The 288358-nt window shown below is 34.6% G+C and overlaps 7 protein-coding genes and 2 long non-coding RNA genes across 37 annotated transcripts in view; 7 read left to right on the top strand and 2 right to left on the bottom strand.

Annotated features, from left to right (window-relative positions):
• Positions 1-37362, top strand: part of LOC105194137 (broad-complex core protein) — a 59874-nt gene extending 22512 nt beyond the window's left edge. For 6 of the 17 annotated variants that reach the window (XM_026138260.2, XM_026138255.2, XM_026138254.2 and 3 more), the window contains 5 exons: positions 4201-4402; positions 4579-4770; positions 5694-6282; positions 6893-6952; positions 18999-22971. In XM_026138260.2, coding sequence (XP_025994045.2) covers positions 4217-4402; positions 4579-4770; positions 5694-6282; positions 6893-6952; positions 18999-19732 — 1761 coding nt within the window. In that variant the 5' untranslated portion in view covers positions 4201-4216 and the 3' untranslated portion in view covers positions 19733-22971. The other 11 variants (XM_039454754.1, XM_026138262.2, XM_026138263.2 and 8 more) reach the window with 11 other exon arrangements.
• A 5919-nt stretch (positions 37363-43281) lies between these two features.
• On the top strand, positions 43282-49344 carry LOC105204514 (broad-complex core protein isoforms 1/2/3/4/5-like). Its single transcript, XM_011173604.3, has 2 exons — positions 43282-43497; positions 46932-49344. Exon 2 carries the CDS (start codon positions 46946-46948, stop codon positions 47288-47290), a length of 345 nt encoding a protein of 114 aa, XP_011171906.1. The 5' UTR covers positions 43282-43497; positions 46932-46945; the 3' UTR covers positions 47291-49344.
• A 22666-nt stretch (positions 49345-72010) lies between these two features.
• Positions 72011-157162, top strand: LOC105204516 (neo-calmodulin). Of its 6 annotated transcripts, none has more exons than XM_026138271.2 (9): positions 92360-92428; positions 104581-105742; positions 121707-121748; positions 136289-136534; positions 143875-143908; positions 147424-147525; positions 147630-147765; positions 147926-148074; positions 149575-157152. In XM_026138271.2, the coding sequence occupies exons 2-9, from the start codon at positions 105656-105658 to the stop codon at positions 149604-149606; spliced, it is 828 nt and encodes a 275-aa protein (XP_025994056.1). In that variant the 5' UTR covers positions 92360-92428; positions 104581-105655; the 3' UTR covers positions 149607-157152. The 6 variants fall into 6 exon arrangements, 5 of the variants coding, with proteins under 5 accessions (XP_025994059.1, XP_025994060.1, XP_025994056.1 ...); XR_005575806.1 differs by lacking the exon at positions 92360-92428 and having other exon boundaries at positions 105656-105742; positions 149575-149829; positions 156370-157162; XM_026138274.2 differs by lacking the exons at positions 92360-92428; positions 104581-105742 and adding an exon at positions 72011-72561.
• Positions 157163-162506: 5344 nt separating this feature from the next.
• Positions 162507-172305, bottom strand: LOC105204517 (endoplasmic reticulum resident protein 44). 2 transcript variants are annotated; one of them, XM_011173608.2, is made up of 7 exons: positions 172099-172305; positions 170869-170950; positions 169566-169721; positions 168356-168656; positions 168130-168177; positions 164821-165116; positions 162507-164719 (listed from the first exon to the last, which is right to left on the bottom strand). In XM_011173608.2, exons 1-7 carry the CDS (start codon positions 172153-172155, stop codon positions 164373-164375), a joined length of 1287 nt encoding a protein of 428 aa, XP_011171910.1. In that variant the 5' UTR covers positions 172156-172305; the 3' UTR covers positions 162507-164372. The 2 variants fall into 2 exon arrangements, with proteins under 2 accessions (XP_011171910.1, XP_011171911.1); XM_011173609.2 differs by lacking the exon at positions 168130-168177.
• Positions 172306-180224: 7919 nt separating this feature from the next.
• Positions 180225-181465, top strand: LOC113002940. Its single transcript, XM_039454751.1, has 4 exons — positions 180225-180449; positions 180526-180585; positions 180992-181087; positions 181189-181465. Exons 1-4 carry the CDS (start codon positions 180361-180363, stop codon positions 181313-181315), a joined length of 372 nt encoding a protein of 123 aa, XP_039310685.1. The 5' UTR covers positions 180225-180360; the 3' UTR covers positions 181316-181465.
• A 1693-nt stretch (positions 181466-183158) lies between these two features.
• Positions 183159-184419, top strand: LOC113002942. The gene is made up of 3 exons (XM_026130107.2): positions 183159-183812; positions 183905-183990; positions 184117-184419. The coding sequence occupies exons 1-2, from the start codon at positions 183224-183226 to the stop codon at positions 183988-183990; spliced, it is 675 nt and encodes a 224-aa protein (XP_025985892.2). The 5' UTR covers positions 183159-183223; the 3' UTR covers positions 184117-184419.
• Positions 184420-189562: 5143 nt separating this feature from the next.
• Positions 189563-286988, bottom strand: LOC120358916. Of its 5 annotated transcripts, none has more exons than XR_005575800.1 (4): positions 261823-262553; positions 220213-220390; positions 190346-190455; positions 189563-190266 (listed from the first exon to the last, which is right to left on the bottom strand). XR_005575800.1 is itself a non-coding variant. In XM_039454749.1 (4 exons), exons 1-3 carry the CDS (start codon positions 286960-286962, stop codon positions 190346-190348), a joined length of 399 nt encoding a protein of 132 aa, XP_039310683.1. In that variant the 5' UTR covers positions 286963-286988; the 3' UTR covers positions 189563-190266. The 5 variants fall into 5 exon arrangements, 3 of the variants coding, with proteins under 3 accessions (XP_039310683.1, XP_039310684.1, XP_039310682.1); XR_005575801.1 differs by lacking the exon at positions 261823-262553 and adding an exon at positions 221667-222120; XM_039454749.1 differs by lacking the exon at positions 261823-262553 and adding an exon at positions 286852-286988.
• On the top strand, positions 247881-254236 carry LOC120358917. Its single transcript, XR_005575805.1, has 3 exons — positions 247881-248582; positions 253717-253949; positions 254064-254236. It is a non-coding gene; the product is annotated as an uncharacterized LOC120358917 (long non-coding RNA).
• Positions 254968-258239, top strand: LOC105203968. 3 transcript variants are annotated; one of them, XR_005575803.1, is made up of 4 exons: positions 254968-255344; positions 255421-255568; positions 255698-257326; positions 257515-258239. It is a non-coding gene; the product is annotated as an uncharacterized LOC105203968 (long non-coding RNA). The 3 variants fall into 3 exon arrangements; XR_005575804.1 differs by having other exon boundaries at positions 255698-257777; positions 257922-258239; XR_005575802.1 differs by having other exon boundaries at positions 255698-258239.
• Positions 286989-288358: the final 1370 nt, after the last annotated feature.

Genomic DNA, 288358 nt, shown 5'->3' with positions numbered 1-288358 from the left:
GGCGGCGGTGGTGGTTGTGCGCGCGATGAGCGGGAGCGGAGGGGTAGGAGGATGATCCACGCGCAGGAAGGAAGGAACGACGAAATCGTTTAGTATTTATTTGAAAGTGTATTTACCGATATCCTCGCACCCTTGTTCGTCGCTCGCTCGCTCGCTCGCTCGCTCGCTCGCGCCGATTCTCCGGTCTTTTTTTCCCCTCTCGCCGGGGGGGTGGGGATTCACTTCCGTGAGTCCTGTTCCGTCGCACGCGCGTTACACCGTCATACGCGCCGATCACGCGGGTGTCACGGCGCGATCGCCGCGGCGCGCGCGGCTCGAACTCTCGCAGAACCTTACCTTGCGCGAAAGGGACCACCGAGTGAATCCGTGAATGATTTTTTCGTCGCGTGTGTCAAGTGTACGCTCCGCTTCTCTTTTTGTCCGGAGATAAACACACGCAAGCCCGCTCGCTCGCCCGCCCGCTCGTTCTCGCGCTCACTCACTCACTTACTCACGCACGGACGCACGCACGCACGCACGCGGCAGGCAGGCAGGCAGGCAGGCAGGCAGCGTCACCCCGTCGTCGTCGTGTTCGGTTCGGTTCATTGTTTCGGTCATTAGCTTACGCGGCATGACGGCCGATAGGTGTTCCCTCGCGATAACGCGTTCGCACTTGGCAAACTGTGATTCGCGTTTCCGGCCGAGTGTGCCTTAGAGACTGTGTAAACCGTGCGAGAACTGTACCTGGCCGTGCATGTGTGTTGGTGAAGGTACCGTATCGGGAGGATCGATCCGTCGATCGCGCGTGTGTGCTTCTCTCTCTCTCTCTCTCTCTCTCTCTCTCTTTCTGTCGGCCGTACCGGCGGCGAGTAGTGCGCGACGTGTGACATGCCAACTTCCGAAACTCCGATCCGGGATTCCCCGCTCGCATAATCTCACCCGCGCGGTCACCACGCGGATCCGCGGACGACCGGCTGTGCGCGCGAAATTGTGCAAATAGTAGCGGCGTCGCGTCGCGCGCCGCCGGTACCGCCGGCAATAAAGCGCGCGATAGCGAGACTCTGTCATTTTTTTTTCTTCTTTTTTTTTTGCCGCGCCAGCCGAACCACGCGTTCCCGCAGCGGCGAGCCCGACGGTTTTTTTGTTGGTCCGTTATCACACAATGTTCGGTGGCAAAGTTATCTTGCGGATTCGTCACACGTAAATTTAGCAGAATGCGATAGCGCGGGATCCTAGAAACTCGGAGCGAACGGCTCCTGCATTGGTTTAAACGATTTAAAGGGAAGGAGATGCGTGCGTTCTTCGCGCCGCCGAAGATTTTTCATTCTTTGTTGTGGCTTTACTTTCCTTGTTTTTTTTTTTTGTTTTTTTTCCGGTCACTGTGCGACGGGAAAAAATGCGAGATTGGAAGCGATTGAAATTCACGGAGTTGCTGCTACCGATACGATATCCGGTGTGGAATAAATGGATTTGTGAATCTGTTATGCAGATTTTTGTTATTTGTTAAAGCGACAAAACGCAGCGGCGGCGATGGCTATCGGTTCCAATTTCGCTAATATACCCTCGTCTTTCACCGCGACTCGAATGTCTCGGTCCAGAAACTTGTGCCGTAAATTCCAAGACGTTACGTCCGCACGGATTGTTTACGTGTTGTTTACGTAATGTTTACACGAATCTCTCTCATGTAGACTGTACGGGCAATGTAATTATAAATTAAACAATGTAGAAACAAGTAATTAAATAATAAGGTTTGTTAACCCGGTAAGAGTTAAATCAATAACGCCACATTATTACAACAATGTTTAATAATATAATAAGTTGTATATAACAAACTTTGAGTATGACTTGATAATATTTTTAAAACACCTGTTTCGAAAAAAGAAATGATTTGTCTCTTTATCTTATTAAAATATATTATCTTAAAACGTTTAAAAGTACACACGAAGAATATTTCCAAACGTTACTTTAATGTTTCTTATATCTGATTTTAGTATTGATAAACAAAAAAAAATCGGTTACCGCTCTTACCACACTCGAAAAAGAAGTGTGTAATTTTTAGATATTAGAATATTTTATTTTTGTCTCCATTTTTTAAATATTTCCAAATGTTTTAGTTATAAATGGTGTTTAGACTTAAAACGTTAAAATATTTAAAGCCTGTCAAAGATTTCAGTTTTATACGTTTTAGTGTTTGCAAATCGTATGCATCGTTTAAAACAAAAACATTTTTAAGTGATCATAAAAAACGAAGACAGAAGTAAAATATTTTAATATCTTAAAATTGAATACTTTTCTTGTCTTGAGTGCGTTTCTAATAGAATCTGACGTGCAATTTTAAATTCTCGAAGTTTACATAGTTTCGTCGGTTTACATTGTATAGGTACGTGTAACACAGATTATTTATGTTTCACGCATAAACGCCCTTGTCTCGGCATTTCTTCTAGCGTGCTACACTCGCGCGCGAGTAACGAGCTCTGTAAATTTGTTTTAAGATCTTTCCTCTTTTTTTTTTATCATTACGCTAAGATAACACTATCAGCGCACATTTAGTGCTCTCGCTTTTATAAGTAGCGGAGAATTATTTAATCAACGTGCTGAATTGGCTCCAGCTTGACGACCTAATTTCCCCGTATGGCGGAGCGGCGAATTGCACGCGGTGCTTCTTACATTTTATTCCCGCAATCCCGCGCTGTGCCGCATTCTCTCTCTCTCTCTCTCTCTCTCGCTCCACAATTGAGCAAATAAACGCGCGCCTCTCCTTGTCGCGCCGCGGCAAGTTTATCTACGCTACTCTTTCCATTATTTCTACCGAAATAATGGAACAATTCGTTAGATCGCCGAGGCACTGCCGATTAACGCGCGAGAGCTTTCGGATTGTCACGCATGCGGAGGAAACGTGAAAACGTCCCTCCGTTTGTAGCCTGTCGTAGACTTTTTGTCGCGTTTAAGATCTCCGTGTAATTAATCTTGCGTTTCTTGCGCAACTCTTCTCTCCTTTATTCCTTCCTTTGCTCGAGATCGACTCTCAATGCAAGAAACTTGGTGTTATCGGCAATAAATTCACTTACGGAGAATCGATTGCCGGTCGGAAGTTTATTTTTTGTCGCTGATAATTTGAGCTACGCAGAAGTACTCAATATCGAAATTTCTCGTCATTGTAAAGAATGACGCAAGTTGCAGCGAGCGGATATCGTAGCCGAATTGAAAACATGCGTTACAAGAATAAATTCTCGTCTAATCGCCGCGCTGCTTTTTTTCCTCAAACTTTTCAACGTTCTCTCTCTCTCTTTCTCTCCTTTTTTTTCTTTTCATAGTCGACCTCTCCGATTTATCGGGAGTATCGCGGCACGACATGCAACGGCGATTCGCTATCACTATCGAGTGTGTGCACACACGTTGCAATTGTGTTTTCGAATGTTGAAATTGGACTTATCAATTTGCGAGCTTATCGGCGCGCGTCGTGCCCTAGGACGGATCGTAGCCGAAAACTTTAATTACGCGCTCGCGTTGATTGTAGATTAACTTTAACCTCGGTTTGACTTGCTCTTTATCTCTTTCTGATTCTTAGACTTAGAAAAAGAGAGAAAGCGAGGAGATAGAAGTTATTCCGCCATGGTCAAGCGTTTTGTTTTTTTTTTTTCGCTGCTCTCTTAATCCAATTGGGTCATCGGTGATCTGATAATGTTTTCGAAAGACTTTTTGACCTCGAAAAAGTTTGAAAAAATTCAACGTTCTAGAATACGATTTCACAACTGTGTGACCCGAAGCGTTCGTTATTTTTTTTTTATATGTGTCCAAATTCGAGGCAAAATAATTGGCCATAGTCGTGTAAGAAACCCACGTCCAACCCACGCGAAAAATGCAGATAATATTTGATGTGATTTGAAAATGTAAGTAAAAACTGTTTTTCATTAATTTGAGGTACATATTAGGCCTGGACCTTTTTTGTTCAATGTAGAAAAATGTGCGGACTACCCACTGATTACAATAATTAAAGAATGTACAATTTTGTGGGTTGGATGTTCCTTGCATAAATATGACCAATTCGAAATTGAAAATTAACCCGAGTCCTCGAATCCTCGGTTGGACAACGGAGAGTTAATATACATCGGTCGAAGAGGAGACCAATTGGTCGAGCATGCATCCGGCATCGCGTTAGATTCCAAGTTGTGTCGTTGAGCAACACAAGATTGACAGCAAGGTCGTTGCTTCTGATTACAGGTGAATAGGCACAACGATGGTAGATACACAACATTTTTGCCTGCGATGGAACAATTACCAGAGCAGCATAACCTCGGCGTTTGAAAATCTCCGGGACGATGAGGACTTCGTGGACGTGACGCTGGCCTGCGACGGCAAGAGCCTGAAAGCGCATCGCGTCGTTCTCTCCGCCTGTAGTCCGTACTTCAGAGAATTGCTCAAGGTAAGTCTTCTAAAGTCTCCCCTCTTTTTTGTTTCCTTTCGCGGGACCGTCCGCATCCGGTTCACGAGCCACGTGAAATTCGGGAGCGGATTCGACCCCGTCGATTTAGAAGTCCTTAGAAATAACTCAATCGCCACCGCTAATGATTATGCGCAATAAACGTTGCACCGTTTCAGAGCACGCCGTGCAAGCACCCAGTGATAGTGCTGCAGGATGTAGCGTTCAGCGACTTGCATGCCTTAGTGGAGTTTATTTATCACGGCGAGGTGAACGTGCATCAGCGTTCACTCAGTAGTTTTCTGAAGACGGCGGAGGTCCTCAGGGTATCGGGCCTCACGCAACAGACCGACCAGCCCGACCGAGATGAGGTACGTTTCTTTTTTCTTTCTCTCTCTCTCTCTCCCGCCGCGCAATTACGGCGGACTGAAAGCGGAGTAATTCCGGTGAATTTCGGACTTTGATGCTGCTGCAGGCACGTGAGAACGTTCGTTGCCCGCCGCGTTTTACCGGGTGACAATGGAGAGGTGCAACAGCTGGCGTAAGATCCTATCCTCGTTCCATTTTCTCCGACCGTGTCTGTGGCACGCTCGAAATCGAACACGCCGCAATTACGTACGATTTCAAAGTTTGGCGAAGGCGCGTGTATTGGACGTGCGCGTCGAGCGCGTGTGCGTGTGCATATATGCGGCGCGAGCACGCGTATTTGGCCACGTAACCTCGTGCAGCTCGTCGCGCGTATCTCGCGAAAGCTCGAGCGTATCGCGCGCGTTATCTCGCCGCACCAATAGATATTAATAGTTATTTTGGCGAAAGACCCCTGGCGTTATCACGATGCAGAGATCGCGTTTATCTTGATTCCAATTCGTAATTGTCATAGGTCAAGCAAAGATATTGTAGACAAACAAAGATAAAGTGGCCTCGGCTCAATAAATCGAAAATCGGCATTCATCGTAAATGTGAAGTATCGAATATCGATACGGTGGGCCGCCGTCGACGCTGCTGCTGCTGCTGCTGCCACCGCCGCCGCCGCGACATCGCGAGACTCTTCAATTTGCGCGCCGCACGCCCGACCGAACTATCATTTTCGATGGAACGATTTATCGATCAATTAAACGACAAATCCAGCTCGCGTATCGCGATGGTCTCAGTAATTACCGACCGACCCGAGAACGTGTAGCAGTCGCGCGTATGCGTGCGTGCGTGTGTGCGTGCGTGCGCGCGCGCGCGCACGCGTATCCGTGTGGTCTGTATAATTAATACTATACCATTGCCGTTCCGTTTTTGTTTCCAGCTGTCGCATGTCCGCGCGTTGGCGGCCGGCGGCAATCACCTGCCGTTCCACGACAAATCGGAGGAGACTTTCCCTCGCGGTGGCGGCGGCTCGCCTACGCCCGTGACCCCGACGCCGACCACGGTGCAGCAGCTACTGCGCCGTGCCCAGATACGTCGAAACGAGAGACGCACCCCGGACCCGCACGATGAGTCGGCGAAGAGACCGCGGGTGCCGTCGCCGCCGCTCAACAACAACGACGCCACGCCCACGGACTTCTCGATGGTCAAGAACAACCACCTGTCGACGAAGGTGGAGGGCAACGGGGTGCACGACGAGAACAGCCTCGTCGAGGACAATATAAAGTGCGAGCCGTTGGAGCTGACCGGCGGCAACGGCGGCGGCAACGCCGGCAACGAGGACTCATCGGATTCCGGCGCCGCGGCGTCGGACAGGCCGCCCGCGTCCGCGAGCAGCAACGAGCACGAGCCGGAACCCGAGCACACGTCCGCGCAGAACTTTCTGCCGGAGAGCAAGCTCTTCACCTCGACGCCCGGCAGCTTCAACTTCAGTATGGCGGCGCTCACCACCGATCACACGCCGTTGTCAGGTACGTCGGCGGCGGCCGGATCCCGCGGCGGGCCTGTACGCACAGACCAATTCGCCCAGCTCTCACCCTTTGACCCTTAAGTGCGCCACTGATCGTTCCTCTTTCCAACTCCTCTCTCCTCGATCCGAGGAGTAGATCTTGTAAAAAAAAAAACATGATGTGATAAATCTAGATCTTCCAGAAATGTATAGTTACTCGTAGTACGCATGTTTCGATTTTCTGCACTTAAGGGTTGATCGTACGCGATTGATCGTCGATATTTCTCGTTACGTGCACATTTGTAGAATTAGAAGTCGCATCTCGAATTGAAGCGTTGGCTACCGCCAACGTGCGCCTGAGTTTGTTCCGTTTTGCATTTTAAGAAAGACTTTCGTTTTAACTGGCTTCATTGGTTGACTTTTTTTGTTTCGAGCACGCATCTCGTCCGTGCGACCAAAGTCCTCGTAGCATCTGCTTTCACGGGTTTTTTTTCGTTCGCACCACCCTCGCCCGCACCATCACCACGCGGTTTATTTTATTTTATTTTTTTTTCTTTAATTGCGAAATTGCGTACAGGCCGTTGTTGAGTTTCTTCGCGCGATGGCAATGCCGTTGCTACGTGTGACGATAGTGAAATTTCCAGGGTTGGGCCACGGCTTGCAGACACCGGATCTAGCGGGCACTTCGCAAGGTAAGGGACTTGAATCTTTTTTTTAGCTCTCTGCCCTTTTGAAATCATTAGAATTGCTTGAGAAGTAATCGAGGCAATCGATATCACGCTCCCGCGCTATACATACATATACATATACATATACATATATATATATATATATATGTTGCACTCGTTATCATGCGGCCGTAGAAACGTGCGTTCAATGTGCGTTCTTTTGATTTTTTTAAGGGCACTCTGCGCTACTTTATTATTCTTCCACTGACAGTCGATACATCGCGGCAGACCACGTTCGTACGCGATGTAACGGTTCGCTCTAATAAAAGTAACTAAGGACTTGTGCAGTTATATCAAACTAACAAATCACAAATTACGAGAATGAAAATGTTTACTGGTTGCGGTGAAAGAGCACTACTATCTGCTTGAAAGATTATTAAATCTCTTCTAATTGGCATGCGTTCCAAAATCATCGATATCATCATTACTATACGGCACCATTTACGAATCGCCTACATTTTGCATTTCTCATAAAAATCATGTATATTATATACGCGGAGCACGCGCGGCTCCACGGCATTCGAGCGAGATATACGGGCCGAGCTCGGTAACCGTAATCTTACAGCCGAGCTCGAAAACGTAATTCTCGAAATTTATGTCGCGAAGTTTGTGTCGCGTCGTTGTTGCAAAATTCGGCATACAGGCACGCTCGCCGACTGTAACTTACGCTCGTTAATGCGCCGAGCATCGTTGCGTTACACGCTCGAGAGCATAAATTACGAATCGTGATTGAATTCATTATCGCGGTTTATCTAGATTCCGCATAAGAGATGAATCCACGCGCTGGCACAAGCTTATATTTATCTAAGTTATGTTATATTTACCGAAAACGCCATATATGTACGTTACGTCCGACGTGCCAAAAATACCTATTTTGCAGATGTTACGTGAAAAAAACAACTTATTTTTGTGAATTTCCGTACGTCACGTATAAGTGCGGACGTATTTCGATTGATCGATTCATTTTCGATTTATCTATTTGTGCCTCGAGCAAATATGGATATAAGGTGTCTTGAGAAATTTATTTTGGGGAATGTATTATTCGGACGGAGTATTCGTAATTAAAATGAAAAGTTAATAATGATCTAAGCATATAATGATCACCTATATTACAATTACCGATGTGCTGTTGATATATTGCATTTCCATGTTGCCGTTATTATAATTATTATTATTATTATGCTATTGTACGTAACTGTTTTTACATAATATTTTTAAATATCTAATTTTTAATCGCGACTATTGTGAGAAATTGTGGCTTTTTAGATGGCCAAACTATACTTTCTAAAAAGTTTACAAGAAAGCAATTCTATTAACTCTTTGCGGCATGGTTGCATATCCGCGTGTCACCTATCAGTTTTTTACGATTTTCACAATTTTTTTTACATATTTTTCTTTCACATTGGTTCCGTCATCTCGAATCTACAAATTTGGATTTCGAATTTGAAATCAGCAGAAAAATCTATGTCGCAAAGAGTTAAATAATTCACTCGGAGAAAATTTGTTTCTCGGCGACACCTTGTACACCCATTTATTTTGTTTCTTTTTTCGAGTTTATTATTATTTTTTTTAAGGCGCTGTGGGCGAAGAGCGTAGTTACGTGGGCGAAGCGACGCCTTTGGCTAACGACAATTTTTTGATCGACTCGCGCGAAAAATTCACGCTGGCCGCAGCAGATACATTCGCTCGAACATCGAACCGCCGTTATTAGTGTCGCCACGGCGATGTACACGCGGACGCAATTGGCGTAAAAGAAATGGAATGGAATGTACCAGAGTTTGGCATCACTGTGCAATATTCGTGGCGCGCCGCGAGATCGTTACCCCGGCGGCGCACCACCGCGTTCGTGCGACACCCCCTCCTCCCCGAAGAGGGTGCGTCGTCGGGCCTAAAAAAGAATGGGGCTAACGACGCGCCCTTGGCTGCTTTGCGTACGCGTGTGTCGCACTCGTCGGTTTCCCGAAACCGGGGTGTCGAACGATCAGCGCCGATGCTTTGAGTGTCGTTGACATAAGTGTTGCCGATTTCTCGATAATCGATCGTTGACGTGCTTGTATCGCTCGATTGAGAACGGGTTGGGCTGCGTATCGGGTATGCTGTTAACGTTAGCCTCCCGCGTGTTAAAGTTTTGCAATAGAATCAATATATACGCGGCGTGATATCGCCGATACGGCGCCGTGACGTTCGTTACATGCGTATAGGTACGAGAGAAAGGAAAGAAATGGAAACAAAAAAAACAAAAAAGGAAAAAGAAATATATTATTGAGGTATCGATAAGGCGCCGGAAATTGCGTCTCGCAACTTTGCTTTCCGGAATTCTCGCCGGTCTTTCATATGCATACGCATACGCGTATCGTGATATAAAAAAAAAAAAACAAAAAGGATGTGATAGGATTAGTCATTTTCTTTTTTTCTACAAAATTTGTAAAAAAAATATATACACTCTCAATAGTGACATTAATGACGATTAATCGAACGAAGAAACGCGAGGGAATTAAGATGGCAAGTTACGTAGCGCTGCTACATATTAGCTGCTTAAACGTTAGATGGATGGGACACGGGAGTGTCGATGGCGACGATTTATCAAAAAATCATTGCGCTACCTCGACGTGCGTCGTGGAGACAGAGCTGGGCTGCTTACGCCGACGTAATGGCGCGATTACACCGCTTAAGTTGTATACAAGAGTCGCCCTCCCCGCGCGCTAACGATAATGGTGCATAATTACGGGAACGAAGAATGGCGTACTTGGGCGTGCGTGACCTTCCACAAACGGATTTCGGCAGACGCCGTCGTATTGAGCGCGCGCGAGCTCGCGTCTGACGCGATGAGTGCGTGTGTGCGTCGAGCAACCGTTCGCGGAGAAAAGAAAAGAAATACACACGATCGATCGCGCGAGCGCGTATGTGTGCGTGCGTGCGTGCGTTTTCACGGCTCCGGCCGAGTCTCAGCTGGTGAGAATGTCCGCCGGATTGACGGCAGTCGTCATCGGCCGCCGCGACGGAAACCATGACAGGCTGGGCTGACGCATTTTTTCGATTGCGCATATATCTTTTTTTGCTAGTATCCTTGGGAAGGGGAAATCGAGGGGGAGGGTGGAGGAGAAAACTTTGACAAATGCGCGACAATCAGCCGATCGGTCGGTTGGTCGGTCGATTGGTCGGTTGTGCAAATTCAGGTGCGGCCCCGCATTGTCGATTAATATTTGAACGGCTGGCTTATACTAGGTTAGTACTGAAAAAGTTTATCGCTGGGTAACGTGGAAGAGGGGGCGGGCGGAGGAGAATTGGGGACCGCGTCGATAAGGCTGCAGATGTTATCCGCAAAATTCAAGGTCCCTCTATCTCCGACGAGAACGAATGTGGCCAACTAAACATTGGCCTAACTAAAAATACGACGACCTTGGTACGCCACTCACGTTCCTGCCACTCACTCTCCGCGAATCATTAGATACATTAAATTATATCTCGGTGTGTTGTTCGCGCGCCGACGGAAAGAGGCGATCGCGACGACGCTCCGCGGCTCTTCGGGCCATCGATAGGTTCTTTCTCTCTTTTTTTTTCCCTCTCCTTCGCTAGTTTCAGCGAAGAATGTCTTCTTGCGACACACAGCCGCGCGCGGCGCTCGCTTATGGCCGGTCGACTTTACGCGATGCCTCTTGCCGAGAGAGGGAGAGGGAGAGGGAGAGAGAGAGAGAACAGCTTTGCCAACTCCGCGAGGGCGTCTCATCGAATGCATCTCGTACAAAGGTTCAAAGATTTTATCGCACTTACGAGGAAACATTAGCAACTCCCCCCTTCTTCGCCGCAATAGGCATACAGGGGCCAATCGAAAAACGAATGCGCTGTTTATGCAATGTATGACTTCTCGATTGGAATACTTCAAAATGTCTTGTCATTGACTTTGAAGATGATTGTTTGTTTTTGTACAACTCGGCGTATTCTAATCCTATTATTTGTCATCGGTCGGCTGCAGTCATTTCGCGTTCTCTGTCGGAAGAATTTAACAGATTAAATGTGCTTGTAGATAAGCTAGTATTCTTCCGAACTGATGTAATTTTTGATAGACGATATGCAATGTTCGACGCGAACGTTGTTAAGTAAACGCGCTAACCGCGACACGGTGTCTTATATTCATTTTCACAAATGTAGATTAACTTTGGTCTCGGTTTAATTTGCTTTTTCTCCCTTTCTAAAAATTGGAAAAAGATAAAGTGTAAATTAAACTGAGATTAAAGTTGGTCTACATTGGTAGAAATGGACATTAGAGAGATGATGTATGTGTTACATCTCACAGCACTATCAAAAGTATAAAAATTTCTTAACTGTTCCATTATTAGGTTCGAGTATCTGTGTAAAACCTCAATTCTTTCATGGGTCTAAAAGCTATTTAATCTTTTTATTTATTCTTGATTCCTATGTAAAATCGTGTTTTGTAATACTTATTTGCAAATTTGATGAAGAAGTAGCATTACAAATTAAATGAAATGTTACGTATGTTAATACAACTCTAATAAATATTCCTGCAAAAGTTCATTTGGAATTACTCGTTTAAAATTATTTATTTTAAGCTGTAGCCAAATGTAATCATTTTCATTGCATAAGCCATTTTAAGTCGAATTTTTTATCCGTGCAGTTGGTTTCAAGGTTAAAATTTCGGCATTTACGACGAAAATTTTGTGTCGTTGATCAGAAAAGAAGAATACGCTTAACAAATCTACAGTTTTTAAATTTCGATTATTTTTAGCTCATATTGTATAGTCAAAATATCCTCAAGGATGTATGTGCCATATCTCAAAGTATTACCAAAAATATAAAAATTTCATAGATTGTTCCATCTGCGATTGAATATCTGTGTTAAAGCGCAATCTCTTATTGATTTAAAAGTTATTTAATTTTTTTTTACTCTCGATCCTTATGCATAAATACGCGTTTCGTAATACTTATTTGCATTCGATGAGGTAGTACCACAAATTAAATTAAATTTTTTTTACATATATGCTAATAAAACTAATAAATATTTAAGCAAAAGTTTATTTGGATCCGCTTGTTTAATAGTTCTTTATCTAAAACTGCCGAAAAATATAGTCGTTTCCGCATAGCCATTATAAAACAAATTTTTCGTCCTTGTAACTGGTCTCAAGGTCAAAATGTGGGCATTCGCGATTAAAATTTTTTGCGTCGTTGATTAGAAAAAAAAAGAGTACACTTGATGAGCTTGCATTTTTAAAATTTTGATAACTTTTAGCTGGTATTGTATAGTCAAAACATTCTTAACAGTGGAGCAAATGATAATGTCGCGATTGGCATTGCTAAACACGCGGCTCTTCCTCGATACATTCATCTTACACGCTCCCGAACAATGTTCGTGAATCATACATACGTTTCGCCTTTCGTCTTACATTCGAGTCTGCGAGACTCGCGTGTACTCGAGAATCAGATTTTTTTAGGACTGAGGATTACGACTTCTCGCGAATACGGCGGCCCTTTCTTTTCATTAACTGCGTGCCTCATTGGGCAAGTAATCGCAGACGTAGCCGCAAGATCGAGGTTCTGAGTCGAACTGAAAGTCTCTTTGTCCCCCCTCCCCCTTCCCCCGGTTTTGCTGCAATCGTGAGACTGCTGGTAATCAGCGGAGATTTTGAGGTAAAATGACGCGACACTTTTTAAATTACACATTACGTACATCCGTTTGATTCAATCTCAGGTCCGTTCTTGCAAATTGCAAAATAATAGAGAACCTCTCTTATTTTCTAATATTTTCCTTTCATACGTCTAAATCTCCCGGGCACAATTCCGACATGCGAGAGACGATGTTTTGATCGGACGTTAAGCGGCGGTGTGATTCCAGCACATGCTTGGAATGGAAACTAAAATATATTAACTTCCAAAATAGCAACCGCGTTCGAGGAACGTGACTAAAAAGTCGGTTGTAAAACTCTGGCGACGGGCCGGGAGCGGGGAAAGGCATCGAATTCGCACGAGCATTCTTCCGCTCGATTCTCTCTCGGACTGCGTATTCTCGTCTCCCTCGTGAATACTCAATTTATTCCTCGAAAATGCATTTAAACCGACGCAACGCGTATTGGCCTCACGCGTGCGCGCGCGCGCGCGCACAGATTATTTTCCTTCTTTTCGGCGTCCCGCGACGTTCTTTCGTAGAGAGGCGTAGATAGGTGGTAATCTGTCGCGAAGTTTAGCGCGGCACAAAAATATCGATTGCGAGGTTGAATTCGATGCGGGGTTTATCTTCTTTTCTGTGCTTGTGTATCAGGAGGCGTGGCAAAGCGTCCCGATGCACTAAACAAATATTTGTTCTATCGCTTTTTAGCACCGCATAGAAAGAGAGAGAGAGAGAGAGAGAGAGAGAATGAGAAAGAGAAAGGAACGTATTTTCGCGCATCTTTCTTTTTTTTACAGATATTCTCAATGCCCTTGTCAACAATCTTAAAACACTCTCGCTTTTGGGCTTTCGGGTTTGTCCTTTTCGGCGTCCGAGCTCTAAGCGATGTATAATGGATAGAGGCGTATATCGATCCATACAAGGCGAACCACCTTTCTTCGGGGCTTTTACGGTTTCGTTTCTTGGATTACATTTTTCAATCGCGGGGTCGAAAAAACCTCGCGGTGGATGTTTCGTATCAACTACATGAGCTGTTCAAAAGACCTTCTGGCGAAAGACCCCTCTCGAGTCGGACCTAGATTCGTTTAACATGGATCTCTCGTCATCGGCTTCATTAATCTTATTTCTATTTGTTGGTTTTTGAGATTTCGTGGCCTAGAATACCTCGCGCGTGTATGTATGTACACGTGGACGTTTCGCTGGGTTAGGTCCGTTCCACGTCGGATGTTGGAGGCGCCGGCCCGCGTCGCCCGGCTTTTCCTCCTCTCTTTCCCTTTTTTTTTATCCTTTCTCGCGATCACTCGTACGATGCATTCTTTATCTGCCTTTTACTCGCTGCCGATACGAGGAGGAATTTCGGTTGCGTAACGCCTGAAAGTCACAGAGAAAGAAAGAGAGAGAGGGAGAGAGAGAGAGGGAGAGGTAACGCGCAAAGCCAGGCATGTCGCCATCTATTGAGGTTGCGAACAAATGGCATGCGAAATTTTTGTCAGCTTTTGCCGGGATGACACTGATCTCTCGTTCACGCTGATCTGTTTATTCGATACCGCGATTGCCTCCTCTCTCTCTCTCTCTTTCCCTGATACCTCGTCCCTCTCCGTACTATCTCCCCCGCCCCCTTTCGCCCAACGCGTCAGCTAACCCGTCGCTTCGTTGCTGTTTCGGTAGTTGCGATCGTGCAGTGGCTCTCATTTTTTTTTTCGCACCCGCCCATGAAATCTTGCCGTTCGTTCATCCCGCCGTGCGTAACACGTGCGTCACGTGTGGCAAGAAATCAGCCGACCGTTTTCTTTCTTTTTCCTCAAGGGGAATGCTAATGAGTTTTTCCGACTCTGAATAGCGATTCACACACGCTTTACAATACATACGTACGATTTGCGAAGCATTAATATGACACTACTGCATCAACATCACGTGCACGTGGATGCACAAATTTTCAAGCACACTAGTCTTTCATATTAGATATCCGAGCTTAATTCTAAGAACTCAACATTGTACTTTTGCGTGTAATTCGCGTCAAAACCATTTCTATTTTTTTTTTTTTTTTGCAAATACACTGCAACATTTGTAGTAAATACTGACACACTTTGACAGTTTTAGACGCTATTCTTGGCTAAAACTAAGTGAAACTGATCTAAATTTCTTAATTTTTATTTTTATTTTTGGGATCAAGATGATCACTTTAGATCTACATTAATTATAGAAAAGGATTTTGAAATCTGTAAAGGCAATTAGAAAAATGGAAAAAATCATATTTGGTCAGTAAAATAGGACAATTTTAGGATCCTCTTAACGCAATAACGCCGGAAGTGAAATCGCGTGGTATCATCGCGGAAAACATCAAAATCGATAACGGGCGTTCTACGCGACTTGGCCGCAAATGATTTACAAGCGATGCGCTATTGTTCGCAAACCATGCACAATTAATGCTGACAACTGTTCGACGAAGCATTTGACACGCAAACAGTTTAATTCCTCAAATTAGGCTTGCACGTGAAAAAAATCCAAGTCCCATTCCAATTTTTTATCCATTTTCGATGAGTTTGACAATTTCGATCGACACGTGTTATCGAATAATTGAGAATCGAATTATCGTCCGCTGTAATTCCTTTCGAACGTTCACGTTTCAATGTTCCGAATATAAAAAAAAAATGCATGTAAGATTAATCGACAGATTTACGACTTGTTAATGAATTACGTCGGAAATTTCATTTATACATTTATATCGCGTCATTCCCTAAATCCCAACAAATTCTTAGCCATTAACATTGAGATCCTGGAAATTATACGTTCTTCGTAGCGACATTTTTTTTCTTCAAGACTTTAAATAATCCGGAAAAGAATCGCGCCGTTTGCGGTAAACGGACTTTGCGTTTCCTCGCGGTGCTCCCCGCGACTTTTTCGGTCCACGTTGGGACATTGCGTCGTGCGCCACCGCGAGAGGAGCCTGGATCAGGGAACCCCTGCCGCGCGGTATTAACGGTACGTATTCTCGGATGGACGCGCGGCGCCCGCCAAGGCCAAACGAAAGTTCGCTCCGAACCAAATCCGACGGAATTTTTTATCTGTAGTACGTACTTATCGGGGACGCCCAGGTCTAGCTGCTTGTTTTCGCCCGCGCTATTATCGATGATGAACTTGAGGTGACCTCGAAAACTGCGCAACAGTGTGGGCATCGGCGAGGTGGCGGAGGCACAGGAAGGGGAGCGGAGCGGGGGGGGGGAGAGGAGAACGGAGGACGCGACAAGTCGGCGGAGGGAATTCGAGAGTGACGACGAGCAGTTAGAGAAATGGCGAGGCGATTCGGGGAGTGGAGAAGAGGCGGTCAAGAGAGAGAAAGAGAGAGAGAGAGAGAGAGAAAGGAAGGACGAAGAGAGGTAGGGGGCAGGGGGCACGACGATTGCACTTTCGCTCTGTATCGTTCGTTGCCGCGGACTCGCGATCTGCCGAACGGATCTATCAAACAAAGCTCTTCCCTTTTCCTCATAGGTACGTCGATTAGAGTTTACCGCATCGATCACAATAATCGCGATAAGGATGAACGACGTCACGCGGTGTAGTGTGTGACGGAGATATCGCGGTCGTAAAAGTGAAGAGCGGACCGATGATTGCAGCACCTGCGATTATGACTACATAGACTTTCCTTGATGCTATCGGCGATTATCTATTCGGATAAGCGCGTTCCTTTATCTGAGATTCTTGCGAGGATACATGTACGCCGAGAATATAATATGCAAGCGATATAATCTGTTTATACGCCGCGGATTACGATGACCTTCTCCCCGTCCCTAGTATCGCGTATCTAGTCGAAATGTGAAGTAACCGAAACGACCGGGAGAGAATAAAGAACGCGCGATATAAAGTCACTTGTTAATAGCGACGTCGGCGTGACACCGCGCGATATCTCTGCCGATACAAGCAATTGTAATTCTCTCTCTTCGCTTCGTAATATCTACCGAGCAATATATAAATATTATCGTTTCTTTAACGATTCTATAACCGTGTTGTTTATCGTTAAAAAAATATTCCAATATCGCTATTACCTCCGTTTGACCTCCGCGTGTGACGCTCCGAACGTCTCGCGCGTGCCTTATTACCGAAATGATAGAACTTAATGAGACGTTTACGTAATCGGATGCATCTTAAATCGCTTCCATACTTTTTCAAAGTTTCCTTCTCTCTTTTACGCGCGCTTGCGTGCGCGCGCGCGCGCGCGCGCATAATCTGGAAGAAGATTAGCGGCGAGGCGCGGAGAGCGAGAAGCGCAACTGGCTTATATCGCGAGCCGCTCTGTTTGCGCCTGTTAGAGAAGCCAACGAGTGCTCCCCGCTAAGAATAGCTATGCACAATCTACATGAGAAAACTTCTCGAGTCGCTTTGTGAGATGTCTCTTGCGCGTCGTAAAACATGTGTGGCTCTCTCTCCGCTGCTGTCCGAACGGGTTTGGCTAGAGAATACGCGGCCTGCACCGTCTCGCGTCGGTCGCCGCGCAGCCCGGCAGCGGCGTGCATCCACCGATCCCTTCGCATTTCCCCGGCAAGCGTAGAGAAAAAGGGGGTCGCTTGTCTATCGGCATAATGCTTACCTATTGCGGAACGCCCAGCAGCCTCTCCGTCGCTGGGGGTACGGATATTGTGCAGCGTGCGAGAACGGGTTACCTCTCTCGTTTTTATGATATTCTCGAACGCGCGTTTTATGCAAGCTGAGACGACGAGAGGAGAGAGGAAAAAAAAGGGAGGGGGGGGGGAGAGTTCTCTTTTTCGAATTACGTAGCTATACGGTTGCGGTCGGAAGAAAGAACCGCCGCGTCTTATGTCACGTATCATTTGAATGCGGAACGGCGATCGTTCGAGAGATGGCATTCGGATCAGAAAATCTATCCGTTGCACCGCGCACCCCGATCGCACTCGAGGCGACTGTTAATGCCGCGTTTATGTAAATTGCTAAATATTCGACGGCACGCGCGGAGTGCCAATCTGAAATTCTCAATCTCAATCGTCGTTGTAGATTTTCTTCACGGCGTTACCACGGCGTTTCCGCGTCCTAGACTCGTTTCACCTGGAGCGGAGCAGCCTATCGATCGTAGTCGCTCGCTCTTTCTCTCTCCGCGCTTAGAGTCAACATCAGTCATAATACAGCGTAACGGCATACAGGGGTTATTAAGAATAATACACATCCTACGTATATATCTTCTTCTCGGTTGTACCGCGAGGGGGAACGCTTCGGGGTGAACGCGGGGGATCCGGGAGGGGCGCGCGCGCGAGTGTGGCGGCGGCGGCGGCGGCGGCAGGATCACGAGGGGCGCGAAACACGAAGAGGAAGGGCGGCGAAGTAGAGAAGCGGAGGACCGACGTGGGGTAGCGTTGCCACGGGTAACCGGCTGGGTAAAATCCCGCAAAGAAGCGTTCGCGAACTCCGCCGTGTGCTCCTGTCGACGACGATCGTTGTCGTCCTACACCGGCACACGCTTCGCCCAATGAATGTTACGGCGTGTCGAACGTGCTATAAACGCGTCCTCGTCTCTCTCGACGGGCTCGACTCGATTTAGATGGATCACTCGAACGATCTGCTCCCGACAGATCCCGATTGCGACGTATTAGCCAAACTTTGAATTTTAACGTTTGCCTCTACTGTCTGACGATGTGTAGCGGAAGGCAAAGTCGTCCATTTGGAATCGCTTCGTTAATCCTTAATACTGTTTATGGCGAAATCATGGAATTAAATTAAATGATGAGCAAAAGCGCGCGCGCGCGCGCTTCGCTCGCGGGCGATGGGTATACGCAAAGTCAATCCAACACGTTATCCGTTTTACAATCGCCTCGCGTTGGATTTTACTTAATTATTATCCATATCTGCTTTTCCTCGTCTAGCCTTTTAATTCCATAATTCTGCCGTCAAGAGCAGAATTACAGATCTCGACGTGACAGTTTCAATGACATTTTTCTTTTCCGCCACATTATAAATAGGATTCTAATTTTAAATACAATTTAAGTAAATCGAATAGATCGGATGGACACTGCGCGCCAGGTCTTCGATAAAGGATCTAGCTTAGATCTTTCTCAAGTTAATCGTGATTTAGTTGACTCTCGCCGTCTCGCAACGCTACGCAAGACGTCGCTCTATATACATACATATATATATATAATAGGTAGCCTATTGAATAGTATCCATGTTAGTAGTACATTTGGAATTCACTCCTGCCGAAAATCAACAATCGCGCGTATGACATTGTAGATAGAGAAAGAGAGTGTGTGAGTGGGAGAGAAAGCGAGAGAGAAAGAGAGAGAAAAAAGTAAATAAATATTCGTACTAAAAGTTGCTCATTATGGTCTCTAAATGATGTCGCGTGAATCCGGCGTGTGGACTCAGCCCCCTCCTCTTTGGTTGCAGACCAGGAGGTCGCCGAGGAGGACGGGGGTTGGCAGTCCGCTACCAACATCGAGTATCAACGAAAAATACAGGAATCGAACCAAAATACGAGCGCAAATCGATACGGCGAGACGGCGGTGGTGCAACCGCAGCACCAAGAGCTGCCGATAATCGATCTCTTAGACAACATTAACGATCAGATGGAGATCGTGCTGAAATCGGAGCCCATCTCGCCGAGGATGGACGAGTTCGAGTCCTGTCTCCTATCGAATCACACGATCGAGAGGCCGACGGATCTCGATTCGACGACGACGACGACGACGCACGAGTATCGTCACGATGGCCTTCGAGATAAACAGCAGCAACCGCAAACGTCCGGAAGATGTTCGAATAATGACGCGTCGTCGCCGCCGTTCGATCTGCGATGGCTACGATCGCGAAACGGTCTCGTGCAAGGCACGAAGCACGTAGACGCGTCGTCGTCATCGTCGTCGTCGTCGCGCGCTTACCACGAACCGGCGGATCATAAATCCTCGAATCGCACTTACTGCAACTTCTGCCAGAAAACCTTCTCTCGCGCCTGGTCGCTGCAGAGGCACTTGGCCGACACGCATTTCTACGTGCCGCAATCCTTGTCATGCGACCAGTGCGGTAGGAGCTACAAGTCCAGGAACAGTCTGGTTAGTCATAAGAGCCAGTATCACGCCCGTAAGGACCGCAAGGAACACGAGGCACAATGCGAAGTCACGTATTGAACGACGTTACCGATCTAGGACGAGCCTCTCCGTCGCGTCGTATCGTAAAACAGAACGAATAAAAGAACTAAGAATACAATGTCGTGCGTGTACGTGTGCCGAGTTACCCATACCGATGCCAGACCTTGGAGATTTCTACGAAGAGAGAGAAAGAGATGTTGTGTAGTCTACCGACTGTCAATAGAGGACATACGTTTTGTGTGTATAAATGTGTTCCACTTATAGTATGTTACACTACCGTTAACGTATTGTAATTATATCTCAGTAGTATTGGAGCGGAAATGTTACTAGTCGCGTTTATTCCTCCGGCAGACAATTACCTCAGTTGAGACCAAAGAAAGAAAACTGATCAATATGATTCCGTATCTGTAAGCTCCGGAAGCGCAACGTTATTAGTTACGTAGTTAGAGTGTAGAGTTATTAATTTAATAGAATGAATTTAGTCGTACGAACTGAAACAACGTAATTTTCTAAAGTTTGAATTTCGACGCGCGGAAACAACCTGTATTGCTTATTTGTGATATCGCGTTTCATTTTATCTTTAATAACGAAAGTGTGTGTCAGATACGTCATTTCGAGTTATTCGAGTTATTAATATCAAAATCGGGCTCATTAAAGTTACACCGGTCTGAACACACGATTCTTAATTTTTTCCGTTTTAATTTTGTTTTCTTGTTTTTTTTTTCAATTTTTGGATATACGGTCGCTATTCGCGCTCGTAAAATAATATTGCTAGTCGACTAGTTTACCCGATGAGATTTTACTGGAAAAAGAGCTCGAATTGTTTTGCTGTTATCTGTTCCTCGATATCGGACGTATTATGAAACTGAAGTCGTTATAAAAATGCTGGTTGACTGTTTAATAGATGAAATTATTTATTAAACAAATGTTATTTGACGTTGTGCAATTTGTGACATTTCGTTACTTGTACACAAAGAGATTACAAAAGTGTTATGTTTTCGCGAGAACTCAGGTTACACGAAATGTATAGCTGCGTTCGTTTTGATATATGAAATAAATATCGCATTGTTCCTGTGACCCGTGAGATTGTAATTACATTTAAGAAAGAACTCGACCTACTGTTATAAAACGCGATGTATAATGCAGTATATGAGCCGTCGCGACTTAGCGGCGAGGGGGAAATAAAAGGAGATAATTAAAGAAAGAAGAAACGATGAGTAAAATGTTGTTTCTAATGAGCGAGCGCTATCTATCACGGCCTAAATATCGCGCGAGAAGAAAGAACTTCTGTTGGTAGCTCTTTCGCTCAAGGCTACGAAAATGCCATTAATCATGAAATATAGAATACATTACGCTTCATTCGCATCACCTCATTAGAAACAGATATCGCATTTGTGTACACAGCTCGCCCATATTTCCACTCTCCCGCGCATATTCATACGTGTACATATATAAGATATTACGCTCTATTTTGCTGTAAATAATATGCATCGACATGGATATATATGTATGTATATATATACTAAATATATATACTATATATACATATATACTATATATATATACCTGGTGATCATGAAACACTAACTTCATCGCTCACGATCGTTCGCTGAAACTTTAGAACTGCTTGCACTGTGTTATCCTAATTGCGCTCGAAAGAAGCAAACGTCATACAACGAGCTGAGAACGGTGCTGCAAACGAATCTTGTTAGAGGAGCCTCCCGGAATAGAGCATCGCGATTATTACCATTGTCATCGTATTCGATCGATGTTATAGCGCGCCTTTACGGTGTGCTTCGAAAAGATTTAAGTTCGATCGTTACGTGATTATATAAAGTACAGCTAGACGGATTACGATCGAGTAAAATCATTTGAAGATCGTTTATACGCGTAAGAGAAGCATATAAATGAGATATTACAATAATACAATTGATATTTCGTATCGCGTTCGAGTCTCTAAAAATACAAGTGAAATTTCGAGATAAATTATACAGGGTGTCTCACACTTATATATAAATATACCGTGACACCCGTTAATGGCAGTTTCCCAAGGTCATTTCGAAACGAAAATTCCAATATCGAAATGTCGAAACTATGATAGTTTTTAAATGAGAAAAGTTTGAAGTTAGCAAATCAAACTGCCCGAAATTCGCGCGCTCAAATCGCACAGTGAGCGTGTACGCAAAATCAATACCAACAAGGAAAGAACAATTTTATTGTAGTGTCTAAAAATTTAACTTGATACAGATCAGAAAGTAATTTTACGTTGGATTATCAAAATAATTATGCAAGACGTTCAAGCGTGATGAGACCGCTGTGAAAAAATTCTAGCGACCTTAAACGTCCAATATAAATTTTTTAGCGATTCAGTATAATTTTTTTTTTCAGATTTGCGCATTTCAGCAAAATTGTCCTTTCCGTGAAAAGTAAGAATTATATTTGGAAACATTTTCATATCACTGTGCGATATGCCATACTTGAGCGCGCGCATTTCTGGCAATTTAATTTATCAACGTTTTTATTTCGACATTATTGTATCCTTGGTATTTTAGTACATTGGGATTTTTGTCTCGAAATGTTCTCAGGAACATCTGCCATTCACGGGTAAGTCTGGGACACCCTGTATATGAGATTAGTACTTACGGTATGCATTAGCATTTCTTGTTTGATGTTTTACTCTTGATGGCATTTCTGTGTAAAATTATTATTTCTCACTTAATATGTTATCTGATAATAAGTGCTACATAGAAGTTAGTATACTCCGTTTAGATGACTATATCTTCTATTTTATAACATTTTAATAATAAAGATCATGTAAAATTGTCCGTATGAGCTTGACGAAATTAATCGCGAGAAAAGAGAAAGCAAGATACAGTCCGTAGCGAGAATGCAAATGCGGTAAACGAAAACAACGGCTATAATCGAGACAGGAATGACGAACGCGATAATGATAGCACTGGAGAATATTGACGACAAAGACAAGGACGACGACGATACTCATCATAATGATGGTTATAAACCGTTTATTATACCGCATTATAAACGATAATAATCGGACTAATAAAAGGATAAAACATTACTACAACGGATAGTAACAATGTTGATACTGACGAGGTTGAAGGTGAGAAGACATCGATCGTGACAATAATGGACGTCGAAATATATAGAAATGGCAAGATCGATGGCTCGTTCAAGTAATACGACAATGATCGGAATGAAAATGGAGGAGAATAACCGCGACGATGACATTAGCAATTATAATAACGATGACGATCAAGCGAAATAAGAGAGAGAAATGGTAATAACAATAACATGACATTGACACCGACGACGAGGTTGACAATGACTATGACTTTGGATAAAGAGATTAACGATCATGACGACTGTGGCGTAGTACAACGTAGTCGATTGTACAGAGAAGTTGACCATCGGACCGTACGAAATCTCGGAAAAAAATAAAGAAAAATAAATAATAAAGGAGAAAAACGAGAGGTATACGGTGACAATGGTTGCATCCGGTGTACGTTAGAAGGTGTTCCCCTCGTGATAATCATTACGTCACGCAATGAGGCGCAAGCAAGCAGCGACGGCAGTAGCAGCACCCATAAAGCATACATATAACTTAAGGTGGTTTTAAGAAATAACACGTAAAAACGAGTTTTGGGCACGGCTTGTCGGGTGACGGTGGTACGACGTATGCTCGATTAATAAAGGCGCAAAATAAAATACTAAGAGGCAAAAAGAGAGCACACGGGCGCACGATATTTTCTCAGCTGCGAAAATTGTGGTGGTGTGATTTTAAATGTGAACGGTGGTGTAGGAGCGTGGAATGGGTGGTGTGCGATCGCGAAAGACGAAGCCGCGGCTAGAAAAGAAGCCTTCCCTCCCCTCTCTCCAAAAAAAGAAAGGACAAAGTAAAGAAGCATAGGGGATGATGTCCTTTCTCTCTCTTTCTCTTTTTCTCTCTTTCTCTCTCTCTCTCTCTCTCTTCTTTTAATTTTCTCTCTCTTTTTCTCTATCTATCTCAACCCCGCCCTGCCTCAGTCTAATGTCTACTTGTCCACCTGTCCGACGTCCGTGCGACGTTCCGTGCGCCAAAAACCCCTACAAAAGTAGTAACCCCTGTGTGTCTGGTTCTGCCGCCAGGTCTGTTGGCTGGCAGCGGCGCGAGCGATGAGTTTCGATGCGAGCCGTGCAACAAAAACCTGACCTCCCTAACGCGGTTGAAGCGGCACATACAGAACGTGCACACCAGGCCCAGCAAGGAACCGATCTGTAACATCTGCAAGCGGGTTTACTCCAGTCTAAACAGTCTGCGCAACCACAAGAGCATCTACCATCGACAGCACAACAAAATCGAGCAGCAGAGAAAGGAAGTAGCGCAGGTTCGCGAATGGCAGAGAGACCAGAGAGGGCACACCGAAAGAAATTACTCCGCGCAGCAACAGCAGCAGCAACAGCAACAACAGCAGCAGCAACAACAGCAGCAGCAGCAGCAGCAGCAACACCAGGCTCAACAACATCCGCGAATGGGATGAGATCGCTCGCCGTTCGTTCCCCTCACTTTCTCTCTCTCTCTCTCTCCCTCCGCCATGAATTTTCTACTGGCGAGGGTATACCGGATGTTCACACGACACAGGCGTATGTCGCCGTTATCGATACGGATTAAGATCCGACGCGATTCGGAATTTTTGGGATTGCCGACGATCGAAATACGCATTTCTCGCTGTGCAGCGCAGTACAATGTAGGCCGACGGATTCGAAACGTTGAAATCTCGGTTCTCCGTTCGTTTTACCGTATCCGGACACTCATGAGAAGACAGGAAGTGCAAAGTGCGAAGGAAAGTCGATCGATTATACGATTGTTTTGCGACTTAATGTGATCTAGTATACCGTCAATGACACCCTTTATCGCAGAGTAGCGTGGAGAAAATCACGAATTGAGAATCACTTGAATCGATAGCGCGTTCGATTTAAATCGGTTTCTAATTGCGTACATATGCCGGCTAGTTCTCCGTACCAACGTCCGAGGGATGCACTCGCGACAGAACAGTCGTCTGTGAAGCACAATATGCGTCATCTCGTTTCTGATGCTCGATGAAATATATGAGTCGGATGGGCGACGTCTTGAAATATAAAAGCCGGCAAGTTCCGGAATTCGGGTGTGTCGCTTCGAACAGGATGGGCGACACAGCGCGCGCAAAGCTGCATTGATATTTTTTATGGAAATAGTTATCTGCATCATTTGTAAATATAGCGTTGCGAAACGAGCGGAAGATCGGACCAAATGTCCGCGTGTATTAGAATCTGATGAGCGATTACTTATGTGATAGGCACAACTTCTTCGATTTTCGACAAGGGCCACGCGATTTGTTGTTATTTTTATATATTATTTATGTGACGAGCACACACAATAATTGCAGACAAGGTTCTGTTTTTCTGTTTATCGTCCTACGTGGCGGTACAAGGAAAGGTGCGGTACAAAAAAAAAACGGGATAATAAAATATTATTTAATGTATCTAATTTATTCGTACTATATACGCTCTCCACATTCCTTTAAACAAGGCAATTACAGTTGGATGAAGTAACTGTTCCCTTTCCCTCCATTTTTCTCCTTAATTTTCCTTACATTCTTTCCTGTATAAAGCGCCTCTGTCCTTTCCTTTGTATCTTATCTACAGAGTTTTTTTTTTTGCTGTGATTTAGCAATAAGATTTTATTTTCAGGGATTTGAGATATATTTGCGTCACGACACACGCATTTATTTAGCGCCATTTGCAGAATTGATGAGTCTTCCGCGATATTCATCATGGAAAATTAATATTTCTATATTTTTACGTCGCTTTAATTTTGAATTTATATAATTTATATAATTTACTAAATTGGAAACGAAATATAAATGTGCTGTAGAAGCTCCATTGATTTTCGTAAAATTGTATTTGCGCCTATCACATTCGAATAGATTTTACTTATTGAAAATTAATTTTGTGTCTTTTAGGATGGTTTACTTAAATCTACGTAGCGCGTAAAAGCGAATTAATATTGGTACTTTAAAATGCTAGTAGGAGGAAACATTCTATAAATTATAAGTATTGTTTAACATAGTTTTCCAGACTGTTCCACATTTTGATGCTTTATTTTGTGCATGCACATGTATCAGTATTTACACAGTGTTTCTGTATTTTTATTAATTACAGTTTTGAAGCGATGTGTTCTTATTATTTTAGATTAATTAAACACTCGGTTTAAGAAGCCTCATTGAAAAAATGTTGAGAAAAATTGTCGAAGCTGTTCGCAAGTAAACAAGACGTGCATTAAAAAGATTATAATCGCTAAAAATAAAACGGTATATTTATCGACAATGAACACACGCGTGCGTGCGTGTGCGTGCGCGCGCGCGCGTGCGTGCGTGCGTGCGCGCGCGCGTGCGTGCGTGCGTGCGCGTGTGCACGCGCGCCAATGCATTTTTCGCTTGTCGCATTTTTGGGGGAAGGCACGTTTTCTGGATATATCCGTCCTTCTTCTTAATCTATAAAGGAAAAAAACAAGATATTTTTTTTTTATCTCCGATGTTATCCATTATATCCGATGTTATCCATTATATCTTTTCTATTTGATGTGTTGTAGTAGTTGTTATCGCCATTAACATTTTTTCTCTATCGGCAAGTTTTCATATTATTGTTGCTGCTGCTATTGTCACTCTTGCTACTATTGCCTCTACTATTACACTCTCTACTGTGACCGTTTTTACTATTATTTTATATATATTAGTTACCGTTACCGTCGTCCGTCGCCTCTACTGTTGACACCGGAGACACACTACTCCTTTTCCATCGAAAGTCAGTTAATATGCCGGAAGAAAGTGGCACGTTTACTTTTACAGCTCGGAGAAAGGTATGTGCGGACATTTCGTTGCTTGTTAAGCTCGCTTGGAATATCTTTTTCTCTCATCGGGCATCGTTTCCGTTTCATTCGGTATCCCGTCATAAGTGTTCACAAAGTACAACGAGTTTGTTCAAGTATAATATTATTCGCCTCATTTTTGGATTTCTTCTTGGTTAGCTCTAAGCGTAATACTCGATCACGATTTATCGGAAATAAAAAGCAAGAGACTAACGTTGGATTATATTGACTGTGAGACTCGAGTCGTTTAATATCCGAACCATTTAAGACTTTATTTCACGACGACGGCAAAACGGTTACCGGTGACGACCGTCTTGGATTTTCGTTCTCACGAAAAGAACAAGGTCTAGAGAAATTCATAGATGCAGCGACAAGTGAAAATGCGAAACAGGCGAAATATATCGATTACAAACTAACACACACGTAACTTCCATTCAAAACGCAACAATGATCTTCCTTTTTTTGTTTTTTGTTTTTTTTTTTCGTTTGTTTTTACGTTTTTACGAAGAAATCCGCGAGACTCGCATGGTCGCTTCTCCGGCAGTCTACGATCATCGCGCTTATTATGCATGACCAATGACAAACCAGAGCTCCGAGCCACATTTATATCTCTGCGATTAAGATGCAGGCAGAAACGAAGTACTCGAGCAACGTACGTGGCTCGCAGGGACACTTCAACAGGCTGTCAGTAAGAGTATCGGCGGATATTCAGTAGCAACTTCCTTTGATACCACTGCCGATCTGCTTTCGATCTGCTCCCATTTATCCTTAAACTCGCCTTAAACCCACCTTCCTCCCCTCCAAAACCAACCGACCTGCCAGTAATTTGACTGTCAACGAGAACCCTCCACGTTTGGAACCCTTAACACCTTGGCATATCAACCCTATCTCTAGCCCTAATCATACAAGAGTACTTAGCAACGTATCGTAACTAATCTTGTCCAGTGATATTAATAGCAGTCGTATCTTTGTTCTTGTTTGTTCCCGGTCCCGCTCGCTCGGCTATACGTTTGGCTCTGGTTCGTCATTGTTCTGTGTGTACCTACCCGCTACCTTCACGAACACGGACTTGCGCTGGGGGTCCATCCACACACGTGGCTCTCCGTGTGCCTCCTACACCACAAATATTGGTTCGTAATGGAAATATTTCTTTTTAATTGGGTGTCGATGCATATGTAACGGACTATGGTACTTGATTTCATTTTTTTTCTCTCTCTCTTTCTTTCTCTCTCTTTTGTTTAAATCTCTTTGCATATTTCACGTTTTCTCCCTCTTTTACGCTCGTTCATATCTGCATTTACGTGTCTGTTTATATCTCTGTTTTTTACATTACGTTTCTGTCTATTTGTATGCATCTATTTTTATTTATTTATTTATTTATTTATTTTTTATTTTTTCATGTACGCACATTTAAAATCTACTTTTCATATAAATTTATCGACTTGTGCGCCGCCTCTACTTTGTTTCTATCTGCTATATTTATCAACTCACACATGTAACTTCTCCCTGTCTCGCTTTGCTTGCCTACCGCTTTATGAAAACGCTCAACCGTATCAACGCTACCTCTCTCTCTCTCTCTCTTTCTTTCTTTCTTTCTCTTACGTTCGCATTTCTTACGTCTTCGACGTCTTCACATTTTCATCGGAACGGGGAAAAAAATACTTACGATTCAAATTATTAAAAAAAAAATTGATACGTTCATGTGATCGCGCGGATCTCAGGTCCGCCCTCGGCGATCCTCGCGATGCGACTGTCGCACCCGTTACACGGTAGCCTGCTGCCACCAGGAATCTGCTACACGTGCGACGTGTGCGGCAAGACTCTCTCCACGAAGCTCACCCTAAAACGACACAAAGAGCAGCAGCACTTTCAGCCCCTGAACAGCGCGGTCTGCGCGCTGTGCCACAAGGTGTTCAGGACGCTCAACAGCCTGAACAATCACAAGAGCATCTATCATCGTAGGCAGAAATAGAAGTGATTGCGCACGCGCGTGTCTTACGTGCCAAGAGACATCACGAAACGAGCTTAATAGACGCTAAAAAAAAAAAAAAAGAAAATAAAGAGTTTCGCGCTGTTCGCAACGGCCGTGCGATCGACCAGGTCGTCGACAGCGTGGCCAGAGAGAATCGCGTCGTTCTCTTCTCCGAATTCTTGCTGTCTAGCCAAAAAGAAAGACGGGGGGAAAAAGAAAGAAGAAGGAAAGCAACATCGAATGTTCGGAAAGACGAGTGATTTCAGCCTGTTACTCGATTCATCGATCTATAGTCATTATACCGCGCGTATTTACGCTGAATGTCTGTACAGCCGTCTGATTTTGCTTGTTTAGCTGATCGGGATGCGTGATCCTTAACCCGAGAGTGATTCGCGTCGTTTGTCGCTCCTGGTTTCGAATCGACGCAATTTTGCGATTGCAATGATAATTTTCTCGACTACGATTATTAGAGTGTCGGAACCAAGGAAGCTGCGGTGCGTACAATCATCGAAATAATTCTCGTGGCAATTTGCCAATCCAGGCTTTGTAGGGGATTGACTTTGTAGGAGATTGTGCGGAGACCACGCACGCACGTGTAAAGCGAGATGAGAATCAGACACGGAAACATTTAGCGATAAATATACGGTGGAAAATTGATTGCGGACCTTTGACCGGTAACGGACCGCCGACGTTTTGTACGAGACTTGTAAACGCAATTGTTATGTTATTATCACCTGTCGATTGTACATCGGTCATAATGGGTTTGACATTTGGGACCATGGGATGTGGGAACTGTGAATTCTTTTAGCCACTCGATCATTCGCGGAAGATGCGATTATCGGAAACAACTCGGTCATTCTTCTGAGAGACAATAGGAGCTGCGTCGAATGTCGCCATTGTGTTCACGATGTTTGTGCGCGTATCCTTAAAAAGTCTTCTTCGTGTGTCTCAGCCGCTCGGCAACAATTTTTGTAAAAAAAAAAAAAAAAAAGTAGGGAACGCACGTCGGTTCGCGCGAAAAATCAGTGCTTCCAGATGCGAGTGTACGTGGTAAAATGTCGTTATCATGCGCGAACTGGGAATCGCTAGAGAACTCTGGATCGCGCCGTTATTTTATATATATGTATATATATTCCCATTTTTTTTTTTATTATTATATTAATTGGATATTATGACGAGACGGTGATATTAACGTTGATATCGCGCTCCCGAACTTTCAAGGAAGTTTTTAGGATCTAATTAGTTGACAAAGTTGTGATGAAAAAGAATGAGACTGAACGGGAGTGCAATCGAGCTGATTGAGGGGTTGGTTTTCCGAGTTGATTTTCGAGTTGATTCTAATCGACGCGTGATCCTCGAGGCGTGTGCCGTTAGCAAATCGTTTGTTCGCACTTTATCGCACGCGTAATAATTCACGGAAACGATTACTTAGATTTTGCACTTAAGATTTGCACACACCCACCCACACACACATCACACACACACACGTACAACGACCACATACACGTACACACTGGCGTTTATGGTTTACGGGACCCAGTGCCAATGGATTAAAATAGAGAAAAAAAGTAATCTTAATTATATAATTACTTGTACTTATTTTTTTAGCGTACACTCTTCTCGTATGTTCTTCTCTCTCTTTTTTTTTTTTTTAATAATTTTCGTTAATATCGCAGGAGCATATAAATGATCGGTCGCAAAGACAGGTCGTATAATAGACTGGATATACGCGAATGCCGATGTTAATATCATTTCGCAGATTGATGTCGGTGTATAATCTCGTTGAGTACAATTTCCGACGGTGCAGCTGCAGCGATTATCGCGTCAATGCGATTATCGTGATTTTTGTCGCAAATAAAAAACGCAAGGCTCGTCCTGTAACACAGAGATTTGAGCTCGCCGCGATTATAGCTGCTTCAGTCTCGGAATCGTTAGTGTGGGATTTAATTGTAGACGCACTTCGGCTAAAGGTTCGGCGTCGTTGTTCCGCGATGCGGGACGAGGTGACCGTAGCCGAAACCGTGTCAAGAGCGCTTATTGGCTATGAAACGCGAATTAATTTAAGCTTTATTAGTTAGATCGATATTACGCGAAAATGGAATATACTATTCGAAGTAGGCCTTTCGTGTCGATGGCACGATTGTCCAGCCAAGGTGTAGGTAGAAGCGTCCAGAAATAAATTTTTTGATAAGACTGCAAGCGAGCCCCGGGATAGGCACAGCCATTCGAGGAGTTTTTATCGTTTCGATATTAAATATTGCCCGATTTACATGGTTCCGACGGCTTGAGGGGAGGCGCGTTATGGTTTTCAGAGGGGGATAATCGAATTAATTTAGGTCTACGAGAAATATTCTTATATCGTCGCTGCTTGAATCGGGGAAAAGTGAGAGATGCAATGGTTTAATATATAAATATATATTACGCATATATATTTTACCCTAATATATTCATTCCATATTAAAATGCTTTAGCGGGCTATCCTATATAGACTTACATTCGTTTTTACGATACCTAACGAATTTTACATAAAGTACCTTACTTTGTTATTACTATTAATTATTATTATTATTATTATTCATATTGTATATTGCAATTATCATTACTATATCGATTATTAGTATTGCTGTTAATATTGTTATTAATATTATTATTGGTATTACTATTATTCATGCACTTATTGTGTTACGGCTGTTTCCGTACTTGATGGGAGCTTCGCTTAACAACATGTTCCATGGACATAGATTGCATCACTCTCGCGGTGTATTCGGCCGAGAATTTATCTCACTCTGTACGTTCCTTCTCGTCCATTTTGCGTTCTACAACGCTTCATAACGTCCTCTATCGGTCGAATCTGTCGAATGATCTCGACGCGTTTCGTTCTTTTTTTTTTCCATGGCTTTCTAATGGTAATGCGTCTTCATTAGTTCGAGGGCAAATGGACGGGAGAACGATGAAGAAGAATACGCGTGCTATCAATGCCAAAATAATACAAAGGTTCGGAAAACGTTCGGAACGCGTGCGAAGAAGATTTGCGAGGTTCTGGACGTCTTTTGGACGTGTTGTGTTATGTCTGAAACCGATAAATCACCCGCGTCCCAAGTGACTCACAAATAGGCAGCCGTATACATATACATACTTGTCACCGCATATAACCGTGAACGCTATATTTTATTGTAATAGAACCTCGACGATTCACGCCTGGTAAGGAAGAAGTCTGTATGATGATTGAGAGACGTCACCGTTCTGTGTCACGCGAACAGCTTATATCGCTGATAGATCACTTGTTAGGCAGGGGCTGACGAGTGCACCCGCATCGGCCTAAAGTACGATCGTTGTGTGTGGTTCGGAGTTAGATAACGAGAGATAATCGTCTATTTTTCTTGAGGACGGAGTCGCGCCGAGTTGGGACACGATATGAGAGATGTCGAGTGCACAATTGCGAGCGAATGTGAGTCCACCATAATGCTGACGTGCGAGATTAGGTGCGTGACACGATCGGCGATCGCGAGCGATTACGTTCCGATACCTGAGTTGCGGTAGATCGGAATGTCGTAATTTCGGCGAAATTGAGTGCGACGCAGAGTGATGCCACGTGGGAATACGAAGTGTTTCGCGACGGTCGTTGAAATGGGTCGAGTTTTGCATTTAAGACGAGACTTTCTTGAACCGGTGCACAGTTAAAGCGAAGTTGACTTACAACAGCGAGGCGTGACTAGCGCCCGTGTTATTTCCGTTAATGAAATAGGTTTCCTGATACGCATTCGAAATACAGACGGAAGTCGGCCAGGGCTGAAAATCGATAGGTCTCCGGAATCACGGAAGCGATGCCGCTGTGGAGTGTATCGGACGTGTGACTCTCGCGCGCGGGATGCCAGCGTAGCTATGATAAATTCAGATCGCGATTAGAGAGAAGCGACTGGGGCGAGATCGCATTAAAAGCTGAATGATCGCGATGGGAAGCGAAGGACCGCGTCGCTTCGAATCGAGATGCGCTAATGAGTGCGCCGCCGAATCGCTGCAGGATCGCGTCGTGAGATTCGAGTACGACTGAACCGTAATAAGGTCCAATTTGCGCGATCAAGTCGAAAACGGGCCTTATTCCCACATGACATCCATTAGACACTCGTTAGATCTCCATAACTGCGTATGGAACGTCTAATGGAGGTCCGATGGACGTGTGCAACGCCTAACTATGGATTTCTAGTTGAAATTTTATGTACGTCTAATGGAAGAGTTCCGAATCTCCATGGCAGACGTCTATTTAGAGATTTTTGTTCCGCGTGGGTTGCGTTTCCTGCCGGCGGTAACACGAGTGCATCTTTAGCTGCCGTTGAAGTAAATAATTTCTTACTTTGTACCGTTTGGAAGGAGAAACCCCATAGTTTTCTTCATTGCTACGCACACACACGCACGCACGCACACGCACGCACGCACGCGCACACAAACAAACGCGCGCGCGCGTGTCACGTCCTTCGCCGATTTATCGATTCACTCGGCTCGATTTGTGCCTCGCAGACCTTTCGCGTCCTCTCGCCGATCGCACAACGAATCGCATAACTCGACAACGGATCGACCGGGAAACAATGACGCGCCCGTACATATATATATTATATATATATTTTTTTTTCAAAAAGTGCACAAATCCGAACATATATCCGCGCAAATTCGATTCGGGGTGACGAACTGATATTTGCGCGTGCACGAACTCGCATATCGGTGTGTTCACACTTCGGCTCGTGTAGGCAATCTCTGACGCAGGTGTACATGCACGTTGAATGCATTTATAGATAGGCTATGATAATTTATGTTAAACTATGTTTTATGGAATGCATCCCGTTGCGTCGCACGTATTTTCCGCCTCTCGCATTATAATCCGGATTAATAAGTATATACCTTTCAGGACGCGCCATTCAGAACGAATGTATTTTGGGATCGATTAGTCAATTGTTACATGGTAAATGGACACACGCGTAGGAAGTGTTGACTTGTCGATTAAACTTTCCGCGAGTCGGATAAAAAGACAAACGAAAATTAACGATTATATTATGTACTATAAGTATCGTAGATTAATTGTAAGTCTTTCATATTAACGACGGAGGATTGCGCGGAGGAAGACTAGATTTTTTTATACTCGGGGGCAATAAATCGTGTGTACATATATTCGCGAGAACTCTAGAAACGTCAAGGAACCGTCTTGCTGCCGGTACATTTCGGCGGGGGCGTGCGAAATAACGTGCGACGCGGTGTGCATTAGCGCAGGCAATTTTAAATAAGGAGAGAAGATTGCGCTGAGAGGTGAAACAAAGGCAAAAAGATTGTTAAACCGAGGGAACGGAGAGGATCAGGAAGAAGAATGAAGCTTTAAATTACGAGAATAACGAACACAGTTTTATAGTGGTCAGGAAGACAAGAAAGGACTGATATTGATAATATTTAAATTAGTAGAGTTATTCGAAGAAACGAATTGACTACTGTAAAAAAATGGCCAAATATAATTGCGAATATATATCTATATATAAATATATATAAATATATATATATATACACATGTATATTTATATGCGGGTGCGTGACGTGCTTGTGTATGTTCGTACATTACTTCGCGCGTACGAATGTTACGCACGTACACGTGTACGTGCACGCACACGCATGTAGATATATTTGTCCTCCGATCAGCGGTCGGTGCGATATTATGCGAATAATAAATTATTAATGAAATTAATGTAAATTTGACTGAATATTTAACTACAATTTATATATTAATAGAGATTTATTTGAGCGTCTTCTTTGTTTATTGTTCGTTTAATTCTTCGCTTTTGTGTTATACTCCTGTGACACGCGATATCGTGCAGCCAACAGATTACCACCGGTTTATGCGTTATATCGAAGACTCGTTAGTTTGGTATAGTAACAGCCGTTGCGACGTCATTCTTCATTATCGCCTTCGGTTGCGCATCGCTCTCAAGTAAAAAAGTCGGGGGGGGGGATGTAACACATGTACTCGTACGTGCCGTAAATATCCTTGACAATATTGTGTATTGTCCAAGTCTTTCACGGCTTGCAAAATAGGATTGTTGTGCAATTGACGAAAGTATTGCGATCGAAAGTACTGACGCATTACGAAAAAATGTCGATCGTTAAGGACAACCTTGTTCAGCAACATGTAAAACTTTTATCTAAAGAAATAGGTAAATAGTTTTTGCTTTAAAAATATTTATTTTTATGAAAATAAATAAGATATAAAAGCAGAATAAATATGAAAATAAATAAACAATAATAGCGTTCTCTAAATAAATGCGCGTATCACGAATTAATCTTGATAAATTATCTGATATTAAAAAGTAAATCATTTTTTTCTTTACACTTATTTTCGAATCATGAAAGGTATTTGTTTTTAATTTTTCGCGAAACTGCTCATATTTGAATTTGAAAATGACATTTTTTCGAAAAATTTCTTTTCGCTACTATTATCCTTTCGTCTGATTTTTTCTAGAAATAATTAGCATCTGGTCGCTGATTATGAATCTGTAGTCAAAATTTTAAAATACAAAATAATGGATTTAATGCGTTTCACTCAGATTTAGCAATAAACTTTAGCATTTTGGTCTACGACATGAATCTGAAATTTGAAATTAAGTAACAATTCTTTTCATATAACCCTGACGTTCTTTCAAAATAAAATCTAGAAAGAATTCGCTGTTACATTTTTTGTGGGAGATACGTATTTTTAACTTTTACATTACATATGAATATTTGATGAGATACGCAGATCAAGGAACGAAACACAAGAGTGTTGACTTTTTGTGAAAAGTCTCATTCTTCATGTTTAAAATGAGCCCAAAAAGAAGTCACTACCTTTATTTTTGGATATAAATCTTTGAAGGACCGGGACATGTATGTCCTACCAGGCACGAAGGGGTTAGAAAATTAAAAGTCGTAAAAAGCTTCCATGATTCGATGCTGAATGTTATTAAAGATATTGTTTTAAATTTCAAATTGATCCGATGAATCATGTTTAAGTTATCGTGGCTATCACTTCGAAAAATGTTTTTAGAAAAATGCGTACAACATTCAACACTTTTTCAATGTAACTTTGCTCGCGCGTCTTGTTTTTTTTTATAAATACACATTTTTAAAACAGAAACACACATCTATTTCTCTAAACAAAAGTTTTACACGATGTTGAAAAACATTGTCTTTTTTTATTCGTTGGGATCCTATAATCCCTTAATTGGTCTTCCACGCAAGAGATTCCTCTATAAAAATATTATAGACGCGTGACCGAAGTTCAGAGAATTATTTTACGAATGCTCGTAATTTCTGAAAGTTTTTTTTAAACCTGGCACTTTGTTAGTTTTTACGGTAAGATGGTTTTCATTCGATCGGACTTGAAAGCGATGCGCGACGAAGCGTAAGATCGAGATCTCGTGGCGCGCCGAGACAGACGAGGTCTACCCTTCCGATTCTGATGATTAGGCGCTGCTGAAAAACGTCCGATATGAGGAACTCCTAACCAGGCTTCCGAGCACGGGAAAGACTGAAAATATTTGTTGATTCGCACGTGTCGCGGCGGGCCGCGCGCAGCTTCGCGAGATCCTTCTATCGCATTGGAAATGTAGGGAGACGCGCGAGTCGCATGTAACCGACTGACCTGATTCGCCCGAGAGAGAGAATCACGACGTGTTCCATTATATATATATACATATATATTTACTGCATATACATATATATGTAGTTTATTTCGCTGCTATCTGCGACGCGATTGGATCGACGACTGATTTGGACTGATCCGTTTCTAACATCGCAAGTTTTTTTTTTTCTTTTATTTTAATTAATTAAACGACGTGTGTGCTAATATGCATATATATGTATACATTGGACTGATGCGTGAAAATTGTTTGACTGATGTTACCAAATCGTTGCTTAAAAGTACCTAAATGTTAAGTTAAAGAATTTTATAAATTTATGAGAGAACGCGCGCGCGCGAGCAGGAGATACGTTAGGAGAGGAGGATCGGCAAAAGGGGTCACCGCGCTGATGCAGATTCGCGAAAATCGGATAGGCCAAGCGAAAGAGAGGCGCTTCCTTATGTTTTCTCCTTTCTTTTCATATTTTTTTATTCTTCTTTTTGCTGAAGGAGGAGCGCACCGATAGATGTAGCAATCGGTATAATGTTAAGCTCGACTGTGTAGTACAACAATTGAGATGCTCGTGAAAACGGACTTGCTCTCATTCTCGACGCACATATACCCAGTTTTTTTATCTCCGCTTTCTCTCTCTCTCTCTCTTCTCTCTCTCTCTCCGTGTTTTTTTTTTTTTTTTTTTTTTACAGTAGACGAGCGTGTCCCGAGATCGTATGGTTGCTCGTCGAAGCACACGTATGATTTGCTTCTCCACAAAATCTCCGTGGTTTCCCCATGGAGAACTTCTCCGTTACTTCCATAGTGCTAAATGATAAGCGCGATATCTTATCGAAAGCAGCTGTTGAAAAAGAAATAGGAAAAAAAAACACAAAAAAGAAAGAAAAAAAATAGAAAAACGAAGACTCTTCTCGCGTGACAGCTTTCTAACGATACAGTAAGTCTTTAATTTTCCGTTAGTTGCGTTACAATAGGATTATACATTGCGATTACCCACCCGGGTGTCGGACAGATAGCTTTCCCGATTAATATTCTTACACAACCACTGGCTATAAACGGACAAAAGCGACGCAGAGAGAGAATTACATGGAATATAAACTCTCCGAGTAGAGGAGCCTTACGACAATGTCGAAAGCGCCAAGCACTTGTGTAATCCACATATCGGCTTACTTACCCGAAAAACTTTGGAAAAGTCTCCACTGTCTTGGAAAGGTGATTCCGTTTTGGTACAAAATGTTTCACGGGACCGGATTGCATTTGCGCGTAAGGCAACGTTCTCGGGAAAGCAGATCGGGCGGCGATAATAATATAATAATATATGAAACAATGCCAGGAGAACAAAGTGACGTAATGTAACGTTTACATTACTCGCAAATGCGAATTGGACCTTGAACGAAAACTCGTGCGTTATATACCGTGATAATTCTGTTACGTTATTTTTCACACCATGTCTTGGTTATAATATATATTTATTAACTATACATATATACATATATATACATACATATATATATATATATATATATATATATATATATATATATATATAATCGCATCGTCGATGTCATCGTGACCGTCGTCATTGCCGTGTCGCTATTACTACCGTTATTATCATTACTATTATATAACGCGATAATATTATTTTATTATTTTCTTTTTTTTTATTATTGTGTATCACCAGCACACACTCATCAACCGTCACCGTCATCATAGCTATTAATATTATTTTCATCGGCATCACAGCATTATCATTTGACATCATAATCGTTCTTATTATCGCTATCGCTATCTTTATTGCTACGATCACTATTATTGTTATTATTATCAATTCCCGCATTCTCGTTGTCACCGACGAGTTATCGTAACTAGTTTCATTACTGAGTTTCGCGTGCTGTCATTACCGCTGCCGTTATCACTACGATCACTATTACACATTATCGCTGCCGCTCTGCTGCTACTGCTACTGTTATTACTATTTTGGATCAGTACGATTATTACAGACACTCATTATTACGATTACGATTGATTGCTACTACGATTATAATTATTGCCACACATTATTATTTCTAAGCAATATCAAATGCATTTTAATATATTTTCATTTTTATATACAATAAGAAATGTACTATATATTTGGTTTAATAACTTGGTTTGTGTTGTCACTTGTTTTTTTAGTCCACCTATCACATCCTCGACGAAAAGAAAGTAGATAAAAAGAGAGGTTTACGTTACACTTACGTTTACGTTACACCGCACCAAATTTTTGACCGAATTTATGATTATTCGGACATTTTTTGTCGCCGGAATACCGATGTCCGAGAAATTGATTCTTTTTCTTTTTCAGCCGAAAGGTAAGTGACGTAAATGCGATTTGGCGTATCCATTTCCCGCTATTCTGATCGTCGTCCGGTTGATATAATTTTCACAACAGACACCATCAAGCATTAAGCAGCTACGATGCTCTCAGATATCGGCAGCGCACGAATTTGTGATATTTTTTATTTTCGTACGCTGCAACAATTCTCGCGAGTGATTGAAGTCCAAACGATATCGGCGCTAATCTGAAACGCGATTCTCAAAACCACGAACCAAAACACAGTCGTTTGTCAATAGAGAATCGATGTTTTATCCTGTATGCGAAAACTAGCCATCTCTTATTCGGTAAACCTCTCGCATTCGCGGTGATCGATAAAAGCTGGAACACAAGTAAATATAAAACAAAGAGGTATGCGAAATAAAGTATAAAAATATATACAACAGTAAAATGTAATGCCTATGAGAAACAATCAGTAAATTTATTATATTATTAATGTCCATCAGAAAGCACGAAGAACGTATCCGCGGTATTGTGATTGATCGGAAATGACATGTGTCGAGCATAAACGATGCTTTTCTAATATGAATTCTATATATAGAGGGAATAAACCAAATAACGTGAACAGCTAGGAAATATATTTATTTTATTAATAAGAGATTTGCCCGTCATTTGTATTTAATACGGATTTTTTAATAAGGTCATACAATACTACCTAAATAATTACCAGTGCAATGTCTCTCGTATCATTTTTATAGTAGAACACGTTTTAAGAAATATTTTGGAGGAGAAATTTCAATTTACTCTTCAAAACTACCTGCGATCGGATAAATTTATAAGTTAAACAATTATATTAGCCGGAAAAAAATGAAGTTTTGAAGAATAGAGGGCAATTTTGGAAAATAACGCGAGGCAAAATTTTTTTCCTCCAACGTCACTTGTGTAATCAATTGAAAGATCTTCTGAAAGCAGGAGCGGCGTAACTAAGCGAATTAAGCATGGTATGGCGCTATTTTTTTAAGAACGCCTAATACTACATATGTGGTTCACAATTTGATTGTTACTTTTTTTTAGCGCATTTCTTAAATATTATCTTTCATAAATTCAGGAATTTACAATTTTTTCCTTACATTTCTTGAAAAGTTAAATTAGAACATAGATTTCAAAAAATTTTGAAAATGTTTAAGTGAATCGAAAATATTATAACAAAATTTGTTTTTTTTTTGTAAACTCTTTAATTTTGAAGTTAAAAAAACATTTTGTAAAAATGAGTTTTTATATAAGAAATTTGATATTATTGTAAAAAAATTATCGTATATAAATATAAATGTGTAATTTTATTTGTAACGTACTATACACGTGATTTTATTCATTTTAAATTTGATGTGGAAAATAAAAAAATTTGTATCAATTTTTTTTTTAAATACTAATGTAAAGCTAAAGAATTTAGAGTCTTTAGAATAGAGTCTTATTTTTTTTTCAAATTACGTAAAATTGAAAATTTGTTTTTTAATATTTTTATTTTACTTTGAAATGTTATAACTTGATGAATCATCAAACGAAAATTAACTAAAAAATTAAACAAATACATACATATAAGGCTCTGATCTATACATTGTATGGGTGCACCGAATAATTTAGCGCCTTGGCTGAAGGAATAGTACGTTTCATGGTGATTATTCAAAGCATTGTATGACTCTATTTCAACAAGGAAGTAGTCTGTATTAAAGACAAATGGCAGATTAATCTCTTATTAATAAAAAAAATAGTATATTTTCTAAGCTTTCATATTATTTCGTTCATTTCTGTATATTTTTTTATTTTACATTCCTCGTATGTATCTTACTTTTTATATATTTGCGTTTCGTAAGCCACACTCTCACAGAAAAAAAAAATTAGTATCAAATCAACAATTCATTGTTTCATATATAAGCAAGAATATAAAACTTTCTTGGAAGAATTTATAATGTTAAACAGACATAATTTATTTATCTAAAGAAACAAAATTTCTTCATGTAAACAAATTATGTCTGTTTAACATTATAAATTCTTCCAAGATGTTATATTCTTGCTTATCTATGAAACAACGAATTGTTGATTTGATACTAACTTTTTTTCTCTGTATGCGAGCAACCGCGTTGAAGATCGGTGTTTCATTTGACTTTCAATTACGTTGATAGTTTAATGTAAAAATTTAAAAATCGTCCATAATCGATTACTAATCGCGTTAATCATCAGAACGCGCTATCGTGAGGAGTATGAAGTAAGAACGATTCATTTCATCAATCAGGAAATATCTGACACTGATTTCCGGTTTAGATTCCGGTTGTGTGTCGAGTGAAATATCTTTTCCCTGCCACGAGTATCTTCGGACAGAGAGAGAGAAGGGGAGAGAGAAAGAGAGAAAGAAAAAGAGAAAAAAAGGAAAAAAAATCTTATAAGTGAGAAGTTTCTGTCGCGTGTCGAGTGCAAACGGTGAGTACGAAGGAGGTGCATATCACGGAAAATCGGAAAAACGAAGAAGCCGAAAGCGGGGACTACCCTTCTCACAAGAACTACCTCGTTCACGCGATCACACGAGTACGAGGGGGTTGGAAAGGGGGGCGAGGGGATTTCGATTTCGTAAAAGTCGCCACGCAGCTCGCCAGAGTCACGCATATTTAATTACGTTTACGTTTATGTTCACGTTTATTTGTTTAGTTTATTTCGAGTTGCATGCTTTAAATGTCATCCAGAATGCTCAATGTACCTGTACTCTCTCGTCGTTTCCGTTTCTCATGTCTGTTAGGCTTCGTGTACACACACATCTGAGATCCGTCGAACAAATGTACATGCATATTCATATTACGAGTCGGCAAACGGCTTGTGTATACACATATTCCACTTCTCGATGGAGGACGTATGCGAATGTGCGGTTCCATAGGCACTCCCGCTCCCGTCCGACGAGCGTCCCTTTTGTACCTCTCGTCCCGATTCTGCCTTTTTCTCCCCTTTCAACTTTTTATTGTCATTATTTATTTCTCTAAGTGATATTATTTAAGATCTTTTAAAGTGAAATTATATTTTCAGCAAAGCGACACGTTGCTAGGACCTTGAATAATTAACAAATTGTTCCGAGGTAATTATGGATTATGTCGATAAGAAAGAGAGCACGAGGTATTTAAAGTGCCACGTAACATGTGTATGTAAGACAACGATATACATATATATATCGACATGAGACTGTGCCAGTTTCATGCAACGACACAATAAAATCTATTATCTGGCATCAAAATGCATCGATGCGTTTCGCGTTCGTCGAATATTTAGCGAATGATCGCCCGGTGTCATTTTGAACTCGCGCATCTCGAAAAATATGCGCAGCGCGTATACGTGAAACATCCACGAGAGATTGCAGAGTAACGCAATGACTTGTGTAATGTCGCGTGTTAATGACAATAGAGTCGAAGCTCTCGTATGAAGGAGAAATTAAGCGCACAAATTCTAAATGAAAATAGCGCCATCCGCCTTCTTTCCTCCCGCAATTTCCTCCCGCGAACGTACATGCACACATTCACATATGGTATACACGTGCGCGAGACGTTTCGGCGTGTGTCCACCCCGTGTCCACGTGCGATCGTGCGTGTACTCGCGTGTGCGTATGTGAATTAATTTCATGCATATGCGTGCGCCTCTTGTCCCGTTCCCTCTTTCCGCATTAGCAGAGCGACCGGAGTTCCGAGGAAGGAGACCGGGGGAGAGGAAAGTCGTCGTTAAAGAAAGTTCTTACTTCGCTCCCCACGAAGAGAAACAGCGCACCGTCGATTCCTCCACATCTCTCCGATTCTTTCCCCCACCCCCCAGCTCCTTCTGTTTCCAAGGACGTGCCGTAACGCGCATAATTGCTTCACTAAAGGGCGCGAGTCTCGTTTTTAATGGATTAAGTAATGCGCGGGGCGTGATCCAGCGCGAGGAGGAGGAGGAGGAGGAGGAGGAAAAGAAGAAGAAGAAGACGTCGACGAGGAGACGAGGCAGAAGGATTGATTTCCTCACAGGCACACGCTGATCGTCGGATTTGAGATATCCATTTATTAAAAAATTTCTCCCCAATGATCTTTATGGCTAAGTTGAAAATGAATTTCAAATCCATTCGTTCGAATTCTTCGCAAGCGCGATGTTAAGAGGATTAAAATCGCCGCGAGGACATTCACTCTTGGCAACGATTTGTCGCGAGAAAAGAAGGAACGAAATAAAATTATTAAGTTCCGTAGAAAAAAAAAGTATTAATGACGCACGACCATTTAAGCGTGGGATACTCACGATAATTTCACGATTTAATACAAATGTTTTCATAATTACTTATCACGTTTATGTACCTCCTGTAAGATATCAAGAGGCGCGGTCTCGTCTCGCGCCCAGTCAACGCGCAGCGAGATAAATTGATCACAAGACGCGAATAATTGGATAATCGTAAGATACGAGCTTTAAACGTAGACGCTTTTTTTGAGCCGCAAGAGGAATCGCCGGCGATCGATGTCGCGTCAAAGCACAGTCGAGAGAATACAAGCACGACGACGGTACCAAAAGGAGCGTTCGAGCGAGATTCGCGTTCGCGGCCGTTTTTTTTTCTCTTTTTTTTTTCCTTAGCGGTCGCGGTATAGGGTTTAAGTGTGTTATGGGGGTGTGCAGCTGCATGAGAGGTGCGTTGTTGTGTTTCAGTGCTCACCTCTATGACGGGGCTGACCTTGAACTCTCTGAACACCCAGTCAGCGAAGAAGTTGTTCACCTGCCAACTGTGCGGCAAGGTACTATGCAGCAAAGCATCCCTGAAACGCCACGTTGCCGACAAACACGCCGAACGACAGGAGGAGTACAGATGCGTCATCTGCGAGCGGGTATACTGCTCGCGTAATTCCCTGATGACCCATATATATACCTATCATAAGAGCAGGCCCGGCGACATTGACATTAAGTTCTTTTGAAGGTTTAGATAAGGTAGGGACCACGCTAAACACACCTATGGCGCACAGCATTTCGAAGAAATGATCTTTAACATTGTCTCTTAAAATTCACCCTATACAACTTAACAAACATGTACACATTCCTTCCTCTCTCTGTCTCTCTTTCTCTCTTCCTTTCTCGCTCTTCTTATTCTCTTTCTCTTTGCCTGTTTTTTTTTCAATTCTTTTTCCTTCTCACGTGTCCGTAAATATATACTGAAACGTACACGCTTGTTTCCCGGATCGCGCCTTCTTTGACATTCATTTTCTCAATTTTTTTCTGCGCTCATTGCCGAAAGATGCATCGTCTTCAGCCGCCGTCATCGTCGTCGTCGTCCCGGACGACGCAAAGTGTGCGGAAAGTTTGTGTTTCCTTTTCCTCTTTCTCGTTCCGCGCGCGGCGGCGGCGCTCCGCGAATGGTGCATGCCACGACGAGAAACCGGTCTCGACTTGCACGCGGGGGCCTTCTTTCTCTTCTTGTTCGCCTTACGGTTCGAGTCTCCGCCGCGCCGTCGTATGTCCGCATCCCGGCTCGCGTAACTGCTTTCTTTCCTCTTATCCCGTCGTCCTTCGCGCCTCTTCGGTACCGTACGCGCGCCGCTGATCGAGTTCTTCCGGTATTCGCCGGTCCGTTATACCTGCTGTCAGTGACTCGAATCCCCGATGCATCAGTAAAGCAGCATGCCGCATGGCTAACACCGGCGCATCGATCGAGCAACACGGATGGGGTTTTTTTTTTTCAAAAAGTCTACTTAAAGACGCAGAGGACGTCTGGAAAGCTTTGCTAACGGACGTCTCGAGCTTTCGGTGTTTCACGTCTCTTTTTCGATTTCGATATTTCGCATTTTTCTTGGGGAAACGTCTCCTATGAAAAAATACTATTGGACTGTCGGAAAAGCTGTTAGAAACTATTGGAAAGCTATTTACATTCAATAGTTTTTTTTATCCGACAGTTCAGTAGTATTTTTCCATAAGGGATACGTGTCACTAACGTCACTTAGATATCAAAGACTTTGGTACTTCAACTGTGACATTATACGTAGCAAACTGAAAGTAACCGAATGCTATTGTTGCTTTAATATTGCTCGCGCAAGTATTGCTGCCATTATAACGTTACAGTCATCGCGAAAACGATTGGTGGGCTATTACCTTCTATTTCAGCCTATTACGTATAACGTCACACAATTGACTTCATCGTAAGACTTTTTTTTTCATCTGCGTAGATTTGATCTATTGGTATACATCTATAACATTACAAGGAAGAATCATCGCGCTGGCATTACCGAAGTCTTCACGCAATACTGCAAACGTTGAAAACTGCTACATTCTTTTAGTGATTTGCAGATTGTTGCTAATTCCGTTGAATCTCATTATATGGAATAACACGCCGGTTAGCTTTCCGATGCAAAGAGTTATGGGAACGTGTAGATGGATACGGTGAATTCAGAAACTTTTGCTAACTCATAAAGCTTAAGAACGAACTATTATCTTCGATAATACCCTATTATAATACCCTAACTGATCTCCGTCTTTCTTATTCTTTTCTCATTCTCTTTTCCGTTTGTGTAACGCCCGCCACATTTCCTGCCTCCTCACAATCTCTCTTCTTTCAGTCAGACCACCGACCTTTGCTTATCCACCTATTCGTCGCTTGCTTGTTTGCATGTCCACCTAATTGTCCGCCTGCTGTCTGCTTGCTTGTAGCTTTGGCTACGTGTTTGTCTTGATTCTGCCGTTCTTGATTATTTTTCTACGTTGATACCGTTAGATCCTCGCGCTTGATCGAAAGAAAAGGTATGCGATACGTCGGTTAAGAAAGTTGCGAGAATTGGAGATTTGATGTGCAATTGACGATTCGATGTACAACCGCTACGATTGGCATAAATTGTACGTTTCGCGAGGGCGTATAAAATATCGTAATCGTAACATTCGTCAATGGATTCTTGCAAGACATGCGGACGTTATACGTTAAAAATACGCTATGATCTTTAATTTTATTATACATTTATATTTTCTGGTATTATCGTTTTACGTTTTTTGAATGTTACTGTTCTTTTTTTTTTATTATTAGCGTTTTTCGTTATTTTTGCCTTTTCGTTGTTTTTTCATGGATTCGGGAATCGATACGAAATCGCCCCTTTAGGCAACTATCGAGTAATTAAAATTATCGCTTGTTAACGCGAGAGAATATTACACTAGTGCGATCGCGAATTGTCGAGACTGTTCGCGTTTCAATTCTTTGATCAACTTGACTTGTTTTGGGAGATTTGCAATGCGTTCGATTAACGATAAAAGTGTGCTCAATTTTTAGCACGTGCATAATATGTCGCACTACGCAAACTCGTTGTTAAGTAACTTTTGTCAGCGCGGACTGATTCTAATACGCTAAAGCATACTAATCGCTAGCTCGATGCACGCGATATAATACACAGACCCTTTTCTTCATCCCCTCTCTCATTTCTTCTTCCTCAATCGAGATCTTTCAGCATCTCGTGCTCCATTCCGGATAAAATACTCGATAAAACTCAAGAGCGGAATGGGAATGATTACTATCTAACAAATTTATCTATGTAATTTTTCTATACGGAGCCTTACGACTTGCACACGACTCTGAATTGTACTCTGAATTTTCTTTTCCTCATTGCGAGCGCAATCGTACCTGGATAAGTCAGAGTTGGTAATTCCGAATGCAATTTTTCCTTACATTAATTTATGTAACATATAAATTAATAAACAAATAAATGAATATTTAAATTAGTAAATTAATATATAAATTAATATAAGAAATATATAATTACATTAATTTATATAATATATTGCTGTATGCATTTGTGATTTCTGCAATATTATTGTTTTTTGTTATTTACATCGAGATATTCGTATCATTCACGAAATGAAGTAAATTAGTTGCGACAATTAAAATCACACATTGATTTTCGAAAATTGAGTTTTCCAAACTCTCGGCGCTGTTTCTAATTAATTTAAAAGCAATGAGCCATTTCATATTTGGCAGTTAAACAAATAAATGTAGCGACGTTCTCGAAGTCTAGCTCAGCCTTCGCGAGACGAGTGGAAATACCAGCTCTGAACATCTTATCGATGTACGTCAGCCGACCGTCGCCTACACGATGGTCGCATTCTCGCAACAATTTAAAACGGAGCGATTAATGAAGGAGTCGTTACTATTTCGAGGCCGTGTTAGTATTTCGACGACGTCGGTGTCTCGACGTACGTGCTGTAGACGCGAGAGAAAAAGTGCATCCTGTCGCGTTTCGTGAGAGATCTCTATTTTCCGCGTCTACAGCGTCGTCGTGCAGAAACGAGAAGCTCTCGTCGAAGTTACATACGGTTTCGACGTGTGTAATCGAACTCCGGCGCTAAATAACTCTCCCACGGAGCGATCTTATACAGATCTGGATGCGTTTCAGGTACGGGCAACGGGATGCATCCGGCACCGACGACGCCTCCCACTGTCATGTACCGAATGCCACCACCCACGGCGGGTGGCATAAACGAGCCTCAGGAATGTCCGTACTGCCGTCGCACGTTTTCATGCTACTACTCCCTCAAACGCCACTTCCAGGACAAACACGAGCAATCGGACACGCTGTACGTCTGCGAGTTCTGCAACCGTACGTACCGTACGAAGAACTCACTGACGACGCACAAGAGTCTGCAGCACCGCGGCACCAGCGGTGTGCTGAGGCGGCTCCTAAAGGCCACGGCCATGAAGAACGTCTTCGGTAGCATGCAACACCAGATGCAGATGCAGCAGCAACCGCAATGAAAACGTCGGAAAAATCAAAGTCACCCCGTGCCGGATCATCCGCGCCGTCGTCGTCGTCGTCGTCGTCGTCGTCGTCGTCGTCGTCGTCATCGTCGCCATCGTCGTCGCGCTGCTATCGTCGTCGCTTCTCGCGCGAATCGCTGGATTGACGTCATCAGGCACGCAACCCGAGAATCAAGGCCAGATTACCAAAGGAGCACGGAAGTGTTCTACTTCGCGTTACTCCCCGGGACGCTCCTGTACTCAATTTGAACTGCACTCGAGTCGGTTAGCTCAAACCCGTGATTTATCAGATTGCTCTTGAGTCGCGACTTGCATGAAAGTCGGGATTAGCACAGGCCGTAGATTATTTCTAAGCAATTTCTCTGGCTACGTTACTACTGATAAACCAGAACAGGCCCCGGGTGTCATCGCTGACGATCGCAGTTAAATCGTGATCATCGATGCGATTCGTATTACGAGCTAGTTGGATTGAAGTGGATTAGCAGCAGCCTGGATTAACGAGATCTCGTTTCTTCCTCTACGCTATATTTAGGTTCGTAATCCGGAAGAAAAGACTGCAACTCGCTAAATCGAGATTAGTAGACCCAGGGGCGATTTAACTCTTGTTAAATTGCAGCCAAGTCCACGTAATTTCAACAATTAATTTACTCTTTATTTACTCGCATTTGCGGAGCACACATAATGTCTATCGTGATCAATTGTCGTGAGATGTTAAACGGGAAACGGATTAAAGGGCAGGGAGGAAAGCGGAGAGTACCTAGAATCCCGGATTCGGACGTCAGTCAGCGTCCGATACAAATTTCGGCATTTTTCTCCCGGTCTTTCCCCCTCGCCTTTCCCGTCGTCCGCCGAAGGCAAGCGCGAGACTCTTCTAGTTTAGACTCGCCAACGTAGCATTGTAATTTTTTCTTCGTCAAGACTGCAATGAATCCAAAGAAGGACAATTTGACTGAGAAGCTTGTAATTCGACTGAAACGTGAAGGGGAGGGAGAGGAGGCTCGAATGTTAAAGACTTAGCGCGCGAAGCGAAGACACATTCCATTGTCGGCGATCAGTGATGCTGGTGACGCCTGAAGTCGACCGAACGATCGACTGCCCGGCGAATTTTCGAGCGGAGAATCTACGCGTGGGGCACGTTGTTTTCGAGGACGACATTATCCCGCCGCGAGTTTTTTTTTCTTTTTTTTCTTCTTTTTAGCTAACGTTGTCCAAAAAGCACCCGAGCGGAAATATTGGGGATGGATGCGATTAAGACGGGACGTCTGGGGAGGGAACAGTCTTCCGGAAAATCGTTTCCGAGATCGAATTTACGTTGCGGATGGAACTCTTTTGTATCGTGCGCGCGCTCTCGAGACGTGTACGCCTAACAGTTTTCACGTGGACGAAAATTGCTCTTAGCCGTCGGAACGACCGTCGCGTCTCGCGGTCTCGCCCTCGCGAACGGAATAATTCGCGAACGAATTGGGGGGCCGGACAGGGCCGATTGACGTTGCCGAGATAACGCGGAGCGACGTTTAAAACGTCGAATAGGCGAGAAATCGGGGGAACAGTCGCGAGGATCGTGAACGAGATCGGGAATCTGACGTTTTTCTTTTTTTTTTTTTTAAGACTCACCCGGATTTCGCGTGCGTGTCACGTACGCGCGTGTGCATGCCGAATGCACTTTCACGCGGACGCGCCGAGGCCGTTTAACGCGTGTATATATTTACATACGCACGTACGTGTATGCGTGTATTTATATATATGTACGCATCGATTTCGAACGAGAGGGGGAGGGCCGGAGGGATAAGGCGAATCGACGACGTTAGGCCTAAAGGCGAAACGAGGCGCGAAGATGCACCGACGCCGCGCGTCCAAAACGCGCGAAAGTGACGCCGAGATCGGTGAAAAGTGATCGCGGCGTATCGGCGGCATATCGAGGTCGAGACGTGTTGCTAATCGACTTGGAATTCGTCGATTAGCCTAGAAGGGAGGGGACGGGATTCGTTTTACGAGATGAGAGAAAGGCAGGAGAGCGTGTATAGAGACGTGGAGGAGGAGGAGGAGGAGGAGGAGGAGGAGGAGGAGGAGGAGGAGGAGGAGGAGGAGGAGGAGGAGGTGGTAGAGGTATATCATGGGTTCTTAACGTGTATATGTAGATTCGTCGTATGCGCTAAATACAAACTATATTTTTAACTCTTTAAAAGTAATATTTTGAGCTGTAAATATATTATATTCGTACGATACATCGATAAACGATGATATTCTCCTGTTCAGATTTTATAAAAATCGGCATAGCCCTACGTAGGTATCTCACGACGGACGGGGCGGAGCAGTGCTTTGCGGGGCTTACGACCCGCTTTCCAATTACCTTCTTGCATTTCCGGCGCGCATTTAAAACTATCTCCGCGACGCGCGTCTCTTTTTTCTTTCTTTGTATAAAGCTGAGAAAGTCAGACGGGTTAATTAAGCCAAGGAAATTGTTCCGTTTACATTCCGCCAGCTTTTCGTCACGTTTTCCGCAAATCGAACTCTAAACGGCCGCGAAGTCGCCCTCATTTCATCACATGGAGCATCACGCCCTCATTTATGGAGCACTGCTCTGCTCCTCGAAACTTTAATATATCCACATTAACAAATGTACAAGCAAGAGGAAACCCTAAAAGTTGTTCATCGTAACATATTCAGGTTTAAAACTCAGCGTAGAGAACGAGAAAATGTTGATGTTTTATCTGTAAGGCGAAAAAGGAAATGCCATAATAATTAACGAGCAAGTACAAATTATCGTGGAAAATATAAATTATGTCTACGTCTAACTCTTAGGATGCGTAGTATCGGAGAGGGAATATTTAAACGGAGGTGCGGAATATGGGGGGGAAGGAGAAACGGTGGGGAAAGGACACAGGGTCCGCCTCGAATTTCGCGATTCGTGGTCGGGCGAAGGGATCGAAGGGGAAGAGAGAGAGTGAGAAAAGAAAAAGGAATGAAAAGAAAATGCGCGGGAGAAGAGGGAAAGGGTAAGCACGAGTTTCCAAACATATCTTCGAAGTGTGAAGTATACTGTGAAAAATATACGATTTTAGATATTTAGCTATCTCTACCGAGAGATTTTATAATTATTACGTATACATTCTTAAATCGATGGACCGATTCTTGATCGGTGATGACGTTTGGCCGGGACATAATGTGGAGGGCACGGTATATCGATTGCGGCCGAGATCCGCGCGATTTTGCGTTCTTGTCTTTCTTCTCCTCTTTTCTTAAAAGATAAAAAAATCATGTTTTTTTTTAACTGAGGATGCGCGATTGGTTAGTGAAAAAAAAAAGAAAGAAAATTTATCCTAGTCATTCCGAAAAATTTTTGTAAATTCTGTGATATCGGGGATCGTGGCATCAAACGATTCGACGAAAAGAGGGAGACCAAAAAATAAAAGAAAAAAAAACAAAGAAGCGTAGTGTCTGTCCACATTATGATCGCCGGACGTACTTTTAAAAAGCTCTTTTAGCGCGGCGAGAGAAAGGAAATTGATGATTGATTAATTAAATAATGTCGGGAAATTTCTGTGATGTTCTTCGGTTGGTATACTAGCGCGACTGCGAAAGCTATGTGAATGGAAAAAAAAAAGTATACGGAATTTATGTCGATGTTTGGTGTTGTACGATGTATTGTAAGAGGCGAGACTGTATCGGGAAAAAAAAATTTCATCACGTATTGCTTTGAAATTTTCGAGATGGGGTGGGGGTAAGAACGGGGTGTCGGGCAACCGCTGATCGATTCATCGACCCGAAGAAAACAATGCGTCGCTTCGTATAATTTTCGCGACGGATCATTTTCATTTTCAATTCGGTTTTATATATCGGTTAATCGGTGACGTACGAAGAGGGAGATCCAAAAGTTCGATTTAATCGTTCTTTCGTTTTTTTTTATATTCAAAATTTCGTGTACGAGGAGTGCATATTTTTCTCTCCGCTAATACGGCACGATGAGTGTACCCAGAACGACGCAACGAGCGACGATCAACTGTTGCCACTCATCACCTGATAGACTTAGTCTAGTGTAAACGTCTAGTAAAGTCCGCACGCGCGTGCTGGGTGGATAGGTATGCGCGCACGAGTGTGTACAGCGGGCGTGTTCATGTGCGCGTCCGTATGCACACGAGGCGCGTAATTGCTGCAGGGTAAACGACCCATTACACGCCGACGCGAACGCGAGGAAAAAAAAGGAGAGAAAAAAAAACGAGAGAATGACTGTAGATTATTTATCGGAATGTGCCAAGGTCCCGAGCCGTTTACACGGACGAAATTTTTAGGTAGGTACGCGCCCCGTCTCTCCCGTCGAGGAGGAATATTATCAATATTATAATCGTTTTAGATATATCTGAGGTACGAAAAAAAAAAAAAATTTATGGAAACTTTTTGGGATTTTTAATGTATGGAACTTTTCGTCTTGTATGGTTTATCGTAAGAGGGGAAGGGAGGGGGGGGAATAAAAATAAATAAAACCCGAACAAAATCGAAAGAAGAAGCGGCGCGCGGCGAAAATGTTTTCGATTCTACCTGAACTGTTATCTTTCGCTCGCATCCTGTGTACAACTCGTAACGCGTGTACGCACACTCGTGCTGGGGGGAGAGGGGGGAGGGGACGTAAGAATGAGCCGCGCATTTCCGAAACGCGAGCGAGGGCCGATCGATCGTAATTTGCACCCCGCGACCGTATAATTCAGCAGGATTTATTATCGCGGTGGTAGGGTGGTGTGCGTTGCTGCACGCGTGGACCGCACGGAGAGACCGCAGCATCTCTCTCTGCGGTTCCCGCAATTGCCGTTCACTTACGATTACGCGTTCACTCGCCTCTCGACCGGCGACAAAATGGTGCAATCTCATCGTCAGCAGGCTAAAACGCCACATATCATAGCCATTCAAAGCAAGACCGTTCTTCCGGTGCGTCCACATCCTTGGTGGTACGCCATACCCGCATTGTTAGCAGCTTCCTTTTGACTCATTGAAAAGCCACTTCTAAGTTAGTCACCCATTCTTCGACGAACGGGTTCTTCGGCGTAATTCGAATCGATATAACTGAAGAGGTCAAGTTCACTTTCTGGCGCTGTGACGAATACTTTGATACGCGAATTTACTTTCTTGAGAAGGCTGATTTTTATAACGTTTAATCGTCGATTTATTTAAAGACTCAAATTTATTTCTATTAGTTTCCTCGTTCTTTTTAATTACTATTTTTAGAGGAACCGACTGATTAGAGTTTTTTTTTTTTTTGATTGGTTTAAAGTTTTCTTTCATGTGATATTATATTACCAAAGAGCACCGAGAAAACTTTGCAAGACTCTTTCCCGACGCGAGTGATATTTACCTTGGAAAAAAAAATACAGAATCGCGATTGTCGCATTTAACGATACGTCGATAAGTTGCTACCGAGATTCGTTGGACTGTTTTCGCATTTAATTCCTTCGTCTAATTTTTTTTTTTTTTTTTTATGAAATTAAAACGCAACCTTTTGGTTTGCGTTAACCGGAAAGCCAAAGTAACTAAATTAACAATAGCGATTCGTAGAATTCCAGCATGGGGAATATCACGAGGGTCCGAGAAAGTTGTAAATCGATTGTTTAGGAACACTCTTCGGTTTAAAAAGAAAAGAGAAAAGAAATTTTATTTTCAAAAGGGGGATCAAACAAAACTATAAAGGGAAAACAAAGAGAAGTAAGAAGTACATCAATGCTAATGAATAAAACGAAATAGCGATGTAATTATAAATGAAATTAAAGGAGAAAAAAAGAACGTCGTGCATAGGAGAAAGACTACTTAGATTTATTTTTATTATGTCTTCAAAAAAAAGACTTTAAATAAAATATTTAAATTGTGCCATAATTAATATTAACAAAATCTTAAGTATAAATTTATTGTTACGAAAGTTTTTAAATTTATCGGAAGAAATGAAAATTACAAAAAAAAATGATGAAAAGAAATGATAAGAAACGCTAAGAAAAAGAAAATATCATTACTGTCTATGGGTAACCAATAGTGCGATAGTTCTTAGAGAAGAAACGTCGTGTCGGTTTAATGACGATTGTCGAATCAACAAGAGAACCTAGGATTAATAACGGTTGGTTATTTACGCTCAATATAACTAAGAAACTTACATAGTATGGATCTTTTCTACTTGTACCAAAAATTTTTATTGCTAACTGTCGACTTTGTTTTCTTTTTTATGTACATAGGGCATTACCTCATGTCGTTCTTATCAAATATGCGAGATTATAATTAAGGGATTAATTAAATCCGTGAATGAATTCAAACGTTTGACTACGGGGACGGTCGCTTCGCCAGTCAGATATTCGGAAGAAGCGTAAGTCGCGTTAATGGCGATGAAGTTTGTTATATTACGATATATACCGTACATACGCACGCATACACACACCCACACATACACATTTTGTCATGTATGACAAAACCATTATGTCGCGGTATCAGCACGCGCTATGTCGGCGTAATGCGTGTGACGTTTGTGATGCGACATTTTAGCTCGGCGAATATCTGGCGAGTGCGGCACACCGTCTATACAGTCAATTCACCATCCACAATCCAATTATTATTCGGGCCAATGGGAAACTTAGCGAGATTTCAAATGTCGTATACGTCGTCGTACATGTCGTTCAGCGAGCGAAACGACGTCGGAGAATTCGATGTACCCTTGAATGTACATACGTGTACTTCTCTAGAGAGTGAATGAGCGAGCGAGCGAGAGAGAAAGGGAGAGATGAGCCCGCGTGAACACATCTCCAACGTGTAATTGAAGTGTATATGTGTATGTATATGTATGTGTGTATACGTATACGTATATGTATACGATGTATCTGTGTACATATTAGATTAAGGAGGCACGCCGAGCGTGTACGAGCTGTTGCGAGTAATCGAATCATAAATCGCACGAGCGTAAACGAATGAGGTATGCGCTATTTTCTTAATGTATCATACAACGTAATAGGCACGGAGAAGGGCTCGTAACGGCTGCGGATTCGTTTCTGTCCGTTCGTACGGGAAGTGGAGAGGAAATTTCTTCTCGTAAAAAAAAGAAGAGAGAGAGGAAATAAAATCGAGCTGGAGTGGAGTTCGTGCGACTCTTAGAAACTTTGAATCCGCAGTAGTTACGTTTCTCTTCGCTTCACGCATTGTACGTCCGTTATTTCTGATACTATTATGGATATCATTGTACGTATATTAAACATATCTTCCGCGAGTCTATCCATATATAGAAAGAAAGGAGATACTTGTGTATTCTAATTCATCGCCGGAGAGTTTTATATATTATGCTTTATTGTATATCATTATGTATATCATTACGATTATCACATTGTCACCGTCATCGTCACCGCAGCAGCCATAATCTTCACTAACGTCGTCTTCATTGGCAATAACATCATTTTTCTCATCGCTATAATTATTTTATTATTATCATTATTAATTATTTACGAATATCAGTAGAAGAGAATGAGGAGCGAAAGAGAGAGAGAGAGAGAGAGAGAGAGAGAGAGAGAGAGAGAATAAGAGAGAGCGAATGATTGAGTGAGTGAGGTTGATGAGACAGGAGAAGAGAGCGGAGGGAAGGGGAAAGAAAGAGAGTGAAAGAGAGATATTAGTTTTTATTGCTATTATTATTATTATAATTACTGCTGCTGTTATTATTGTTATTAGTACTGCTACATTACTATTATTTTCATTTATTGTCGATAATTTTTGTTATATCGATACGTTTATTATAAGATTATAGTTTAATTAAATTTTGTTCATAAAATGTGTACGATATCGAGGACTGGTCGACGGTACGTTATATGTTACACTGTGTACGCATAAATATTGTATAGACACTTTTGTTAGTATATCTAATTTCTCAGATCCTTATTTTTATTTCGTATTCTATTACGACGTTTTACACAGCCGATTGTTTAAATGTGTTAGGGGATCTTATTGACTTATTATTATTATTATTATTATCACAGTTATTAATTATTATATTATTATTATTATATTATTGCTGCTATTATAGAGTAATTACAATTATTACGACTATTGCTGTTATTATGAGTACCATATTGCTATTATCGCCATTCACCATTGCAATTATTTTTTACAGCTAATACCGCTACTGCTACATAATCGATATAGCTATTAAAAAGAGTAATTTATTCGGAAATTTGTTGTGACGTATGTATTTCGTCGGCAAATGTGAGGTGAGAGGGAGGGAGATACATAGTCACGACGTGTATAGACTGCGACTCGCGAAAAAAAAAAGAAAAGAAGGAAAAACGTCCGCTCGTGTCGCAAAATATTCGCCGACGCGCACGCGACGAGGTATCGATCCCTTTTTATCGCTACATTGTAAGCTTAATTTAAGTTGCATCATCGTCACAGAGATCATAAGCTGTCGAAATGTAGAGCGGGTCGTAGAAACGCAAAAGGATCCACGTGTTGCAAAGAGCAGATCATAGCGGTTTTTCGTTTATCGATTTCCTCTTCGTTCGAATGAAATTCTTGCGTCTGTATCCGATGGAGGTTGAAGAGCATCAATGGAAATACGAGATTACCGCAAAGGAAGTAGTTCTAGCGTGGACTCTGCTTCTTACATTCCGTTTCGTATTTGCATTTCTTCATCGCACTCGAATCTTGACGTAATGTTCAAACGTATGTTATTTCGAATCTGAGAAGCGAGGAAATCGCGAGGCTCAGTGCAAAGTTCGAATGTCTTTTTTTTTCTTAAACTAAATTAGAAATAGATTTTTGTAAAAATACAGATGTGAACCTTAACATTCCGATATTGTTTTTAACAAATTGAAATAGAAGTTTGAAAATTTCTGTATTTCTATATAAGTGTGCCGGTGATCGATATTTAGTTGTTTAACAGTTAACATTTATTTCTCCCCTCGGTAAGCAATTAAGCTTCTAATTTTATTAAAAGCTGCAAGCTGCAATGACATTTTCCGGAATTATCTTAAAACACATTATGTCGAGATTCGAGTACGCCCACGCTTTTTACATCCCATCGTCTCAATGTCAACCTACTCATTGAAGTCGAGCGATTTAACTGTAATAGAAAATGACGCCGTCAGCACGAGTCCGTATTAAGTTTTCACGCAACGGATCAACGCTTCTCGACAAGAATTCCCGCACAATTTCGCGACGTTGTGGAATCTTCGGTGGACAATCACGGCCCGACTATAATTATATAATGTAAACAAAGTGCAACACGCTGCCTTGCTGAACAGTACAAGTACAAAACGAAATACAAATACATAAAGAAAAAGAAGAAAAAAAAGAAAAAAAAAATCGCGTCTTCGATTTAATGGACGGGAATGATTACCGGTAGTTAAGGGATATCAAAACGAAGATAAAAAAAACGACGACAAATTGTTAAGCCGTTAAGTGATGGAAGAGAACAAAAGAAAAAAAAAGAATAAATAAATAAAAAGAAAGAGGCTCCGTTGTGCATGTGGCAACGGTCCGGATCCGTCGATCATACTATGCATGCACGAAGGTTAAATCAACGACGGTGAATATGCGTTTGTTCACAGATACCTCAGTTGCCGTGGCCTCAGACCCTTTCGAGTTTTACAATCACTTTTCGCTGCAATGCGTGTCTTGTCCGTCTGTCTGTCGTATTTATGATTTAGAGAGAAAGAGAGAGAAGGAGAGAAAGAGAGAGAGAGAGAGAGAGAGAGAGAGAGGGGCGTAGCGTGGTAGTACCTTGCACTTGTGTAAATTCATGGATAATGTGTATATAGGTAATATTGTGTACAGTCGTCGCGATAATTGTGTTAACGCGCGTCTACTTGGCTGGCTTGCGACATTTTGTGTGTTTAGCGAAAAATTATATACCGATATCAATCCTTGCTTCGAGTCTGCGTCCGGATCGTACAGAACAAACGATCGCTTCGACTGTCATTCACATGCGTTTTTTTCCCCCCTTGATGTGTGTGGCCCAGCTGACCACGAATGTAACTGTCACGTAACATAGATGTAGAACCGTTGCGTTTACGTATATGTTATGTAACAGTTGCGTCTGTTGCGTTTGCTGGGATGCAGATCAAATTCATTCGAGCAGGTGATCAACTCGATCAGTTCGGAAAATGTAGGAGATACAAGAATATGTGATTACAACGTGTGAACCGGAATAGCGTCGTCCAATATTCGAGCGCTGAGAAGGCAAGACAAATTTTTGTATCTCCTACGTCCTTCCATAATTTAATCGGTCACACGGGTCACACAACGGATACACGTGTATATACATATACATATATATATATATATATATATTTATCCCGTGAATTACATGCGTCTCTTCTTCCCTCGCTGATCGTTCTTCCGTCATGCGTCTCCGAGCCGAAGAGATCCGTGATCATCACACAACCTCCGCGTAACGACCTCCGCGTAACGACTTCCATAATTAGTAAATACACGGGGCTTTTCCCATGTCGAACGGTTGATTCTAGGCGGGCTTATATCTCTCCGTCTATACATTTGCGATGTTAATAATCGAGCGCGATCGAGGAGGAACGATGTTCGCTCCGACCAAGCCTATCCGATAAAGAGCCTAATTACGTTTTACGCCTCCGCAAAATCACAATCCGGATTAGCTCCGGGAAAGAGATCCACGCACAAATGCGAAATGCTTCTCCCCGGCACCCGAAGCCGGGCTCACGAAGCGAGACGACACTGCCAAAAAATCTATTACGTACAGCCGCTCGATACGACCGACAAATTCCATCGCCCGTCCTCCTACCATGTGGATCATCCTGAATTTATCTAAATAATGGATAATCTTCCGCGTCTGAGGCTCGGCAATAAGATACACTTCTCATCATAAGCTACAATAGTTGTACTTATTTCTTCTCTATTTTGTCATCAGTCTCTGAATGTTAATGCGGCTACGAGCAACACGTGCATCGTTCGTATGCGACGGACTCCTACAGGAATGCACGGGGAACGAGTGATAGAACGACGCATGTGAGCGCGGAATTCGCCGTATTATTATTATTATTATATTATTATTATATTTTACAGAGTGCGGATATTAGATATAAAGATATGTATAGATAGACCGTACACAGACAGAGACGTACACACAATGCGAGCGCGCAAGCACGCGCTGTACACGCGCACACATGTACACATATTGTTCCGTTATCGCCGTTATACCATCCGTGTAACATAACATTGCAAATAAACTTGCAGTTTATTAACCGATCAAACCTGTGACTCTTTCCACCAAACAACCAAACTCTTTCCTGCTCTGTGAGATTACTAGAAATAAACGTTCTCGCGCTTGTGCATATCTATTCAATTTGATGCACCTCGTATCAAAAGAGGACCAACGAAGACGAGAGTAAGAGGTTTTCGATTAAATAATTGAAGAAATAAAAACTTATATTTTATACATCTTTGGTTTCTTTCTATAGAAAATCTGTTAAAAACTAATTTTTTCCGGCTAATAAAAAATTTTTTTGATATAATTATACATAATTATACACTACTAAAAAAAAAATAGGGAACACTTTCCAGACACCAAAAATTAGGCTATTTTCAAATGACTGTAACTCGATGAAAAATCATCGTAGATAAAAAATAAAAAAAGCATTTTGAAGCTTGAAGATCGAGCTTTAACGTTCTACCAGCAGATTTTCAAAATTCTTTTAACTTCCTTGTCTTATGCAGTAAAAAAGCACACCTTGTTTTGTTCGTTAAAATTTCGTATTTTTAACACTTTGCAGATCGACCAACAAATTTTTTTCGAATAATTCAAGTAAAATTTCATAAACTACAACATTTTACCTACAAAATGCTTTTTTAAAAATTTCTCTACGATTTTTTTTAATCGAGTTACGCAACTTTGAAGCTAAACCTGCATTTTTTACAAATGATATACGTACTCCGTGAAAAATCATCGTAGACAAAAAATCAAAAAACCATTTTAAAGCTCGAAGTTTCAGCTTTAACATGCTTTTAACGGTTTTCAAAAATTTTCTCAATTTCTTAGTACTGTGCCCCAAAAAAGATACACTGTTTTTTCCTTAAAATAACGTATTTTTAACAGCCTGTAGCTCAATAAAAAAATTTTTCTCGACAAATCCAATGCAAGTGCCTCAAAGTATGACATTTTCTCTACAAAATGCTTTTTTTAAAATTTTTTCTACGATTTTTTTTGACCGAGTTACAAGACTTTGAAGATATACATTTTTTACAGTACATTTTTCCGAAAAATGACGTCTACCGCCGACATTAGCATTACCCAATGTGCACTACGTGGAGGTTGCCGGTCGGATTTTTGTACATCGTGTGTGTATGTGTGTGTGTGTGTGCGTGTGTGAGTGTGTGCGCGCGCGTGTGTGTGTGTGTGTATGTGTCACAGCAGAGATAAGGAGCTCACAGTTCGTCACTTCTGCAGTATTTAACGACTCCAAACCTTCTTTACTGTGTATGTGTGTGTGTGTGTGTGTGTGTGTGTGTGTGTGTGTCACAGCAGAGATAAGGAGCCCACAGTTCGTCACTTCTGCAGTATTTGACGACTCCAAACCCTCTTTAATGTGTATGTGTGTGTGTGTGTGTGTGTGTGTGTGTGTGTGTGTCACAGCAGAGATAAGAACCTCGCAGTTTGTCACTTCTGCAGTATTTAATGACTCCAAACCCTCTCTGCTGTGTGTATATGCGCTCGCGCGCATGAGAGTTCAATAGTGGGTATTTCCTCCTCTCTGATCAATTACTGCTTGCAAGCGTTCTCGCATATTTATACATCTTGCAATACAATCTTGCGGAATGTTGTGCCAAATTTCCGTTAAAATTTCTGCCAATTTTTCTAAATTTCGCAGCTGTTCCTTGCGACGCCTTAATCGTCGTTCCATTTCATCCCAAATGTGCTCGATTGGATTTAAGTCCGGGCTATTGGTGGGATGATTTAACAGTCTAATTGCGTGTCGTTGAAAAAAACGTCGCGTTATATTCGCCGTATGAGGTCGAGCGTTGTCCTGCATGAAAATAAAGTTCCGACAGGTTCGATTTAATAGCAAAACGTGTGGTCGTAGAATATCGTTGATATAACGAACACACACGAAATACACGCCATTGAACACTCATGCGCGCGCGCGCATACCCACACAGCAGAAAGGGTTTGGAGTCATTAAATACTGCAAAAGTGACAAACTGCGGGGTCCTTATCTCAGCTGTGACACACACACACACACACACGCACGCACGCACGCACGCACGCACGCACGCACGCACGCACGCACGCACGCACGCACGCACGCACGCACGCACGCACGCACGCACGCACGCACGCACGCACGCGCACGCACGCACGCACGCACGCACGCACGCACGCACGCACGCACGCACGCACGCACGCACGCACGCACGCACGCACGCACGCACGCACGCACGCACGCACGCACGCACGCACGCACGCACGCACGCACGCACGCACGCACGCACGCACGCACGCACGCACGCACGCACGCACGCACGCACGCACGCACACACGATGTGCAAAAATCCGACTGGCAACCTCCACGTGGTGCACATTGGGTAATGCTAATGTCGACGGTAGACGTCATTTTTCGGAAAAATGTACTGTAAAAAATGTATATCTTCGAAGTTCTTGTAACTCGGTCAAAAAAAATCGTAGAAAAAATTTTAAAAAAAGCGTTTTGTAGAGAAAATATCATACTTTATGGCACTTGTATTGGATTTGTCGAGAAAAATTTTTTTATTGAGCTACAGGCTGTTAAAAATACGTTATTTTAAGGAAAAAACAGTGTATCTTTTTTAGAGCATAGTACTAAGAAATTGAGAAAATTTTTGAAAACCATTAATAGCATGTTAAAGCTGAAACTTCGAGCTTTAAAATGGTTTTTTCATTTTTTGTCTACGATAATTTTTCACGGAGTACGGATATCATTTGTAAAAAATACAGGTTTAGCTTCAAAGTTGCGTAACTCGGTCAAAAAAAATCGTAGAGAAATTTTTAAAAAAGCATTTTGTAGGTAAAATGTTGTAGTTTATGAAATTTTACTTGAATTATTTGAAAAAAATTTGTTGGTCGATCTGCAAAGTGTCAAAAATACGAAATTTTAACGAACAAAACAAGGTGTACTTTTTTACTGCATAAGACAAGGAAGTTAAAAGAATTTTGAAAATCTGCTGGTAGAACGTTAAAGCTCGATCTTCAAGCTTCAAAATGCTTTTTTTATTTTTTATCTACGATGATTTTTCACCGAGTTACAGTCATTTGAAAATAGCCTAATTTTTGGTGTCTGGAAAGTGTTCCCTATTTTTTTTTTAGTAGTGTATATGAAAATCATGCATAATTATATATAATTATATATATGGACTTATATAGTTTTTAATATACATATTAAAGATAATTATATATAATTATATTTACATATGAATGACATAGAAAAAATTTTTTATCTGGTTGAAAAGCGAGTAACATTTGCACGATCTTCTTCTACCAATTACGCAGTTTAAACAATAGTGAGTATATTACTGATAATATCAGATCATTTTAGCTTCCTAAATTGTTTTGTTTATATTTTTCTCTTTGATATTTTCCTCCGTAATATATTTTGAAATATAAAATCGCTGTGCAGCGTTAACCATCTTTAAAACAGAGTAGAAAATAACTACCAAATCATTAACAATATCGATAAGTGTCATCAAAATTTCATGAATCTTTTACATGTTCTTTAACCTGCTGACCAACATATTTATAGATGACTTTTTATACAATCAACAATTAAAAATAATAAGACTACTGAGAGTCAGCGCAGGTATAGGAGCGCAATCAAAGATATTATTATACCTATAATTATTTATTCATTTTAAGCAAAATAACAAAACCGAACGTTTTGACTCACTTTGGAGTCATCTTCAGCGTATCAAAGTTAAAAATTCTAGCCGTCGTCAGTCATCAAAAACAGGAAACAGTTGAGTGACCAACGGTTTACCAAATCCATAATGGCATCTTTACCATCGCAGGAAAAGACTCTTCTTTATATAACTATCGTATATTTTATTTTAAATGGCGCATAATTATTTACACTAATACTGTCTTAACGTGACTCACTCATTACAACTGATAAAAACTAACAAAAACTTGGATAATTTTTGTCGTTAAAAATTGAATTTCTTTTGTCAAAATATACACAACTCATTTATCGTTCTGCAACAAAATGTGCTTTTTGTCTCAAACAAGAATGTAGTTATTTTTTGCTAAGCTTTTGATCTATTTAGAATCTTTTCGCTGCAATCGTTTCGCTAAAAACAATGACTATGCTAGCTTAATAGACGTACAGTCTTACTGCATTTTATTTCACTATTTTGTAAATAAGTAATAAACTCAAAAATAGTTTTATTTTAATATAATTTAAGCTCAAAAGTTATAATGTAAGTACTTGAAAAGTGCAGATTATTTTATATAAATTATTTCATTTATATATTTTATATATTATTTTATATATTTTATATAATAAATTTTATAATAAAAAAATTTCTATTTTTTAATATTTTCATTTTTTTTTAAAACTTTGCGGCTTTCAGCGCTTGGCAAAAAGTGTATGTATAAGAATATTTTTTTCCCCGCGTTTGCATGTTTATTCTTCAAACTTCAGACTAGTGAAATATGGTTTGTGAACTCTATGGTTTTCCGTAACGTTTATCAAAATACGCGCTAACAGATTAATATAGTAAGTTTCGTTTTCCGTACTGAAGTAGTGTATATTTACGTGTAATAAATTGTTGGATAGAAATACTTTTCAGAATTAAATGTTGACATTAATCTAGCGTAACACATTCATTTTAAAAAGCAATGAATCTCTATCAATATATTCAAGAGATTTTCATCACTAGATTAAAATATAATTTCTCACTCACCGACACACGATGCGCAGCAGCGGAGTTTTCAACGTCGACCTGTAAAATACATATAAATATTATGCATATTATAGTAGCGTTCGCAGTAATTAATATTGCTAAAAAACTGATTCCGTTACATGCACAATGAGTTTTTATTCATGTTTTTTAAATCACAAATTCTTACCTCGTGGTTGCTCCGCTGTTGCCTGGCGCCTCCCAGATCCTTCTCCTCCTCTCTCGTTCCTCTCGTCCCTACTCTTTTATGGCATTCACTTAGGAAAACACTGCTACTTAGTTTTAGCAATAATCACTTCGACGTTCGCGCGGCATCCTGGACGATACTCGCGTCGACGATGCACAATGGTCGCGTGACATCCTGGACAACACTCTCGTTGACGGTACATAACGATCACGTGATGCCTGGACGGGATTCCCGTGCACGACGCGCAGTTCGTGACATTACGTCAACGGAAAGTTAACGCGAAACGACGAAAGCGTTATCCGCACCCATCCGTCACCCGCGACGGTCAATCCGCGACGCTACCGGGGAAGTTAACGCGGCAGACGACGAATCTCGAACGCCAGGAAATCGCGCAGCGTCATCTTCACGTCGCGTCGCGCGACGTAACATAACCTTTCGACGGCCGGTGGCCGCGGCCGTCGCTAACACACAAATACACGCGTGTCTTCGGACGATTGTTATGTCCGCGTTCTCGCGTACGTTGGTAAACATATGAATGGAGACCGAAAAACAAACAGCGGATTGAAAAATGCGATCGACCAACGCCGTCACTAGCGCGACGAGCTCCGGTCGAACGGTGTCTCATGAAATTCGCAATCTAACAAGTTCCCGTCCGGTGCACTTGTGAATACGACGGTAACCTAACCACCTGATATAAAGATCGCGCGGCACTTAGCACTTGCACGACACTTTCAACGTGCGCGATACGCAATTTATTATGTCGCAGCAACGCGAGCTGCGATTCGCGTCACTCGGGCACGACGAGAATGACGTTAGCTGCCGGACGACTCTCGAACGACGGGGACGCGCGAACAGCTTCACGCGATACATAACCGTTGAGCCGTTGGGCCATTGGGATGGTTGGCCGCAACCGTTGTTAATACATACCGCACACGCGTCTTTAAACGATTGTTATGTCCGCGTTCTCGCGTACGTTGATAAACGTACGAATTGAGATTGAAAACAAACACCCGCGAATCGAAAAATGCGATCGACCGACTGCCGACGGATCACTGACGCCGTCGCTCTCACGACGAATCACGGCGAATTTCTATTGTACGGACTCTCACAAAACTCGCGGTCTGACAACAGATTGCTGGAACACTGATGAGTACGATGACGATCACCTTGATTTGAAGATCGCACGGCATTTTGCACGACGCTTCCGACGTCGACCGACGCGCAGTTTATTAGCGCTATTAGCAATCGGCGCGGTCAGCTTCACGCGACTAACGCGACCTCATATCAAGTAGCGCCTATAGTTACTAAGAGGTCGCGCTAGTCGCGTGAAGCTGACCGCACTGATTGCTAATGGCGCTAATAAACCGCGCGTCGGTCGACGTCGGAAGCGTCGTGCAAAATGCCGTGCGATCTTCACATCAAGGTGATCGTCATCGTACTCATCAGTGTTCCAGCAATCTGTTGTCAGACCGCGAATTTCGTGAGAGTCCGTACAATGGAAATTCGCCGTGATTCGTCGTGAGAGCGACAGCGTCAGTGATCCGTCGGCAGTCGGTCGATCGCATTTTTCGATCCGCGGGTGTTTGTTTTCAGTCTCAATTCGTACGTTTATCAACGTACGCGAGAACGCGGACATAACAATCGTTTAAAGACGCGTGTGCGGTATGTATTAACAACGGTTGCGGCCAACCATCCCAATGGCCCAACGGCTCAACGGTTATGTATCGCGTGAAGCTGTTCGCGCGTCCCCGTCGTTCGAGAGTCGTCCGGCAGCTAACGTCATTCCCGTCATGCCCGAGTGACGCGAATCGCAGCTCGCGTTGCTGCGACATAATAAATTGCGCATCGCGCACGTTGAAAGTGTCGTGCAAATGCAAAGTGCCGCGCGATCTTTATATCAGGTGGTTAGGTTACCGTCGTATTCACAAGTGCACCGGACGGGAACTTGTTAGATTGCGAATTTCATGAGACACCGTTCGACCGGAGCTCGTCGCGCTAGTGACGGCGTTGGTCGATCGCATTTTTCAATCCGCTGTTTGTTTTTCGGTCTCCATTCGTATGTTTACCAACGTACGCGAGAACGCGGACATAACAATCGTCCGGAGACACGCGTGTATTTGTGTGTTAGCGACGGCCGCGGCCACCGGCCGTCGAAAGGTTATGTTACGTCGCGCGACGCGACGTGAAGATGACGCTGCGCGATTTCCTGGCGTTCGAGATTCGTCGTCTGCCGCGTTAACTTCCCCGATGGCGTCGCGGATGACCGTCGCGGGTGACGGATGGGTGCGGATAACGCTTTCGTCGTTTCGCGTTAACTTTCCGTTGTCGTAATGTCACGAACTGCGCGTCGTGCACGGGAATCCCGTCCAGACATCGCGTGATCGTTATGTACCGTCAACGAGAGTGTTGTCCAGGATGTCACGCGATCATTGTGCATCGTCGACGCGAGTATCGTCCAGGATGCCGCGCGAACGTCGAAGTGATTATTGCTAAAACTAAGTAGTAGTGTTTTCGTAAGTGAATGCCATAAAAAAGCAACAAGCAGGAACGAGAGAGGAGGAGGAGAACCTGGCAGGCGCCTGGTAACGGCGGAGCAATCACGAGGTAACCATTTGTGATTTAAAAAAAGACGAATGAAAGCTCATTGTGCATGTAAACGAGATCAGTTTTTGCAATATTAATTACTGCGGACGCTACTATAATGTGCATAATATTTATGTGTGTTTTACAGGTCGACGTTGAAAACTCCGCTGCTGCGCATCGTGTGTCGGTGAGTGAGAAATTATATTTTAATCTAAAGATGAAAATCTCTTGAATATATTGATAGAGATTCATTGCTTTTTAAAATAAATGTGTTACGCTAGATTAATGTCAACATTTAATTCTGAAAAGTATTTACATCCCACAATTTATTGCGCGTAAATATACACTACTTTTCAGCACGTATAATAAAACGAAACTTACTATATTAATCTGTTAGTGCGTATTTTGAACGTTACGGAAAACCATAGAGTTCACAAACCATATTTCACTAGTTTGAAATTTGAAAAATAAACATTCAAGCACGTGGAAAAAAAAAATTCTTATACACTTTTTACCAAGTGCTGACAGCCGCAAAATTTTCAGAAAATTGAAAATATTGAAAAATTGAGGCTTTTTCATTATAAAATTTATTGTATAAAATATACAAAATAATATATAAAATATATAAATGAAATAATTTATATAAAATAATCTGCATTTTTCAAGTACTTACATTATAACTTTTGAGCTTAAATTATATTAAAATAAAACTATTTTTGAGTTTATTACTTATTTACAAAATAGTGAAATAAAATGCAGTAAGACTGTACGTCTATTAAACTAGCATAGTCATTGTTTTTAGCGAAACGATTGCAGCGAAAAGATTCTAAATAGATCAAAAGCTTACCAAAAAATAACTACGTTCTTGTTTGAGACAAAAAGCACATTTTGTTGCGGAACGATAAATGAGTTGTGTATATTTTGACAAAAAAAGTTTAATTTTTAACGACAAAAATTATCCAAGTTTTTGTTAGTTTTTATCAGTTGTAATAAGTGAGTCACGTTAAGACAGTATTAGTGTAAATAATTATTTGTCAGCTAAAATAAAATATATCATTATAATGCATATGGAAAAGTGTCATTTTTTTGCGACATTGCTACGGGTAAAGATGCCACTACGGATTTGGCAAACCACTGGTGACTCGACTGTTTCCTGTTTTTGGTGACTGATGACGGCTAGAATTTTTTACTTTGATACGCTGAAGATGACTCCAAAGTGAGTCCGAAACGTTTGATTTTGTTCTTTTGCATAAGATGAATAAATAACACAGGTGTACATACATAATTAGGGGGGTTCTTGTGCTTTGAATGACGTTTCTATAGGATTTTGATGTGCTGAAGATGACTATGTTATCCGTTTTTTTTCTATTACCCTCTATTTTTTAAGTAATTGCAAAAACAAACATAGGTTACGCCGCGCGCGGGATCCATTTATGCTTTAAATTTAGTAACTTTTTAACAAATGGTTGGAAATTAATTTTTTAAAAAAAGATTTAAACCAGAAACATATAGCTAATTAGCCCAAATGGTTAAATATTTTTTAAGATTTTTGTTTTTTAATTATTTGGTTTTATATTTCGAAATTTATCATTTTTTTACGATTTTTCACGATTTTTCCAAGTTTTTTGTTTACGGTTTGCGTAAAACATTTTTATAAGTTGCGAAAAAATATTTTCTGTATTGTGGGAACACATCTGCGTAAAATGCCGTAAAGCTGACCTCGTTATCATTTTTTCTTTAGCCAGAAAATATTCATAAAGAATTCAAGTTAAAAAAAATGTTTTTGCGACTATTTAAAAAATGGAGGGCAATGGAAAAAATAAACAACGTAGTCGTTTTTAGCACATCAAAATCCTATACAAACGTCATTTAAAGTTCAAAGCACAAGACCCCCTCCCCCCTCCTTTAATTTTGTTGACCTGTGTAATTATAAGAACATTAATATCTTTGATTTTGCTCCTATACTCATGCTGACTCTTAGTAGCCTTATTTTCAATTATTTATTGTTTAAGTTTCGAGTATCCCGAGTCACATATTATTATTTTGACTTTTTTATAGTTTTAGACTTAGAATTTTGTTGACTTTATCGAGAATAAAATAGCGCCGTTTCAGAACCGATCGCCTTTCGGTCCGGAAAGATATAAACTTTTTTTATTTGAGCTTTATATTATTATATTTTTCTAAAATTACTAACAGCATTTGCAGTAAAAAGTTTTATAAAAAAAATCAATTATAAAAATAATCGAAATTTAAGATGTATTGGATTGTTACGTAAATTTGTCCGTTTTTTTTTCCTTTTTTAACGAGTGTTTAATTGGAAAAAAAATCCGAACGAACTTATGTAACAACCAATAATAAAATAATAAAAAATGTTATAGTATAAACTTAAATTAATTTACTTTGCAATAAATATATAAGTGTACATATATTTTATACTAAATAAGTAATATACTCCACTTAAATTGTTAAAAGTTGATATAGTTGGCTTCTAGTCCTCTAGTGATTAATACCTCAAGATAGAGAAAATAGCGACAAATCTATGTATACACTAATAAGGTGCCAAAAGGAGCAGTAAAGGGTTCAATTCTTGTCTCTTAATTTTAAACTATATTGTTTAATACATAAATATATATTTTATTACTTATCAATTTTATTAGTTTTTAATTTCTTTTTTAATTAACTCTTTTCTTACATGAGGAAAAAAATTTAGTGTTCTCAATAAAAATTGTTTCATCGAAGCATTTTTTACCTGTAACCAAATATTTTGTTTTATATAACAAAAAATTTGGTTGCTTCTACAAAATACATGTAAATAAAGAAATATTTGTTTGTTATGTCAACTAGATAGTTTTGTTCGGTATATTTTAACCAAATTATTTTGTTGTCACAACAAAACATAGTATATGAAACAGTGTCTAAATTCTGCCATTACTGCCTACGATACCAATTTCTTTTCGAATTATGTTGCAAAAATATTAATTATTACAAAATGTGATATAATAATGTAAAAACTGCTATACAATGTGATAGAAGACACTTTCTAATTTGTTTTCGTATTTACAAAGTTTTTATGCTTATAAGTTTTATTTTTAGCTTTGTTTAAAAAATATTATCAAAAGCAAAGTGGTATGCTAGCATTGGTGACTTTCCTCTACATTTTTGAATAATTTAACTTCTTTTCTTTATACCTTCCACGTCGAAAATAATAAATCACGTAATATATTACAATTGATAAATTATAAAAGTAATCACGTAAAGCAAGTTGAAAAATATAGCGATTTGATAAAATAAGAAACATAAAAAAAAGAAAGAGATTTACTTAAATATAAAGCTACTGTATTTTGTACGTGAATTAGTACGTGAATAATACTTAACGCTTCAAGATCTAATTGGAGATTTTATGACCTAGAATTTTTCAATTTTGAGTTATTCGTTAGATGATAAACGAAAAAGATTGCTCCCTCCTCTTAAAAGAAATTATTGAGGACGTATCAGCTAAGTTTTCGCCGTCGATTTAGTCAGTCATGTTTCATACAGTAAGGGATGAAAATCGATCGTGTGCCACCAGTGACCCGGTTAAATCGATGAACTTGCATTTTTCGCCAGTAAGTGAATCATGTTTATTGCTACTTTTAGCCTTAATTTCGATATATAATGTAAGCAAAAAATTATTTTTGTTTTAATAAATATAAAAATTTATAATAAATACATATTGAAATAACAGAACGCTCTGCAAAAGAAATTCTATTTTCTTAGAAATTTGATAAAATGTTATAAAAATCTTTTAAATGAGTATTTATAATAAAATACTGATTTTCTTTGTAAAAAGTAATTTTTTAACCATACTCATAATTGTTTAAATGTGTTGATACGCTTCCCTTTATATTAGAATTTTGTTTATATTGTAATTTTTTTCTATTTTTTACAAATTGAATTACTGAGTTTTATGTTATCTAATAATTATACTTTTTTTGATGTAGATACCATTACATTATTTTTTCCTCGTAAATTTTTTGTAAGTATTAACCGCGCTGAGCAAAAAAATTTGTTGGAAACTAAAATATTTAGTCCGATACGTGCAATTAAATATTGAGTTTAATTAATTATTGGTTAAAAAATTTAAATGCTTAACACAAATTGACTATATCTTTTTTGTGCAATGAAAAATTATTAAATCAACTCAATGTTTAGCTGATTGTATCGAACTAAATATTTTAGTTTTTTAACAAATTTTTTTCTCTCACTGCAACTATTTGAAGCTAAAAAAGTGTTTTTTGTTATGTATAAAAAATTATGAATTTTTTAGTGCAACAACAAATTTTGCCGATTCTGCTTCAAATACGGGCACGTACAGAAAAAATGAAAAGCCAATAATCGTAAAATCATATTCTGGAATGTTAGAAAAGTGCATCTGAATTTTGTCAGATTTTTTAGAGCCCAAAAGCATTGTCAGTTACCAACAGTTGACTAGAAGAGCAACAAAAAAATGTTAGACCACGATGGGTTAAGCATATAATAACTTTGTCAAATGTACATACGTATGATTTAAATTATAAGATATAAAAACACGCGATTTTACTTATTTGATTTTTCAGTTTTTGTTGTGAAATAGAAGAAAGCATCGTTTTAATGAGAATTTAAAATGTAAAATATCATACAATACTTAAAATGTTTAAGAAGCTGGAGATTCAAAATGGTATTGATTTAATCTCCGTAATCTATTAATACAGATAAAATCTAATTTGAGGATTTTATCAATCTGATAATTATTAATTACGTGTTCGATAATACTAATATCTAATATTAATATTAGCTAATATTAATTATGCTATATTTCTAGTTACTGTCATTAGTAATATTGACCATCAACAGGTTCATGGATATGGTTAAAATTAAAACGGCTATATTTTAAATAATTCATCTTCTTTCATTACTTTTCTCGTAAAAAACTAAATTATAACTAATGAATTAAAAATTACATGGAAATAACGGTTTCGCTAAAGCATCTAGAAATTTAGCCAAGTATAGATCGAAAATTAATTTTGTTAGATTATCAGAATAAATGTGTTGGAATCTCAAATTGATGGTTAAAAATTTTTTACAGCATTGCTCATCAAGTTCAAATATCCTTCATATTTATTTGTCCCCAAAAAATTATTTTTACATCTGTATAGTCAGTTAAATTTTTAAATACTTTTATAAAAAAAAATCGTTCTTTTGTGTAACAGCGTAAAGCAGTAGTTGAAAAAATAACTCGATTAGAAGATTACAGTGTAAAACGGTGTGTCTCTATAATTAATGAAAAATAGATCACGTAGCAGTTGTCACGCTCGCGACTGAAGGCCGAGACGAGTGTCGCGAACGCAAAACGTGGGTAGTACAGTGACATAAATTGCTTGCTACTGTTTCCGCGGATATAGACCATGTCTCCACCCATCGAGCGACAGGCGAAATATCGACACATCGGTTTTACCACGAAGTCCCGCGGCCTTGAACGAGGGGCGCAATCCTCGACATAGCAGTATGGCGCCGAGATGAGTTTGCGCGAGCGCAACATCGGGTGGTTCCCCTAACGTAGCCATAGCCATACACCTCGTTCTAGTCTGCCCTTCTTTTCCTGAATGACCCGATATCTGATTTCCAGCTTGGGCATGACGAGATCAAGATGACACGACAGTACGATTGAGAGAAGAGATTCAGTTACCGATAAACGAAAATAATCTATCGATTAGCGTTAATTGATTGCAGTATGTACGTTTGATTGTCGCATACTATGCCGTCGATGTACGCTATTTTGCGTAGAATCGAAGCCTATTGAGAATCTCGAGATCCATCATTTTCCATTTACCTTTAAGACTGGCACACGGACGGATGTGGGAGGAAAACACCAGAAGGGAAGAAAAGGATTGGGGAGATGGAGCGTGGGAGCGCGCGTGCGCTCGCTCGCACGTGTGAGAGGGTGTGCGCGGGGTTGAAATCGACTGGGTGGCGCAGGGCAGAAGGAAGGAAGGAAGGAAGGGTAGAGGAAGTGCGCGCGGAAGGGAGAGAGAGGCAGACAGATACGATCGGCGCGAAGATTTAGTCAACAACGCGCGACCACCTGTAGTTGTAGCTTCCAGCCATCCCTGAGAGCCACCCTTCTCTCTTTCTCTCTCTCTCTTTCTCTCTCTCTTGCTCGCTCGCTCTCTCTATATCTCTCTCCGCGTCGCGCATCTCCATAACTTTGTCCGTCCCATCGCGATAGCCACGAGAGTCGGAGAGCGAGTTCTCGCCAGTTCCGGGCAGCTGACTCTCTAGCTGACATCCGGGTCGTCTAGAACGCGGACGGACCGCGGGGGGGGTCACCGTCGACGATCCCGCGCCTTGAACGCGGGAGAACGAACGGCTGCGGTTCCGTCCGACAAGCTGCGCTCGGCCACGACGACGACGACGACGACGACGACGACGACGACGACGACGACGACGACGACGACGCTGGCGGAGGAGGGCGATCGTCCCGGACACCGTCGCGATTCACATCCCGTAGTAAGCTGCCAGAATTACCACCAAAATGAAGACGTCTTCGTTCTCTCTTCGCGTGATGCGCCGGGTGAGTACAGACTCTATCGAACATCCGTATTTTCAGCCGCCAATGGCTGACCGCCGTTCCTGCCGCCGCCGCCACCGCCGCCGCCACCGCCTCGCCGAGAGACGAATTTCGAGAGGCGTCGGTGGAGCACTTTTCGATGGGAAATTACCTCGTTACCCGGGCGATTGAAATTACGGATGGAATTCTTCCTGGAACGCGCCGAGTAAATGCCGCGAAATAAATTAGAAATTGAAAATTGCCGTAACCGACACGCTTGCAAATTTCAGATCTCGATATTGTAATCTCTTCTACGGAGAGGCAATTAACGTGAAGTGGCGCGAGGGAAAAATTAAATCAGTTGATATTATTATACGTTCGATTTCAATCTCTGAGATAAGCTCGGAGCTTCGAACATGGGATATCAATTTCGCGTACGTAGATTTTTCGTATGCCTCACACACGTTCGGGAATAACGAATAATATCGCAAATACCGATTACTATTACTTCTGACCTATTTTATAAAGCCGGCACGCTTTGTGGAAAGGTACCTGCTCCTATGGAATTTCATTTTAATCAACATGATTGTGTGAAGCGCGGACGGAGATCGATGCGACGTATCGCTCGGTACATTAATATTTATGAGTTTTCTTCCGTTTAGGAGAGTGAGTTTATCACAAGGTACGAGCGCTAGCGCGAGCGCGCTCGAATAACGATCGAAGTTAGCGGCGAAGTTTGCAAATTTTGCGAAAAATTTAATTCGCGAATACCCTGGAATATAAAGTTTTACGAGAAGCAGTGGACAATCGATAGCGGGATGAAACCGTGATGTTGGCCTCGCTTGAAGATACACTCGAACAACTCGATCACTCTAAGACGATCGCGTAATTTGATCGTTATGTTTAAACGTTCTCGGATTTCGAGTGTCGAGCGCACAAGCTTTAAAAGCGCGGCGTCGGTTTATTCAGAGCTTTCTGGAGCTCGGTGTTGTTTCTTCTACGCCTCGGCGAGAAGGGACGTAGGGACGTGTCCGTTTCTTAAGAGGTGAGAAAACTGACGGCACGACCGTGAGTTCGAGTTTCCCGTCGTGGTGTCGATTCGAGGATTTATCACGTTTCCACCGTTTCGGTCGAGAGCAATAAAATCGTGTACGACGCGGTCGATAGTCCACTCAATTTGCCACTCCCATTCAGTTTTCCAAATTGTAGTGTGCTCTGGTGTCGCCGAGACTCTCTAAAAAAAAATTTTATCGCTGGACTTCTGTTTCTGAAGAAATCCCCAGATTTATGTAACGTAATTTCTCGCCAGATATTTTAAAAGTACATAAATTTAAATAAAGTCAACCCGTTACGGTTTTTCCGGGGAGGGGAATCTCATAGGTGCTTCTCAACATCAATACTATTAAATTGTTCGTCAATTTAGTTTGTGATATTAATTATATATTGCGGCTTTATGCAATGAATGGGGATTATAAAAATTATTATTAGTAGCACTAAGTTTGACATAAGTCTTCTCCACTTTATGTTTGACATTTTCACAAGTCCAAATTTCATTTATAAATTTTACTTGTCGAATAAGATTAATTTTAATAATTTTTATATATGTTTCAAATATTTTATTTAATATTGAAATAATATGCAAAATTCTATTTATGAATAATAAGATTTTGGCAATTGGTTTTATAAACGCACACGTGCTCTTCTTTTTTCAGATTGGCATCAAAAGTTTATGAAATGAAAGTCTATAAAGTCGACATATTAAATAAAAGCAATTTTTAATCGCTTATGCAATAGTAACAACCAAAACTTGTAGATAAAAGGAAAAAGAAAAATTACGGATTTATAACATAAAAAAGATTATGACGAATGCGCGTTAAATTTGAAATGCACATGCTCATATAAACAAATTGATTCAGCAGAAAAAGTAATTCCCAAAAATATGATGTTAAATGACGTTTCAGTAACGTCTTCAAATGATGATAGAGGCGTCATTAAGATATTATTAAGAAATCATCGTGTTTGCTAAGTTTGCAATTTTTATAATATTTTTTAATATGATCGATTCATATCAATATTTATATTTAAAATAGGGAATTGACATTAAGAACAAGAACTATCATGTTAAGGAATCTTAACACAATTATGAAACTGCTTTCATAATTCATCAAATTTCCCAAAAAAATAAAAAAATTTCTTCTTTATCACCAAATAAAGAAAATAATCACCAAAAAATAAAAATAAAAATCTACAAATCTGACGAAAAATCACCAGCAACGGCAACACTGGTGTGCTCTTACCGAAAATACTAATAATAATGTTGCTTTGAAAAAAAGAAATTATACAGTTTACGCAAAGTATCCAATATAATTTAAATTTGTAATTTGAAATCTGAAGATACACTGATTAATTTGCAGTTGATTTTGCTTAATGATTGATTATAATTCAAAAATTATTAATTTTTTTGTGTCTGGTGGCATATATATGTGGCAAAATTCATATCTTTATTTTTAAAAATTTATATCTTCTACAAAAATGAAGATAGCAACTTCTTCTTGGACTCATTTTAAAAATGAAGAATGAGACTATTCATAAAAAAAATCAATACCCTTAGGAATTTCTCCCCTCTTCCTTGATCACATTGTATAAAAAATTCGTAAAATAAGGTAAGAGTAAAAATGCATATATCTTCCACAAAAATTAAGATAGCAAATTCTTTTTGGACTCGTTTTGAAGGTCAATATATATATGACCTATTTATAAAAAAATCACTATTTATTTTCAAAATGGCGTATTCAATATGGCGGACCAAAATTAAAATTTTTTCGGATTTGAATTAGGTCATACTTTAAGGGTTTCTGGGATCATTGATTATGAATTTGTAATAAAACTTTCAAAATTTAATATGGCGGATAAAAATACTAAATTTTGTTGGCTTTAAGTGATATTTTAATTTGTTATATTGGATCCACTATTTTAATTTTTGAAATTTTGATTACAGATTTATAATCAGCGACCCTAAAAACCTCTAATAAAACATAAATTAGATATTAATTATTCCTAGAAAAAAGTTAGGTACGAAAGAGTTAATAAATGTTTATTTTTGTTGAAAGTCAAGAATTAATCACTATTTATGTTTGTGAAATATTTTATCTTCTTAGGCCTGGTTTTTTATTATCTGATTAACTTATGATTATAAGCTTCACCCAGTGAGTTTCATCCATGATAATGCCATAGGTGAAGCTAATCGGATAAAATCATTATCAAACCATACATCAGGTTAAGTCCAACCATAAGTTAACCAGATAATAAAAACCAGGCCTTAATATTCTATAAAAGAATACATATATCACAAAGTTATTCGTAACTTAAGATATAATAAGATATAACATTTAAAGAGGAAAAAGAATAAAACTGAAATACATGGAATAAATTATCTCTTGAGAATAACATTTTTTAAGATAGAATCGATAATGTTTTATATAATTAACGTCTTATCTTCTATATATATTTTTACAGATAAATTTTCTGATTATGCTACTCAATTTTTATGCGAATGTAGATGAATATATAAAATAAAAAATTAATTTTTATAAGACTTTGAAAACTTGAACATATATCTTGCTTTCTGTCATAGTTTTCATCATGAATATTTGTGTCATGACTTTTACACGCGAAGTTACGTAAGTATATATATATATATAGCGCACATTTTTTAATAAAAATGGGTTACCGATTTTTTAGCTTCGAGTCTTGCACAACCTTTGAACAAAATGGAAAACGTTTATTCTCATCACTTTGATGTCGAATGACAACAGAGTTGATATGCAATACTAGATTTTTTTCTTTCGACGTTCAGTAGTGGGTGGTTATACCAGTCGTCATATCGGGAAAAAGTAGGTAGGATGTGCACGAAGGACGGGACGAGAATCCTAACCGTAGGTATACATATATATAGATAATCTATATATTTCCTCCAGTTTCCCAGGCAGCCGTAGGGCTGTACGATGGGATTCTTGTGTACGTGGCAATCCGGGACGTGACCTTCGGCGTCGTCTCTAATGATCTCCGTACCAGCGCCAGAGACAAATAGACCTGTACATTTCCCATCTAATCAGTGCCAGAGATTTACACTTAATTAATTTATTCTATACCTATATATAACCGTAACTGAACATAAAACCTTCTTTATTCTCTAAATCTCATCCCATCGACACCGAGTCAGTTAAATCATGTCTATATCCCCAATAGAACAATATTAAATTATATGACGAAATATAACTGCATAATAATTATAATCAGCAATTATGTAAGTTTATTTATGAAAATAGATGTAGAAGTATTTGCAGAAGTATATTAATTTTTTTATAAAATATTGATAATTACTTGTTCAATTAACTTTGAAATAGTATTTCGGCAAAACTGCAATAACATGATAAATTATCTTAGTAATATATTTACAAAATTAAATTTGGAAAGAAATGGTTTAATAATTAAGAAAAATATTTGTAGCTGTGTTATGCATAAAACATTTAAAAATATAATTAATTCAAATACATGCTTACAAAAATGAACAATTATTTCTAAATTATAATGTAGAAAAATTGCAGTATGAAATATTACACATTCAGTGTAGTGACATTTTAAATAAAGAATCAAACGGTTTTTGAAGTAATTTTAAAATATTTATATCTCAAATTTAGATTTATCTGATTTTTGACAAGTATTATTTAAAGAATTTATTTCGACAAAACTGCTTTGTTCTAACACATCATCTCAGCACAGTTATTCAAAATTTTCGTCAATTCGTGATACTATTTTTGTAAAATATTTGCACAATGTGCCTATCGGGAATTAAAATTTCACGCTCAACAATATAAATATAATATAATATGTGTTGTTATATTACATTTACATTGTTGAATGCGCATTAATTTTAACATAGAAATAATGTAATTGATGTTAGTGTCGACTGGGCGTGAAACATCACCCACACAACACAGAATATTTCAGCGATATTACAGCAATATCTTCAACGTTTCTACAATACTACTAAAACATTGCAAATATTGTTGTTGCCGTATTACTGAAATATTCCGTGCTGTACGGACACTTTAAAATGCAATATCGAGTGATTTGCAGTTTATAATAATAAGAGTCAAAGTTTAGTCATATAGGACTGAATAGAAGTCCTATAACAGTTCTATCTGATCCTATAAGAGTGAACTTTAATCCTATAGGAGTAAACTTTAATGATTATTAGAGTGGCAAATCATTCGACATTGCACGAGCTCAATTTTCTCTCTTTTAGAATTATGTTTCACTAAATGAAGTTTAGGAAGTATCGTAAATTGATAGCAGCGATCATTTTAACTATTTTAACTGTTACTTTATCTTTTCACATTACCTTTGTGTAGTTGTACGACAAATTTAAAACTATTATGGATCTGAGACACGTACGCTCTAGCGTACGCTAATTCTCATTCCATCGAATATTACGATGCAGTTTAGAAATGTATTTCTACCTCGTCGTTTTTTCTATCATTTTTTTATGGTAAAATATTAAAAAGTGATTTTTATGTGACACGATTATTTATAGCATGTGCCACAATATAAAATCTTGGCAACCTTTAAATGGAAAAGGTTACAAAAGGGCGACTGACACATTTGTTAAGTAGCACATAGCGCTGGCACTCGTTCAAGTTTCGATGTTAATTTATGGCATACACCAGAGATTTCCGCTCTACGGAGTGTGCCACTATAACACGATACTGACGCCGCATAATGTTAATATCAGTTAATGGAGTAATTGTTCGTACGTTAGGATGCAAGAGACATGTACGCTGATAACGCCACATTGAACCAAATTAAAGCCGCAAATACAACTCTGCTTCGATAGCGATAGCAAATCGGGACTATTGCGTACGTCGCTGAATCGATTAACATAAAAATGATAGTGGCTTCTGTTAACAAAGATAATAATCGATAAACTAATAATAGTATCACAATGTCTCTTTATTATTATGATCTGTTCGTTTATTTCAAAATATTTTTTTATTTGAAATCGAGTTCGATATTTTAATACTTCTATAAACGTAAATGATTAAATATTCGGTAGTTTTACTAATTTTATTGCTGTAATTCAAATTGAAATTCTTGAGCAATAATCAATGATTTCTAAATTTGATTATGTCGACAAATTAGATTATTCTATATGAGTAAAATCTTCCGATAGACACATTGTGCGAATATTACGCAATAATAGCATCACGAATTGATGAAAATTTTATAATATTTTTATTAACAAATATAATACGTTATAACGCAGGAATTCTATCGAAATAAAATTTACAAATAATATTTGCCAAAAATTAGACAAATCTAAGTTTGAGATATAAATATTTTACAATTACTTCAAAAACCGTTTGATTCTTTATTTAAAATGTTACCATGATGAATGTATAATATTTCATGCTGCAATATTTCTACATTATAATTCAGGAATATGCATGTTTGTAAACATGCATATAAATTAATTGTATTTCTAAATATTTTATGCGTAATACAGCTAAAATATTTTTTTCAATTATTAAACAATTTTTTTAAATTTAATTTTGCAAATGTACCATTAAGATAAATCGACAGTATCATTATATTTTTGCCAAAGTACTATTTTGAAATTATGTGCGCAAACAATTATCATAGAATATATTTCAATATTTTATCAAAGATCAATACTTCTATATCTATTTTCGCAAATATACCTACATAATTGTAAATTATATTTTTTATGCAAAATTTTATCGTATAATTTAATAAATGTTGTCGCATCGGGGTAATTGGTACTTTTTAAAATTAAATTTACTTTTTACGATAATCGAATTATCGGCTTGACTTTACCGTGGTGATGCTATAAACGTGTTCTATCCATCGAGTATTTCCTCTGGAAAGAGGGAGAATCACTTTATGATCGTTCGTACTGACAATCACGGTAGCTTGAAATACCTTTCTGCTTATGAATTATATACGGAGACATATAAAGTATCGGACTGGCCTAAAGGACAACAGCCCACCTGTTGCTAGGCCTACAACTGTTGCAATATAGTAAACACCTTGGCGTTTTGCGACTCACTATCGAATGGTTAAGTTGAACTTCGCTTGTATTTTTATCGCAGCCGTCTGCTTTTATAATTCAACGTTGTCGACGATATAAGCGAAACTGATCATCAGAACGTATATTTGATATGAGCGATATGACGAATATATGGCTCCTCGTCTCAATAAAGTTTTTGAAAATTAATAATTTCTGAAAATAATGTGTGAAATAATAATTCGCTCAAGTATATTGATCACGTTATATTTAATTTAAATTTCATAGACAATTCAGTGTTTTAACTCTTCCTACATTTACTCGGTAGTATATATAATATATATTTCTTGTGTTTCTATTGTACAGGCGCATCGCGGACCGACGGTCGTGCAGGTACTTTAAAGTTAAGAAAAAGCTTGGGTCGTTTTTTTTTTGTTACGATCTAGCTTAGGCGCCACTAGATTAGTTCTAAAACTATAGATAGCCGTAACGCGCCGCCCTGTTAGCGCAGAAATCATACGCCATCGAGATGTTAGATCCGATCTCTCGTTGCTAAGTAATTAAGCTGTTACATCCGATTATAGTTATTAGCCTAGCGTAATCATTCTCCGGATCTTGCGCGATTCGGTTAATCCGCTTGCGCTCATCATCTGCAAAAAACAATTTGTGTTTCTAGGATTTGTACGTTTTACATTTATCTATATATATTTACGCATTATACTCATACGCAATTTGACGAGAAAGAATTGGATTCTCTGAAAAGTCGCATGTAATGCGCCGCGTCCTTGACGAGGACTCGACCATGTTGCATTTTATCAGCCTAATGTATATCCGCCTATATATTAAATGCGGATGTGCAGAGGTATAATTAAAAGCCCTCGATGTACGCAGAACAGCCTATGTAGCCTATGTAATCGCCTCATTCGCGCTGAGTTCTATAGAAAAAAAAGAGGGTAGTGTCAGGGTCGACCTTTGAAGTTATAGATCAGTGTTACTCAAGTGTCACAGTGTAAAGGCACATTCTTTTTTACACGCCTTTTTACACATCGTAACACGTAATAAAAGAAAATTGCGAAGATACGGTATTGATTTTATTTTTAATTACAAAGAAGAAACATTGAGGAACACTGAGCTGAGGGTAATTTGAAGTTAGAGAAGACTTTAAAGTTAGAAACGTTTCTCTACTCTGTGACCTTTGGTAAAAAAAGAAAGAAAAAAAAAAGAAATTCGAATGTGCGATACCTTGTATCTAGTCTATATGTAGTTCGTAGCAGTCGCGCATGAACGGTTTATTTTAGGATGCATGAAACTAAGAGATAGCACTTGTATACAATCCAAGAGATTCCAAGTTACTTCAGCATGTTTTACATCTACATATTTACATACAGAGCCATGCTGTGGCATACGTACGAGATACTTTATGTTCTTCTTATGCAGATCAAACGCAGTCTAATGTATTCTAACTTTTAAAATTTACTTCATTTTTCTTTTTTACGGAATATATTACAACGTTTCTATATAAGTTCTAAGTAGTTAATTTATTTAAAGACACTTCATACCTAGATCTTATTAATAATTGTTTCCAATAGTTATTCCTGAAACGTGCTTTTTCATATTTTTGCAACTGTAATCATGTACACGGCTCTGTTTAAGTAATGCTTTCTAATTACACAGCCACACAAAAAAGAAAAAGAGTCATGTTCGAGGGATTAGATCCATGTATCTCTATGCACTTTGAGGCTCTGAAACCGAATATGACTTTAGAATTGCATCATCAGATGTCATTGGAATGTTTTTTATCGGGCTGAATAGTGTGTTAAGGAATGTTTGGCAATTCTTTGAGGATCCTGATCTTTGATGGCACAATTCTGAGGTCATATTCGGTTTCAGAGCCTCAAAATACACAGGGATACATAGGTTTAATTTCTCGAACATGACACTTTTTTGTGTGTTATCTATTACGCATTTTCTCTCTTTTGTGATCAGTAATTTCTAAATTGTGCATTTGTTACACTTTAGAAGCTGTGTATATATTGAAATTTAAACAGTATTATAATTTTTAGTGTTTTAATTACATATGTATTTATCCTAGCAAATACAAAGTTATAGTTATATAAAGGTACAGTTGTAATTTTCCACTTAATGATGTAACTGTTATATAACATATTTATTATAACAGTTACATTGTTGAGTGAGAAATTACAACATTTGTATAACTATAACTTTGTGTTTATTGGAATTCTTTACTATGTTTTTTATGCACACAATTTTTTGTTTATTTTATAAATAAAAAAAGAATAAATTTTGAAATCTTATTCTAATGTAGCAAACTGTTGTTACTTGGATATGTTTAAAAAATACTGATTGCTTTGAATTATAAATTACTCATTTGCTACAACTACAACTTAACTAAAAGATTAACAGTTTTTTAATACACAAAAAAAACAGAATTCTGATGAAAATTCAATATATTAAGAACAGTTGATACCCCGGAAAAAATGTTTTATATATAATATATATATAATATACTATATATATAATAGTTATATGTAAAATTTTTTCTCGGGTTATATATGTCCATATGTATTTCTACATAATTATACATATATTGATATATATAAATTATATATAATTATATATGATTGCATATAAAAATTTTTTTCTAGGTACTTTTTTTGTAATCACTAGATCAAATCTTTATACCAAAAACACATTTAAAAATAATATTAGCAAATTTTATTGGGTTTGTTCAGCAGACAAAACAAATCAGTGAGCGCTCCGTGATTCTTTCTAACACGATTCTTTCTAACTCTTAATTATTACTCTTAAATCCAACAAAGAACTAAAGGCAAGCATCAATCATATTAAAGAATCACTGGGCGCTCACTGCTCTGTTTTGCTGAATGTAGGCAATGATTCAAAACGTTTAAATTGCAAAAATTTGTTTGTTTTTTCTTAACTAAGTTTTTGTAGCAAATTACCGATATGCCATAATCGATGGCATACCCAAAAGAGAACTACTTTTCTAATGTGTGCCTCTTCTTTCTTTTGTAGGTAAGTGTGTCGCACAGCGCGAAGCTTTCGCGCACCGTCGGTAAGTCATGGCTTTTTTCCCTTGAAAGCGAGCTTTCGTCGCGGACGTGACGCTGTGCTGTCATTCCACAAGATGAGAAGCACCCCGATGATACCGCGCCAGTCGGTACAGTTGAGAACGCACGATCCGCTCGAGTCGTGAACGGGTTACCGACGCGTACACGCCACCCGCTACATGTGTCGGTGCTATGCTATTGTCGTACTACTCGCGCGCACGCAATACGCGCACTCAGAACTGTGACTACTCTCGCCTGTCCGTTTATGCCTGTTTATTTGTATCCGATGCCTACGGCATTCTTGGAAATGCTCAATGTCATGCGCAACCCTTTTCTTTCATTTAAGCACGGCCAGGTGAGTATAACTATAGTTCTAAGCAATCAAAGAAGCGTAATCGGCTTATGCAAAGAGCTCTAGAAACATTAAAAATGGTATCAAATTATCAAAAACGGCTTTTAGACGTTTTGTAGCATTTACTTAATGTCTTCCATAGACTAAAGACTAAAGAATATAGGGAGGGAGCCTCTTGCGAAGGAAAGATGATAATAGTGGCAAAGAGAGCAATAGTGGCTACGTTAAAGCTCCAGATACAATAAACGGAATAGGGAACAGAGAACAGAGAAGCAACAGTTTAACGTGTTGAACAATTAAAGGACGCTTTATATGTTTTCCTTATTTAACGTGTTGAATTGTTCCTCATTTCCTGTTGCTATTGTTTGTGCTTTTCATTATGCATCAGGTTTAATTTCGGCTGTTTCCGTGAGCTTAAAGGTGTTCGATTTTATGTCAGCACGATATCATTGAATTACACGAAACGACGCTCTTATATACACAAGTACATGTGAACTGAATATTATCGAATAGAACCGAAAAATATCGAAGTTTATATTGCCGCTCTTGACCCCTTGCGTCTAATATTATCACACTCCTCTGTGTGGGCAGCTAATGTTCCGTCCTTTATATTTTCTAGTCTATAATGCCTTCACACTGCTTTCTATATGCACATGCATTTCATACAGAATACGTTACGTGCAATATAGACAGTAACGTGTTTACTTATGGGCTTTCGAGGCTGGAGTCCTAAAGCCCTGAAGCACCAGGGACGCTTAATATAAAAAGTTTTTATTTTTCATTATTTATTCTTGTCTCTAAATGTATTTTAGTAGTTTAATAAATATTAAAAATGTCGTTTAATTCTTTACTGTTTATTCATTGGGAAAAAGAGAGGATTGGATTGGGGCATTCGAAGATCGTAAGTCCTTGGGTGTAAATTTTATAAACACCGCTCTGATTACATGAAACGCATATGGAAAGCAGCGTGAAGATATTAATAATCGCTTGTACAATAAAAAAATTAATTAAACGAAAAATAAAAGTTTATATTGGGTTGACTGCGGTGGTCAAGGTGACAAATGCTTCAAAGCATTCTTTGATTGGTTTGTTTGAAAAATTCTTTGTTTTAATTGATCAATCAAATGCTTCAAAGTATTTGTAGCATCAAATTAAACGCAGCCTGAATATATGAATGGTAAAGAACACACAACGCGCAACACATGGAAGATAAAATTTTTACTCTTATAGCTAATCATAGTTTTGCTAAAACTATGTTTGCTACTGTAACCATAAATTTTATTAAATTATGTATAAACTATAGCAAAACGGTTTGTTATTGCTCTCAAAACATAAATAAAGTGATAAAACATTTTTGTTTGTTAAGGCACATCGTATAACAATATAAAAAGTAGTTGACGGAACTAACCGATATGTCAGAGATATATGATCAATAGCACTTGGTAGTTAATTAATCTAGCTACCTTGAAAACACTTTTAGCTGCAGAGTATATTTTGGATATAGCAAATATGTAGCTAAACTTATGTATCAGGTAGATAAACTCTTTCAGTTAAATAATATAGGAACCATAGATAGGTTATTAGCTGAATTACAACTGTAATTTAATTAGCCATACTCAGCTATTATCTATGGCAGCTACTTTTTTGTGCACATAATATAGCCAAAATATAAACATAATGAATAATAAATAATTCATGTTTGCAAAACAGTCAAGGAAACATTAAATGCCAAATGACGAGCGAAATAAGATATTTTTTTATAATAAATTGTATTTTTGCTTAATCATATAGTATAATTGAACGTTTCGATTTACTTAATCTTCAGCATTTGACTCACGACACAGTTCACATAATAGGACCTATATGTTACTTCCTCAAATAAATATTCGTGGAGTATCATCCATATTTGACAATTTCACTTGACTATTTTTATCAATCTGGGTTATTCTCGTGAGACAACAAGATTCAATCATGCAATCTTTTTTATATTTCAATCTATTATTGCTTCCTCAAACTGGTAATTCGTATTTTTTATAATTCTATTCTGTTTGACACGTGAAGTTTTGGTGTAACGTTCGATATGTTGATAATGATTCTATCTGTGTACATTTATATTTATGCTTATTCATTCGAATATGCGCGTCTCAATTTATTTTAATTTTAACTTTATTTAATACTGCTGAAGAAGACTAACAATAAGTAAGTCGAAGCGTTTAAAATATTATATGATTAAGCAAAAATAAAATTTATCGTAAAAAAATTACACATTATTTTGCTCGTTTTTTTTTAGAATGTAAACAATAATATTGATATTATAAATAGCAAGTCAATTACATGATGACATTTATGATAGTCAATCGTGGCTTGTAGTACCGGTTTCGCTTCTCTGATTATCTAGGACTTTAGATATAACAACTTCATTCACCTGAAGCTTACACTCACTAGATCCCGCGACACATACGATTATGCATTATGCATCCTGTCAGACTGATATCGACGAGTTAGACTATGGATCAGTAATTGCATTTCATAAGTTACACATTGCGGCCTCGACCTTTGAATAGCTTCGAGCGATTTGATCGTACGGGGGATTGTACAGGAGATTTACAACTATTTACAATAACATATCGCGATAAGTATTCATTACTTAATAGCCACTTCGTGATGCTTTCTCGATAGATTTATTACTTAATTAGATATTTTGTCGTATTACGTTATTATTATCGATCATTTATTATTATTATTATTATTATTATCGTCATTTTTTTTCTTTTATTAAGGCTACTATACGTACGAAAATCGTAGTCATAATCGTAAGGCCATAAACACATCAACCAATTTCATTCAGTTAAGAGTTCTAAAACGTAAAACCACAATTTTGACTATGATTGATCGAATTTTGTAATTTTTGTTGTTTTTGTTATCGTCCTTGTTATCGCTATTAGCTACATGATATATAGAGTGTGCGATCTATTGGTAAATGTTGATCTTCAAATATAACGTGAATCGTGTATAGAGCTGAGTGATTGAGTAGCGCACTGCCTTTAAAGTCAGACCTTGTCGGTTTAACGCGGTATTATACTACTTCCCTATTTAAGTAGAATAACTATATTATCTTTCGGCGAGGATAGGAAATCTATATTAATTACGATTTCAATTTACTACAATTTACTGCAATAATGAAAATTGTAATCACAATTAATTGCAACATATATGTAACAAAATATATGTAATTACAATATTCTTGAAAAAACTGAAGATACATTTTTTCTCTTCTGATTTTTTTATGCGTGGTTAATTAAAATGTTATATATATATACATACACACACATATATATATATATATATAACATTTATGTATAACATACATACATACATACATACATACATACATACATACATACATATATATATATATATATATATATATATATATATAACATTTATGTATAACATACATACATACATACATACATACATACATACATACATACATACATACATACATACATACATACATACATACATACATACATACATACATACATACATACATACATACATACATACATACATACATACATACATACATACATACATACATACATACATACATACATACATACATACATACATACATACATACATACATACATACATACATATATATATATATGTATGTCATACAGATTTGTAAACATAATTAATCTTTTATCGTTAACAAATCAAATAAATAATTTCATGTATAAAATATTACTGTTTAAAAATAATGAAAATTATTATATTTATTTACTGTATGAATTTATTGAGTTTTCCTGCAAGCTCCTATGCGTTTTTCCATAAAAATTTTTTTTTGTTAAAAATTTTTGTAACTTGGGTTCTAATCAAAATTTTTAGATCGTAACTAATATTGAGAGATAAAAAAAAGTGGCTTTTTTCGAAACTCTGATGGAGTATCTGGAAAAAAGATATAAAGGTAAATGAGATATAAAGGTGAAATGCTAAAAAATTCCTATCTTTTTACTGACAAATATTAAAATATAGTAAATAATTTTGTCTATTATTTTGAATATATTTAATATAATTACTATTTGAATGATTTGTAGTAAAAATTATGGATTCAAGAAGTTGGAAGAAAAGTAAAAGAGATTAAATTGTAAAAAATGTTTGTCATTCTTATATGCAATTTGATATTATTTCAATAAAAATTATAGTATTTCAATAAAAATTTTAAGATTATAGTTTATATTGTCATTTATCTTTATGATCCTTTTGAAAGGAGTAAAATAAAATTTTTTTTCCGTTTCTTGAGATTTTCAAGTGTTGAAACGTAAGTATGCGTGATACGACACAAATTTTCATATAGTATCGAAATCGCATTCAAGGAGTTAATGAAAAACGAGTCTCGTTGAATTCATGAAAAAGCATGTGTAACAAGACCACAAATATTTATTGTATGATATTAAAGTTTGAATCAATAAAAATCTTGATTTTATAAATTTTCTCAACTGGAGAAAGTCTAGCACGTAACGTCGCATTTTAAAGAACGACAAGGTTTTTTTCGATATGTGACACGTATAAGTTTCTTCTTTTTAATTAATTTATTTCATTATGATTTAATATTTAATAATAATGTATTGTTTATTTTTAAATTTTACATAACGATGTACATATTTTTTTTAAATTTAGAGATATGTTTAAGTCTGTCGTTGATTATCGCGTAGTCTAACCATCTTAAAAGAGAAAAGTGCATAAACGTTTAATGAATTGCCCTAGAAAAAATTTTTTACAGATGTATAATTATTCTATAATTTTCATACAATTTTATATATGATTTATATAAAATGTATATAATTATACATTTTATACAGGGTGTTCATTAATGGTTGTCCCCATGTTTTATCATAGAAGCACGCATTTGTCATTTCTAATATAATAATATGTTAGAAATACATATCCGTCGGTAAATTATGCTCCTATGGTAAAAAGTGGATACAATCATTAATGAACACTCTGTATATAATTGGATATAAAAATGTTTTTCCTAGATAAATGCTGCAAGTTGGTTCAAAAAATTTTCAAGAAATGAAAGAAGACAATTTTAAACAATGAAATATAATTCAATTCTCGACATTTTAACAATTTTTTAATAAACAAATTCTTACTGTTCTATTACTACAGTTTAATTACATATACGTTACATTGGCAGCGAATTAATATATTATGTAAAGCTGAAAGGGATGTGCTTTATTCAGCCATTTTAGCAGACGGCGGTTCTCTTTCACGGTTCGTCAACGCTGCTTTCACAAAATGAGAATTGAATAGGGAGAAAAACTCGATAACGAGTGGTCCACATCGCAAGGAGACAAAGCAACTATGCAAAGTGAAATGTCAAGAGCGCGATACGTCTCCTCTCGCCGCGAGGATTTTCTCAACCGTCGAGCTGTGGCGGCCACGAAGGGCGATTAACGACGCCAACCGCGTCGGAATGGTCTCCTCCAAGAACGTTTAGTGGGGATGAAACGCGTTTATCACCGTTCAGACACGGTTGCGAGAACAAGGGAGAAACGAAAGGACTCTCGCAAGTAATTTACGTAACGTGTGTCGCGATAGCTCGTTTGACACCTGCCGATACTTAACAATGAAAGATTCACAAAGGCCGGCGCGCGGTAACTCCTCGGAACTTCACCCCGCCGCGATACAAAGCGCATTGTGCTCGACGCTCTCGATCATTGATAGTGTTTTCAATTTTTCTTGAACAATCGTTCTCTCGCGTGCTCTATTCATCGTGGCCGTCATTCGTACGCGTGAATTATTTATGCGACACATTATTGCGCCGAGGGAAAATATATTCTTGTTGAACAGAATTTTATATATCTACCTATATTTATGTATAATTCAAATGAAAAATCGTTTGCGAGACTCTAAACAAGAGAAACGTAATGCGGAAAGACAGAGATGAAGAGGAAAGAGCTTAATGAAGAAAGAATGTTGCAAAATGTAACAGAAAAATCGAGTATGGCAAGGAACGTTCCATTACATCAACGCAAACTTGCCGCATAGACGTAAGAAAAAGATTTACGACGAGGTAACTGAGAAATTGCAGAGGAGGCGATAGAACAAACACGTAGCTGATAATGAATATTGATATAGAAGCTACTTTTGTCGAAGGGGTAACCACTTTATGTAATCGTGGGACAGTGTCCCCGAAATCATTATGAAATCTTTACGAAATCATTTGTAATCAGATGAAATCATATGAAATCATTATGAAATTCTTATGAAATTCTCGTGTAATCATTTTGCAATCAGATGTAATCATGAAATCAGAAATCATAATGAAATCATATGAAATCACTAGAAATCACAATGAAATGTGACACATATGTAATCAGCAGAAATCATTTTGGATTTTTGTGTAATCAATGGAAATTATGCGTAATCATTATGAAAATAATTATGAAATCAGTGTGAGCTTTTAGCTTTTGTAATCAATTTTTGTCATTTCTAAAAAAAAAGTCATCAAAAATTTTTATGACGGTTTTTTTAAGAAGATTTTTTTACCAACTGTTATAAACTTCAATAAAATCTTAAAGTCAGCAATCGAGTGCATATCTATTTTCTATGTGGTTATGCCTCAATTTAATTTTACTTGAGAGAAGTTAACAATCAGTAATAATGGTTTTAATCAAATAAAATCGCAACAAATTTTTAATCACAACAAATCTGATAATTACATATGCAATCACGAAAAATCATTATGTAATCAGATGAAATCATAATCGGATGAAATCATATGAAATCATGTAATCCTGAGACAACATTTTAACTAGTGGTTACCCCCTTGATTTTTCTAGTCTCGATCTATTAAATAAGGTAGATCGAGGTCAGTCAGATTAATTTTCCTTCAAAGATAAAAAATATTAAAAAACTAATTTTGTCATTAAATTTTAATATCAATTCTTTAACTTTACATTTTTGACTTGAGTTTTGTATAATAAAATAATACGTGTACGTGGAATTCCTTATTGAAAAAAATCAAGAAAAGGAAATTGTTCGATTCCCTCCAACATTAGGGGCGAAGCGGATCATCAGTTTAAGAGAAATAAATTCTAAAAGAAATGAAAATGAATTAATAAACTTTTTAAAAAAGCTATTAAGTCTTTTCGTTACAAACTCACAAAATTTATCGAAATTAGGATCGTGATTTTTATATGAGAGGCAAAATTTCTTTGCACATTCAGAATCTCTGCGCTTGTATCATTAACCAATACTAAATTACACGCAATGTAGAATTGTTATCTATTATTTCCGCTACAAAGTAAACGTACGGAATTAATAGCTAGCATGATAAAACAGATCATATAAAATAAAAAAAACTAATCACAACTGCCATTGTTTTTAAACTTATAGTCATTCGATTCGCCTCGGTCTACCCTAATAAGTAAATCATTGAGATAAAACCGAACTTAGAGGACATACAATTCTCGTATAAGTCTTCTTTCTAACAAGGAACACAACTCTTCGATTCGATTCAATTCTGAAATATGTTGCAGTGAGAAAATATTTATTAAAATAAAATGTACTTCTTTGAATGAATTTTTTCTTAAGTAAAAGAAACATTTGTTAGATTTAAGAAAATACTTATGCATTTTTAAAGTAATATTTTTTTAAATATATATAAAGATTTGTTTTTTATTTGAGTTTTTCTTTTATTTAAAAAGTATCTCTTTGATTTGAAATGTTCTAACGTCAAAAATAAAGACTTTTTTTGTAAAAGAAAAAAATGGATTTTTTTAAATACAAAAATTGAGGTAAAATAAAAATTTGTTTCAATAGTAATTAAGCTAGGGCTAATAGGAGTACTACGGCGTATTTATTTGTTTCATAAAGATCTAAATAAATTGTTTTGTAAATGTAAGTAAATTATTTATTTGCAGTGAAAAATTATCTCTTTGTTTTAAATAACGAGTTCTTTTATTCGACCAACTAAAGCTTTGTAATATATGAGATTGACCGAGCAATACGCGGTATTGTCGATGAACGCGGCGAAGTTTTATTTCTTCTAATTAAAAAACCACACAGAATAAAAGGCACAGCCTTCTCAATCACGTTTTTATAAAGTAATGATGAAATAATATTTTAAATATGATTCAGAACCAAAATTTGATTATGAAATAAAAACAAAATGTTTTAACATTACAGTACATTAAATATTATACTACAAATGTCTGTGTTTAACAATTTATAATTATTCCAAGTATTCTTATTTAAGTATTTTAGACATCGTGTTGATCTGAAAGAGTGTTAAAAATATTCAGATTTTTTGAATATTATTTTTAAAATTTAAATACGTTAATTATTCAATCCCGGACATTGTTCTTTTTAATTTAATAAAAAAAATTTTTCAAGGTTTTTAAATAAATTAAAAATTTTAAAGCTAAAATAATGTAAATTAAAATCAATTTAGTTAGGAATACATGTTTTAAAGAATGTAAATTTTTTTAATAAATAATTCTTTTAATATGTTAAACACAAAAATATAAGACATATTTTTTTATATTAGTTCAATTTGAAATTAAGGAATATAGTTTTATTTAGAAAATAAGTTTTACCTTTACAGTTATGGGGACTAAATGTATTTCGAAAAATCTAAGTACACAGTTATAAATTACACACAAAACTAAAATTACATAAAATTTTTCTCTAAAATAAATTTGTTTGCCTGTATATCTTACCATTCGATAATTTAAATTAAACATAAGCCTTTGATACGTTATCTCACTTCTCAAATTTCAAATTAGGTCGATATAAAAAAAAATACGCGTCTCGTAGATTGTGTCTAACAACATATTTCAAGGCAAATCGAATTGGTTTTGAACAATTGTGATTGGTCTCTTGTAAGAACAATAATATAATTCTTCAGAGATAAAAGGAAATTTTATATAAATGTGTTATGTGAGACAATTATATTGTATCGCATTTTATTGTAGCGTATGTGAATTTTTACGATCTCGCGTAGGAAAAATAACAAAGACCGAGAGATTATAAGAGAACGGAACTTTAGCACACCCGAAATAGGCCACGAGCGAAAGTTTAGGACGGGATAAAAATGTAGGGCTCTCAGTGCCCCAATCTTGTGGAATGAGAGGGTAAAGTCGAAGAGGAAGTGGCGAATCGGCAGGAGCAAGGAAGAAAAGACTATCGCATGTGGGCGAGGGCGAGAGTGCGGGCGAGGGCGAGGGTGCGGGTGCGGGTGCATGGACCTGCGCGCGAGCGACCGCCTGGAATTCGCAGCATTGGCTGCGCGAGGGCGCGTGGTGGATCGAGGGTGTCAGTCACAGACCATCTGCTCAACGACGAGTACGTAAGTCCGCAGTACGCACGACAATCGCTATCGTCTATGAATGGGATGACTCGCTGCAATCGCGCGTTTCGTTCGTGCTTCGCGACGCAACGCGATGCGACGCGCCTTCGATCTTACGTGGCCGATATGCGGCGCGACGACGACGACGACGACGACGACGGTGGTTTTCGCTTCCGCGACCAGACCGCGGCCGCGGAGTTCGCCAAGTCCGCCGCCGGCGGTTTCTGTGATTTCCTCAAAAATGGCGGGTACCGAGTACCATCGGCGGCGTCGGCAGCCCCGTCGGCCCGCGTCGAGGACGATCGCGGGGGATCGCGGATTGCGAGTGTCCTTACGTTGGTCGTCGCCGTCGACGACCGGCAACTCGTTTCCGCCGGACGAGCCGATCGCGTACCTCCGACCAGTGGCCAGTGAGTTGTTTCACGAAGAGAGCACGGTGTCCCCCCGTTCCTGTCTTTCCTTCTGACTACTCTCTCCTCTTTATCACGCTTGCCCTGTTATGTGTATCTTTTCATTCTAATTGTTATCACTGGGAATGATGTTTTTAATAAGGGATAGATCGTTCTCCTATAAGACTCTTATACGGGATTCACTGACCTCGATACTACTTTTTTCCACCGATCTGACAATGAGTATTACATATTGCTCGCAACTCTTCTTTATATTTTTTCCAACTGTTTTCTCGGTGTAAGATTTTTTTTTTTTTTATATAATGTTTGATAATTTAGGCAACTAAAATGTATCTTCTTCTTCTTCAAGAGACCTTCTATTATTAAATACACATTTCAAAGTTTTTATATTGTAAAAATTAACTCGATGCTTATGATAATGTAAATGTGTTTAAAATTGCATTCTGCAATTCTGTGTTCATCTGTTTCAAGAAATTCGACTGCTGTTGGAGAATATCAAATTTTGTGATGGAAATATTTCATTAAAATTAAGAGACAGTTTAGAGTCGTTAGACGAACATTAGACGACGTTAGACGATATTTATCATTAAATACGATGCTTTAGAGTTTAGGACATAAACGAACGAGATACGGCCGCAAAATTTGTATCCATACGATGCACCGTGGAATAATAGTTGACTCATAAAATAAACGCGAGCTCGGTTTGACATTTCACGGGGGACACTTAAGAGAGATACTCAGTATTCGTGATTCTCATATAATATAAAGGTACAGTTATCTGTGAAATTTACATTTTTACGAAATGGATCTGTTCTCTAATAAATTATTTTTCGGTATTTTTCACGAAGATTACGGACGTGTATTGACAGATATGTTGACAAGTGAATTTACTTTTATACGTTATTTGCTATATTTATCGAAATTCTGTAAACTTGTAAAGTAGACAAAAATGATAGGTTTTTTTCTTGGCGACCGAGCATGTTTAACAAGTAAAATCAGCCCTTGAAAATCGACTAAATTTTTGTTTTTTAGTTAGAAAATATTAATTTTTATTTTAAAATCGAAATAAAGTCTACATAATTTGTACATTTGTGAAATTATGCTATCATGTTTCAGAAGTTGTAGTCGAAAAATGAAAATATGTAGCCGATTTTTGAAAGCTGATTTTACTCCTTAAACATGTTTGCCGATAAAAATACGTGTCTTTTGACTGCTATACAAGTGTACTGAGTTTCAATATTTATTATTCGGCGAGTAACACAAAGATATGTTTATTTGTGAGCATAAAATACTTAATAAATAGTATTTTCTAATAAAACCTTCTTTGTATTATGTTATCTTTTTTCTACTTATTTAGCTATGATTTTGATGAAATAATTTGCATGTCGTTTAGATAATTAATAAATTGCCATCACGATCTAATCGTGCATATCAAATAATTACGCGTGTAATAATTTAATAAAAACCATTTAAGATTGAGTTCGTTATTATTTTGAACACAATTGATAGAACTGTTTGCACACGATACTTCGAATGCACGGAAGGGAGATTGGGGTGTAAGAGAAACCGGAGTAAGTTGTAACATTTATATAAAAAAATGTTATGAACAAAATGAAAGCGCAAAAAAAAGGATAGAAATTTGTAATGACTGCCGTATAACAAATTTCTATATTTTAATACTTTTATATCTTGTTCATACCATTTTTTTATGTGGCTGTGACAACTTATCAGTATTATTTTTAATCTCACTCTTCCCCATTTTAAATAAGATTGTGTAATTTTTTCCGAGAAGGAAACACATGCTTCATTATCGTTTCAATCCATGGTACGTGACGCTTGATTTTTGCCGGAAATATCATTAATGTAATTTTTTCGAAATGAGCTTTGAGGATTTTAACGAGCGAAAGTTTTGATTTTACAAAATATCTAGTTTTTTTGCTCATTCAAGTGTAATGACGATAAATTGGAACGTTTTCCACCGTGTTACGTGAAACCGCAAAAATTAGAAGCTACATTACCGTAATGAGGACTTGGCTATATTGCGAGTACTTGCAAACATCGTTGTTTAAGTAAAAACTATGGCTTCAAGGTTAACGCGAAATATAAACTAACATTACAATTTTTATGTTGCTAAAGATTAAATGGAATTAAATTGCATGCACGTTACATATAGTGAAATGTTAATTAACTAAATTATATACGATTATATCTCGCTTGAAAATTTCAGGGGAATCGCGTGAACAACTAATGAAAAGTCTACGAATTATTATTTGTTGCTCGGTCAGTAAATTCCAGCAATTCTCACGAGATGAATTCAATTTCATGTAAAATATGTCTAGTTAATTTGAGTGAAATAATAATTGACAATATGACGTGAATTAAGATTTAATATTTTAATTATAAGAGAAAGTCATCAATACTGGCACACTGCTTTGTTTTTGAGTAATATTTTTTTAAAATAAAAGCTAACAAGCTAACAATAAAACTTTAAAAACGTGAATATAAACTGTCTTCTAACAGACTGTGTAGCAGTTTTTATAATATTATTTTGTATTTTGTAATAGAAGTTGATCCTAAAACTGGCACAGTAAGTTATTATAGCAGAATTCAGGCGCGGTCTCGTAAAGAAGAAATTAACTATATAATAAATTGATAAATTAAGTAAGAAAATATATATTTACGTATTAAATACAACAATTATTTATCAAATTAAAATTTATTAGTATATATATAAATTTGTCTCGTGCAACGCTATTTTTCCCATTTTAAAGTATTAAAAAAACTGTGAAAAAATTGATGAAACATTTGTCAATATTGTAGTTGAAGATTTCGTAGTCATTATTTATTTTCGAAGAGGTGTACCAGTTTATGCTGCACAGCGATTTTATGTTCCAAACCGCATTACGTAGAAAATATGAAAGAGAAAATGTAAACAGAACTGTTTTAGGAATCTATAAATATATAAAATGATTTAATATCATCAATAATATACTTGCTATTGTTTAAACTATGCAGTTTGCAAAAGAGAATCGTGCAAATTTTATTGTCGTTTTCCAAAAATTCGTTTTTACGTAGAAAAAAAGCTATGAATATATGAACTATAGGGTTTTATTTCTTTAATTAGTTTAATTATCTAAGCAGATCATATTCTTTTCAGTCTAAATACACTGTAATGTTTAGTTTTCGAGAAATAAGAGGATGCCACTTTAAAAAGTTATGCCAGTATTTGTGACTTTCTTCTATTTTTTGTCCGTACAAGTATAAAATAAGTATGTGAATTAATAACAAAAGAGATATATTGAAACACATATTACTATTATTATTAACTAAACTGATATTAACTAATAAAGAGAAAGTTTTTGTGAAAACATATATTTTAAGTGTATAAATGTTTATAATATAAATTATATTACATTTATTGAAATATACATTACTATTATTAACTAAACTATTAATTAATAAAGAAAAAGTTTTTGTGAAAACATTATATATCTTAAGTGTATAAATTTTTATAATATAAATTATATTACATTATTAATATCAAAGTTTAAAATATTGATAATATTTAGCAGACACTTTTAAAAAGCGTTTCCGCCTTTTATAATTTCCTTTATTATTACAAATATCTAGTAATTATACATTTTATTAAGCAAAAAGTTATTTATATCTCATTTATATATTTAAATGATTATGAAATATTCACGTATGTTATATCATTCTATCTTTTTATTGTAATTTCAAATTTTGTTCGTCGATTCGTTTAGCCAATAACAATAGTTCATAGTCGAGCTTTATTAACCGAGATTTTTGTTGTTCGGTATTGATGAGCGGTTTACAAGCGATTGATCGCCCTTTTGTGCTTCTCTCGGTTCATTGATGTTGAGATTTCATAGTCTTTTTCCTTTTTTAAATTGATGTATCGTTTTTTTGCCTGTATCTCGATAACAAATGATATCGTCCTCGTGTATTGCCGCGGAAATAATTCGCGTTCTTGATGTGAATGCGATAATACGAATTTCAATTCAATTAATCAACGCGCGATACTCGACGTCTCGCCGCAGTGAATGATAAATTTCACGTTGTTCGTTTTCCATCTATCGTGCGAATAAATGGTGAAATAATGACCGAGAAAAGAAACGCGCTTTGACAGACGTCGTCGGTTCACAAAGCGGCAATGCAAAATAAATGCATGGCATTTCTACGGTATGCTTTTCAGCGGGTTAACTGGAGCGACAAATAGCAAAATTCTGTATCCGCGATATTCAAGCTCGCATTTTCATTTAATATTCGATCGATCTGGCAAACATTTGTACGTATTCGTAGAAAACTTATCAGTGTTTTCCACGTGCCTGCCGCGGGAAGAAAGATATCGCAAGAATTGGCCCGAAGAGATACCTAGAATGTTCGTTTCTAACGACGCTCGCGTTATCTCCGATCTTCCAAATTTAACAAAAATCAATAATAGCCGTAGGAAAAATGACATTCTGACTTACGACGTGCGATTTATATGACTTGCGACTTCTGACTTGTATCAATTCGCTGCAATTTTTAGATATTAGATATCAGATAGCATATCGTTTTTCATAGTGCTGCATCTGTAATAACATTCATAGGTGCTATGCGCGCAGCGTAACGTAAGCGTATTTATTAAATTTGAATAGACCGTGCGTCGCCGAGATCAAAAATTGGATTGCCGAATAAAAGAACTTGATGTTACACGGTTGGAAAATTTGTGAGACGTGATGAATATTATCTAGGGCAATGGTACTGGGCAATCTAGCGGGGCACTGCAATTCGTAATCGCGATCGTGAACGGTCAATGGCAGAAACGTTTTGCGGGACGGCCAACTCTCGTGCAGTTCGATATCGTAAGTAGGACGTGAACCTGGATAATTGTGCGCGCGCACTTACGTACGCGCATATGTATGCACAATTCCAGTTTTTCATCTGTATGTAAATATTCTCTAGTGCCGCGGGACTTTGTCGGCGAGCGAGATGTTGCTGATCGCGATGTTGAACTGCGATCGGCGACGTGTCACGCGTCGCCAAACGTGTCCGAGAATTATGATGGGCGTACCCGTTTCTTTATGGAATATTATTGGCAACAGGTATAAATTTGGTGGACTCTCTCTCTCTCTCTCTCGCTCTCTTTTTTCGACTTGTGTGTGCTACCTGGCCCCCGTAAAAAGTCGTTTCGTACGAGATAGGCTGCAATATGTATTAATACTGTACGATAGCTTTAACTATCGTTGGAAATCTTCCACCTTTTAAATCTTGTTCCGATAATTCGCGTTGGTTCCTTGAATTTGTGGACAAATTAAATTACGTTCGGTGGTGAATATCGTAGTATCATATTGTGATATGTTTATGATATGTACATCGAGTTACAAAGTAATTATTTCTCGATTGATTTATTTTAATCAAAGTCGAATTGTAAGGCAAATTTGGCTTTATCATAAGTAATGTGCTGCAAAGTTCTGTTTGGTTCGCGATTTAAAATAAAAAAAATGTTTTGCACGGTCTCTTTCAAGACTCTGACTTAGTGACATGGAAAGGTACAGATCTCTTAAAAAAAATGCATCAAACGTGATATCGCAACGTCGAAAGTCCAAGAGGGCGTGGAGGAGGGGGGAGAAGGCAAGGACAGAGTTTCGCGATGCAGTCTGTGGGGAGGGGGGGTGGAAGGGGGGAGGGAGAATTTAGGTACAGAGGTCGGAGGTCAGAGATCGGAGGTCGGAGGACGCGGAATGATGGTCGGAGGACGCCGGGGACCGAGGAGGGTAGAAGGGGGCTGCAGCCTGGGAATGATCAATACTACTCGTACACCAAGTTCCCACGAGAGTAGCGAAGATAGGTCGAGGAGCACGAGGAATTGAACGTTTTCGATTTGCAAGAGCGACGAGAATCTCGTTCGTTGGTGAGGAGAGGGAGGGGGAAGGGGGCAGAGGAACGTATAAAATGATTTCCTGTCTATTGATGCTTAGCATCGGTAACGCGCTACACGTCTCAATTTCTCTCGTCCCTCTCGGCGGGATTTCTCCCTGGCTTTATGGGATAACAGTGGAAATGTCATTCGGAAAAGTTTACGCAACTTGGCGTATCGCGGCTATGGCACGGAGATTCGGTTACGTTTGAAATTCGTATTTCCGCGAATCCGCGTGCGTCCGTACGCGAATACGCAATTTCAGCGTTTTGTTACACGCTTAGCTCCCTCGGGATTATTTCTGGATATATCTGACAACGGCCACTCGTTCCACTACCTTTATACAAGCGAAGCAATAAACTTCATTTTATAAATTGGATTAGCTTCGAAATTTCGTTATCTCGATTTCCAACCAAATTGAAAAAAAAAGAAAAAAGAAAAAAATTATCGTTTTCATCGATATCATGTGCAACGCAAATTTTGTTTCATGCCAAATGGCGCATTTATTAGTGATAACTTGCAGGCACGGATTTAATGAGACGTCATTATTCGTTAAAATTTGTAAGAGTAAATATTCCAGTAACTTCGCGCTTCAAACGCAAGATCGGCGAACAGAGTTTCAAGGACGTGAACTGAGGAAGTTGGAGAAACAAAAAAAAAGAAAAAAACAAAATCTCCCTTTCAGTTTATCCCAAATGAAATTTGCTTCGACAAAAATATAATTTTAAATCTAGTTGCGCCCTTAAAATAGTTACACTGACAGTTTTAAAGTTCCGTAGAAAAGATCGACTTTAAATTCAAAGAACGTACCATTAAGCGGGGGGAGTTTGTGAATTTGGGACGCTTTGTAGCTCAAATCCATTTCTTGAATATGCAAATACACTTCTGCATGGACGGGAGATTAGATTACTGTTTCGTGAATTATTCTTACAGCGCAAAGAAAGAGAAAAAAATTATCGTTCTTCTCCCGAGGAAAGAATATTTAAAAGTTTGCTTCTCCGAGTTCTCTCCTCTTTGAAAAGCCGTCCGTGTCAGGCGTAGCGAAATGCTCTTAACTGATGTCAGTCCGGCGGATCCGGCTTGTCACGGATCAACAACGGACGGCACGACGAAGATCGGAGCATCGCTGCATCGCGCGGCGGACGCGTGTCGCTCTCGCGCGAAATGCATGTTGCCGGCGGCGGCGGTGGCACGACGTCGTGCCGTCCGATAACCCTGAAATATTAACGACACGAGGTGCACGTGGGTTCTCAAGGTTCTCTCTCTCTCTCGCACTCTCCCCTCTAGACGGATAGAGAAACGCATGGCTGCGAGCGGAGCGACGACGGTGACAGTGAAACGCGAGCAGCCAAGCGGAGTAACCGATTTCATGATACGTTGCATTATCGTGTCGTATGAGCGTGGAATTTCGCGGCATGCATCGTCACGCGAGTTTCGCGAGTTTCGCGAGAATGTTGGGAATGATACGTGGTTCGCGGGATATTCGATTCGACGAGGATTTGTCGCGCGTTTTGGTTGAGGACGCGGGTCCTCTTCGCAAAGAGAAAAAATCGAGGGGGTGAGGGGGTAACTAGGTGAAATGTCCCACAGATTACACGATTTGATTTGACTCCATATGATTTCGTCTGATTGCACAATGATTTTTCGTGATTGCGTATGCAGTTATCAGAGTTCTTGTGATTAAAAATGATTTTATTGGATTAGAAGCATCATTCTTAATTGCTAATTTCTTTTAAATAAAATCCAATTGAGGGGTAACTGCTAAAAAAATAGGCATACACCTGACTGCTGGCGTCAAGACTTTATTGGTGATCTCTGATAACTGATTTTGACCCAAGATTGGTAGAAAGCCAAAAGTATCGATTTTATCAAATTTCATGACAATCGTATATAATTTTATCATAAATTTCATGATGCTTACCCATGGTTTCCAATGATTACACAGAAATCCAAAATTATGTCTGCTAATTACATATGATTTCTGATAATTTTACCTAACTTTATGATTACATCCAATTGCAGAATGATTACATGAGAATTTCGTAAAGATTTTGTAATGATTTTGGAAACACTGTTCTACGATTACATCAAGTGGTTACCCCCTCGGACAAAATTACATACAAAGTGATGAATCGGACACAAGGGATTACAGACTCATGAGATGATAAGTCAAGCACCGATCATTGAAATTAATTTGAAATCAATTTGCAATCAGAAATCAGTTGAAATTACTTTGACATCAAGACTGCGTTCCGATGTACAATGACAGCACCAAAAATCTATAATTCACGTTACGTATATAGATTTTTACTAGCAGACTTTTGAAACGCAGCCCAAATCTTTAAGAAATCAAATTGAAATAACGGAATTAAACACGTAATTAATCACTTGAAATCACTTTAAAATCACGTTGAAATCGCAAGAAATTACAAGAAATCTAAAAACAGTCAAGCACCTCATTCATCAGTGCAGAGTGAGTAACCCCTTGATTGTGCAGTTGTTGAAATTTAAACGATTTATTATATAATGAGAGAAGGAACCAAATTAAACAGTCCTCTACAAAAGAAACTCTACACCTCGTTATTATTATTTTTTTTTTGTAAAACACAGTACAAAAAGAATATCTTTATAACTTGTAAAACTAAACATTACAAAAGAAACAAAATTTAGTTGATTGCATGGCTCGGTGCCATATATATTGTATATTGAGAAGACGCCCCGACATGTCCGTAAATGCAATTTAACTGGAATTCTTTGAAAGTATAGTTATAGTCACCCTAGAGAGCTATCAATATTTTTCTTACATTAACACTACTTTGGATAAAAATTTATTCGTAAAATTAAAAATTTCTTAACCACTTTTTTTCTACTTTTTAGATTACAAGAATAATTAAATAACTGAACTATTACTATTTTAATAAAAAAACAAAATTTTATTAAACGTTATTTTATCAGTTATCCAAATTTTAGTAACAAAAACTATTTTGAACTTGAATTAGCATTTGAAAATGCCCACTTTAAAGTAATATTCAAAGATTAATGTTATTAAAGTTATATTTAACAATTTTTTTTTCAATTAATATAATTCAAAAGCGTCTCAATTATTATGCTTTCGGTGTAATGTTTCGAAAATATATATCATCGATTTATATATAAATAGATAAGTAATACAATGTCTTCTACGTCATATTATATATTATTTATTTGTATTATATAGAGAAAGGTTGTCGATACCAACTACTATTTCATTTTTTAATTATATTTCTTAAATAAAAACTAAAAATAAAACTTTGGAAACATAAATACAAACTAGAAAGTGTTTTCTATTAATATTAGATGATATCAACAGTTTTTATAATATTGTTTCAAATTTTGTAGTAATTAAATTTTTTATTAAATAAGCAAGTGAGCCCTGAAATCAACATGATAGACATATTTACAAGTTCATGTATGTGATGAGAATTCCTAGGATTCCTAGAATTTCATTTCGGTGTAAAACATTTTTCGTCAATTTATATAAATACCTAATGCTATTCCGTAACATATAGCGCGATAATATGTATACAAAAATTATTATTATTATTATTTTACAGTCTGTCTTATAAAAAGATGTCAGTTTACGTTTAACTCCGATTTTATGTTTAAAATTACATTATGAGAAAATTAAAAGAGAGAAAAATATAACTAAAACACATATAAAATAATCTAATATTATTAACAATATACATGTTATTATTTAACTGTACTTTACAAAAGAAAATCATGCAAATTTTATTCTTACTTTTAAAAAAATTTGTTTTCAGCAAACTTTGTATTGAAAAAAGCCACGAATGTATGAATTATGGCTTTTCACTTTTTTAATTATCAAAACAGGTTATTTTTATTAGTAATAATAATGTGTGATATTTAGTTTTCAAGAAATAAGGAAGCGTCATTTTTATGAAACTTACATCGGTATAGGTGATTTTTGTTATATATGTGTATATATTATTTATTTCTAATTTGTAAATTCATATATATTTGTTCGCCACTTTGTAAATTTATATACATTTATTTCTATAAATTCACGTATTGTACATCACTTGTAACCGCGTCATAAAAATAACGAGCTTTTCTCTTCAGTCAAGAGGTCATGCTCGATCAGCAAATCGAAAAATATGTGATTTGTGGGAATGTGATTTAAAAAAATAAAAACTATAAACATGTCAAAACCTAAAAATCAATTTTTTCTGGAGTTTCTGACTGTATGATCTCTTAATTCATTTAATTTAATTTATTTTTATTATAAAATAATAGCGATTCAATTTTAGTAACTTTTTGAATGACATCCTGTATATTTTAAAACTTTTTTAAAAAATATGATCCTACATGTGGAAGAGTATATTTTTATACTCGAATTGAATGCAACTTTTTTTACTAAAAAATATTAATAAACAAAAAGGTTCGCCATTTTTCCGGAAGTTCTTTTAAAAATTTAGTTTTGCGGTCACTGCTACTCTGATCTAAATCATTTGAAAGACAAAAATTCGAAAAGATTTATTTAATATTAATCTAATCCTTGAATAATTTTTCAAAATGGTGAACGTTAAAGTTCTAATTTTTGATGAAAGTACAGCTTGTTTTTTTTTTCAATAAAAAAAAATGTATCGAAAAAATCTTTTGTCCAAGGACCAGTTTTTTATATCTAAAAGAAACGTGCAATGTTTGAAATAAATCGATACAATGGTTTTCGAAATATCTTGGTCATCCATTTTGAAAATGTGGTTTTGAGAAAGACGCGTTAAAAATTTCATGTATAAAATGTTTATTTTTTAACTTGCATAGAGTCATCTATTCTAGGCCCGTGTAATAAATTTTTTTAAGAGGTTTGTGTAGCCCCCGAAACATCAATTTAGTGCTGCCGACGATATATTCTTTTATTCCCGGGCGCAGCTGCCGCACTATATCTGCTTCTTCCTAACGGTCAAGCGGAGCGTGCTTTGAACGCTTACAACTCCGTCAATTTTAATCGGATTAACTCGAAATTTTTAGGGGATAGTCTCCAAATGGTGTACTCACAGAACATGTGAAAATCCAAAAATTGATATTTTTCTGAAATTTCCGACCAAGTATGATCCCTTCGTTCATTTGATTTTATTTTCCTTACGTTCTAAAATAATAGCGATTCAGTTTTAGTAACTTTTCCAATGTCATCCCGTGTATTTTATAATTTATATCTATATTATTTCTGTTGAAACAAATTCCATTTGAACTGTACTGAACAAGAGATTTCTCGTTCTCCAACTTCTTCGATCTACATCCCCCGAACTTCGTCCGCCAATTTCGCGTTTGAAAATAAGTTACCGAGATACTTAGTCTTAACAATTTATTAAGAAACGAATAACGAAGTTGAAAAGTGTTTCACTTTACTGTCTGTATTTATCGTGCTACATCAAGGCCATCAATGAAGCTTTGCTCCTCATCTTATTCTTCCTAATGACTACTCGATTGACCTATAAAAGAATCTTATTTCGTTTTCAAACGTACCTGTGCATCCTGAATTCTTGTTCCGACAACATTTATGCTGCAAGCCAATGTCAACTAGACAGTTTAATTGCCAAGAGTTATCCATCTTATTTTTATTTTCATGCCAAAAACATGAATCCCATTTAACCACTATCCATCGATCTCTCGGCTTCCGGTCGGCTCCTCCTTGGGAAACGAGTCGCTGCTAACGCGATTGTGCGAGTCTCGCGTGTAGAATGTAGACCGCGCGCGCGAAAGCGGAGTAGGCCACGGACCATGCACCCTCTCCTTTATCTCTCTCTCTTTCTAGATCGACGATCGCAATTAGGATAATCATCGGCTGATCGACGCAAGACGCGGCCGTAATCGTGCGAAATCGCCGAATCGCCGCATTCTCGCGAGCCGAGTGCCGAAGCGAGTCGGACGGAAAACGCGGAAACGGGAACACGGCAGTGTCAATCCGGGGGCGCGTAACCACCACGTCACGGCGGGGCAAATGTTCCCGACGAGCTTCCGCGAGATTCCGCCGCCGAGCAGCACACCCGAGAGATATCGCCGTCGTCGCCGGCATCAGGAGTACGACGCTGCTGGCATTACCGCCAGCACCCGCGCCGGTGCGTTTTCGGTACTGCCGATCGGGCCGTCGCGATGAAGTGAGGAGGAGCGCCGGCTCAGGGCTCGTTGGCTCGTACGACGATGATGCTGCAGCTCGCAACCGGCCGTTGGCGGTGCCCGCGTCATCCGAGCGCTTAAAACGTAATCGATAGTGTTCGGCGCGCGTTTTGTCGCGTGTCCCCTCGCGAGTCAGCGCCGATCTGAACGCCGAACCGATCTCGCCCTCCTCGTTCGAACGTGAAGACGCCGGAAGCGGGGGCTCCGTTATCTGCGGGAGAGAATAGAGATACGTTGAAAAGGGAGTAGATCGGGGTCGGGAGACAAGGTTTGCGACGGCAGCTCGGGGGGGGGGAATGGAAGCGATTACGGCGATGACGATACGACGAGGCGGTAGTTAAACGATAACGATAAGGGCATCGCGATATAGAACGAATATTGTGATTACGACGCGACGTTGTAGCGTTGGTAGCCTTCGCATAAATTACCGTACGTATATATACACACGGGTAAATGCATACGAGCGCACAAGAGTACAGGCGAAACGAGCAAATACATTTCAATATTGTGATACGCATACGTAATTATAAGCGCACGCACGCGAGCCTGCCGATCGACAAGCAATAAGAGCAATAAGAAGATTATTATCGCTGTCGAATCGCGGTGATTCCTGTCACACTGTGTTCGAAAGGGCTCGTTTAAGGATCGCTAGGCCGATCGGCGAGTTTACGCTTTATTTCACCGTCGGAAAAGAGTGCGCCAGGCGAGACAAGATGGCATTCGCCGCGGCGAGGATGATCCTCAAGGACAAGCGCAGGAAACCTAGCAAAGAGGACTTCGCACCGCGAAATAGAAGCAAGGTAAAAATCGCATACGATTTACGATAGCATCGGACTGACTCTGTTTCATCGTTCATGTGTGTCGCGCGATTTGCGCTCGAAGTGAGCGGCTTTCAGGGAAGTCCGCGCAGCGAATCCTATTTTGAGTAGGGTAATTTCGCTATTTACGCCGCGCAGTAGTTAGAAGAAAAGGTAATTTGCTAATTGCTCGCGTGGTCGCGAGTAAATTACCTTTTATTTTTTAGTTGTACGCTGTAAAAAAATTTTCTCAAAATCGCTCGCTACAATAGGTGTAAAGTTACTAAATAGTTGTGAATTTCCACGCATTTGTAAATTTGCAATATACAGGGGTAAGATTAATTTTGTAATTTGTAATTAAGCAGATTGCAGAAGTAAATTTACATGTATGGAAAGTTATAGTCAATTCGTTTTACAATTGTATTATACATTCACATATTGTCTCTTTATCATACATGTTGTAAACAATAGAATGACTACTTACTGCAGCGCGGAATAGATGCTCCATGGGCAGAGTTTTCACGCAAGCCCAGTGAACGTTAATCGCATTATATTTTACAACGATATATGGAATATTGTTGTATTACGTTATAAAAATTTAGATAAACATATAATATTTAAATATTCTGTTATATACGTAATTTTCCATATATAAAATAAGATATTTACTCCTAAAAGCAAATCTACATTTTTGTGGAATTACATAATTTTTATGAAATTATATGATTTTATATATATATAAAATTATATAATTTTATAAAAATTATATAATTTCACAAAAAACGGGACTATTCGTGTAATTTTTACATCTATTATATGTAAATTTACTGAATTTTTTTACATTGTAGGTTTTTACGTTATATTGTGTTGTGATTTCGGTTTTTTACTGTTAATATTAACAAAATCATCGTGAATTGAATCAATTGATCACTGTTGTGAGTAGCACAGCGATGTATCACAATTTACGTAAAATGACTATCTCTGCAGAGAATATAAAAGACTTATTATTAGCGGTTATTTCGTGATAAGTGTAAAAGGATAATAAAAGATGAAGATTTATTTCATTGTTCCACTCATAAATGGTCGTATATCCTATCTTTTTTGATATACGACAAAAATATAAGGGTTTTTGAAAGTTTTTTTTTCAAATATACGAAAATAAATTATAGTAGTAGACAGTACAAAATTTTTAATGATATTATTTATATTTATTGATATTTATTATATATATATATATATATAAATAATATCATTAAAAATTTTGTACTGTCTACTACTATAATTTATTTTATATATATATATATATATATATATATAGTAAATAGTGCTTGATAAATTGAATTTTTGATAGGTGCGTATCTATCGGAATTACTTTATATCATATAAATGTCTCAGTGACCGAACATGTTCCTATATTTGGATACGCAGTAACTTATTATTATTAATCTTAAATGAACTTTTATAATATTAAAATTTAATTGTACACAGTTGGAAAAATTGTATTAAATTTGACATAAACCACATGTCCCAAACGGTCCACTCAAAATTTTGTGTTAATTTAACATAATTGGGATGTGTTGAATAACATTAATACTGCGTTAATATTTCAACACAAAAAGAACTGTAATTTTAATCGTAATTTGAAGTTACTTGTGTATACAATTAACATAATTTTTATGATAAAATTATCTGAAGAATAGGAAAAAGTATGACAGTATAAATTTACACAGTTATTCCTACTCTTGTTATAGTGCAACTTGAACATTTTTTCTGTAAATTTTAACCGATACAAAATGTAAAATTATAAAAATGATCTAAAAAATATGTTAAAGCAACACAATTTGCGCGTATTTATTAAATTGTGTTACTTTAACATATTTTTTAAATCACAATTCTACATTTTACATCTGTTGAGTTTAGTTAACATAACAGACATGTGTTAAATTTACACATGAATGTGTTCATCACTTAACACAAAAGCTTTAATCAGCAGATTTTTTTACAAAAATACACAGATTTTCCAACAGTGTAATCTTTAAATACTTTAAGATATTTATAAAATATATTATTTTAAACATTATAAAAACTAACTTAAAATAATTTTATTACACAACTAGATTAGAGTTTATTATATTTCGATATTTTTAAAAGAGAGAGAGAAGCATTTTAAGAAATATTTTAAGAGAGAGAGAGAAAGAGAGAGAGACAAACATTATTTAATTGTTAAGATAATATTTTTTTTTGTATTTATTTTATAAACAATACATTAAGAACAAGCATTTTAGATTGTCCGGATATTCATTCAGATGCTTTGTAATTACTTTCAGAATAATTAAAAAATTTTTCGTACGTTTCTGTATGTTAATAATAATATTTTCTACGTTACATTTTAATTAATTCTGTAGATTATTTTATATAACTGATTATATGTAATTAGTATATATCGTAAATCTTTAAAATACAAAATTCAACAATCTTCCCAAGCAGAACAGAGAGTCATCACGGCGTCAAAATGACGTCAAAGTGACTGACGTCAAAATGATTGTTAAAGTCATTTTTTGATCAATCACGATTCACTCTGTCGTTATTTTGACGTTCTTGTAACTCGTTGTTCCGCTTGGGTTGGCTCTGCATTGTTACATGTCCGGTTACTGCTTTACTTTAAGGACATTTTATACAAGACGCAAAACGTGGATCGCGTTTATATGTTGCAAACGCGGATGCGACAAGCCAACAAAAGCGTTAATAGTATCATTGTCACATCCGTACTTGCGACCTGCGACCTGCGTTCTGCGTGGCTATGTTGAATGGCTTTTCGATACTGAAAGAAAAACGATTTAACTCGCACCACCGGCTTCCGAACAATCTGGGCGTCACCGACCCTCAGCGGTCATTTCTCATTTCGATGGGTCACACAAAGGCGGTCTAGATTGACCCTCTGCAAAGAGGAAGAAAGAAAGCGCGAGCAATGTCGAGCGGGCATTGGCGCGTCCAGGCACGCCGAACTATAAATGTCATCAATGCGCGCCTTTATCGCGAAGTCATTATGCCGTTAGTGGAGTTACACGCTCGACTTTCTCACGACGACGATAGCTCCTTCAGATAGTGAGAGAAACGACGCTGGAGAATGCATAATAATGCTTACCCGCGCGGCGCAGTGGCTGATATCGCACGCGGATCACGCGAGACATAAAATAAACGGGTCGTTCTTATTATGGCAATTAATTTCTCGGAACGATCGTCGCGCGAGATATATACAATGAAACTTATCTCTATTTCGCCGAAGCATCGGAGCACGTGCCGGAGTTTTTAGCGCGGGATTGATTGAAATGTCGCGCAGTTGAAAACCGATATTGCAGAGCTATGCAGACTTTAATTGCTAGGAAAAAGATTGTACGTGGTCGTTTAATAACGCGTTAAGTGACCGTGCATAAAAAGAGAGTATCGTTCGAAATTACCTTATGCGAAGTGCTTTTAATTGACTCGGAAAAACGGACTTGCGTGTGATGCCTACAATTAATGCCATTTTGAATTAATATATTGTTAAGAGATATGAAGAGAGTCTAGAAAGAGACGTTATTTTAAATTGTTCTCTATACATTTCTTTAACAGTTTAAGTAATGAATTTTAAGGAGATAACTGATGATACATAATCAACATTTTCTTTACAGGTATAAGAATTTTGAAAGAGCACTGAGAGAAAAATTATTAAATTTTGGTAAATATTAATTCAAATAATGCTAATGAAATATTTACTAAATGTAAATACGTATTTATTCGGTATAAGAACCACTAATTAAATTTAAGTATAATTTTTTCTTATAGAATAAATATTTATGTTCCGTAAGTAAATATATTGTATTAGTATTATTCGAATAAATATTTAATGTTTAGGAATTTTTTTTCTCTCCGTGTATATTTAGGAATTTTCAGATTTATAATGAAAGTTTACTGGAAGTGTAGCAAATAGTTAAGATAGAATTTCAGCACCGCAAGGATTCTAAGAGCGCCCCCGAAGCGATAATCCATGCAGCATAAGTGGCACAGATATAGAGAAGTCCTTCTACACGGGAAGAACGATTTGCTGAAGTATCTAAAAATTTCTTACTGATCTAAAAATAATTTTGTTGGATTACCAATGTACGTGGAACGCTCAAATTGATTGCTAGAATGCCAAAACTTATTAAGTATATTTGAACGTCCTTCATAATTATTTCAACGGTTCAACAAAATTATTTTCTATAATTAACTACATTTTCAGATACTTTAGCAAACTTCGTTCTTTTCGTGTACAGATTGCCAAATTCATCTTTAGACCGAGATAAGATTTTGATGGATAAAACTGAAAAATAAAATCACAGTTTTAATGCTCCGATCCTTCGTCTTCGCGCAAGACAAATAGTCGGTGACGCTGTCCGCATGAATTTATTGCAAGCTAGTTTTAAGGAAAAAGCATAAATATAATTCATAGCTTGTACATGTACGCATGATTAATAACACGTGCATGTCACGGAAACGAAGAAGAAAAGAAATTTCCGAGACGATGCTAGTGCCAACGATATCGATCAAGGTTTCACACGTACATACGCACTTCGTTCTGTAGTTCCATCAAAATTGCATAACTTGTTCTGCCAACATTCGGGACATTTTTCCGATATGCGCTCGCTCACGTTTCCGTTATTTCATGCACCGTCTGCATATTATCATCAAAATTTTCTGGGATTTAATATTTTATGTGTTGATTAATCGATTTGTATCAGTGTACTGTTGCGCTATAAATGCGCACAAATTAAAAAATCGTTCGTTCTTTAAGAGAATCAAATGATCAGATTGTCCGAAAATCCTTGATAATTTTTTTTGCGACTAAATAAAATGTACGAAATTCCGAGGGATATTTATACAACTGAGTGATATTTATATAAAGAATAGAAGAAAGTGTTTTTTTATTTTTTAACAAATACTTGTATAAAGACATAGCTGAAGTATTCTCCATTTCTTTTTCGTGATCGTTATTTTGCAATGATATCTAGGCTTTCTAGGTATTAGGGCAATTTTTAATTAGAAATTTTCAACTATCAGTAATAAAAAAAATCTTTTAATTAAAATAATGGAGTTTATAACTGTCATATTGTTAATTTTTATTCGAAAGAATGTAGAGATTTGTCCGGAAGGTTCATAGTGGAGGAAAGCCTTCTAAAATTTTTTCCTCAAAATCACTATGATCGAATTATTGATAATTGAGATATCAATGAAAAATGAAAGAAACGATGTATACATTTCTCTCTCTTTCTATATATATATATATACACTTCAGACTGAGATCTTATCTCAGTTTGATATATATATATATATACACTTCAGACTGAGATCTTATCTCAGTTTGAAGATGAATTTGGCAATCTGTATACGGAAAGAACAATTTTGCTGAAGTATCTAAAAATTTAGCCAGATACAAAAAACAATTTTGTAAAGCCATTAAAATAATTATGAAGGTCATTCTAGTATATTGCAAGGTTTTGGCATTCTACTATCAATCAATTTATTATATCTATAAAATAAATTTATTAATAAAAAGTTGGTTACTAAAGAAATATATTTTTTACACTTTATATGTTGTATAGATATGTATATAGTCTTCTTTATAATTTCATTTTCGTACATTTATTCAATTTATCATAAAAAAATTGTCAGATAAATATAATACGATTATCGAATAATCTGTTCCTCTAGTCCTCTTAAATGTATCTTTTTATTATGCTACGCGATGTCTCTCAATCACCGTGCAATACTTTAATAATTCGTTCTAAAGATTAATTAACTTAACAAATATAATTTAATATAAAAATATTGAGGTTGGAATATTTTCATTATAAGCAATCAAAAGTATGAGAATATTACATAGAATTAGCATGTGTTTAAATCTACAATTGTACTTACACTCATTATTATATGTTATTAATTTTCATAATTCAGATGATACTATCTATGCGCCTTAACTGCTTGCATTTCGTTTTGTTTTTTGACTTTTTATATATATAAGGATCTACTATATGCGCTATAACGCATTGTGTCCAATTCAATGATAAAAGAATTTAAGTGTTTTGCGCGCACAAATTCAAGTGAAATTATTAATAAATATAGATAGATAGTTTACGAAAAATAAACAGAAGAAAGTTAACACATTGTAATAATATAATAATTAATAATGATTAACACAATTTTTATTTAATAATTAAGTTAGATAGAACATATATCTTGAGGCTGAAAAATACTCCCTTTTTTGTTTTGATGATGACATAATTCAATTATTGATTTCTTCCGTGTACCAATTTGTGTAATATTTAACTTTGTAGAAATGTAGAACAGTCGAAGATAAACTAAAAAGATATTTTGTGAGAAGAGGAAAAAAGAAACGTAACACATACATTAACAATTCTCTATTAAACTCTGTATATATTAATTTATTTTTATTTTCTATAGATATATAGAGTGCACGAAACATCTTGTTCCAGTCTTTGTAACAATGAAGGATTTTAAATAAAAGTTTATACATTCTTTAATAATATTATTCTGTAATAATATTATATAACTTACTTGTTAAACCTTTATTTTTTATTCTTTTATTTCATTTTTTATTAAACAGTGAACTGAAAAATGCAATTACGCAATAGAAAATGATTTATATTTATATCAAAACCAATTCTTAAAATTTTTGAATTTTTACATTCAAGTGTTAATTCAACACGATGCAATTGTTGAATGTTATTTGAATAGTCGTTTTGTGTTAAATAAATAGTCAACGTTTCTTAATGTTAAAATAATACAATTTATGGATAAATGAATAAATAACGTAAAAATAAAGTAGTTTTGAAACGTAAATGCTAAAATAAATAAGTAAAATGTACATGCACCTATGCTCAATTTTTATTTACCACTTTTATTTTTTATTGATTTTGAATGTCAATAGTCCCTATTTGTTGTATTTTACGTACGTGTCAAATATATATTTTATGTACGTGTCAATACATTGCAAATATTTATTTTACTCAAAAAATGATTTTACGTTTCTACAATCTATTTTCAAATTTTGTTGAAGTGTTACATTTTTTGTGTTAAGTTTTACATAATATTAATGTTATTTTTTCATGTATTTATCTTGTGTTGAATTATCACAAAAGTTTGAATGGACGGTTTGGAACATGTAATATATATTAAATACAGTTTTTAACTGTGTGATTATAATTTCATTATTTAACTAAAATTGCTCAAATATTACACATGTAATATCCTTATGATGTTCTCCAAAGCATTTTCTGAAACTTCTATATTTAAGTATAGAGTGCTTAGCGAAAGGTTAAGAGATAATACATCACATGCACTATCATTATTTACTTTCGATCGGACACCACTTTTTATCAAACTTATGTTGTCCAGTTTCATCAAAAGATGTAGATTATCTTTAATTTAGTGTAAGTTATTCTTTACCTTTTTCTAATACTTAAAACTGGAAAGAAATGAAAAATAAATTTAATTGATATTAAAATTAATCTACATTGGTAGAAATGGATATTGAACTGCCTGTGACACATATCTTTTATTACGTGCGTATGTGTGTATTTTCGTGTGTGCAATAAATCCAATTGTATTTTAAATGTATTACTGATAATATTATAGTAAAATCTGTCCTAGCTCATCTACTTTAAAGAGGTAGATTTGTAAAATTTTATTTGTCTATAATACTCTTAACTTGATAGCTTAACTTGCATACAATTTTTACATGTTCGATAAAATTTTCACAGATCCATTACCTCTCCAATTAAAAAAGAGGATTTTATATCATTCACGGATACACGATGCGCCGCGCAATAGCGGAATTACAATGCAGAGAAGACTACGTTCAACTATACAGTAAAAATGTTTAAATTCTCATAGTAATTCTCAGAATAATTAATATTTCTAAAAAATATAAAAATATGTTGCGCGTATAAAATAACTATAATCTCAAATAACAAACGAAATAATAAAAAAAAATTACTATATGGTTGCTCCGCCATCACCTGATGTCTCCTAATCCTTCTCTTTTCGTTGTTTTACACAACATCCACATTCTTGTACACCTAGTTAATTACGATCGTGCATTAATCACTAGGAAAGGACAGTTGCGCTGTATTTTACACAACATTCTCAACATTAATCACAAGTAAGAGAAGAGTAGAGCGTTTTATGTCGACGAAAGAATAACGCGAAAAAGTGTGGTATAATTTCATATAAAACTAGAAATATGTTATAAAAATGTAATATTTGCGAATCGAGTGAATTAAAAGGAATAAGTTTGAAAAAAATTATCGATATATAAATGCCGAATTTATATTATATGATTAAAACATTAAGATAGAAAATTAATTTTACGATTATATTTATTAATTAAATGCATGACTCGAATCCGAGTCAATTCGTTTTTTATCGCGTCCCATTGATGACCAAAAAATTCGAAAATAACGCCACCTTATTTTCATACTATGCAATATTTATCTAATAAAGTCTAATTTGGTTTATTGAGGTGCAATGAACTGTTTGAAAATTCATACGAGGAGAATTCGGGGCACGTGCAATACGTTTCAAACGCGTAAATCGTGCAAAATGTGCATGTATTGTTTATGAGCAGTCGATACGTTGGCTTTTCATTACATGGATTACTCGATTCACGTACCTCGGAGCTGGACAAATTATGTTTGAATCAATCGAATAATTCAACGCACATATTCGAACCCATACATCATTAAAAGTCTATTATCGTAAATATCACGAAATCACAATTTGTTATTATCCTGTTACCTATTTCGATCCACTTTAAATCGCGTGAGATATCTGTCTGCGTATCTACTTCCAAAAATAGTCACCCCGATACGCTCACGATTACTTAATCGCGAGACTTAATCAGTCGCGTGGGTTTCCAATTGCTAATTGTTCCTAGAAAATGATAGGACTTTCTCTTACAAGGGAACATAACCAAGTGTCTCCCTTTGATTTTACTAAGCTTTAAATATTTTATATTCACAAAGACTGTTTGAGCTAACGCTGCTTTCTTTGCATAAGTTATTGAGTGTATGTTACACTAATCAATACATACGTATTATTTGAATGTGCAAAAAGATATTTAGATATTTTACAATATTTTACAAGACAAAGATAAGAGACAAGTAGTTTTTATAAGTGCTTTTTCGTACATTAAAGAGGATAAAACATCTTTTTGATAAAATTTTCTTATATTATCAAAATAATCAGATAGAAAAATTTTTTTAATAAAAATTGAGTTGTTTTAAGAGTATTTTATATTCAAGGTAATTACTTTCTTTCGAAACATATAATGAATCATGGAAAAAGAGAAAAAATTTTTAAACAAAATTGAATAATTTTAAGAGTACTTTATAATAATAATACAAAAATTTGTACTTTAAACGAAAATTTAAAATATTATTTTTTGAATAATAAAAGGTAGAGAAAAAATTTATCATTGTTATAAAAAAACTCTTAATTCCCAATCAACGATTATTAAAAAAAATTGTTATCTTTTATGATTTCAATATTTGTTTCAAAAGAAAATAATTTAATCCCCTCTCGAAAAAAACACGTAAAAATATACGTGTCTCTTATTTTTGTCTATATTTTAACATAAATTTCATGTATATTTTAATCTAAAACTTATTCAAATCAAAGAGAGAGACGTGTGGTTGGGTTCCCTGGTTCCATTGCATATCACGGAACAATATTACAACACAACTTCGAAATAACTCATGTCGTCGGTGCTGTCACTCGTGCATCGCCGCGCGAATGATAGCACTGCAACCTTGTGCAAACATTGACATTGTACACTGCAAAAAAAAGAACAAACACCGACTCCCGCGTGCCGTGTATCTGGTAAATCATTCTTACTACGAAACACGTAACGTGCTATGAAACAAATACTAGTACAAATATCCTCTTCAATTCTAAATTAATTTTTTAAATGAATAAGCTAACAATGTAAGACGTAGAACGTAGAAGTCAGAATCTAATATAGAAGTTATTGTTGCTTTCCTTGAAATTTTTCCGTTCGAAAAGAATACAATTTTTTTATAAATTAAAAATTTTGCACATAATTTTTATAAAATAAGAAAATAAAATTACATAGCAGTAAAAGAATCAATGACACATTTTGATTTTCTGTATGATTTGTAAGCAATTCATTATTTTATTCATTAAATATTTTACTAGGTCTTTACTTAACACGAAACACGTAGCTGGACTATTTCAAGATGAAGTTAATTAAATCCTTGGCTGGAGTTAATTAAATCTTTTTAAAGTTTAAATTGTAATAATATCAACATTTTAGACATGTCTTAAATTAAATTTGATCTTTTAACTAAAATTATATGCATACCAACAAAATTATTTTTAAGCTTTTTTATTATTATACAATGACAGATGACACAACAATTACTTGTGTTTTGTCATTATATAATATAATAATATGCTTACAAAATCTGAAATTTGTCACTCCGCCATAAGACTAATTTACATGATGCTTTTTTTCCTAGCAATTGCGTGCTGATCTTCTAGCGGATTAGAAAATTGGCAGCTAAAAAATATAATTCCACTAATGACGTACAGTACTATGAATGATTTATCTCTACAATACGTACCATGTGCATAGAACTTTTTAGACTGTTATTTTTGAACTTTGTGAGAAACACGCTAATTACTAATAATAAAGCATCGTGTATACATTAACTTTTTACAAAGCGGATTATAAATTGCGGAATTATAAATATTTATTTTATATGCGCGATGACTATTAATACATTAGTCATTTTTTAAATTGTTATAATTTAAACTGTATTTCTATAGATTAACGTTAGTTTGTATTACAATTATCCCACTGCACATCAATGAGTGACAAATTGCATTTTAATGGATCTGTGAAAATTTCATCAAATAGGGTATATGCACATCAAATTAATAGCCTAGGAATATTACAGATAAATAAAATATTTTACATAGCTATTTGATATACACGTGTAAGTATGTATATGACTTAAAATAGCTGATGAGAGAACTTACTGTTAATATTTTATATACATGTGCCAACAATTCGCGTAATTGCTGTCGATTTATTTATTACGTACATACGCGAATATACATGATTATATGGGTATATTGTTCGTGTAAATGCGATTATACACGAAAGATATTTCACAGGGCAGAATAAACTCATTGAAGAAAAGTGATGTATAAATAATGACAGAATAACTGTTATAAATTCCTCTAAAGTTTTGACGAAAATAGTATTTCTCATTACTTTTTCACTCAGCTAAATATTCTATACACAGATAAAACTTGAGAGTGCTATGGAAACATTGTTTGTATATTAATAATATTATTTTAGTAATTAAATATCATTACGAAACTCATTAGCTGGATGTTCCATTATATTGTTCTGATAAATAATGGAAAATAAGACAAGAGAGAAAGAATTAAAATGAAACTATGACAAAGAAAACGGTACATAAAAAAGCTTTTATTTAAATTCTTTTATAATATCCACATCTCGAAACGAGAATGGGCAGAAAATTGAAATAAAAAATATTATGTATATATATTATGTACTTATAAATGAAAATAAAAAGTGATTAATATCTTTAAAATGATGGAGACAAATTGCCATTTTATTTTGTCTTCTTTCCTCCAAATTTCGTTCCAAATACGTTTTTAATAAAACTTGAGGCCTGCCCTCTTTGTGTCAGAGATAAATATTATTTAAATTAGCACAGCAAAATAATATTTCAATTATTTTTAATGTGTATAAATCACAAGAAAAGTAAAAAAAAGAATTTCACAAACAATAATAATATAATTTTTTAAGAAAAATTAATGCTAATATTTGTGATATTAATTGTATATTAATTTATATAATTGTGTATCTACATATAATTCTTATGTCAATTTTGTTTTAATTTTTCAGAAATCATCCATCTTATTATTTTTAAATATTCTCATGAATTTGTATATAACAGCTTTTAATCATAAATTAATACACAAGTCATCAATTATCATTGTCATAAACTAATCATTGTAGTGTACGTAGTCACTATTTACAAAAAAAGCAGAAAATTAAACAAATTCAAGTGAAGATTAAAAATTAATGTCATTAGAATTACGGAAATTGGTAAGGAATAGCATATTAATAAATATAATTATAGGTTTAAGTATATGGAACGTAATAACACTACACATTGGTCAAAGATTGCTTATAAATCGAAAATTATTACGACCTTGACATTTGTATATTTATTTCACGGTTTATTACCCAGAAAAATGAGAATAGTAAATCCTAGGAGCTCCCCTACGGTGGGAAATCGTTAAACGAATAAATCTTGCGGTAAATCTTGCGGTATTCAGCCGAATTCTTCCTCACTGGAGTTCGTGGCAAAATGACACCATTGTAAGAGGAAACGTAAAGTAGGTTCCACGTTAACAAGTAGTCGGTCTCGATTTAACACGCGACGTAAACGGTCAGGGCGGGTGTGTCAGAAAGGAAACAGTTCCGTCGAAACACAAAAGCGGGGTTCGATCAATGCGTCGCACTTCGCTCGGTAAACCCGTCACGACTCGCTGACGTGACAGCTTTCCGATTTGATAGTCTATTTTTTTCCTTGCACGAGGTGGGAGCGAAGGCGATCATCAATTAAGACGAGCATAACTTTCGAATAAAGAAAAGCTTCATTCAACAGTGAACGTATTAAACGGTATAGTAGATCGCGTAATGTTTCTGTAATGTACCGCGACGTTTCTCGCCAATGTAACTACAATGTATTCATATTCTCATGCGGACAGCGTGCGCATTAACTGTAAATGATGGGAATCTGAATGTTGTTTCATTTTGAAAACTGCAGAATTATTATTATTGCGCCGTTATACGCTTCAGAGCAATGATGACTAAAGTTTTTAACTTATTACAAAAGTTTTCTCGTGTCTGTATATATATATATATAGCGACATTCAATACACGAGATTTATTGTTTGTCAACTTTTTATGCAATTTGAAAATGGACAAAATGTGTATTCTGTGCTTAAGATACATTTGTAAAATTACGAGAGCTGAATAATAATCCACTTGTTGGAAAGGAAATAGTTTAACTGATCAATACGCGTGATTTGTGAGTTGTTAATCTGATGCCTGACTTTAAACGTCAAACTGAGTGCAAATTGCACTTGACATATGCTAGTTGTACAATGTAAGCAAGTGATCACTCGTCGGAGATTATGCAATAACCACACGCTAGTAACTCACACGACGCATTGTTATAATTTTCAGTGCGGGTACTGCTGTAAGCGCTATGTACCTTTAGTATGAATGATAATGGGTAAAAATTACTGTCGTTTACTGTATACACTCCTTTTCGGATACAGAAAGTTTTTCAAAACATACTCTCTAAATTTTGTGGAGTGGAATTTCATCTAAAAGAGTGGAATCCCACTCTAAAAGTGTGAAAATCCTGCCACTCTTTATCAAGACTGGCAGGATTTTCACACTTTTAGAGTGGGATTTCACTCAAAAAATTTTAGAGAGTACATTGATTTTGGTGAAAAGAGAATAGCAATAATTTTGGATACATATCTTAGAATGTTATTTTACAATAAGATCCCTGTTATTTTACAGTAGGACTCGTGTATTATTTTACAGTGTAATATAAACTAAAAATTGCACCACTGCTCTCGTATAACACGTTTAGAATAGAAGAGAGTGTTTATTCAGTTCTAACAAGTTGTTTAAAGTAGAATAAATTGCATTTTATTTTCTGTTATATTAAAAGAGTGTTTATTTAGTTCTAACATATTGTTTAAAGTAGAATAAATTACATATTGTTTTCTATTGTATAAAAAAAAGAGTATTTATTCAGTTTTGACTTTCTGCGCTCTTTGTTTCGTTTAACGTGAGATTTTTATAGCGCGGAGGTATCTCTCGCATTCTACAGGGTCATACTGTACTTTTAACAATTAATGTAATAATGTTTATAACAATGTTTATAGTAATGTTGTTTTGATGTAATGTAATTTTAGCAGACACAAATATTGAGATTTAAAGGTTGTTTGATGTTAATAATAATTTCTAGTTTCGTTGAATAATTTATACAGAATTACATTTATTTCGCACATTCAGAGGAAACAGATTAGCCAACTGTGATGCGATAAGTTTGAAACTCAACTGCCTGCAACTAGTTTTATAAAGTCATAAGAACGAAAGTAATTTCGAGAACTATCAAAACACAATCATGACAACGAATATAACGTTGGATATTAACGTCATTTCATTAACTGTATGTACTCTCTAATGTACTTTGATTTAAAAGGTACGTACACTGACCGGAATCAGTGTATTATTCACTGAAAGACAATGAATAATCTGATTTCAGTGCTCACTTTATATCATTCAGTGATATATGCACAGTCTTTCAGTGGCAATACATTGATTCCGGTCAGTGAATTGTCATTGAAAGACTGAAAAATCGGAGAATACCATCTACTTAATCAGAATCATTGAAAAATAGTGAATAGATAATCATAGTTATAAAAGCATTGCAAATCAATAAGGATTCATTGATTCAGATTTGGAAAATGTGTAAATATTTCTTTGAAATTATTCATTACTATAATAACATACTTTTTAAATTAAAATCGGTGTATTATTTACTGGTTTGCAGGCTGTACTTGTACACACTGTGAGGATCAGTGATTATTCACTGCCTTTTAGTAATTCTGATTAAGAGAGGGATATTCTCTCTGATCGGAATCAATATGTCACTGATGAAAGACTGTGCATATATCACTGACATAGTTACAAGTAGACATCGGATTTTTTTTATAGAAATATTTATTGCAAACATGCATAAATGTACAAATATGCACAAACATATAAATATGCGAAATATGCACAAAAACATGCATATTTACAAATTTTTAGAAATGTGCATTTTTATGCATTTTTGCTTTTTTTTCAATAAAACAAAATTTCTATTTTGACTCTGCTTTCTGATCTACTTTTTACAAAAATTGGCGATTTGTCTGAGAATTTGATGTATAGTTATAAATACAGCACTGAAATTAGTAAGATTTCATTATTTCCGAATTAGACGAGTATACCACATTTTCAGGACACACTTTTCGTATCAATAATAAAGTTTTCGTTAATGAAACTGTTACATTTTTTGTATTATGTATCTCCTACAAGTGATTACTGTTACTATATTATTTTAGTTACTACAACTTATTCATTTTTCTCATCGCAATTTCAAAATATCCATAGTTGAGATGCTATGTCTTCTCAATTTTCTAGTTTACTACTTGTTCCCCTCACTGGTGTAAAATAACATGGAAATACAATACGAAGCAAGCATAGCATTTCTAGTTGTATAATTAATAAATACCAATTCGATAAAAATTAAATATTATTTATACTCATTACCACTTATGCATACATTACAGAATGCATTTTTAATTTTTCTTGCAATCGAATTCTTCAAATTGCACTCCTTTTCGGCTTCAACTGTTTCATAGTACTTATTCGACGATTTCGATGTCATTCGAAAGAGTCGTTGATGCCGACGTCAGTTGCAGATATCAAAATTTGGACTTTATCATTTTTCTAGCTTTACATAGATTTTTGTCACGCAGTGTACAAAGACTTTGCTTGCAGCACGCGTTATTCACATATTCTTACCAAGCGCGAGCTGCGTTCTGACATTTACAATATACATTTACTTTTATTCCTTCTATATGAATCACACTTGTGCGCACCGTGTCGACCAACCGTATCCGTAGTGTCGCCAATATTATATCATATCTTTATCTATACTTTTCCAACTACAGTATACTTTTCCAACTACAGTGGCGTGGTAATTGGTGACCCATACTGTACTTGTGTTTGCAGGCTCGCAGCGCCAGCACAAGTAGCTTTAGAAGCCTCAGCCAGGTATATACCAAGATAATAATCCAGACCTAGTTGAGAGATTAGTCACTAGCTATTTAGCTAGATAGTCAATCATTTATTACTTGCTCATTTTTAGAAACATAGATACCATTGCTCATGCGTAGAGGCGTAGAGCACGCGCATTTCACTAAAACGCTCGGTGCATTGTTTCATTGAAGATTCCCAATACGTTAGTGCGGCCGATAATCGAGTTGTGGCGTCAAAACGAGATCATACGAGTTCCTTTCTTGCGCCCTGTTTATTTGAACGTATATAAGGCAATTGAAACAATTTGCCGCTCACAATGTCACACACAGCACAGAGCTTGCAACCACGTTGTAGCAATATTGCAACAATATTTCTGCAAGCTTCTGTGCTGTATAGGTATACGATTTAACGTGATTACAACGAGAGACACCGCGTGTCTTTGGTAATTTTCTTACAGTGCCGACCTGCTGCAACCCTCGTTCATCGATAAACAACATTCGAAACGCAACAGATTGTTGGCGAATCTCATTTGCCACTTGTACGTTTCCACGAGTTTTGATTCAGGTCCCGCAATTTTACCTTTTCATACGAATGTAGTATTTCTGATAATGTTTATTGATGATAACATAATCAGCTTGGGCAGAGATGAAAATGATCCAATCTGACGGTAACTTATTCGGTAAATTACGGTAAATTAATCCAGTAATTGTGAAACGATGATCGAATGTAATTTAAAAATTTAGAAATTTCAGAAATAAGAAATTTGATATAAAGCTTAAAAAAAGCATTTAGTTGTTTACGTGAATAAAATATTTAACTTGTATTCTCCATAAAATATTTAAATCTGTATATTTGTACGCTACACTGAGAAAATATTTATTGAAGGACTAAAATATTTAGTCCAATACGATCAACTAAACGTTGGGTTGATTCAACAGTTTTCATTTAGTTGCACAAAGAAAGATATAATTCATTCATGCCAACCATTTAAATTGTTTAATTAAGATTTAATAAAACCAACTTAATATTTGGCTGCACGAATTGGACTAAATATTTTAGACAGATTTTTTTTCTCAGAGTACATGTAATAATTAGGGAGCTAATTATATAGTAACTGGTGAAACTCCAAATAAAAATTTTTCATTGGAATTTTTAAAAGGTATAAGAATGCAGTAGAGTCTTTTAACCTATATTTTTTAAATAATACTTTACAGATTTACAGCATCTTTATTTATTTATTTATTTCTTTATTTATTTACCTTAACACTTGAATTTATAATATTAATAACATAGAGAACAAAACATTTTGTAATTGCTATATAGGAATATCTGACAGAAATATTAAATAAATAATAAAACAAAAAGTTAAATTTTTAAATGTGAACAAAAATTAAAAATTATGTAAAAAGTTTTTAGTTTACATTGCTGTCTCTTCTTGTTCGCTATGACTCATCATCAGAGCCAAAGTTGTCATTCATAACAGTAATGGCCGTGCGAGAATTCTCATTATTAGAAACAGAAAGTTTATAGAAATTGGTTTTATCAATTAGAGATTAGGGTAAAATCGCCTTTTGAGAGATATTGTTTTTAATGGCAATTATAATTTATTTAATTTATACCATTGACTTCTATTTCTATATTAAAATTATAGTAAATATGTTTAAGTATTAGCGCCAAAAAGTTAGCAACCAATAATAGTTATACTTTGTTATATATGACATTTTTTTATCAAAATTTTTATCAAAACCGATTTTGCCAATTTAAAAAAAAGGATTGCAAATATGAGACAAAAGATTTTCTTATATGAGATGAATCTTATCGACTTGCATCTTACTAGGTTCAAATTAGGCTCCAGACTCAAAATCTAGTTGATCAATCAAATGATCCTTATGATACTCAAAAACTTTTGTATTTAACATATTTCTCCAAAATCTACTCTCTTTGAGATATTTTAAAGTCTCAGTGCTTTTAAAGTCTAATGCCAAGGGCAATAACACTTTCAAGTTTCATAATTTGAAAGTTCTCAATGAAAAACTTTATTATAACTTTTCGGAAAGCTCTCGAAGTTTGAATATGCAATAATAAATGGGGATTTTTGAGTGCCTCATATTATGAGTTCCACGTTTTACGGTTTAACAATCACCAAATATTTATAATTAGGCGAATTATCACATCCCGTATTTTTCTATTAACACGACTTTACTTTGTCACCGCATGCAGAATTTCTTATGAAATATTTGTTTATTTTATAATAAACAAGGTTTGTTATAAAGGCTCATCTCAATAAATCTTGACAACATCCAATTTCAAAAATTTTTTCTTTAACGACTGCGCGCATAATCTAACAATGAATTTTTTACTAAATAGATTTCACCCCAAGAGTAATAAATTTAAGATGGTACCAACCACATGCATTTATTAATAACCTCGCTACCTCGTATTAGGAACCTATCCCATAATAGGCGGCTTTACCCTATTTTATCTCATGGATTAGTGCGGAAAATGATTACACAGTCTATTTGCACATAAGCTTACCAAATGTATAATGAATTTTACTAAAATTACCAATAAATTACCATCTTACCGTAATTTTATCGTAAGTAACTGTCATATTGAGCACTTGATAATTTTACATTTCTAGGCTCGGACGTGACTTCGATAACGCTCATGCTGCATCGCTCGGCGATGCAATCTCTTAATTGAACGATTGAAGGATAGCAAACGAGAAAAATACGAGATCAACTACCGCATGGCGTGCATTTCCTTCACGGATTCTCACCGACAAATGTGATTGCGCGTAGAAATGCATGTCTCGTACTCTCGCCCCCGTCTCGGTTTCCTTTTTCCGCAAAATTTCCGCGGAAAACGGAACAGTAAGTACATCACGGAAGAGACTCGGGATAGTGGACTACCGCAATTACAGTAGAAATGCCTTGTGGGGCAAAAAAAGAGAAAGGAAAAAAAGAAAGAAAAAAGGGTGGGGGTGGGGAGAGAGGGGAGAACTTTGCGTCGGGAAAACTCTGTGCCCTGGTTGCGGCGCGACGCGACGACACGAATATGTGAGAAGCGAGCCGCTAATGAGTGCATTTATGCAACTCGGCGTCGTTAAAACCGCAACATTTTTTTCGACACACTGCCGTACGTGCTTTCGCCATTCTTAATTACTCGCTCTTTTTTATCCCGATCAACTGCTTTCCACGACGCTGTAACGTTTTATCGCGCGTGCTTGGCATGCTGTGACTCTAACATTGCGGCATTTTTTTCTCTGCACGATTACGCAGCTCGTTGCACTCGTACACGGTGCTCGTGAACGGACGTGCCGCTTTTTTTTTGGATGAAATGGAAGTGCACGTATATACCAGAAGGGAGAACTTAATCGGCACTTGACTGGAGCGGATCGATTAAACTGGCAATGTGAAAGAGGCGTTGTCGAGTTTGCAATTAAAGCCTTTACATTGAAAGAGCTATAAACGCTGAGAATAAAAAAATCTCAGGAACAAAATGCAAACTAATATTTGTGAATGTTGAAAGACCGAGAGAAAAAAAAATTTTATGACGCGCGCGTTTGTCACAAATATTTTTACGCTCGCATATCTGCCACTCATTTTTAATTTTATCGAGTGCTGTTAATTCTAGCGTATGCAAGCTTACTTTTAAGCGTGTAAATAATCTGGAGGCTACGGCGCATGCAGTTCTTGTTATTTTTCACGAATGGAAACCAATGCAACGAATTACTGAGGATAATGTTGCACAAAGCATTATCCTGCATTACTCGCGCTTCTTATAACCATTATTTTATATTGTATTGAGCCCGAGAGTTTATCTTCTCTCAAACTCACATACTTACACACACACACACACACACACACACACACACACACACACACACACACACACACACACACACACACACGCACGCACGCACGCACGCACGCACACACACACACACACACACACGTACGCACGCACGCATATATATATATGCAAGTTTTGGAAGAAACGCATTACCGTTACAGTTACTTTTTTTTGTAACGGACTGGTAATGGCCTTACGTTTCTGTTCTCGTATCTGTACGGTAATGCAGTTGCATTATTTTCAATACGATTTTAATAGCTACTTTTATCGTTACTTTTTACATTTTGTTCCAGTTTGTGACATAATTTGTGTGTTCAATCTTCGATTAGTAGTCACATTCTGTGATTATTTATATTATTTATGTTTAATATAATATTATTATTTAAGATTATTTTAAGATGTTATAAACCAATCATATTGCCGCATACATTTTTAGAACAATTTTGAATTTGTAATTGTTGTGTGAAAATTTTCAAATTATTTCAATTTATTTCAATTTATTTTTTAATGAAACCCAAACTTTTTGTTTGTAGTTTGAACATTTTTATATCTTTCATTTTATATTATTTGTGGTCTTGAGAATTTTAAATACAAAACAATATAATTTTAATAAAAAAAAAAAATAACAAAGTAAAGTTTTTGTTTAATTTAATCTTGTTTTAGCATTAAAAAAGTTACGGAAAAAATAGCTAATCATTACTTTTCAAGTAACAGTAACAGTGACAAGTTATTTTTTTTAAGAATTACCAACGACATAGTATACTTCTTCGACTCAATAATCCCGTAACGAGTTACTTTTAAAAATAATTCTCTCCAATCCCGTATATTCGACATTACTGTGGAATTTAAATGTTCTTTTGAAATTGCAGATGATAAAGGATTTATTAACTTGAAAAAAGGCCATTGTTATACGACATTGTTATACGAAAATAGACAAGGCGTAATGAGCGTAGGAAGTTTAACACGAGCAATGTAGAATTAATGTTCATTATCAACTGTGAATAAGTGGCGATCGTTTACTTGATTATGTCTCTTGTCGTCGCGATTGATACATTAACTGGAGCTCGACACAGCGCAAAAGTTTTGCGTGGACGCTTTTCCGTTACCAACCCATAAATACCGCAGGTCAAGGACTGTTTTTCGAAAGAATGCATACGTGGGAAAAATCGTTACTACTTTTTGCGAGTCGAAACATAAATTACCCCCTTCTCCCTCTTCCGTCGCTCTAGAGACTGTCCATAAAAGTAAAATGAGAGAGCGTGGAAAGGAGACTAAAAGAAATCTTTGGAATTCATATTAGAGATTTAAGCGAGACGCTCTACTGCAGCGACGATTTAACGGTGTTTATTAGGCCGTTAAATTGTTGAGAAATGAGTAAAGGGGTTCTGAGAAAATACAGAACAGAATTGTTCGTCGAAAGAAAACACTCGGATGAACACTGTTTTTTTTTTTCTTTTTAATCACTGCTTCTCGCACATTTTAATGCAGTCGCCTTTCCCAATGCGACGAGAGTATATTTTCGAGAGAGAAAAGTAAGCGCGAGGAAAAGGGAAAAATCCTCGAAAGTTAATGCTACGAGATTTAATATGGAGCTTTTCTATCGCAGTCGCAGTCTAATATCACGAATACTAATCCGACTTTGTCTGTAACGATTTAACATTCCGTTCAGTGCGTCCCGTGTCGAAAGAAGATAAAAGGTAAAAATGAAAGTGGATCGAGGTTGTTTGAAGAGTAATCGCGTTCAGCGTATCGCCCGATCCCCCCCGATCCCCCCCGCTCCTTTGAAATTTCATTTCGGAGATAGGTATCTCGGGAACGATTGCAATTATAGCTGGGATCCAGAAGGTGTACGCGTTCTCGGTGCTTTGAATGCGATTCCTGAATCTGGCGCGCCCTTAATACTTAGCAAAGATTAATCGTTCACGTTCGTCACGAGGACAAACGAGGGATCGTCACGAAACGGAGTCTCGGGCGTAGAAACGTCGGGCATGGTCTAGAATCGAGAATGGGGATCGATTCGCCTTTGATCACGGTGCTCTAGCTTGTCGCTGAAGCGCGGGTGCGTTATTTGATTGAATTATTAATCAGCCGGTTCTAGACCTTGCACGGGAAGTGCAGTGACACGCTTCAAGGGCAAGAAACTTCCTTCGCCCTACGGGAACGATCGTTTCTGTATATATGACGAATTGAGCAGCGAATACGTATCATTTGTTCTTGCGATACTTCTCCGATTAGTCATCCCGTGGCCTGAAATCGCAATTCGTGCTCGTAAATCTTGCTGCAGGACACATTATTCAATCTGGAAAATCTAGGCCATCAATGGCTTCGCAATTTCAACAAGAGTTTGCAGTTTCGGCGCAAGTTTGCCCCCGAAAATCTTGTGTGGAGTCAAAAGAAAAAAAGAACTTAAAAAGTTTCATTTTATTTCGTTACGTAATAATATCACGGCCGCGTATTCGTCATAATACGCAATTCACTTCAATTTTAATTACTAAAATCAGATATTTATCATTATCATAGAATCATCGTTTTATCGTTAAAATTATTGTTTGAAATCTGCAATTAAAACGAGATAATACACGCGAAAAACATGGCATACTAAATATTCGAAAGCTGCACGATTGAGAAGATACAAATGAAATCGATGAAAGCCACACTCGGCTGCACTTTTGCAATTGCAACACCGTTGTTTCTGTTTGGCTTATAATGCTCCAGTGTTTCGCAAAGTATAGCGTTTCAAGGGCAGCTGCAATCATCCCCAATTATTGATCCTTCGAAAGAGGTTTCCGGGTCTCGCTCGCAAACACTCCGAGCGAAACTTGAGTGGGTGAAATATTCGAGACGGGAAATAACGCCGTATGTTGTACGTGTATACGTTAGTCGCGCGGCCAAAGAGGACGAAATTAAATCGAAGGAATCTTGGATAATGTGTCGCGATTCGAGTATCGAAATATTTATTGCTGACGGAGTGCGTAATCAAATAAAGAAATTAATAGGTTTAACATATCAATATTTTAACGATGTTTATATACGATGTCTATACGTAATTGAAGAGTTTCTAAAAAAAAAGTTCAGAAGTTAAATTTTAAGGAAATAGAAACTTATCTTCAAATCGTTTGTTGTATAAATATGAAAATATAACTTTTTCTCCGGACACGTAAGAAGTACAAGAACAAAGTTGAAGCTTTGATTAATATCTTGAGAACTTATTTAGGGAGGAAAAAGAAATATTTATGGACTTGTTCGGTTCTTACGAGAATTTTACATTTACTATTTATCTTATAATATTTTACATTTACCTTTTAGTTAATAATAATAAAAATGAAAAAGGAAATATTATTGAAAAGTATAATTTAAAGTTATAACTCTTTCACTTTTAATTTACAAAATTTTACAAATTGTTCTTAACGAAACATTTGTATTTCTCGTTGTATAAATATGGTAATTTAATAAATGGTATTTAATTTTATCACATTATATAAAATCTCTGGATGCATAATAAGTATAAGAACAAAAAAGATTTAAAGTTATGATTAAACTTTTTAAAAAATTTTATTTAAAAAAAATTAAAGATTAAACTTGTTAGCGGAAATTTTATATTTATTATCTTCTTACATATTTTTTATTTTTGCGACACTGTTGATAGAGAATGATATGGCGCCATAATCCAGATTATTTGAAAACAAGATTTTAATTTTTTAAAGAAATCCTTTAATTGAATTAAATAAAAATAAATATTATCTTTAGATTAAGCCGCGTACGAAAAGAATCTCACAATGAGTTAAACGTCAATTATTTAAAAAAAATGCAGATTTCTTTTTTTCCTTGAAACTTGATATGTAAATTATTTAATTTCTTCCAACGCAGCTGCATTTTACTTGACGCATATAAATGAATAAAAAAGGTCACGTCAAGATTGCGCACGAAACGAGTAACCAGGTCACTAACAGAGCGAGTTAGCTCTCGATCCGTTCGCAATAAATTATGAAAATTATTCACAATATCCTTTTTTTATGCCAGTACAATTACATTCGATATATCGCGTAACCAGATGACAATATTTTACATACAATAGAAAGCATTCATTTCACGTAGAAACATTTTTACCGCATTGTGCGAATGCTTTGCATACATCCTTTAAAAATATCGTATATCGTGCGACAGATATTGGCATACATATACATACATACGCATAATATTGCATATAACATTGATAACATAAGAAGATGCATTCAGCCGTGATGTGACAAGATGAACTGCGTGTATCTCATAATATTACCTTTCTTCAACCGTTTCTGCGGTATTACCATCGCTCTTTTAAACAGGAAAGTAATACAGCGAAGTGAGATAAAAGTAGCCGCATTTCCGAAAGAACAAAAAAAATGGCGTGCATGTCATAACGCTACCTAAGAAGGTAATGATCTAGATAAAGCTTTACAACGTGCGGCACGCGAGTTCACTTTGCGCGACTCTTGTTTTCCTCCAGAAAAAAAAGGGTTAGTTATGTCTCGTTGCTTGAAAAAAAAGAAAAGAAAAGAAAAAGTTCGAGCAGCTCATTTTTCAAGCTCGCAACAATGCTGCAAGAGCTCGCCGATGTGCATACAAGCGCGAGCTCGAGATTTTATCTAATTGGATAGTGATATCAAGATAACGGAAGCAAGTCCGATGATAAATGGCTTTTTAAATAGTCGCTAAGAACTTCTCGCCGCGCCGCCCGGTCTTCGACAAATTCTGCAGCATTCGGGAGACATTGACGTTTTAGATTGATATCTATCCCGAATACATCCGAATACCGAGATTATTGATACCGCCGAGCGTTCAGCGGCACCCTTTGACGAAAATCAAAGCTAATTGTCATTTTATTAACCAACGTCAACGCGCCGTCGATACGCCTATCGATGTATTAATAATATTCGAGTAAATGATTGTCCCCCCAAAATGCGTCATAGTGTAAAAGTTAAACGTTAATTAATTATAAAATTGATAGTTTGACGTCAACAGAAATTTATTAATAAAAACGGAACATGTACCGGTACGTGACTGAGGCACCAGAAATAGTTCTTACTCCTCATACTTTCACATTTTCTCCGTTATATGCAAATAAGCTTTATCGTTTAAGCTTGCGGCGCGATTAATTATTCCCTTTTCATTTTTTACGATGCGTGTGTGCTTAGCATAGTTTAATATTATTGTACGCGGGAGTTATTCTCTCGGTTTATTCAACGCTACGTGTCCGGCAATTTAATATCGTTCTCTGCTTCTCGATCTACGCGCGTCGCGAGACGACGTATACGTAGATTGATGATAAGTAATGACTTTCGAAGTTCCATTTGGGACTTGGTAAAATCGATCGACCCTAAAGGGGGATGATCAGTGGAACCCCTTTAGTCGCACACTTTATTCCGTAATGCAAAATGCCCGCAGTTAGCGACCTAAATCCGCATTTCCGCGACCGCTACTTAACGTACGTAACGTAACTATGTTACTATGACATACTATGCGCTGGCATACGAACGATAAATGGACACGATGCACGCGCCATCCGATCTAATCGACCGGATGAAAGTAAGTCATCCGCCGCTACGCCCCGCCCGCCGCCGACGAACTTTCGTAAGCACCCATTAGCGATCGTTATTAATTTCCCCCCGGGAGCGAGGCTGCCTACGGAGAGCTCGCCTCTGCAATAGCGAAAAACGAGCTTTACAAACAATGCGGCAACGGAGAGATACGGGAGAGACACTGAGTGGTCTCGAACCCCAGCGAGTTGACTGCCACTTGACATAAGTCGTAACAAGTATATTGGCCTTCTTGGCGTTTTCGATTAAGATGATAGATACATGTATACGCCGAGGGCATCCCGTGCAGGTGCACGGGAATTGCGAAATGCGCACAATTTGCACAGCGGAAGGGGATTCAAATGAACGATTAACAGTTTGGAAACGCTCGTCGTCTCAGCCCTGCTTTTAGAATTGTTGATTCAGTACTGCATATAAATTATGTAGCGAGTAATTAAGACGACGATTATAAATAATCTGAAATTTTCTCCCCCCCTCCCCTCCCATCAGTATTTGATCATACGATAGTAAAAATTTTGACGCTATTATCTTGGTAATGTTGCATCGAATTTTTGGAAATGTTTAAAAAATGTGTATGAAAGCTGTGATTAAAACGTATCATGATGTAACTCTTGTAATTTATGGTTCCTAATTAGAGTTGCCAAATTCAAAAGTGTAAATTGCCAAACGTTGCCATTTTGGTAACGAAATTGAACGGAAATAGAAATCGTAAAACTAGATTAACCCTTTCGTGTCTGGTAGGCATTAATATGTCTTGATCTTTCAAAAATTCATATTTTTCACAAGAATCAAGACAGCGACTTGTTTACAGCGACTTGTTTCTAGGCTCATTTTAGGGATAAAAGATGGGATTCTTAAAAAAAAAAATTAATATTCTTGTGAGTCGCATCTCTTTTTTGATCTGCAAATCTTGTCAAATAAGTACTCGTAAAATGGGACAAGAGTAAAAAATGCTATATATCTCACAAAATTAAATTAGCGAGTTATATTTTATGTAAGAACTATATGAAAAAGCTATTTCATTTAAAAATAGCAGATTCACTCAGGGCCACTTCAACCAAACTCTGATTAATCTAATCGACCGATTAGTGGAATTAAGCAATCGTTGATTATTTCATATAATAGATAAATGCGATTGGTTGAAGTGGCCGTTAATATGCAAAATTTTTTTGTATTCACATGTAAGTTACTATATATAGATTTTTGAGGACGTTGATGACAAATCTGCAGTTCAAATTCCAAAATTAAAAATAGCGGCTCCAATATGACGAACTAAAATGCAAATTTTTTGTCGTATTTGAATAAAACAACTGATGCATCAAATCTGTGATCCCAATAACCGCTGGAATACGAGTTTGAAATATTTTGATCCGTCATATTGGATCCGCTATTTTGATTTTAAAATTTTGATTACAAATTCATAATCATCAACCCTGAAAACTATTACTAAGACGTGAATTACATGCCAATCGTTTAGAAAAAGTGCATTAAAGCACATTAAAAAGTTCAATACAAAATTTAATAAGAAATTACTTATAATATTGTTTTTCAAACAATTTTTAAAACAGAGTTTAGCTGAATGAAACAATAAATTACTTAATTGTTTAATATAAAATACATTTTATTATTAAACACGAATTTAAACTGTTTTTTTTTTACACAACGCCGAGAGAATCGAATGTCTGCTAAATAACATTGCTTCCCGCGGCGTTCCGTCGCTTAGAATGGCGAAACAAAAAGTCCAAACTCTGTTTATAAATTTTCTTTAATAAATGTAAATTTATTTGGACATGTCCCAAGAAGATCAAATAAATCACATCGATATCTGAGTCACTTGTTATTTCTCCCTAAAACTTAAAATCCAAAGGCATGATTTATCAACCGAACAAGACTTTCGAAAACTTTACAATCGAATAATTGGCAATCTTATTATCAATAGAGAGAAAAAGTTTTTCGAAAGTTTCTCTTTAAAAAATTTTTCGAAATATTATAGTTTTTACTGAAACTTGCTTACATTGACACTTATAAAAATATCCATATTTGGAAATTTTGTAGAAACCATAATTAACGATTAAACTACTAAATTAAAACGTTCCCAGCATATTTTACACGATATTTACGAACGGCTGAGCGAACGCATTAGTTTCGTCGGAATGGAAACGCATGTGAAACGTATCGGAGCCGTGCAAGGAGCGATGCAAGGCCGTGCATCGATACTCCTCCAAATCCGACTGAGTTGCAGCTTAATTTTCCGAAACGCGCGCTTGCGCCTCGGCGAAGATGGGTGGAAAGACAAGAAAGGCGCCGCAACGAGAATTGCAACGTACACACATGGGCAAACAGCCCTGACGACCGTAGCTTGCACACGCGAGCCTCGTGAAACAGCGTAGCGCTATTCGCATTGACAACTTTCCTCGATACACGCGGGAAGTACTCACGATTCGGCTGCCTGCGGCGAACACACGCGGCTGTCCCATCAAGCGACACGCTCCCGCATTTGTTTTGATACACTTTTGATACACAGCCGCGCGATCGATCCGTTCGTGGCGTCCGTCGCATGCGCAACGAACGATCGCGCTCAACGTGTGCCCGGTCCGATCGATGTGCCGACCATTTTCCACGTTTTCGCACGAATCTCTCGTAACAACGCGGTTATTACGAGTTGCTACCGGAGCGAGGGGCCGGAGGAGGATTTCGTAGCGATGTTCTGCGTTGTAACACTTGTTGTTGGGGTATTTGATTACTGAAAAAAATGTGTGTAGCGTGCGGCAATTGCTGCATTACTTCGTAATACGTTGACGGTGTACAATTGGGAAGATAAACTGATCCTTTTTTTTAGACGAAAAAAATTGTTCAAAATGCAAAATGGAATTCGTTCGTACACGGTGTTGAGTGTTCGAAGAGTATTTCGAGAGTGTTTCGAGGAAAACGCGACTTTGGAGATTGAAAAGTTGAAAATAAACTCAAGTATGAGAAAGTTTAAATATAAACTTTATCTTGGCTCGGGACTTTGCTTATTAACAAGATACAGTATATCGCTTTGAAGGCCAATTAAGATGATCCTAATAAAATCTGTAATAAGAACTCGGCGCACAAATTATTCCACTGGGTGTGACGTATTCGTATTCTGCACGCAATTTATTTATTTTTATTTCTGAGGACCTCTCGCAAAAATACCGCTTTTACAAAAAAAAAAGAGAGAAAAATGCCTCGTCCCACAGTGGCTGCATTAGTGTATTCGCTCACTATTTCATTCATAAGGAATGCTATTATTAGTCCTATATAATTCGATTCATCGTGACATTACATAGTTATTTTCCTTCATATTTACATTGTGTATTATAGCATAGACATGAATTTAGAATAGTCATGTAAGCGCCTAGAATGGATTTATGATTCAGAAAATGCCTTTTTCCAGTAGACATTTTTATTTCGATAACAAATTAGTATTTCATTCACAGTGCCAAGAATTTTTAATATGCGTAGAAAGAAGGAATTGCAAAGCATGAATTTATATTCCCCTGATACGTTGAAAACATTTGAAATTGGAAGCTGTCCGTGGATAACCCGACGAATGATTGTATAAAGCGTAAGTATCGAGCGCCGTAGAACGTCTCAGTAGAACGTGAAAGTGTAGAAATTCCGTAGCATTACCGTAAGCTTGAAAAATCTCGAATCGCGTGATACCTCCGCGATGCAACCCCTGTGCACACATAGGTCGTAGACTCTCAAGATTACGTTAGACAGTAAGATCTATAATTATCTCATCGGCATTCTCGCCCACGCGAAGCATTCAGTCCTTTCGTTCTTTTTATCAATTGAAAAAGATTATTTTTAGATCTAAACATTCGTCGTACCGCGATTCGGTCCTGATTTAAACGAACGAATTCTTCCGAGCTATTGACGAAAAAGTCAACGTACTCTCTGACTCTGTCTCGCGGAGAGTCGCCGTTCTATTCGTAGAATCTATTCTCACGGGCAATATATAAATTTCCGCCCACAAGATATGAACGGGCACGTAAAATAACTCTTGCAAAAATATTGAATCGATTTCAATACAGCGAGTCAACGCGACGATTGTAAATAAATTAAATAACTCAATTTATACCAGGAGAGAGGAGAAGGTGGTATTTAATGGCCACTCATATTATCTTCGTTATTAAGTAACTTATACTAGTAATTATTTCTGGAATTTGTTTAGCAACCTGCCGCTGTGTAATGGCGCTAATTTTCCAATACGCAATAAACATTTGTTATAAGGCATTTTTTACTTGCGCGAATTTCGAAACTTTTTTCAAGATACATCTTAACATTCAATTACACACTTCCTTATTCTTATTAAATTTGAGCGCGTTATATATTATACAACAGGCTTAATACGACCTCCTTGTCAAAATTTTCTCATCAAAGTAGTTATTCGATAAGTTGATTGTGGTTTTATTACTAATTTACATACAGTTTACATTATATGTATTAAAGATTCAATTTTGCGGTCTGTATGCGGAAGGCTTATGTGCACGTTCATATATTTGCATACACTCTGCAACATTTTCTCTTTATTTTAAATAAATATATGATTTTATGACAAAATACTATGTTTTTTAAATTAATTTTCTAAATTTATTCTTGTGATGGGACGTATTATCTCTGTTCCAGTCCGATCCATTGTGCAGAGTCGCTAGATTTTTATAAATAATATTCAATATAATAAATGTATAATAACTTTGAGTCTAAATTCTATTGAAAAGATTAGTGAGCATAATCATTAAATTTCCAATTAAAAATATTGATTATTAACAAAATAATTATTGTATCAAATGTAAATGAGTGACCACCTTCTTCTCTGCATTGAGATTTAGATATCATATCATTTTGATACCTCAATTATGATGCACTTTGGGAATACTTAAAAAGTATGGAAGTTACGTGCAATTGAATTCAATGCTGCAAAGACATAGTAAGCGGAAAAGAAAGCAAAAAAAGAAAAAAACTTTGTGCTTCACTCCGACGATAACCGCATACCCACATATATACATAAATTTTGTCCTTTGACCGTCCAACTTGATTACTTCCGATGAAATCCCTCGTACCTAACGGCTAATGGAGATTTTGTCTCTTGATCAGGCACGCAACAAACCGGCGGATGGCGTGGGTCATGTAAACCAAAAAGGTGCTTCCGGTCAGAAAGCGCCGGCGGCTGGTCAGAAGGTTGCGCCGGGTGCTAAGGGCGCGGCGAAGGGATCGGCCCAGAAGCCGTCAGCTCAGAAAGGCCAAGTGAAAGTGACACCCAAGGCAGCCTCCGTAAAGACCGGTAAAAACAAGAAGAAGGGACAACGACAACAATATGATCTCATCGTTACCATTAATCTGGTGAGTAATGTACCGCGAATGCCATCTCACGCATTTAGGGACGGAACGTTTCGTCCTGAAATTATTATTTCACTTGGACACGAATTTATTTTAATACTTTTAATCCTCTTCTTATTTATAAAGAGATTTTAAAGGAATTAATTTGTTTCTCCTTGAAATATTAGAGAACACAGAAAAAGCGACATGTATTGTTTTTCTTATATTGCCAATTTAAAATGTAAGGGATGAAGGAACCTCTCAAAGATAATACTTATGTCCGATTTTAAGCATTAAATTATTGATAAAACAGTAAAATATATAAAAAAAAATGTTTTAAACAAAATTTTTTGCGTATGTTATAATTATATTGTATATTTAAATTTTTCATATGTGAGGTATTCTGTTGAATTACCATTGCCTCTTAAATTTCAAATAGTACCGATATGAAAAAATATGTATCTATCTTGGATTTTTGTTTAACAATACTTATATTTCAAGAAAAATCTGTTTTGGACAGTTGTGACCAGTCTTGTGTTAACGTATGCCACAAACATTTTCATAATTATACAAGATTATTTCGCAAAATCTCGATTTCCGATCTTAATTTTAATGATGAATTTATTGATCGCTTTGAATTCTATCTTAAGTAAAATATTGATAAAAATGATAAAATTAAATTATAAATATTAATAAATAATGATTAAATTTTTTACAAACTATTTACAGTTTTTTTTATCGTGCTGGTAGCATCATTATTGAATAACGATCAATTTAATTTGTATTATTATCTCTAGCTTCAGTTTACAATTGCACGTAGTTTATAAAAATTGACAATGTATCTAAAATTTACATATAAAATAATATTAGATATCAAGATCCAGCTTCGACCGTTAATTGACGCTACCTATTTGTGTGAATACACTTAAACGATCTAGTTTAAATCATTATAAAGTATTAATCCTTTTTGGAATTATAAGAGATTAAAAATAGTTTTTTTTTAACTTTTATTAAGAATTTAACATTTATTTTCAAAATAGTGAAAAAATTATGAAAAAATTACAGCTTGTTCTATATTGCATTTGAAATACAAAAAATTTGGCGGCAATTTTCTGTCTGCATCATTTATTATTTTAATAACAAGTAAATATGTTCTCCAAGAGAAATGCGATTAAAAATAATGACAAAAATCTGATTTTTTTTTATATAAGTACTTCAAGTAATTAAGATGGTTTATGTAAAATTTGATTGCGATGCAGAGATTAGTCGTTCTGTAAATAAACAAAACTTATTTATTTATTTACAGAACAGTTAAGCTCAGAATCGCGATGACACTTTGCAAATCATCTCGAATACTTAAAGTATTTATACAAAAGATTAAAATTTTTCGCATTATTTTTTAAAATAATTTAATTTTTAATCAGAAATAAAGTAAATAACTATAAAAATGTGTTGTTAAATAAATATATAATGTTATTCACACAATTTTCATATATATAGTTTACTTAAATAATTCAAAGTGTAAATACACACATTTCCAATTTCAATTTATTTTGCAAATACTTGTGATATATTTTTTAATAAAAATCTCGCTCTTTCTCAAATACCTTTAATTATACCTTCAAAATTTTCATTAATTATTAATGTTATCCAACTTTAATCATTTCACGCTTAAAGCCATAGCACATAAATAACTTAAGCAGGAAATCAACAGTTTAGATTAGTTATCATTTATGTTCTTTAACTGTGATTGGCTGATTTGATTACTGCTTCATAAGTTTCATTGTTTCACTGCGTGCCATAGCTTTTAACAAATGACATTTCCTAACCCGTAACCACTCTGGCTAAAAGTATCAAAACGAAGCCTAACTTTGTGATTTTTTTGTGGAAAAAAATGGAAAGGGATAGAGCAATCGGATTTATTTCATTATAAAAATTGTACTTCTCTCTCTTCGCCATTTAAATTTTAGAAAAGTAATTTAAGAAGTAATTATAATTTTAGATTGCAATTCCGCCATGGGAAATTGCGTGGGGTACGTTTGCGCCCCATCAGAGTGAATAAAGGTTAAAAATCACTTGAAATTTCGTATAAATTGAACGGAAATTGAGTTTAATATCTTTCTAAACGTCTTGCGAACGTTAAAATTAACTGAGAAACATCATGCCGTGTGCGAGCAGCTAATTTCGATCAATTATTCAGTCTGCCGTAAAATCATTAACACGATCTTCCCAGACGATTTGCGTGAGTAGGCCATCTAATTATTTCTGTTCGTAGAAGCGAGAGCGCAATTACCGGCGACTCGTGACGGATCGAATCGCGTCACGAGTCGCCTTTGTCAATTGTAGCGTGCGCTTCGCGTAATGCGTGCACATCGGCAATAAATACGACACGATCTGACCCAGTTGAATGCGCGATGAGCGATCGATAAGTTTATGTTCGGTTAATGTAACGCCGCGTACGCGTTGTCAAGACACGTCGAAGGAAAATAACTGTCGTACTGTCATTTAATGGCATTTGGATTGGCATAATTAGTGACAGCTTCTCGATCGCGTTGCTCTATTTTCGGATTACACTTGCAGATGAGACTGTGACAACTTCAAACAGATCTGATATTTGATCTCTATGCAAATTGCGCGTGCTGTGTGCTTTTAACAAATAATTATTCTGCATTCATTACCAGCAACTCGTGTTATTATTATTATGACCATCGCATTTTATACGCCTATCTTGTTTTATTTGTTTTGCATGTAATTTGCTTGTCACGTAGGGGACAATTATTGAATGCGTCCGGTTGCTTAAATCGTACCTCATCAATGTTTCATACGTTTACTTAATATAAGAAAAATTTAGAAAAATATAAAATATAAAATAAATAAGAAATAAGCGATGGAGATAAACGTTTAATAGGTTACAGGCTTTTATTTTGTACGTGATAATAACACCTTAAAAAATTAGACAATCTATATCCTGAACTGATGTTAATTTTTGATAAAATTATGTAGCTGATACTACTGATGTAATCGTGCAGTATATTATATACTAAATTTTTATAGTTTTGTAAAAGATTGTTGTAGAATATTTTACATTTACGTATATGTATAAATATTTCCAATTATTATAAAGATTAATGTACCATTATAAATTTTATTACAATAAATATGTAATATTAATATTACATTGAAGAAATAATAATAAAACTAATAATTGATATGAATAAAAATATGTATTGCATAAATAAATTCAAATGTCTCAATAATATTATTTGTTAATTATTAAATGTTTGATCTCTTTTCAATTTATTAATTATTAATAAAATAGCTATTAACTAATGTTTCCTTATAATTTAATTTAATTTAATTTGAGTTACACAATGGTACGATTTAGGCAATTGGTCGTCTAAATTATATAATTATCTTTTGCAACATAATGCAAAAAGATTTATAATAAATTTATTTGTTGTTGGTGAAAGATTAAACATTGTAATAATAGATACCTGAAACATTAGTTACAATTTCTAACGTTCATTTGCATACCAAATCATATTTAAATGGAAATATAATAAAAATAACTTAAATAATACGCATTCTATAACTTTTTTCTACATAGTTAAATAAAGAAATATCCGTTTATTGAGAAAAATTTTATTTTTTTTAATAAAAATTTTTAATAAAAAAATAAATTGTACAAGAGAATTTTGATTTATATATGAGAATTATTCTCGTTTTTTAATTGATTTTTTTTTATTATTCTAGTTTACAGCAAAAAAATTTTATAAAACAGACAAGGTATTTTTTTTTTAGATTTTTGGGTGGTGAAAATAATCCTGCAAATCAAATTTTACCAGCACGTCAGGTTTCTAAAATAATTGAAATTTAATATCGTGAAAAAGTGGCTTTTTGCGATATTTGAGATTTTTTTTGTAAAAAACGTTTAACGTTATCTAGGAATTCTGATCACATGTCATGAATATATATTGTTCATCCCCTATAAAATGTAAATGTTTTCTTTCGATATCTTATTTTCTAGCTATGCTATGAAAGATTAAAGCTTATAGGAACTATTTCCGAGATAGCTACGATCGACGACTTAGCCGTCGAGAGATAGTGGAAGGAAAATGATTTTATCATTATTTGTCCTCTTAGAGGAGAAATACAACTGTTACCTGAAACATTTTTTTCGAAAATATATTTATTTAATAAAATCTATCAAAATAACTTACACTATGTATGTGCTATCAATAATCTTAAACTATGAAAATTATAAGTACATATATATGACTTTATTATCATATAATAGATGGAATATTTGCTATCTGAGCAAACTCTATACTTGAATCCTTCATTATAAGGCTAAAAAGTAAGATATCGAAATAAAAATTAACGCATTTTATTGGGGATAAACAATATATTGATGACTTCTGATCAGAATTTCAAAATAACATTGCTCTTTTTTATAAAAAAAGTTAAAATGTTAAAATAGGCATTTTTTACATATTAAACCTCAATTATTAAACCTCAGAAATCTGGAATGCTGGAAATTTATTCGCGGCATCGTTTCTAAAAATCTTTAAGAAACACGTCTTGATTCAAAATAATTAAAAAAAGTATTTTTTTTGTAATTAGTATTATTCGTTGGAAACATACAAAGTGATTTCGAATGGCTAAATTAGTTTATCGTAGCAGGACAATTAAATTTATAACCTCAAATAGTATTGTATGTGATTATATATTTTCTTTTATTGACATAGTGTACTATTTTATTAATATTTTTGCTATTATAATCCTATTTATACTAAATCGGTTTATTATGTCTGAATACTTGCATAAGTTTATGGCAAAAGGCATTTTGTATTTCTGTTTAATCGGTCTTCGTTAAAATTATTGCGTTGAATTTTTAATATACCCAAGTGTCAATTTAATGTGATGCGATTTAATATGAAAATAATGTTATTTTAAAATGTGAATTCTAAGATAGAAAAATGAATGAAGTGTCGACACACTACGTGTCAACATAATTTTACCGAAGAAAGAATTCTCCCATAATTTGTGTTAATCTTTTATGTCGATCTTTTGCATTTATCTTTTGCACAATTACATTTGTGTTATTTTCAAACATATTCATCTTGCGTTGAATTGAAATTCAAAAATTTGGGCGGACCGTGTTACATGTGTCAAATTTAACACAGATTTTTTTTTACCGTGTAAAAACAAATGCGGGATTCCAAGAACAGGAGTACACGCGGGTCCTTCAAAAGGCGAGAGAAAAGTATTGACGCTTGAGATCATCGAAAGTATTTTAATTAAAGACAAAATGGCGCGAGCGATTGCCGGAAGTTCATTTTTACACTCATTGTCGCGCACAATGACACAAGCAAAATATCTGTCCACGCTGTAACGGTAGAAAAAGGGAAGGGAGGTAGTCATCTAAGCGTCTAATCGTAGAGGGGACCTGGTAGTTAAAAACAGACTAAGGTTGCCAAAGTCTCAAACACACGCGCCTTTGTCATCGCGCGGACATCTGCGTTCATCTCGCAGCTTCGCGATACGTTGGCGAGTGTTCCGGAAGCCGTGGCGGCAAGCGCGTGTCTTCTCCTTCGTCTTCGCGAGGTGTACGCGAAGTTAACGTGCGTGTGCAAAGCTGAAGAGAGGAGCAAAGTGACGATAAAGAGAAGACGGAACCGGCCGGCGCATTTCCTCGACTTTATCGGATCGAATAATCGTGGAGACGCGCGAAGTTTATACACTCCGAGCGCTCGTACATATTTCTCTCTATGCCACACGTCGGCTATTTTTACTCATCCGTGAGCTATCACATCCTCGAATAGTGTCGCCCGTGTGATTGCCGTGGAATATATCCGACGTGATCGTCGGATCGCTCTCGACGTTTCATTTTACCGGAAAAAACGACGGCGAAATCTGTCGGTCTTGAAGCCGCTTCTCATCTCGGTTCCAAACATCGCCTTCTCGACTTTACCCGTCCGAATAAACGAAATCATGATCGACGGCGGCGATGGCGAGAGGTCTGAGCGGTCTTCCGGATATATCGTATCTCTCCATCTCTATCCTGACTTTCCCGGTTCTTGCCAGCAACGGCCTTGAGAGAGAGCTCGTAGTCGATAAATATTAGTTTGGTTCCGAGCGGCTTTCAGCGGATCCATCGCGGCATGAATATATGCGTCGATCTCGGGAGAGAGCGATAAAAGTGCAGTTTGCCGTTTTCTTCCTTCCCCCCCTCCCTCCCCCCTTTCTATCCATCTATCTATCCATCTTGCTTTCTTTCTTTTTTCTTACGCATCGACAGAAACGTCGTACGTGACGCGTTTGCAATGGAAGCGAGATTCCGTCGGTCTCGATTCCGGCGACTCGACGGTAATCGCGACGAGACCCAGATGTAATTACGCAGAGTCCACGTAGCTACAGAATTTACTCATTGTCAGTCTCGTCAACGGACACTTCCGGCACGCGTTTCTCAGCGCGTGACCCTCGATCATGGCGGAGACAGAAAAGAAATACACGCACGCGTATGGACAGCTGCGTAGACTGACCAGCACGATAGACGGTCAAATTAGGCAGTTGTGCGTAAGTAGAAATCCGTACGTATATCTCTTCGAACGGCAAGAGTCTCTCTAAACGTGTGCGAAAATTAAAAAAGAAATTCCGATCCCGTAGAAATCGTGAGAGCATCGCTGAAATAAAGCTTCGCGCTCGGGCAAGCCGGTTGTGCCGTTTTGTCACGGTATACTCGCTATTATACGTTGCGACATGTTATTATTAATAATTCATTACACGACCTCCCTTCGCGTCGGAGTTTCTAGCGTCGGGCATCTCGCCAAAATTTCTTCAATATCTTCTCTGTATCATACGAGAGCAGATCATAGTAGATCTGGTAATTAGAGCAAGGTCATTCGCCTCATAATTAAGAGGCGGTGGCTGCGCTCAGCGGAAAAGTGGTTTTGCAACGGGAGCGTCCCGTTTGGACCACGTCGCAATTGACCACCAGCCGTTCGTAGCGCGATATATACTCGTATTTCTCTTGGGATGGACTAGTCGGCAAATTTTATATTAAATTAGCCAGTGATGTGGACAATTGGGTGTCACTCCATCCGCAACTGTTGTAAGCTTCTTTAATGCGATGGGTTGATACATTCAGATCCGACAGCAGAAACCGAGGGCAGAAAGCAATCGCATTGAAGAATCTTGCAACAGTTGCAAAGCTGCTTTTCCATCTGAGCGCAACCAATATCTTTAGATGCCGCTTAGTGCATGCATTCACGTATAATTTAGAAACATAATTCGTAAGATGCAAGACGAAATTGTTTTATGCACACGAAATGATAGGGCGTTTGTCCTTTTCTCTGTTTCAGTCCGAGTATGGACTCACAGAAGATCAGGTAGCAGGTGAGTTGACGATAATTCAATAATTATAAGATGAATTATAAAATGATTAATGATCATAATTAGTATTTTTATAATCTAACTAAAAACTTGTGATATTTTTGAAATTTACTTTTGATACTTTATATTGCACACTATACAAAATACTTTTTGTATGACTAACAATTTTTCAAAGTAATTAATGTCTTTTTTATTTGCACAAATGATTGTTATTTTATTTATTTTGTTCGCGTAAAAATAATATTTTAAATTCGCCATCAGTTACACGAGAGATATGAAATTGATTGCTATGTGATACAATTGTGCCTGCCAGTTGGCAGCAGTTTTTCCTGTTTACCTAATATCTCGAGGCTGAGTCATTTAAATTAAGAGTGTTAGAAATAATTTAAAAGGCACGACATAATAAATTCAAAAGATACCGACGATGAAAGTTGCTTTATTAGATGATCTAAACGAGTAAACTCGCCGAGGATGAATAATGCGTAGTTCGCTACACGCGGATCGCTCGTTACTTCTAATGACATCATCGTTTCACACGCGATGATATTGATTATACTTCACCCACGATCTACATTTGCATTCTTTTAGGTATAATTTTGCTTTTTATAATAATACTGGAGAGAAGTGAGATAGAAGAATCAAGAAAACCTTCACGGATCAATTTACATTCTCATAATTATACATACAGGGTGAATCACGAAATAGTTGAGTCAGCTTTTTACCCTATGAAACAATTGACTGCACGTTAAATGATTTACGAGAAAACCGTCTGAAATCGATCCGATTCTCTTTGATTGTACGTTGTTAACTCTTAAACATAGAACATCGGGCGCCATCGTAAATACAACATATGAGTCTGAGAGACCCATGCAACTTTGAGAAGTTATAACTTTGGTTCTAATAAATTTTTTTTTTTTTTTTTTTAATGAAACAGATATGTTTCATAAATATGATTAAAGCATTGCCGCAAAATGATTTATTGTAAAATTATTAAAGAAAACTCTATCATTGCAAAAAATTATATAAAATTGAAAAATTGTGAAAAATTTATTTTTTTTATTAATTAAATCATATTTTTCCAGTAAAAAATTTTTAAGGGTTTTATAATATCATATTTTAAAGCTAAAGAGTGATACTTTTAAGAAAAAATTATAGCATTAGCATTTCTTTTAAATTAATTACGTAACAAAAAGAATAGGATGACAAAGAATTTTACTTTCGTGCTATTTGAATTTTAGTTCAAGCTAAAACTGGTCAATGTGGCGATAGTGGAGATCTCTAACTCTCCCCCCCTCCCTCCCTCCTAGTCCGACCTTCTTTCTCGTCCCTTTTCATAAGCGAAATTTCGTATGAGTCTTTCAAACCCATATACTGTGCTAAAGATCAACACCAAAATTTATTAGAAATACATATTTTTTTATATGTATCCAATTTGAGATTGAAAACAACTCTTCAAAGATAATTGGTACTTGTTTTTGAGCAATTATATCAAGAAATTTTAGTATATAGAAAAATATCTGAGATAAAACTTTTATAGTTTTGTATGTATTTTATAACTTTGTGTATTTAGATTAAAAAAAATATTTTTCAAAATACGACCCCACTCTACGTGATAAGCGTTGCATACAGAAACAATAGATGATGGACATTTTCAGTTTTCTTTTTTTTTTCAAAGATGCAATTTTGTAAAATAATTTTATAATATGTGGCGAAATAAATGGCATAAAATTTTCTTTAATTTTTGTTTTTAATAAAAATGCAAGTTTTATAAAAATAATAAGAGAAACGGGATATTTTGAAAAATATTAAGTTTTTGAAAAATCTAAATACTTACACTGTTATAAAGTACACAGAAAAAAGTAAAAATTAAGACATTTTTTCGTATTATTGTTTCATTGAAAATTGTTTGAAACCATGTATACTCTTTAGTAACTTACTGACCAAGTCTCACTCCTTAAATTGGATACACATAAAAAATATGTCACTTGGATTTTTGTGTTTAACAATATATTTCAAGAAAAATTGAATCGGTTTATTCGGTTTCGAGTAGTTGTGACAGATTCTTTGTAAGTCGATTTGACATACAGACAGTAATTTGTTTTATAGAATTAAAAGTTAGGTCAATCCAGCCTGTACATATGTATATTAATATATAAAAAATATAGAGGAAAGTCGTCAATACCGACATATAGATGTCTTAAAGCAACCCCCTTGTTTCTTTAAAACTAAAGTTAGCAGTTTTTTGACACCTCAATTAATACTAATAAAGTTATAATCTGCTTAGATAAATAAAAAATAAAAGCCTGGGATTCACAGGCCTTGACTTTTTTAAATGTAAAATTTGTTAAAAACAAATTCTTCAAAAACAAAAATAAAATGTGCACGTGATTTTCGTTTGCAAATTGCATAGTTTAAACGATTGTGGGTAACGTAATATGATTAATAATACTACATTATTTTATAAGTTTATAGTGTCCTAAAACTATTTTATTTATATTTTTATTTTTCTCGTGTTTTTCATAATGTGCTTTTAAACATAAAATTGGGGTGCAGGGTAAATCAGCATACCTGTCGACAAGACATTATAAAATAGTATAAACCATATAGAACAGAATGAAATGTACAACATTGTGATGTCTACTTATTAAATTTATTAAATTAATATAGCGTAACTTAATCTTTATATCGCGCTACATGTTGCGTGCGAAACAATATAAGGTATTTATATAAGTTAGCAAAAACTGTTTTACAGCGAAAGGCTTTTAGAAGATCCCCATGTATGTACATTATCTTGTATTTCATTGCTATCATCTATAAAGACAGTTTCTAGTTTGTATTTGTTTCCAAAGTTTTTTTTTAATTTTTGTTTAAGAAATATAATTTAAAAACGAAATAGTCGGTATTGACGACCTCTTTATATTCCAAAAAGCTATAATTTTTTATTTAAATTATATAAATATAAAATATTTATAAACAACGTTCAAAATATTTTATTCTTTTTTTAATTGTTAAATAATTAAGATGTTAATTGATGAAATTATTTTGCGTAAAAAGTTGTATGTAAGACAAGTTACACCGATCTGAAATTAACAATTTAAGTACCATAAAAAAGTCCATTTTAAACGAACTATAATTTGTGTCAAAATTCAGAATAGAATTCTATTCATAATTTCACGTATCTTGTTTTACAAAAGATATTTGAAAAATTAGAATACATAATTGTGGAAAATATATACGTCTTTAAAATGCATTTAAATGCAGAGGACATACAAATAGGATTCTATCACGAAATCAACGCGGATTAATTAATTTAGAAAAATTAATTAATCTATAGAAATGATTAATATAAAAATAAAGCAAACTGAATATGTATACTACGTGTTTTCATCGGGCTTCGCAATTAACAATTAATTAGTGCATAATGAGATGCTTGAGAAATCATTTCACTGGACAATAACCATTTGTCTCTAGTACGGTAATGATCGGCACGATAACGACGAGAAATTCCATTATTTCAGAATTCAAAGAGGCATTTATGCTTTTCGACAAGGACGAAGATGGCACGATTACGATGGCGGAATTAGGGGTTGTCATGCGGTCTCTCGGTCAAAGACCGTCGGGTGAGTAATTTGCTCCTCACGAATTTCGAATGCGTCCGAGATGCCATCTCGTGAATCTCCGGAACAGCGACGTATAAAGCAAGCTGGTAATACACTTCTTTCAGAGACGGAACTGCGCGATATGGTGAATGAGGTAGATCAAGATGGAAATGGTACCATCGAGTTTAACGAATTTCTGCAGATGATGTCGAAGAAGATGAAAAGCGCCGACGGAGAGGACGAACTTCGCGAGGCGTTCCGGTAATAAGCTCTATATAAGAACTTTGAGTGCCTAATTATCCTTAGAACAATTGCATTGAAAAAAAAATCTCTCGACGCAATTTTCGCCTGCGAAGAGAATTGTGCTTTTGAGATGCAGATAAGTCTATGCAATTTAGCACTTTGCTCGATTTTCTTTCAGAGTGTTCGATAAGAACAACGATGGCTTAATATCTTCGAAAGAGTTGCGACACGTAATGACGAATCTTGGTGAAAAGCTCTCTGAGGAGGAGGTCGATGATATGATTAAGGAGGCGGATCTAGATGGCGACGGAATGGTCAACTACGAAGGTAACATTTTGTTTTGCCTAGATGTTTATTCTATAATAGATTTAGAATTTATTCTAAGCGATATAGATGAATTGTAATTCATAACATATTAGAAAAGATATATTAATATAATGTATCATGGATATGTTGCTATTAGTTAGAATCTCAATTCTATCTATATTTCAATTCTATTCAATCTATATTCGAGTCATTTGATAATGGAGTGAATCTTAATATCTGCTGTTTTTGTTAATTGTAATTTGCGAGCAATAATTTGACATAAAGAATAGAAAATGATACGGAAGAAGTATGAAAAAAATGAAAAAAGAAGTACATATTTATTAATATGATACGATGTAGAATTCTATTAAATCTGGCGAAAATTACGAATTTTATATTTTTTATATAGTTTACAATTTAATTTAGAGTAAAAATTATAAAATTATAAATACAGTAATAAAAATAAACTGTGCGAATGTTACATATACATATATTTTTAGCAAACATTGAAATTAGCAATTAATCAGAATATAATGATGAGATGCGAATATTAGAAGTATCTAAATCAAATATTTGGGAATTCAAACGAATCGAATCTTTTTAATTCGAATTAAATTGAATTTGAATCAAATTCACCTGGTTTTACATCACATTTAGATATAATAAAGTATTTTCAATTACAGATCTCTTTTAAGTAAAAATGTACAATAGATATTAAACAATAAATGTAAGAGTATTATACTGATAAATGAGCATTAAATACATGTACAAATTACAATGTTACTAAAGTATACTTTAATACTTTAGCGCACTTCATGAAGAAAATTTAATGAAGCAATATAAAATTTTGGTCTAAATTCTTTATAAAATAAAATAATACTAATACTATAATATACTAATGCTAATAAATTTTTAGTTAAAATTAAGTTTTCTACTTAAGTATTTGCAAGTTAATTTCTAATATCAATGTTTAAAAACGTTTATAATATTTAGGATTATTAAATTTTAAAAATCTTAAAATTTCTTAAAGCGTGTTGAATTATTCATTTTTTTTATTATTTTAAGACTTATTTGAACTATCTTAATTCTGATCCACATATATATAATAAGTTTTAATAAATTCTGCTGAATAATTTTATTACATTGATTGCGTTCATTGATTTTTATTTTAAACTTTACTTAATTCTTTGTAATGTTAATATCTTGTAATGAATTCTTAATGAAATGATACTGCAATGGATCAATTGAAAGAGATTTTCATGTGCAATTCAGTCATATTTCAATGTTATTCATTACAATTTCAGTAGAATATTTCTATCAAAGTTCTCTATTTTTTTTCTACAGAAGGTTTTCAGAGTTTACAGAGTTAAACCTCGTTTTGACACATCTAGATATTTATGTCGATTTAAAATATGTAACATTTGTATAATTGCTTTATCATAGATTGCATAGATTATTAAATTGTTAGCATAGGTGAAATTATACACTGGATTATGCTAATTAGGACCATTCATGTTTCAGAATTCGTGTCGATTCTAATGTCGAAAAATTAGTTCGGGGATCGCGAGAGAAGGTATAGATTCAGACATACCAAAAGTAACGCAGGATCCTCGACGGAGAAAAAATAAATGGATCCGCCACTCAAGTTCCTCGACTGCGTAACGAGAAGTCGTTTCATGTTCCCCATGAAACTACCGTATCCGAGGCCGTCAGGGGAAGAATTAAAAGCTCATCGACGACCGATTGACCGCGGCATGTATGACGCTATGGGATCGCGTAAGCGAATCGCGTGATCGAAATTGCGCGATCATACCAATTCTATTCTATATAGCTAAGGCTTCGCGAGCGACGTATCGAAAATTTCGCGCGTAAGTAGCGCAGATAGAGAATTGAGGAAGAGGAGGAAGAGGAGGGAATCGGAAGTCTTCGGCTTCGAGCGGGACGCGCGAGTCCCGTCACGAATAGTAAAACTTCGGCTTTACGATCGGAAAACCCGAGAGGAGAGACTTTCTTCCGCGAATTTTGCACATACGTACACGCATTATATACACAGATACACCTCGCGCTCTTTCGGACTAAACATAGACGAGTACTTGAAATTTTTAGGTATAAACGGTAACGTAACGTACGGTAAGATAAAGAGAATCCAAACGACGAAGGAGGGAGGCGCGACCCGCCGCCACCCGGAACAATCAACCGAGCTTCGTTTAGACTTTTACGTACCCCTAATGTTTATCTCCCTTCCGGTAACTTTGCGGTGCGGAGAATTTAGAAGTTACCTAGCTTTCCACGACCCTTTGAGCGCCCCCTCGCGAGAAAGTCCTGAAGTATATACTAGTATACACGATATGTTTACGTAATATATATATATATAATATATATACATATATACATATGTTATTATTATATTATTATACGATATTCCTTTTGCGTCGCTCGTTTCTTTGAAACACGACGCGCATGAAAGGTACCGTACTTCGAGTGTTTTTACCGCTTATACTACACGCAGAGACGCGCGCAAATCCAAACGTAGTGACACACATGTACACACGTCTCCCGTCCTTGCCGTCGCCCTCTCATCGCCATCGCACTTCCTCGATTGTTAGTAACTTTAGAGCGGACACGCCGACGACACGCTGAAGAGTGATTGGCACTATAGTCGCTTTTGCATGTATGTACATAGCCACGTGAAACGACCGATGATCGTGGTGCCGCGTTTCTGTAATCGATCACCGTCGAGTTGGACGAGTCTGCCCTGGTTTGAAAAAAGTCCTTCGAAAGTCGACAGTCTATATGTTCGAGTTATCGCGACATTCCTATGGGAACAAATTCAAGTAGAGCTCCGTACAGCACAAAACATTGTAGCAATGTCGCGCTAATGTCTTCGCGATGTTTCTTGCAATGTCGCTGAAAATGTTGTATTGTTATGTGCTGTATTGGGGCATGATTGCTACCCAAGCGTACGAGATTTGGAGAGATGTTCGTACGGTGTTCATTACTTGGTTATGTAATACAATATAAGATTTCAGCAATATTGCAGCAGCATTGCAAAGTTGCTGCAACATTGCTAAAATATTCTGTGCTGCATGATATGATGTAAAAATATCAGGTGTAACATTGCGCATAGTGGAAGCGGTTACATTAGTCTTCAAAATTTGGGGCAAATTTCTGATTGATCGATCAAGAGCGGCCATTAATTTGAACGACTCCGCATCCATAGGAATGTTACATTTAGCATTTTTACATCATGAATCTAACGATCTAAACGGGATTGTTCGTCCGCGGGCTCGTTAGTGAAGTCTTAGACTGAACTAATGTTGCGACCAAATGACAATCCCTCGTTATATTCCCAATGACTATAGTTGTTCATTAGGATAATTAATAAGTACCTATAGTCATTAGGTATGTGACAGTGGTTTTTAGCGAGGATAAGAAGAGAAAGGAGAAACCCTTAACGCGGGAACAATTCAATCAGGATGATTAACGCGAAGCACAAACATTCCTTCGTTCGCGAACACAGAGAGTTTGAGGTATATCCGTATACCATTATGATCCCATCAGAGGATGAAAAATATAGTACGACGACGTGTTTCCGCTGTCACACATTCAGTACCGTTCGCCGCATCGTCGGCGTCCGGGTTCAGAAACGTGCTAGAGAGTAAGCTACATGCGCATTATATTGTGGTATGTATGTACCTTTAGACGTGTTATGTAAGAGAAAAGAAAGCTCTGCGCCTTGGCACGCGCAACATAGACCCATAGGTAGTATCTAGCGACCCATAGTGGCAGATAAAGAAAAAGGAGGTCGCAAGTATAAACGGTGGAGCTGTACACGTGGATAATTATATACTATACGTGATGTGATGTTGCTACTACGCGAAAAGAAGAGAAAACGTGAAATACGTTATGGATAGTCATATATATATATATATATATATATATATATATACATATACATATATTTAATACACTATATGTACATATGTCCTCTCCGCCACCCGCGCTCCACACATCACGCCCGCACGCATGCACGCGCGCGTAGTTCGACCCAACACAAAGCGGAAGTTAAGTACGCGCATTTGGCAGCGCGAGTCGCGAGAGGGACGAGAGATCGAAGTAATAATAATATGCAAGCGCATCTGTTGCGTACCATCAATCGGAATAATTTTGTTTTATTCTGCGCACGTAACGTGCTGTTATTTTATTGAATCTTCTATTCGTTCGTGTACACCATACAATTTGTGTGTCACGATTGTTCTGCGTGTTTCTCTTGTTGTACATGCCAATTATAATTTGTGAGCCATTATAAAAAATTAGATTTCCGACAACAGATATGAGTGCATGTACGCAAATGTACGAGTGTGTGTATACGTGCGACTATTTTTCAGATTTCGAGTGACTTAATCAAATGTTACATTTGATTGAACATTTGATTTAAAAAGATTACATGTTTGATAAATGTTTAGTGTTTGATTAAAAATTGCATTGCGAATATTTATTTATGAAAAGATTATTTGGTATAAAGCAATAATTTAATTTTTTTTTAATTTCTTGAATTTTATCAATTTTATATTTGTTACTTGTAAAGTAGTATTTAAACTGTTCAGTAAGATAAGCCTTGTGATATAGATTTTTTAATGCAACGATTACAGTTTCTGTCATTGGTTTTTACAAAAGTAAAAATACGAAAAACTACATTAAATGAATTTATAGTAAAATTTTTTAAGGAAAGATTAAAATGATCATACTAAATTAAATCAATGAAATATGCAAAGAAATTATTATCATAAACATAATTAAGGAAAGGAATTCAATGGAACAAACAAAATTTTTTTATCGTTTAAGTATTAATCTGCATTTTGCAATTTTGCTTTTTGTATAAAAGAAATAGATTCACTAATTTAGCACTATAGCTCAATGCGCGAGTTCAACATCTACAACTGAAGGAGATTTATTAACTCGAGGAAAAAATGTTTGAAAACTATTAGTAAGCTCATTGAACAAATGTTTTGCTACAATGAAAATTACTAATGCACAAGTTTTTTTTCATTATAAAATTTGTTAAAAATTTGTTAAAAATTGTAATTTATGTATTTGATTGATTTTTGCAAAAAGTTGTTTTGTCGTTAAGAAATTTATTGTGCTGTAACAAATATGATTAGTTATAATTGCTAATTTTATTTAGGTGTAAAACTTTGCTACTTTAACAAAGAAAACTGGCTGTCTGCACATTACGATTACAGATCTGCTGAATCGGTAAAATTTTTAGTTATTTTAACAAATTTTTTGTTTTCCATGATATACGATAGACTTCCCGCACAGCACGTAATATTGCAACAATATTGCAACAATGTTACAATATTGCAGTAATATTACAGCGATATTGTAATATTACCGCAATATTGCAGCAATATTGTTGTTATATTGCAATATTACATGCTGTACGGGTTATCAGTCTCTTTACAAATTATTCAAAAGTTTGAATAATTCACAAGTGATTTTAAAACCTTATACCGATTGATTGTACGCACATGCGCCGAAAGATAAAACGGGAAAATTGGAAGAAAGGATGGATAGTTTATTTTAGGAGAGAGAAGTCCGGGTAAAATGCGCGTGTTTCGAGATCCGGGCAATTCGATCACTTTTCTTTCCAGATACGAGCGAAACGTGAACAGGCGATTGCGGCCTGAAGCACTCGCCAGACGAACCGGTGATTGCGGGTAAATCGAGATAGACAATAAATTCTGTTGCTCTCTAATCTGACCGTTTCACGATTACATTACATTTGACGGCGAGCCTACCGTGTTATCATGAGGCGCGAACGCGCGTGCGAAAGGATGGCACACCAGCGATGGGAGTTCAGGTTGTCGAGAATACAATGGACTTTGATGATTTGATAGATCCGATTGCTTGTATATGTGACGCGTGACGTGCGATTAACGCGAACGTATATCATATTCGCAGGTGGTAGCTGTGGTCTTTGATTGAGCCGTCGATTTTTCAAACAGAGAGAAACGTGGACGGTTCTATTGCAAAGATGATCCGAATCAAATTTTGAAGCACGATTCAAATAAGAGACGTATGCTTGGTGAATAATTCGACGTACCTGTCTTTAGAGCTTCAGAATTTGACGTATATTATTTTCCGGGTAAACAGTTCACGTCGTGCCTCCGATAGAATTCTGCTGTAACGTGACGAACACATACATTTTGAGGCTCAAATGCATTAAATTAATTTGAAAAATAAAAAATAAAAATTAATTTTTAAAATGAAACTTTGACTCTCACAATTTACTTTTGTAATTTTCCATTAATGTGTATTTTTTTTAAAAATCAGAGTCATTTCAAGAAATTATAACGCTACTTTCAAAAGTGGCTATTAAACGGATAGCAGTCTTCTTTCGACGGCGCATCATAATTTACAAAGTGTATCAAGCGAGAGAGGAAGAGAGAGAAAAGGGAGGTGGGTTTATGTAACCGACATTCAAGAACAGAAGCGCTTCAATACGCGAAATATACAAGCGAAAAGACAGTCGTGTTTTTGACAATAATATATTTTCTTAACGCTTAATATATCTCGAAGCGAATATGTCCCACCGCGCAGTGTCTTTCTTTCCATTGGGATAGCACCGTTTCACAATGAACATTGATTATGCTTCACGATCTCGAGATTGATGCTCGAGACGATCGATCACGCTACTCGCCGACGCTCGTAACGAAAACGTTTGTTCTTCTCTCGCGTTCGATCGATAACGCGAGCTACCGAAGGCACCGCGACTCGAAACACCGCGACCTGGAAAATCGGGCACCTGAGCGAATCAGCACGGTGAACGCGGCGACGTAATAGATAAGGGAGAAAGTAAAGTGTCAGCTTGATAATACGTCACAAATAGTAATGTATAACGTCCGAACGACAATATCTTTAATGGTTTAATTGAGAACTTCGGTAAGAGCTACCGAAAGAAAAAAAAAACAGATATATACGCAGGTCCGTTCCAAACACTAAGTATCCTGAAATTAATATATGTATACAATGCCGACAATGAGACAATGAGATAAGCCACTTCACGTCGACAGCATGTGTCGTTATTTGTCCGTCGCAGCGTCACGCGCACGTTAGATTTCTTATGCACGGAAAAGATCAGGTTGAACGATTTAGTAAAGCTATAGCTTGCTGCGCGAAGTCCAACAAGGAATTCATGTCTGAAAGCAATGAATAACTTCTTAGAGCTTCTAATTCTTTGTTACATGAAAAAATTACTGGTGCAACAAGTTTTCTACATTAGCAGCATAAGTATGCTGCTCTATCAACTAGTATGTTTTTTTTTATAAATTTTAATTTATATGTAATATTTCATTGATTTTTGCAGAAATTTATCTAGCTGTGTCCAACAACAAATTTTTTCTATTATTATAATAAACGTGATTATAATCGCTAATTCTATTTGGCGTAAAACTTGGTTATTTTAATATAAAAAATTGGCTGTCCGTATTGTAGATCTATTGAATCAATGAAGTTCTCAGTTATTTTAACAAATCTTTTTTTCCGTGATATTGTTCGTTTATATCTCTCGCGTTTAAATAAAAATTATTGCTCTCATTTGTGAATGATGATAGTACTACTAGTTTGTTATGCACAGTTGGTACAAAAAAAAAAAAAAAAAAACAATTAAGTTGATGCAGAATAAGTATGGCCAGATTGTCAGTTATTAATTGCCACGTAAGGAATTATTTTGATTCTTGACTTCGAGTCTAGTAAAACTTTAAAGATAGTCTTTTTTAGTGAAACTCTATGACAAAATTTTTTTATGAAATTCAAATTTTGTTTCCAAATCTTATTTCAAAATGTTTAGCACAAAACTCTGCTAGTCACGAACAAATATGATGTTCGGATTAAACGGAAATTAAAAATTTACTTTTATTTTTTTATCATTTTTTTTTAAATATGATTAAAGTTGTCCATTAAAAAATTCCGATACATAGTCACTGCAATGATTGAAAAATCACCAGTAAGTGACAATTAAAAAAAAATATTAATATAACAAGATTTCCAACTAATTAATTAATTGCAAATTAATTAATATTTTTTAATCCCTAATTTTTATTCGGATTTGATTGATATATCATTTTTTATTTGTAAAAATGATGTTAAAACGTAATTATATTGTTTTCCTTTATTTATGAACTGCAGTAACCTTAATTGTTTCCAAAGTTTCCGAATTATTTTAGAGATTTGAGAATGTAAATTTGTTTACACTGAATTTTGGAAGAATCTTGTAACGCACGTATATAATGTGACTTTTCCTTTTTTTTGTAGTATTGGTGACAATGCGACGTGCACAAGTGAAAGTACAAAAGGATTGTTGAGCATGCAGTGAGTTTCTACACTATATGCATAATCAGAATGGATCATCTGACAACACGATAGAAGAAAATGTTATCGCAAAATAAAAATGCAAGAATCGTATTTCTACGCTCAAAAATGCAGGCTTTTTAGATTTAAATTATATTGAATGCACTTTACATTTGTTAAAATGATATAATTATCCTAACTGTTTGAGGGGTACAAGAAGTCAATGAGCATTTGGTACATTTATGCGATTTTAGCCAGACAATTGTTAAATTAAAATAATTGTCATTTTAATCACATTCTAGCGATATAAAAACTAATAACGATATTGTACCATTAGTAACATTTGATAGTCATTATTACATGGTACATGAATTGTTCCTATCGGCCCTCAAAAAGTCAGGAGTTCGACGTTTGTGCTCGACGTGAAGAATTCTCTTTCTCCCCTTCTCCGTGGTTATACTTCTGTTAACACGAGAATCGATTTCTCTGAGAAAACTTCGAAATATTTATTATTATATTATCGTTTGCTCTCCAGAGCGAAATATTTTTATAGTTACACTTTACGCCAAATCCTGCTGTGCAGCGTAATATGAATCATATGACATTGCGTTGCAATGCATTGCATTGCACTGCATTGTATTACATTTTGTACAGGGTGTATCAAAAGTCGCGCGCTTTCTTTCTGCCGCAGTCTTATCGCAGATCAAAAGTCATGATAAATAAATTAAAAAAAAAAAAAAAATAAAACTTATTTGACGCAAAAACCGCAAGTAAAAAAATAATTTTGTTTGAAGCTCTTATTTACCCAAATATTTGATAATTAAATGAAATTTCCAATAATGAGTAGCATATTAGACATTATAACCACACATTCTCGAGCAGAAAGAGAGCAAGACGTTTAAGATACCCTACACATGTTATACTGTATTATATTACTATATATATATATATATATATATATATATATATATATATATATATATATATATATACACACACATGCATATACGAGTTATATTATATATTCTCTATCGAATTGTTTTGCGAGTTGAAAGCATAAGAGCTAACAAAAAATGTTCTTGGCCGCTCGCAGACCTGCCGTTAATTATCGCCTACGTACAGGATGTCTTAATTGGAAATACACGCTTATGTTGAAAATGAAAATTTTAATTGTATATGCAAGCATATATCTCGAGTGCAAAGGAGGGTACGCGTATATTTTCATTATATTCCTTAAGACACCTTGTACGTTTTAAGATTGCCCTCCAGAAGTAAAGGAACATGAGTCTTCCTTTTGACATATATATTTAATCGAGACTCTTCTCCGTTACATTTTACTCGCTTCTATCGTCGATCGCTGCTGTCCGCGAATCAATCATTTGAGTAATGGATCAATAGGCATTGCACTTTTAAATGGAGACTGTAGAAATCAATGAGATTTCCTTATAACGTCTCGCATGAGTGCTTTGTGCAATGTTTGATCTTGAAATTTTACGTCCCATCTTGGCGATCGCGTAGCGGTCGACTAGCAGAGCGAATCATTTTGTTAGTAACTCTCGCGTTACTTTTATTATTATTGTTATGAAATGTAGGGCTAGTTTAAGGGACAAATTTTCGCAAAAATATATTATCGACTTTATTCGTTTCGAATAAAGATACGCAATTTACAATGAAACAAAACTATTTAAATAATTATTTAACCGGAATAAATTTTCCATATATATATAGTTATATATAATTATATATGAAATATGTCCATATAATTCTATATGATATTCAATGAAATACATATAATATGTATTATGTTACAAAAGTTTATTATATAAGTTATATATAATTATGTAGGATTATATAAAATTATATATAATTATGTACAATTACATATAATCATACATAATTATGTCTGATTTTATATAATTATTTATAATGTACAATATATATTACATATACTTTATTGAATATTATATATATAATATATGGACATATTTTATTATATGTAATTTATATGTAAAATTTTTTCTCGGGTAAAAATGTGGGAGCATTATTAAAAGTTGCCGTTATTAAAGATTATTACATCGACGTATTATTAAATTAAAGGGAATTGATATAAAAATGAGAGTAAATGAATGCTGGTGCAAATAATTTATCAATGTGGTATTTTCCCTTAAGCATGACCCTATTTGAAACTGATATAAACAATATACATTTCTCCGGAAATTTATATGATACATTCGCGCACTGTGCAAATATATTTTCATCTCTTTACGAAGACGTGCCCTCAAGATGGAGCAGTACTGTTATTTCTCGATATCCTCGTTAACGTCAAGATCACGTGTTTGATTCACTCACTTTAACGGTGCTTCGCGATCTTTTGGAATTCGTCTCGATTTCGAATCGATATTTCAAGCGCAGCCCTGTAAAACAAAGCGACTTCGAGGCACCTAAATCACTTCGAGAACACTCGAGGTTCGCCTAAGCAACGCAAGCAAGCAAAAAGGGGTGTAATATCAGCTAGCTTAATATCAAACACACGTTGATATACTGCAAACACGTAATAATCAAATTATATACATATACGTTAAATAGATACGCGTGAAAGAACCTGATTACCTTAGACGTACGATAATTAAACGATAATTGTTAAGTAAGTGTAACTAGGTTGTAACAATTGCGAGGGCTGTCGCTACTAAGTGACACGATCTTCCGTTCATTAAGGATCTGCGATTTTGTCGTATTATATCGGTCCGATTACACCGCTTTCTTACGAAACGATTTATAGGTGTGATTGTAGGCAATATGGGAAATCGTGTGCTTGGCATGCAACATTTTTAAACGTTGTATCTTTTGGGCGTCGTTTGAGAAGTTGCGTCATTTCTATTTTCTCCGTTTGTGCCGATTGTGCTTTCGAGCAAGCTTTCCCGCATGGATTATAAGAGCAGTTCGTTATGCTAATTTCCGTCAGTATGTAACAGCGGGAAGACAGGCTCCGCGTTGTTCTTTCTTTATAATCGTCTTTTCATCGACCCTTCTCTTCTTTTTTTCTTTTTTTTAAGTCGCGTGGTGAAACCTTTTTGCGCCTAAATGCCACGCGAGATAAAAATCAGATAAAATCGCGAGAGCAGGCAATAATCGTGTATCACACAACATCGCGGCCGAGACACGACGATGTTCAAACTAGTTGTAATAAGGAAATGTCTTTCATTAACTTTGTTAAACGTTATGGAGAGTACAAGCCATGTTACTGGATGAGTATATGCGTGTATTTCTATATTTCAGTCTAGCTAACAGTGAAAAAAAAAACGTTGGATAGGGATTCTGCTGCACAATCGAAATATCGCGTCTTCAGTGGAAGGAAATCGCAACTGCTAATTATTCTTCCAGAAACCGCAATTAAGAAGAGAAAAAAATACAATAATTAATTTATAATTTAGTTAGATTATTCACATGTCATAATTACATAATTAAATTATCTTGAACAATACTATATAAATTTTGTACAGTAGTGATAAATTGAGCTTGTGTGCAATTATTCGAATGACTCTATTCTATAAAAACTAAAATTCACTCTTATGAGGCTGGATAGGACTCTTTTAGGAGTGACTTTTTTACTTTTACCAGAGAGTGGCAAACCATTCAAATAATTTTCATCCTTTTAGAGTGTCATTTTACTCTACGAAATTTTAAGAGTACGTCGGAAGAGAGACTAAAGTGAAATTGTTTATCACAACAATTTGAATTTTTATTTTCTAACGATTTAATCGTCAAATCGTTCGTTAGATGAAAAATGATAATTGTACAGTTGTGATTTTTTTCTATTGGAGATAATCACGTCCTGAAGGACTCGATGCAAAGACTCACGAAGCGAACTAAAAGCAACGTCGAAGCGAGTTGTGATCGAAGATTATAATCGAGGCGTATTAAGACGATAGGGTGAAAAAAACAATAAATGGATCTACATGGGGAGCTATATCGTGCTGTGAACGAAATATTTATATTTTTACTTGAAAGAAAAATAAGAAGGCTATGAAAGATGAAACGTAACGACGAATATCCGCGACAAGGAATGTCCATGACGTTATTTTTCTAGAGTGAATATCTAAATAGTTATTATTGCGTTATGGCGAAACGTGTTCTCAAGCGACAAGCAGGCCTAAACGCGACTTTTTACGACGATAGACTTAATGCGTGTACGAGCATATTTGGCAAAGAAAAAAAAGATACGTTCGTCGTTTATTTGTTTTGAATGTACTATTTAATGCTGTTGTTGTGCATTATTGAAGTTACTCAACAAACTATACAACATGTTTTCTATAGAGAAACGATTTTCCCAAACGGTTTGTATCCGTGTTGTTGTTGTTGCGAGTTTAGTGTAATTATTCAAAGTGTTTGTGCGTTTAACACTTGAACAGTTACGTTCAGTATACTTGCAGCTCATTGCTATAATTAATCTCTTCGTTTTTCACTCTAATATTGAATTTATTTTCTTCCGAATTTTTCAATTACATGTTACGCTTTCCAATGTTACATGTTTAAAAAAAAGTCAATTTATTACTTATCAATGATAAATAAATGATTATTCGTATAAAATGATAAATATAATTTGGCATACATGTATATACGATTGAGTGCATTTAACATATATGTATATCGAAATTAGGTAACAAAAATTAGGTCGATATTAAGAATGTTTTGGCTCTACAATATTAGATAAAAATTATTAAATTTAAAAAAATGTAGAATTCTTAAATATATTTTTTTGTTCCAAATCAACGACAAAAAATTTTACTCATAAATCGAATTTTTATTCTGAAACCAGCTTCAAAAAGAAAAAATTTGATTTATTGGTTTTTTCAACGAATATAATCTTATTTTGCTGTGGTGTAGGTAATTAACTTCTTATCGAGTAAGTAGGTTCAAATAAACTCTTTTGCACGAATATTTATTAAAGTTTTATTAATATATGTAACAAATTCTATTTGCAATGTTACTTTCTTATTGCAAAAGTACTATACATTGGAATCAAGAACAAAAAGTTAAATGACTCTAATAAAAGTGAAACTAATAAAAGAATTATCTTCAAATTTTACACAGATATTCAAACATAATAATACAATTGTAAAATTTAAAAATTTTTGATAATACTTTGAAATGTGACATATACATCTTTAAGAGTATTTTATAATTTTTACGCTTAATCGGTTTTCAATACTTTAGTAATTAAAAGGTATTCTTACAGTAAATTGATAATAACTAAATAAATGTTATTTTAACAACAAATGCACTCAATAATTATCGAAATAGTTTTGGCTCTTATAATCAAAATTTAATAAAAGTTTAATGCTGTAATACGAGCTAAAATAGTTAAAAACTAAAGACTGGCTATTGTGCAGCTATCATTAAAAAAATATACGAATAATCAAAAAATGTAATAATTATAGGAAATGAAAAAGAGGAAAACAGCGATATTTTCATATATGTAAATTTTTTTAAAGAATAAAATTGCGGAAAATAGGAGTGAATAGTGCAAAAATAAATCCGTTTTATTTATTTTTTACCTAAAATATTATTCAATTATTTTTTTAATCTATTTGTTAATTGCAACTTTTTCAAGTGAATACTCTACTCGCGTTTCGTCCTAGAGTGGAGAAAAGTCAGAGAGGACAGGGATTCAGAAAAGAATATTGTATGTCTGTGCATGTATGTTACGTATGTATGTGTGTGTATTATGTGATGTTAAACGTATGCGACCATGTTACTGTAACGTTATGTACTATAATATTACAACACGACATAAAAAGTGGTGAACACTGTGTACTGGTGAAATGCAATACATGTATCGAGTTGCCCCTAAATACAGCCATTTTATAATGGACACTTCTTTGTAGTTTTATTATTTATGACCTTACATTAATCCTACTAGCATCGTATGTGACAAGCACCATGATCTGTTAGGTCCTTGCTCAAAATCTCAAATGATTTCATAAGAAAACGCACGAAATTTTTCAAGGATAATTGCAAGAAGTATAATGATTGAATTAGTTAAACGCAATGCAGAGATATTTCAGCAACGCCGACATTAAATAAATAAAAAGTAACACATATGACTTAGAAATTGTTTATTAACAGGCAAAACAATATCATCGATCATACAAATAATGCGTTCTATGACTATCTTACGAGGGCACACTGAGATTTCATTTGCTCGATCATGCAATAGACAAAGTACTCACTCTCTTTCTTTCTCTCTCTTATACATTTTTCATTCAGAAACAATTGCCCCATATGCAATATGGTCAATGGTAATCGCATACACGCATTAGATATCATGTATTCTCGAACACATTTACACTTCGAATTCTCGACAAATATGATGATCACGTAGAAATGTTACTAAATATTGTGCTAAGAGTTCTATAGAGTTCTATGGAGCAAACGTAACAGGCGGAATACGAAAGAACAGAGATTATTTAAGAGGTATTCTATTTTAGAAATAAAAAAAAATTCAATTGTATTTCTTTCAAATGGTTTAAATCTCAGGAACATATTTTTAAAAGATTTGATCAAAATACGAAAGAATAACAAAGTTACAAGTATTTATAAATTTATATTATTTATATGTTACATCTATATTAAAAACATTAAATACGTTTTTCAAAATTATGTTTTGACATATTTAAAAAATATTGAATTGATTGACTGCAAATTTTACATATATAAAATATGTCTATGTATTTATGGTCCAAACTAGAATTATCGTAATATTTTCGTTTATTTTTTTAAGGTCAAAAATTTTTTTGGGAAAATCAGTACCTATTTTTTACAACTGTACTATTTTAACAATTCATATTTTTTTATTTCCTAGTTTCGACCACAGCCACACTCATAATTACTAAGAATCTTTTTGACTTTCTTATCTCAGATCTGTAGAATTATTGTAATTGTGTTAACCAGTAATATGTTCTTTTTTCAACGGTTTTTTTTTTAATTAGATTAGAAAAATATCTAGATGTTACATTTATTTATATTCTTCAAATATAAATAAATACGTGTGTAAAAATTCATAATCATATATGGCCTTAGTTATGCAAGAAATATCCAATTCACAAAATTACAAGTTTTGAATTATTGTAATCAGTGGGTAATTCGTACATTTTTTGACATTAACCAAAGAAGATCCAAGCCTAATATATGTTTAAAATTAATAAAAAACAATTTTTACTTACATTTCTAAATCACATCAAATATTATATGCATTTTTCTTGAAATGGACTTCATTTAGGTTATTGCATAACTATAGCCATGTAATAGTATTTTTCTCAATTACTAAATAGGCTATTTTTTCATACTCTAAAATAGAATACTCTTAAATCAACTCTCTATACATTTGAAAATATCTCGCGTTTATATCGAAATTGTAAAAATCAACAATAATGATGTTAAGCAGCATGATCCCTTTACATTATATGTAGAAAAATTTGATACATAATTATTGATACTGATGCAATGTCTCACAGTTAATATAAAAAAATGTTCTTAGCAAATCACTTCAAGAACATCAGACGCATCTTATCAAAAGGAAAAGAACTTTCTGTTCTTTGCTGTTTGTTTGCCGACAATAGATCGTACAAACGTAAATTTTTTTATAAAAAATAAATTGCTATGTGGTATTTTGTCTCTATTGATGTGAAAATCATGTATAATTAACAAATAATCTCCATTGACGTTTTTTTTATTCAATAATAAGGAAATTAAAACATCAATTCCATCCTGTATACAAAAAATACAGAAAGGGAATAAATCGCAGAGAAGGAAAAACGGATTCATCGAGGTTTTAGGAGACTGGCATTACAAATGCACTATGAAAATAATATGTATCTATGTTGGAAAATCCTCCCGATGCAATTCACTTTTTTTTTTAGCATACTGCATATAAATTAATTACGAAAATCTCACTGCGCTCGAATTCATTACAGTTCATCCTTAACTATTGTATACCTATTTTTGCTTGGCGCTAGTTTTTTAAACGCAGATTCCGGTGGCGTTGTGGGAGTTTTCACCTGTTTCCCAGTAACTGATATTTCATTGTTAGTGATGTCAGGACCATAGTGAAACTCGCGATGGAGTTTTCCGGAGTACAAGTCCTGTAGAAAAGCCTTGAGTTTTCCTTCCACAAAAATATCGTTGAAGTCCTTAAATAGATACATGTGTCTAAAGCTGTCTATTGCAATCAGTGGCAAGTCTGTTGCGCTTTTCCCTAAATGGTGTAGCGGATGCGCAAATTTCAGGCCGTCGGCGGTTAAGAAATTAATATTTTCTGAAAAGAAAAAGGAATTCAAAATCAGTGTGGCTTGAAGTTTTACGAGAGAGCATTAACTAATTTGTAATGAAAATGTAAGTAAAAACAGGATGACATACGTTTTTCACTTAATAACGATTTAGTTACGATATATTTGTACTGCTTGACGCTTTGTAAGTCATCAGGAGCATGAAACAATATAAGAAAAGGCAAGCCTTCCTCCGTTAATTCTTCGGCATTTTCAAATGTTATTTCTCTTACAAATGGCACGCATTTCTCCTGCGCCCATACATTTAATTCATCATAAACTGACAAGCTTCCCTTGTAAGTTTCGTCATTTTCAACAGATAGGGCCTTATCTGATCGGAAGGCAATGATAGGTTCTCCTGGAGGATGCATTGCTTTACTTGCATTCCTACACATATTATTTCACTATACATTTAAACTACAGATCTTTATTAGTTTAATGATAAATGTATATATATATATCAGGGTGGTCCAAAAAAACCGACTATTTTTTTTTCTTCATGTACTTCACTGAAAATCGAAAGTATATGTTGCAAAAGTAAATTTTGTTTTTTGTTCAGATTAAAAAAAAAAAAATGTTTTAGAAGTCGCTGTAGTCGTTTAAACACGAAAATCAACGTAACATAATATTTTAATTTTTTAAAATCACATGAGGCATATCCTGTTGAATTGATCATTGAGATATTGTTTCCAGTAATCAATTATATAGGGTAAAGTCGGTATATACGCCGCAGCTATCGAAAATTTAATTTATTAAGTATTATTTACTACGTTTAAGGAAAATAAATTAGGCTAATAAAAACTTCATACTGTTTACTATTATAAAAAAAATTTTAGGTATGAAATATTTCTTTTCTTATACTTGAAAAAAAAACTTAAAAAAACCCTTGCATTTTTGTCATATAAAAAAAGTGGCGGGATTTCCGACTACTCATGTGTAAGATACACGGCGCATCAAAATTTACAAATAATATTTTCAGATATGATATAAAATAACATAATAACTTACAAAATGTGTTTATAAAGTTTATTAGGGAATAAGAACAGCAAATATGTATTCAAAGTAATAATAATGCAATATTAAAGAAATTAATATGCACAAACATCAACAGAGTGCGCATTGTGTTCTCAACATAGTGCTCAACATAGAGTAAGTGCTGCTTTCCAATCACGCAGTGTCTGTATTACGGCATAAATCCCGTTCGCTGAAAAGGCCGTATATCCTAAACAAATGGAATATACAAGATATCAAACTAAATAAAGAATACAAGAGCTATGCACTTGAATCTTGCTTGTATTTTATCCTTTACTATCGCTCTACATTTACATATCATGAAATAATCATTGTGCCTTTTATATTTTCTACAGTAATTATTTTACGTAGACGATAATACGTAGACGATCGCGCTACTTCTACGTGAAAAAATTAATTCAATTTACGATATTTTCGTTAATATTAACAATAAAGAACTGTAATTACAATACAATACTAATATAACATAAAGGCACATAACAAAATAGTTCTGAGCAAACTATCTTTATTTCTTCTATTTTTTCTGACTGCTGCGGCGTACATCCCCCCGCGGCGTAAATACCGACTTTACCCTAAGCTTAAATTTTTGTAGCCAAAAATACTTACAGTAAGTTATATATTTAATCCTTCAAAACTTGAATTTTCATGAAAATGTACACATTTAAAAGCTTAAAAAATGTGACCAATCTATTTTGACCTATTTTGACCAATCGCAGTCAAAAATCGTTTGTGGTATCGGTTTCCTTGTTCAATGGAGAATATATTATGATATACAGAAACTTTAACATTTATTGATAGATAGCGCAACAGACATAAAATGCTTAAAAAATGTGATTTTTTTAAGCCTGGCCCTCATACCAACACCAGATTTAATTTTCTTGACAAATTTTTGTTAAAGAAAAATATTTTTATATAAAATATACTTTTATAAAAAATATATTTTATAACAGTTTTTATGAAAAAATATTTCTATAAAATTCTTAAAAACATTTTTATAAAATATATTTTTTATAAAAATATATTTTATATAAAAATATTTTTCTTTAACGAAAATTCGTCACAAAAAATAAATCTGGTGTTGGTATGAAGGCCAGATTTAAGAAAAATCGCATTTTTTAAGCATTTTATGACTGCAGCACTATCTATCAATAAATGTTAAAATTTCTATATATTATAATATATACTCCATTGAACAAAGAAACCGATACCACAAACGATTTTCGACTGTGATTGGTCAAAATTTTTTAAACCTTTAAATGTACATTTTCATGAAAATTCGAGTTTTGAAGAATTAAATAAATGACTTACTGTCAGTATTTTTGGCTACAAAAATTCAAGCTTATATATTTGATACTTGGCAACAATATCTCAATGTTCAGCTCAACAGGATATGCCTCAATATGATTTTAAAAAATTAAAATACCATGATACGTCGATTTTCATGCTTAAACGACTACAGCGACCTCTAAAATATTTTTTAAAAATTTAAACAAAAAACAAAATTTACTTTTGCAACATATACTTTCGATTTTCGGTGAAGCACATAAAGAAAAAAATAGTCGATTTTTTTTTACTACTCTAATATATATATATATATATATATACACATATATATACATATATATACATATATATACATATACATACATATACATACATATGCATACATATACATACATATATATATACATATATATACATATATATACATATATATACATATATATACATACACACGCACGCACGCACGCACGCACGCACGCACGCACGCACGCACGCACGCACGCACGCACGCACGCACGCACGCACGCACGCACGCACGCACGCACGCACGCACGCACGCACGCACGCACGCACGCACGCACGCACGCACGCACACGCACGCACGCACGCACGCACGCACGCACGCACGCACACACACACACACACACACACACACACATATATATATATATATAATTTTAGTAATCACATAATATTAAAAACATTTAGATAAATACAAATATAAAAAAACATTTAAAAAATACAACAGATAAAAGTAATTTAATTGTTAATATATTCAATTTGTTAATTATTCAATCTGCATTATAAATAAGATATTTTATTGTTGTAATAAAAATTTTTTAAATTAAAGTAAAACATGTAAAAAATGTCAAAACTGTCATTATCATGCTATTATATAGCATGAAACAAAGCTATAAAAAGTTAGTATCTGATAAATATCAACATACAATGTAAAACAGATATAAGATTGTATTGTACAAAAAATAAAAGATAAGAAATGATAGAAAAGTATCACAATAATTAATAATTTATAGATACTCGATGTATAAAAAGCCCATGAGCTTATATATACCATTTTACTTACAGCAAATGTAAATGCTGTCCAATTTCACAGTTTTGATTGGAGCATGTGCTTATTAAATGAAATATTATAATTAGTATAAAATATGGATTATATGTAGAATTTTTATGTTAACAAAAAGGAACATTTGTATTTATATTATTAACTTTTTTATAAATTTGCATCATAAAAAAAGTGTATTAAAATTCCATGATGTCAAAAGTAAAATCCAAAATAAAAAGTATCTTACCCAAAGCCAACATAGAATTGACAGTCGTCCTTCAAATTAGTGGCAACTTTCCTGAACAATTCATATTCTGGAACATCTTTCCTTTCAAAATATCCTATAATCATACGTTTTTTATCATCAAGTTGCTCAAGCTCCCTCAAATCAAAAAATTCTTTAATAGGATCTTCCAACTGTTTTCTGACAAATTCTTGGAATGCTTCTACTGATCGTTGCCCTCTGTATTCTCTCTTAGTTGGTTGCCCGTTTCTTATTACTTTTAATGTTGGATATTTAGTTATATGAAACCTAGATGCCACAGATGCTGAGAAAAAGACATAACTTGTAATAAGCAATAAATACATATGTGAAGTCTTATGTATTTAATACACAAAGTTCTTAAAGTATTTAAGTTCTGTTTACTGATAATAATCAGAAATTATATATTATATATACAGTTATATTATTATACCTTATATACAAGATGTCTGGCATTAATTGTAAGTGTAATACCGCTGACCGCTGGGCGGTCGTATATCGTCACGCGATTGCATTTGGTAGATCAGATAAATTCAGCCATCTTTATAAATTAATAACTTTTTAACTATTTTATTATCGTGAAAATTGCAAAATAATTTTTCGACTCAGTTTAGTCCGCTTTACTTGCTCGTAAGCGGTGTTACACCTATTGTGAGACACCTGTGTATACAATTATACGGGATGTTTCAGATCATCTGTACATCTCTTTAAAAATGAAGAACACATGGTACTTTTTATTATAGATTTGAATTATAACGAACGCAGCCATAAAAAAGATAAGAATTTTTTGTCTCAAACATTTTTTTCTATAAATATCTCTATTAACCTTTTATTTAAGTTTATTTTTTCATCTATTTTTAATTCTAAGATTATTTTTAGATTAATGAAGGCATTTCCAGAAAAATTTGAGACAAAAGTTCCTTATTTTTTCGCGTGTAATCCAAATCTGCAATAAAAAGTTATGTTGATTTAAAAAAAGTCAACATCTGATCTGAACAGTCCATTTTCGATCGCAATCGGAAAGTGAAAATATTATCATTCGATAGAGCATACCTTAGTTTATTTATCAAAAAAATTTGTAGGACTTTTGATAAAAATTATTTTCTTTTTTTTTTTAATGGACGAGTGGTCTGAGACATTCTCTATATAACTATAATATATTCTTATATATTTTAAAGCGACATTTTATACTCACTTTCGCGGTCACAATCCACTTTGGCCATTACCACTTTTCCAGACTGTGGAAACTCTTCTCTAATCTTCTCTGCAGCTTCGTCAAATATAGGAGCTAATAGGTTACTAAAGCGACACCATTGTGCGTAAAAGTTGATGAATACCAGTTCATTCTCAGCTGCAAAAAATTCAAATTAAAAAAAGTAAATATCATATAGTTTCATATCAATTACTGGCATAATATAACTCTCTGTGTAGAACCAGAATTGTGTAAATTTCAAGATAATCCCGATAGAAAAAATTTTACAAAATTCTACATAAATTTAAGAAATGCTACAAAAATCTACATGAAAATAAATTTGAATACTTTTCTAAATTTTTGTATTTTTGTTATGTGATTTCTACAAAACTATGCTATCCTACAACATTCTATACATATCTAAGTATTACTTTGGTGAAAAAAACTTCTATGAATAATTACAAAGTTCTACTAAAAATAGAAATTTGTAGAAATTATTAATAATTTGTATTCATAGAAATATTTATTTTTTCTTACAAGGGAACTGTCACAGATGTCTGGCGCGGATTTGATCTAAGAGACCCGTATTTATGTTTAGGGGGTAAAACACCCTTTAAAGAAAAAAAATGGTATTTCTCTTTTGGGTAGAAAGTAAAAAACAAAAAAAAATTTTTTAACAAAAGTTGTACGATTTAAAGAATACTTTAAATTTGTAGAAAAAAATATTTGTTTTGTTTTAACAAAATATCACCACCACCCAAATTTTTTTTAAAAATGTTTCAATTTTTCTTTTTAGCCAAATTAAAGGTTATTTTTTCCAAATCCAACCATATATAATAAAATTTTTTCTCGGAAAGTTAATTCAGCCAATAAAACTAAAGTCTTATCAAAAAAGAGAAATCAACTTACACAGCATCTCAAAAAAATCTACAAAATATTAAAAATGGTATCAAATTATGAAAACACTACCCTTGGATAAGGTAATAAAAAATAAAATAAATAAAAAATAAAAACATTATATTGGTTAAATAAATAAAAGATAAAGAACACATAATGTATAATACATAGCATAGCTATCAGTAGAATATAAACATTGCCCATTAGTATTATAAATGGCTGCTGAGTCTACATGATTAGTATTTGAGATGACCAATTAAAACTCATAATATCAGTTTTGCCTCTCTGATTATGTAGGGCTCTAGGTAAAACTAACATTGCTAACATTAGGAAGGGATGTGTTTGTAAGTCCATAGTTGCTGAAAAGATTAATATTTGCTGCTTGTTATATTCATATGTGATATCTTACCTAACGTTGCATCAATATTCTGACTTGTGAGTGAAAGAGCACCTTCCGTCACTTCCTCTGCTATGCTGTTTGGCAAATGTACCTAGAAGTACACAGTATTAATTATAATTGCACGTTTTGCTTTATTATAATTAAATTTATATGTTGAGATCTTTCAATAATAGTGTAATTGTAGTTATAAATAATGAACAATTATGGCAGTGTTTCAAAATTGATTACCAAAAATCTATAGTTCATGTTACATATACTATAGATTTTTAATACTTTGAATGATTAATGGAATGCACCTTGTATATCCATTTTTACCAATATAAATTAGCTTTAATCTCAGTTTAACTTTCTTTTAATCTTTTTTCAGTTCTATAAATAAGAAAAAGCAAGATTAAAATTAATTTACATTAATAGAAATAGACAAACAGACTTAAAATGCTTTACAATCACAATTACGTTTACGCTATTGTAGAATGGCCTGTAAACAAGTTGTTTTTTGGGATTATACATTTTTCTAGACAGAAATGCTAGAATGTTGTTCAGTATGTACAATCTATTTTATATACTAAATTTCAAACCCCTTAGACCCCAATGTAGCAATGTTTGTATCTATACACATAAATTTTAATTTAACTTATAGCATATTTGATTTGCTGACTCAAACTGGCTTCGAGCCAATGTCTGTTGCATTTTTTGCACAATTTGTCTCTTCTTTTGTAGCTAAGAACAGACATTGACTCGGAGTCAAGTTGAGTCAGCAAATCAAATATGCTATTACTATTTTTTTACAATTTTTTAGAACTAGAACCACAGTGCAAACAGGCCTTACCTTGAGTGCCTCAGGTCATACACGCACAGATAACAATATGATAAATATTACAGGAATAATCATGTAAATAAAAATGTTAGACGCGTCTGCGAAATATCATCCCAATAACATAAAAGTGCAGAGATTGTCTAAATCCGCATTTTTATGCGAGATGTGATTTTTCTTCATTCAATCTTATGTCAAAATGTAAGGTTATTGTATACGACTATGCGGTATAGGTTATGCCGCATAAATACGACTAAACAGAAACGTCCTATTGACTCGTGAGACGTTTAAATAACAATTAGGAATTAAAAGGCGAATGGAAACTCTTGAGCCGTGGGCGATTTCCATCAATAGAGAATAATGTTAAACGTTGACATCTCGCGTGACATGAAATGACGTGGCAATGTAACTCCGTGATTACTTACTAGCAGACACACGAATGTAAGTACTTTGAAGCAAAATATATCACAGCGGGCCAGCATTTTGCAATCTCGCGACGACTAACTCGACGGTGCGACGAGTTTTTGAAACACCATCAGTGAACGGCCGCCTGTGCGTCAATTCTACGAGCTAGCGGCACATCATCAAATCGAGTGTAGAGCGTAGAATGGTCATCTCTTGAGACATCGATTATCGTCGCTTCTGCTGGTTTTATGAAATTCCAATAGATGGAACTTTACAATCGCACGTGTTAAGGGCCTCGCACATGAAATGCATAACATAACATAAGCACAACATAAGACCGATGGACCAATGAGCATCTAGCATAAAGTCGCCATATTGATTTACATTAGATTTCCATTGGTCCAGAGGCTTTATGCTACGCTTATGCTCTGTTATGCATTTCATGTGCGAAGCCTTTTAGTGTCCTTAGAAGTAAGAGTCTGTTGCTCATTTTTCATTGGTTCTGAAGCAAAATGGCGGAACCAATAAATTCTTATGGATACTGTTGTAGCCACGTTTGAAGTATATCATTAGGCTTATTCGTGTTATTCGTACTTTTTGGCATTATGGAATGAAAAAAATAGAGAAAAAGGATATTTTTTGTATATAATTATTAAAAACTACAAAATTTATTTTAATATTATAAAAAAACATACATTAAATATTTAATGATAATAGTAGACAATATTAAGGTTGCCAATTTGCCCTTCCAATCTTTTTTATCCATAATGCTGGCCGTTCTAAATTGGCTGAAAAACGTCTCATAGATTTACCTTTTTCACTAGTGTTTGTATGTACAGTTAATTATGCAGCAACCAGTCATTTTCTGCTAAATAAATAAATTTAAAACTATTAAATAAAATTACTAAAGAAAGATTATAATGTCATTTTTTATTTTACAATTGTCTGTACATACCTATTTTTTTCTAATATAATTGTTATTGTTTTTTAAATTGTTTTTATTATTGTTTATAATGCGTATGAATAATTCTATATATATATATATGTGTGTGTGTGTGTGTGTGTGTGTGTGTGTGTGTGTGTATGTGTGTGTATGTGTGTGTGTGTGTGTGTGTGTGTGTGTGCGCGTGCGTGCGTGTGTAATTACACTCAGTCGACGCAGTCACACAGAACATATATAAAGGCTACGGTCCACTTGATGCTACAAATGCTTCTAAGTTTTTTCGATTGGTCAATTTGTAAAATTCATTGTTCCGATTGGTTAATCAAACGCTTCGAAGCATTTGTAGCGTTAAGTGGACCGCAGCCAAAGTCACACGCAGTCACACGCAGCGTACGATATTAGGTTTGTTCGAGTTGCTTAAAATGCCCAAAAATTTTTGCACTTGAGATGAGATAAATATATATTAGATCGTAAGAAAAAGAGAGACGACAAAGAAATTAATTCAAAAAGGGCAGCAACACGAACAGGGGGTCAATCATGTAATTTCACGTGGAACTTATCACTTTTTATTTTTTCATTTTTCACTCATAGAGAGTTCACGTGAATTTTTTCACGCACAGTGATTATGCATGGATAATGCGCGGAAGTTCAGTTTGCGTTCCGAAATTCACCTTTAAAGGCTCGAATCTGTCATCGCAACTATCAAGCAGTCGTGAAAAAGGTTTCTACCTGCTTTTATAATATAACTTTTACTGTAAAAATTTAATTATATAAAAAAAAAAAATTTTTTTTTAATATATTCATAAATAAATAGCAATATTTCTTAGCTATATTGCTATTTATTTATGAATATATTTTTAAACTTATTTATAAATTTATTATCTATAAACTTATTTTACAAATATAATATATATTACATTTATTTTTGATGATCCATATATTGTAACAACTATTTTATTATGTAGTAATCTAATTCTAAAAATTACATTGTAATTTAATACAATGTTTTTCAAAAATAACTTTAATTTAGTTTTATATTTATGCAAATTTTAAAGTAAATTAATTTTATTAGTCATTAAATTTAACTTTGTTTAATTAAAAAATATTGAATAATTTAGAATACGAACTTTGATCAAAACTGAATTCTCCGCTCACACATGTATTTTCCAAATTTATAAGTTATAAACATTTACATGATTGATTAATATTCTATTTCACAAGACGCACCTTTCTTATATCATTGTGTATCAAAACGCGTTAAAGTATATTTTTATCTAAATTTGCATTTGATGAAGCCTCATTCTATATAATTATCAAAATATCAATTTGTCAAATATAAATATCAAACTTAATTATATCACAAAAGCATTATTTTTATTTATGTATGTACATTACCTTATCCTATCAACGCAATGCAACACCAAAAAGGTTAACCTCTTCAATAATACCTCTTCAAACTGTTACCACATTTTCATTCTTATTTCAAAATACATAGAATTTATTAATTCCCTAAATTTTTACCTTTTCACCATCACGGCTGATGGCGAAAAAGTTCACGTGAAAAAGTTCATATTTCCGCTCATGAGTGATGCCTCGTGCCCACAGGACGCAATAATCGCCGCGCGATTCTGCGCAGGCTTTCTTGCATATCTTACTAGCATGGAAAAGGAATATAAACAAAATATAATCGCTAAATGTCTATTCACCTAAAAATTCTTTTCAGAACCACCAAATTATTTAACGGTGGAACATTTGTCAAGAATGCAATATTTAATAAAAAAAAAAGAAAATATTAAAGAACCAATATATTTTTAATTTTAAAAAATGATTTATTCCCTTACCTTTCCTACTTTCTCACGTTTATCTTTGTTGTTATGTATATCTCTGTCTGTGCAAAAATAATAACATAATACTGAATCAAATTTATACGGATAGATCTACAAATGGTATAAACATAACGTAACGGAGATTATTCTGCATTTTGGCGTTAATAATTTTGCGTATGTAATTATATGAATATATTATTGTTTATACGCAATAGAAACAAAAACATAATTACATTAAACTAAATAAATTTATATTTAAAATTGAAAACAAAGTATCTGAGACATATTAATTTATTTCTTTATCTTTCTCACTTCCAGTAAAAATATTTCATACATAATTATATATAGTTATACACAAATATGTAGACTAATAAAGTAATAAACATAAATAATAAAAACATTTGATCTATAAAATTATTCATGTTCCGAGCGCGCGCGTGCGTTATCGTTACCGACTCAGCGTCGGTAACTCAAGCTACCTACTATGACCCTGCGAATCGTTGCACCTCACTGTACACTGCCCGTCATTGATTCGACGGGTCAGTGTAGGAGCCTAATTTATCGACATGATTTATGTAGGCAGAGTTGGCAATGCCAATAATGCTGAACACGCGCGCATTTCGAAGAGACGCTTCTCGAGACATAGAAGTAATACAGACTATTAAGAAAAATAATATAATAAATAATCAATTCTTTATTTGTTCACCTTTCTTTCTTCTCTCTTTTAATTTAGAAATGCAAAAATTCGTTATATTATAGGTCTATATCTTTGTACTTATCGAGAAAAACATTTCGTAACATGTGTTTTGAATTATATATTTATCTAGACAGAAATAAACGGCAATAAAAAAAAAACACGTATAAGACGGAAAAAATAAGCAGGTTATTTAATAAAATTATAAACAAAATATGTTTTGAGTAATCTTATGCCTAAAGTTAGTCTACTTTAGTTACCGACACGGATATTATAAGAGATGAAAAACAAAATACAATCGGCGAGTCTTTTGTTTTTATCTCTGTCGTCTCGTGCAACTATGGCAGGCAAAGAGGATATTGTTCATCGAGGCCGCATTATTGGAATGTGGGAACTTGATGCAAGTGTGTGGGATATTGTACGTCGTATTCCGTGCCATGAAAGCAATGTGCGTAAGTGGATCAAGTGATGGCAAGAAGAGGGAGCGAAAGGTTTGAGCGATAAGCGGCAACACAATCATAGGCAGCGATTTAGGACCGCCGAAGAAAATAGACTTCTCGTTAGTGAGGTAGATTCGAATACTTATCTTCCGGTGTCGCATGCTGTAAATCAATTAGATTTACAGATATCTGATAGGACAGCGCAAAGACGTTTACACGAAGCAAACGTGCACTGTTATCGTGTTGCACATAAAATTGCTCTAACAAGCAAACATCGTAATAATCGCGTCGATTTGCGCTGCATCAGTTAAATACAGCTTCACCGGAAGATTGGGATCGAACTATTTGGACGGATGAGAAGGTATTTTGTTTGGCGCATGATCGATGCCTATATGTGTGGAGGCCTGAAAACCATCGTCTTGATCCAAAATACGTAGTTCCTCACGAGCGAAGTGGGCGCATCACTTGTGCTATGTGGGGCTGAATAAGTGCACATTGTCCTGGAGAATTAATTGAAGTGTCGCCGCATATGGACGCCTTCAAATATGTGAATATTTTGGAGACCGTGTTGTTTCCCAACGTTCGACAAATATACACAGAAGACGTTATGCCGACACTTTGATTAATTTAGGATAATAGTGCTGTCCATACTGCCCGCATAGTAAAAGAATGGTTCGCTCAACATCCAGAGATTGAAGTTCTTGATTGGCCACCTAAATCCCCGGATCTCAATTTAATTGAAAATGTTTGGGGAGCAATTGCAAATTCGTGGGATTGTGATCATGAGAAAACTAAAGCAAATCTGGTTGCGCACGCGAGAAACATATGGAAGGGCTTAAGAAATAAGCCTGAATATTTTGAATCGTTAAGCGGTTCAATAAAGAAACGTTTGCACCAAATAGTTGCACGAGAAGGCTGGACCGACTACTGAGTTGGTCTCAGTAGTTTTAAACGGTTCTTTTCAGAACTACCAAATTTTTAGACGAAGGAACACTCAGATTTGCATAATTTTTTAATAAAAAACATTTTATTTATAATTTTATTAAATAACTTGCTTATTTTTTCCCGTCTTATACATGTTTTTTTTCATTGTCGTTTATTTCTGTCTAGATAAATATATAATTCAAAATAGGTAATAGTATATTTCAGTAATAAAAACAAATCTATTTTTCGATAATCATTTTCATAAAAAACCAATAATATAAAAGTGTTCCAACAATAATATTTATTTTCAATAACACATATACGTATACATACGTATACATATATACATATGACATATATGTTTTTATACTATTTATACACAATATTACAAGATTATTCATCAGCTTTAAAAAGTTTGAAATAAATATTTTTTAATAAAAAAAAAACTCCCGACTGCTGCCAAAAGTTGGTTTAATAACAAAAATTAAAAAGTTTAAGATTAAAAATTAATTAATAACAAAAAAAATTTTTTAATTTAAAAAAAAATTTTAAAAATTATAAAGTTAATTAAAATTAAATAAAAATTACAAAATTAAAAAGTTAATTACAAAATTAATAAAAAACCAACAAATTAATAAAAATTAACTAAATTAAAAAATTTAGTAAAAAATTGGAAATAAAAAACAAATTAACATAAAAACAGAAAATCAACAAAACTAAAAAATAATAATAAAAAGATTGCTTTAAAAAGTTTGAAATAAAAATCAATTAAACAATTAAAATAACAACAAAAAATAAAACTACGGATACTAAAAAATCGTTTTAAAAGTTTGAAATAAAAATTAATTAAAGCTAATACTAATACTTGACATTTCAAACGTTAATTATATTTTTAGCACATTATTGTACTAATTAAAGATTAAAATTAAAATTTACACTTTGTTTAATAAAATACTTTTTTTTCAATAATAAATTATACTTAACCAGCAGTCGGGAGACGCCACGCTGAATAATAAATATAACATTACATTATATCTTGAATAGTTATAACATTTAGCGTGGCGTCTCCCGACTGCTGGTTAAGTATAATTTATTATTGAAAAAAAAGTATTTTATTAAACAAAGTGTAAATTTTAATTTTAATCTTTAATTAGTACAATAATGTGCTAAAAATATAATTAACGTTTGAAATGTCAAGTATTAGTATTAGCTTTAATTAATTTTTATTTCAAACTTTTAAAACTATTTTTTAGTATCCGTAGTTTTATTTTTTGTTGTTATTTTAATTGTTTAATTGATTTTTATTTCAAACTTTTTAAAGCAATCTTTTTATTATTATTTTTTAGTTTTGTTAATTTTCTGTTTTTATGTTAATTTGTTTTTATTTCCAATTTTTTTCTAAATTTTTTAATTTAGTTAATTTTTATTAATTTGTTGGTTTTTTATTAATTTTGTAATTAACTTTTTAATTTTGTAATTTTTATTTAATTTTAATTAACTTTATAATTTTTAAAATTTTTTTTTAAATTAAAAAATTTTTTTTGTTATTAATTAATTTTTAATCTTAAACTTTTTAATTTTTGTTATTAAACCAACTTTTGGCAGCAGTCGGGAGTTTTTTTTTTATTAAAAAATATTTATTTCAAACTTTTTAAAGCTGATGAATAATCTTGTAATATTGTGTATAAATAGTATAAAAACATATATGTCATATGTATATATGTATACGTATGTATACGTATATGTGTTATTGAAAATAAATATTATTGTTGGAACACTTTTATATTATTGGTTTTTTATGAAAATGATTATCGAAAAATAGATTTGTTTTTATTACTGAAATATACTATTACCTATTTCTCACTTTTGTTAAATTTGAAACATATATCTGATTAATATTTTTTAAGTATAGAAAACGTACGATAGTTGTACTATACTAATTAAAAACAGGACTTAGTGCTTGTTACTTAGGTTGTGTTCCGATATTAACTGCCAGTACTGAAAATGTATAGTATATGTGACGTGAACTATAAATTTTCAGTACTGCCAGTAAAAACGGAACACAGCCTTAATAAAAAGAAAATCAGCACATTTACAGTCTTTGTTTTTAACTGTAATTTATACAGGTTAGAAACCATGTGTAGTAACTATAACTATAAAGGTTAGAAACCATATAGTGGTTACTATTGGTTATAGCCCTAAAATATCCTAGACTGAGCGATTCCCCGGGTTTTTGAGAAGTCGGAGAATTGACGCCATTTTGAGGAATTGTTTTATTGGTAAGAATTGACCAATAAAAATATATAGTTACGTATAATGATCAAACTAAGCTATATAAACTTTCTACAATAAGTGATTAGTCGGTGTCATAAGTCGTAAACCGAGAGAATTGATCAATCACAGTCGAATATTCTCTTCACATTCGACTGTAATTAATTAATTCTTATGGTCTATAACTTACGCCATCAACTAACAGCTTATTGTAGAAAGCTCAATATGGCTGATATTCATAGTCGATTTTTATTTTAACAATGTCTTAAGTAACGTTTTAAGGTGATAATACGGCTCTCTGATTGGTTGATGACATCTTAAGATGATACTTAAGACGATCTTAAATATAAGAATATATGAATACCGGCCCATGTGTACACCCAAGGACTTTGATTCTGTCCATGGGGAAATTTTTCAAACTGAGAAGTCGCTATATTTCTACATACTTACAGTTCATGATTAACGTAACGACCAATAAGCTCTAGTCGTTTCATTAATCATGAACTGCGAGTATGTAGAAAGTGGTGACTTCTTAGTTTAGAAAATTTCCCCATGGACAGAATCAAAGTCCTTGGGTGTACATACTGAACGCCATGCTTGTCTAGTCGTGTTCATTATAGGCCTAGTTAACATCGAGTACTTGATACGCATACTAACTAAAAACTTTATATTAAATTATCTTAATGCGTATTTTCGACTGCAGTAAATTTTAACCCAGGTTTGCCGCCATTTGCCGAAATTGTCCAATTAGAACGGACGATTGTGAAAAACGCTCTTACTTTTGACGATGCGGGTATACATGATAGATATATTAAATTATCTCGATTTATATTGTACCTGCTTAATATATTATTCTTTAAATTCTTTGCCAAAATTAAGATAATTTAATAGAAAATTACTAATTAGTACGCGTATCAAGTTTTCGGTGTAAACTAGGTCATAGAGGCGACATTTTTTCGATGGTTTTTGGAATGTAGACTTGCTCATTAAGCAAGGCGAACGTAGTTGGTTCTTACTTGTGGATTCAGGAGAATTGCCTAGGGGGATCATGTGACTATTTTCGATCCTGTCCTATTTCTGGCATCACCCACGTATCTAATAAATCATAATATCTATGAATTTTATATCGTTGCGTGTGTAATGCCGTTGCGCATATAAACATTTTATTTAATTAAACTCGATGGATGGCCGTAACGCTTCGTCTAAGGTTTAGAAGCGAGTGGCAATCTTATGTGACCTTGTCTAAGAAGAAATTCATTACTATGCCATGGCGGTAAATATTGCATATTTATTTTATATTTTTTATTTTAATAGATATTATATTTTATATTGTAACTAATTTTAATTAGGTACAACTGTTCATCTATAAAACATAAAGTAAATGAGCATGTGGAGACAGCAATAAATAGGTGAGCTACAATTATTAAAGTATTGTGAATACTTATAAGTCTGTATTCCGAAAACATATTTTTTATTAGCATATGAGGTTTGTTTCGTTGCACTTTTACTTAACACGGATATGAAATAATTAATACAGAAGAAAGAATGTAACAAAATACAAACATTTTTACAAGCGTATTCAGAATATGAGTCATTGTTTTTTTAATAAATGTAATGTGAATGTGTACATTCAGTATTAATTGTTAAATTAATATTATTAATGTATAATTGTTAAATTAATATTATTAATGTAAAAATAGTAATAACAAAACTTAATTATATAATTTTAATATTTATTTTATATTTTATTTATATTTTATGTTTGCCTTTATTGCATATTGATTAAATATATATACAGTTTCTCCCATTTGACAGAGCTGTAATTGAGCACAGAACAGAAGAGATAATAGATCAAAATAAAGAAAACTATCCACCCTCAGAATCACAATCCATTGATGTAGGACTGTATAGGTAAATTAAAACTGTAGCTTCTCACGATATTAAATTATTTTTAACTAATAATTATAATACATAACATTGTTTTATTTATAAATTTATTCTACCTATTACAGTTCTATGATCAAAATAATAGAAAGAAGAGATAATAAAATGATCAACCAAGAACATATACTGAAGAATAAAAAACAAGAAATATGTTGGTATGTTATAAAATGCACTTTTATTTTTATTGTTTCTTAATAATGTTTGATATATCAATTCAGTGAATCTTAATAATACTATTGAATTAAAATAGAAAACACTTATTAGAAATGTAATATTATCAAACTATTAGAACATATGCATTGGCCATTTTATCAAAATTTTAAGAAAAAGATGACCATAATATTATATGGGATAGTTGGCTATACATTATATTTTTGAAAATGAATGTAATATTTTCTAAAGTAAAAGAAATATTTTCTAAAGTAAAAATAAAACTTATAAATTTATATATTTTGTATAAACACGTATATGTATCTTAAATATGTGTATATATAATTACGTATGACTTTCAATTAGTTATAATTTTAATATTGCAATAGTAACATCAATTATAATTTTAATATTGCAATAGTAACATCAAAAATAAAATGTAATATTATAGTAATAATGTAACAGTTATAATTCTTTTAAAGTAAGGAAAAGAAACAGATTTCTATAATTTTAGACAAGCAATGTATGAAAAATAAAGTGAGCCATCTTATCCGAATTGTAAGAAAAAGATAGTTATAGTGTATTAAAATTAATAGTGAAAATTAAAGATATATATTGATTATTTTTCAGACTATAAGAATGCACTATTTAGTAGCTAATTACTGGAGAAAAAATTACAGACTATGACTATCTTTTCCGTATGGCCATAATATCTCAATTTACCCTACTTGTGATTATTTGGATTTTCTATTATTTCTTTTTAATATATTTTTTTTTTTACAGCTCCAAATCAAGTTGCGAAAAAAATGTTGAACCGTACGTAATTTGTATTTTTATTATAATGAGCAATAATTATATTATAATGAGCAATAATTACTATTATTATTAATACAATTTTTATGTTTATTATTTTTCTAGAAGTCAAGTTATTTTAGAGCAGAACGTACAATCTCCAGAACAATGCTCACCCATTTCATGTGGCATAAGATCCCCGAGTGTTGAACATAAACATGTTGCTTATTCATCTAAAAAATTGCAGAAAAAACGTTTTTGCGATAAAGAATTAAATCACAATCATGTTCGCAAATATTATAATCGTCGATTGCAAGATAAATCTCTCGACCGTCGATCACGAGATCAAAATTCTTATGACCATCAGTCGCGAGATCATAGTTCTGATTCTTGTCGATCGCAAGATCATGATTCTCGCGATCGTCAGTCGCGAAATCATGGTTCTCGCGATCGTCGTTCGCGAGATAATAGTTCTCGCGATCGTCGTTCGCAAAGCCATAATTCTCGCGACCGTCGTTCGCAAGATCATGGTTCTCGCGACCGTCGTTCGCGAGATCATGGTTCTCGCCATGATGTAAGAAGAAAGGTGAAACAAGTAACCAGATGCGCAGTAGACCATACTCTAGACCAATCAGAAGTGGGTCCAAATTTTAAGATTCAATATGGCTACGGCTCCGGTACTGAGACGTATTTATACTTGTATTTATACGTGAATTGGAAATAATCGGTGAATCGGAGAAATTCAAAGCTACTAAAAAAGGAAGAACGTGAAGATAAAGTTGAGACTTTGTACATTAATGAAAATTGTGATAATTGTTATTTCAAATTTTTTAAACTTGGATTAGAAGAAATTTGGAAAATTATAAGAATGAGCTTATGTCTATGGCTAAATTGTTGTATTTCATGTTTATAACAACAGTGTTTATTAAAACAGTAATTTGTGTTAAAGATAACAAATTTCAAGTATTTTTACATTTTTATATTTATTTTTTTTAACAACATCTACAATTTAAGTACGTGTGACTACATATAATTGTTTCGTATTCAAATTGCGCGGATATATTTGGACCCAAATTTCATTGGCTCACCACATCGAGCCACGCCTCTTACCGCGCATCGAGCCGCCGACGATGCGCGTTGTTTCACCTTGTTTCTTACATCATGGTTCTCGCGATCGTTGTTCGCGAGATCATGGTTCTCGCGATCGTTGTTCGCAAGATCATGGTTCTGACGATCGTCAGTCGCGAGACCATAGTTCTTGCGATCGTCGTTCGCGAGATCGTGGTTCCCGTGACCGTCGTTCGCGAGATCATGGTTCTCGCAACCGCCGTTCGCGAGACCATAGTTCTCGCGATCGTTGTTCGCGAGATCATAGTTCTTGCAACCGTCGTTCGCGAGATCATGGTTCCCGCAACCGTCGTTCGCGAGATTATGGTTCTCGCGTCCGTCGTCCGCGAGATCATAGTTCTCGTGAGCATCGATTGCGAGATCAGAGTTCTCACTACCATCGTTCACGAGATCAGAGTTCTCACCAGCATCGATCACGAAATTATAGTTATCATGACAGTCAGTCACGAGGTCACGGTTCTTACGATCGTCGGTCACGAGATTATAGTTCTTATAGTCAAGATTGGAACAAAAAAAAATATGTATCTCGAAAATTGCAAAAACGCTTTTCGCATAGTAATCAATCGGGTGGTCGAAACAATTACTATGATGCTGCTGAACGATCGAAATACAACAAAATATTGTAAGTATATATTTTAACGATAAGAATACTTACATTAATTGATACAACAAAAAAATTCTTCTGTAAACATGCAAATGATATTAATGTTATAGACACACGTGGGACACGCGCCGGGAAATGGGTCCAAATGAGGAAAGAACGAGTATTAAAACACTTGGTTAATGTTCTAAGTAAATAGGTATGCATGTATATATTAATACATATAAAATTTTTATTAAAATAAAATTTGTTAAAAAATTAGTCAATATAATTTTAATTTTAAGAAAATATGTAATCGTCACTCAATACATATTTTATATTTCAGAAGATATGGAGTTGATTAGAAGTTGCTAATAAAAAATGGGTCTCACAAAATAAAAAAGTCGAAGAGGCAACCAGGCATATTCAAGTCACAATGAGCGAATGTCCAGATTTATTTTTTTTTGTTTTACGTTTGAAGTTTATTTTTTGTTTTACGTTTTAAGTTTTGAGAAAAAAGTTTAGACTGAAATATAATTTCACTAATTTCTGTAAAGATAAATACAATTATAATAATATAATTTGTTTGAAAAGATAAATACAATTATAAGAACTACCTATAAATAAATAAAAATTTTTATATATAAAACAGTTTATCCTAAAACATTATTGAATTATCCTAAAACATTATTGAATAAATAAATAACGGTTGACTGTTATAAATTGTTAAATTATTCAATTATTAATAATAAAATATTTCAAATTTCGTGCACATTTCTATCACAACGCATGCTCAATTCGTTACATTACGCCGTGATGACTGGTTTTCTAACCTGTACAATTGCTAACTTTACTGATTGATATCTTGGTTCGCGGGGCAGTCCGACACTTTTTTCTGCCAGATTCGTTCATTTCGTAGAAAAAACGCGTCGAATGAGCCTAATTTCATCAAAATTGGTATATTGTTTGTCATTTCGAAATGTCTTACAACTGTAAATCACTGAAATTCCCCACGCGGATGCTTTCAACGCACAGCATTGGTTAATCGATTTGCTAAACCTAACTTTATTGCTAACCAATGATAGAACATATAGACGACTAATATCATTTATTGTCTATTAATTTAATAGAACAATTAATGATAATTATACGCTTTAAACCATGCTTGGTTACTAAGAAGTTCATGTGCAAAAGTTGATATTATATCATGTTGTAGTTACTGAGAACTAAGGTAACAAAGGTACACCTTCGGTGAAACGCATACTCCCTCGCTTTTTGCCAACCGAAGGTTGGCAGCAGTCGGTCGTAAAAAATAAAAAGCACTAAGACCTAGCTACGACCATGATGTAAGAAGAAAGGTGAAACAAGTAACCAGATGCGCAGTAGACCATACTCTAGACCAATCAGAACTGGGTCCAAATTTTGAGATTCAATATGGCTACGGCTCCGGTACTGGGACGTATTTATACTTGCATTTATACGTGAATCGGAGATAATCGGTGAATCGAAGAAATTCAAAGCTACTTAAAAAAAGAAGAATGTGAAGGTAAGGTTGAGACTTTGTACATTAATAAAAATTGTGATAATTGTTATTTCAAATTTTGTAAACTTGAATTAGAAGAAATTTGGAAAGTTATAAGAATGAGCTTATGTGTATGGCTAAATTGTTGTATTTCATGTTTATAACAACAGTGTTTATTGCAACAGTGATTTTTGTTAAAGATAATAAATTTCAAGTATTTTTACATTTTTATATTTATTTTTTTTAACAGCATCTACATTTTAAGTATGTGTGACTACATATGATTGTTTCGTATTTAAATTGCGCGGATATATTTGGACCCAAATTTCATTGGCTCATCACATCGAGCCACGCCTCTTACCGCGCATCGAGCCGCCGACGATGCGCGTTGTTTCACCTTGTTTTTTACATCATGGCTACGACCGATGAAGGCTTCCTTACTATTCATTGTGTTGTTACACTAAAGGTCCAATAACATATTTGTAATTTTTTTTTTATTTTTTAGTAAACTGCAATATATACTATACAATATATTAATATTTATACTATATATTATCTATTTATATCTGTATTTTTAGTTGAACATTTAAATTTATAATTCTAACTCAAAAATTTATGTTTAAAGAAAATTTAGCAATTATATTACCCTATGTAAAATCACTTGAATAAATATAGGCACTAAAATCCAGCTACGACCAAAGAACGCTTTCTTATTATGAAGGCGTTGTTACATTATCGGTCCAAAAATATATCTTTACTATATTATAAAAATCAAACGCAGTAATCATGTATGTACGTATGCATGTCAGAGTTCTCTTCATAACTATTTGTTTCTGAAATAATGTGAACAGATCTCCTAACAATCTTTCCTGTTTAACGTCTTCTGAGTCAGTAATATCGAGGAAATAAGCACGCGTGTCATAGTTAGCATTAATTATGTTTTACGGTATATTTATTGGTGTTTTTATGGTACGTTTATTGATAATAAATATACAATCTATTTTCATTTTGTCTCAATAAGTTTGTCTAATTCGAGTCTTCTTTAATGAACCGCAAAAAAAAGTTATTATAATAAGATCAGAAAATGGAATTAATGCAAAACTTGACGCAAACATTACACTGCAATTGTTTAAGGACAGGATTGCCTCGATCAATCAAGTAAAAAATAAAAGAAATAAATAAAGAAAGAAAGAAAAAAGTGGTTATCAATTTGTAATTTATTAAATATTCGTAAATATTTTTGTACATGTTTACACATATACGAGTATCAATATCCGAATAGCCTGTAACACCTGCGTCAGCGTCTCAATATCCGCACGTAACATGTCCTAATGTCTGTCCACAATGTGACAATCAGTTTGCTGATATTAAAAATATATAAAAGAAAATATAAACAATGATAAAATTAGTAAACTCATTTTCATTTATGTGTGAATAAAATATTTAACATTAGTATTATAATATAATATTACAAAATTTCTTCAACTTTGCTTTTTGTGAAAAACTTTTTTTTTAGTCGTCTTTACTAAAATATTGTTTTTATATTTTTTAAATCACGTAGCTTTAGGAACATTAAATATTGCACTTACTTTTCTTATAGAAACGTCTCATTTTACTTTTAATACTATTTATTTCTAATTCTTCTTCTAACGCTAAATATTTTCTTGAGAATACATTTTTTTTCATTTGACGTTTTGTATAATTCGCAAATTATAAAAACCTATTTTAATTTAATTCCAATTTGTAACATAATATTTTTAGATGTATTTATAATATTTATAATGTATTATAATACTTTTAAACATTAAGACGATGCTGGAGTGACGGCCGAACTCCGACGGTCCTGCGCCATCTTCTAAGTGGAACTAATAATGTCGATAATATTGGCATTTTTAATTCCATTATCATATGAACTCCTGCATTATCATGGTGTTCGAATCAACGAACATCGCAGCGAGACATATAGGTGCTCGGCTTTGCGTGTGTGCAACAGCAGAGCACAAGCACCGAGCAATCCATTTATTACGTATATTTTCTTCAACAAGAGAAGCTATCCAAATCAGTACCGTATACTTACAATTAGATAGGCACGCTTGGGCCATTTTGTAGATGGAGTATGCGCGAAAAAAGTTTTTGTCCGGCCTGTTGGGTTTCTCTCATTGAATAGGACATATGTACATTAAAGATACAGAGTGTCTCATTTGAAATATCCCAAGTAATGATCTCAAAAAATATTGAAAATACGGAAAAACATTTCAGATAAAAGTTGTTTGAGCTAAAGGAGGACAAATAATAGTACAATAAATTTTTGAAGAAATCTATTTTTCAAAGCCACATGAAGGTTATAGGAATTATATGAATTCTTTTATATAATTTAAATCTAATTGTTCTAAATAAAAATTTGTGTAAAGATAGCAAGACTAAGAAATCAGTATTTTAGATTTTATAGTTTATTCTGGCATTTTTATAGAATATAAAATATATTATAAACTATTAATTTTTCAATAAATATACCGAATGTTTTATGTACTGAATAATAAGGTGAATCAATTGATGTCAATACGGTGCTTTTAAAAAAATTATGCAATTTACAAAAATAATCAAAAAAATTGGAATTGGAAATAGAACCAAGGCATGGAAAAACATTATTGATGTAAAAAGAACTTTACAAAATTCAATTTTGCAACCAATTGGTATAAACAAATTATTAAAAATTTACTCTAAAAGAGAACTAATTGCGCCAATCAATTCTACGAAAAAAATTACTAAAAAAATGTTGCAAAAATAAATTTTGCAACTAATTTGTTTATAACAATTACGAAAGCGTTATATATGTTTCTTGAGTTATTTTTCTCGTAGAATCGATTGGAGTAATCAATTTTCCTCTACAGTTAATTTTTAGTAATTTGTTTATAACAATTAGTTGCAAAATTGATTTTTGCAAGCGTGCTTTTGTCATCAATAATATTTTTTTATGCTCCGGTACCATTTTTAATAGTTTGTTTGATTATATTAGTCTGGGCAAGAACAGGTTTTAATTATTTATATAGTTTATACAGTTTATTTTAAAAATATTAAGGCTAAATAATCAAAGGGTTAGTGAGAATGTTCGCGCGATACTCAATACGTAAGCTTCTTCCTGTTCAAATGAGCTTTACTTCAAATATAACTTTTTATTAACGATATCATAAGTGTACATACAAGAAAATCGTGTTCATTTTCTAGTAATTTTTGGACAATTAAGAAAGTATATGCTGCACACGTAATAACGTTTTTGTTGGGATAACATAAACCTCCTCAATTGTTTGCTGTTATTAAAGATGAAAAATGTTGTCACCAGTTAAAAAAACTTTGCAGTATTCGCATTTAAATTTTTTAATTGCTAAATATAAAGTGTGTTCTGCTACATATACAAGAAGTAGCCAAGTGTTGTCTTCGATATTGTTAAGGTCTTCTTCATCAATAACACATGCATTTCTTAATGATACAGGTATATTTCCCAATAAAAAATCAATTTAAAATATCAATGCATGTTTTTAAAAAAATGTTGTAAATTAATATAAAGTTTCCTATCCAGATAGGAAAGCGTGTAGAATTTTAATTTTAGTTTTATTTTAAAATATAAAATATGTTATAATTTAAAATGTAAATTTTGAAATTATTAATTTTAAAATTAATTATTGAAACATATAGCAATCTTTAGCAAATGAAAGCCTGAAGTAAATGCTTAAATAACTGTAAGAATCATGTAACACAATTGTGCCAGTAATTATGAAAGTGGTCTAAATCAGAAATCTATAAAAAATTAATGTATCCATATCTTGTGTAAAAACATGTTTTGTGTTATGATTAAATTATTTTTTTAGATTTTTTTATTTAGACATTTTTATAATTACCAACACAATTATTGCTGAATACATTTTACAAACTAATTTTGTAATTATTTTAAAAATTATTGCAGTATATCAAATTGTAGAATTATCATAACACAATTATTGTAAAAATATCCTATCTGGGTAGCTTCTGAAAAATTTTGGATTTATTTGAAATGTTTGGAAATAATGATTAACAATGGAATTAAGAAAATAAGAATAAAATCATGATTAGAAGGAAATCTGGAAATACAGTTATGGAAAAAACAAATTTGTTTAAAGTTTATAAAAAATGCAGTTGCTTGAAGTTTTAATTTATTTTATTTTTTATGTATTCCGATTATTTTTGTGAAATAAGATTTCTAAATTATTCTAAAAAATGTATAAAAATACGATACTTTTTATCTTAATCAAAGAGAAAATTTATTTTTTTACAAAAATATTGTTGTACAAATTTTTATTAGCATAATTATATGTTAAAATTTATATTTACGCAACTTAACTATTAAATGGAATTAATTACATTACAACTTCATATTTAAGTATGAAAATAATTATAGTAAAGTGTAGGTAAATGTTCCGTGTCAGAGAGGTCAGGATCATGGTCAGGATTAGGAAGTGTGGTTATTTCTTTTAAGAATTCCACGCTGGACATGGAATTAGTGGGTGAAGAAGGGGTGATGATTTCTTCTATGAATTCCACGCTGGACGTGGAACTCGTGGGGGAAAGAGGGGAGGAGATTTCCTCTAAAAATTCCACACTGGACGTGGAATTCGAAGGGGTAGGAGAATCAAAGAAATTTACAGGGACAGGAGAATATGATGGGCTTGGAACGGAGGACAAAGGGGTGTCGGGATAGATTCGGTATGTAAGCTGTGAAGATATTGTGGGGGCTGGAGAGGGTGGCGGAGGAGAAAGTGAGTCGCGCTCCTCGGGGATAACAGGGGAAGGCGAAGGTAATGTGGGCATCTCTGAAAACGCTGCCCGTCCAGGAATTGGTTTCTGATTTAGATTTTTGCGTCTTTCTGTTGTTAGGATCTTCTGAAGTCTTTCCACTCTAGCGATGGGGTTGCGATTTCCTAGGGATGAATATTTTTCCTACTGGAAATAAAGATACTAATTAATGACTCGATGGGGGGGGGATTCTGAAGGAGAAATGAGGGTGGAAAATTAAACTTACTTATTCAGACGGTGGATTAGATGATGCTTCCTTTGGCTTGAGGATCTCGAGTGCTTTCCTCGGAGAACGAGTCGGTCTCAGCAAGAGAGCGTTGGTGGAAGGTCGGCTTCCTGCGCATTAATTTTAATTAGAATCTTCAAATATTTCGAATAATGAGTCGTAAATCTCTCCAATCTGATATTTTAAAAGTTTTAGAGCATTGATTTGAGATTCCCAGCGAGTATCGGAAAAATGCTTTAATGTTAATTTTGAAAAGTGATTATTTAATACACTCCATCATTTTGTTAAAGCGGAAAAAAAATTATAAATTGTCTGAATAATTTTAAAGAAATTGATCGTCTCGAAAATAATTTTTGCTGCATCATTAACTATTAAATTAAGGGTGTGAGCTGTAGAAGGCACAAATAAAGCCCTAGGATTAATATTCAGAATATGTTTCTGTAAACCATTATTTTTTCCTTTCATATTGGCTCCATTATCATAACCTTGTCCGCGTAAATTTTGTATGTCAAGATTAAATTCTTTTAATTTGTTAACTATGTAATTGGTGGATGCATTTGCCAGTCGAATTATAAATTTCAATAAAGCCTATAAAGTATTCTTCTATTTTAACACTGTTATTTTTTATCGATACAAATCGCAAAATAATTGTCATCTGTTCTTTACGACTAACATCTGGTGTGCAGCCTAAGATTATAGAATAATATTTAGCTTTTCTAATTATTGACAAAATATAAATGAGAATATTATTGGAAAACAAAGAAATTATTTCATCTTGATAGTGTAGTGCACTTTCGTTTTCTTTTTCATACGGCAAAGATGGATAGCAAGCACTGAATCGAATTTAGCAAATAGTCTCATTAATTTTAAATAATTTCTGTTGTTTCTTTGGTGAAAACATCCAATGTTCCCCTAAATGCAAGACATTGTTGGCCTAAGAATTTTACGATTTCTATTATTCTTTCGATGACTGCACGCTAGTGTTGTTTTTCCATTTTGAACAATTTTTTCGTTTGACTGTCAATTGTTGTTTTATTTTGCAAAGCTTGTCTTTGTTAGTAGTTTTCAAATATTTTTTTAAATAATTTTCTTATAATTTTTTCCCATATCGAACATTCTAAAAATATTCATAGCATGTTCAATTGATACCGTTTTTCACATGAGAAGTTATGGATACGGTCGACGTTAGCCTGTAGACTAAGAGCGTCTATCAGCGTAAAGCGGTGAAGACTCTGAAGAACATTTGGCGTAAACAGGTAGAGCGTAATTATAACAAACTTAAGGGCATAGATCGTATTAGATTTACTCTACCTGACGATTATATGTTTAATAACCCTGTGGATAGCGAGGGTTGCACACTCTGGTTGTAAAAAGAAGTGAAATGGGTGAGGACATAAATTCCTTTAATAGTGATGTGACTTATGACGATGCAAATAACGAAACTAGTTTCATCGATGATTTAGACTATTTAGAATATTTGGCGAGGTCAGCACCTTATGATTTAGAGAGATTCAAAAAGGAGGATACGCGATGGAATGTGGCGATGCATTAGTATGGATAACTATCATTAGTATGGATAACTGCAAACTAACTTAAGAATACTATTTCAAAAATGATAAAACTTTTAATCTTGGTCAAAGGTTTGCACAAATTGCAAGACATTGCACTTGCACACGTAGCAAACGAAACTATACTGGAAGCCTCTGTATTGAGCTCTCAATTAAATATCAACGTATACATCTATAATTATCCCGCACATTGCGAGATTAAAAAGGAAATACTCAACGAATTTTGCAAAGAAGAAAAGATTAAAACCCTAATAATGAAAGATAACAGAATTGCTGTAGATGGAACCATTTACCTCTCAGCAGTCCTGTCTAAAGATCAAGCACTAAGCTGGTTTGAGTATTTTCACAAGCAAATAGGTTTATCCATTTATTTAGATGAAGCAAGAATATTCTATTACAAGGAAAAATCTGTATCTTATTGGTTTATTAAAGAAAATTGGGATACAATTGAAGACACATTGGAGTAGTCTCATCATCATTGGAATAGATATTTTATTCTATTCAATGAATACGGTCCATGCAAGACTCATGCACGAAATAAACATTTTAACATTTTCTGATTCATTTGAATAACCAACATATGTTGTGTACTGTCAACATTAAAAATAATTAAAATGATTAAGCTACTAACATCAACCAAGAAACTGCATACACTGCAAGATTATGCAATTGCACATACAACCGATAATATGATACAAAAAGCTTCAATTCTAAGCTACTAATTTAATAAGAATATTTATATTTACAATTTCCTCGGAAACCGGGAAATTAAAAGCCATAATTACGCTAATTTTGCTAACAAAAGAATATATTATATTATTTAACAATGAGTGATGACAGAATTGCTACAGACGACACTACTCGTCTCTCAGCAATCCTGCCAAAGAATCGAGCGTTAAGCTGGTTTAAATATTTTAGCGAACAAATAGGCATGTCAATTTACACAGATGAAACAGGAATATTTTATTACGAGAAGAAATTTGTTCCATATTATTATATTAAAAATAATCTGAGCACATTCGGTGACACTACCAATTGGACTCACGATGACTGGAAGAAATACTTCTCTTTATGAAAACAAATTGGTGCACCCATAACCTGGGAGCAATATAAACATCTTCATGCGTCTTGATTTATCTGAATAATGAACATATAGTGCATAGAATTAAAAACCCTCACATTAACTTGCGCCCAAAATAAAAGAAAACGGAATGCAAATATTCCCAATTCTTTTTTTTTTAACAGATAGAATAGAGCAGCTAGAAGATCTGCGAACAAGAGCGTTATCCGCCGATCGGAAGCTGTAGAATTTGTAAAGAGAACCCGTTGAAGGACTCTAGGCTAATATAAAATGTTTAAAATTTACCCATCTCCAGATGAATTACAGCGATTACAGGATCTCGTATTACCCCATGCTTTTGATAAATTACTGCGAGATGCCACAAAATTAAGCTTCCTTTTAGACATCGATGTTTATTTCTATCATTTTTTTGACATTGAGCAATAAGACAATCCAGTGGTATCGACTTTCTTGATGAAAAGATAGAATTCTTCGTTATGGAAGATAGTAGAATCGCAATAAAGGGAATGATTCTCGGCGATCCTACCTGAAGTCCAAATGATGAATTACTTCAAACAATTCCAAAAAGGAAAAATGTCGGTCCAAACGGATGAAACAGGAATGTATTATTATGAAAAATCAATGTTACCATGTAATGTTATTAAAGGAAAATTGTGTCTCTTTGGCGAATCATCTCTTTGGTCCCGAGTCAAATGGAATTATTATTGGAACTTATGGAGAGACAAATGTACGACTCTTACAGGCCGATATATTCTAAGATACCATACTGTTCCGCTTTCCTGATTCATCTAACAATAACTTACAGACAATGTCTTAAAACTACAATAATAAATTACGTAAAATTAATCATACTTATACTAAGATCTAGAGATATAATCAAATATATCTATTAGAGCTTAAGAATTTATACTACTACATATATCCTTTATCAGTTCTTGTTCATAACGACACTAGGATGTCATGTTAATCGTACTTCTACAATAACAAGTCGTAGAAATAGTTATCTATTTATACTAGAATTTAAGAAGATATATATGTTAGCATATCTCTGCACTATAATTACCATCATTGTATCCATTACGATTTAAGAATATGAAATTTATTAATGTTAACCAATTAACCTTAAAATAATGCAAAAAATCAAATAGAAAAGAATTCTACTATTACTACTTATGCGCTTTTATCAGTTCTTGTTATGACAATCTACGCTATATAGGATACCGTGTTAATCATTTTATGAAATTAATAAGTCAGAAATAATTATTTACTTATACTAGAATTAAAAGCATGTATTAGAGTATCGCTTCGTTATAATTACTACCTTAACCAATTATATTTATTGAGCGAAAGAAAATGCGAAAATCAAATAAAAATCTTTTGTTACTTGCATACACATTAATTACTTGCTTCTTTCTACGTTATCACGTTAATCAATTACCTTTATAACTAAGGTAATGCAAACTAAGCGTTCACTAACAGATAAGTTGCGAAATCATACAGATGATGAGTTAATACAAGTCCATTTTTAAATTAAGATACACTTGAAATATGCGAAAAGAAAAAAACTAATACAAAATCGTAAAAACACAAAATCAAAATAAACTTCAAAAAGTGTTACTTTTATACGTATATCTTTTATCTTTCTTGTTAAACTTATTGTTAGTATTATCAGCAATAACTATATAAGCCAATAATTATATGATCAAAAGCAGTAAGATAAATGGACCGGTTTTGCAATGTTTAATTATAATACCAACGTACATGAAGCAATGAAACATACTCTGTACGAGTTAGTTTTCGGAAAAATAGCAAGAATTCCTTCTAATGAACCAACCACATAACAGTGATATATAACATTATTCTTTTCATGTACTCCCTCAGTTATGTAACAGTTACATGTTGGTTTACGCGGGAGCAGCCTAAAGATACAGTGAAACATAAAGAATGAGGAAAAATAAATTTTATACGCGATCCAAGTCCTTGAATTCGTCGAGATTCCTCTCAACCTTTTTACGACAAATTTTCTTCAAAGTCCTCTGAGCTCTACGCTTATAGATATCCGCTCTAAAACTACAAGCTATCGAGATCTTTATCTATAACTTCTCGCGTGGCGATACGATCCCATACTCCCTGCGAAGGAAAAAGTGCAATGTCTTGCAATTTGTGCAAACCTTTGATCAAGGTTAAAAGTTTTATCATTTTTGAAACAGTATTCTTAAATTAGTTTGCAGTTCAAGAATCAGGTATATACGTTTATGACGGATATTTTAGATAAGTCAGGAAACATAGAGGCAATGGAAATGCTGACATCGTGGGGGGAGAGCAATTTTTCGGGGCGAGTATCTTAGCCTACTTGACCATTGAGGCAAAATATATTTTTTATTGTAAAATGTATGCATTCACGTATATAAATAATTTTCATGTATTTAATGATTTTTATATATTAATTATTTATATTTATATACATATAATAATTGTAAATTTTTTCCTACTTTCGGTAATGCCTACTGTTACATCCTTCCGAAACTCATAAAAAAGCCTTCCGATCCTACTAAGATATCTGTCTCTTTTTTAATTAAAACAAGTTTTAACTTCCTTTGCAGTGTTATAATTCTATTCTATTCTAATAGTTCTTGCAGTGCTATAATTTTTTTCATTTATTTGATCAACTAAAATAATGATTTTAAATAAACGTACTTAAAGGAGAAAGAAAGATTTATCAAAAAAACGTTGCAATCGACCGATAGATCGCGATCGACTGGTTGGGCACTCCTGCTATAGATGAGTAACAAGATTATGGCTAGAATTTCCGTTATGGTCTGGAGTTTTAACTCTCATATTTAATTCAAAATATGTATGTGCAGTATCAGCCCATTGTGAAGCATATTTTAAAGACTTACGCAAACATATTTACAAAAATATACAGGATGTTGCGTCATCTTACCGATATACCGAAGCGTACGTAGTTGTGCAGCACCATGCGCGCCTGTACGAATAGGCAACAAGTTACACCGACATGTATGACAACGCAACACCCTGTACGATTAGCTTAGTATTAGCGTATTAGGTCCCAAAATCTTATAGTGATTTCAGCTGGGTGTACACCGGTAAAGTGGCACACTAATGCGCCCCAGACGAAATCGCTATTAGGTTTGAATTCCGTCAACGCCAATGCGTTTTCAAAAATTGTAGAGTAATGCGTAATCGTAATAATATCAACAGGTTCTGTCAACAGAAGCGAATAAGCAGCGAATAAGTAATAATATCGTTATGTTTATTACATTATTATTACTTATTTTCATTTTAATGGTGTACTTTGTATACCATTTTTACGTCCATTATGGGCGATTCGGAGAACTAATCCATAAAATACCAGGACCACCAGGTTATCCAATTATCGGTAATTTGTTTCTTTTTGCTAACTAAACAAGGTAAATAAAAATTCTCAAAACATTTTTATAATTAGTTAATTTTAAAATATGTAATTATCAATATTATTGCGTGTTTAATACTCTTAAAAATTACATAAAATTATCAATAATTTTTTATGATATTTATTTCCTTTAATAGTAGCGATTGTGTGGTCTAGTCTGCACATTTGCTTTTTATGCTAAAGATCCGGGTTGAAATCTGCTCAGTACAGATTAAATATTTTTGCCATCTCTCGGGAAGATAACGTCATACTACCGAGAGTACTTTTAACAAGACCATGTTACATATAATTTCTGAAAACTGCACCATGAAAGTCTGAGACTTATTTATGAGGCCCAAGGATTTAAAATTTATGCAATCCTAAGCCTCCTTGCAAGAAACTTTCTCACTGAATTCCCCGACAACAAACGAATCTCGTCGACGCGGATGCCAAGTTATGGCCTCTTTTCGCTACGAAGGATTGGTAAGAGCTAGCAACCACTCTTGCATCCGACGGAACTCAGTGGCGAGTTCAATCCGCCAGGAGCACCACATTTTGGCGGCAAATGGGAGGTCGCAGTGAATTTCACTTACGTAGGATTATCGGTTTCAACCATCTTATGAGGAATTTTCTACCCTTTTAATTTCGCGTGTGTTATGTGTTAGCCGCGGCCAATCGGTCGAAAGGTTATGTTATGTCGCACGACTTCTTGTGCTCGAGATTCGTCATCTGCCGTGACGTTAACTTTTCCGACGCAGGTGCAGTATCGTGAGTGCCTATAAAATATGGGGCGGTTGTCATTAATGTGCGATTCGAGAGCGACAATATGACATCTCGCAAATTTGTAAGGTATCTATTACCAAAAATAATTTTGACAGAGTTTCCTTATAGAAAATTGGCTTTCAAGAAATTTTTCTGACACATTAGTATGTGAAAAAAAATTTATAAATTATAGTAATAATAATAAATTGATATATTTAAGATCGCATAATGATTGTGTTTACTGGCTGCTATCGCGCCATACACGTCAAATTGAGATCATTAATAAAATACAATTTATATTAAATTAAAGAATAGTGAGCTCAAGAGCCACGCAGGATGTCAGGTGCAAATAAATAACGAAAGACTTCAATGTCAAGCAAACGTTTCGACCTTTAATAACGGTCTTCTTCAGTGATAATACATGTCTATAACAAAACAATCGCACTAATTAAAAAATGAATTCGTCGGAATAAACAAATAAAAATCGAAAAATTAAAATTAAATACCCCCCCCAAGGATCTTCGGCCAATTATAATCGGAGAGATACATTGCTCACCCACAGGCGGACACCGTGGAGTTACGAAAACGTATAGTAGAATAAAACACCATTATTATTGGGAAAATTTGAAGTCCGATATCCAACAATACATACAACAATGCTTACAATGTCAATTAAAAAAGTTGGTGCGAGTCAAAACTAAACAACCCATGATAATTACTGACACGCCTGGTTCCTCTTTCGATAAAGTAGCTATGGATATTGTAGGACCTTTGCCAAGAACTAAAAGAGGAAGTGAATATATTTTAACATTGCAAGATCAATTAACTAAATTTTGCATGGGAATACCCCTTCCAGATCAAACATCTGAGACAATCGCAGAAGCCTTTGTTGATAAATTTATTTGTGTGTTGGGAGCGCCTAAGGCGATACTAACAGATCAAGGACGAAATTTTATTAGCGAACTAATGAAAAAGATCGCAAAGCTGTTCAGAATTCGTAAGTTTCGGACAACTGCCTTTCACCCGCAATCCAACGGATCTCTAGAAAGATCACATCACGCGTTAGGTGAATATTTGAAACAGTACGCAAATAATCAAAAAGAATGGGATCGATGGATCGGATTGGCAATGTTCAATTATAATACTGGTGTCCATGAAGCCACCAAGCATACACCTTATGAGTTAGTTTTTGGTAAAATAGCAAGAATTCCCTCAGGCGAATTATTCGGGCCTGAGGATAAACTAACAAGCTACGACGATTACTTAATAAACTTAGCCACTCAGCTCCATGCTATCCAAACTAATGCCCGAGAAAATGTAGTTGAGGCAAAAATCCAAAAAACATTATGATAAAAAAATCAATCCGCAAACATTTAGGCCTGGGGATCAAGTGTTCTTATTAAAAGGGCCTAAACCCGGTAAATTTGGGGATCATTACACTGGGCCACACGAAGTCTTAGAAATACTGAACAAAAATAATGTAAAAATCAAAATAAAGAAAAATAGCCGAATTGTGCATCCAAACCGATTGAGAATTTCCTATATAAAACCTGCCTCTAACAATTTAAATAAATAGTAACAACAATAATCCAAATTTCAGATGGATTCCCGGCTTATTGCTATAATGTTGATAATAGCATGGACGCGCAAAACGAATGGAATAATAGGCTACGATTGTGGATCACCAATGGCTAATATAACTACAATGTCTCTACTCAATACCGAAGAATGCGATATACCCCCTCAACGCGTGAACCAAACCAAAACCTACATACAACTCATACAGATTAATGAATTTAAAACCGTAAGAGTCAGGCAATGCAAGGTCGAGATCGATAGAATAGTGAAAACATGCGGAATGTTTTCCCACACCAGCGATGTACTTAATGGCAAATATTCGTACATAGAGGAAACATCTCGTGAATCCTGTATGCGAATGCAATGGATCGGAGTCTATCGACATGGAAACACTGTTATATCCGAATTAAAGGCTAATCAATCAATCTCCCGGCCGTTGATTTTAGCAGGACACATAGATGAAGGAGGGTGTCACGGAGGTAGTTATTCCGATACTTTCGGGAGTTGGCCTAACGTGATCGTGCTCGCCACTGTTAAAATCACACTTCAAGATTACGAAGCAACAGTCCAACTAAACTCTAATCGCTTAATGCTCCGCTCAGGAGTGACTTGCGATTTCAAGGCTACTCATTGTATAGATTTAGAAGGAGGAAACACATTCTGGGACCCGCTTCCTGCGGATCAATGTGCACTCTCCAATTACGCATCCCTCTATGACGGATTCGCAGACGTGTTAATAGATGATACCGGGAAGGAATCCCAGATAGTCTACACTGTAAAATCTCACGAAACAATTTTCGCATTAACAATGAGGGGAAAGTATACACATTGTGGGTATACACTCATAAGAACCGAACATCCGAAACTATTGATTTACGAAACAACCTTCGGAAATTCGATATTTGGTAAACAATACCGCCCACAAAACCTCGATATTTTTACCTATATAAACTCTAAATTTTTGTACGTAGAAAAACATGTGCGCACTCAAGTAAACCAGTTATATCGAGATGTTCTCCAGCAACAATGTATTCTCGAACAGAAAGTATTAAAAAATGCATTGGCTCTCGCCACTCACGCCCCAGACGCTTTCGCTTATCACATAATGCAAGGGCCAGGATATATGGCCCTGCTAGCTGGAGAAGTGATACACATAGTGAAATGCGTACCCGTTGAAGTAAAGATCGCTCGTGCTAAGAAATGTTACGATCAACTGCCGGTATTACGAAATAATGAAAGCCTGTTTTTAACTCCGCAAACTCACATTTTGTTACGCCAAGGAACAGAAGTTACGTGCAACTCACTTGCACCTGCCATGTACCTTCTCGAAGATTCATGGTATAAGTTTACACCTAGACCAGTCGAATCACTTCCTCCAATAATTATGAAACCCATGACCAAATCGACATGGAAGTATATTAGTCCCGGCTCACTCGCCACGAGCGGAATATATACAGATAATGACCTCAAAACACTTCGAGATCACATAATGTTTCCTGCTGAACGACCCGCGTTACTCAATACGGTGGCTCGAGGAATGATGGGCCAATCAAGCTCTATAAATGGGGGATCTATTTCTAATCTCTTGGACGAAGCCTCCATACAAAAAATAGCCGCGACAGCATGGGAAAATTTTTGGAACCGATTCTTAATTTTTGGAAATGTCAGCGCCGGCATAATCGGAATCTATATGTCGGCAAGAGTCGTTAAACTAATAGATACCTTTGTACACGGGTACGCCTTACATACCGTGTACGGATGGTCAGTATATTTAGTGGGAGCAATATGGGATTCTATCACCCAACTCCTGCTACATTTAGGAAAGGAAAAATACAAATTAAAAAAATCATCACCCTCAGCTCCTGCTGAGTCCGAACTACAAGAAGTAAGACTTTCTGAACTACAAGACGATCCTACGCAAGAAAGACATACCTATCCCTTGCTTCCCCCGCGGGAAACCACTACTTATACCCTTGAATTAAAAAACTAAACCAATCCTTTACTTCTCAGTTCCCATTCTATTGTTATAGATGACTATGGATATTGGCCACACGAACATAAGACTTCTGACAAGGAGCCCATTGAGGGTAAAAATAATAAAAGCAGACGCGCCCACTCTAATCTGGGTACATCTGCAAAACTCTGCTGACGACTTCGAAAAGCTACTAGAGGAACTTCAACGCAGAATGGCACGGCGAAGTCGATTTTTGCACTACCCACCCGAAGACATTAAACCAGACGAAATTGTTGCTGTCCACGATAGGCACAAATGGCAGCGCGGAATTATCCTTGACACCCACGAAAATGGGACAGCCACTATTCTTCTCAGGGATTGGGCTCGCGTCGTCGAACGGCTCTTCTGCGACATTTACCAACTTGAGGATAGATTTCGCGACTTTGAATGGCGGGCAATTCCTTGCGCAATAGCTCACGTAGGGCCCTGTCCAATAAAGAGGATATGGCCCCGACGAGCCAGAGAGCTCTTAAAGTTCCTAGTTGAACAAAGAGAAGGTTGGATCAGCATCATGGGCGATGTGGAAGAAGAAGCAGCGCTTGTAAAACTAGAAACAAGAAACGACTGCGGGAGCGAAATGCTCGACGTCAAAGACATACTTTTGAAATTAGGGCATGCTCGGGATACCGAGAATATTTTGGAAAAAGTATACCCCTCGATCTAAAGCATAGATGTAGTAATAATAAAGTTGGTTAGGTAGAAAACCAATAATCTAATAATAATCAAGTAACTATCTTATAAAATACTCACCAATATTTACTCACATAATAAAAATATATACACGTATATACATATCTTGCAATTAATATGTGCATTCTTAAGGCTAAAAGGTCTGCTACCATTCTCTTATAGATATGCAAATCGAACGCACTAACCCAAGACTGCTGACTGAGAACCCACAAGCGGTCGAAGTGGTAAAGGTAGACTCACCCACTCGATTCTGGATACATCTGAAGGACATGCGGAAGGATTTTAAAAAAATGCAAAGAGACTTAAATAAAAAGACGAGCCGAAAGGCACAGTTGTTACAACCTATAATTGATTACGCAATAAGCGGAGAACCAGTAGTTACACGAGAAGGACAAAAATGGAAAAGAGGAATCATTACAGATGGAATCGAAGAAAATGGTAAAGTAACTGTAGCCCTGTTAGATTGGGGACGCATCGTCCGAAGACGACCCACAGAAATCTACACGCTAGAAAATAGATTCAAAACACTACCATAGCAAGGAGTACCTTGCGGACTGGCTTACCTAAAATCAACCTCTGGAGGACCATGGTCACCAAGAGCAAAAAAGGCAATCAAAGCAATAATCGAAAAGCAAGAAGGATGGATCAACATATTGGGAACTCTAAGGGATGAAGTAGCCCTTGTTGAACTACGATTAAGGGGTGAAAACAAAGGTGAAATCAAAATAAAGGAAATAATGATATTGCTAGGACATGGTGAACATTGCGACGATATTCGATCCGTCCCAGCGGTCGAAGTACCAATGAGTCGCGAAGATCCATGGATCACCACGTGGAGCCAGACCGTAAGCCACAATTCACGAAATAATCAATACCTGAGAGAGGAACTTCGATGCATCACCCTGTTAGAAGGACGACCAATCTATATGAGCCTCGACAACTTACAACTGTTCTGCAGCGACTGTTACCAGAAAATGGCGGCTGATCAAAAATCAAAATATACACCGCTGTTCCCGCACAACTTGGTCCATAGGAGATCAGTAGAGCACAGAGACAAATGCACAATTTGCAAAGGAAGGATGATAAACATCAGACCGACAAGCAGCTGTAAAGGATGCACTACGGGATATCAACGTGCCTTCAAAAAACGCTTAGACCAAGGATGGGGAATAGCCATCGCAATCACACCTGAGGACTACAACAATCATCGAGAGAACTCCAGCAACCATCGAGAGGGCGAGACATCTACAAATTTTTAATACCGCGTTAACATTATAAGCAACTACATATTTCTTTATACCATCAGGAACAGTAGCAAAAAATTAATGTCCATCAACTATGTCAAAGATAGTACAACAGAACTAAATACTCAGGGAGGGGGAAGAACCTCCCAATTAAGGAAATTCATCGAATACCTTATCCCCGAATAATAATAATAATAAAACAAAAAAATATATATATATGTATATATATATGTAGTAGTAGTTAAATATATAACTCAATCGATGAATTTTCAATTACAGCATGTAACATGCGGGAGTCCTTCAGCCTCCACTGGGCCGAGTTGTTCTGGGAAGACTATCTATATCTGAGCGATCTCCGGTGTGTTACCAGCTTAGGAAACTTAAGAGTATTTCAACAACTTGATGATTATTCAAAAATTTGCAGCAAATGCTACGTAGTTCTGACACCCGTCGTGAAACTCAGATATACTCATCTATTTAGGCACCATCTAATCCATGTAAACGCCGTGCATCAAAACCGTTGCGCTATATGTCACGAAATAATGGTAATGGTTAGAATGGCCAAATCTTGTCAAGATTGTCTAGAACGATTCGACCACGCCGACAGAACACTCCTAAATGCCGGCCACGGCATACCTGTAGCCATTTCCTCAAGGGAAACTTAAGATTACGCAAGCGTAGTGTTACGTATAATACTAAGGGAAAATAAGATTGCAAAAAAAAAAAAAAAATCTCAAAAAATTACTGAACTGATCGTCACCTGTATTTGAGCATAAGGTAAAACGAGGAAAAATCTTCCTCTGTTCCTTTTATCTGTATACATCTATTCACTACTTGATCGACTGCAGCATACGTATACGCAAATGATGTCTGCAATTCGCAACTTCTGCTGGGGAAAAAAGGGACGAGAAGAAGAAGAAAAATTTTCATCACGTTGTCTGAGCACTGTCATACTCATGGGAAAACTCCGATGCGTCACTACATTGAGAGGACGCCCGATATATCAACGATTCATCAGTTATAAAAAAATATGTGAAGGTTGCTACCTGGCGATGACATTCGACCAACAAAGAAAATACGCGGCTGTCTCAGCACACCTCTTGGCTCACATGGATTTTCTCCACAACCAGGACAAATGCACCCGCTGCCTGCAGGTAATGCTGAGATACAGGGATATTGAAGAATGTCAGGAGTGCCTCAATACATTCGAATACGCAGACATCGTGGGCCTGAAAATGGGATGGGGGTACCCCTCTATTGGTCAACAAAGGTATCATAGACCCGGTTAGACCAGATGAATGATTCTCCCCTGCTGTTAACCGCGATCAAGTAGTGTTCCACATATCAGTACAAGAAAGAAAGAGAGAAATAGGTAAACCTTGTGCCAAAGATAACTATAAACGTATATTTTACCAAAGATGACATAACACCTAGCACCGCAGGCGTAACCTCGGTAGTTTAGGTAATTAATAGGGGACAAATAAGCAATCAGAAGCATAGAAGAAAAAAAAAATAATAATAAAAATTTACCTTTTCTTCCATGTCTTTACAATTAGGAATAAAGAGAAGAGTATATGCATAATTATAAACATACATATTCATAAAACAATAATATATATATATATATATATATATATATATATATATATATATAAAGAAAAAAATCGTTTTAATATATATATTCTACTCAAAATAACGTAGGGACCTTAATTCTGTATAAGCATCTTAAATACTAAGATAACTAACAATAAACAATTAAGCAGCTAGCGATAGACCAATAAGTATTCGATAGACCAATAAGTATTCGATAGACCAATAAGTATTCGATAGACCAATAGGTATATCACACGAAGAAAAGAAAAGAGATTTAAATTTGCCTTTTCTTTCCGTCATTATTCACACGTAGGTTACGCATACGTATATATAAATATACATATATATAATTAAACGCATATAGTAGAATAAAAGTGAAAAAATGAAGAAGAAAATTATGTATGAAAGGTATATATATATATACTTCTATCAACAAATTATATAAATTAATAACAAAAAAAAAAAAAAAAAATTTATTGATTTATCTTTACAGAGTGTGTAATTGTAAAACACATATTTATATATATATCTTCCGTTGAAATAATATAGAACCCTAACCTTGTGGAAGTACCTTAAACGTTTAGATAATTAAACGGGTGCTAATAGATGAATAAGTGTTTGGGAAAACGAGGGAAACAGAGATTTTTTTCCTTCCTGTTTTCACCCACACATATAGAGAAGAATAAAGGAATAAATATAAAAATATATAAAAAGAGGGGAAACCTTTATTATATATTATGCAAATATTTTTATAAGAATATATATATTTATGCCTTGCATCTATCAGGGAATTATGTAAGACCTTACCAAGGATAAGAATTTTTATATTGTAAGTGCGGCGCTGATAGTTAAGTAAATAACGCTAAATAAATAAGTAACTAGGAATACGAGAGAAAAAAAGGGAAGGGGATTTGGAGGTCGCCCTTTTCTTTCCTATTTCTATATAACTCACAACGCACACCTGAGCGCATTTAGATATAGATCTTCCCTCTTCGATATAAGAATTAATAGTTGTCGAAGGAAAGGAATCAAATCTCTTTGCAAATGTTGTACATCCCCAACATTTGTCTAAGCCGGGGGGTGTTACGTCCTGCGGAGTAACGATTCTTTCCTTCGCAACCAGCGGATATTCTAATTAACGGGCGAGCGACGGTGATCTCACCCCGATCCCAAGAATTCGGTGACTCTCACGGCAATAACCGGATGTCGGAAATTAAGTAGTCATAAATTCATCAATTGAGGAGATCTGAGGTGACACCGTTGCTCGATACCGGAAACACTCAAGATAGTAAAATCAGGGATCTGGAAGACGCACGTGTGCATCCCTTTGAGTTCTGATGCCCGACACCCGCATAGCAACAAATCAAAGAATTTTTTGACATTTAATGCTTCTGAGAGTTCAATTGTCAAACCTGCCGCTTCCTCGGATAACAATTACCGAGGAATATTAAAAAGTCGTAAAAGTAAATATTGCACGTGGGTGTATTAATGAATAAAGTGGTGCACACGGCCCTCGATGGGACAAAGGGAATCATAGACGAAAATTTGTATAAATAGGCGCGTTTTCCAGCGGAGCGCGCAGTCTAGTCTTGATCATTCCGAGTCGCAGTTCCGTGGCATCTTGTATGCTCGAGTTCTCTGACTCTCGGATCGTGACCTTTAAACTCGTGCGGAGCGTACGTCTCGGTCGAAAGAAAAAGTGCCATTCGAAACGTGGCTGGTTGGGGTCTGCAGACCATTGCCCATCGCACGCGGAATCCCTCCGACCGGACCATCTCCCGCTGAGTACGGCGGTACGGCCCAGTTTGGAGGCCTGCGACTCCGAGAGTATTCCATTCACTATTATCAACACTCACACATTCAGCAAGTAGTAAGTCCAGAATTAATCACCTAGTTTACTTCCGCTCTTGTTCCTTTTCTCGAACACCTTTTCTCTCTTTGCGAAGGATTTTTTGTATAAACATAATATATTCACTAAATTTATTACTCTCCGCTCCCATACTCTCTCTCTCTCCCTCTCTCTCTCTAATTTTCCTCTTTCTTAGGATTTACTCACAAGAGTCAATCCGGAGGAATCTTTTTATTATTAAATTTCCTCTTTCTTAGGATTTACTCACAAGAGTCAATCCGGAGGAATCTCTTTATTACTAATTTTCCTCTTTCTTAGGATTTACTCACAAGAGTCAATCCGGAGGAATCTTTTTATTATTAAATTTCCTCTTTCTTAGGATTTACTCACAAGAGTCAATCCGGAGGAATCTCTTTATTACTAATTTTCCTCTTTCTTAGGATTTACTCACAAGAGTCAATCCGGAGGAATCTTTTTATTATTAAATTTCCTCTTTCTTAGGATTTACTCACAAGAGTCAATCCGGAGGAATCTCTTTATTACTAATTTTTCTCTTTCTTAGGATTTACTCACAAGAGTCAATCCGGAGGAATCTTTTTATTATTAAATTTCCTCTTTCTTAGAATTTACTCACAAGAGTCAATCCGGAGGAATCTCTTTATTACTAATTTTCCTCTTTCTTAGGATTTACTCACAAGAGTCAATCCGGAGGAATCTTTTTATTATTAAATTTCCTCTTTCTTAGGATTTACTCACAAGAGTCAATCCGGAGGAATCTTTTTATTATTAAATTTCCTCTTTCTTAGGATTTACTCACAAGAGTCAATCCGGAGGAATCTCTTTATTACTAATTTTCCTCTTTCTTAGGATTTACTCACAAGAGTCAATCCGGAGGAATCTTTTTATTATTAAATTTCCTCTTTCTTAGGATTTACTCACAAGAGTCAATCCGGAGGAATCTCTTTATTACTAATTTTCCTCTTTCTTAGGATTTACTCACAAGAGTCAATCCGGAGGAATCTTTTTATTATTAAATTTCCTCTTTCTTAGGATTTACTCACAAGAGTCAATCCGGAGGAATCTCTTTATTACTAATTTTCCTCTTTCTTAGGATTTACTCACAAGAGTCAATCCGGAGGAATCTTTTTATTATTAAATTTCCTCTTTCTTAGGATTTACTCACAAGAGTCAATCCGGAGGAATCTTTTATTTACTAATTCTCCATTCTTCTTGGGATTTACTCACAAGAGTCAATCCGGAAGAATCTTTTTATTATTAATTTTCCATTCTTCTTAGGATTTACTCACAAGAGTCAATCCGGAGGAATCTTTTATTTACTAATTTTCCATTCTTCTTGGGATTTACTCACAAGAGTCAATCCGGAAGAATCTTTTTATTTCTTCTCTTCAATTGTAAGAATTTCTTTCTTCCTCTTCCTCTCTTTAGATTCAGCCGAACCCTTTTTTTTACCTTCAATCTCCTCTGGTTTCACTCGAACCCTGTTCGGGTTAACCCGAAGGAGTGTTTAAACTCCAACCTTTCGATAAACATAGAGAGAAACGGAGTTTTGTTTTGTTTTTTTTTTGTAAATAATGATAATATTCCCCGAATCCACGAATATAAGTCCCGAGCAGCCGTGAAGCGGCACCGGAGTCGCCACAATCGCCGAATCCGCCGCCTCAAAGCCATAGAGGAACAAATAAATAACATCGCTGCCCAAGTTAACTTAAAAATTATAGAGCCTTTAGTTTAAACCGTTGTTTTTTTTATGAATATAAATCATTTTTCAAAATAAACAAATTGTATTCTTATTTACTACTGATTAAAATAAACCAGGTACAATAATAATTGGTGCTAATTTCATAACCACTACCACCATCCCTCGCTCTTACAAGATAAGCACTAGGTCCAATCCCGAGGTAAAGCAATTAAGTTTGTTGCCTCAAAATAGGACCAAGGGACGCGAAGCATCCCGGATATTTTGCCATTGGGGCCTCCCGCTGCGGGCCCTACTGACCTATATCCCGGGTTGTCGACGCGGTCTCCCGTGCCGCACGTGCACACTCTCGAATTGTTACGTCCCTCCCTTCTCCCTCTATATCTTGTCTACCCTTCTTTAACCCTGGACGTAACAGTTCAATTTATATTGATTTTAATATATCGTGCGGAATTTAAGGAATTGCCTCGAGGTATTCGCACGCACCATCGAAAAATCGTGGACAAAAAATCGTGACATTCCTTTTGAGTTTCTAATATAAAAAGTACAAAATTAAGTTACAAAGTAAATTAAAAACACGTTAATAAATTGTAGTAAAGAAAATAGCATTAAACTTTTGTAGTCCTTTTTATATTCGTTAATTAATTATTTTATATAACAAATAGTCATACCATAGTCAAAGGTATACCAGTGCCAAATGATTGGATTAAACATAAATGTAATGGTATTAGTAAGCATAGTAAGTTCACGCGGCTCCCGTGAGCGTCTCGCAACTCGCTCGCGCTGACTTCTATATTTCAAACACAAATAAAAATCATTTTCACGTAAAAACATTTTCTGCAAACGCAAGCCAAAAGCAAAGTTATAACTCCATTAATATTAAATAAATGGAATACCATTAACAAATATTATTGCGAATCCTCATTCGGTGAAACCAATAATAACCGTAGATATCACAAGGAAAAGTTTAAGAAATTTATATCAGCGCAAACCAACGATAAAAATAAAACCATCAAAACAGCCAAAACCAAGGTTGATAACCCACCGAGGAAATTTCAGCAATTACGAAGGAACTATACGGCAAATCGTCAGCTTCAAGCAAGGTATTAGATATCTTATCTATAAAAAAATTTATCCTCAGAAGAGCGTTCTCCAAAAAGAGAAACATAATAATAAACAAGAAAAAACCGTACAAACAGAGATTATACGGCAGGAAAAAATCTAAAGACATTCTTGTAAATTACTGGCAAGATTAAATTGAACAATAATGATTTATTCTTCTTGTTTACGGTTAAAACAAGTGGCGACCATATTACAGACAGAAATATCAAGTGTATTCTAAAGATTCCGAGGTGTCTAGGATATCCAATCGATTCCATGCTTAGTCCAGTTACAGAATCATAAAAGATACGATTCGCCGATTATATCAGTTAGATTTAAAAAATAAATATACGGCATAGTAACTAAACTATTATCTATCCCAAGCTGCTATTAGCGATCCCATTACGATCCCACTATACGTAAAAAAAGTTATTAAAATAAAATTTACATTTCTTACAGATTATTTTAAAGTATGATTAGAAGTTTATTTTCTAAACATTTTTCCCGGAGGTGTTAAATCTAAAATAATATTGAGACAATGTCCAGTCCATAAATCGATAAGAAGAATGTTACTATGATTATGCCTAAAGGTACTACAGGGAAAATACAACCATTAGATGGTCCAGACTTTTTCAAATCACAAAATCTACCTAAATTTCCGGAAATAAAGTAGTGCACCCCTAGTGATTTGTCAGAAGAATATCTTACACTCCAAAACCATCCCTTTGCTCTAACTTCTTGTCCCCTCTCTATTGTAATCGCCCCGTTAACCATTGAGCTCCCTGATGACCAAAAACTCGACTTAGAAATAAAAGTTAAAGAGTAATAGACCGCGTCGGAAAAATGGCGGCCATCTTTCACCGATCATACCCGCTGCGCGTGAAGCGCTGACCCGCAATCCATACCGCAGCAGCGGTGAGCGCGGCATACACAGCCGCATGTTATGAACGGCAATAGATTGATTTCTAATGCAGATCAACGCGTATTCGGCGCTGTTGAGCGTAATACACATGAGATATCGCATAGATTCCGTCGTACTTGAGCCGCGCACTGATAAACAGCAATAGTTTCGTTTCTAATGTAGATCAAGAAGTCACGATTGGCCGAGCGTAAAGAGTTCGAAAGAGTGGGAGAGCCGAGAGAACCTCACGCCGTCGAAACAGTCGCAGCGAGCAACAGTCTGATTTTATTCAGAATCATATAAAAAATAGCCCCCACCCAATGAAAAGACATTACAGTCCAGATTTCTTCAAATCACAAAATCTACCTAAATATCCGGAAACAAAGTTTTGCACCCCTAGTGATTTGTCAGAAGAAGATCCTACACTCCAAAACCATCCCTTTGCTGTAACTTCTTATCCCTTCTCCATTGTAATCTCCCCATTAACCATTGATATTCCTGATAACTAAGAACTTGACCACGCAAGAAAAACAACAAGAATGCATGCAAAAATGCACGCAAGAAGAACAGCAAGAATGTACGTAAAAATACACGCAAAAATGCAAACAAAAATGCACCCAAGAATGCACGCAAAAAGAACAACAAGAAAAACAGCCGTAAATAAAGTTATGATGTTGAAGCTAGCAGCGGATTCGCAGCAGCAGATTCGTCAAAGCAGGGACCAAAAACGCAAATAAATTTTAATATAAAAAAGTCAAAAAAATTTTAACATTCACAAACAGTAAAAACAAAACAAAAAAAAGAGATCATATTCTCGCCACCCCCTCGTTGGTTGGTCTTGGGTAGCGCAAAGAGAGAGAACAATATGTATGTTTAGCAGTCAAATTATATTTCTGATCTATAATTTACATCAAAATAGAAAATTGGGAAATCATACTATTTTTTTTCTATAATGACAATATTATATTCCTATACGGCGCAAGCAAGCAACCTTAATATGATTGCTAATAAATTTCCAGCGCCGACTAAGCCCTTGTTTCTGCAATAACTCGTTATATAATTAAAACAATTTAGTAGCCGTGCGCATTTTTCTAAATTGTTCTTACTAGTCGGGATTGATTTAGAAGGCTATAAAGATGTTCTAAAAAAATTTGCAGCCCCGACCGAGGTTTCGTTTTCCTGTTTTTGCAATAAATTTTATATTGTTTAAATAATTTTTCGTAGTCGTGCGCATTTTTTTTAATTTTTCTTACTAGTCGGGATTGATTTAGAAGGCTATAATGATGTTCTAAAAAATTTGCAGCCCCGACCGAGACTTCGTTTTCCTGTTATTGCAATAACTCGTTATATAATTTAAACAATTTAGTAGACCTGCGCATTTTTGTTAATTGTTCTGGATAGTCTGATCTATTTAGAAGCGTATAAGTGTATTTCGTGCAGTTACTTGCTAGTTTGCTTTTATATGTCAAAGTTTCTTATGTATTTTATTTTGAATGAGAATCCCTGCTCTTTCTTCTCTCAAATTACACATATACACACGCACACATGCACGCACATACACATGCGCACGCAGGCACGCACGCAGCCATACACATGTAGACACAAACGCTTGCTCGCAAAACAAATACGCTTCCACGCACGCACACACACACACACATGCTTGCACCTACGCTTACAACACGTACACATGTAGGACACGCGCTTATAGACATCCAGCCACATAAGATCAATTTTATGTGAAAAACGAAAAAAATTTTTTATTTGGTACGTACAGCTGTCACATGATGAAAATATTTGCTTAGTGTGCAAAATCTCTGATATATATACACAAAATGAAACCTTATTCCCCTAAAGATAATATATACGAATAATATTGCTATTCAAAGTAAGATTGAAAGTTTAGAAAAAAGATTAGCTCAAATAAAATTTTTATAATTGCAAATCTAGATACAAGACGATGAAAAGAGGAGTCTCATTGCACGCACGCATTTTGTAGAAATGTACTTGCGATTTCATTATATGCATTATATTGCATTACAATATTCAAAAATGTATGCAATGCGATACATTTGGAAGAGAAAAAGCGAAAACTCGTAATTGTAAAAAATGTATACATTTTTATACACGAACAGACTTAGATGTCTAGCCAGTCAGGCGATATACGAACAGGATATACGAACAGTCTTACATGACGATGGCGGCACCATCTATCGCAAGAGTCAGCAACTATTTTTATAGAGAGACTCCTCTTTCATCGTCCTGAATCTGGATTTGCAATTATACAAATTTTATTTGAGCTAATCTTTTTTTCTAGGCTTTCAATCTTAGTTTGAATTGCACGATATTATTCGTATATGTTATCCCTAGGGGAATAAGGTTTCATTTTGTATATATATATCGTAGATTTTGCACACTAAGCAAATATTTTCATCATGTGATAGCTCTACGTACCAAATAAGAAATTTTTTTTCGTTTTTCACATGAGATTGATCTTATTCCTCTAGATTTTGGTGCGTACTTTAATTCTATAAAAGAGTTTTGCGATTCTATAAAGCCAATTAAAAAATTAGTTAAAATAAGAAATGTCGGTAAAACAGACGACTTTAGAATCCCCTTAATATAAAGAATAAAAATAATATTTATTTCCAGTGCTGTTATCCAATCATTGGATTAAAAAAATTAAATAGTGATTGTTTTTTTGATAGAAAAGGCGACAAAAGTAATATTTTATTAAAATATATAGTAACATATTTTTAAGTATCTTTTAAAGTAATTAAAACCAATTAAGCAAAAACAAAATTACTTTTTTGTTCTCGAATTCATTTTTGGATAACCTAGCATCCCACATAGACAAAAGCATCCTCCAGCACATATTGATTGAAGCTCGATAAGAGCGTCAAACAACGTGGATTCCGTTGTCAAAAGAAGAATCCCAGCACTCACTAATTAAAATTTAATCTTAGTCGTGGACCAATGCGGACTCTATCTTCTTTCAAGAACAGTCCCAGCACCCATTAATTAAAGCTTGATTAAAAGCGTCAATCAACGCGGACTCTGTTCTCGAAAGAATAAAGTTTGTCCCATTAACTCAGGTAGCCAAATGCAGTAAATTTGTTGTCATGTTGCCAACAATGTTGCAGCAATCAAGTTTGATAAACTCGGGACAAGGTGAGACAGCATTTTGTCTGTAAGGTTGCACTCGAGTGATTTACAATTCTATTAATGGCAAATAAATAGCAACATTTCAACATTGAATTTAGTACTTGCAAAGTTGTTGCTATCAAGTTGCTGTCATTTTTTTCGAGAACAGTCCCAGCACCCATTGATCTAAGCTCGATAAAGAGCGTCGATCAACGCGGACTCTATTCTCGAAAGAATAAAGTTTGTCCCAGCACCCATTAACTCAGGTAGCCAAATGCAATGAGTTTGTTGTCATGTTGCCAACAATGTTGCAGCAACCAAGTTTGATAAACTCGGGACAAGGTGAGACAGCATTTTGTCTGTAAAGTTGCACTCGAGTGATTTCCAATTCTATTAATGGAAAATAAATAGCAACATTTCAACATTGAATTTAGTACTTGCAAAGTTGTTGCTATCAAGTTGCTGTCATTTTTTTCGAGAACAGTCCCAGCACCCATTGATCTAAGCTCGATAAAGAGCGTCGATCAACGCGGACTCTATTCTCGAAAGAATAAAGTTTGTCCCAGCACCCATTAACTCAGGTAGCCAAATGCAATGAGTTTGTTGTCATGTTGCCAACAATGTTGCAGCAACCAAGTTTGATAAACTTAGAACAAGGTGAGACAGCATTTTGTCCGTAAGGTTGCACTCAAGTAATTTCCAATTCTATTAATAATAAATAAATAGCAACATTTCAACATCAAATTTAGTACTTGCAAAGTTGTTGCTATCAAGTTGCTGTCATTTTTTCGAGAACAGTCCCAGCACCCATTGATCTAAGCTCGATAAAGAGCGTCGATCAACGCGGACTCTATTCTCGAAAGAATAAAGTTTGTCCCAGCACCCATTAACTCAGGTAGCCAAATGCAATGAGTTTGTTGTCATGTTGCCAACAATGTTGCAGCAACCAAGTTTGATAAACTTAGAACAAGGTGAGACAGCATTTTGTCCGTAAGGTTGCACTCAAGTAATTTCCAATTCTATTAATAATAAATAAATAGCAACATTTCAACATCAAATTTAGTACTTGCAAAGTTGTTGCTATCAAGTTGCTGTCATTTTTTTCAATAACAGTCCCAGCATCCATTGATCAAAGTTTAATCTTAATCGTCAATCGATGCGGATTTTATTTTAAGAACAGTTTCAGCACCCAATGATTGAAACATGTTCAAGACTTCAATCAATGGGACTAGAATTGCTCTTGAAAGAGGATCATAGGATACATCTTTTTGTCTATCTAGGATGTTTGCTTACCTAAAGATGAACGTAAAAACAATAAAGATAATTTTGTTTCATAGTCTTAATTACTTTAAAAATTTTATAAAAAGTGTTACTTTGTTACTATTAGGTGTGCAAATTAATTCCGTATTTATATTTTATATCATAACTCTGTTTTAAAACTAAATGTTTTTTCACTACTTTGCAGTTCGTATGTGTGTATCTTTAAGTGCTCAAAACCTAATATGTCTTAAGGAAGAAGGCATTATGACCTCACGAAACACCTGTGAACACGGCGATCGACAAGTAGCATTTGAGACGGAGCACTCTTTTCGCATTTCAATTAAAAGTTTCAATTAAAGACGATTGCTCCGCAAAAAATGCATCGAATTAATTTGCGCACTTAATACTTTAACGATTGAAAGATTACTTTGGTCGTTTTTATCATATTATAATGAATATAATTTTATCATAATCTTCTACATATTATATTTATAAATTTTATGTCAGCTCAGGAAAATGTTTCTGATAGTGATTCATTTCTGATAATAATGATTATTTTATAATTTATAATAGAAAAAGTGAGCAAAAATGACAAGTATTTTTGTGCATTATTTTAAGAATAAAATAATTTCTAACTATAACACAATATTTAATATCATAAAGCTAATATATAATTAACAATTTATTAAATTATAAAGAAAGGAATAATTATTGAATGATTACTTACATTAATAAAAAATACATGAGGTATCTTGAATGAATTAATAGTACAACAGTACACCAAATTGTGATCACTAATAGCAATATAAATTCAGACTGTCAAACTTGAGGACGGACATTGGAACTGTCTTAGACTAACAATAAGTTTATATATAGTAGCAGACTTTAAAATATTTAAAATCAATTTAACTATAATAAAAAATAAATTAATAAAAAATCATATAGAATGTATTCAAAGAATCATTTTGAATTAAAATATCAAAATATTTCTTTCAAAAGTCAATTAGAAAGATTTTTTACGTTACAAAAATCACTTGCTCTTAGTAAAATAATTAAGGATTAAAGTTTATTATCTTATATAATGTTACCTCAGCTAATTATATTATTATTTAAGTAAATATTACACAACAAATGTAAACATTTAGTTATGTATACAAGCATAAAATATCAACGTCTTAAATATTGTAAAGTAATTAACAACAAATAAATAAGTAACCAAGAACACGAAAGAAAAAGGAAGGAGATTTGGTGATCGCCTTTTTTTTTCCTGCTTCTATATAAAACAAATATCTACCTATCTACACGAGTAAATAGGTAAACTAAATCGTAAAGATTGCTAGGATAAGTTTAAGATCAGGAAAAATTTGTCATGCCGATTATCGCGAGCAATAAACATAATTGTTAAGCACCTATGAATAACCTATGATGAAGCAATTGTAATATTAACTATCGCCTAGAACGTATAACTCCAGCAAACTTTTCCTCTCAAAAAGTAATGATTTTTATACAAAGCAGAAAATAGGTCTTTTAGCGGGATTTATTAGTAAGTTGATAGTTATGTAAACCACAATACCTTGATTTAAATAATCCTTTGATGGCACGATCACTTTACTAATAAAAAAAAGAATATATATATATATATATATATACATATACATATAATTTGAACTAAGATAGTAAATGAAACTTCCTCCTTCTTGTAACAAAAATTACTTTGAAGTTTTCTCTTAAAAAAAAAGCCTTTCAAATGTCCAACGAAAAATAAGGGGGCTTTTTCCCTCCCTGTTGTCGCTCTCTCTTATATTCCATGCAAGGTAAAAATCTCGCAAATCCATTACATTAAGTAAAACTAATTGAACCACTTTTTACCCGCGTCAACCAGCCAATCAATCTCGCACTTGTCACTTATATTTAACGTAAAAGGAAAAACTCGACGAGATGCACTGCGATGCCCACGCTGGCAAACTGACGCTAAACTGCATCGAAAACGGCATCCGTGGGCCTGCAAGCACGGAGTGAGACCCTAAGAGTGGGGGAAGCCACAGATGCTTTGCCCAGGTAAAGTCCAGAAGGTATGAAAAAAACGGAGAAATAAAAAAGGGATGTAAGGATTAGAGAGTAAAACCCTGGAACATGCACGTGTTTCAATATTCGAACTTATAGTTCAACAATGTCATTTCTGAAATAAGAGGAAGTCTTACATCATTATATTAGCTAACCGAATGTCACATTAGTAATTGTGATTTATCGAGCTATCAACGTACACATACATGTATTCTTATACGTACAAAAATATAAATATATAAAAATATACATATATAATAAGCAAGCAAAATAAGGAAACTAACTCCTTGTAAGAAAAAGAAATTTATATTGTAAAAAGAGGACAAAGGGATTAAGAAAAAGCTGTATTTTTCCTTTCCTGCTCTTTTCTTAGAACCTCAGGATGCACGTCTAAGAGAAATCTTACATGTGGGTCCTTCCTTAAGGAAAAAATACCCGCGAAAGAAAAGAATTATCCTTCTTATTCTGCAAATGTTGTGTACTCCCAACATTTGTCTAAGGCGGGGGGTGTTACGTCCTGCGGAGTAACAATTCTTTTCTTTCGAAATCGATGCGGCCAAGCAACCGAAAATCGCGAACAGATGGTCTATCTTAACCGCGCAGCTAAAATTAAGCTTAAGCTAAAATTGTCCAGTCAAGTCAATACGGTTGGCCTACGCTTGACACGTGCCGGTTTTGGCGGACGCAAGCGTTGAAACGCGGATGATTGACCCCATCGACACGAAACACTTGTCGCACAATTAATAGGTAACGTTCTTCTAAAGAACCTAACCGACAGGATGGATTACTCAGATGAAAAAACAGATTAGAAATCGAACGCGCTGAGAACGCGCGGGCAGCAATAAGAGACACCTGCGGATTAAACCGAGGAACCATAGGCAGAATCGGGTATAAAAAGAAGGAGCTCCTGAGCATTTCGCTCATTTTTTCGCCATTCGTTGTTCGCGATTCATAATTCACTCCAGTTCGATCCGTCGCACATTCCATGACATTATATGTCCGAGTTTGTGACGTTCGAATTCGTATTCATCATACTTAAATTTGACGCGGCGCTGTGAAAATTAAGTTAATGTATTCTTCTGCAACTTCCGAACACTCTGAGTGCCAACCGTCGACCAGCCGTACGTCGTTGTAAGCTGAATCCGCTCCGCCAAACACCAAATCATTCGCACCTTCATAAATTTCAACCAACAGTAAGTCTTAGACATCCATTATTGTTACTTTTCATAAGACTACCCTCTCTCTCTAGTAAGATTTTCATTATATTTTTCAAAATATTTTATACCCAATATTATTTCACTACCTTTCCTTTCCTCCTTCTATTACCCTCTTTACTTTCTGCAGGATACAATCGAACTCTCTTTCGATTGGGTCCGCAACTCTCTTTACTTTCCGCAGGATACAATCGAACTCTCTTTCGATTGGGTCAGCAACTCTCTTTTTTTCTTTCTGCAGGATATAATCGAGCTCTTTAGATTGAATCCGCAATCACCTTTTAATCCCTGCTGGATACAATCAAACTCTCGTTCGATTGAATTCGCAGCTTTGTTTCCTTCCATCGGAAACGAAGAATTCCTTTTCTTTTATTAATTCAAACTCTTTCCTTTTCTTTCTTTCGAGTAGATACAATTTAGATTTTATTTTCCTTTATTAGAAAGAGAGAACGTAGCCTTAAACCTCAAATTCATTCTAGTGCGTAATCGAGTCCCTGAACATAAGTCTCGAAGAGGCATTAAGAACTGTCGGAATCGTCGAAACAGGAAGGTCCAGAAGCTTGGCGCATCGTTATCGCTCTCCGAAAAATTAAACAATCTGCGAGGAGAAAATTCTGTTTTGCCTAGTGCTTTAACTAATTTAAGAACTTCTGACGAACCGATCGATTCATCTTCACCAGTCTCAAATCCGTCCGCCGAATCATTTTCTCTTTCCTCCTGTCGTCGTCCCTCTCCCTCTAACTCCCCTGGATCTCATGTAGAAACAGATTTTAAACAATCACCAGGGTCACCTTCTTCTACTTTTGATCCCTTTGCAGAGCCTTTAGTGTGTCCTCGGGATTCAACCCTTCCTCCTACAGATTTTCCTCCTACACCTTCCCCCGATTTTTTCCATCGTAACTCCGATTCTCCTGTTCGAAGATCCCCGGAAGATCCATACTCTCCCGCGTTAGAGTTTCCTCAAGAAAACCCGTATTCCTACTCATTATTTATTCCCGAAGAAATAGAAAATATCGTAAACGATAATATCGAAGCGAATCGAAGAGTAGCCAATGAATTGGAAGAAATCTTCGACTCGGTCCAAGAACTACCTGAATAACTAAAAATCCCTTGATCACAATACACACCCATACACGCACATTTATATCTCGTTAATCTCAAATGTAACCGATTAAAATTTAAGTTTATAATTGCATTTTCTGTTAAGATTTCTTAAACCTATCACAAGATTTTTCTTTCTTTTATCGCACATGTTCTCTGCAAACAAAAATGTTATTCTTGAATTAATTATTATTATTTTAATCATCACCTATCATTGTAATCGTTTATTTTTTTTGTTATGTTAAAATAAATTGTAATCTTTAATTTTAACTATTTTCGTTTATTTTTACTACCTCTATACAATACAATAATTAAATTTAATATAAAAAATTTTTATTAAGAAAACGGTTAAAAAATTTTTAAAAAAGTATTGTCTGCTTATTGAAATGTAGATCGAGGTTTTTTCATTCATAGATCTATTTTGTCTATCAATAATATTTATGTTTCTCAACAGTACTGTGTTCAAGAAAGAAATCTTGAACTTCAAAACCAAAATTAAGAAATTACTCACGTGAATTCTATGTTCACATCTCTTATTTTTATCTCCTTAAATTGAACTAATAATTCTACGTGAATTATACAGGATAAGTCGATGTGAATTTATTCTCATGAAATCCACATTGCTGTCACCTATTTTAATCTCCGTCAAATTTCATCAATATTTTTATGTGGATGAAATGTATTAAAATCTATGTGGAAGTGTTCACGTAGAATTCATGTGGATATCAACTCGATGAAGTCATATCCATGAATTTTACATAATACACGTGGATAGAACGTGGAATCCACGTACCTGTTCTCATTGGATATAAGCATTACAGCTATCCCTATTATCTTCGTTATTAGTTGTCAAATTTTAACGATTGCATATGGAATTATATGTTTAGTAACTCAACATTTCTACTGTTTAGCATTTTGTTTTGTTAACTTTTTTTAACATTTAATTACATATACTTCTTCATTACGTTATTATACATGTATGTATACACAATTGTTTCTTTTTTATTATCTAACTTATTAATAGACTATACACATTTCAAGTTATAAAAAATTATTTAATAATATTTCATTAAAATATTTGTTTAAGCAAGATTTTCATATCAAAATATTCGATTATCATTCTATAAGGTAACGTTCAAAAATACTAAAAATATTCTATTTTATTGTTTATATTAAACACATATTAAAATAATATATCTAATAAACCCAATGTTTCTAAACTCAAAAAATTCTAAATTAATGAAATTCTATAAACGATAAAAAATTAAAAATATATAATTTTGTAATAAAATACTGTGCGTTCATTAAACAAAACTATTTTTTAAATTTATTTTTGGAATGGCCATATTACCAATCTATTCTGTTTTTCACTCAATATGCCATGTTGTTACATTTTTATAAATTACGTCTTAAGTAATAAATTTCATAACTTTGAGTCTAGAAATTATTAAATAACAGTTTATCGAAAACAATTTTTTTTTTTTTAGCCGTGTACGAACATACGAATGACACTTGTACAAAAGAATAATATAGTATTAAAAAGAATAATAATAAATTTTAAGTATCAAGTACTTTACCATAGTTTGACAGATTTAGAAGCTCAAACATCGCTCCGATCGGATATCTTCCAACTTGCGGAATATTTTTAAGATTTTCATGGATCTGGTAGTGTCTATGCACTACCGACACAATTAGGAAAAATGCCACAAAGTAAAGTGTACATAATCCCAACGAGACGAAATCCATTTTCGTAATCTGTAAACACATAAAATAATTAAGTGAAATTTTGAAAAGTTAAACCCTCTGATTTTGCTGTGGATTGATATACTACTGGATTTTGGTGCACTATGAATACAAATAACATAAATGATATAATTTTTTAAAAACTATATAATACAATTTTTATTAAATTTATTAAAATAATATAAAAAAACAATAAGTTTTTAGATTTTTTTAGTTTTGACTTTCAAAATGACCTCATAGGCGAATTTCATATTTATAATTAGCACATCAAAATAGAGTAGTATTTCAATCAATAGCAAAATCAGTTCATCATTTTGGAATTTTATCCAACTGATTTAAATTATCAAATAAATTAAATATAATACATTAAATTAGATTTTAAAAAAATGGAACTGTAATAGATATTATACCATAAAAATTGCACTTTTTTGCCGTTATTATATCTCCAGCACTGATTAAAAATAAAATAATACATGTAAGTACCACAAAGATATTTTCTATTACGATAAATTGATAGCGCATGTCTACGTAAATCTATATGTATATTCAGGCATAGCAAATCGTTACTTCTTTGTTACTTTATTGTTACCTTTATCTTTTTATTATAATGATTGGATAATAACGTTAAAATTTTTTATTAGAGAAGAAGAAAGTATTATGGCTACTGTCGACAATATGGCTACATCTATTATCTCCGTTATTAGGTGACGCATTCTTTGTGGAGTTATTCATTTAGTAGCCCATCGTTTTTTAGTGATGCTAATATGTCAGTACATTAATTATTACTGACAATTGTTATAAGGCATTTTTATACAAAGAAAGCACGTTTTCGCAACATTGCGGGACAGTTGGTAACATGGCCGTAAATGGGCAATCTTTGGAGTGGGGGATATTGCCATCCATGGTCGACAAAATGGGCAAAATCAATATTCTCGTACAATTCCGAATGCGCACTTTTGTCACGTGACACCACACGTTTCGTGACGCATGCGCTGAGCGTAGGGTCGAAATGCATGAGCAAAGATAGTACACTGATCTCTCATAACCTATAACTGTGACAGGCAGTAACAGAAAAATGCCACACGCTAATTCTCCCTCGAATGCCGCAAAAAATGTACTTCTTTTGCATAAAATACCGTATGCAACATGGGGCCGAGGGCGTTTTCGACTTCGGATGCTGTTTTCAGCCGAAAACGGCAAAGATTGGTTGCATAATATACTATTATTTTTGAGCACTTCTAAACTTTTTCAAGATACACATTTAACCTTTAATTACACGTACACGCACCGGCAGAAATGGTGTCCTTCCGCGCTGACGTTCGGCTGCCGCACACACACAAAGCCGCGTACGTACATGTTTCGTGGCAGCGCGGCGGAGATCGAGGTGCGGGAAGAAAGTAGTGGGGGGCGTTTTGATAGCGCATCTTCCTCGCTCGACGCTGGATCGAGAGAGAAAACACAAATCGACGTGCTACCATGGAGAAACTCGGTGTCCTTTGCTATACGCCTATACGGGATACGGGATACCATGGTTGGTTGGGCGTTGTTTTAATTTTTAATTGCATAAAAAAATTTACTCGGATGCAAAGATTTATTTGAAAAATAATGTAAATAGAATTACAATTTTTAATAATAAATTAAAATTATGTCATTACGACAATACAGCTTCAATTCATGGGACTGTTATTTTATGTCAAAACATAATTTTAATTCATTAATAAAACTTGTAAATCTCTTTAAATAATTACTTATTAAAATAATTTCTATTAAAAAATAATTTTAATTTGATAAAGGACCCCGCACAATTTATATGAAAAAAACGTGTTTGGTCAATTTACTTAAATTTTTTATATGTTGTAGTACTTGCATCCCTAATGAAAAATCTTAATTTTTAGAACATTTCTATGTTTAGTTTCGGAATTAAAAATATTTGAAGGTCTCTTTCATGACATTGGCTCATACGTATACCTACACTAGTTTGAACTTCTATGCTTGCTCATATATGTGTATTGGTACGTATGAATGTCCGTGAATGACTGCGTGTGCGTGCACACGCGGACGTATGCGTACGCGCGCGGGCGTGCGCGCATGCACGCGCGCTCACACACACACACACGCACGCACGCACGCACGCACGCACGCACGCAGGCACGCACGCACACATACACAATAGGCACAACCACAGGGGGTTTAGAGTAATTACATACTATGAGAATGACAAACCATGCGGTCCTTATCTCTGCTGACAAACACATGCACGCGTGCGGGCGCGTGTGCACGCACATGCAGTCATCTACAGACATTCATATGAACCGATATACATATATGAACAAGTATAGAAGTTCAAACTAGTATAGGTATAATACATATGAGCCGATATCATGTAAGAGACCTTCAATTATTTTTAATTCAGAAACTAGACATAGAAATGTTCTAAAAATTGAGATTTTTCATTAGGGATGCAAGTACAACAACATATAAAAAATTCAAGCAAATCAACCAGACACGTTTTTTTTCATACAAATCGTGCGGGGTTCTTTAACAATAAATTAAAACTAAAGTTTTGTGAAACCCGGTTTCTTTCTATATTTTGTTAGTTCTGTCATGGTTAGAGTCCTCCTCCATTGGAATTGTAAAGACATTAAAAGTAAATACAGTGAATTTTTTGATCTATTGTTAAATTATAACATTGCATGCCTCTAAGTAACCTGGCTTTATTATAATGATAGGTTTTCCTTTAACAACTTCACTACATTCAGACATGAAAAACATGAATTACACTAAGGGGAAGGGGTTACTATTGTTTGTAATAATTTGTTGGATTCTATTTTGCACGACTTGGAACCTTTTTAGGAGCATAACTGAATTAGAAATTGTTTGTATATCAATCTTTTGTAAAAACTTTTTAAATAATAGGATTTCTATTGTTTCTCTATATAAATCTCTAGGCAAATTTATATCTAGAAAGGATTGAAATGACTAGTTAAACTTTTTCGAAAATAACGGTATTCCTGAGGAGACCATTATCGGTGGGAATTTTATACTTTATTTTTATTAAATTACTGGATCCTATTATCATGGATATATTTCATCGAAGAATTGCTTTGATTAAAATAATTATCTGTTGTTAAGATTCACATGGTGTCCGGCTCACAAAGATATAACGGGCAATGAGATAGACGACGCGTTGGCAAAAGAGAGGTCCAGAGATGGAACTCCCATTATTAATAAGATCGCCTTTAGGGAGGGCATAGGACGCGTGCTTATTGATTATCTAGCGATGGATGGTTACTGCTTTGACTCTGTGGAGAAGGGAATGAGTGAATATTATTCCAGTCATTTTAAAGATTTGGATCTTAGAAGTTTTAAAAAATCTAAACTAAACAGAGGTTTACTCGGAATCGTTGTCAGAATAATTATAATTATAATTACGTTTTGGCCTTTACTAAAAATATCAAACATAGGTTGAGATTGGTGAAATCCCGGCCATACTCTTGCGGAGAAGAGGTACGAGATATTAATCATATTTTCTGGGCTTGTCCCCACTTAAGTATAGTTTCCAAGATAATGATAAAAGAATTAATGAAACTGGGTCTCCAATAACCTCTATCAGTGCAATACTTGTTCAATAACCTAGATTTTAAAGTCATGAATATTATTAAAATATTCACAAATACATAAGGTAAAGTCGATATATACGCCGTAGCTATCAAAAATTTAATTTATTAAGTATTATTTACTATGTTTAAAAAAAATAAATTATGCCAATAAAAACTTCATACTATTGTTACGTCCTGTGGAGTAACAATTCTTTTCTTTCGAAATCGATGCAGCCAAGCAACCGAAAATTTCGAAAAGATGATCTACCTTAACCGCGCAGATACACTAAAGTCGAGTCAATACGGCTGGTCCATCCTTGACACGTGCCGATTTTGGCGGATGATTGACCCCATCGACACGAAACACTTGTCGTACAATTAAAAAGTAGCGCGCGGACGACAATAGGAAGCAGTACACCTGCGGATTAAAATCCCATAGAAATCATAGGCAGAATCAGGTATAAAAGGAAGGAGCTCCGGAGCCCGCGAGCACTTACTTACTTACTTTCTTACAATCATTTACAGTCACTTACGGGCACATACCGCACCTTTTTTTTCATTCTGATCAATCGCTCATTTTTCGCTTCGCGATTCACTCTAGTTCGATCCGGCGCACATTCCGTGACATTATATGTCCGAGTTTGTGACGTTCGGATTCGTATTCACCGTACTTAAATTCGACGCGGCATTGTGAGATCCGAACACTCTGAGTGCCAACCGTCGACCAACCGTCCGCCGTTGTAAGCTGAATCCGCTCTGCCAACCACTAAATCGTTCGCACCTTCAAACTTCACCCAACAGTAAGTCTCAGCCGTCCATTATTTTTATTTTTTTTATTTTTACTCTTCATAAGACTACCTTCTCTCTCTCATAAGATATTTGTTTTGTTGATTTATATTTTTCAAAACATTCATATATTCAGTATTATTGCACTACCCTTCCTTTTCTCCCTCTATTACTTTCAGTCTCTTTATTTCCCGCAGGATACAGTCGAGCTCTTTCGATTGGGTCCGCGACTCTTCTTATTTCCCGTAGGATACAATCGAGCTCTTTCGATTGGGTCCACGACTCTCTTTATTTCCCGCAGGATACAGTCGAGCTCTTTCGATTGGGTCCGCGACTCTTTTATTTCCCGTAGGATACAATCGAGCTCTTTCGATTGGGTCCACGACTCTCTTTATTTCCCGCAGGATACAGTCGAGCTCTTTCGATTGGGTCCGCGACTCTTTTATTTCCCGTAGGATACAATCGAGCTCTTTCGATTGGGTCCACGACTCTTTTATTTCCCGTAGGATACAATCGAGCTCTTTCGATTGGGTCCGCGACTCTTCTTATTTCCCGTAGGATACAATCGAGCTCTTTCGATTGGGTCCACGACTCTCTCTATTTCCCGCAGGATACAGTCGAGCTCTTTCGATTGGGTCCGCGACTCTTTTTATTTCCCGTAGGATACAATCGAGCTCTTTCGATTGGGTCCACGACTCTCTTTATTTTCCGCAGGATACAGTCGAGCTCTTTCGATTGGGTCCGCGACTCTTTTTATTTCCCGTAGGATACAATCGAGCTCTTTCGATTGGGTCCGCGACTCTTTTTATTTTCCGTAGGATACAATCGAGCTCTTTCGATTGGGTCCGCGACTCTTTTTATTTTCCGTAGGATACAATCGAGCTCTTTCGATTGGGTCCACGACTCTCTTTATTTCCCGTAGGATACAATCGAGCTCTTTCGATTGGGTCCGCGACTCTTTTTATTTCTCGTAGGATACAATCGAGCTCTTTCGATTGGGTCCACGACTCTCTTTATTTCCCGCAGGATACAGTCGAGCTCTTTCGATTGGGTCCGCGACTCTTTTTATTTCCCGTAGGATACAATCGAGCTCTTTCGATTGGGTCCACGACTCTCTTTATTTCCCGCAGGATACAATCGAGCTCTTTCGATTGGGTCCGCGACTCTTTTATTTTCCGTAGGATACAATCGAGCTCTTTCGATTGGGTCCACGACTCTCTTTATTTCCCGCAGGATACAGTCGAGCTCTTTCGATTGGGTCCGCGACTCTTTTATTTCCCGTAGGATACAATCGAGCTCTTTCGATTGGGTCCGCGACTCTTTTTATTTCCCGTAGGATACAATCGAGCTCTTTCGATTGGGTCCACGACTCTCTTTATTTCCCGCAGGATACAATCGAGCTCTTTCGATTGGGTCCGCGACTCTTTTATTTTCCGTAGGATACAATCGAGCTCTTTCGATTGGGTCCACGACTCTCTTTATTTCCCGCAGGATACAGTCGAGCTCTTTCGATTGGGTCCGCGACTCTTTTTATTTCCCGTAGGATACAATCGAGCTCTTTCGATTGGGTCCACGACTCTCTTTATTTCCCGCAGGATACAGTCGAGCTCTTTCGATTGGGTCCGCGACTCTTTTATTTCCCGTAGGATACAATCGAGCTCTTTCGATTGGGTCCACGACTCTCTTTATTCCCTGCTGGATACAATCGAACTCCTGTTCGATTGAATTCGCAGTTTTCTTTGCTTCCAGCGGAAACGAAGAATTCTGTTCCTTTTATTAATTCAAACCTTTTTTTCTTTTGCTTTCCCTTTTTCTTCTTTCAAGAAGTTATAATATAAATTTTATTTCCCTTTATAAGAAAGAGAGAACGTAGCCTCAATTCTCAAATTCATTTTAGTGCGTAAGCGAGTCCCTGACCATAAAACTCGAAGAGCCATTAAGAACTGTCGGAATCGCCGAAATAAGAAGCTCCGGAGGCTTGGCGCATCGTTGTCGCTCTGCGGTAAATTACGCAAACAGCGAGCAAAAATTTCTGTTTTACCTAACGCTCTAATTAATTTGAGTACTTCCGACGAACCGACCGACTCATCTCCGCCAGTCTCAAATCCGTCCCTTGAATCACACTCTTTTTCCCCCTGTCGTTATCCTTCCCCCTCTTACTCTCCTGGATCTCATGTAGAACCAGATTTTAAACAACCACCAGGGTCACCGTCTTCTACCTTCGATCCTTTTGCAGAACCCTTAGCCTCTCCTCGGGATTCAACCTTTTCTCCTACAGACTTTTCTCCTACACCTTAGCCCGATTTTTTTATCGTAATTCCGATTCACCTGTTCGAAGACCTCCGGAAGATCCATATTCCCCCGCGCTAGAGTTTCCCCAAGAAAACCCGCATTCCGATTCATTATTTACTTCCGAACAGGTAGAGAATATAGTAAATGAAAATATCGAAGCGAATCGAAGAGTACTCAATGAATTTGAAGAAATCTTCGACTCGCTCCAAAGCCTACCTGGATAACTAAAAATTCCTTGATCATAAAATACACCTACACATGCACACTTACAACCAACTAGAATTTAAGTTATAATTACAATTTTTTTTGTTAGTAAGAACATAAGATTTTTCTTCTTTTTATTATACATGTTTTCTACTAACAAAAATATTATTTGTACATTAATAATTATTATTTTAGTCATCACCTATCATTGTAATTGGTTATTTCTTTTATTATGTTAAAATAAATTGTAATTCTTAGTCTCAATCATTTTTCTTTACTTCAATCACCTCTAATTCCCGCTCCGATAAAATTGCACTTAGTCCGATCCCGCGTAAAAGCGATTCGATTCGTTTACGCAAAATAAGGACTACACGAATGCAAGAGTCTGAATGAGAGTCATAGGTCGTCATCCTCGACACCTGACCTACATTCTGACTCACCTGACGCATTCGACTCGTCGCACTCGCCCGGAGACATGTGTGCGAGAGATTAGGCTTGTTCCGTCCTTCCTACCTCGCTCGAATTATTTCTCTAAGTCTCTACCTGCCAACCGACCCGAGAGACTTATTTCGAGAATTCTGGACGTAACAGACCATTTGAGAAATTTTGGGGGCTCGTCCGGGATGAAAAGTGCAATTTTTAAGAGCAGGAATGACTACGAGGTCCGGATCAAATAAAGAAGAAATCGATAACATTTATAAATCTGCTGTTGAAAACCAGGGTATACCTGGACGTAAACCAGTCACGATTACACAGACATCAACTCCCACCACATCCTTTAAAAAAATTCCTAGATTATTTGATCTTACTTTGCATGATTCGGAGAGTTCGTTGGGAGGTGGCGACAAGACGCTAATACCTGGTTTCGACGACTCCGACGTTGCGGGAGACGATACAGTAAAAAGAATAGAGGGACCCGAACCTATCGTTAAAACTAAACCACCCGGAATGGCTCACTCAAATCCGTTCGCTTCTTTGAAGTACGCGGTAGAAGCCGTCCCTTTCTTTGATGGACAAAATATTCCGTTATCTTATTTTATTGAAGGATGCGAGGAAGCTAAGTCCATGCTACCCGCCGAGGCGGAGCTTCAATTTGCTCGCATAATTAGAACACGAATCGTCGGCGAAGCGCGCCGTACAATTCAGGATCAAAATTTCGATACCGTTGCTCAATTAACCGCATATTTAAAACAAGTATATGGGGCATCTAAGACCGTATATCAATTGCAAGGGGAATTAGGGTGCATTTATCAAAAAAATGAAGAAGATGTAATTACTTATGCAAATAGAGTAAAATTGTTAGGAAAACAAATCTTAGAAGCATATAAAGCATGGGGAAATGGCCCACCCGATCATAATGTAAAAATATCACTGGAAAAAGACATGTGCAAATGTTTCATTAGAGGATTGAAACCGGAAATTGAGCAAAGAATCGCGAGAGATTTAAATGTTCACGAAACCGTATCCGATGCATTAAGAATAGAGCGCGAACTACGCTCAATGACCGACTTGCGACAAGGCAAAGGTAGCGCTGCCGACCGAGAAACAATTATTAGTCGGCCGCGCGAAACGTGTCAAATTTGTTACAAGGAGGGACATTCAGCTTCAAAATGCAGAAAATTGACTCAGACAATTCAGCTGGGTCATATCGGATCCGATTTAGGAACTGAAATTTTAATATGTCAAATTTGCAAAAAACGTGGGCATAGTGCCGACAAATGTCGGTTACGCGATCCTCAAACTCGACAGTCTGTTAGAATGATACGGGAAAATAACGTCATTTGTCAATTATGCTCTAAATCCGGGCATGACGCTAAGTCATGTAGAAATAATAAAATTAATATTCAAAATAAGCCCTCTCTAGTTTGCCAGTGGTGTGATCGGCTAGGGCATACGGCCAATAATTGTTGGAAAAAACAAAATGAGCAACGCGGCGAGGTGAACAAATTAAAGATCACCTGTCAAATTTGCAATAATTTCGGGCATATCGCAAAAAATTGTCGATCAAATCCAAAGGTAGATGCGGTACCTAAAGATTTGGTAGTTTGTCGATATTGCAAAGAGCAGGGGCACCTCCTCGAGAATTGCGAACTGCGAATTGCAAGCAACAATCGTAGAAAAGCAAACAATTCGGGAAACGCGGATGGACCCTCGACGTCGGATGTGCAGCAGGGGTCCGGAAGGATCTCACACCCGTCACCAGCCAAAGAAACCAAGTAAATAAGCATGTGTTGACCGCCCGCCAAGTAACCATAAATCTTGACAAGCATAGTCGCGTGCCCACCGTTCAGGTAAATTTTTGTGAAACGATTCCGCAAACTACCTTTTTATTGGATACTGGGTCAGGACCGAATATAATTAAAGAACATTTTATACCCACGGACATAGTTATCAATTACAATAATATTTTGAAGTTAAGCGGAATAAACGAATACCCGGTTTATACTCTCGGAGAAATCGTTCTTCCTCTTTTCGGGAAAGAAGTAACATTCCATATCGTGTCAAGTAATTTTCCTATATCACAATCCGGTATATTAGGTAACGATTTCTTTCAACAAACATTTTCCAAAATCGACTATGCTAATGGTTATTTAAACGTAGCAGGCACTAACGTTCCATTCTTTTCTCCAGAAATTATTACCGCAGCTCCACGGTCCGAATCATTATTTTATGTGAGAGTAGGGAACCCTGATATAAAAATCGGGTACATACCTAAATTAAAAATTGCCCATGGAATTTATTCAAAGGAAACTATAGCAGAAAACGTTGACGGAAAAGCCTACCTGAATGTTATAAGTACTTTGGATGAGGAAGTAGAAGTTCAAGTACCGACTCTGTATCTCAAGCCTTTGAATGATATACTCGACGATCACGAGGATAAAATCGAGATGCCAAATGAACTAGAAGAAATTATGGAAATAAAATGCAAGACTAACAAAGAAGAAGTAAACGAAGAAATTAATAATGAAGGTGGAAATAATACACATTACGAGAAGGTAAATTTAATTGATGGAAAAATTGAGAAATTAAGTAATCAAATAAAAATGAAAAATCTCGAAGAAAAGGAAAATGGAAGAATGAATATAAAGGAAAATCAATTTAAAAATGAGGCAAAAATAAAAGAGAAAACTGAAGATAAAATCTTAAAGGAAAATGAAGAATTGAATAACAATTTTAATTTCAAAAATCCAGATCCCCAAAACTTTGGAGGAAGAGGCTTCCAAATCTCTCCTGAATTGCCCAGAGATTCAAAAATTCAAGAAAACGGAAATCACCAAACCTGCCTTGGATTGTCCAGTAATCTTAAAATTCTTAGGGAGAGAGAATTCCCAATTCCTCCTAAATTATCCAGCGATTCACAAATCCAAACGGAAGTAAGCTACCAAACTTCTAATGGATTATCCAAGAATCTAAAAATTATTAGTGAGGGATGTTTCCAAACCCCTCCCTCAGAGCACTTCATTCCTGCCGATCGTGAAGAGGGAAGTTACCAAACCTCGTCAAGCGATGCGGTTTTTATTTTAAGGGAACCGAAGGAAAAGAGTTCCTCTATTTCTCAAGAAAAAATAAAATCTCTTAGAAACAAAACAGTCATAAGAAACGATGACATCTCTCATTCAATTACAAAAATACCTTCAAAGGAGAACAGAACCGCGACCTCCGAAATAAGTAAGTTATATTATTCTAAAGAAAATGAATCTCTTGCAGAAAATGTTGCCTCAACTCAACAAATGAGTGAAAATTTTAAAAGTAAACAAATTCAAACAGAAGAAGAGAAGCAAGATTTGCAAAATAAAATACCTCGCGAATGTTTTCAAATTTCTGAAAATTTGGAGCAGAATAGGCTCGCAGAAATTATGGAGTTATTACGTCTCGATCATTTAAATACCCAAGAAAGAGATAACGTAATAAGTCTTATATCCGGCAGCCAGGATAGATTCCACATACCCGGAGAAAAATTAACAGCGACTCACGTGTTGCAACATCAAATACCGACAACAGACGACCGACCCATCAATACTAGACAATATCGATTTCCTCAAATTCATAAAGAAGAAATAAATAAACAAGTTGAAGAATTGTTAGATGGAGGCGTAGTAAAATTATCTCAGTCACCTTACAATACGCCCATATGGATAGTGCCTAAGAAGGAAGATTCAAAGGGAAACAAACGCTGGAGAATGGTTTTAGATTTCCGCGCTTTAAATGAAAAAACCATTGGCGACGCTTATCCATTACCTAACATTGTTGACATCCTGGATCAATTAGGAGGAGCGGAATATTTCTCCGTATGCGATCTAGCTTCTGGTTTCCATCAAATAAAAATGGACCCCGCCGATGGTCACAAAACGGCATTTACTACTCCCTTCGGGCATTATGAATTCGAACGAATGCCATTCGGATTAAAAAATGCACCTGCGACTTTCCAACGTTTAATGGATTTAGTATTATCCGGATTGCAAGGCAAGGAATTATTCGTCTATATGGACGATATAGTTATTTATGCTACTTCACTGGAAGAGCATGAAAGAAAATATAATCTATTAATGGATCGACTCCGCAAAGCAAATTTAAAATTACAACCTGATAAATGTGAATTTCTGAAGACTGAAGTGACATACCTTGGGCATATAATAGGTAGAAACGGTGTTAAGCCCGATCCGAAAAAATTAGAAGCCGTAAGACAATTTCCTCGACCAAAAACTCCGAAAAATATTAAACAGTTTCTTGGACTAGCGGGATATTACAGGCGATTTATACCAAATTTTTCTGCACTAGCCAAACCACTGTCTAACTTGCTAAAAAACGACGTTCGCTTCGAATGGGCATCCGCTCAAGAGGATTCTTTCGAAGCATTGAAAGAGAAATTATGCGAAGAACCAGTATTGCAATATCCTGATTTTTCTAAACCATTTATTTTGACCACCGACGCATCTGGAATAGCCGTGGGAGGCATTTTGTCACAAGGAGAAATAAATAAAGATCAACCAGTAGCATACGCATCTCGAACACTAACCGATAATGAAATAAAATATGACACCTACGAAAAAGAAGCATTAGCAATAATATACTGCGTCAAACATTTTCGTCCATACTTATACGGACGTAAATTTACGCTAGTCACAGACCATAAACCCCTACTCTGGTTCAAAAATGCACAAGATGCCAATATGCGTATACTTCGCTGGAGACTTAAATTAGCAGAATACGATTACGATGTAGTATATAAAGCCGGCAAAACTAATGTAAATGCCGACGCTTTATCTAGAAATCCAGTAAATTGCAATGAAAGAATCTGTAATGTAGTTAAGCATAATAAAATCTTAAATCCTAATGACCCGAAAGACGCAGAAATTATAGCCGGTTTATTAGAAGAAACAGACGAAGAAGACGAAGACTTTGAATTGTATCTCTCAGACGAGGAGGAATTTGAGAATCCGCCGTCGGACAATGATCTATATAGTAACCATATGGATTCCACGCAGCCTGCGTCCACAATGAAAGAGAAAGTAACTCAAGACTTTCCTACACGCGACAAAATACAAACGAGAAGCCAGACAGCGAAGATTAAAGACACCGCTCATAATTATTCAATAGACGAAACCGAATCATCGAAGATTAGAAACAGACCGACAGCAAGAGAAGCCGATAATACTGACGACGAGACAATGGAAAACCAAGACGAGGACACAGAGGACGAAGAAGAAGAAAACGACGAGACAAGAAATAGAAACGATCCACCGGATAAAGAAAGCGATAGTGAAAACGACGCAAATAAAATTAGAGAAATAAATAAACGACGAAAAGCAAAGCCTACTATTATTAAAGATCAAATAATTAAAAGCAACGTTTTCGATTCTCGAGAATTATTATTCTTGCGGAAGGATAACGTGGCATATTTCGTAGATACTACAGGAAAGCCTTTAGATTCAGGCTCTCAAAAATTATTCGAAAGAAATGAGCTTCCCAACTTGGAAGATCTTACCTTAGGCAGGGTTAAGGCTATAAAATATAAAAAACGTTACCATATGGCGTTGCCCATTAGCGAGGGACAGCGCGAGGGTCCAACGATGACTTTAACTCAGGTAACAGCCGTGCTAAAAGATCTCTGTGTTATAGTCGAAAAATTAAAACTAGAAACTCTTAGTATTGCAAAAACGGATATTGTTAACAATGTACCATGGAATAACATTAAACCACTATTGCAATTAACGTTTATCAACTCCACGACTAAACTAATTATTTGCAATGGATTAGTTAAATACCCTCCAAGAGATCTTCGACCTATTATAATCGGAGAAACACATTGCTTGCCTACCGGAGGACATCGTGGCGTTACAAAAACTTATAACAGAATTAAACATAATTACTATTGGGAAAATTTAAAGACAGATGTCCAGCATTATATACAGCAATGTTTGCAGTGTCAGTTGAAAAAATTAGTTAGGGTAAAAACTAAACAACCCATGATGATAACTGACACGCCAGGATCTTCTTTCGACAAAGTTGCTATGGATATAGTGGGGCCGTTACCTAAAACCATGAGAGGAAATGAATACATTCTAACCCTGCAGGATCAGCTGACAAAATTCTGTATGGGGATTCCTTTACCTGACCAGACTTCCGAAACAATAGCGGAAGCCTTTGTAGATAAATTTATTTGTGTATTAGGAGCGCCCAAAGCCATATTAACCGATCAAGGAAGAAATTTCATTAGTGAATTAATGAAGAAAATAGCAAAGCTGTTCCGAATTCGCAAATTTCGCACAACGGCTTTCCACCCTCAATCGAACGGCTCATTAGAAAGATCGCATCATGCATTAGGAGAATATTTAAAGCAGTATGCTAATGAACAAAAGCAATGGGATAGATGGATCGGACTCGCAATATTTAATTACAATACCAGCGTCCACGAAGCCACGAAGCACACGCCATATGAATTAGTATTCGGCAAGATAGCAAGAATTCCGACTAATGAACTCTTAGGCCCAGAAGATAAATTAGCAAGTTACGATGACTATTTGATAAATTTAGTTACGCAACTTCACGGCATCCAAACCAACGCCCGCGAAAATGTTATTAATGCGAAAATTAAGTCGAAAAAACACTACGACAAGAAAATTAACCCACAGACGTTTAAGCCTGGAGATTACGTATTCTTATTAAAAGGGCCTAAACCCGGTAAATTCGGAGATCATTATACTGGCCCTCACGAAATTCTCGAAATAATAAATAGAAAGAACGTTAAAATAAGAATAAAGAAAAATAGCCGAATTGTACATCCCAATCGATTGAGAGTTTCCCATATAAAACCCATCCTTAACCATTAAAATAAATAGTAACAACAATCAAAATTTCAGATGGATCCCCGGGTTATGGCTATAATACTAATAATAGCATGGGCCCGCGAAACAGCCGGAATAATAGGCTACGATTGCGGATCACCGATGGCAAATATAACAACAATGTCCTTACTTAATACAGAAGAATGCGATATACCTCTTCAACGTGTGAACCAGACCAAAAAATATATACAACTCTTACAGATCAATGAATTTAAAACAGTAAAAGTTATTCAATGCAAAGTTGAGATCGATAGGATAGTAAAAACATGCGGAATGTTCTCTCACACCGGTGACGTGCTTAATGGCAAATACTCATACATAGAAGAAACCTCCCGTGAAACTTGCATGAAAATGCAATGGATCGGAACCTATCGTCACGGAAATACTGTGATATCCGATTTAAAGGCAAATCAATCAGTCTCACGACCAGTAACCTTGGCAGGGCACATAGATAACGCAGGAACGTGCCACGGGACTAGTTATTCCGATTCTTTTGGGAGTTGGCCCAACGTGATTGTGCTCGCAACTGTAAAAATCACACTCCAAGATTATGAGGCCACGGTCCAACTCAACTCAAATCGAATAGTGCTCCGGTCCGGAGTGACCTGCGATTTCAAGTCCACCCAATGCGTAGATCTAGAAGGAGGAAACACCTACTGGGACCCACTCCCCCCGAGTCAATGTGCACTTTCTAATTTCGGGTCACTTTATGATGGATTCGCGAATGTACTAGTAGATGATACCGGCAAAGAATCACAGGTAGTTTACTCTTTAAATTCTCAAGAAACGACCTTCGCACTGACAATGAGAGGACAATATACACACTGTGGATACACGCTCATAAGAACCGAACACCCGAAATTATTGATCTATGAAACAACCTTCGGGAGTTCAATATTCGGTAAGGAATATCGCCCGCAAAACCTCGATATTTTTGCCTACATAAACTCCAAGTTTTTGTATGTGGAAAAACACGTACGCACTCAGGTAAACGAATTATATAGAAATGTCCTCCAACAGCAATGTACCCTCGAACAAAAGGTACTAAAAAACGCATTGGCTCTCGCCACTCACGCCCCAGACGCTTTCGCCTACCACATAATGCAAGGGCCAGGATATATGGCTTTGTTAGCCGGAGAAGTGATACATATAGTGAAATGCGTACCTGTCGAGGTGAAACTTGCTCACACTGGAAAATGCTATGATCAGCTACCAGTACTACGAAATAACGAGAGTCTATTTTTAACCCCACAAACTCATATTTTATTGCGTCAAGGGACGGAGGTTACTTGTAACTCACTCGCACCCGCCATGTATCTTCTCGGAGACTCATGGTATAAATTCACACCCAAACCAGTCGAGACGCTACCTCCGATAATTATGAAGCCCATGACTAAACCAACATGGAAATATATTAGTCCCGGCTCGCTTGCCACAAGCGGAATATATACAGAAAACGAACTCGAAACGCTTAGGGATCATATAATGTTTCCTGCCGAACGACCAGCTCTGCTTAACACGGTAGCCCGAGGAATGATGGGGCAATCGGGGTCCATAAATGGAGGATCTATCTCTAACCTTTTGGACGAAGCCTCCATAGAGAAAATAGCTACATCTGCATGGGAAAAATTCTGGAATCGATTTCTAATCTTTGGGAATGTCAGCGCGGGGATAATCGGAATATACATGTCAGTAAGAGTTGTAAAACTAATAATAGATACTTTTGTGCACGGATATGCCCTGCACACCGTGTACGGGTGGTCACTATATTTAGTAGGAGCAATATGGGACTCAATCACCCAACTCTTGTTACACCTAGGAAAAGACCGTTGTAAATTAAGGAATCCATCTCCCTCAGCACCTGACGAGTCAGGATCGCAAGCAATAAGATTCTCAGAACTACAAGAGGATCCTAGACGGGAACAGCACAATTACCCCCTGCTCCCGCCTAAAGAAAATTCAACGTATACTCTCGAGTTGAAAAACTAAAAAAAAAAAAAAAAAAAAAACAAAAAAAAATCTCTTCCATTCTTATCCCTCTATCTCTAATGTAAACAATACCATACATTTGCACCAATGAGTCCGTGGTTCTCTTATAGATGACTACTGCTATCGGCCACATAAATACGGGAACTTTGACTCGAAGCCCTCTGAAAGTAAAAATAATAAGGGTAGACTCGCCCACCTTGATTTGGGTTCATCTACAAAATTCTACAGACGATTTCGAAGAAATGTTAGAGGAGCTCCAACGCCGGATGACGCGACGAGGGCGACTGCTGCATCACCGACCCGACGACATTAAAACAGATGAAATTGTCGCCGTTCACGATAGACGGAGATGGCAACGTGGCGTTATTCTTAGTGCCTATGAGGATGGAACAGCCACTATTTTTCTAAAAGATTGGGCCCGTATTATCGAGCGGCCCTATTGCGAAATCTATCAACTCGAAGAAAGATTCCGTGATTTTGAATGGCGGGCAATCCCTTGCGCATTGGCATATACAGAACCTTGCCCAGTAAAAAGAATATGGCCCCGGCGGGCCAGAGATCTTTTAAAATTTTTAATTGAACAACGGGAAGGATGGATCAGCATTGTCGGGGACGTAGAAGAAGAAGCGGCGCTCGTGAAGATGGAGATAAGAAACGAATGTGGGAGCGGAATACTTGACGTCAAGGACATCCTCGTAAAACTAGGCCACGCTCAAGACTCCGAAAGAATCCTAGCATATGCATACCCTTCGGTTTAACAAAAAGGCGTATAAATAATAACATTAGTACTAGTAACTATTATTCATCAAGTAGGATAATTAACGTTAAGCATTGAGCGCGACACACGTCGAAGAAAGGGACTCCCCGGTTAGGAAATTCATCGAGTAATAAGAATTTATTTTTTTTTTTTACATAAAAATGGAAGGCCATAAGTATTACAAACACATAAATATATATATATATATGTATACCTAAAGCGATGAATTTCCTATTGCAGCAAATACATATAGAATGAGGGAGGCTCTCTGTCGCGATTGGCCAGAACTAGAAAGGGAATGTCGCGAATTATTTTGGGAAGACTTTGTGTACCTGAGCAACCTTCGGTGCGTTACCAGTTTAGGAAACTCGAGGATATTTCAACATTCCGAGAATTGTTCAAAAATTTGTCACCATTGTTACTTAACATTGTCTTCTGCTACACGACTTAAATATGAACGCCTCTATAAACATCATTTAGTCCACATAAACGCGGTACGCAATCAGACTTACTGTGCTATCTGCTACAGGATAACTGTAACAGTCAAAGCAGTCGAACGATGTGAAGGCTGTCTCCAAAAATTTGAGCAAGCCGATAGAGCGTTTCTAAATGCCGGAAACGGAATACCGGTAGTAGCGACTCTAAGCGAAATCCGAGATCTGTGCGACCGTAGTATTACGTATGTGACGAGAGGTGCATAAAATTAAATTAAGAACAAAATTGAAATCCGATCTCTCGAACATACCGAACTAATTCAAGAAAACAAGGGAAGAGAGCTCTTCCTCCCTTGTACTAAAGGTTTCAATAATCACTATTTGATCGTCGATTGCAGTACACAAGGATGTCGGTCATTTTCAACTCCTGTTGGCCAAGAAGAAACCGAGGAGAAGAAACAAAAGAGGCTTTGCGCGCCCTGAATACTGCTAGACTTATAATGGATCTCAAATGCGTCACCACGATAAGCGGACGCCCGATGTATCAACGATTCGGCAACCATTGCAAGATTTGCGAAAATTGCTATATAACAATGTCAAACGAAATGCAAAAGGAACACGTGGCCGTGGCGCCACACCTCCTGATTCATATGAATTTTCTCTATAATCAAGAAAAATGCGCTATTTGTCGAAAAGAGATGGTAAGGTATAACGACGCCGAGGAATGTCAGGACTGCCTTAACACATTTGAGCATGCAGACATCATACGCCTGAAACTCGGGTGGGGTTACCCATGTATTAAACCAAATAAATGCCAGAGAGCCGGCCAAACCAACCGAAGTGTGATCGCCGTTCGCTGTTAACAATGCTTAAGTAGTCTTGTAAATACCAAAAAAAAAAAAAGGAAAAAAAAAACACAAAAGAAGAAACAACGAAAAAATAATTGATCTACGCAGAAAAAAATATATATATATATTCAAAAGAAAAGACCTATTATATTGAAAAAAAAAAAAAAAAAAAAATATATATATATATAAATAAATAAATAAATAAATAAATAAATAAATAAATTTATATATAAATAATAAAAAATTTTTATACAAAAATATATATATCTTAGTAAGAATATCTATTTAGCAAGTATAAAAAGGGGGCCACATTATAATATATTACTTAATATTTAGAGGCGATATTTGAGAATATTTACAACAAGCATATCTAATTAGCAAAAAAAAAAAAAAAAAAAATATATATATATATTATAAACAATGTTTAATAGGTAACAGAATATTTAGAAATGTTTACTGTAGACATATATGGTGTGGAGATTGCATCTCGATAAAATAGCTTGCTCTAATCCTAGCACAATTATTCACAGTTCATGAGATGCCATATCCGCACAATATATCTTTCGCCAAATAGTTAATAAACAAACAAATAAATAGATAGATAAGTAAGCGTAAAGAATATGTACACAAACATACGATACGTACATCGCCGAAAAATCATTTTTAATGTGCTATTTTAATTCCACCAGCGTGTCTTCATAGTTAAGTAAATAATAACAAATAAATGAATAATTAGAAACACGAGAGAAACATAGAAAGGGGATTCGATGATTACCCTTTTTCTTTCCTGTTTTCACCCGAACAAAATGTATGTATATAGCGAAGAAAAGTATATAGATAAACAATTATAAGAGAATGATACTAATGATAAACGGGGAAAAAGCAGTACGCATTTGATTATCATTAATATATATATATATAAATATATGAATAAACTCCCTTCTCACCAAAGAATTACTCTCTAACAAAGAGAGCAACGCAGAGCTTCACAAGCGTACCTGAATAGTCGAGTAATTAGCAACAAAGGAATAAGCCATTGACAATCACAAAAGAAACCGAAAGGGAGGGCTAAAGGCCGTTTTTCTTTTTCTAATTCATTCATAAATATATATAAAAAAAAAAAACCCATAGATAAGTATGTTTAAACTAATGATACAGCGAATAAGTTATATAGAAACAAATAATATAAGAAGTTTTCCTCCTATAAAAATAATGATAATAATAATAATGGGGGACATGTACGCCACCATATGAAAAAAAAAACGTATCTGTATACTTGACCTCGCCAAAACAATGTAGAAACTCTGTAAGCGTCTTAAATATTGTAAAGTAATTAACCACCAATAAATAAGTAACCAGGAAAACGAAAGAAAAAGGAAGGGGATTTGGTGGTCGCCTTTTTCTTTCCTGTTTCTATATAAAACAGATATACCTATCTACACGAGTAAATAGGTAAACTAAATCGTAAAGATCGCTAAGATAAGCTTAAGAACAGCAAAAATTTGTTATGCCGATTACCGCGAGCAATAAGCACAATTGTTAAGTACCTATGAATAACGATTAAACAATTGTAATATTAATTATCGCCCAGAACGCATAACTTCAGCAAATTTTTCTCTCGAAAGGTAATGATTTTTTATACGAGACAAAAAAAATAGGTCTTTTAGCGAGAATTATTAGTAAGATGATGGTTACGTAAATCACAATACCTTGATTTAAATAATCCTTTGATGGCACAATCACTTCACTGATAAAAAGTATATACATATACATATAATTTGAACTAGTAGAGACTTTCTCCTTCTTGCAACAAAAATCATTCGAGATTTTCTAATAGGGGGATTTCTTTCCATTGCTGTCACTCTCCCTTACATTCCATGCGAGGTAAGAAACCTCGCAAATCCATACATTAAGTAAAATTAGTTGAACCACTTTTATCCGCGTCAACCAGCCAATCAATCCCGCACTCGTCACTCATATTTAACGAAAAAGGAAAAACTCGACGAGATGCACTGCGATGCCCACGCTGGCAAACTGACGCTAAACTGCATCGAAAACGGCATCCGTGGGCCTGCAAACACGGAGTAAGACCCTAAGGGTAGGGGAAGCCACAGATGCTTCGCCCAGGTAAGACCAGAAGGTGTGAAAAAACGGAGAGATAAAAAAGGGATGTAAGGATTAGACAGTAAAACCCCGGAACATACACGTGTTCCGATATTCGAACTTATAGTTCAATAATATCATTTCTGAAGTAAGAGGAAGTCTCATATTATTATATTAATTAACCGAATGTCACATCAGTAATTGTGATTTATCAAACTATCAACGTATACATACATGTATACTTATACACAAAAAAAATATATATATACATAATTTATATACAAACATATATAAAACATTATAAAACTATACTAACGGAAAGAAAGGGTAACACACTAAACAATAACTATTAAACTTAGAAAGCGTCCAACGACGAATTTTAGATAACTTAAAATTAAGGTAACTATAAGTTAATTCTGTATCAAAACGAGAGTTTACATTTCTTTCTCTTTATTTTCTGGATAGTGATCGAACTTTTAAATGAATTCAAAGACCCACCGTAAAAGAAAAACGGTAGCGTGAAGAAAATGCGCATGCCGACAGGTGGACCCACGCAGGTCGACGAGTAAATAAAGCTTGAACAAAACACTATCTCGAAAGACGGGTTCAGGTAAAAACACCTTGGAAAAAGAGAAAGAAATACTTTAATAATCCGCATACATATAAGAAAACTATATATATTTATATAGATATATATAAATATATACTATAATAGAAAAATGAGAAAGAAATTTATATTGTAAAAAGAGTACGAAGGGATTAAGAGAAAGCTGTATATTTTTCCCTTCCTGCTCTTTCCTTAGAACCTCAGGACGCACATCTAAGAGAAATCTTACATGTGGGTCCTCCCTTGAAAAGGAAATTTCCCGCGAAAGAAAAGAATTATCCTTCTTACTCTGCAAATGTTGTGTAACCCCAACATTTGTCTAAGGCGGGGGGTGTTACGTCCTGTGGAGTAACAATTCTTTTCTTTCGAAATCGATGCAGCCAAGCAACCGAAAATTTCGAAAAGATGATCTACCTTAACCGCGCAGATACACTAAAGTCGAGTCAATACGGCTGGTCCATCCTTGACACGTGCCGATTTTGGCGGATGATTGACCCCATCGACACGAAACACTTGTCGTACAATTAAAAAGTAGCGCGCGGACGACAATAGGAAGCAGTACACCTGCGGATTAAAATCCCATAGAAATCATAGGCAGAATCAGGTATAAAAGGAAGGAGCTCCGGAGCCCGCGAGCACTTACTTACTTACTTTCTTACAATCATTTACAGTCACTTACGGGCACATACCGCACCTTTTTTTTTCATTCTGATCAATCGCTCATTTTTCGCTTCGCGATTCACTCTAGTTCGATCCGGCGCACATTCCGTGACATTATATGTCCGAGTTTGTGACGTTCGGATTCGTATTCACCGTACTTAAATTCGACGCGGCATTGTGAGATCCGAACACTCTGAGTGCCAACCGTCGACCAACCGTCCGCCGTTGTAAGCTGAATCCGCTCTGCCAACCACTAAATCGTTCGCACCTTCAAACTTCACCCAACAGTAAGTCTCAGCCGTCCATTATTTTGATTTTTTTATTTTTACTCTTCATAAGACTACCTTCTCTCTCTCATAAGATATTTGTTTTGTTGATTTATATTTTTCAAAACATTCATATATTCAGTATTATTGCACTACCCTTCCTTTTCTCCCTCTATTACTCTCAGTCTCTTTATTTCCCGCAGGATACAGTCGAGCTCTTTCGATTGGGTCCGCGACTCTTCTTATTTCCCGTAGGATACAATCGAGCTCTTTCGATTGGGTCCACGACTCTCTTTATTTCCCGCAGGATACAGTCGAGCTCTTTCGATTGGGTCCGCGACTCTTTTATTTCCCGTAGGATACAATCGAGCTCTTTCGATTGGGTCCACGACTCTCTTTATTTCCCGCAGGATACAGTCGAGCTCTTTCGATTGGGTCCGCGACTCTTTTATTTCCCGTAGGATACAATCGAGCTCTTTCGATTGGGTCCACGACTCTTTTATTTCCCGTAGGATACAATCGAGCTCTTTCGATTGGGTCCGCGACTCTTCTTATTTCCCGTAGGATACAATCGAGCTCTTTCGATTGGGTCCACGACTCTCTCTATTTCCCGCAGGATACAGTCGAGCTCTTTCGATTGGGTCCGCGACTCTTTTTATTTCCCGTAGGATACAATCGAGCTCTTTCGATTGGGTCCACGACTCTCTTTATTTTCCGCAGGATACAGTCGAGCTCTTTCGATTGGGTCCGCGACTCTTTTTATTTCCCGTAGGATACAATCGAGCTCTTTCGATTGGGTCCGCGACTCTTTTTATTTTCCGTAGGATACAATCGAGCTCTTTCGATTGGGTCCGCGACTCTTTTTATTTTCCGTAGGATACAATCGAGCTCTTTCGATTGGGTCCACGACTCTCTTTATTTCCCGTAGGATACAATCGAGCTCTTTCGATTGGGTCCGCGACTCTTTTTATTTCTCGTAGGATACAATCGAGCTCTTTCGATTGGGTCCACGACTCTCTTTATTTCCCGCAGGATACAGTCGAGCTCTTTCGATTGGGTCCGCGACTCTTTTTATTTCCCGTAGGATACAATCGAGCTCTTTCGATTGGGTCCACGACTCTCTTTATTTCCCGCAGGATACAATCGAGCTCTTTCGATTGGGTCCGCGACTCTTTTATTTTCCGTAGGATACAATCGAGCTCTTTCGATTGGGTCCACGACTCTCTTTATTTCCCGCAGGATACAGTCGAGCTCTTTCGATTGGGTCCGCGACTCTTTTTATTTCCCGTAGGATACAATCGAGCTCTTTCGATTGGGTCCACGACTCTCTTTATTCCCTGCTGGATACAATCGAACTCCCGTTCGATTGAATTCGCAGTTTTCTTTGCTTCCAGCGGAAACGAAGAATTCTGTTCCTTTTATTAATTCAAACCTTTTTTTCTTTTGCTTTCCCTTTTTCTTCTTTCAAGAAGTTATAATATAAATTTTATTTCCCTTTATAAGAAAGAGAGAACGTAGCCTCAATTCTCAAATTCATTTTAGTGCGTAAGCGAGTCCCTGACCATAAAACTCGAAGAGCCATTAAGACTGTCGGAATCGCCGAAATAAGAAGCTCCGGAGGCTTGGCGCATCGTTGTCGCTCTGCGGTAAATTACGCAAACAGCGAGCAAAAATTTCTGTTTTACCTAACGCTCTAATTAATTTGAGTACTTCCGACGAACCGACCGACTCATCTCCGCCAGTCTCAAATCCGTCCCTTGAATCACACTCTTTTTCCCCCTGTCGTTATCCTTCCCCCTCTTACTCTCCTGGATCTCATGTAGAACCAGATTTTAAACAACCACCAGGGTCACCGTCTTCTACCTTCGATCCTTTTGCAGAACCCTTAGCCTCTCCTCGGGATTCAACCTTTTCTCCTACAGACTTTTCTCCTACACCTTAGCCCGATTTTTTTATCGTAATTCCGATTCACCTGTTCGAAGACCTCCGGAAGATCCATATTCCCCCGCGCTAGAGTTTCCCCAAGAAAACCCGCATTCCGATTCATTATTTACTTCCGAACAGGTAGAGAATATAGTAAATGAAAATATCGAAGCGAATCGAAGAGTACTCAATGAATTTGAAGAAATCTTCGACTCGCTCCAAAGCCTACCTGGATAACTAAAAATTCCTTGATCATAAAATACACCTACACATGCACACTTACAACCAACTAGAATTTAAGTTATAATTACAATTTTTTTTTGTTATTAAGAACATAAGATTTTTCTTCTTTTTATTATACATGTTTTCTACTAACAAAAATATTATTTGTACATTAATAATTATTATTTTAGTCATCACCTATCATTGTAATTGGTTATTTCTTTTATTATGTTAAAATAAATTGTAATTCTTAGTCTCAATCATTTTTCTTTACTTCAATCACCTCTAATTCCCGCTCCGATAAAATTGCACTTAGTCCGATCCCGCGTAAAAGCGATTCGATTCGTTTACGCAAAATAAGGACTACACGAATGCAAGAGTCTGAATGAGAGTCATAGGTCGTCATCCTCGACACCTGACCTACATTCTGACTCACCAGACGCATTCGACTCGTCGCACTCGCCCGGAGACATGTGTGCGAGAGATTAGGCTTGTTCCGTCCTTCCTACCTCGCTCGAATTATTTCTCTAAGTCTCTACCTGCCAACCGACCCGAGAGACTTATTTCGAGAATTCTGGACGTAACACTATTTACTATTATAAAAAAAATTGTAAATATTTCTTTTCTTATACTTGAAAAAAAACTTATAGAAACCCTTGCATTTTTGTCGTATAAAAAAGTGGCGGGATTTACGACTACTCATGTGTAAGATACACGGCACATCAATTATTTACAAATAATATTTACAAATATAATATAAAATGACATAATGACTTACAAAATGTGTTTACAAAGTTTATTAGGGAATAAAAACAGTAAATATGTTTACAGATTAATAATAATGCAATATTGAAGAAATTAATATGCACAGACATCAACAAAGTACAGATATGTACGCATTCTGTTCTCAACATAGTGTTCAAATAGGGTCAATGTTGCTTTCCAATCACGCAATGTCTGTATTACGGCATAAATCCCGCTCGCTGAAAAGGCCGTATATCCTAAATAAATGGAACATACAAGATATCAAACTAAATAAAGGATACAAGAATTATGCACTTGTATCTTGCTTGTATTTCATCCTTTACTATCGCTCTACATTTACATATCATGAAATAATCATTATGCCTTTTATATTTTCTACAGTAATCATTTTACGTAGATGGCAATACACTATCGCGCTACTTCTACATGAAAAAATTAATTCAATTCACGATATTTTCATTAATATTAATAATAAAGAACTGTAATTACAATACAATATAGCATAAAGGCACATAACAAAGTGGTTGTAAACAAACTATCTTTATTCCTTCTATTTTTTCTGACTGCTGTGGCGTACATTCCTTCGCGGCGTAAATACCGATTTTACCCTGTACGAAAGAATTTAACATTACGTTTTAATGCATTACAACAGTAGCCCTTTAATATTTAATAAGTGTCTTGTGACAAAATAATACTTAAACTTTAGAAATATTGCCAAAATGGATTCCTCGGGTAATTTCATTGGTCTCAGGTATTGGGGAGGAGATGAGTCATCTCGGGGCATTATCCACTGCATGAGGCAGAAATTCCTGGCCAGGATTTACTACCTGACCCGAATAAAAAATTGGTATTTAGTCCTAACAAGGACTGTCCAAGGAAAAATCCATGGCCCTAAAGAAGAAGAAGATGATGAGAAGGCGCGGTATGTGGAGAACTACTTCTCTTCAAGGCTTTGGGGCGAGCGGTTTGCACAGCTAGCTAAGGTGCTCGTAAGACTTTAATAAGAATTTAAGCAGAATGGTTGACTTATAATTTTAAGACAAGTTCTACGACTTAAGTCTTTGTCTTTAGTAACGCACAATAACTGTCTTAAGTCTTAAACTAAAAAGAAATTTTGTTTGTAACTTAAGACTTGAGACACAAGACAGTTATTGTGCTTTACTAAAGACAAAGATTTAAGTCGTCAAACTTAGTCTTAAAGTTATAAGTCAATCATTCTGCTTAGGCTCTAAACCACACTTAATCTTATAAGTCCTCTCTTCCTAATCACTTCAAGTAATAACCGATCTCAACAAGTGTATTAGATTTTAAATCACGTAGAGGAGAAAAAGCTATTACAGGTACTGTCGACAATATGGTTGCTCCTATTATTTCCATTATTAGGTAACCTATTTTAACAATTGCTTATGGAGTTATTCGTTTAGTAGACCGCCGTTTTTTTAGTGACGCTAATATGCCAATACATAATGACCGACAATTGTTAAAAGGCATTTTTACTTTTGAGCACTTCTACAGTTTTTCAAGGTACACTTTTAACCTTTAATTACATACATTTCCTCATTATTCTTAAACTATTATCATACAAAGGTACATACATTCGAGTGTTTTTTTGTTGTTATCTAACTTTTTATTCAGCCGTTTACATGTCGAGTTATACAAAATTAAAACAATAACATAGAATTTTGTTAATATAGTTTTTTAAGCAAAATTTTTCTATCAAAATATTTCTTCGATAAATCGATTGTTATTCTAAAAAGTGGTGTTTAAATACATTAGAGACATTATTTTATGCTTGTTGTTTAATGTTAAACTAGGATAAAATGATATTTTTAATAATAGTTCTAATAGTATTTCTAAAGTTTCTAAACACAGGACAATTCTAAATCAAAATTTTAAACAATGGAAAATTAAAAATATATAAGTTTGTAACAAGGTACTGTGTTTTTTTTAAATTAAACTAATTTTTAAAAATTATTTTTATGGATAGCCATATTACAACCACATTTTTCTTCCACCAATTATGTAGTGCATTAGATTTTTATAAATCACGTCCTAAATAATAAATAGAAGAAAAGAGGGTAATACTCGTATGGCACTCATTTTTATTTTATTAAATCATTTTGTTTATAATTAATATTTTCTATTGAAACTTAAACGATTACATTCGTCAAAGTGTTGTTTGACAGATTCTAGGCTCAAAGTAATGAGATATTTGTTATTTAGGACGTGATTTATAAAAATCTAATGCTCTGCATAATCGTTGGCCGAAAGAAAGTGGTTGTAATATGGTTATCGATAAGAATAATTTAAAAAAGTTAGTTTAGTTTAGAAGAAACACAGTATCTTGTTACAAAATTATGTATTTTTAATTTTCCATTGTTTAGAATTTTCCTAATATAGAATTTTTTGTGTTTAGTAACTTTAACAATAACCATTAGAAATTTAGTTAGAAATATCATTTTATCCCTGTTTAACATTAAACAACAAGCATAAAATAATGTTTTTAATGTTTTTAAACACCGCTCTCTAGAATGACGATCGATTCATCGAAAAAATATTTTAATATAAAAATTTCGCTTAAGAGGCCATATTAATGAAATTCCATGTTATTGTTTTAACTTTGTATAACTCAAAATGTGTGTAGCTGAATAAAAAGGTAAATAATAAAAAAAAACCACTAAGTGTATGTACATTGTGTGATAATACACTCAACCCACACAGCACGGAATGTCATTAGAATATTGCAGAAATATTTCAAATGTTTTTTACAGAATATCTTATTTGAAATATTTCTGCAAACTTGCAAAGATATTACAAATAGGATATTTTATTTGAAATATTCTACAGACGTTCAATTTAAAATATTGCATTTGCAATATTCTCTCAATATTCTGGAGATATTTTGTTTTCAATCTTTCCGAACGTTCTATACAAAATAATCTAGCAACATTCTATTTGAAATGTTTCAAAATGTTGCGAATTAAATATTTTAAAGACATTCTATTTTAAATATTACTTTCGCAATATTCTCTTAATATTCTGGAGACCTTTCGTTTTAAATCTTTCCAAACGTTTCATATGAAATAGTCTAGCAACATTCTATTTAAGATATTTACTTCTAATGTGTGCGCATGTGCGCCGCCATGATAATCTGATTTGTGCAACAAGCGGTAACAACGCGGCGCCTGCCAGCACATGTCTCATCTTGCACAGATAGCTCGTGGTTACAGTATAAGAAAGAAGTTTTTTCTTATACTGTGTTGTCGTGTTTTGGCCCTCATCTATCCGTGTCTTACGTGTGCAAACGTGTTAATTCCTTGAGGCAAATTAAATTGTAACGAGCTTGTGGAAAATATCTTATATATAATAGATTGTGAAAAAAACGAGTGAGAATAAAAGAAATGTGAGTATAAAGAAACTTATTTTTATCTATAATATTTGCATGTCTATTTGCACGTGTGCTTTGTAAGCTTTACGTACACGATGCTAAAAATCCGAGATCTCGGTTCAAGTTGTCGAATAGAAATATTTGTACTTTGATGACTCTAAATAGCGTTATAAAGTTATTAGTCTAATATGTGAGGTTATAATTATTAAACTTTATACCTTTTTATCAGATCAAAAACTCGGACCGATTTCTAGCATCGTATACGCAATATGAAGCTTAAAAGATCAATCACGATGAGTCATATTTGGAAACACGATTTTTGAGTCCGTTTGCTAATGCAATCATCCGTCATTTTTTTCAGAACCTCCTTTGTGTTTTCCACTCTATTATTGTCTTTGTAAAACGCAATATTAGATTTTTTATTCTAATATGCTTTAGGCATAATCTACATTATATTTCGATTCTAAAATACTTTCGGAACTTAAACTTGACTTTTTGTGCCTTTCGTGATACGAAAAAATGTATTTCGTGGAGAACGTGGATTGATCCATGTATGTATAATGTACATAAAAATAACTATAAATTGCGTGTGATATTTTAATTGGCTTTCAATAAAGTACGTCGGGGTGTTCTATTACATTTTGATCGATAATATCTTTTCTTCTCTTTATTTTGTTTGAACGACACATGATCCATTTTTTTCAGTATTATATGTATCTTTTATAGGTTTTAGAAAACTTCTAGTACAAAAATGTCAGTTATAAATGATAATTATTATATTAACCTATATTAATCAAAAATCAATTTCTTAAAAATTGCCTTTATAGTTATTTAAAAAACTATTTTTTTTAAACAGATACACATATATTTTGAAGAAAAAAATTAATATTGTTACAAGATGCCCTCTAGACGTCGTTTGCAAAATAAGTTGTATTCAGACATATTTGGTAACTATTCAAGCAAAATACGGCTGTATCAATAGAAAGAATAATTGAACGTCTTCGTGGGCAGAAATCTAATAATGAAACATCTTCACCAAAATAATGATTTTGCTAGCATAACTGTTTCTAACGTAGATTTCGATGATTATACCTATGATGACAATGTCTTTTCATCCCGTGAAACCAGTACTTTAAATGTTACAAGTGAAGAAAATGAAGATGACTTAGTTCTAAATACAGAAGTCACTAATAATATTGAAACAGTATCTGAGAACCAATCTGAATCAGAATATAATGTACATAATAACGGTGAAATGTTTAAACAGAACATACGAAATTGGGCATTGAAGTTTTCAATTAAACATAATGCATTGAATAAATTATTATTAATTTTAGGAAAAAATACAAATGTGCCATTTCCTGCAAATGCTCGAACATTGCTTGATACGCCAAAATCTACCGAAGTATTCGAAATTGCAGGGGGGCAGTATTACCACTACGGATTAAAAAATTCTATTTTAAATATTATTAAAAATCGTCGTATTACAAAATGTAATAATACATGCATTAAATTATTAATAAGTACCGACAGCGCGCCATTAGGAGTCTTCGGAAAAAAATATGTAGCCCATTTTATGTTCCGATTCAAACTCCAGAAATGTACACATGATAGGTATATATTATGGGGAAGGAAAGCCAGACAATTCAAATTCATTTTTAGAAATGTTTACAGATGAAGCTGTGAATTTAGTTACTAATAGTATTGAATATGATGGAATTCAGTATGAAATTAGAATTCATGCTTTAATTTGCGATGTTCCAGCAAAAGCTTTTATTTTAAATGTAAAGTACCAAAGTGGTTATAATAGTTGTACGAAATGCGATGTTGTAGGTACATGTATAGAAGAGGTCACGTGTTTTCCTAGCAAACAAAGTATACATTTAAGAACTGATGAAAACTTTAAAAATTTTGTTTATTCTGGTGAAGGCAATTATCAAGCCAGTGAAACAATTTTAAATAGAATACCTTTTCCTGGCTTAGTTTTAAATGTACCCCTAGATTACATGCACATGATATGCTTAGATGTTATGCGCAAATTGTTATTGCTTTGGATACATGGGCCTTTAGGTATCAAAATATCTGCAAATCAAAGAAACATAATTTCTGATGCTTTAATTAAATTCAGGAAAAGTACCATCTGACTTTGTTAGATTACCAAGATTGTTGAAATTTTTAAAAGTTTTAGAAAGCTACTGAGTTTCGACAATTTTTGTTATATACCGGTTCTATTGTATTAAAAGATATTTTAAGAAAGGATATGTATGATAATTTTTTGACACTGCATCTTGCAATTACAATTTTAGTCAGTTGTACTTATTCACTGAATTCACAATATGTTGATTATGCAGAACAGTTATTAAATTACTTTGTGGCTTTATTTGAAATTCTTTACGGTAGACGATGTGTATCTCATAATGTTCATAACTTGACGCACTTAGTACAGGAAAATAATATGTAAAAAAATATGGTGCGTTAGATAATTTCAGTGCATTCAGATTTGAAAATTATATCTCATGTATAAAAGGCATGATTCGTAAAAGTGAGAAACCGTTGCAACAAATTTCGCGACGGTTGATAGAGTTTCAAAATACAGCACTTCAGGCACGTTCGAATAATACTGGCTTATCACTTGAAAAGGTACATACAGACGGCCCTGTTACTAACGATAGACAATATGATTCGCAGTACAAATTTTTGCGTGAGGAAAAATTATTCTTTAATTGTAATAATAATGGCCGAGACAATTGTTTGATGTTATTTAATGGAATATTTGTCGAAGCACTAAATTTCGCAATGAGTGGAGATACTACATTTGTAATTGGAAAGCGATTAATACCAACTGACGATTTATTTTATGAACCTTGTACCTCTGGTACATTTTCTATATACGTAGTTAAGAGAAGTAATGATGTTAAGGCCTGGATATGAAACACAATTATTGCAAAATTGTGTAGACTATCATACAATGACAATAAATTATGTATATTTCCCTAATAGCACAGGGACGTCCACGGGACGAGCGGGATATCCTGGGGACTACCTGTTATAGTCCCGAAACATCCTGTGGACGTCCTGTGGACTGCCGAATGAGCGCTTCATTCTTGCCTATGGACATCCTGTGGACGTCGCGTCGGGAGTCCTAAGGACGTCCATTTGCAATCCTTGGAATATACATACGCATTTCAGGACCCTTTTATTTAAGGAATTTATTTAAGGATATTTAAGGAATATCCGCATAAATATATTATATTATTACACTACATAATTCCAATGAGCAAATTTTTAATAACATTTTAAAAAACATTTTTCGCAAAAAAAATCGGGAATTTTTTCTCGAAAATTTCTAAACGGTCACCCATCCAAGTCGCGACTCGGATGAACGTTGCTTGATCTCCGTGATCGCTGCGAACTGGATCCCTCGTGATGATCTGTGAACACTTTATTCTAATATGTGTATATAACTGATAGATTAATTAAATTTATATTATTGAAAAGATGAACTATGTATAATTAAACCATATTATTTATATAAACATATATAAAATTACAGTTTTTCTACTGATATTTACAAATGCGGATTAGCATCTGGAATAACTTTTTTGTTATTATTTATTTAAGAATGCAACTAGAAAATATGTCAATATAATACAATAACTAAATTAAGTATGAAAAAATTTTTATTAAAAAAGGCATTAAAAAAATATTTAAAAAATATTGTCTGTTCATCGAGACGTAGATTGAGGTTTCTTCATTCATAGATCTATTTTGTCTATTGATACCGTTGTAAAATTCTTTGATATAATTAATATTTGCCCTTACTTTCTGTATCTGAATGTATAACCATTTATATTAAAGAATTTTACAACAATTGCAAAGCTGTATTTTCCGCTAAACGCAGCCAATTTTTGATGATATATGAACAGCGGCTCTAAATCTTTATATGTTTGAAATTGTGAAATTAACATTTAATTATTATATATCAAAGAAATTTTTTTATTTTTTTTTATTCGTTAGGGATTAAATATATGATTAATTATTTAAAAACAATGTATAATTTTAAGTTAATCTTTATTATTCAGAGTAGCTGTCATATGTATTATAGGCTTTTTATTGCTGAAGTAGTGCACATTCAGCGTTAAAAATAATATTTAGGTATATGTTTAAAATTTGATGAAAGCAAAAAGAAAAAGCTAGTGCAGTCCAATGTAGCAATAAAAAACAAATCCTACTCGTATACTTAATTTCCTGATACAATACAAACGTTTTTTTTTAATAAAAATAATTTTATATGTTTAAGTATAATTTATAATAACAACTTTCTTAAATTCTTTATATACATACTTAGATATTATATATAGTCTGGATTAAACCTCCGTAGGCAGTCTTGGTTTTTTTTGTTTAAAGCAAAATTCTTAATCTCAAATTTCTTTGCTCAAATTCAAATCTTTATTAAATAAAAGTTTTAACATTAAAGAAGTTAGTTATTTGATAATGTAGAAATGCGGAAAAGTATTATAACCGAGAATTTTTTTATTTTCCCTTAACTTTTCTAGTTTGTGTCATATGACACAGAGAGACGGTCAAAGAACGTCCTTAGGATCGACTTAGGATTTGAACGACCCAGGGACGTCCTTAGGCTCGGTTTAGGACTTAGACGTCCCAAGAACGTCGTTTGAATACAGTGTGCTGTGTGGACGACTTAAAATTACGTTCAGTTGGTATAATGTAGGCTGTATATAGAATTCCTTTAGTTTATTTAACATTGCTCTGAAAGTCCTGAAATGTTCATTCTAGTATAATATCCTAAGTCCGTCCCATTATTGTCCCGGGACATTCAGGACGAATTCAGGATCATCCCGAGGATGTCTTGTGCTATTAGGGTTTCCTATATCTCATACTTATAATTAATGGTATTAAATGATGTTAATAATAAATAAATGTCTTTTTATGCAGTTTTATTATTAACTCGAAGTTATTTCTATTTTTTAATTTTAAACAATGAAGTATGTAAATCATCTTTCATTTCTTTTTAATTAACACAAGAGAAAGGTACATTTCTTACTGCGTAAGACTCATGGTTTTTAAAAAGATGATATTTTTGTTATATATTATATATTTAACATATTCAAGTCATTTTTTAATCTAGTTGCTGGATTCACATTTTGGACGTGTTCGTCTGTCGACAATGACGACCTCAAAATATAAAATTGTCTAGTTCGACGAGGGGATAGAAATGATTCCAACGACATGGCTTAATTATGACCAAACAATAGCTTCTTGGCCTCTTTACCAAAATCAAATAAAAATTAATAAAGCTATTTCCAATATGAAGACGCCAAAAGAAGATTGGAAACAATGAAAAATTAAGAAGATATGCAGGTAGACTGAAAAAAATAATAGCACGTACAGACCGCCTTACAAATTTAATAATTTAAAAATATTTACAAAAAATATATATAGATATATTATTTTATATACATATTTCTTTTTCAGATTCATACGAACAAGCAGTTGATAAAGTTGCAATTTTCTATGGAGCTTTTTGATATACGAGGTGTGTTCAAAAAGTATCGCGAATTTTGAATTTTCGCGGGTTACGTATATTCGAATTTCGATCTTTTTGTGGCGTTATGTTGGTACTCATGTCTCTCACTTATGCCGACAAGCTCGGCCATTTTGAATGTTCACTTAATTGTTGACAGCTGCTTTGCTTGCACGTGTTTTGGATCGTCTTCGATTTTTACCTATTCAAAAAAATGGATCAAAGAACCTGTATCAAATTTTGTGTGAAAAACGAAATTAAGTGCGCGGATGCATTCCAAATGTTGACTGTGGCATACGGAGAAGCTACCTTGGACCGAAGCAACGTTTATCGGTGGTACAAAATGTTCTCAGAAGGCCGAGAAGATGTGAACGACGAAGAGCGTGCCGGACGCCCGAGCACTTCAACAACAGACGAAAAAATTAATGAAGTGGAGAAAATGGTATTGGCCAATCGTCGAATCACCGTTAGAGAAGTTGCTGAGGACCTAAACATATCGATTGGCTCGTGCCATTCGATTTTTATCAATGATTTGGGCATGAGACGGGTCGCCGCGAAATTCGTACCAAACGCCCCTGCTCACACATCGTTGCTTGTGCGCGACTTTTTGGCCAAAAACAACACACTAATGATGCCGCAGCCACCGTATTCCCCAGATCTGGCCCCCTGTGACTTTTCTTGTTCCCTAAACTGAAGAGGCCCATGAAAGGACGACGTTACGCTACGCTTGACGAGATAAAGACGGCATCGAAGGAGGAGCTGAACAAGATAAAAAAAAATGATTTTTTGAAGTGCTTCGAAGATTGGAAAAACCGTTGGCACAAGTGTATAATATCTCATGGGGATTACTTTGAAGGGGACAAAATAGATATTCATGAATAAATAAATAATTTTTGAAAAAACACAAAATTCGCGATACTTTTTGAACACACCTCGTAGAATCTATTACTCCGGAAGAATATAAAAAAAGTAGACGTACGAGCTAAAGTGCGGCATTCAGATGATGCTTACAGTTTTGATGATTTTTCGGATAAAGTTCCAGTAAAAAAACGCAATTCTAAAGTATTACCACCATTTCCAATCGTACCAAATAAAGGTAAAACGTCAAAATCGAAAAGTTGTGATAACATTATGCGTAAAGAAAAATCCAATGAAAAACATGAAGCCACAAGATTCTCAACTTAATTCACTGACAGAGAAATCTGACGACGAGGATGACATTAATTATGACGGTACATGTTATTCTTATATTCAACATTTTTCATAATGTTCATTATAATAATATTGGATTGTTATCATCAAAAACAGAAATTGAAAAAGACGATTGCGTAAGAAAAGAAAATTTAGAATCAAATATTGCTCTTGAAAGTGTACCATCGTCAATGCGAAAACAGGATCCATTAAAAAAAAATAATTAAAAAAATTGAGGAGCAACAAGATAAACCTATTAAAATTGGTAATTTTTAAAATTTTAAATTCCTACATTACTATTTCTTACTTTTCTAATATAATCTGTGTTGTCTGCAACATTTGTTAAATTATAATATGTCATTTTGTTTTAAAATATTATTCTTTTTCTGTACAGCTTATTTGAAGGAAATTTTGTTTATTCAGCACAAAATTTTACTACAGTTTGAAGAACTGAAAAAAAACAGAGCAAACGAGACTATAAGACAAGAATCAACCTCGTTATTAACTAATACAATAGTAGACATTTGCAAATTTGCAAAAAGTCTACCGTTAAAAAATGAGGAAGATTTACAGAAAATGGAAAAAAATCTTCAAACGGAAGAGTTTCGTACAAAATGGGTATAATATTAATGAAACTTTTTTTTAGATTGATTATTAATTATTTTAATGTTGTAATTGTATAAAAATAAAAAACTGTTTTAGCACAGTTTTGTAATTGTAAATATAACTTATAAGTAAACGGTAATTTTTTAAAATTATCTTTGCAACTTTACTTTCTGTAATTGTTGCTTTAAAATTTTGAAATATACCATAATCGGATAATTTAAATATGTTTGTATATATTAATTATGACATGTGTCACATAAAATAATTTGTATTATTAATTATTATACCATAAATAATCCAACTTTAAACAGGCTCTTAAGTGTTTCTTGTTATATCCGTAATAAATATAATTGTCGACAAATAAAATGATACAATTACTTATAAGCTGTTACAGACACAATGTTCCAAATTAACGATTCTTTTTAAGACAATGAGAATAGGTCCAAACAAAAAACGGTACTATCAGAATGACTATTATTCTTTATTAAAACATATTTTTATCTACAAAAATAATACGTTATTTGCACGTTATATTTCATCTCATACTTTATGAAATTTCGCCACCGTTACAATCATTTAAAATTCTTAGGCCCGATTTTTCATTATCCGGTTAACTTGTGGTTAAACTTAACTTAATGTTTTATCCAATGAGCTTTACTCATGATGATGCCATAAGTGAAGCTCATTGGTTGAAACACCAAGTTAAGTTTAACTACAAGTTAACCAGATAATGAAAAACCGGGTCTTAATGTACCAGTCAGCAAAATGAAATCAGCCGATTTTTGTAAATTTATATTCTTTTAAAGCTTTTACTAATAAATACAAATAATTTTTCTAATAATAAAGTATCCTAGCTAAGGCCTCTTTGACGTTTATGTATTAAAAACAAGAATCGTTAATCCTGCCTGGACGTCAATGTTTCTATACAAAGGTATTTTATATGACTATAGTTCATAAAATAAAGCACTCACTTTTGTTTGAGTTTGTATCTTAACTTGTATGTATCCGAGAAAACGTAATTGTTATTGTCATTGCTCTATTTTGTTGATGTAAAAATTGTGAACTGTATATAATCTGTTTATATTTGTAGACACACAACACATATATAATACAGAGTATATATGTGACACACATAATGTTCACATTTCTACATTTGCAAAAACTAATTTACGCTATCTTTTCATTATAACTGCTTCCAATGTTACAATTTACGGTAAGAAAATTTTTATGTAAGAATATATAAGCCTACTGAAAATCTTTCTTGATTCAATTTTCCTACAGATTATTTAAATTTATATATTTCTGTAATAATGTTTTTCATCGAATTGAATAAACATATGACATTGTACTGACTGCACAAATATCAATTGCTATGTTGAATTTTCTTCCGAGTTGTTGTATCTAATTTACATTTACTGTAAGTTTATTGTCATTAAATATTACACATTATAAAAAAATATTAACCGAACATCACTTTCCAAATTGAAGAAAATGTGACTTTGAATACATAACATTCTTATTAAAACAGTTATTAATATTTAATTTAAGCAAATTTTAAGTATACGTATATTATGTTCAAATTTTAATACGTTTGTTCTATGGGAGATATGTTGTGGGATAAAATAGATAATTTAAGTAAAGAAGTTTATGAATTTAAAATTGAAAGCAAACAACAATATAATAAGTGTATGTCAAAAATGAAGGAACTAATCGCAATCTTAAAAGAGAAATTCCCAAATAACGAGATCGAAAACGAAAACAATGACTTAATATTGCTCATTGTTGCCCGATTTCCCATTATTATCTATAGAAGAATTTTGGGAATTTAATAATAGATTAAAAACGATGAAGCAATTCGTAAATTACTTGTAAGTATTATTACTTATTGTACACTTTATATCTTCTACACTTTTTTTACGTATATAATTTTTCACCGGCTGAAATAGTTCTATGAAATCAAGAACATGTACTTTTTTCATATTTAAATAATGCTATTTGAATATTTTTGACAGAAGCAAACTATTATGCAAATAGGTGGTGATACAAGCCAAGAAATAATCTCCAATATCTTGACACATACAATGGCATATGAATTAGGACACAAAATGTCTTGGACCGGTGCCAAAAGATCGATTGCTATCAAAAATACTCTGTTTATTCACATTATAATTAGTGAGTAATTAATATATGTTTTTACATTAAAACAGTTTGATATATGCTAACATGATTATTATGAGGGATATAATAATGCGTGCATCTTTGTAATAACATATTAAGAACAATGTACCACTGAAGAAGAGTAAACAATACTTAATTTCTATCTATTTTTACACGTACGCAAGTTGTCTCGCGGGAATGTGATATACAAGCGTTTTTCTGTGCTTATTGGTATTACCGGATTTTTTATTTTTATATATTTTTATATCTGTGCATATTATCATTTCTTACTATGTATGTTTGCATATATTTTTATTGTTATTATATTTCTTTGTATTATTATTTTGCGCGTATATATATATTTTTTGTGTAATATATTTTTTATTAGCTTGTGTCGCGTATTAATAACTCCTATTCGCGTGTACGTGTATCTTCTTTCGGTCTCTTCTTATCGTGTAGTTCACATCGCTGTGTTTTTTGTTTACCGTGTACGCTGAACAATGTATCGCTGAAGAAGGGTAAAGAGTACTAATGTGTGCTTTTAATTATTTGAGAAAATTATCATAGTTTATATATCCTTCGTATATACATGAATGTATGCTTTTTGGTATTTACAACCAGGGAATGGAAAGTCACTTTTTAAAAGTAACTTGTTATTGTTACTCGTTACCGAATCAAAAAAGTAACTAATTATACTGTTGTTCGTTAGTGACTCAAAATTAACTCGTGACCGTTACCGTTACATAGATAGTAACGATTCGTTACTTTGTTGTTACTTTTTTAATTTTAAAATAAAATTAGATTATGTTTAAAAATTTTTATATAATTCTAAACTTACAATTCTTAAAATAAATAATACTACAAAAATTATATAGAATTTTCTGAATAAGATTCATATAGAATTTGTTAAATATAAACTACATACATTTTTTATTGATATTTTTAATAGGAAGTTAAATAATTACGTCACAAAGGTTTGACTTTTATCTGAAGGTTTTACTTTGTAATGTAATGTAAAAATTAAACCATGAAAATATTTTACTTTATATAGTATTACATTTTTATCGGTATTAATTTACTATTTACTTTAAACAAAAGTTGACATCTGTAAAGATCGTTTTTATGCTAATACAATTCTGTGATTGGTTTATTTTACAACTATTCATCAAAACGATCTTAAATATAATATAACAACGAACTATGAATATTGATTGAATAATGAAGATTAAAAATTATATTATAAATTAAAAAGTAACGATGAAAGTAACTATTAAATTTGTTATCGTTACTAGACTGTAGCTACGTTACCGTTACAGTTACAAAAAATAAAAATTAACGCCGTTATTAATTTGTTACCAAAAAAAGTAACTATAACGATAATGCCGTTACAAATAACTCGTTACTTCCAATCCCTGCTTACAACATATGAGAAATTTCAATTTTTTGAAAGGTTTTTGTGAACATTTTATATATTTATGTATACAATAAATGCAATTTTCTATTTTTATTGATTTCATATTAATACTTAATTTTTTTATAGGTGTAGTTAATGCCAAAGATAATGGAAAAATTAATAGTATCGCAGAGATTAAGAAACACATTACAAGATAGTTTCAACACGCTGATGATATTACTTAAAAAAACAAGCCAACATTCTATAACATATGATTAATATTTTTATATACAGATTTTTATCTTTTTTTGTTTATTGTACAGTGTTACTGTTATGTGATAAGATACGGTATTACTAAAAAAAGGCACAATAATTATGACATGACTAATATTTTTATATAATATTTTTATATATTTTTATATATGTGTGTATTTTTTTGTTTATTGTGCAATGTTACTGTGATGTACGTACTGTTATTTATTCTACGATAGTACAATAAGTATTTCAAAAAATGACAATAATTCTGACTGAGTAATATTTTAAGATATAGTCATTTTTATTTTTAGTTCATTGTGCAATATTAATTTTATACGCTGTATTTATATGTGAAAGTTCAATTATGTATTTATAAAAACCGAGTCAATAATTCTAAGTAACATTTTGATATATAAATATATTTTTAGTTTATCCACTTTATTGATTTAAAATATGTATAATGAATTCTATTAAAATTATATTTACGACAAAATTTATTATCTCTTTAATTTAATGCAAATTCCTTATACAAATTAATTACGGCGTGACGAAAAAAATATTAATGTCATTAATTACTATAAGGAAGAAACTATAATAAGTAATTACTACTAAAATAATTACGTACGTCTATATAATATAAGTGATTATTATAAACTAACAGTTTTATTTTCTTACAAACAATTTTTTTTGCGTCCAAAACGTGTTTTATATCCGATGTATGCTTAGGTTTAGGTTCTATTATAAATTGGTGTAGTAAAGTTTAAATAAGCCGGTAGTCCATGGGATGATTACAATCGAATGCGAGGAGAATAATTGACTATAATGGTTGATTAACTTTTTAAGGCTTAATTACTGCATTATCAAGGCTGGGCAAAAAGTACTTCAAGTACAAAATACAAAATATTGGCAATCTTAATATTTAAATTATAAAATACAAAATATTGGAAATCTTTTGATTTGAAATACAAAGTACAACTTATATTTTGTATTTTAAATCAATATTGTCAGTATTTTGTATTGTAATTCAAATACTAATATAAGTATACTAATATTTTGTACTTTGTATTTGAAATACACTCAGCCTTACAAAATATCTTCAAGGCGTCTTTTAAAGATATCTTAAAGACATCTAAAAGATATCTTCAAGACATCTTTAAAGTATCATAAAGACATCTTTAAAATATCATAAAGATATCTTAAAGATGTCTTAAAGATATCTTCAAGATGTCTTTAAAATATCGTAAAAATATCTGAAAGATATCTTTAAGATATCTTAAAGATATCTTCAAGATGTTTTTAAGATATCGTAAAGAAGTCTTAAAGATATTTTCAAGATATCGAAAAGATGTCTAAAACTGTTGCGTAAGACTTCTAAAAGACTTCTAAAAGATGTCTTTATGACAATTATTAAGATATCTTACAAGACATGCAAGACATCTTTAAGAAGTCTTTAAGATGTCTTTTTGTCTATATGGGATCATGAAATCTGCATTACACAATATTTGATTCGTCAATGATCGGTAACAAAAAAGTAGTAATACAAGCTATATTATGGAAGACTTTTGTGTTTATTTTACAATAAAGATATATGATATTACGATATGGAATGCGCGATTAAACTTACGCGTAGTTGCATTCACAAAATATAAAATAAGTCTATTACCTTTGTCACAACGGTTCTTAACGTCGAATAATAATTTTTAAATTTTACAATCCTAATAACTAGATCACTACGTACAGCACAGAAAATTGCAGCAATATTCCAGCAATGTTGCAATGTTGAAATACTACGGAGACATTGCAGAAACATAAATTAACAATATGCCTGCAATATATCAGGAATATGACATTAATATTCCGTAAACATTGCAATATTATAATTTTTTAAGTATAAAGTAATAGCAATAAAAAGCCAAAGCAGAATATTTGCGTATAAAGTAAAAACAGTAAAAGTAATATAACTTTCTCGAATGAAAAAATTTTTAATTCTAAACAATATTTATATATTAAATATTAAAACCCAAATAAATTTATACTTAAAAATGTTATCACAAAAGTGTAATTTTTGCTAGTTAAATAAAAAATTACTTTAAATTTAAAGTACTTACGAGTACTTCACAATATTCAAATTGATTATTGTGCCCGTGCCTCTAAGGGTTGTCACTGCACACCGAAATAACACATCGTGCGAACGTGCGGCTTCAACGCGGGTGCGTTTCTTTATGCGCATTCTTCAATCGCGCTTTCATTAAAGAATGGCGAGGGGGGAGGAGGGGGGAGAAGGTAGTTGATTTATCTACCTGTTTTCGTCCAATACTTTGTTCAAGATTATCACTCTTAATACCATAAATATGATATGAATGTATACTCTGTGTAAAAAAATATCCGAAATTATTAATTGAAACACAGAAAAATTAATTTATCTATCAAAATTTATTTTGTCGCCTTTAAAGTAAGCTCCATCGAGTGCAACACACCACCGCTTGACCCAATCCTCGTTCGTTGGTTGATTGAGCTTCTTTAGCGAATTTTTTTTTTTATGGCCTCAATTGACTCAAAACGCCTTCCTCGAAATAGTAATTTTAGCTTCGGGAATAGGAAAAAGTTACACGGGGCTATATCAATACGGTGTATATGAGTATAGTGCTTGGTCGATGATATTCGTTGAGCCAAAAACTTTTGTACACGTGTATTTCTAGACTAAAATAAACGTGAAAATAAATGTGACTTTTGTGAAGCAGGAAAGCGCGACACAGATATAGAGATTAAAATAAATAAAATATAAATTATTTAGATGATTATTTATATTAAAAGTATTTTAAAGATTTTAATTAGAAATTAAATGTATAATAAATTGTGCTATACAAATATACAGGGTGTCAGGTAACGATCGCCCGTGGTTTCGTGGATTGATAAATCAAGTAAAACTGAGCAGAAAAGTCCTTTACCATTTTTTAATATTTGCCATAGTTAACGAAATAAAAATTAATAAAGTCTGCGAATAAGCGCGTATCACCGCGCGCAAGGACCGCCCGCCGGTCGCCGAGACGGCCGAGACGTAGGCAGCCGCGGCTGTTGGCGCGGTGCTGTGCGGTGAGGAGGGAAAACAGCTACTGCTTTTCCTTCCTCCGCACAGCGCCGCGCCTACAGCCGCGGCTGCCTACGTCTCGGCGATCGGCGGGCGGTCCTTGCGCGCGGTGATACGCGCTTATTCGCAGACTTTATTAATTTTTTTTTCGTTAACTATGGCAAATATTAAAAAATGGTACAGGACTTTTCTGCTCAGTTTTACTTGATCTATCAATCCACGAAACCACGGGCGATCGTTACCTGACACCCTGTATATTTGTATAGCATTTATTTCAATTAACTATCAGTCAAAACCTTACATATTTTTATGTATCATATGAGACTAATTATTAATTATTTATATTACTAATCAGTTAAATCCCTACCTATTTTAAATTATTTTTATTTGGTATTTATATTTATTAATTTTTAGTAACTAGTCATTTAAAAACACCTTTAAAATATTTCTTGAATAGTAAAAAATAACACAAGTAAAATTTGCGCCGAACACGTTATGACATGTCTTTTTCAATATTTACCGTGCCTTTATGGTACGGAAATCCTAAGATTTACCAAGTGAATGGTGGTAAAAGTTTGAAATAAACGATGATCACAGAACTGTTCAGACTTTTACCATTAAGAGTTGGTAAATCTTAGGTTTTACTGGAAAATCTTAAGATTTACCGTAGTTCGGGCTTTTACAGTAACATGTACCCCTTTTATCAGAAGAGTGCGCCTTAATTATGACTACTGACTCCATGTAATTTATATGGAGTGAAGTCGTAAATCACCTCTTATGACTTAAAATAAAAGGTGTATACAACCATTAATAAACACCCTATATGTCGGTTAGACAATAATAACATCCGATCCGCGATAACAAAAGTTGTGATAACTGCATACACGCCTAAGCTCGTAAAATTATTTTGACCGTCTTGCGTGATAAATCGATAAACGGTATCAGCGACACCGTTTTATCGATTTATTCTTATAAGATGTGTATATACGCTGAATCACATACGACAGTGTACAATAATAGCATATATGTTGCAACGACGTTTATGTAACGCAGCGTTTTGCGTTTTGTCGTATAAATTGCGTTCGGTAATATCTAAGCAACCAGAAATGTCCCGATTCAATTATACCTTACATATACAACGTCGTACTATTTCCAACATTTTTGCGATGTTTGCGAAACTTTCATACAACGCTAGGGAAACGTTGTACAGTTTACGCACATTTTATGTGCAATCGATTAATCAACGATTATCGTTTTACGTGGCGTCACATAATACTCTAGCAGTGCTGTCAGCTACTTGCAACTTTCGGCCGGATTTTTCGACGCACGCCTATTGCCCTCCCGCCGTTCACGCCTTAGAAACGATGCTGACGGACGGCGTAAATAAGGAGCGCGACACATTGTCTCAGGACCGTGCGTAATACAAAAGTTATAAGATCATGAATCATAATAACAGTCTAATTATTTAATGTTTTATAAATCTACAAAAGTTATTGAAATTCTTTTTTTTTTGATATTTTAATAATTACATTTAAGTAATATTTTATTATTACATAATTAAATAATTATTATTATACTATTATTACGTATATTATAACGTATGTGTAAAATTAAAATTTGTGCAATTTATTTATTATTTAAAATTCAAAGTTTTTAAAGTACTTTTTCAATTACATAAACCAATATAATGGTTATGACCATGCACAACTTTCCCCAGTAAAAACTTTTCTCATAATTTTTTATAAAATTCTCATAATTTTTTATGTTAACAATTCGCAAGTAATTATATAAACTTACGAAAAATTTTTTTCAAATTTTCTCACATTTTTTTCACCGAAACGTAAAATATAATATCTTGATCAGAACGAGCCTATTATAAATTCTGAAAAATTGTTCAGATTATCTAATATTTCTTAACACTTTTCCCAAATAATATAAAATAATAAATTTCATAGTTTCTCAGAATGATTGCATGTGACATTATGTGAAATTCTTTAGATTGTCTAATATTTTCTAACATTTTTTTTCAACAAAAAATAAAAAATTTGTAACTTTTTAAAACAATTCCATAATTATAAAAAATTTTTTATATTTTATCATATTTTTCTCGAAAACATCCCTGGTTAAATTTTTTCTCATAATTTTTATACAAATTGGAACATTTTTCAAAAATACTTACAATTAGAAATACTTAAAAAGTCTACATCTTTTCTTAGAACTTTTCATACATGTGAATTCTAAAATATTCTGAGATTTCTCATTTTACAATTTAAAAAAAATACTTTTTTAACTTTTTAGATTTTATAAAAAATTATACACATGTTCTGAAAAATGATACGAAAAAAATCTGAGAAAAAGTTTCACCAGGGGCCTGTATGTACGTGTAACTCGGTCCTGTGCCGAAGCATCTGCCATCTAAGGAGCGTTTAGTGAACTACAAGAGCAAGTCGGTAAGTCAACTCCTACGGTAAAACGTGGGGACAACTATTATCATACACCCTGATATGAAGTGATTTTTAAAGTTGAAATCGATACGAGTACAGAAATAGAAACTTTAAACATTTTTTTATCATTATGTATTGTCATATTGAACAATTTTTTATTTGATAATGCTATATTCAGCAAAAAGAAGCAAGTGGTTAAACGAAAAAATTTCTCGGGCCTTGGGTAATTGTACGTGCGGTTGGATAAATGGACGCGGAGGAAAAATGAGGTTATAGCCCATTCTTTTAACTACACTACACTGCACTACACTGTACTAGTGGCACTATAGTTGATCTCACGTGGTCTCACGCCTTTCAAGATGGATGCGTAAAATTGTCGACGGCGAACTTGATTTGATAAAAAAACAATTACTTGATGACTATTTAATTAAATTTAATAAACAATAGCTCAAAGAACGCAGGAAAAAACGTACTTTTGTTAGGTATAACAAAATTAAATGACTAAAGTAAAAATACGGACTTATTGCCTTATTTTCTGAACGCCAAAATCGCAAGAAAAATCATGATTTTACTTTTTCTTATTTTTTCAATTAACTACGTTTTTAAATGATATAACGTATGGTTATATATTTAAAAAATGCCTTCAGCCTACAAATATCGTCGTGATATAATTTCTATTCATCGGGAAGGTGCCAAACCACGAAGCGTACAATTACCCAGTGCGTACAATAACCCTACTTTCCCCTATATATTTCAGGGGGGCTATTCTTGAAAGTCGCAACTACAGTTGCGTATACGCAAGTAGCGAGTTACGAGTGATCGCTTTGGGAAATCCCTAGATCTCTATTCTTGAAATAGTTGCGTATACGCAAGTATCAAGTTGCGAATACTTGCAATAGAAAATCTCTAGAACGGTATTCTTGACAGACGCAAATGCAATCGTATACGCAACTTACCATTCGCAATGTAACAAATGGGTTATACCATACTTTTCTCTCGAAACGTATACGTTATTGTTGTGAGTAGTCTAATTTTAAAAACTTACAAATTTCTAAATTTTAATATAAATAATGTTTTTAAAAAATTAACTTTTTATTTAACTTAATTTAATCTTAATGTAACTTTTAACAAGTTAATTTTTGTTCGTGTAACATTTAACGTAAATAAATTAATTTTATAAGCCATTAACTTTAGCTTAATTAAGTTAAAAAAATGTATATATATATATATATATATTATATATATATATATAAATTTTTTGAACTTAATTATATAAGCTAAAGTTAATGACTTATAAAATTAATTTATTTACGTTAAATGTTACAAATATTACGAAAAAAATTAACTTGTTAAAAGTTACATTAAGATTAAATTAAGTTAAATGAAAAGTTAATTCTTTAAAAACATTATTTATATTAAACTTTAGAAATTTTTAAGTTTATACATATATATATATATATATATATATATATATATATATATATATATATATATATATATATATATATATATATAACCTATCCAACTTTGGTTATGCGAGTAGAAAAGACAGAGGAGAAGAAAAGCATACATCTTTACGTATACAAAAAAATCTAATTAATAAAAATGGATCTGGAAGACGTAATATTAAATATGCCAATTATAAATGCATTAGAAAATGCTGAAATAGCGGAACAACGAAGGAGAGATTTCCATATTAGGGATGATTTGTTTCAGGCTAATTTTTTGAAAAATATGAATTTTCTTGAAAATGTTTAAGTCAAATTACTTACCTTTTCAATCGCTATGTATATCGTAAACTTTCATAAACACTATTGCGCAATAGACTTTTGGTCTAATGTTTGTAGAAAGTTAAGTATATTTTACAACGTTGCCAAGCGTATTTCAGCCTAACAGAAAACGTATACGTTTCCAACTGCGAGTACTACAAAACAGTACTCAAGAATGCGACATGAGAAGCGTATACGCTTTCGGACCGTTCGCAACGTTCGTATACGCAAAGTTGCGTATAGATTCAAGAATAGGGCCCCAGGTATTGGTATTTATGATATTTTAAGAGAAATGTTTATAAGAAATATATAAATGTTATAATTTAACAAAATTTACTCATTGAATGTTATTAATTATTATACTCGTATATTAAAAAAATAAAAGTTTTATGATATAGGTACAGGATGTTTTCTAAAAAGTGGACTTCACTGCAGCAACAGATATGAGTCACTAAACAAAAAAAAATTTATATAAACATGTCTTATCTGATTTTGTTTTACAGTACAGTCATTTTTATGCTTCAGTAATGTGCAATTACTCTTCATAAATATAGACGGTTATTTAAGCATTTTCTACCTTTGATCTGTATTTATTTTCTACGGAGAAAATTAGCGTACTTTATTATATAAAAAAACTGTATATAAATACAAATACATGTTAAATTGTATCTCTGTAATAATTGTATTATTTGAGGAGTTGTTTAATACATGTAATGAGATTTAAGTTAATATTACTATTCTTTTAATAAACTTAACGTGACTTTTAACAGACACAAATATATTTTAGGAACATTGAAAGAAAAACAAAGAATATTAGAAAAGTGAAATAGCAATGAGAGAAATAAAAATAAATAAATATTATCACGATGTGTCAGCAAAGAAGCAGTACATTTGGGTCACGCATTATACGCGGAATTACGCATTTTCCCCTCGAAAAAATTTTATGTTGTACATACATGTCGTTTATGTTCATGAGCAGAAATTATAAAAATTATAGTTAAGAAATTGTGCGGCCAACGTTACATTATTAGCCCACTTATTGTAGAAATAGCAACGAACTATCGGGAACTCAAGAGATCGTCAACACAACATCTGCATAAAACATTTTGCCATGTCAAAGTATTTTTGCAAATTCTTTCAACTTATCTGAGTTTAATCCTCCGAATTATGATTACAATTACGTTTTGAACAAATTTTGGGATCAGAATTCTTTTAATACAGATTTCTATAACGAAAACTATAATTCAGATGATGTCACTTCAATCGACCTTGATTATGTACGTACGTCATACAAATATCGATGCACATGGCAACATATCGATGACACAATAAATGCAGATGCAATTTTTAGACGACTAATCGTAATGGTTTTCATTTTTCTCCGTGCATACATATTTTTTTTACAAGCACACATCCCTCATAGAACTCCGTCCGCTGTAGTTGAATTTTCATATACGATTCTTTTGGCAAATTTAAAATGAAATAGTGGCTACTTTAGTTGCGTTTCAGTTTAATATTCCATGACGCAATTTATTAGAAAGGCTCTGAAGAAGTAAATCAAACTGAATAAATGCCGTGAGAACCAACACAAGATGTTTATGTGAGAATTAATATAATTGACAAACAATTATTAGACGTTTTGATCCTCTGGTTTGGATCATCCTTATTGTTAGTGTAAACTTATTATTCCACATGCGATGATAATCAGGCTTGTGTAACGCAGGTACAAAAATGGATAGTCGAAAATGATGCAGTACAATTTTAGTCAATGTGACCATTCAAAAAACTTGCCACACAATGACACAGATCGCAATGTATCCCACTGCAATTGTACTGCATTATTTTTAATTGACAATTTTTGTACCTGTGCTACATAAGCCTGATTATCGTCGCATGTGAAATAATAAGTTTATACTGAAGATGATCCAAATCAGAGGATTGAAACATCTAATAATTGTTTGTCAATTACACTAATTCTCTCATGAACATCTTGTGTTGGCTCTCACGGCATTTATTCATAGTTACATTTATTTTTATATAATACTTTTATGTAACATTTTTACACGCATTTTTAAGTAGATATATTAAAATTCATGTATTTAAAAAACTTTAGCTCTTACAAAATTCTTATAATCTTTCGAAGTTAATACCTAGAAACAAATAAAAGAGAGACTAATACACATCAATATTGTTTACATTTTGACATTTACAAATGTGTGTGAAGTTGGCCCCGCACTTTTTGAATTTTATATTTTCTTTTTTAATTGTGCTGTATTGTGCTACGTTTGTGCTAATTTGTGCCGCAATTCGCAGCTTAATAACATGAAGTATTTTTTTTTATAAATAAAAAACCAAATTTTTGCCAGCCCTGCACTTTCAAACTTTGTATTTTTTCTAATTATACTGCTTTGGGCTACGTTTGTGTTGACTTGTGTCATAAGAAAAAAGTTGATAACTCAAACAAAAATTACAAAAAAGAAATTAATAATATTAATTACCAGCTCCGCACTTTTTCGCGACACAGTTCAAATATAAATATATGAAATATAAATAATTTGTAATGGTCGTAATATTTAAAGAAATATAGATATTCTGGGAGTTATGGTTTTATATTGAGGTATAGCTGAAGTAAAAACAAGAGATAATGACCTCTAAAAGCTTAAATATTGATAAAAATTAATAAAAAAGAGGAAGGGTAAGTAAAAAATTTTACATTTTTGAAATTTCTTCAGTTGTGCCGGATTGTGCTAGAGTAGCACAACAACTATTCTTAATGACAACATTTCTGCAGAGCAACATACTTTGCAGTACAGACAAATTTATGGAGCAGACGTTAGGAAGTTACTATCAATATAAACAGAATTAAAAAGAAAAAAAAATTAGGTTAACCTTTTATTCAGATACATTACTTCTTTTTGTATTATTACAATTTTCCGACTACCAATCATTGGAAATGGACTACCAAACGTCAGTAAGCAACCACCAAACGAATGCTTACTGTTATAATTTCTTATGCAGTCTGCAAAGCCAAATTTTATAAAAGGGAGGCCAACTTCACGCAAGTATGTCTTTTTTTTATATTATTAATTATAATTTCGACTACCAATCGTCGGGAATGGACTACCAAACTCCACCAAACGACCACCAATCGAATAGTAATGATCGTTACTAGATTTTTAATAGTGGGGGGGCCAACTTCACGCAGCTCGAGCAGTGCCAAATGATACGTATAGGCACCTGCTGAAAAATTATTCTCACATTACTTCTACATAATTTTTCAGAATATCTGTATAATTTTATAGTTTTTTCAGATTTTTTTATAAGAATTAGATTATTTTTCATAAATACTTTGAATGTCTACATCTTTTATCAAAATTTTTAAATTTGTTAACTATGAAGTATCTTAAGATTTCTATTATTTTTTGTTCTATAATTTCAGATTAATTGTTATAAAATGTAAAATAGTTAAAAGTTTATAAAAATTGTAAGATGAGAAATCTCAGAACATTTTGGAATACACACGTATGAAAAGTTTAAAGAGAAAATGTACACTTTCCAAGTAATTCTAATTATTTCCGAAAAATGTTCCAATAAAAAGTTATTTAAAATTCTTCAAATTTTCTAACACTTTCTTAAATCTTTCTCTAACAAAAAATGAAAAATACCATAATTTCTCAGAACATATGAGAATTTTTCATATTTTTCCCGAAAACATCCCTGATAAAATTTTTTCTCGTAATTACTTTTTATACGAATTGAAACATTTTTCGGAAATAATAAGAATTACTCGGAAAGTGTACATTTTCTCTTTGAACTTTTCATCCTACAATTTTTATAAAAAATGCTTTTAACTATTTTACATTTTATAACATTTTATCTGAAATTATAGAAGAAAAAATAATAAAAATTTTAGGATACTTCATAGTTAACACATTTAAAAATTTAAAGAAAAGATGCAGACATTCAAAGTGTTTATGAAAAGTAATCCAATTTTTATAAAAAAATCTGAAAAACTATACAAATCTATAAAATTATATTACAGATATTCTGAAAAATTATATAAAGAAAAATTATATAAAGAAAAATCTAAGAAAAGCTTTTTAGCAGGGGCCTGTACGTATCATTCGGCACTGCTCGCGACGCGCGCGCGCGTACCGGCCAAAGCAGCTATCATCTAACAAGCGCTTAGTGTATTACAAGTTCTGTCGGTATAAATGCTCTCAGGGTAAAACGCTATAACATTCATTAATAATTCCCCTGTACAATAGACTGATATATAATAGACAAAAAAAACTTTTGCTATGTTTCTCAGTGCACATGCATATTCATAAAATTGAATATATTATTTATGTAATTGATACATATTTAACAAAGATATCATAGTCCATTTCAAAATTAGAATAAATAGAGGAATAATTTCACTGATTAACCACATCAGAGTTCCTGATTATTGATTCTCTCAGCAAGAGAATTATTAATGTAAATTTGAGAACAAGATTAAGTAAGAATTAATTCGAAACATACAGCTATAAGCTTAAATAATTAAATATTTTTTAAGATTTTTATCTTTTAAATTACTTGGTTTTATATTTCAAAATTTATCATTTTTTTTACAATTTTTTCAAAGTTTTTTGTTTACGATTTGCATAAAACATTTTTATAAGTTGCAAAAAAATATTTTCTGCATTCTGGAAACATTTCTGCGTAAAATGCCGTAAAGCTGACTTTGCTATCATTTTTTCTTTAGCCAGAAAAAATTCATAAAGAAGTCAAGTTTTTTTCAAAAAAAGTTTTTTGCGATTATTTAAAAAATACTGAGTGATGGAAAAAAACGGACAACGTAGTCGTATTCAACGCATCAGAATCCTATAGAAACATCATTCAAAGTTTAAAGCACAAGAACCACCCTTCCCTAATTTTGTAGACCTGTGTAATTCTAATTTTCCGAAAAATGTATGATCAATATTTGACTTATTATTTGCCATTTTCTTTGTTATAGATAATTCGTATATATTTATCTAGTTCTCTTATCTACAGTTCTCTTTTTTTTTGATCAAATTTGTAAATACCGTTTTGCGCTATAGTTAAATACGTACATACAGTACGCTTAGGTACATATCTAGCATAGGAAACAGGTGTAGAAAGATATTAACTTTAGATACAATAACCTTTTGAATATCACTGCAATGGTCTCCTCCTACAAATTATACGTACCTATAAAAAATATCATTATTTTTTAACATAGCAAAAGTTTCAAACAAACTTCAAGATGGTCGTTTTGAAATAAAACTACCTTTTATTTGATAATCTATACACGGAAAAAAAACTTACTTGTTTCGAGCAAATACAATTTCCTAAATTAAAATTTCTAAATCCAAAGAAATAATCATTTTGAAGTAACAAATTTGTTTTGTTTCTATGAAATATTATCTTCAAAGCAAATAATTTATCAATGAAGAAATATTTCATTGGAACAAAAATATAACTGTTTGGCAGTAGAAAATTTTTTTATTAAAACTAGTACCTCTAATTACTTGAATCTGACTCTTGTTAATAAGTAAACATTTTCCTTCAATGTATGACATGAATACTAAAAATAATTTATTAATATATTGTATCAATTAAGATATATATATATATATATATATATATATATATATATATATATATATATATAAACAATAATTTTTTGTTCAAAGTACAAATTTTACTTAAGTGAAGCAAATTTAGATTTTAAAGATTACTATGAGACAAAAATTTCAAGTAAAATTTTTGTTTTAATGCAAAAAATATATTTCTAGAAATGATAAATTTATCTTTCTCTCTCTTTTCTAATCATGATTCTAATATTAAGAAATTAACATTAATTGAAAACTTTTATCTCAAAAAATTATATTTTTGTTCTTTCATCACTTCTACATGTTTTAGGTAAAATGTTTTATTAATAACATAATGTTCAATAATTAACAAAAAATATAATTAATATATACATATATAAAGTGTCATTGTCTAAAAAGAATATGTTTACGTAAAAGTATATTTTTTTTAATGAAAATAAATTTATTTCATTTTTTAAAATGATTATCATTTTATATAAATAATATATTCTGTTATAAGTATAATCGAATTAATAATTATCTTAAAAAAATTAATAATAATTTTATTTTACATAATCATATTTTTTACACACGTTTTTTTATTGTTAATTAATAATTTTTTAACATGTTTGCTCAATTGTCAACTTCTGTACTTCACGTACATAATTATATTAAGAAAAAAATTATGCCAGTTAATGTTTATAAAACTGTACATGAAACTGTTATTCCACAATAATTCGAATGCGTTTGATATTTATTATTTATTATTCATATGACGCTCATAATCGGTTCGACTCAAACGTGCTAACAATACTTCGTTTCGGATCGTAAGGCTCATCATACAAGATTTTCCCGTAACACGTTATGTTGCGTTAAATATGTACGTAATCTTAAACTTTATTCAACGCACGAAGAAAATCGTAAAATAACGTAAGTTGACACACTTACGCTACGTTACGATTTTCTCTGTATGTTGAATACAGTTTAAGATTACATATGTACTTAAAGCAATATAATGCGTTACTGAAATGCTTGTGCGGTAGGCGTAAGGAAGAGATTCGATTCTCAATTGTTGAGACTCGCATTCATTTCTTTGCCATGCTGCTGTACTGGCAAGCGCCACGCGCCATAGCTCGCGCAGGCTTGACGAGAGCAGCACCAAAGTAACAATTGAACTCAACCAAAAATCTTTCTTGTGGTCCGAAACGGAAGCATTGTTAGAACGAATCAAACTGATCTGAGTGTTATCGGCATTAATAATGTATCACAGGCTGTGAGTGTGTTTCAAACTGCAATAAACTGCGTATAAAACGTGATAAATGTGATTCGGCAGTGAACTGCTTCTCCCGTGAATTCGCTTAATTGCTTCCCGGCTTAAAAAACAATAGTGGCAAGACACCATTTCAAGAATTTTTCAATTGTTGCAATAATGGCTGACGAAAAAATAAAAACAATTTTGAAAAAACTGAAAATTGAAAATCTTACAGACGTCTTTGAAAGTAAGTAGAAAGATTTTTGTATTGTTACGTGTCTTATTTATATAAAATATTTTCTTTATAATAAAAAACTACAATATACACCTAAAATATGAAAATTGCAATAAGCAATACATATTTTTTTTCTATAATACACATTTTCTGTTTTAAATAAACATTGCTTTAAATACTATCTTTTTCAGAAAATAAAATTAAAGAAGAGGATTTACAATATTTAACTGAAGAGCTTATTGCACAATTAATTGAATCTATAGCACCAAGAGCACGTTTTTTAAACTATTGGAAAAAAAATTACATTAAGGACAACATTTTAACCGATTCTGTGCATAACTTAGAAAATCCATCTAAAAAGAGAAACATATGTTTTATAATTTTATTTATGATGCCAGTGATTACGACAAAATATTTTAATCAAGTAATTTTTAAAAATAACAATTATGTCCTAGATCTAACTTTTTTCAAATATTATAATACTGAAAGGTTATAATTAATATGCTAAATTAGTATAAAAAAGTAGTAACTTGATTACAAAAGATTATATAAATAAAATTTATTTTTATAATTAAATCATTAATGATAGCGCAACTATATCTGAGACTTTAAATGAACAAACAGATTCAGACAAAGAAAATTGTATAGAACGTCAGCAAGCTTTTTCGAGTGAATCACAATTTATAATTCTGACTATGCCATCTATAAGAAAATTGCTTCAAAAAGAAAGTGCTGAACAACGTATAATAAAAATGTATGATAAAAACGGCGAATTTACTGAAAAAAATCGCAATAAAGTGTGTGACATTCTTATTTCGTATCTTGAAAATAAACATGCAAGGTAAAATGTTTATTTTTTTAAATATATATTATCTATGCTCTTTCTTAAAATTTTATAATATTTACACTTAATAATAATACATTTTATTATTATAGGAGAAGCAACGAAATTTGTAATAAAATTAGCAATGTTATTGTCAAAGATTTTCCAACAGAATCTAAATACATATTTTGTGCCTCCTATAAGTAAAAAAAATTCTTTGATTAATAAATCAATTCCAGCACGAGGTAAATAAATAAATATGTGGAGAAATCGTAACTATGAAAATAAAAAAAGTGAAAGAGAGATTAATAGTGATCCCGAAAGCAATAATGATAAAGAAGGTAGTCATCATACAAAAGAATATATTTTAGAATTAAATTATCATAACACAGTTAAACGTTAAAATAAATAAATTATTTTAAACATTAATTGTGATTATAATATTGAAAACTTTTAGTTTTATTAATCTTTTTATTGAAACTAATTTTTTCCAAACAAAACTGAAATAAAAAATTTTTTAAAATTGTTTAATGAAAATTATATTATAAGTTTTTGATAAAAAATTTAAGTATAGCTGTAATATATTCTATTCATACAATTTATAAATAATACTTTGTGTTAAATCAAATTTTTTTTACGTTAAGTTTGTTATAAAGTAAATATTTTTCTAAAAGCTTAATAATCCACATTAATTTTTATTTCAAAATAAAAACGTGATTTATTCAATTAATAAAGTATATAATAATAATTTTCTTTTTTTCCTAATAGATCCCGAGTTTCAACAAAGTTTTGACTGGTTGTTTCATAATAGAGCACCATGGGATTTAGTCAAGTCACATTGGGATTGTACATTCAACAATCGTCATTTACAGTGGAAAACTTCCAAAGATACACAACTTATGTACATTTTTGAACAGTGGCCTATTCTTTGTATGCCAGATAATTACAAACTTATTCAGAGTGATTTTATGAATATGAAAATTTGTAACGTTGAAGTCAATATTAAGACATGGATGGACTTTTTTAATAAATTGGTCAAGAAAATTCATATTAATAAAAGAAATGATACTGCTGCTGCACTTTCTGATAGCATTAATGATCATGCTATGAAAGATGGTAATATTATAAATAAATGTGTTTTCCATATTAATATTACATATAAAACTATATATAAAAATTGTTACGTTATATAAAAAAATATTTTTTAGAGGACAAAGTTGCTGCTACGTTAATGTTACTATCTCATTTTATACCACTAAAAGGAATGCTTCGACTAAATAAACAATATTATAGAGCATCTATAGCAGATTCTAAAGATAGTATAATAAGACACATAATGGTACGTTATATATAATATAAAGTATTATATTATCTATTATATTAATCAAATATATTAAATATGTAACATATCTTTTTTACAGAACGCTAATAACATTCAAAATGTGAAAGAAGATATCATCAAGAAAGCAAAAATATTGAACGTATCTGTTCAACCTTATATCATAGTAGTAGGACCCACAATTTCCGAAATTACTCATTCATATGTTAGTATAGATAACGTGTTGTATAATGCAGCATCTATTCTTGTTGCTTTTGATATCTGTTTCAAATCAAATCATGTTTTCCACGTTAAATATCCAGTGTTTTCCGAACATCTGTGGATGTTATTTCAAAAAGGTTTATATAAATTTACGACTAAGTGGGATAAAATTATACCACATGTTGAGTATTTGATTATTTAAAGAATGAAAATTACAAGAATACGCAACAAGTTGAAATAGTACATGAAAATGATTAATCTTTAAAAAATCTGGAATTACAATAAAAAGATTCTTTTTCCAAAGCTGATTTTATAAAAAAAAGTTTTATGAGGGACGTACAATTAGTTGTATTTCTAAATATTTTTAATCTATAAAAATGTATGATAAGATTATTTTGTTAGTTTATAACTTTGTTAGTCTATAAGTTTGTTAGTTTATAAGTTTTTTTTTTAAAAAGTTACAGTCTAACAGTCAGGAATATTACAAATTTTATTATATAACAAATTTTTTTTATTTTTTGACAAAAATTATTATTTTTGAGTTAGGAAAAATGTATGATATTACTTGTATGTTTTGTGGAAAACTTTTTCCTTCTTTACTAGAAAATACTAATCACATTAAAGTATTTCATAAAGCGTTAAAAAATTCACAAATACAGCAATATCGGTGTTTGTAAAAGAACGTATCATAGATTCCAATCGCTATTAAAACATATTAAGTCTCAACATGCAGATATTATACAAAAAGATTTGTTCAAAAGAACTTCAGCAAAAGATAATGAAAGAAAATTAGTATTATTAGAAAACGATGAACGAGAATGTAATTTGAACGTGCATGATAGTGATTGCATAAGTTCCGGTAACTTAACGGAGAAAAAAAATGAAATAAATCTAAAAAGTTTTCAATGTAAGGTTATGTATTTTGCAACAAAATTTATAGCTAAGCTTTAATCAGAAAATAGTACTGACAGAAAAACTATTCATGACATTATATCTTTTATTGATACGTTCTTTTTTTCAATTTGCTTAAATCAATTACAATCTGAATATGAACAATTAACAGATCTATGTGCAAAAATAGAAATGATGAAAAATTCTATACAAGTTTTTAAGACCGAACATATGACGTTTAAATTTTTTAAAGATAATGGTTTTTTTTTTTACCAGAGAAAATAATTATTTCAGCTTCTCTTTCATTACGAAGATGCAAAAAAACTACACAATTGTTAACAAAAAAAAACAAATATTGTAACAATACCTTTGAATGCAGTTTTGAAAAAAATTTTTAGAAATGCCTCATGTTTTTGATAAAATTATATCTTTCATAAAAAATTGTTCGGATTGTTCTGTAATAAAATCAATACACAAGGTACAATTTGGAAATCTCAAGAAATAAATGCTGAAAATATAAAAATACCTTTAACTTTATTTTTTGATGATGTTGAAGTAAATAATCCTTTAGGATCACACAAAGGTCTGAATAAAATTGGAACAGTTTATTGTACAATATCTTGCTTACTACCTAAATATGCGAGTATGTTAGAAAATATTTCTTTACTGCAAATCCATAAATATACAGATCATAAATGTTTTGATAATAAAAGAATATTTCACAATATTGTTAAACAAATAACTGATTTAGAAAATAATGGCATAGTAATAAATGTTTGTGGTAAAGAATATAACATTTTTTTTAATCTTATATACATAGCGGGAGATAATTTAGGATTAAATATTTTAGGTTTCAATAAAAGTTTTAATTCTATGTACAGTTGTAGAATTTGCACAGTTTCTAAAACAGATTTTTATAAACAATTTGTAAAAAATTTTCAACTAATTAGAAAAATTGAAGATTACTCAGAACATTGCAGTAAAAAAATATTTGGTGTTCAAGAACCTTGTATTTTCAATGAAATACCTGTTTTTCATTTATTAAATAATTTATCTGTAGATCCAATGCATGACTTGCGTGAAGGTGTATGCAGATATGATTTAGGAAAAATTCTAAATAATTTTATTAACGTTGAAAAACTGTTTACTTTACAACACTTAAATAATCAATTGAATAATTATGAACGCACATCTTATGAAAAAAACATTACTCCAGTATTACAAGTTGATGCAATAAAAAATGAACTTATAATTCTGCTTCGGAAATGTTATTTTTAATTAATAATTTGTGTTTATTAATTGGTAATTTAATTCCTATAAAAAACAAATTTTGGAAACTGTATTTACTTCTCAGAAAAATAGTATGTATTACTACATTAGATTCTTTGACATTAAATACTCATCGATTACTTGAAATGTATATAAGAAATTATTTAAAATTGCACATAGATCTTTTCGAAAATTGTTTGAAACCAAAACATCATAATTTAGTTCATTATTCACGAATTATTAAAAAATATGGCCCATTAAAAAACCTATCATGCATAAGGTTCGAAGCGAAGCACAAACAAGTGATTGCTTATTCAAAAACGATATCTTCTCGATAAAACATAGCTTACTTATTAGCATTAAAACATCAACTAAAACTTTGTTATAGATTCGTATGTAATGAAGGTTTTAATAATCGCATATCTCATGGTGTCACTATTGGAAACTTTAGTGATACAAAAGAATTTTCATTTTTTAAATGTATTTCAGATGACTATAAAAATGTTCAATACTTCAACTGGATTCAATTAAATGGTACGAGATATGAGGTTAACAATGTAATACAAACTAACAAGATTATGGATAATGGACCTATAGCTTTTGGAAAAATTAACGTCATTATGTTAGTTATGTTTGGTTGTTATCTCTAACAATCAAAAAGTTTATTTTGTTTATACGCATTTCTTAACTATAGGATATTCAGAACATTTGACTGCTTATGAACTTGAATTGACAAAAAACATAGAATATGTAAGCCAAGATAATTTAAAAGAGTCTAAAATTTTCAGTACATATTTCATTGATGACAAAATTTATATAACAAAAAACAATTTTTAATATATATATTAATTACACTACAATGTTAATAATTAAAACAATTTTTATGTATTATTTGTATACTTTTATCTGTATAATTTTAGTTGCAGCAAATAAATAAATTTGATTTAAATAGATATAAATTTAATTTAGTATTATTTATTTCCATATAACATTTTTTTATTCTGAATACCATATATAATAAAATCAAAATAATCTATTTGAAATCTATTTTGAAATAAATAAAGAGTTATTCGAAAAATGTATTTGTTAGTTGCATTGAAATTAATTTCTTAGTGCAATAAATATATTTTTATTTCAAAAAACCATTATTACCGAACAAGAATTAATATTCTCAACAAAAGACAACTTTTAATTAACTCAAAAATAAAGTTACTTTTCGTTAGAAGTATTGTCTTTGTTTCCAGAAATATAGGTATTCATTGAAGACAACGTTTGCTAAATCTTATTTAATTTTTATTTGTTTAAATAAAATATTACGTTTATTTCAATAAATAATTCTTTGATTTTATAAAATTTTAAATTGCTTCCAAAAAAAAATTATTTTTTGTCAAAAATATTTTATTTGTATCAAGAAATATAAGTATTCCCTGGGGGTCAATCATGTAATTTCACGTGGAACTTTTCACGTTTCACTTTTCACTTTTCACGTTTCACTTTTCACTTTTCATTTTTCATTTTTCACTCATAGAGAGTTCACGTGAATCTTTTCACACATAGCGATTATGTATGAATAATGCGCGGAAGTTTAGTTTAGAATCCGAAATTCACCATTAGAGTCTCTATATATCATTGCAACTATCAAGCGATCGTGAAAAAAGTTTCTACCTGCTTTTACAGTATAACTTCTACTGTAAAAATTTTATTATATAAAAAAAATTGTAAAAAAAATATTCATAAATAAATAGCAATATTTCTTAGTTATATTGCATAAACTTAATTTACAAATATAATATATATTACATTTATTTTTAATGATCCATATATTGTAACAACTATTTTATTATGTAGTAATCTAATACTCAAAATTACATTGTAATTTAATTCAAACATTGTTTTTCAAAATTAATTTTAATTAGTTTTTTATGTGTGCAAATTTTAAAGTAAATTAATTTCATTAGTCATTAAATTTAACTTTGTTTAATTAAAAAATATTGAATAATTTAGAATACGATCTTGATCAAAACTGAATTCTCCGCTCACACATGTATTTTCCAAATTTATAAGTTATAAACACTTACATGATTGATTAATATTCTATTTCACAAGACGCACCTTTCTTATATCATTGTGTATCAAAGTATATTTTTTAAGTATATTTTAAAGTATATTTTAATCTAATCGCGTTTAAAGTATATTTTTATCTAAATTTGCATTTGATGAAACCTCATTCTATATAATTATCAAAATATCAATTTGTCAAATATAAATATCAAATCTAATTACATCACAAAAGCATTATTTTTATTTCTGTATGTATTACTTTATCCTATCAACGCAATGCAATATCAAAAAGGTTAACCTCTTCAATAATACCTCTTCAAACTGTTACCACACTTTCATTCTTATTTCAAAATACATACAATTTATTAATTCCCTAAATTTTCACCTTTTCGCCATCACGGCTGATGGCGAAAAAGTTCACGTGAAAAAGTTCATATTTCCGCTCATGAGTGAGTTACATGATTCCGTGGAATCGTACATGATCGTGCAGTTCACGTGAAACTTTTCACTTTTCACGTTTCCGCCCTAGGGGAAATGTTACATGATAGACCCCCTGAAGACAACGTTTACTATGCTTTATTTAATTTTTACTTCTTTGTATAACATATAATTTTTATTTCAAGATATAATCCTTTGCTTCTAGAAAATGTTTACAAGTTACAAGAAATTTGTATTTATGAATCAATTAAATGCCTGTTAGGGACTATTTTAGAAAATTATTTATTTGAAGCAATGACATTTTACTTAAAATTAGTAATTTTTTTTCCGTGTATTAAAATTGTTTGATTATTTAGAACAAGCTAACGTTTAACATTTTACATTCTAATTTTATATACATATATAATACTTTTCAAAATTACCTTTTAATTTAACTTAAATTATTCTTAACGTAAATTTTAAATGATTTTGCGTACATACTTATTTTTATTTTATTTAATATTAAAAATATTAAGAGGGGCTAATAAAAGTCAAGACGCTGATTTTGGTGCGACTCTCATTAGCCCCTCTTTTATTAACTCTTCTATTAATTTTTAAGAGTCCTTCCATTTTTTTAATATTAAGACAACATTTTTAATACTATTAAAATAAATATTTTTTTAATGTAAAAAGAAAGATGGTCTATCCTATTAATTTCAATATTTTTAACCATATTTGCATTGCAAAAAATATTCTTTTAAATGTTAAAAAGATGTTACTTTGTTCAGTGGATATTTGTTAAAAATTAAAAATAGCACTACACTACAAAACAATGCTGCGGAGATCTCTTTCAGAAAAATAATCGAGTAGACAAAATTGAATTATTCATAAACGTAGTTTTATAATTGTGTGTGTGCGTGCGCGCGCGCGTGTGTATGTGTGTGTGTGTGTGTTTAACATATTCCTTACCTAAAATACAAGTCAAGTTATCCAACCCTGAGAGATTTACACAAAAGATTAACACAATAGAAATGTAAAAGAACACTACGACAGACTTGTACGCCTCCTTGGCTGCAATTCTTTTGAGTACAAGTGAAATTGTTGAATTCAGTATAGGTAGGCAGGATGGAGGGAAGACGCAAGTTCAATCGGTGATTGGCTACTGGACTACCCTCGCTACGCTCCAACTCGTGGTGGAAGGAATGTTATACTTCCACCATGCTTCCAAGTATACGGCGCGACCCTATTTCTCGGAAGGCATCCGAGAACGAATGAAGCAGATCGCTTCAATGGTCGTTGTAGAGCAACAAAAAGAGATTTTCATGAAACAAAAGTTATCGAAAAAAAAAATCTGGCAAGACATCTTGCTTGGCGCTCTATCATCGTCAGATCGTCAAAAAATTTAGTGCTCGCAAAGATCTTATATTAAAATATTCTTTAAACATCGTAGTATCAAAATATAAAATTTCTGAATTTATTATTTGTTTTAGATAATTACGCAGATTTATTTTCTGTTTGTTTACTGCGATAATGTCCCTTATTCATATTCTTATTTTTAATTTTTAAATTTGACTTTTGTATGACATTTTTTGTTACTTACAAAACTTGTTTCTATTTTTATTTGAATGCTATCGTCAAAAAATTAATGTTAACATTACAAATGTACAATGTAATTTATTTGTTTTGATATAATTTTACGTTTCCTTAGATTTTTCTTCTTTATGTGTCAATGCGTTGTGTGTGGAATGTCGCGTGTATTTGAACGTGACAATTGCGATGTAGTAGTGACACCGGAAACCGTATTCCATACATACATTCGTCTATGAATATAATGGCTAAATGCGCTGTAGAATATATGAAAAGAATTTCTCTCTCCAGACTTTTCCTGCCGGCTCTATCCTTCATTTCGTAGAGTCTACGTTTCAAAACCGGTTTAGGTGCTAGTGAAAACATCGACATTCAAAACTTTGAAACTTCGAAAAGCCAAATTCACACAATTATTAATGTAATATAATAGTAACAATAAATACAATAGTAATAGTATAAAAATAGTGATGCTAGGTACGTATTTATATAATTATATGCAAAATTGGAAATAAAATATTTTAAATAACTGTATTATTTAAAATAATTAATTTTGACCCCTTCGATATTGTCGAGTCTTTAATACAATATGTTGTAGTACAGATAAAAATATGGGACACGTATTTAATTTTCCATTGAATGTAGATCTTTGTAGGAAATGGGTAATCGCTTTAAGTAAAAGTTTCGATTGGTGGATCAATCCACAGCTTCGCAACAAATTTGTGAAGTAAGTAATTGAAATTAATCTTTGTTAATGCATTTTCACATGTAAAGAAAATAAAGTTTTTGACAGAGTAGAATTTTTAATTAATGTTTATCCTATTTTTAAGTTTTGCAATATTTTTCTATATTTCAGGTACATTTCGATTGAAAAGACATAGCGTTTATCGCTAAACCGAAACAAGTATGTAAAGATGCCGTACCACGTTACTTCTGTACATGTTCATATACGCATGCCGATCACTGCCCATTATTAAAGAGTCCGATTTCGACAAAGCAATTATTGACGGAATTAAATGTAAATATAAATCAAAATGATTTAGACACGGATATTAATCTTAATGAATCTGATATGAATTCAAGACAACCTCTCATGTTCAACTGTAAGATAAAATCTCTATTAACAAAAAATAAAAATTTAAAGTTAAAATTAAATGAAACATGTGTAATTCAAACTAGCAAAATAAATATTCAAAATGCTAAATTGAAAGAAATTATTACAGTGGATAATAAAGCTTTAAAGAAGAGCTCACGAGACTCACTCGACAGACTACTAATGTTCAGTGGGAAGAAACTTAATCCTTTGCCACTGTGATTTCGTTTATTGTTTATTGCAAGAAATTGTCACAATTACAATTAATTACACTTTCACGCGATATTATTCGCGTGGGTCGAGTTATCCTTTCTTCGGCGTGTAAGAAATGACAATGCCACAGAGTGCACGCACTCTGCATAGCCAGCGATGGATCAGGAGCGTATATTTCGCTCTGAGCCCGTATTGACGTACATAAACCTTTCAAAAGGACGGCGCTGTTTAGATTATATTTATTCAGTACTTATTACTTTATTAATTATAGGGAAAAATGGTTCATGATTTTTAGATTTAGTTTTTTTTACAAGGAATAACGCTATAATTAGTGTTTTTTAAAATAATCCTATATATAATTTCAATACTTTTATTTATTATTTTATAATTCAGTAAAATAATCAGTAATAAAATAATTTAATAATAAAAGGTTCATACCGCTCGCACGCGTGTGGCACTCATACGTGTGGGCGCTATGAGCCTCAAATGAGGACATATCTGCATGGTGTGGTGCAGGCACACTGTGACGAATATTACGCACACGTGCACGCACCGTGCAGTCACTATGCAGGCATTTTGTTATCTGGGTATAGAAGATAGTATTAAGATAGTATTAAGCTAAAGCACGCTTCTGATAGATGGAAAAATCAACTTAAAAAAGGACAGAACGAACAAAATTAGAATAAGATTTTTATTTTGAAAAAAGTGTAGGTTTTTATCTAGTATTTTGTATATCTATTAAAAAATGATAAGAATTATATTTTTATGTCATGTTATGTTTTATACTTCTACTTTCAATCTGTGTTTATTTCTGTTTTATATGAATAGCTAAAGATTATATTAAAATTAAAAATATATTCTAAAACAATAAAATTATTTACTGGCGTATTACCTTTAGTTTGTATATACATAACCCTTTTCATTAAAATAATTATTTTATGAAAAACTAAACGGCATCTTATTAAAAATATTCTTTACGGAGTACTTAACACGGGTACTAAAATGCTAAAATTATAAAGGTAATTTAATAAACACAGTAAGATTTCAAATTTTTATAAGTTATTTTTTGATATGTACACGAAAACATAAATTACTCTTGTTTTATCATTTTATCATTTTTGATAATATATAGATTTATTTGATATACATAATTACTTTTTTTTACGAAAGCAAATTATATATACTTATATCTATAAAACAAAAAATTATCTGATCGAGGTGGTAAGACACCGGGACCGGAGGTTCCAGAGGTGCCAGGTTCGAACCCTGGGTGGGGTTATTTTTTGCAATAAATTTCTTACAGTTTTTTTAGGGGGGAATAGGTATATAGATGCAAATCAGCATCAAGTATTATATTAAATTAATTAATTTAATATAAATAGTGATATTACTAATTCTTATTCGACATGCTGTGTTATGACCGAAAATTAATTCGGCGCACATTCTGGTTGAATTTGGAGAAGTATATAAAATCACATAAATAAAAATAAAAAGCACTAAGACCTAACTACGATCGATAAAGGCTTTCTTACTATCATTGTGTTGTTACACTATCGGTCCAATAACATATTTGTAAAAATTATCTATTTTAATGTTATAGATTTAACAATATTATAAATAAATATTCTTAATAAATAAAGATTATAAATAAAGAAGTTTTAATATGCTTGGAAAAATATAACTTGAAAATTCCCATATTAATTTATAAACAAAAATATTAAGCACTATTCCGTTTTTTCAATTATTTAAATAAAACCAAATACTATTTTATTTAAAAAATTAAATATTATTTTTAAAGGTATCTTTGGAAGAACACATTAACATTATAAGAAAAAGCAGACAAGACTTTAAATTGCTATTAAGACATCAACTTGCTATCTGAAGTAAAAAACAAAAATATCTCAATTATTATAATATGCTTTTAAATAATTACAATAAGAGAGTACTTATATTAAAAGCGAAAAAAATAGAATACAGAGAAATAAAAATCAATCACTAGTTGCCAAATGGATACCAGTGCAGCTTTTGTTTGATGCTACTTTCCTTCTTTGTACTCTTCCGTTTCTACATGTATCATGAATGCTCTCTTATCGTAATTATCTCATATTAATTATGTTATAACTATCAAGAGGTTGCCTCGTGTAATAAGATGTTGCAATTTGACGTCATTCTGACGTCTAAACGACAAATAACTATTGTAGTTTATTGTTATCTAACGTCACGTACTCTTATTTTGCCGTCAATATGACGACGTCCAGTAGCTGTAACATATGGACGGCATTTTCGGGTTTCTCACGACGAATTTAAATGATGTCCATTGGTCATTTTATGACCAAAATTTGTCGTCATTTTCACATTATTTTGCTACTTGGGATATGATGTAAAATAAGCGTCAATTTCAGTTTCTTTACAGTTTTTTGGTTAAGGGGACTCAATTTTAATTTAATTTTAAATGATTCAATTTTTAATATCAATTCATTATTTTCGAAACACATAAATTTCAATTTATCAACTTTTTTCCCCAAGTTAAAAATTTATTTAGATAAAAAGAAATTGCAAAAGAAAAAATACATTTTCTCATAACAACAACGTTTCTTTGTTATTATATATAATGTCAATTTACAAATAAAATATTAAATTTTTTTAATAATCTACATTATAATTATTTTAATTATAATCTAACTTTCTCTTAAATCTTGCAAATTTCTAATTTAATATGAATTTCAAAATTAATTTTTAATTTAATAATAAGTTAATTTAATCTTAACATAATTCTAAATTGAGTCAGATTCTTGTTCATGTAACTGATTTAATTTTAGAAAATTATATTAACTTTAATTTAAATAAACGTATTGACTTACCTTATTTAATAAAGATCCTTGATGGGATAGGCAAATCGTCCGCGACACGGCACAGCTGGCTGTTTGATGCGCACTAAAAGCGCGTTGTACCCATGGTGGAAGGGATAGCATGGTGTGTGCAGTTCGGCTAAACCACGCCCACTTTTGCTCTGCAAGGGCTATAGTTAATAAGACAGGCAACTGTGAAAAGTAAAATTATTTAGTGTCAGCCTGTTGGTATGCTGGATCTACCTTCTTTGTTTCACACATGTTAGTTTCTCTTTCTATCCTTGTATGTATATTTTCATGGCTTGATTTACATACGTCAGAAGGAAGGTGTGATTTGCATGTAAGTGATATTTTTTAATATTTTACAATTGAACAAGTTTGTTGTTATATCAAAATTAAATATTAAATTGGAAAAACTTAATAATAAGACAAGCAAATACAGTTATTTTTGTTCAGTTAAATTCTGAGCGTCCTCATTATTGTATAGATTTTTAGCAATAAAAAGTAAATAGGTAAAAATTAAATAAGTAAATAAATAAATAAATAAAAAATAAAAAACAATAAAATTAAACCTAAAAAACATATAAAAATATAATAATACGAAAAATTTTGTAGTTATTAAAAAAATAAATATATATTAACAATAGACGCCATAAAGCAGATATGGATGGGGCGCGTGTATAACAATATAGATATTTTTAGTTTATTTCTGAAAAATGTGTCTTCGAACTATAACTTCACCATACATGTTTGAATTTGTTGTTAAATATGCTATAAGTTTTGATATAAAGTAAATTTTAAATTTTTCAGAAATTTAGAAGAGAAGGAAAATTTCGAGAAAAATAACATTAAAAAAAATCTAAACAAAGTGTTATAAAATATATAGAAATATATAAAACTTTTATTTAAAACTTTTTTTTATATTTTTTACCATTTCGATGGTATTACTTAAGTATTAAGATTTTTTAATTCAGAAATTAAAAAATCAATTTATTTCAAGAGTGTGTTTTATCCTCTTGACAATCATATGGGCCCGTTGTTATACATATAAAAATACGTGTCCCACATTTTTATCTGTATTACAACATATTAAAAGCTTGTCAATTTCTTGCACACTCTTACGTTGTTTCCTATTTCTTTCACACGTGTTCTTACGATGAAAAGGAAATGGAGGAAACTAACCGAATGAACCGAATCTTCGGTCAAAAATTAGTGTAACACTTCACGTGCATAACTGTTCCCGATAGAAAGAGAAGCAGATACTTGAATAAGTGCATGAAACAAGGATAGATGACTCAGCATACCAACAGGCTGACGCTAAATAATTTTGTTTTTCACAGTTGCCTGTCTTATTAACTATAGCCCATCGATAGACGAAGAGGGCTAATTTTTAGAGAGAGACACGCGCGAACTGCACACACCATGTTATCCTTCCATCATGGTTGTACCCCATGATGTAAGAAGAAAGGTGAAACAAGTAACCAGATGCGCAGTAGACCATACTTTAGACCAATCAGAA

Source organism: Solenopsis invicta, chromosome 11 (assembly GCF_016802725.1).
Source record: "Solenopsis invicta isolate M01_SB chromosome 11, UNIL_Sinv_3.0, whole genome shotgun sequence".
NCBI lineage: Eukaryota > Metazoa > Arthropoda > Insecta > Hymenoptera > Formicidae > Solenopsis > Solenopsis invicta.
The sequence above is the reverse complement of the archived record's forward strand: the minus strand, read 5'-3'. Positions and strand labels throughout refer to the sequence as shown.

Bases quoted from the DNA above. Each gene is read 5' to 3' on its own strand.
- LOC120358916 (XM_039454748.1), bottom strand. From the start codon at position 261,944: ATGCGCATAAAGAAACGCACCCGCGTTGAAGCCGCACGTTCGCACGAT. The intron at 221,886-261,822 runs GTAAGTACTTTA...TATCCCGTATAG, and splicing joins TTGAATATTGTGAAGTACTC to GCGTATAGCAAAGGACACCG. The intron at 220,391-221,666 runs GTGCGTGTACGT...ATGTGTTTACAG, and splicing joins GAAGGACACCATTTCTGCCG to ATTACGAAAATGGATTTCGT.
- LOC105204516 (XM_026138271.2), top strand. From the start codon at position 105,656: ATGGCATTCGCCGCGGCGAGGATGATCCTCAAGGACAAGCGCAGGAAA. The intron at 105,743-121,706 runs GTAAAAATCGCA...TTGTGTTTGCAG, and splicing joins CACCGCGAAATAGAAGCAAG to GCTCGCAGCGCCAGCACAAG. The intron at 147,766-147,925 runs GTAATAAGCTCT...ATTTTCTTTCAG, and splicing joins GAACTTCGCGAGGCGTTCCG to AGTGTTCGATAAGAACAACG.
- LOC105204517 (XM_011173608.2), bottom strand. From the start codon at position 172,155: ATGCTGGCCCGCTGTGATATATTTTGCTTCAAAGTACTTACATTCGTG. The intron at 165,117-168,129 runs GTAAGTAAAATG...TAATATGTGTAG, and splicing joins GGACAGCATTTACATTTGCT to GAATGCAAGTAAAGCAATGC. The intron at 164,720-164,820 runs GTATGTCATCCT...TTTTCTTTTCAG, and splicing joins ATCGTTATTAAGTGAAAAAC to AAAATATTAATTTCTTAACC.
- LOC113002940 (XM_039454751.1), top strand. From the start codon at position 180,361: ATGGCCGTAACGCTTCGTCTAAGGTTTAGAAGCGAGTGGCAATCTTAT. The intron at 180,450-180,525 runs GTAAATATTGCA...AATTTTAATTAG, and splicing joins TTCATTACTATGCCATGGCG to GTACAACTGTTCATCTATAA. The intron at 180,586-180,991 runs GTGAGCTACAAT...CCCATTTGACAG, and splicing joins GTGGAGACAGCAATAAATAG to AGCTGTAATTGAGCACAGAA.
- LOC105204514 (XM_011173604.3), top strand. From the start codon at position 46,946: ATGCATCCGGCACCGACGACGCCTCCCACTGTCATGTACCGAATGCCA.
- LOC113002942 (XM_026130107.2), top strand. From the start codon at position 183,224: ATGGTTCTCGCGATCGTTGTTCGCGAGATCATGGTTCTCGCGATCGTT. The intron at 183,813-183,904 runs GTAAGTATATAT...TTAATGTTATAG, and splicing joins TCGAAATACAACAAAATATT to ACACACGTGGGACACGCGCC.